The sequence below is a fragment of the Sarcophilus harrisii genome, chromosome 2 (assembly GCF_902635505.1).
Source record: "Sarcophilus harrisii chromosome 2, mSarHar1.11, whole genome shotgun sequence".
Classification (NCBI taxonomy): Eukaryota; Metazoa; Chordata; class Mammalia; order Dasyuromorphia; family Dasyuridae; genus Sarcophilus; species Sarcophilus harrisii.
Window position 1 is genome coordinate 240,646,812 of NC_045427.1, and position 211,876 is coordinate 240,858,687.

General features: G+C 33.7%; 1 protein-coding gene across 1 annotated transcript; it reads right to left on the reverse strand.

The window, feature by feature from the left end:
- Positions 1 to 26,292: 26,292 nt before the first annotated feature.
- TAF4 (TATA-box binding protein associated factor 4) lies at positions 26,293 to 177,733 on the reverse strand. Its single transcript, XM_031951715.1, has 16 exons — positions 177,336 to 177,733; positions 175,566 to 176,696; positions 64,183 to 64,349; positions 60,646 to 60,765; positions 53,703 to 53,822; positions 52,495 to 52,617; positions 50,235 to 50,324; positions 46,691 to 46,933; positions 43,475 to 43,622; positions 42,175 to 42,289; positions 41,663 to 41,832; positions 41,208 to 41,338; positions 40,094 to 40,219; positions 38,978 to 39,034; positions 38,760 to 38,879; positions 26,293 to 27,494 (listed from the first exon to the last, which is right to left on the reverse strand). Exons 1-16 carry the CDS (start codon positions 177,640 to 177,642, stop codon positions 27,327 to 27,329), a joined length of 3,336 nt encoding a protein of 1,111 aa, XP_031807575.1. The 5' UTR covers positions 177,643 to 177,733; the 3' UTR covers positions 26,293 to 27,326.
- Positions 177,734 to 211,876: the final 34,143 nt, after the last annotated feature.

Sequence of the window (211,876 nt, forward strand, 5' to 3'; positions counted from 1 at the left end):
AGAACTCTGGGAGATGACTAAAAACCATTACATTGAATTCCCAATCCCTATATTTATGCCCACCTGCATTTTGGATTTCCTTCACAGGCTAATTGTACAATATTTCAGAGTCCGATTCTTTTTGTACAGCAAAATAACGTTTTGGTCATGTATACTTATTGTGTATCTAATTTATATTTTAATATATTTAACATCTACTGGTCATCCTGTCATCTGGGGGAGGGGGTGGGGAGAAAGGGGAAAAATTGGAACAAGAGGTTTGGCAATTGTCAATGCTGCAAAGTTACCCATACATATAACCTGTAAATAAAAGGCTATTAAATAAAAAAATAAAATAAAATAAAATAAAATAAAGGTATTATTCTAGTCTGGGCCCTGGGGAAGCATCAGGACAGTGTTTTGCAGGAAGGATTGTGTTCTGGACTTTTTGTCGAAACATGTTCCAGTCATTTTAGAATAGTAATCTACCCAGAAATATGTCTGTCTTTGATTGAGAGCAAAGCTTTACCTGCCTCTGGCTCTTATTAGGTCTTCAATTTCACCTTCTAAGGTAATGCTCTGCATTAAATAACTCAGTCTAATGGGAAACACAAAACCTACAAATATAATAAATATGCCAATGGGATAAGCCTTAGGAGGACTTTTTCCTTATGAGTTTCATTAAGACAGCTTTTCTCCAAACCGCACTGCCCCCAAGAAAGAAATGAGAGGGGGATGGAAGAGAAACTTTCTGACTTTTAGTGGAATTGACTGCAGAACAAATGTGTTAGGAGATCTCCCCAGGTATAGGAAGGAAAGAAATCTTGGCTTTGGTGAGCTTCTCCATAATATTTATTGAACTCCCAAGGTTTGAAGAGCCCCTGGTGAAAGGAGAGGCAGCTATAAAAGAAATCAGACACAACTCCTGCTTACCACGGAGGTGGGGAGACATATGAAAAGAAGATAAAGCCACTTTCCAAGTAACAAAAAAAAGAGAATGCAAATAAATACATATTACATAACAACAGAGACCATAGGACTTCAGAGATCGATCTAAAACCTCAGTCCTTATTTTACAGACTAGGAACTGAACTCCAATGAGAGATAATGATTTTCCAGTGTTTAATGCAGTGCCTGGCACATAGTAGGCCCTTGATAAATATTTATTAATTGATTGTTTGAGTTGCCTAGGGTGCCAATAGCATTTGTATTCCTTTGTGTGGTATTTTATAAATGCTCATACCCTCTGACTATAGCCTACATTTCCTGATTTTTTGCATATTATTTCCCCTCACCCACTCTACAATCAAGCAGAAGGAGCCCACCAGATGTCCCTAACTAGTGACATTCCCTATACTATCTCCAAGCCCTTGCTTAGACCATCTTCTATGTCCTTCTTAGCTTTGCCTTTGGAATCCCTCGTTTCCTTCAAAGCTCAAGTGGAGCTCTACATCCAACATAAAGTTCACCTTAAAAACCCCAACATTTACTTCCTTTTCCTTAAATTTGCCTTGCTTTTATTTTGGATATATTTTGTATCTATTTATATGTGTATATGTTGTTTTCCCTCAATAAAATGTAAGCTTCTTGAGAGCAAGTACAATTTCATTTTTGCCTTTGTATTTTCAATACATAGTATATGCATCATAGACATTTAATGAAAGTTTATGGATTGATTGGTTGAAAAGCAATAATAGACTTGAGCCCTGTCATATATGTAAGTGACTTAATAATAGGCTAATTCATGAATGATCAGCCTTTAATTGGAATAGTTTACAATTATTATGTAATGTGCACCACCCAACATAAGAGGCTATTTGGAATATTTATTAACTTCACTGTACCCCAGTCACACTCTTAAAGCAGATGACTGTCAGTCACTCTTTGGCTCTATCACATTAGGGGATGATACAGACAGCTAGATGCACAGTGGATAGACCTGGAATTAGAAAAATCTGAATGCAAATTCAACCTCAGACACTTAATAGCTATAACCCTTTACAAGTCACTTAATCTTTTTTGCCTCATCTGTAAAATGGGGATAACAATAGCACATACTTCCCAGAGTTGTTGCAGAGATCCAACGAAACAATAATTACAAAACACAATGCCTAGCAACAGAATTATTATCTTTATTAGGTTCTTACAAGAATCAAGGGTGTGTATCTACGTTCTACAATCAGGTATCCCAATTTAAGAGCATGAGAATAGTAGAAATCATCCTATTGGATGTGACTGCGGTATTGTGGGTAGTTTCCTCCATCTCTGTAGCATCATCATTTCTATTTTAAGGGTGAAGAAACAAATGAGACTATCCCCCTCACAAACAAGCGCACACTGTGCTAAGCTGCAATTTGCATTGACAAATATGAAAGGGAAAGAATCAGGTTCCATTCCATTTCAAGCGATAATATATATACATGTCAGTACATACAAAGTAACTTTAGATGTATCCTGTGAACAAAACTATTTAAGTAAACATGAATATGGGAAGAAGATTTCCTTAACCTAGGGAGCATTCTCTTCCAACTCAGATCACACAACTTTCTCTAACTTAGTAGCTAAGTTCTAAGTAATTGCCTCAAATCCATACAAATCAAATAATGTATCAAGTTCATGGAGCTAATCATGTCAAATCCTGACAGAGGCAGGATTTGAATCCAGGTCTCCCTGATTCTAAGCTTACTATGTTGTCCTAAGCTGCCTCTCTAATTACATACCTGAAAAATATGAAAATTATTTGAACTCCAAATAGATGGTTAAAATCTAGTCATCCTGATGGAGTTCTGTGCTCCATAAGCAGTACTGGCAAGTCAGACTAGAAAGCTTTGCCATACTCGCTGTAACATCCACAAAAATGTGATAAGCCATTACTGTATATTAAAAACTCATGACAACAGCTTACTCCCTCCCTCTGCCTTTTCATTTTGTCCGTTTCTCATGTATCATTTGGGACGTTCCTGTTGTCATAACTTGTCTGCCATCTACTGACCTTTTGCAGAAACACATCCTCTTCCTGTAACAAGTCCCATTTCAATCTCCTCAGTCCTCAATCTTCCCTCTTTCCTGAGTGAAAGCTGGCAATTGCCTGCAGAAACCACTAGTTTAGCCTTAATAATCTAAAAGGAGCTTTTTGGTACTTTGTAAACATTTTTTTTATTCAATCCTAAGTGAACCATTGAAATAGTAACTTTTCTGGAGTAATTGGGTTAGAAAAGCAGGTATTTGGGAGCAGCTAGATCGTGCAGTGGGTAGAGCATCAGGAGTCAGATTTTGGCATGTATTCAAATCCTGTTTCAGACAATGTGACCCTGGGCAAATCCCTTAACCCCAATTGCCTCACAGCAAAAGACACAAACAAAAACAAACAACAAAACAAACCAACAACAACAACAACAGGCATTTAAAACACCTCAATTACTGTGTAGTGTAGATGATTGAAATTTCTAACTAGCTTATATTTTTTCCTTAGTGTTTTCCTTGTTCATTCCTCTCCTGTCAGAAATCAGATTCTATAAGTCTTTGTCCCTTGCCAAAAACTATTCCTTATATTTGTCCCTTCCTTTCTATTCTGTCACCATGTCCTCATCAGGAATTTTAAAGAACTACAATCTCAGTGTGTAGCATAACACAATGTAGCATAGTCCAATGTAGAACCCACAAAAAGTTATTTTGATCATAGTTTGTGAGTATCTAGAATAAGCAAGGTAATAGGCCTGTTGCTTAATAACCTAGTAATATGATATCTAAAGTAATATGTTCAGTTCTGGACATTACATTTTCAGACGGACTTTGACAAACTAAAGTTTGTGACCTACAATGACCTACGATGGTGAGGAGACTCAGGTCATCCAAAGAACTGTTGACAGAATTGGAAAAATTTTAATTTGAAGATAAGATGTAGGGAAAATATGATAGCTTTCTTCACTATTTGATGGATTGCCATGCATTAGATGGATTATATAGACTCAACTTATTCTGTAAAATTTCAGAGGATAACAATTACAAGACAATAGTTCAACTCAATAAGGATTAACTAAACAATATATGAACACCTATTTATTAAGTGTTCTATATGCTAGGCATTGTGCTTGGCACTGGAGACCCAAAGACAAAATGAAATAGTTACTGCCCTCAAGGATCATACAGCCTGTTAGGGGATGGAACATGCTCACAGATAAATAAACATAGGATACATGCAAAATAAATGTTCAATGTGAGGGGGGAAGGTAATGGAGAGCAGAACTAACAAATTAGAGAATCACAAAGGACCTTTTGAGGACAGTACTTAATTGGAACAATTTAAAAGGAAAATGGATTGCTTTTCAAAATTGAGTTTCCCATACCACTCACCACTCCAAGCTGGGATCCTTAATACTTTTTGCCTAGGTTATTCCAACAGCCTCCTAATTGTTTTTCTGATTGTTTTTGCTTCTAATCTATCTTGCATATCCCTGCCATTTTATTATTTTTATCATGTCATTCCTGTTTATACCTCCAATAACTCCCATATTCCTATCACATCAAATATAAATCCTTACTTCCACATTCAGTGCCCCCAAAATCTATCCCATCTATTGGCAAAAAATTTCTCCATATATAACCCATTATACTTTGTTCTAGAGCATCATGAGACCCATGAATGTCACACAGATTCCCATTTCCATGCCTATAGTTCCATAATTTCTTTCAATTAATAAATAGACATTTATTAAATGCCTATTATATGCTAGATATTATGTAAAGTATTGGAAAATCAAAAGAAGAAAAAATGAAACAGCAATACAGTACAGCTTTCCCCACAACCACTCCAAAAAAGATTTAAGTACACCGGACGAGAAAGTGATTGGGAAATTTAAGAATAAATCACAGAGTATCAATTTTTTTCAGTCCATGATCATGAATTCATGATCAGAGTAAGGATAATGGAAGAAGAGTGGGCTGATACTCTGTTGCTCTGATCCCAGACACTCTAAGAAGGAAAGAACCAGCAGCTTTTTTGCTCTAATCCCAGAGCCAGATCTTGGATTCTGTCCCTATCCAGAAACATGCCAATAGCTCTGTCCCTCTGATCTTGCAGAGCCTTCTAGCTAGTTGATGGAGCTGGAGCTAACAATTGACTACTGAAGCTCCAATCACAGGCAAGTTTGTAGTTTTGTTTCCCAGATTCAAACTGGAATCTAGAGGCTTCAAAGTCCAAAAAGTACTAAATGTCTAAAGAATATAACAATAAGACCCTCAAGTGATACAGATCAGGAGCATAAAAAACACCAACATTCTCTAGAGAAGCATATAGAAGCTGGCCCTAACACAAAGTCTCAATTTGAGAAGTAAAGATAGAAAAATGGATAATTTTTACAAATAATTCTATAATAGATAGCTAATATAGTATAATGGAAAACCAAAACAAATTCATAAGAGGAAAATAATTCTAAATATCTATGAGCAAAGTCTCAAAGAAAAACGTAAGTTGTTCATAAAGTCAACTAGAATTCCTAAAATAAATAAAACAGAGAGTTTTTTAAGAGGCTAAAATTGTATTAAAAACAAAATGACATTTATAGAGAAAAGGATTTTTAAAAATATAGGAGCTCTAGAACAAGGGCTTAGAATGAGAATTAACTGCTTAACCCAAACATTATTCAAATAATATCTTGAACATTAGAATAGATCAAACAAATTATTAACTTCATGAAATAAAAATAAATATTATAAATAAGAGTTAAAAGATTGTATAAAAAAAAAGGAAAAGCATAAGGTATCTCATGTCAAAACCAAATGACTTAGAAAACAGATCAAGAAAAAAATAATTTAAGAATTATTAGACTATGTGAAAGTCATGACCAAAAAAATTAATTAACCTGAATATCCTGTTTTGGGAATCCATGATAGAAAACTGCCAAACTATCTTAGAACCAACAGGAAAAATGAAAATAGAAAAAATTCACCAGTATTATCATGAACAAAACCCCAAAGTGAAAACTCACAGAAACTTTATAGTCCACATCCAGAGCTTTCAGGTTAAAGAAAAAATATATTGCAAGTAGCCAGTGAGTTCAAGTATAAGAAAAGACAAACTGAGGATTAAATTATATTTACTAGCTTCCACTACAAAGAAGCTGAGAGTGTGGAAAATGGTATTTGACAAGGGAAAAGATATAAGTTTAAAAGCAAAGAAAGCTTACTTTAAAAAAAAACTAAATATAATTATATATGGGGAAAATGGATCTCAAACAAAATAGAAGATTTCTGAGCATTCCTTGTAAAAAGATCAGAACTAAGTAGAAATTTTGAAATATGTTTGTTGTCAAAAGAAACTGTACACACACACACACACACACAAATACACACAAATAACTGGAAGGAACTTTGTAAGGATGAAATTTGTGTTTTGGTTAGAAAGGAATGTCATGAGACTCTATAAAACTCAAATGTCATCAGGGTCATGAAGGGAATAAATAATACAGAATGTCTGGGGGCTATTTTGTTGAGTTTGATGATATTAAAAGAATAAAGGGAGGGGGAAAAGACCTACCAGTGAAGAAAGGAGATATGAGTGGAAGAACTTAACTCACACAATTGTGGTGCACACACCACCACACACCACTATAGTCATTGACTATAGAAATAAAAAGCAAGGAATCAGAGAACTAGGTATCACTTGAATTTCCCTTTTACTTGAATTGGTTAAAGGAATATAAAACATACACATGAAAAATTTGATGAAAAATACATTCTACTCAGCAGGAAAACAGGAGAAATCAGACAAAAGAATAAGAGTAAGGACTGATTAGAGGAAGAATGTCATAAGCAAAATAAACTCTAATTTCAGAGTGTGAACAGGGTTTTAAAAGGAAAAAAAGAGAAAGCAATAGTAACTTGTGATTGAAGTCTGAGTAGTGGAAGAGAAGAGGAGCAGGGAGGGGTAAAAAAGCAAAATGCATCAAGCATAGAGAACTATTGCTGAATAAACTAATTTGTTCTCATTACTCACTTTTTCTTATCATTAAGGAACAGAGAACAAAAAGAGCAGAAAAATATAAGAATAGCAGAGAGGGAAATATACAATCAACAATCATAACTATGAGTGTAGATAGGATGAATTTCCCCTTACAAAATAGAATGTGATAGGGGAATGGATTAAAAAGTAGAATCTAGCATTATATTATTTGAAAGAAACATAATTAAAATATAATGATGCATACAGTTAAAAATAATGGGCTAGGACAATATCTGTTATGATTCAACTGAACTCAGAATAACATGGATAGTGATCATGATTTTTAGATAAGGCAACAGCAAAATAAACTTCATTAAAAAATAAGCAGGGAAATTACATTTCATTAAAAACTATCATAGATAATTAATGCCATACTTAACATATATATGTCAAATGACAGAGCATTTATATTCTTTTTTCTAACCATATTATTTTTTATTAAGGTTTTTGATTTTCAAGACATATGCATGGATAATTTTCAACATTCACTCTTGTAAAACCTTATATTCCAAATTTTTTCCTCCCTTCCCCTCACCCCCTCCCCTAGATGGCAAGTAATTTATATATATTAAACATGTGCAGTTCTTCTATACATATTTCCACAATTATCTTGTTGCACAAGAAATATCAGATCAAAAAGGAAAAAAATCAGAAACAAAACAAAATGCAAGGAAATAACAATAAAAAAGTGAAAATATTGTTGGGTCCACATTCAGTCCTCACGGTCTTCTCTCTGGGTGCAAATGACTCTCTTCCTCATAAGATCATTGGAACTGGCCTGAATCATCCCATTGTTGAGAAGAGCCATGTCCATTAGAATTGATCATTATATAATCTTGTTGTTATCATGTACAACAATCTCCTGGTTCTAACATTTATATTCTTTTTTTTCCTATTTTATTATAGCTTTTTATTTCCAAGTTATATGCATGGGTAATCTTTCAGCACTGACAATTGCAAAACCTTTTGTTCCAATTTTTCCCCTCCTTCCTACCACCTCCTCCCCCAGATGGCAGGTAGAACAATACATGTTAAATATGTTAAAGTATATGTTAAATACTATATATATATATATATATATATATATATATATATAGTTATTTTGCTTCACAAGAAGAATCAGACTTTGAAATAATGTACAGTTAACCTATGAAGGAAATAAAAAATGCAGGCAGACAAAAATAGAGGGATTGGGAATTCTATGTAGTAGTTCATAGTCATCTCCCAGAGTTCTTTCGCTGGGTGTAGTTGGTTCAATTCATTACTGCTCTATTGGAACTTATTTGGTTCATCTCATTGTTGAAAAGGGCCACGTCCATCAGAATTGATAATCATATAGTATTGTTATTGAAGTATATAGTGATCTCCTGGTCCTGCTCATTTCTCTCAGCATCAGTTCATGTAAGTTTCTCCAGGCCTTTCTGAAATCATTCTGCTGGTCATTTCTTACAGAACAATAACATTCCATAATATTCATATATCACAGTTTATTCAGCCATTCTCCAATTGATGGGCATCCACTCAGTTTCCAGTTTCTGGTCACTACAAAGAGGGCTGCCACAAACATTCTTGCACGTACAGGTCCCTTTCCCTTCTTTAAGATCTCTTTGGAATATAAGCCCAATTAAAAAGTAGAATGTAACAATATATTATTTGAAAGAAACATAATTAAAAACATAATTATATATAAAATAAAATACACTACTGTATCAAAGGGTATGCACAGTTTGATAACTTTTTGAGCATAATTCTAAATCACTCTCCAGAATGGTTTGGATGTATTCACAATTCCACTAACAATGTATCAGTGTCTCAGTTTTTCCACATCCCCTCCAACATTCAGCATTATCTTTTCCTGTCAGCCTAGCCAATCTGACAGGTATGTAGTAGTATCTCACAGTTGCCTTGATTTGCATTTCTCTGATTAATAATGACTTGGAGCATCTTTTCATATGGCTAGAAGTAGTTTCAGTTTCTTCATCTGAAAATTGTCTGTTCATATCTTTGACCATTTATCCATTGGAGAATGACTTGATTTCTTATAAATTAGAGTCAATTCTCTATATATTTTGGAAATGAGGCCCTTATCAGAACCTTTGACTGTAAAAATGTTTTCCCAGTATTATTGTTCTGTAAGAAATGACCAGCAGGATGAATACAGAGAGGCTTGGAGAGAATTACATGAACTGATGCTAAGTGAAATGAGCAGAACCAAGAGATCATTATATACGTCAACAACGATACTGTATGAAGATATAATCTGATGGAAGTGGATTTCTTTGACAAAGAGACCTAATTCAGTTTCAATTGATCAATGATGGACAGAAGCAGCTACACCCAAAGAAAAAACACTGGGAAATGAATGTAAACTGTTTGCATGTTTATTTTTCTTCCTGGGTTATTTTTACCTTCTGAATCCAATTCTCCCTGTGCAACAAGAAAACTGTTTGGATCCGCACACATACATTGGATCTAGGATATACTAGGACATATTCAACATATATAGGACTGCTTGCCGTCTAGGGGAGGGGGTGGAGGGTGGGAGGGAAAAATTGGAACAGAAGTGAGTGCAAGGGATAATGTTGTAAAAAAATTACCCTGGCATGGATTCTGTCAATAAAAAGTTAATACTAATTTTCAATTTTTCCAGCACTTTTTGTCAAACAGTGAATTCTTATCTCAAAAGCTGAGATCTTTGAGTTTGTCAAACACTAGATTATTAAAGTTATTGACTATTTTGTCATTTGAACCTCACCTATTCCACTGATCAACTAGTCTATTTCTTAGCCAATACCAAATGGTTTTGGTAGCCACTGCTTTATAATATAATTTTAGATCTGGTACATCTAGGCCACCTTCATTTGATTTTTTTTTCATTAGTTCCCTTGAAAGTCTTGACCTTTTGTTCTTCCAGATGAATTTTGTTGCTATTTTTTCTAGGTCATTAGAATAGTTTTTTGGGAGTCTTATTGGTATAGCACTAAACAAATGGATTAGTTTAGGTAGTATTGTCATCTTTATTATATTTGCTCACCCTATCCAAGATCATTTAATATTTTTCCAATTGGTTAGATCTTAATTTGTGTGAAAAGTAAGGTAAAATTTTTTTATTTAGCTGTGGTTTTTTCATTAGAAAAAATGGAATTCACCTGTTTCATTAAATGTCCATCTTCTTCCCTGGAAGAAAATGCTCAGCTTAGCGGGGTAGTTTATTCTTGGCTGCATTCCAAGTTCTTTTGGCTTACTTTTGGCCATCAGATGGATGGATCGCTGGAATATCAGATTCCAGCCCCTTTGATCCTTTAATGTGGAAGCAGCTAGATCCTGAGTGATCCTTATTGTAGTTCTTTGATATTTGATTTGTTTTTTTTCTGGCTGTTTGTAATATTTTTTTCCTTAGTCTGATAATTCTGGAATTTAGCCACAATATTCCTTGGAGTTTTTAGTTTAGGGTCTTTTTCAGAAGGGGTTTGATGAATTCTTTCAATGACTATTTTACCTTCTGATTCTATTACATTTGGGCAATTCTCTTTGATGATTTCTTGTAAAATAGTATCTAGGTTATTTTTTTAATCATAATTTTCAGGAAGTCCAATAATCTTCAGATTATCTCTCCTAGATCTATTTTCTAGATCTTTTTTTTTCCAAGTAGATATTTAACATTTTTTTCTATTTTTTCTTTTTTTTTTTTTTTTAGTTTTGCTTGACTGATTCTTGATGTCTCAACAAATCATTCATTTCTATTTGTTCAGTTCTTATTTGTAATGAATTATTTTCTTCATTAGCTTTTTTTTTACTTCTTTTTATATATGTCCAATTGAGTTTTTAAATGAGTTGTTTTGCCCTATGGAATTTTTTTTTCCATTTCACTAATTTTTTTTACTGAATTATTTTCTTTTTCCAATTCAAAAATCCTACTTTACTGGGAGTTCTTTATCTTTTCCAGTTCACAAATTGTGTTTCCCTGGAAGTTCTTTACATTTTCCAATTCACATTTCAGGAAGTTGTTTTCTTTTTCCACTTTATCAAATTTTTCTTTAAGTGAGTTATATGCCTTTTCTGTACTCTCTTGCATAGCTTCTCTTTCCTTTCCCCATTTTATTTCTAGCTCTCTTTTAAGATTTTTTATAATTTCTTCTAGGAGACCCTTGTGTGGTGGGGACCAGGTTACATTCCCCCTTTGGGGCTTTGTCTGGAGACTGTCTGCTATTAGTCTCCTCAGGGTTGAAAACCTGCTCTCTTTATAGAAGTTATCTATGGTTAGCGTATGCTTGGCTTTTTTACTCATTTTTTTTTAAAGCCGTTAGGGTCTGCCTTCAAGGCAAGGGGGTTACCAGCTTCCTCTACAGAGCAGGGATAGATATATGGACAGTAGCTATCCTACAAATAGGTTGCTAAAAGTGGCCGAGCTGCAGAAGTGCTCTGGGAAGAGCCCCCTTGTGTGGATTAGCAGCTGCACTGGGACTAGTGGCTGAGCAGCAAAAGTGTCACTGCTTCGGGCAGAGCCTCCCACTGTGCAGGTTTGTGGCTGTCCCGGGCAAAGCCCCCCCATGCAGATTTGTGGCTGCCCCAGGCAGAGACCCCCTGATGTGCAGATTTGTGGCTGCCCCAGGCAGAGACCCCCTGATGTGCAGATTTGTGGCTGCCCTGGGCAAAAGCCCCGTGCTGCAGAATGCAGTTGCACAGCTGTGCTTGGTCCATGCTGGGTCACTTCCAGTCTTGGGTGGGTGTAGTGGATCCTGTTAGATTCTGGTGTTTTTTGGAGTACACTATCTTTGGCCTTTTTGTAACTTCTCTGCTGATCTACTGCTTTGCAACCAAAGCAGAGCAGCCAACCTGTGGTAGAGACCTCCCTGCAAAATCTCTACCCCTGGAGACCGCACCTGCCCTGTCCGCTCAGTGTGCTAGCCTCTGGTTCTGCCTCCCTTCCTGGGCTGGCTTGCTCCCACTGACCAGGACAAATTTTTTTCTGGCAATCTTCCAGATTATCTTCGGCTGGTAATTTGTTGTACTTCAAGTATTCATGGATTTTTACCAGTCAAGCACTATTTCTGGGGCTGAATTTGGTAAATTATTAGAATGAAGCATGTGTCCTCTCCACCATCTTGGCTCCACCCCCCCAGCATTTATATTCTTAAATGAAACTCAAAACAAATCAGTAAATAGAAACAGACAGTAAAACTCTGCAAAGGAAAGACTTCACTGTATTTCTTTTAGAGCCAGACAAATCTAACAAGATAGAAGGAAAGGAGGGAAGGAGAGAGTGGGAGAGAGACCTAAATAAAATTTTAGAAAAAGTAGATATAATAGATCTCTGAAAAAAACTGAATGAGAGTAAAAAGGATTATACACATATCTTAGCACCTTTACAAAAATTAACCATATATTTAAAAAATAAAAATCTCAAAAAATGCAGTAAAAATGTTAAACACATCTTAGCTGACTAAAATGAAATAAAAAATAAATACATCAAAAGGCCTTCATTTGAAGGAGTGATTCAAAATTAATAGGAGACTTAAGTAATTTAATCCTAAGTAATTGATTGGTCAATGGACAAATTATAGATATAATCAGTTATTTTATTAAATATGACAACTATGAGGAAATATACCAAAGTTGGTGAGATTTAGTCAAAGTAGTCCTTGGGGGACAATCTAGATTTCTAAACTTTTTCTTCTGCAAAATAAGAGAAAGAACAGATAAACGAATTTCACATGCAATATTTAAAAAACAAAAAATACCAATTAAACATCAAAATAAAAATTTTGCAAATTAGAGATGAACAAAATTGAAAGCAAAAAAGCCATTAAATCAATTAATAAAATTAGGAGCTGGATTTCTTTTTTCAAAAGATATTAGTTGTGTTTAATATATACTTTTTAACATATTTAACATGTATTAGTCTAACTGCCATCTAAGGGAGGGAATGGGGGGAAGGAGAGGAAAAGTTGGAACAGAAGGTTTTTGCAAGGGTCAGTGCTGAAAAATTACCCATGCATATATCTTGTAAATAAAAAGCTATAATAAAAAATTAAAAGAAAAAGAAAGCACCAGTTAAATGGTAAAAAAATAAAATAAAAATAAATAATAATAAATAAATAAATAAATAAAAATAGATAGTAGCTAATTTGATTTTTAAAAAATAAGTGAATATCTCTTGGAGGAAAAAAAATGTGAATCTAGATAAATGCAATGCCATCCAATGTAGGGTACTTAGAATTGTCTTTGCAGTTTCTCATTACCTCATACCATGATTATCACAGTAATCTGATCTTGGGTCTTCCTGTGTCAAGTCTTCTTTCATGCCAATCTATTCTCTATTTAGCCACTAAGAGTGGTTTTCCTAAAATGAGAGTCCAATGATGCCGACATGTTCCCTCCTTAATAAATTCCTGTGGCTCTCTATTGCCGCCAGGAGCAAATATAAAAATACTCTGTTTGACATTCAAAGCCTATAATTTAACTCCTCCTATCTTTCCAGTCTTCTTACATCTTATTCAACACATACTTTTCAATCCAATGACACGGATCTCCCAGATGTTCCATGAACAAGGCACACCATCTCTTAGCTGTGGGCATTCTATATGATTATCCCCAGGCCTGAAATGCTCTTTCTTCTGCTTCAAAAACTGACCTTTCTGGTTTCAAGTTCCAACTAAAATTCTACTTCCTACAGGAAACTCTCCCCAACCTCTCTTCATTTTGTTGCCCTTCCTCTGTTAATTATTTCATATCTATCATACATATGTATATATATGCATGTAAGTATATACATATATATAGCATATAATTAGCATTGTATATATTTTTGCTAGCTGTTGCTCCCATTAGATTGTTGTAAGTTCCTTGAGGGCAGCGACTGTCCTTTGACTCCTTTTTTGTGTCTTCAGCTCTTAGAACAATGCCTGGCACGTAGCAAGCACTTACTGAATGTTTATTGATGAGTTGATTGTGTTCTAGTTGACTATAGAGAGCACTGAGAATTATTTACTGATATCGAAACAAAGCTAAAAGGATTTAGACATTTAGTATCTTTTAGACATTTAGTGATCTTTTCATCCATCCATGTTCAGATGTACACTCTAGGAAAGTCACTTTAGAAGGTTTATGAAGGGTGGGAGTGAGGAAATATTTGAGGCAAGAAGACCAACCAGAAAACAATTGAAATAATCCAGGCATAAGGTCATGAATGGATGCACTGTGCAAGTAGAGAGAAGACATATTCAAGAGATATCGTGAATAGAGAAACTACAGAACTTGACAACAGAATGAATGTGGGAGTTGAATATAAGTGAGAAATTAAGTATGAAAAAGAAGTGTGTCTGAGTGACCTGGAGGATAACACTGACCTTGACAAAAATTGTAAAGTTTAGAAGAAGGATAAGATAATAGATTTTGTTTTGGATATGCTGAATTTGAGGTGTCTATGGGATATTCTGTTCAAGATGTTTAAGAAGCAACTAGTGGTGTAAGACTTGGGGTCAGGAGGGAATTTAGGACTGGATATATAAATTGAGATTAGAAGACAGATTGCAAGACTTTGAATTTAGAGTTTTTGAATGTTTAAATTGAATAAGGAAGTGAAGGTATTAAGTGTAAATGGCTTTCTCATGGAGTTTAGCCATGAAGGTGAAGAAACATATAAGATAATAGCTAGTACGGATGATCTAATGGAAAAAGTAAAGATTTTTAAAAGCATGGGGGTCACATGGGCCTTTTGAGAAGCATTTGGGAAGCATCTAGTATACAAGGAGAGAATGAAAAAAAGGAGAGTGGAGACCTGCTGAAAAAGATGGGATGAAATGAGATTAAAGGTGAATATAGAGGGGTTAGCTTTAGTATCAAGAAGGGCCATTTTTTCATTTGAAACAAAGGTGGAGTAAATAGTAGGGCAAGAAATATGAGAGGAGATAAGAAGAGAAGAATAGGGAGATCTTAGCAAATGGCATAATTTTTTTTCAATTAAGTAAATGTCTAGTCTTCAATTGAAAGGATGGGGGGAAAGAAGTAGAATAACAGGATCAGGTGAAGGAATGAAAAAGTTTAGAATAGACAATGGTGAGGTGAGTAGCTAATAAATAGTGGGAGGAGGGGGATATCCAAAATAATTTCTTTGCTGTAGTGAAAGCCAGTTGAGATTATATCATAGAAACCAGGCAGTGTTATTTCCTGATTTTCTCCAGATCCATTCAGCAGCTATGAAAACGAATGAAGGTGGTAGATGCTAGAAAAAATGAAAAGGTTGTGATTATTATTATTATTAGTGATAGGAAAAGGATACAAGGGACTCAAGTAGAGAATTTTGTAGAGTTGAAGTGATTCACCAAAGGATCAAGATAAGGAAGTTTGGAGAACATAGCCAATATAGGAATGGTGAACTGGCTATAAGAGCTACAAAGACTGAAGATTCATGCTAAGGACAAAGTTTTAGAAATAGTTTTTAAAAAAATCTTCAGTAGTAAAAGGAGTTTTTTCACTAGGGAATTCTCTATATTGGTCAAATTACAGGTTTAGTCAAGGATCTTTCTATGGATGTTGGGTAACCTGTTCATCATGAGTTCACTGAAATTTTAGTTGGTTGTTTTGCTATAAATATTTGTCTATATTATTGTCCTTAATCTCTTCACCTCACTCTGCATCTATTTATAAAAATCTTCCCAGATTTCTTTGAAATCATATCTTTTACCATTTATTACAGAATTATTGTTTTCCATTACATTCACATACCAAAATTTGTCTAGTCATTCCCCAGTAGATAAGGACCTCCTTAATTTCTAGTTAATTGCCACTCACCACAAAAAGTATCTGCTATAATTATATTTGTACCTATAGGTTCTTTTCCTTTTCACTTTGATCTTTTAGGAGTATAGAAATGGTAGCAACAACACTGGGTCACAGGGCACATATACATAGTTTAATAGCTTTGGAAGCCTAGTTCCAAATTGCTTTTCACAATGTCTGAACTATTTTACAAGCCACTAACAGTGTATTAATGTACCTGTTTTCCCACATAATTTTTTCTTTTTTGTCAAGTTTTCCAATCTGAGATGTATAAATGAATCTCAAAGTAGCTTTTCTCTGTATTTCTTCATTACTATTGATTTTGGAGTAATTTTTCATGTAACAATTGATAGTTTATCCTTTGAAAACTACCTGTTAATACCCTTTGTTCATTTTTTCAATTGAGGAATGTTTCTTATTCTTATAAATTTTAACCAATTTTCTATACATGAGAAATGAGACTTTTAGTAAGGAAACTTGATGCAAAGATTTCTCCTTCATTTAACTGGTTAACATTACTAATTCTGTATTTCCTGCCATCTTTTTAACCCCAGATTATGCTGTTCTTTTTCTTTTCCCTCTTACCCCCCTTCCCCAGTATTAAACTTATGAGCACCAATTGCCTCATGCAACCCTCCCTCTTTAGGATCCCTCCCTCTCCCTTAGAGTTCCTTTCCTTTCCTTAAACCTTTCCCTTACAATTTCTGTATTCGCTTCTATTTAGTCTACTCCTTCCCTTTTTGTTTTTTCCCCCTACTTTTCAATGAGGTGGGAGAAGTTTCTCTGTAAACCAAATATGTCTAATATTTTTCTTTGAGCCAATTCTGATGAGAGTAAGGTTCACATTATGTTCATCCCCCTCCCTTCTTTCATTCAGATATAATAGGTTTCCTTTGCCTCTTCGTGAAATGTAGTACTTTCACTTTTCCCTTTTTCTGGTACAATTTCCTTTCCACGTCTAGATCCTTTTTTATATTATAACAGTAAAACCAAATTATACATGTACTCTTTATGTATATTCATAACAGAAATATAGTTCTTAAGAGTTCTTTTTACCTTTTCAAGCTTCTCTTGAGTCCTATAGTTGGAGGTCAAACTTTTTGTTTAGCTCTAGTTTTTTCATCAGAAAGAAATGAAATTCATCTATTTCATTGAATGTCCATCTTCTTCTTTGGAAGAAAATGCTCAGTTTGGCTGGGTGAGTTATTCTTGGCTGCATACCAAGCTCCTTAGCTTTTCAGAATATCAGATTCCAAGCCCTTCGATCCTTTATTGTGGATGCTGCTAGATCCTGAGTAATCCGTATTGTGGCTCCTCTGTTATTTGAATTGTTTTTTTTTTTTCTTGCTGCTTATAGTTTTTCCTCAGTCTGATAGTCCTGGAATTTAGACACAATATTTCTTGGGGTTTTGATTTGGGGGAGTCACTTTCAGTAGGTAATCAATGAATTCTTTCAATGTCTATTTTACCTTCTCTTTTTATAACATCTGGGCAGTTTTTTTGATGATTTCCTGAAAAATAATGTCTAGGCTTTTTTTTTTTCATCGTGATTTTCAGGGAGTCCAATAATCCTTAGATTATCTCTCCTAGATCTATTTTCCAGGTCTGTTGTTTTCCCAAGTAGGTATTTAACATTTTTTTGGTTTTGCTTGACTGGTTTCCTCGAGTCATTCATTTCCATTTGTTCAATTCTAATTTTTAATGAATTACTTTCTTTACTTTTTAATTTCTTTTTGTAATTGTCCAATTGAATTTTTAAATGAGTTGTTTTGTTCTATGGGATTTTTTCCATTTTGCCAATTTTATTTTTTAAGGAATTATTTTCTTTTTCCATTTCACTAATTATGTTTTTCAGAGAGTTGATTTCTTTATCCACTCCATTCTTTTAATAAGTTATATACCTTATCCAGACCCTCTTGCAAAGCTTTCCTTTCCTTTCCCCATTTTTGTTCTAGCTCTCTTTTTAAGAGTCTTTTTAATTTCTTCTATGAAAACCTTTTGTGGTGGTCATATTGACCTTTAGGCTTTCATCTAGAGACAAACTGTTTTTAGTCTCCTCAGGATTTGAAATCTGCTCTCTTTCAGTATAGAAGCTATCTATAGTTAGAGCCTGCTTTGCCTTTTTACTCATTTTAACAACAACAACAAAAAGCTGCAGTCTGCTTTCTGCTTTTGGTGCAATGTGGGATTATCAAGCTTCCTCAACAGACAACAGGAAGTAGCAGTGAAACAGCAGTGGGACAGCAATGGCTGCGCTAGGATCAGTGGCTGTGCTGGGATCAGTGGTTTCCCGCTGAGATCATGCTGAGTCCCTCCTGGTGCTAGGTGGGTGTGGGGCCAGATCCAGAGAGACTCTAGCATTTTAGGGTTATAGTCTTTACCCCCTGCTTTTATAGCTTCTCTGCTGATCCATTGGCTTGCAACCAAAGCAGAATAGCCAACACTGTGTAAAGTTCTCCCCGCAAATTTTCAGCCAGCAAAAACCACTCCCACCCCCCTCCAGTCTGCTCAGCATGAGCTGTTTCCTGTGCTCTCACTGCTTGCCTGAATGTGCACCTGGTATAGCCCTGTTCCATCCCCACAGACCTTTTCTGGTGAATTACTAACCTTATTTTGGTAATGTGTTAGACTTCCAATATTTGTGGGTTTTGACAGTCAAGCACTAATTCTGAGGCTGTTTCATAAAGTAGTCTGAGGGTAAAGGAAAGCTCAGGAAGATACATGTGTCCTCTCCGCCATCTTGGCTCCGCCCCCCAGATCATCCTTATATCACAGAAGAAAGTTTTTTTCCAAAGAGTTTATGTAATCTGAAAATTATTCTTTGTGTTTTATAGAATTCACCTGTATTTTTTTTTTTGCATGATACATAACTCCTATTTAGATATTTGGTCTGAGACTTGTTTTAATAAACAACCAAGTGCATTTGTAAATGTAAATCTACATGTAGGTACAAGTCATTAAATCTTACTTTACAAGTTATTGATCAACATCAGTTCAGATCAAATTACTAATTCTATGTTGAAAGAATTTGAAAAAAATCTTCAACTCAACACTTTATAGATTGCATTTCTTATAGTACTTCTAATGTTTACTGAAGATACTAATTGTAGGGTTTATGGTCCTAGCACCTTTATATTTATATTCCATTATATTTCTTTTCATTTCTAGGTACTTAGTAAATTTTTACTTAATTGGACTGAATTATTATCACTAGTAAATATTTGTCTAGTAGGCTAGTGGAGATTCAAAGAGATCTAAGATACACTAAGATACAGTCCTTCTCAGAAAGAAAGGACATGGATTTATTAGGTAAACAATAGCTTTAGAGCTGGACAGGGACCTTAGTGGAGCATCCAGGCCCATCCACTCATTTTACAGATAATAAACTGAGGAAACATTATTATTAACAATTACACTTACAAAACTTATTGTATTGACATTAAATGCAATGTCATCAACATCATGATCATCACCACCACCATTATAATTATTGTTGTTTAAACTGTTATAAAATTTCAGAGAAATAAGCTAATAATAAGAAATAATCAAGAAGCTGGTGAAGTTGGAGAAGGAACAGGGAAATCATGATGGTTAATGACTTTTCTGGATATAAACTTGTACTTCCTGAGCTTCTAACTTGCTAGTTGATAGGAAAAGAAATGGAAATGCTTATTCTCAAAAATCAATAGCTGAGTTAAAATGATATGCATCATATATTGGACATCTAATTAGATTTTTTTTTCCTCTACTAGGTTGGAAGTAAGAGGAAGAAAAACAAATGAAATGCTTTCTTTGTCAGGAAAAAGGGAGGTGATTAGTTTCTTCATACTGAGAGATTACATCTCCTTTCCCTGTAATGGGCTGAGATTTGAGTTGATGCACTGAGGTCCCAAGTACATGAGGCTAAATAGTAATTGCACTATATTCTATTAATATACATGATTGGATAAAGAATGGCCCCCACCCACTCTCTGTGCAAGTCCTGATGTGTTGTATAGGAAATGATGATTTTGGTGGGTGGAGGCAGAGAGAGAGACAGGAAGAGAAGCTGGGGGAGATTGGGCCTGAGTTCCATGCTGATAGCTGCTGGTGGTATGGCTGCTGGTCTAGCTAGCTTCTTGACTCAGCTGCACACATTGCTATTGCCCATTCCCTTCCACCTCTGATCTTTCTTCACTGAGAATAAAGATTGACGATTTTTCCCTAACCTGAATTCCTGACTCCGGCTGATTTTAAAATATGCGGTCTTTACATTTCCCAACTTCATTTTTCTACACATTGTCAGTTTATGTAGTATTTCAAAATTTCACAATTATGAAAAAAAAATCAGTCGATTTAGTATATAACATGCAAGTTTTGTTTTAATTATCTTAACTCAGGTGAGATTACTGGCTTTTCCAAATAATTGATCAAGTTGCTTTAATTTACAACTTTTTAGTGAGATCTGTAATCTGGTTTCTAACCTCATCATTCAACTGAAACTACTCTCCACCAATGATCTCTTAATTGCCAAACCTGCTAAGTCTTTTCTCAATCCTCATCCTTCATGGTGCTTTTGACTTTTTTGTCCAGTCTCTCTTCCTGAATATGTTCTCCTCTTTGAGTTTTCATAACACAATTCTCTCTTAGTTTTCTTCCTACCTGACTGATTCTACTCAGTCTCATTTGCCAGTTGTTCTATATTATGCCCTAAATCTGGATATTCCCCTAAATTTCTTTCTTATGATTACTTTTTACATCCACAATTTCTGTCATGAATACCATTAGTTCCCATAGGTTACTATTTTATCTATACAAATCACTTCCATCTTGATAGTTAGATGGCTATAGCAATATCTCTATCTATATCTATGTGTATTTGTGTTCCAAGTACTGGCCTAGGTGCTGGATAATTCAAGTACAAAGAAAAAAATAAATCCTACTCACAAGAAAATTACATTGTAATGTGAGAGACAATAGGTACATGTATAAATACATACTATATAAATAGAAAGTATATAGACACATATACAAAATAAATACAAGGCCATTTAGGAACTACAAATGTGTACATGTGGGAGAGGAGGAAATCAGTAAAAACATTTAGAAAATAGTATCTAAGATGTTTCTTAAAGAAAGAGAAGTACCCCATATGACTGAGATACATTCCAAACATGGGGGGTGATCAATGCAGAAGCACAAAGATGAAAATCTGTGTGTGTGAACAGAATGAAGAAGAAGCTAGACAACCAGACTTAGACATATCTAGATAAATATGCATACACACACACACACACACATATATATATATTCCTATTAACATTGATAGGGATGGTAAGAGCACAGATATTGATGTCAATATATAACCACATATACCTAGCCCATCTCTCCCCAGAGCTTCAGTCCCATATCACCAATTGCCTGTTGAACAATTTCAAACTGGATATCCCAAAGACATCTCAAATTCAACATAGTCAAAACTAAACTTAGGTTTAAAAATAAATAAAAAAAACCAATCCCTTAACCTCTTTCAGCCTTTCCTATTTCTCTCCAAAGCACCACTATCTTTCCAGTTTCCCAGGCTCACAACTTTGGCAATTTTACTCCTCAATTTACCCCATTGTATATTGAATTTATATCCAACAAATTATCAAATCTTTACATTATTATCTTCTACTAGTTCCAAAACTAAAGTTCTATTGCATTACTCTCTAGTGACTAGATATTGGAATAACTTAGTAATTATCATTAATTAGTATTAACAATATATAATTTAACCAATTTGGTTACTTCCTTCACTAGAATATATCAACCTCTCTATAACTTGACCAGTCTACAGTAGTTGTTGGTGCTGAAAAAATTCATTGCCCTATAGCCAATATGGTAATGAGCATCTGAGCTTAGCTAAGTGAATCCTTAGATAATAGGTATACATTAATATCATATAATTGAAGTCACTCCAGCTTGGTGAGGTCTACCAAAGCTTGGATTACACAAGCATAACCTTTGAGAAACTAAGATCACTTCTATGCCATGATAAGACATTGGAAGACTAGTATAACTCAGTTGCATAGTGGACAGATTTGGAGTCAGGAAGACCTAGTTTCAGAAATTCCTGGACAAGACATTTAACCGCTTTGAGACCATTTGCCAAGAGTTCTCTCTTCCCATCTCCTCACTCATTTCTTTCCCCACTACATATTTACATATACCTTTGATCCCATTCCACCTCTCTTCTCCAGTAGATCCCCACTTTCACTACCTTCAATTTCTCCCTGTATACAGATTGCTTCCTGAGCACCTCCAAATAGGCCCATGTCATCCCTACGCTTAAAAAACAAAAAACTCTTGCTCCATTAGACCATCCCTGCTATGTCTTATATCTTTCTTCTCCATGGCTAAACTCCATGAAAAATTCATTTATACTCAATACCTCCACTTCCCTCACTCAATTCAAAACCCTTTGCAATCTGACTTCCAACCTCATCAATCAACTCAAACTGTTGACTCTAAAGTTATCAGTGATATATTGAGCTCCAAATCTCATGGTCTCTTCTCAATCCTCATCTCCCTGCTTGACTTTTCTAAGCTTTTAACACCATTGGTCACCTTCCACTCCTGGATACTCAAGATCTTGTTGGCACTTCTCATTCCTGGTTCTTCTGTTGGATCTTCATCTACTTCACACTCTCCAACCATGGATGGTTTCCCAAGGATCTGTCCTGGACTCTTTTCTCTTTTTCCCTTCATGCTTTTACTTGATCTCATCAGTTCCCATTGGTTCAATGGTCATCTCTACATAGATGATTCCTAGATCTGTATAGCCAGTCCTAGCCCTCCAATCCTGCCCTCCTGCCTTACATCACTAACTGCTTCTTGAACATCTAGAACAGGATATCCCATAGACATCTCAAATTCAACATGTTCAAAATGGAACTTCTCTTTCCTTCCAAACACTCCTCTTTCCCAAACTTTCCTGTTTCTGTCAAGGATACTACCATCTTTCTAATCACCCAAGCACACAACCTCTTTATCATCTTCAACTTCTCATTTATATTTAATTCACTCATCCATTCTGTTGCCGATTCCTGTAGTTTCTCCCTTCCTGGTATCTGTTGGATATGTCCTATTCTCTCCACTTAATGCATAGTTTTCATAATGCATAACCTCACAAACTCAATTTTTTTCTGAATGGTCTCCCTGCCTCATTTTTCCTCCCTCTGATCCATCCTCAATTAACCTTCCAAAACCGACCTTCCTAGAGTGCAAGTCTATGCCACATAGAGACACCTCAACTTAAACCCTAGTGGCTCTCTATTTCCTCCAGGATTAAATATAAAATCAATTTGGATTTTAATGCCTTTTATAACCTGATCTCACCCCACCTTTTCAGTCTTGTTAATACTTTTTACTCAATGTACTCTAGAATCCAGTGACACAATTTTTCTAGATATTACTTAGTATAGAACATCCTATCTTCCAAATTTGTGCCTCTTTCCTGGCCGTCCCTCATGCTTGGAATGCTCTCCCATCTCATCTCATACTCCTAGCTCCCCCTCATAAATTTCAGTTTAAATCTTCTCTTCTGCAAGAAGTCTTTCCAGGTTCCCACTCAATGCTTTCTCCAGGAAACTCATTGACAATGCATGTGTGTTGTTACCGATGTATGTATGTTATATAATTGTTTGCATGTTTTGTCTTCCATTAGAAGACAGTGTTTTGGTATCCTTAGCACTTAATAGTGTTCTTACACATGGCAAATGCTGAATTAATGTTTGACTGTCAGCTTGTTTTTTCATTTAATATAATAAGATTCACATTACTTACCTCATTTATTGTTGAGAGGAAAAAATGAAGATAATATACAGGAAGTGCTTTGCAAACTTTAAAGCATTATCTAAATGTCAATTGTTCCCATTTTACAGATGTTGCAGATATAAGTTTATTGCCCAACGGTACTACAGATAATACATAATTTTCTGGTTTCTGTTTCATCACTTTTTTTTTCCCAGTGAGATTTTTTTAGTCACTCTCAAGTGGCATCCAGTTTTCAACTTACTTATGCCCAAAGTATACATATTATACACTATATAGTGTACATTTATACACTAAAGTGTAGCTAGTGGCTTTAGGAAGAATCACAAGCAAGATCATTTTTTATTTCTTTTTTGCAGAGTATGCATTCCTTAATTCTCTTAGTAGATTCAATCTATTTAGCAGATATATTAAGCACTTACTAGATGCAAGGTATTATACTAGGCTCCAAGGATACAAAGATTAAAATAAAAATGACAGCTATTCTCAGAGAGTTTATATTCTATGAGGGTGGAGAAAGGTATGACAAATAGCCAGATAAGCCACCTTATACAAGGCAGAATTTGATGGTAGGTAAAGGAGGTTGGTAAAGGTACCTAATGCTCTAGGAACACCTAAGGTAGAAGAAAAATTTTTCATCTGGGGAAATGAAAGAGCAATCCATGGTAGAATAGATACCATAGCTAGGCCTTGAAGAAAGAGCAATCTGAGAGGCAGAAATGGGCTGTACTTTAGGCTGAGGTATTTATCTATAAAAATGCAAGAAACAAGAATTGGCATGTTGAATTTGGCCAATGACTAGTTAGTATGTGGAAAATAAAAGGGAAAAAGCTCAGAAAGGTAGGTGGAAGTTAGATTGTGGAAGACCTTATATATCAGATTATTTGTCTTTTAACCTGACACTGTAGATTTGAGAAGAGTGATATGGGTTCAAACCTATTTCTTAGGGAAATTCTTTTTTTTGAAGGATGAATTGGAAAGGGAAATAAGGAGTCCTAGAAAGCCAATTCAGAAATCTAAAAGAAAAATGGTAAGGTTGTGGATTAGGGCAGTGATAAAGGAAAGATAAAATGGTGGCTGAACTAGCAGGACTAGGCAACTGACTCACTCAGGCATAAAATAAAGGGAAGGATCAAAGATAATTAAGGCTACAAAACTAGGTGACCTGAAAGAACTTCAACAGAAATAGGGGAATTGGAAGAGATTATGGGGATGAGGAATAGATGATGCATGCTCTTTGGATGTTCTTTGGAATGGAAGCTCTTTGAGAGCAAAGGCAATCTCATGGCTCAGTTCCATGCACATAGTAGTCACTTAATAAATGTTGAATTAAATTAACTATAAAATAATAATTAAGATAAAATATATAGAAATTTACAAAGAATTTCTTTACATGGAGATTCTCCCCTAATCTCAAAACCACATCCAAATCTTTGCTGACATTTAATAGCAGTAGCAAGTCACTACACATTTCTGAGCCTATTTCCTAATCTACAAAGATATCTATTCATACCTCTTATCTCAAAGCCTTGTTTTAACCTTAAAGGTTAGGAAGCACTTTAGGAAGGGAGTCATTCATTTAAAAAGTGATGATAATAAGACTGGATAAAGTTTTGGCATTTCTTTTTCTAATTAGCATGGTTTTTTCCACTTTTCAAATAAATATTAAGTAGTTTGGATACAAATGGATTTTATGAAGATACAAGTGAAAAGCTAGCACTAGACTTGGAATCCAGAGACCAAGGTTCAAAGTTAAATTAAAACCATTAATATTTATATATCATCTAAATTCTCTCAATATGCTTCCTCATCTAAACATTGGAATAATAATAATTATCCTATTTGGTTTGAAAGATGGCGCTGAGGATCAAATGAGAGAAGATATGAAAAGTTCTTTGTGAACCTCATTTTATCAAAATACTATGAGATTATTACCATTTCATTCTCCCCAACTGATTTTAGAGGTAAAATGATTTCTATTTGTGTCTCCAGGGCTCCTTGTATCTATCCTTACTGCTATTTAAAAAAAAAAAAAGTTCTAACTTATAGCACAGATAAAATTATTCATTTATCCCCATATTATTGGGTACAGAAGGGAGGAGAGTGTGTTAATAGCCACTTGTCACTTTTATAAATAACTATGACCTTAGGCAAGTTACTTCTTAGTGAGTTTCTTTTCTCATTAGAAAAAAATAATACTTGTATTAAAGTGCAAAGTGCTAGAAATGTGGGTGTTGTGCTAAGTGATTTCTAGGTTTCTCTTCAACTCAATAATTCTATGACTTCTCTAGAAACAGAGTTAAGATCCTAGCCCCTACCTTCAAATATATTCTATGTCTGGAGAAAAGCAAAATAACTGCTCGAGATAAAGAGAGCAAAAACAAATGGAACAAATACAGATAAATTTGTTTTTAATAAAGGAGTTAATTTTCTTTCAATCCTATATAAAACAATAGCCATTAAAAACTTCATTTTTGAAAGTAAAATATTTACATATGAACAAGTAACTGTGCAAAATTTACAAGAAAAAAATGGAAAGACAGGATTTCCTAAAAGACAAAATAAAAGGTGTAACAGTTGTCTGGTGTTGATAAAAATACTGATCAGCATTCAGTTTACACGCGAGGGGCAAGGGGAAGACGGGAAAAGAGAGTCTAACATGGAAATTCACACAAAGAAAGCCAAAGTATTTACAGTCATAAAAGTACTATCAATAGACAATTTAATACAATAACCTCTGAAAATATAAAGAACCAATTAGTATATTTGTAATAAAAAAATAGGTACAAAGAAGGGACTTTGCTCTGGACATCTTTAAAGTTGGCCCACAGCTTGCATACAGTCTTTTAGCAAAATAATTATAGTTTACATAGCCATTTTTATGTTATGTGCCAAAAATTATGTACAATTACCGACAAAATACACCAACCATTTTTCAACACTTGATTCACACTGAGAAACAGTCTTTTGATGATTCTTCTCAACTTTGATTTTTTTTTTAATCTAAGCTTTCACTTTTAGCTAAAAAACACAGTGCAAGTAAAATATATTTATGCTGAAAAGGTTTTCATTTTTCTTTTAACTTTACAGCTTTACAAACTATAGCAAATAAAATGCTTTTTACAGATGCTAATAACACATTCAGAAGGAACCCTCCATTACGGACTTTCAGGGCCTCGAATAAGCAGTATTGTGATTAAAAACTGAGGTTATGTTTTTAAAATTAATTGAATATTTCTCTCGAATTTTGAACGTTTTGGGGGAAGGGAAGAAGATAAATAGTCTAAAAATCAGTTTGCTTGGCCAACTGACTATTTAAAAAATAAAAATAAAAAAGTGAAATGAGGTCATCAGCTGTCGACATATATACCTATGTAATAAGTGTAGTTAAGTCAAACTGAACTAAAATGCACAAATAATGTTGTAACTGCTACAAGTCTGACAAAGGGCAGCTAATTATTTGCTAAACGATTCCATCAGTCTTTATATATGGCTTGTTTGGCAAGAAGGCCACTCAATCAAAGATGAGTTAAGATTTAATTGTCCTTTAATATATCCACAGGCCTTTGTAAGTATTCTCACTGTTACAGAAATGGACTTTCTCTCATACTGAAGAGTTGATTTATAAACAGGAATATAAAACTGTTCCATGTAAAGAGGTGGCTGTTTTTTAAACAATATCCCATTTGCTTGTTACAAAAAAGGCGTAATCTGCAAATATATAAAAATGTCCCCAGGCGTCTCCATCAAAAATACCTTGATCTTTTCCATTTTACTTAAGGAATGCTTTGTATAGCAATAGTGAATGGCTTGTCTCTCGCTCATTTTCTAAACAAAATATGAGGTCCCTGAGGTTGACCCGCGTTATCCTTTGTCGCGTAAACTGTCTCGTCGTTCCAACTCCAGAACTGCCTGGGACTGCTGTACTTGTTCCAGAACCCTTTTGAGAAGAGAAAAGTGGAGAGAAAAGATTCCAGGTTAATACTTTAAGTAGAAATATGGAAATATATTAAATATGAATGTACATAGTACAGTTTATATTGAATTACTTGCTGTCTTGGGAAGGGGAGAGGGAAGGGAAAAAGGGAGAAAAATTTGAAACTCAAAATCTTATAAAAATGAAAGTTGAAAACTATTTTTACATGTAATTGGAAAAAATAAAGTACTGTTGTGTGTAAATACAAACATATGTATATCTTCTTCCTCAAACTACCAAAGTAGATATGATGAGCAAAATATACCACCTTTTCCAAGATTAGGATTTTTTTTTTCTATAAAAGGAAAGTCTTCTATGAGAACAGTGGTTTGTTAAGTCTTATTGTACTAAGCAAATGTGAGCTACTCCAAATAGGCTTAATAGATAGTTAGGTGACAAAGTTTGCATAAGGTTCTTCAAACAGCAAAAGATGAACATAACTTAGGTTCATGAGCCCAAACTCAAATTCTGAAGACATAGCATGCAAAGGGACAAGTTTCTCATGGACTGATTGTTATAGATAGGCTCCAACAAATAATCACTGCTAATTAGCTGAAACGCATTCCCACTCCAGGGTTAGAAAATATAAGTACACTGAGGTTATGTTTCTAAAATTAATTGAATATTCCTCTCAAATACAGAATAACAGAACGACAGAAATAGTTATAAATGGTGATTAAACATTTACTACTTATAACATTTCAGTGATATTATTTTTACTTTAGTGGCTGACATTTGAATACTAGCCAGAATGGAGACATACTATTTTAAGAACCTGTTAGATAGGACCTCAGAGGCTATCCTGTCTAATTGATACTTGACCCAGACTCCTTTCTATCTTATCAATAGCCTCTGCTATTCCCCTACTGAAGATGGGGAACCATTATCTCCCAAGATAAACCATTTTCCTTCCACATAACACAATTAATTCTTGAGATTCCCCCCCTTATCTCAAGCTGAAATGTAATTCTATGCAATTTCCACATATTGAAATTGTGCTGACCACTAGCATGAGTCAAAATAAATCTAAATCCCTTTACCTCAAGTCAGTCATTTAAATATTATAGGAGACAGCTATTAGGCTCCCCTGGAATCCTGGTCTTTTCTTACCATTCATTCATTCCACAACATAAAACACATACCAATTGAGTACTTGGCAATAGAGATACAAAAACAAAAAAGAAAAAAATGTCTTCCCCCTCCAGGAACTTACATCTTAAGAAATTAGCATTTACACAGAATAGTAGAAACAAAATATATACAAAGTAATTTCCCTGAGGAGAAAGCTAGCCCAGGAGGATCAGGATTGGCTATCTTTAGAAGGTAGCATTGAAGATTCTGTGAAGTGTAGAATGCATACTGGGAAGTCTATCTATGAAAAGGTACAAAGCTGTGAGAGTGCTGTATGCAAAAAAAGGTTAGTATGCCTCTTTGGCCAGAACACAGTGCTCATGAAGGTTTAAACAAGGGGAGGTGAGGCAAGAATGACTAGAAGTATATTGGGATTAGTTTGTGAAGGACTTTAAAAACCAAACAGAAGGGGCAGCTAGATAGTTCAGTAATTAAAGCACTGACCTTGGAATTAGGAAGGCTTGAATTCAAATCCTGCCTCAGTGATGTAGTTCTAGAGTTCAGAAGAGAGATCCTTGGGGTATATATGGCCACTGAATTAGTTCTGAATCTACCTGTGTTATAATATTCATAAATGGTGGGTGATCCCATAGAAGCTAATGAAATCATTGGGACAGAATATAAAGACAGAAAAGAGCCCAGAGGTAAATTATCACATAGAAGGTAAAAGAAGGATGCTAGGAAATGAAAGAGCAATCCATGATGGAATTTGTTCTATAGCCAGGTCTTGAAGAAAGCGGAATCACAGAGGCAAGATATGTGGAAATTAAAGGAAAAAAATCTTAGAAAGGTAGGTGGAAGTCAGATTTGGAGACGAACCATAAGAGAATATTATCACAAAAATCCAGGAAGAAGAGGATGGTCAACAAGGCTTTAAATACTTAAAGAAATCAAGAAATAAAGACTGAGGCCATCACAGTTTGAAATTAAGAGATCATTAGTAATCTTGGAAAGAGAAATTTTCCCCATTTCAGCCAAGTAGTCATCTGTGGTATGGTTTCTAGTTCTCTCACCACTCTGGTTACCTTTTTCTAGACATTTTCTTCCTAAAAAGTAATACTCATAACTGGATACAATATTCATTCTAGATATGATCCCACCAAAGAGAATTCAAAGAGATTACTATTCATACCCAACCTCTTCCCCTATCTACAACATAATGCAATTTAGGATAGCATTAGATTTGTTTTTAACATTAATGTAACAAAAGTGACTTGTTTTAAGCTTGCAATTCAGTAAAACTCCCCAAATCTTTGTCACATCAACTACTGTCTAGGTATGTGTCTGTCTCATCTTGAACTTATGAAATTATTTGAATTCACGTAAAGAACTTAATATTCTTTTCTACTAAATTTCATCTTGGTAGATTCGACTCATTTGTTCTAATTTGTCAAAATCCCTTTGATTTTCATTCTATTATGTAATAACCCTGTCATGGTAATATCATCTACAACTTTGCAAAATTTCCCATGCACTCATTCCTTGAAGCCATCAAGAATGAGTCCACGAGGCATTCCAATAGAAAGCTCCTTTCATATGGCCAAAAAATTCCTTTGAATTTGTCATTGAATCAGTTCTGAATCCACCTAAACCACATCTTTCCATCTTGTGAATAATGATACCATAAAATACTACGTCTATAACATTCCTCTGAAATCCTCTGAAATGTTAGTATATTCAAAAATAAAAGTAATAAGTAGGATATGACTTATTCATGATGAAGATATACTGACTCTTAGTGATTACTAGTCTCTTTTCTAAATGATTACAAATCATCCCTCTGATTCCTAGCAAAATTCTAGACCCCATCATTATAGTCAAATTCAATAGCCTTTAGTTTTGAGAATTCACACACTCTTTCCTTTTGGGCAAGTCAGGACCACATTTGCCCATCTCTTGTTCTATAGGGCATTTCCCATTATCTCTGATCTTTCAAAGATAACAAAGGTTCAACAAACACTTCTGTCATTTCTTTCAGCACTCAGCGACATGGTTTATCCAGGTCTACTGATAAATTAACATATAACAACTAAACTTTCACTCTTCTATTCCCTTATCTTGAATCTTGATTCCCTTTTTAACAATTTTTGTTCTTTCTAATCCAAGAATTATTATGCTTGGCAGAGAAAACAGAAGTAGTGGTTCTACTTTCTCATGATGACCCATTATTATCCTAGCTTTTCTTTGATTTGCCCTCAGCATAGATTTGCTAAAAATAAATAAATAAATAAATGAAGCACTTTCTGTAGCCCAAAGCTTTCACTGCCATGTTAGAATTATTCTGAATTGATTCATTTCTTCCCTATGCATCCACACATCTTGACTATATTTTCTTCCTGGTTTGAATAATTTGCATTTTTGTCTTAACAATTACATCACTAAGAACTCCCCATGTAGATTTTTAGGTCATGGGATCCTGAGTATCCTTTCTTATAACCCTTTGAAATATAATCTTCTACAATCTGGAGTTTAGGTCATACTAGATCCAGCTTTCCTTTGTTTCTATATTGTGAATTCTCATATAAGAAACTTTTAATAAATAACAATTACATTATTTCTACTCCAGCAACTGACGGGCCAGAATCAGGTCTAAAACACCAGAGTCCCTTGTCATTACCTCTTAAAAAATGTAATTATTACTATGGCCTTCAAGAATTTATCAGCTGTTCTGCTTCTGGCAAAGAAATAGTTTGAAAAATTGAAGTCCTCTATTCCAGATAGATAATAAAGTCACGTTTCCTATGATAGATTTATGATTTCCCAAACACAAATTTCTCTTTCTGTGTAGGTTAATTTATAGTTCGGTTCCATGATAAATATTACTTCTTTTTCTCCCTCACCAAGCTTCACTTTAGTGCTCTTCACCCTGGCTCAATCACCACCACTAACCCATTTGGGTTTCTGAATTTCCCCGTGTGAGTATATCTTAAACACATCTATCTATTTTTAAAGTCTATTTGCAAATTAATAAATTTTATTTTAGCAAATTTTTAAATTCTTAAATTAGCAAATTAGTAAAATTTATTGTTAACGATGCCCTTCAAACCAGAGGTGAGATATATATATATATATATATATAAAAACACACACACACACTTCAAATTTAGTGCTTTAAAGATGACTGGTGTGAATACTCCTCAATTAACTGTAAATATGAGTTTTCTGAATCTTATATCCATCATAATGTGAATTTCTTAAAGGTAGAGACAGTGTTTTTGCCTTTCTTTGTATCCCCATTTAGCAAAATGCCTGGAACATAGTAAATGTTTTTTGACTTTCTCTGAACTGACCTCACATAATACTAAAAAGAAAATATTAAAGGAATGAAACCAGGAACATATTTAAAAATACAGGAACACAGACAAAGCAGGAACCTAGAGATCATTTAGTCCAATTCACACTTTTTACAAAGGAAATTAATATAGTCCCACAAGTAAGGGGATCTTGATGGAGTATATTTGTGTGGAACTCAAATATTAATGTGGTATTTGGAATAAATGGATTTTAATACTAAATTTTCGGAATTTGACAATATGACAGGATTAATTATAAATATTTGCAGTATGCTAAGCAATGTGACATATGAAGTACTGTTTAATTATTAAAATGTGTACTTAGAAGCAGTAAAAACTTATGGCCAGCAGATGGCATGCAGAGCTCATAGAACTTAGTTACACCACAGTATTAAATTAACATACTGTGACTTTTAATTGGAATATTTTTGGAGAACATTTTGCCTCACTCCCCCAAAAATCTAACTCTTTAAACACTAAATATTTCTGGTAATATCTACCTGAATCATGGAACATCACAATTTCAGAATTAAAGTTATACATAGCTCAAAGGACAATGAAAAGACATGGTAAGCACAAGTGGACACATGTTATTAATGACATGCTCAATTAGTTTATTATTCTTAAGTGAGAAGAAAAGGCAACAGAAGGACATTTGAAAGGCATCATGATACCCATTAAATATTAAAAGAAACACAAAAATTTCTCCAAGACATTGGCAGATCTTCTAATGAGGATTTATAGAAAGTTTAGGACAATATCATTCACTATGAAGGGATGGAGAGGCTGTAATCTTCACTGTGAAAGAATGAACCACACCGATAAAAGCATGGCTCAACCAAAATATATACTTGAAGAAAGTGGTAATGAATGTTATTAAATATTTGAATATATTGTCAATGTATCACACTAGTATCTTTACAAACTTGAAATTCCACAAAGTTACTGAGATTCAAATAAAGCAAATTACGATCAACTCTATTTCAGTCATTTGTTCAGAATGATAAATCCTTCATGTTACCTTAATTCTTCCTATGTTACTTCAATAAAGGGACCTAGGATATATGCCCAATGAGAATGAGGTACATAATAATTATCCTATCCCACTGACATTATCTAGGGCTGACCAATAGGCAGTCCACTTCCCATACATATAATCAAATAATATGGGAAACCAGTTTTTAAAAAGGAGTGTAAAAAAACAAGATTCTGTCTTGATATCTTGACTGAACCTGTTCTCTATTCCTAAATTGCCAGTGGAGGCTAATTCAAAAATAGTAAAAATAGTTGTAAAGATCTGAAAAGGTTTACATCTTAAACAAACAAGGACAATGAGATCAAAAAAATTCAAAAATATACCACATGCAGAGTATATTTTTGAGACATGAATAAGAAGAACTTTGTGGGAAAGACAAAATTCTGGAACCAATTTCTAAAAAGATTCTTTTTTTCTGGGAATGGTATTACTTGAAGAATTATTATTCTAAGTTATTTTGTGGAAAATCAAGCTGTTTATTTGATTGATGATACTGTGGCTACTCAAATAGGGCAATAAGTTTTCTCATGCACTTCTAGTTTTCCAAGTTATAAAAAAGTGCAAATACCTTGTCCATATCTAGAAATGTATAAAATGTTTCCTTCATTAGAATATAAGCTTCTTAAGGACAGTAAAAATTTACAACTTTTCTTTGTAGCACTAGTATTTAATATAGTGTCTGGCAGATAATAAGTGCTTAATAAAAAATGTATTCATTAATATAAAAGCAATCCTGAAATACATATAGAATGTCTAGATGGTCAGGATCCATTTATATATAGGGAGAATGAATGGAAACACAAAGACTAAATAGATTTAACAAGAAGACTAAAAGCAAAAAAAAAAAAAAAAAAAAAAAAAGAATTCTCATTCATACAAAGACCATGACTAATATTGCTCAGTGTCACATGTAACACCATATTAAATTAAATTAAAAGAATTAGACAACTATCAAACACTCTTAACCTATTCTTTTGAATCAAGAAAACACTGTAGAATTATGACTTTTACCTAATTAGGTTTAGAAAAATCCTTTCAACACTAAAAGATACATTTACAAAACATATGTGCCATACCTTAATAATCAGCCTTTACAAACTACATATAAATTAATGATGAGAGGCACAGAATGAAGAATATCAAATTATAATTAGTTACAATAGCCTGCTAGTATTGAGTTAAAAATCAAAATGTTCTTAGAAGATAAGATTTGGCAAACTGAAGCTTATTTAATAAAATAATAATTTGGCAGTATGCTTATTCAGTAAATATGTTGAACACAAATAATGTGCAAAGTCCTGCACTATATAGCTTGATGCCTTCTTTCAAATGAAAAAACAAATTGAAAAGTACTCACACATAGTAGACCCTTACTAAATGTTTGTGCAATTCCCCTTTGAGGAACTTTCAAATATAACATATAAAATGTATAAGATAAATAAGATCAAATGCTAGGAAAGGTTGGAGCAGATAATTTCTTGCTACAGTGATTAAAGAAGGATTCATGGAAGATCTACTATTTAAGTTGAGAAGTATTTAAATAATTAGAGATGAGGAAAATGCATTCAAGGCAAAGAGAAGGCAGTAAACAAATGACATGGTCATTCAGTTTGGGGCATCATGGAAATGAAGGAAAAGTGGTGGGAAAAGAATAAGAAGGTAAACTGGAGCCAGACTGTAAAAGGCTTTCAGTTCCAGGGTACTAAATTCATAATTTATTCAGTAGGCAATGAGAAAACAATGTAAATTTAGCTTTTGAGGAATGGGAACTTACATTTTTAGGTATGCATTGAAAAGATAACATTTACAGAATGAAGCTGGTGAGAAGGCAAATACAGTAGAAGGCAGATACAAAAGTCAGGAGAATACAATAATCCAGGCAATAGACAATGAAGAGCTATATTAGGGGAACGAACATACATAAGAATATACAGAACTTCAAACCAAATTGGACAAAGGGAATTAATAAGAGCTAATAAAAGAACAAAAAAGTTGAATTGGGGAGGGGTTGATTATACAGGATGTGACATATTGTTGTTGGTCAGTTTTATATAACTTTTTTGCTTGTTACAAGGCATGTGATTTTTGTTTGGGAGGTTACAGATTGAGAAATAACCATGGGATTAAAGAAAAGCTTCAATAAAATTTTTCAGTGAGCTTAATTTTGGAACTTTAAAAAGTGTCTTCTGATGATCAAAGTCATAATACCACAGTTACTAAAGAGTGTGCTTATGTTCTTAATGTTAATTTGAACTATTAAAATGCATAATTTTACATCAAACCAAGAATTTCCCCTCAGGCCTTAACTCTTTTAGCTAGTTTGCATTTTTTTCTTTTAAATTAGACTACTGAGGCAAAAAAAAAAAAAATATATATATATATATATATATATATACTTCCAAAATTACAAAATAAATTCTTATGTACATCTCATCTTGTAGTTAATATCTATAATTTGCAACATTTTCATTTTCCCACACTAAGAGGGATAAATTAACTATTTTCCATTTACTATAACGTTTCTTCCTCTTCCAACCAACCAATGCAACCCAGGAACTCCTGGGTCATGGCCCTCTCCCCTGCTGCTGAATCCTCCTAAAAATGTATAATCTTCAATTAACATATGAGTTTTTAGAGAGTAGGAACTATCTTTCCTCTCTATTTGTACCCTTAACATTTAGTTCATAAGTGCTTGATAAACGTTCTTTCATTCATTCATACTATCCACTCATATCTCAATCTGATGTTACGCTGTGACGGTGACTCAGTTCCTGAGAGCTATTCCATTAAAACAAATGTTTCTTACTCCAGAAGAATCTAAGTTCTTTGGGAATGCATATTTATTTTTGTCTTTGTATTCCTAGCACATAGTAAGGGGTGCTCAATACATGCCTGATGAATGGCATGAATCAAGAATAGACTAAGAACAGATAAATTGGGAGACCTTTACTCCCCACTGCATAAGATACCAATCCCATTGGTTAAAGAAGGCCATATCTTTAATAAATAAAAGAATTTAGGAGTATAAGGTGAAGAAGCACTATAGCTGGCCTTAATGGATGGAAAAGATTGAGGGAAATTAGGTGATCCAAAGGAAATAGCTCCAAACATAATGATAATTACAAATTCAAGTCTCTCAAGATCAGCAACAGGCGGGGTTTCCTCTAATATTAGAACACAAGCAAATACATAGGCTAAAGATTAGTGTCAAATGCTCTTTTGACTGTTAGAAAAATGTTAATTTTTCTCTACTTTGATTTGACTCTTTTCCAAAGTCATTCTAATTTTCTTATTTTCATGTTAAAACAATGAAAGGACAAATGCAAATGATGTCATTTTCTTCCCAAAAAGAATTCAAATATACTATTTAAATAAGTCAACCATTTATAAACTAACATTTACTCTATAAGTTAAAAAAGAAATTCAGCCAAATAATACAGATAGGGAAACAGAGTAGATGAAGAATACCCATTGTTCTGCGGTAGGAAGTTGGATGCATGGCCTGTTACACTAAATCCACTGCTACATGTATCTTGGATACTGCAGATGGACAATGAATGAGGCTCAGAATTGAACAAGAGTAAAAATTAAGTTGAAATGGGTCAACATTTCTCCTTTAAGTGAAAACCTATTTATTTATCTGTTTGTTTGGGTGTGAGTAATGGCTAATAAAGCACTTTACAAAGTATTATTATCTCATACAATCCTGGAAAGTAGGATTTTTCAAATGAAGGAAATGAAGATAAGTAACTTGTCCCAGGGTCCCACAGCAAATTAGTGCCTAAGATGTTATTTGTACTCAGGTGTTTCTGACTCCAAGTCCACCCCACTCTATCTACTGCACCACATAGCTGCAACTTATATAACACTTACAATGTCAGAAGAACCAAAATTGCAGGTCACCCTATGAGCTATGGAAAAGCACATGATACACATAAACAGGGTACAGCAAATTGCCAAGAATAATGTATGACTTTAAAAAAGAGTCAGGCTGAGAATATAATGCAAGCAACAGAAAAAAAAAAAAAAACCCAACAACTCACATACTACATTAGTATCTACATCATGTTGAAAAACCTAAAGAAAGGCCTCCAGCTTAGTGTAATAAACTATACAAGAACATGTGAGGAATATGTACAAGAGTCACAGGAAAAAATTGGAACAAGAGGTTTGGCAATTGTTAATGCTATAAAGTTACCCATACATATAACCTGTAAATAAAAGGCTATTAAATTAAAAAAAAAAAAAGAGTCATGGAAATGAAACAACATGTTTGGATTATAACCTCTACTCTATTGAAAATAGAGATCATAATTATCAACCTATTAGAGATCTACCAAAGAATAAAAATGTCCTTTTTTATATTCTTAAGTCATGACCTAAACTTTGTTCTCAAAACATGTGTACATATAAAGTGATGATAAAAAGTGACAACACTTTCAAATTAGGATATATTTATTATCTTAAAAGTATCAAACACATGTGATTGACCTGTATGACTAAGTAGCCGTCAGTGTAGAGAGAATTAACTTCATATTAAATGTTCTAAGAGATATTAGTGTGAATTATTTCTTTTTATTATTATTATTATTATAGCTTTTTATTTACAAGATATATGCATGGGTAATTTTTCAGCATTGACAATTGCAAAACCTTTTGTTCCAATTTTTCCCCTCCTTCCCACCATCCCCTCCCCCAGATGGCAGGTAGACCAATACATGTTAAATATGTTAAAGTAAAGTATGTATATATGTCCATACAGTTATCTTGCTGTACAAAAAGAATCGGACTTTGAAATAGTGTACAATTAACCTATGAAGGAAATCAAAATGCAGGCGGACAAAAATAGAGGGATTAGGAATTCTATGAAGTGGTTCATATTCATTTCCCAGAGTTCTTTCACTGGGTATAGCTGGTTCAGTGAATTATTTCTTTAGAGAAATTTGGGAGATTCAAAAGTGATTTACTTAAAAATTACAGGCATTCTTAGTTGTTCCATTTGGGTTTAAAAGTAAATTCTTTATTAAGCAATCGGGACATGAATTTTTGTTTTAGTTACCACTAATGTAGTTAGATGAAAGACAGTTTGGGCAAGGTTATTAACATAGAAAAAGGAAATAATTGCAATACATATATGATAAAAATCAAACTTGGGAAAAAACTTCAAACTGAAATTTCTACCTAAGTTGCTAATAATTACCAGAAAGTTTTTCTATCAAAAAATGCAAAAAACCCAACCCTGAGGTGCCACTTACACTTACTAAATTGACATCTCCTCCCCCAAAAAAGCATTAAAAGAAATATAAATCACTATGTATATATATGCATTAGACTAGAAAAACATTTATGATGTAATTCAAAGTGAAAAAAGTAATATTCAAAGAATGAAAAATATACATTAACTATGATCATGGGCAAAAATGAATGAATGGACAAAGAATATTAATGGAAACTTAAAGAACAGAACTAAAAAGATATTACCTTATACAGGGGAAACTAATTAATTATAACATAAACAAATAGCTTCAGTTATTTTTATTGATATTCAAGGTTAGATTTCTAATGCTTTTTTTAACATGTCATATTTTGTCACTTCTTTTCAATTCTTACATATTTTAAAATTAGTCTTATCCCGACATCCTAAATTGCAATCACTATACAACTTGACAAAGTTAAAATATTTATACAACCTGACTAGAAGAAATTAACTTTTTTTTTTAGATAATCTTTAAAGTTCTTTTCAACTCTAAAATTCTATAACTACTGTACCTCTGTCCCTGATCCAGGTCCCGGAGAATCCACTTTCCTTTTCTTCCTAGGACCAATTGCTGCTAATGCAGTTAAGTTGGCATCCCTTTGCCTCATCTGTGCTAGTTCTTGTTGCTGCATCTGTTTTTTGGAAAAGAGAAAGGGAAAAAAAAGTTAATGATAATTATTTATTATATATGTTACATAAAAATAGAATGCAAAAATATAACAAAATATACCTCCTTTGCTTTCTGTTTCAACCTAAGTTGTTCTGGATCTTCTTGCCTAGATCGAGACTATATTTTGAAAGAATAAAAAGGGAAAAGGAAAAAAACAAGAAATTAAGTTGCAATCAAAACTTCCATTTTCAAAGCTCATACTTTATTTCCTAGAAGTTATTTTTAAACACAACATTTACTTCCCAGCTGTGTCAAATAACCCTAATTTCTACTCTCAAAGATTTTTTCATGTGTCAATAGTTAAAATTTTGGGATGCAAGTTAGAGCCGGAAAAAAGCTTCTTTGAAAAATCAACAAAAATAAACACTTTTTGGTGGTATGGGATGCAAAAGACAAGACAATCCAACCCTAATAAAATTTAATTAAATTCTCTTACTGGTCACTTTAAGATATTAAAGTTATTAAGATATTAAAAAATCCAAGTCCTATGAGTTAAGCACAAAAATTGTAAACAGGGATGAGAACCACATTATAGTAAACTTTTACTAATCATATGAAACTTGGGAATATGATTTAATTGTACAGAATCCAAACTAACTAAAAACCACTTAAAGAGTTTTGTAAAAATTAGGTTTAATCAACCTGGGAGAATTTTTACTTTTTTTCTAGTTCAAATTGCAACCCTTAGCACAAAAATTACCAAAAAAACTGAATCAAGTCTTCTATAAAACTAGAAAAGCATCCTAGACCTACTGAACAATATAATTTTAATAACACTGACGATGATGCACAAATCAACACTTTAAAGTTAAATAAATCATAGAATAAAACCCAAATTCAGAATTTTGTCCTGACCAATGATACTTCATAGGTTTATTTTTTTGTTTTATTCTAGTAATGAAGAAAGGTACTGTTCTTGGAGACAGAATCCTTAGCATTCCCAAATATCTCAATGAAAACTTTTCAAATAAAACATAATCAGATACTTACTCAGTTAAGTTTTAAAAAAAAAAACAGAATTTGAACCTGTTTCCTCTGCTTCCAAAGCCATTAGAGTGACTTTCAAAACTGATTCTTATGAAGAAAAAATGAATGTTCCCTATAGTGAGAACCACCAAAACCATTTAATCTTATTGATTCCACAAATCCCAGAAAGTCTGAAATCCAAGCACTTGCCTTTGCAGCTCTCATTAAAATTTCTCTCTCTTGTTCATCTTTCCTCTGTTTTTCAATTTGATCAAGCTGTTCAAAGAATTTGAGCTGTGCGCGGACATCACTTGCCTGTTCATATCTTTCGTCATCCTACAAGATAAGCAAAACTACTCTTTAACAAACGTTTGAAAACATAAGATGTAGAAGTTTGCACAATACACCTGAACAAGATTCTATATGAGTAATCCTAATTCCATTTCATGACCTTTTTCTAGAGTTCATTTTTAGCCATCAAAGCAAATATGATCTGTTCTCTAATCTCCCTAGAATATGACTTTTAAGTCTAACAATAAATATCAAGAAAGTAATATCTAATAGAAAAGAAAAATTGAATATCACCATTTGAGAACCCTTCATCTTTACAAAATTAAACTAATAGAAAAAATGTGAATATTCACTATATGAATATAAACTGGAATTCAAAGTGTTTATCTATTGCAGGCTACTCTTAGCTGCTGTATTCCCTCCTAAAATGGCAATGAATATTATTTCTGAATGTGAAATTAAGTTTTGATGTTTTATGGTGTTAAAATTTATATTTTTCAATGTAGGTGTTATTTTAGCTCAAATGAGTATGACAATCTCTTCCAATCCTCCACCAATCAGGGAAAGGCATAAAATATGAAATACTGGGATATAGAGCTGTATAGGCATCCCTTTGACTAGACAATCATCTCAATATGTCAAAAGTCCTTGGAGAAAAAAGTCTTTTGTCTTATATGGTGACTAGATTGATGTGATTATTTTTAAAATATCTTTTAGCACAAGATGATTCTCTAATTTCTAAAGCACTGAATCTGCTAATAATCTTCCTTAGTCTATTATATAATTATTATTCAGTTCTCCACATCTCTTTCAGTAACTTAGAACACCATGACTGAAAATAATGAAAATTTCTTTGAAAACTATTATTGTGAAAAACTGAAAATATTTTCAAAAGAGATATAAATGGCAACTAAGTTATCTCAGCCCCCTTAGTTTATACTGAAAACACTTCTACACTGATTCTATATCACAAAACCAGCCTATTGCCTACACCCACTTTAATTCCATTGTTAATAAAATAAAGTATCATTACCTTATAAGAAAGATTCTTTTGTTGGGCAGTTTCTGATACTTTTTCTACGAGGTTTTGTAGCCTTTGCTGAGTTGCATGTGACACGTAACTTACTACATCAGGATGAAGTTCTGTTATTCCATGCTTTTTACCTAGGGTCAAAGATTACACTATGAGAGTTCCCATAGTAGAGAGTTCTCCACCCCATGATTTGTTTTTGTTTGTTTTTTTCCTCCAACTTTCTTCCCTAGTCATTTAAACATTAAGAAAAGTATTCCAAATTGACAGTAGGAGAAAAAAAAATGCAAACTTTCTAAATAATAATCAATGTGAAATGCTAAATTCTAGGCAATCATGTATGAATTCATTCATATGAAGACCACTGTAAGCACTTACACCTATTAAAAATCTAAACTACTAGTCAAAGTAGCTCTTCATATGTAACACTAATTCAATTTTTTCAAATATCAACATACCTATTTCTAATATCCTTCTTTGTAAAGGTGCTGAAAGGAGAAAGGTTTCATCTTTACAAGATCTTGTTAATGTGCCCACTAATTCAGAATTTGTTGCCAATATCCTTGCACTTTCCTCTGATAAGTTTACTCCTGCCATTGATGCAACATCATTAATGTCATCATCATCCCTAGGGAAAAAAAGAGAAAGATCACTATACCTGCATAGTGGATTGTACACACATTTTTTCCAAGAGGTTTTTGTTTTTGCTGGGGGAAGACAGTGATGAAGTAGAAACAGAGTCCCTCTTAAAAATACAAACTATAATGAAACTTAAAAGAATAAAAAGGCAAATCACCTGTTAGGTTCAATGCCCAACACACACAAGAGTTGCTTAACAAATGCTTATTGATTGATTTATCGATTGATTTGACAAGATCTATCAAAACCAAAGAATAAGAATATAATTAAGTGATGCTTTTAAAATCTGACTGCTTCTTTAAAAGCACTTGTGACAAAATATTATCCATACCTGAAAGAACCACCTCCAGGTTCTTTAGGTTTATTTTTTTGTGCAGCAGCTGCTTGTGCCGAAACAGTAGAAAGAGCTTTGGTGCCAGGTAATACAGCAGGTTTGACCACAGGAACTATAGAAACAAAACAGACATACTGAAAACAACCTGAAATTTTTATCACATATGTTCCTTATTTTGAATTTGTATATTTAAGTCAGTGATAACCCCCCCAAAAAAAAATTAAACTACTAAGATTTGTTTTAATACACTTTAAATGTAAATGAAGGTTTTCTCTGAAACAATTTCTTCAGAATACACCTATAATGCACTAATTTTTTTTCCTCTTTAAAAATTACATATTATTTCTAGGCACAAATAATAAATTTTATTTATTTTGATGACAAGATCAGAATAAATTGAGAATTATTCAAAAGAGATTAGTTAAATCATTTACACCATACCAAAAAATGGATGAAAAACATACATTGTACAGGTCATAAAATGATGTTAGATGGACAACTCATTTAGTCCATCAGTATATATTTTCTGGATGGGCGCATATAAGTACAATGATTTGAATATAAAAAGGAAGAGAAAACATAAGAAGGAATAGAAAAGAGAGAACCTGCAGTCTATTTTTTTTTAAATAGCAATACTGCCCCAGTAATACTATATGGCTATGAATAATAGACCATCATCATCTCAAAAGATTTGAAATCGCTGATAACCAAAGGACAACAGAAAGATGCATGCTACTCAATATTATCAATGAGGACTTGTGTACAAGTAGTGGTATCAAGAAAACAGAAGCTCATAAGAGGAAACAGGTTGTTCACAGAACAAGAGAGAAGTATAATTAAAGATAAACCACAGGTTTCATTGCTGTCACTAAAAAAACTTTTTTTAACTTTGAGAAAAGCTTTCAGTGTGTTAACTAAACTTTCTCCTGAGGTTTTACAGAGAAATATGGATAAAAATCATATAATATTTAAAGTTATGGGAGGAATACAATCCAACTGCTCATACTTCTGTCACAAATTGATCAAAAAATTGAAATACTAGATGTTAAAATGGACTACTTTGAGACATAAATTCAAAGAATGCCTAACTTATATTTGTAGTCAGGGAAATTTCTCAATATCTTCCTGATTTCTACTGTAATTATATAGGTAATTAATAAAGAATTTAGAAAAACCAAAAGTAAACAAGAATAAGAGTTATACTGGTTGCTTTTTTTGAAATACACCTTCCTTGGCTTCTAATGCACAATGATGTATAAGATATCTTTAATAGCTAATCAAAATTAAGAAATCTTACCTGTTTGAAGCTGATTTAATTGAATTTGTTGAGGAGTTGTGAGCATAATACGATTGTGTGGCTGTCGCAATGCTACCATAGGAGTTTGTGTCAATGTTACCTGCGGAGGTCTTATCAATGCCCCTGGTTTCTGTGGTTGTTGGATAACCTAGTGAAAAAAGGCCAAAAAACACTAAATATGTTTCCATAATGCCAATGCCATGCTTTCTAATCTATGCTGTTATTTCCTTATATTATCAAACACTGATTCCTTATAACCCAGAAAAATATGTATATATGTACATATATCCACATACATCTGTAAATAAATGCATATATATACATATACCTGAATTTTTATTATGTAAGCATAACTATATAATTGTTTTGTGTATTTATGTTATAAATGTATATATTTATACATAATTACATAAGCATAATAAAAATCAGGTACAGGGAAATATAATTAGCAATTGTATGAATAATCTGCAATTCTATTCTCAAAGGTTATTTAACTAGATCCTTATTTGGGATGGAGAAGAATGCATTAAGCTTCTGTGACAACTTTTCCACACATAAAATCTTTAAAGAATTAACACAAATATTTAAGATTAATAGTTAATACTCAACAAATAAAAGTCAAAGACATGAAAAATCAGGTTTTTTTTAAAAAATCTTCCAACAGCCATTAAAAAAAACTTCAAAGTTGTTAATTATCAGAGAAATGCACTTATTAATAAAATGCAAATAAAACAATTCTGACTTATGCTCTCACCCCCATCACAGTGGCAAAACTAATGAAAGATTTGTTCCAATACTGATGGGGCATGGGAAAACAGATATGCTAATTCATTAATTGTTAAGAGTTAATTGTTCTAACAATTTAGAAAGCAATTTGGGAGTATAAGGGGAAAATTATGAAAGCTGTTCAAATCTATTTAAGATCCACCTGTTCAAAAACATTCTTGACAACTCTATTTGTAATAACAAAAACCTGAAAACAAACTAGTAATGACTAATAATCAGGGAATATCAAACAAACTAGTAAGAACATGTTACAAAATATTATTTTTCATAAGAAATGAAAAATATTAAAAATCTATAGAAATACAAGATTTGCATGAAGTAATACAGAATGAAGTGCATACACACTGACTAAAGTTATATACCTAATAATATTAAACAACAACAAAACTGAGGTCAAATATAAAGAACAACATTTGTATATTTGTCAAAATAAAAGAATACACCCTTCCTTTTACTTTGACAAATGGCAAATTACTGTGAAGTTGCATGTAACAGTTTACCTTTTTTTTATTTCTATCTTGCTAAACTGTTTTAAGAAAATAATACTTAGGGACAGCTAGGAGGCGCACTGGGTAGAACACCAGCCCTGAAGTCAGGAAGACCTGAGTTCAAATGTGACCTTAAACACTTAATACTTCCTAGCTGTGTAATCCTGGGCAAATCAGTTAATCCCAATTGCCTCAGCCAAAAAAAAATAATAATAATAATGATTCACATACTTGTTTGGGTTTTGTCTTTTCAATCAAAATGGATATGATTAATAGAATTAATCTTTCTGTATTGTTCACAGTGAAATTAATTGCAAACATGTCAGTTCAATATTTTATTACCTATCTCCAAACTATTCCGCCCAGTATTCAAGACTCTTTGTAATGTGGTCCAAATTTATCTACCCACTCCCATAAAACTATTAATATTAGAACTTTGCATATTTACAATTATTTAACATTTTGTAAATGTTTAAAAGAACCCTATGACTTTATGAAATATTATCCTGACTTTACAAATAAAGAAATCTAGATAGCAAGATTAGGTGGCTTGTCCCAAGTCCCACAGTTAATGGGTATAAGAGCTAAAATAGAATCCAAGTCTACTGACTTTAATCTATTGCTCTCTCTTCCCACTCACCATATCATAGCTTCTCATAGTATCATTCATGAGGATTCTGTGAGTGAAACTTGACAAGCAGATGCTCCACAACCATGCCCTAAAATTTCCCACCTCTATCCCTTTTCATATTGTTCTCTTTACTTTGAATATCTTCTTCCTCATCTCTGCCTGTCCAAATCTTCTCCAATCTTGAATACCCAATTCAACAGTCATTTCTTAAAAACCATCAAGTTAGTATCAATTAATAAATAAGTGCCTGCTACTGTGCTAGCCACTTGGGCTACAAATACAAGGAAATAATCCTACTTCACAAGAAGTTTACATGTGGCCTTTCTTTGCTGTGAACATCCATAGCCCTGTGCTTGTACTTCTTGTATGCAGTGGGTCCGTCCTAAACTCTAAGCTATTTAAAGGCAAGGACTGTGTTCCATTCATGTCTATGTTCATCCCAGTGATCTGAATATAACAAATGGTCAGTAAAGATTTATTGTTTACTATTTAAAATTACCTTTGTATTGCTAAGTGTCCCAAACAAATGATCATGCAAAATGGCTTAATTTTAGTAGTTGAGAGAATGGCTTACTAAAATCTGCTTCCATTTAATTTGAATTCCATCATTTTTCTGTTCAATAAGCTCCTAACAAATTGATACCTTGCATTGATTCTTTTTATTAAAATTATGAAGAGGCAACATGATATAACAGAAAGGCCTGAGAGGGTCAAGGAAGAATGAGGGACAAAAAGTACAGTGGAAAGAGAATACTTGAAAACTTCTGCAATTTTAAAAATCCACATAAATTTAAATGTTGATGTGTGAGAGTACTGGACTCAGTCAGAAGAGCTAGATTTAAATTCCTATTCTTGATTCTTACTTGCTAGATGACCTCAAACAACTCTCTAAATCACTACGTGTTTAAGTTTCATATTTGTAAAATGCTCTATAATCTCTCAAAGGATAGAAAAATCTTAGAAAACCTGACCAAAATATACCTCAAAGATAGTAGCAAATCGAAGACTCGTTATTATTCATTTAAAACAATAATATATACTTATAATATGGATATAACAATGGTTAAAGGACAATTTGCTTATGCTTATTTCTTTTTACTGGGAAATAAAATGGAAAATTATAGGGCTTTAATCTCTCATATACATTTTAACTATTTAAAAATAATAGGTGATTTTCTTCCTAGCAGGACTTTTCTTTGACAGTTCATAAAAAGATTTCTGCAGAGCTAAATGCTTGATTTAAAAGAGTGAAAGGCAACATAACACTCCGCCAACTGTGAATTAATAGAAAACATCCTTCCTTTTCCATACCAGAGGTGTAGGTTGTCCTTGTTTGCTAACGCTGACTGGTGTGGGTTGTGTCAGACTGATGACTGGTGGCTGAAGAGTGCTTGTGACGGTAGCAGCAGTCTTCCCTGCTGTGCGCTGAACAGAGCTGCTCAATACCACTGCTGTCAGGGCAGTTGTTGCTTGTGTCGTGGGCTGTTGTTGCTGACTTTGCTGGATAAAAGCTGCCGAATCTGGTGTTAATTGTCTCAAGGCAGGTAAACTCCTCTGAAATAGGCAAGAAAATGGGATTAAGTTCACATCATAAAAATTTTATAAGATTTTCAAAAGGTTTTTTAAAAGTAATTTTTAAAGACAGTTCTCCCCCAATGTAAAATATCAACTCCAAAGTTTGTTTTCTTCAAAACTTTTTAAGCAGGGTTATAATTGCATTAAAATCACAGGATGAGGTCCTACTTATACAAAAACATTTGTCTCCCAAATCATTAAGGAAAAAGTTAAAGAGAAAAGTTTAGTCACTAATTATTCTAAGTGAAAACCATTTTTTCTAGTTTAAAGCTACTTCATACTATATTGCCATGTCTCCCATGTGGTTCCTAAAACCCATAAAGTACATTAAATCTATGAAAATATTTTCTAATGTCCTATTTGTTACTATTAACAAAAATATTCTGAATACAAAATCTAACACTACTTGTATTCCCCTAATTTCTCTCTAGAAACATGTTGCTAAAAAGTCTTTTGTTTGTTCTTAATTCCTAATATGAATAAGGAACTGCCTCCCAGAATAAGAAAAGTTCTCTTTCCTTCTTCTAGTCAATCTTTGGACTCATGCCTAAACTGTCCACAAAGCACCTGACAGTTATATTTACTTGGCCAATCCAAAAACCTGGGTTTCCTTATTTTCCTGAAGGTAGTCAAAACACGTACAAACATGCTTCATGATATTGTGATGTCAAATAATTTTCAGGGAAGCTTTTCTTAAGGAACATATTTAAATTTTGTCATGCAGCTAAATTTAAAGACTTTCAAAAATCTGGGCAGGTCACTCAATTTAAACATATACACACAGATTTAGAACTTTTGCAATTTAAAAAAATTTATTAAAGCTTTTTATTTTCAAAACATATGCAAGGATAATTTTTCAGCATTAACCCTTGCAAAACCTTATGTTCCAATTATCCTTCCTTCCTCCAGTCCCTCCCCTAGATAGCAAGCTATCCAATACATGTTAAACATGGTAAAAATATATGTTAAATCTAATATACACATGCATATTTACACAATTATCTTGCTGCATAAGAAAAATCAAATCAAAAAGAAAAAAATTAGAAAGAAAATAAAATGCAAGCAAACAACAAAAAAAATAGTGTGTTGTGATCCACACTCAGTTCCTACAGTCCTCTCTCTGGATGTAGACGGCTCTCTTCATCACAAGATCATTGGAATTGGCCTGAATCATAGGACCAGGAGATCATTATGTACTTCAACAACAATAAAATATGATCATCAATTCTGATGGACATGGCCCTCTTCAACAATGAGATGAACCAAATCAGTTCCAATAGAGCAGTAATGAATTGAACCAGCTACACCCAGTGAAAGAATTCTGGGAGATGACTTTGAACTACTACATAGAATTCCCAATCCCTCTATTTTTATCCACCTGCATTTTTCATTTCCTTCACAGGTTAATTGTACACTATTTCAAAGTCCGATTCTTTTTGTACAGCAAAATAATTGTATGAACATGTATACATATATTGTATTTAACTTATATTCTAACACAGGGGTCATCAAACTACGGCCCACAGGCCAGATTCGGCAGCTGAGGATGATTATCCCCCTTACCCAGAGCTATGAAGTTTCTTTATTTAAAGGCCCACAAAACAAAATTTTTGTTTTTACTATAGTCTGGCCCTCCAACAGTCTGAGGGACAGTGAACTGTCCCCCTATTTAAAAAGTTTGAGGACCCCTGTTCTAACATATTTAACATATATATTGGTCAACCTGCCATCTGGGGGAAGAGGTGGAGGGAAGGAGGGGAAAGGTTGGAACAAAAGGTTTTGCAATTGTCAATGCTAAAAAATTACCCTTGCATATATCTTGGGAAAAAAAAAAAAAAAAGAATGGGGAGACCTAGGGGGGAAAAAAAAAGGAAGACAGAAAAGAGCCACATCCATTCACAAATGATCATCATATAATCTTCTTGTTGAGATGTACAATGATCTCCTGGTTCTGCTCATTTCACTTAGCATCAGTTCGATGTAAGTCTCTCCAGACTTCTCTGAAATCATCCTGCTGGTCGTTTCTTACAGAACAATAATATTCTATAACATTCATATATCATAACTTATTCAACCTTTCTCCAACTGATAGGTATCTACTCATTTTCCACTATTTTGCCACTACAAAAAGGGCAACTACAAACATTTTTGCCCATGTGGGTCCCTTTCCCTCCGTTAAGATCTCTTTGGGATATAGGTTCAGTAGAAACACTGCTGGATCAAGAGGTATGCACAATTGGATAACTTTTTGAGCACAGTTCCAAATTGCTCTCTAGAATGGTTGGATCCATTCACAGTTACACTCACAATGTATCGGTGTCCCAGTTTTCCCACATCCCCTCCAATATTTGTCATTATTTTTTCCTGCCATCTTCACCAATCTAAGAGGGTATACCTTAATTTGCATTCCTCTGAGCTATAGTTATTTAATTTTCATATGAGTAGAAATAGTTTTAATTTCTTTTAATTTCTTCATTGGAAAACTGTCTGTTCATATCCTTTGACCATTTATTAATTGGAGAATAACTTGAATTCTTATAAATTTGAATCAATTCTCTATATATTTTAGAAATGAGGCCTTTATCAGAATCTTTGAATGTAAAAATGTTTTCCCAGTTTATTGCTTCCTTTCTAATCTTGTCTGCAATAGTTTTGTTTGTAGGAAAACTTTTTAATTTAATATAATCAAAATTATCTATTGGGTGTTCAATAATGAACTCCTCCAGTTCTTTGGCCACAAATTCCTTCCTTCTCCACAGATCTGAGAGGTAAACTATTCTTTGTCCTTCTAATTTGTTTATAATAACACTCTTTATGTCTAATTCATGAAACTATTTCAATCTTACTTTGGTATATATGGTGTTAGGAGTGGGTCAGTGCCTACTTTCTGCCAAATTAGTTTCCAATTTTCTCAGCAGTTTTTATCAAATAGTGAGTTCTTATCCCAAAAGCTGGGGTCTTTAGGCTTATCAAACACTAGATTACTATAATCATTGACTTTTTTGTTTTGTGAACCTAACCTAGTCCACTGATCGATTACTGTATTTCTTAGACAGTACCAAATGGTTTTGATAATCGCTGCTTTTTAATACAGTTTTAGGTTTGGCACAGCTAAGCCACTTTCATTTGCATCTTTTTCATTAATTCCACTGAAATTCTTGACCTTTTAGAACTACTGTACCTTTTTTTCTTTAAAAAAAACAACTTTGCTTCTTCTCATTGTTCCAAGTACATAAATACAAGGGTGGGGGGAAAAGGGGAGAAAGGATGTATAAATTACCTTAAGGAAAGGCACGAGGTAAGGTTGAGGTGAAGAATTAAGTTCTCGATATAACCTACTGGTAAAATCTTCTGCTTCAATCTTCCCATCCTAAAAAAATATAACATCCATAATGAAATTCATCAGCTGAATAGAATGGAAAGTTTAATACATAAATATATATATATATTCAGTGGCATTACCTTCCTCTAGCAATTTAAAACTAGCTTTTTTTTCTCCAAACCAAGCTTTTCTCCAAAGCTCCAAACTAGCTTTTTTTTCTTCCTATTTGTAGTAATATAATGACATTTCTAATTTTCATAGGTTTTCAAATGTATTAGAAAAATTTATTGCCTTTCTTGTCCTCAATACTTCTCAATTCATATGGTTATATTTATCAAGGTGTGATTTACCAAAGCATTGCTGTATCTTATTCGACTTACTTTTGCTTTCTAACAGAGATTTCATGTACATTGTATGTCCAAAATTTTCTCTAGTTATTCTCTGACATTAGTGTGACTGCTGCTCAGCAATACAATGTGTAAGACAGCATAATACAATGGAAAGAGTGTTGGATTTATATAGTCAAAGGAACTGGGTTCAAATTCTTTCTCCACAACTAACTTCTACAAATAGGAATAATGGATACAAATTTAAGAATACAATGGTAATGGAACATACATGTAAAAGACAAATGTGGTCAAAGTGATTAATACTCCTGCAAGTATAGGGTCTTTCCCATTTTTCGTGAATCATTACAGGTATGTTCACAAGTCAAGTGATCCTTGCACTTTTGGATAACTATTACTATCTGCTGATCTAAAAACCCCAAATTTATATATGAGCTCAAGCTATTATGGTCTCTTACAAAGATCCAATGTTCCCCTATGCAAGGAGATTATAAAGTCAGACAGGAAATGACTTCACATTTGCCAGTATTCCTAATCTAGACTTTACAGAAGGTTCAAATTGACTACCATAGTCCTCTATGGCTATCCACTATTCCCCTAAGCCACTGTAACCAGGGTACTGGATTTGTAGGAGTTATCTTATTTTAGCATTTCCCTTATTATCTGCTTAAGAGTTCCCTTGTGTTTGAGATATGTTGGTTAAGATTCCTGACTTGTTGGTAGATAGTGATATCCAATTTCACCATTCCCAGAATCAATCTTCTGAGGTATGATTTAGTGCTGACAGTTTTCTTACATTACAACAAGCAATAGATTCATCTCTCTGTAGTACAATTTTCAAAAGTAACAGTTTTGTTCTCTTTTCAATCCATAGTCATCTCTCTTTTCTACTGTCATATTTCTTGCTTCTAGAAACAGCTTCTTGCCTAAAATGCTCCACAGAGAATGTGTATCCAATTTATCTTTGCTGCCTGCTGAATGATCTAAATCTAAAACTGATTAACTCAATTGTCCGTTAAGAACTTAGACAATCTTTTGTCCAGCTTAGTTTCTCATCATAAGTCAATTAAGGATTTTTTCACACTTCATAAAGGGGTAGCAGAGTACTAATATCTTGTTAACACATTAAAATGTCTTTAACTCTGTACCTGCACTTAATTTTTATCTTTATTTGATCTCTTCTTCCCTGGAAATGCACAAAATGTAAACCAGAAATTTCCCAGTGTAATGAGACCCAGTGGAATGGTCCTTCAATGGCACCATTGGAAAATGGCCAGATATCCTAGCTTACCTCATATGGCAGCATCAGGCAGCACGGTAGCCTGGTTCCAATAAAGATAAAATTAACTTAATAAGAACCCCCAGTCCCAGGGAAAGAATTGTAGTTCTGACAGGAGGGAGATGAAGTAAACCAAGTTTGAGTGTGGCACAAAAAGTGTGGCCAAGAAATGGCATGGAGGCCTAGTTCTAGACAAGATCAGGTGAAAGCTGAACTATCAGAGCCCAAGGTCCCAAAGGGAGAATCTGAATTCTGGTGGGAAAGAATGAGGAGAATGGCCAACCTGAAGGCAGATTAGTTTGGAAATGGCCAAAGCTGGAGGCAAAATGAGGCTTGAGTTTCCTCCAAAAGCTGTTCTCATAAGGTCCAAATTTCTCCCTGTAAATTTATCAATCTAAAATACATTACAATTTTGACAAAAAAAAGAATCTAGTCCATAATAACCATGTGAAATAATACTTTTTAGTTTCACCAGATTTTGAGTCATATATTCTTTTCACACTTGTCCTATTTAATCATATACCAAAGAGCAATTATTTTTGCATAAATATGTATGCTAAAGCAAAATACCATTGTTCAAAAATGTTCTTACCAGCAAGTTCTGTACTAGTTCTTTGACATTTGCTGCTGTCTCTGTAGACTGTTTACCAGATGAGGCCAGTTTTATTAATGTAGATAGAAAATTCTTACATTTCTTCACATTTTCCATAGTTTCCTGTGTTAAATGAAAAAACAAATATGTGACCCAAAAAAGTATTAAAATTGTAATTTTTCATTAATAGCTCCTAGGCCCACTGGAGTATATTCATTTACTTTTTATTTCTTAACTAAAATTATTTTCATAAAGATGCAAAAATTCATACCTCTAGAATTCTGGCATGAAAGTCTTTAAAAGCAAAAGAAAATAAGTTCTTTTTTTGTATATTCAAAAATTAACTTTGCCTTGGGGTGAAAATACAGTATAAATTGATGGCCCACTGTATATCTATAATGGGAATGAAACCAAACAGATTTTTATCACAGGCAAAACTATAACATGAGTTTTGATTTGCTCCTCTTCCAAAAATATGTAATAAGAGATCTGTAATTTCAGTGATACGGATATTCCTCTCACTAATACTGATGACAATCCTTCCACCCTTTGGGAGACTATTGAGTGATTGGTCAATCAGATTTAAGTAGGCTAGTCCTTAGACAATAGACACTAAGTCCATTACTAAGCCCATACAAGTCTTTCAAAAGTCAGTGCTCTATTAGCATGACTTTCACAAACCTAGGATCAATTTTATGTCACAACCCAAAATCAGGATAAGAATTTAGAGATCTGCTTCCTGCTTCACAGATGAATTATGAAGAGGATAAACAAGAAGCACTTTGTATACCTCAAAGCAACATAGCTATGTAAACTATCATTGTTAATTAAATAATTTTCTTAATTACATATAATGGACCCTTAATGTGCTTGACCAACAAATCATTTTGTATTCACATGTCTCTTAGAGAAGGTGTTCCTAACTTAGGGTCCATGGACCTCTAAGGAATTAATGTCCTAGATTTTCAAGAAGTCCACTAACTTAGATGGGAGGAAATCATATTTATTTTCGCTACAACTGGTTCCTTTGCAATTCTATGTATTTTATACATTAAAACATTATTCTAAGGAAGGGGTCTAAAGGCTTCACCAGAAGGCAAAAAGGTATCCTTGACACCAAAAGGGTAAAAAACAAACAAACAAAAAAAAAAAACAAACAAAAAAAAAACCCCTTGCTTTAGAATAATAAGAGTAAAATGGGATCTTACTGTGGCAGCAGCAGAAGTTGCTGTGGTTCCTTGTACAGTCCTTTGAGAAGTTCCAGGCTGTACAGCAGAGGTTGTTCCTAATGCAGCTGTCTGTGCAGTACTACCCAAAACAATCTGAGGCTACAAGAAATATGAAATAGTTGGTAATTGTATCTCACATCATGAAGTAAAAGTCAGCTTTCAGACATCGCTACTGTTAATTTAACTTCCTAGAGCTACTAGAAATAGAGATACAGCCAATCATATGGTACTACAATACTGAAACCTGACCACTGGATGGCACAACACTACTCAAGTTTAAAATGAGTTACAAACATGGTTTATTAACTGAATACTGCACAAGCTCTAATTTGAATAAGATAACAAAGCATCAAACATTTATGTCTCTAAAGTTTCATAGAACTATGCTAACATAAAAATTCTTTGTACCTATATCAATTATTGACAAAATTTGGTCTTTTCAAAATTAGAAATTAAAAGTAATTTGGCTTTAAGAAGTCAATGTTAAAATCTGTTCAAGTGATCAGGAAGGTTAATAACATTTATTTTAATTAGTAAACTGGTACTCTGGGAAGGTGGAAATCAGAAAATACTGTCCCCCTTATCCCTTTTCCTCATCAAATTTGTTGATCTTTAATTCACAAAAATCAAACTTTCAGAACTTAAAGGGACCAGAAATATGTAATCCAATTCTTTATTCCATCCATTTTACAGAAGAGAAAACTAAGACTTGATAAAGTATAGTGATTTGCTTAAGGTTACAGTGATTCAATCTAGAATTTGAACAGATTCCAAATTGGTATGCTTTATACTATAAAAGTTCCCCTATCTTAAATTTTACTAACTCACTAATAGACTTGAATAATACTTGAAAAATATCAGAATGCCTTCTATAAGGAGATTCATGTAAAATTAAAAACAATGAACAGATTAAATATGCCACTTGAGAAGGTGATTAAATCTCCTTTTTCATCCATCCTGTCTCCAACTCTTAAAAAAAGGAAAAATAAAAAATAAAAAAAGAAAGGAAGAAAAGAAAGAAAAATAAAAGCTTCAAAAGCTAATTTCATCAAATCACAAAGAGGAGAATCTTCAAAAAAGATATGATAAACAGAAAACATAGTTTTAGGCAAGAATAAAATAGTAAGAAAGTAAAAAAAAAAAAAAAAAAGTAAGGGAATTTTTACTTTGACTACTGACAAGTCTGTCAAGCAAATCTGGTAGAGTTAAACATACACTAACAACCTCCTATAACTCAAATGGAAGGCTCTCAAACAAATTTCTAAGATTTCTGTTCTATTTTATATGAATATATCTGAATATTTACTTATGTTTTTTACATATTTACTTTCTTTCATTGTAAACCTAGCCTTCAAATAATTCTTTTTCGTTCTCCAAATACTGGCAATTGCTAATAAATGATCAGAATATATACAGAAGCTCATTAATAGGTAAATTGTTTGGAATCCTCAACATATTTGTCCATAGAAGCAATGCTATAAATGGGAATTAAATTCCTTATGCCAGCTCACAAAAGCTTATTTAATTGCTAATGTAGTTAGACTATACCAAACAAAGGAACAAACTAATTTTAGAAAAGGCAGTCATGTGGTATAGAATAAGGGAAAGAGTTTCCTAACCATTTCTCAAGTATAACAAGGCCAATTCTATGAAAAATATGTTATTTGCCAAAGTCTATCTTTGTTATCATCCCACCTTACTTTCTGTACCTCATCTAGGTGCTCTGCATTCCAAATTACTTTTTCCTACTTCCAAACAAAACTTGCATAACCTAATTATAACTGACCTCAGATATTAAAAGGAAAAAAGAAACATTAATTCACATTGAGACATAACTGAATATGATATTTGAACTTTTAAAAATTACTAACCCAAGTAAAGGTGATATAATAGGGGGAATCTTTTGTAAGTACAAGTTTTTAAGTTGGGTTCTTGCCTTTAAAAAGCAAATTAATAAATAATTCATCTATACAAATGTCATATTTTATTATATCAGTCCATTAATGAATTAGTCTCTTAATCTTCAGTTACTAATTTTAAGCAGAACTTTGAACAGAAGACTAAAATTCAACTACTGTATAAAGACAGAACTTAACTAAATAAATATCATCTTGAGCTCTCTGATACAAGTAGAACAGCTAAGAAAATATTGACTTGCCTTTATGATAAATTTCATTCTTCAAAAGGCAGAAGAGTAACTGCTACTCTGGACCTATTTCTGACAAATAGGGATAAACTTTTTGTATTAGAAATTATAGGAATCTTAGAAGCAAATGACAATGCCATCATAAAGTTCAAGATAAGAAGGGGAAAGCTGGGTAAAAGATAGCTGAAAAAAAGATAGGAACTGATAACCTAACATCCTACATGATCACAAACAATTCTGCTAAAGAATAAAAGAAGCTACATAAAGATAATGATGTGGCTGCACAGGAAATTCATCAATCAACAATTTTTTTTTTAATATACAGAAGATGGAAGGAAGGACAGATAACTGGTAATGAACACAAGAATATCAGACAAGCATGTGAGAAATACTAAAATAAAGCTGAGGTTTGTGATGAATGACTCTTTTTTTTTTTCCTCTGATAGATCTTTGAGCTCATCGATGTGATTTCTCCCTCCAGTGGTGCAGATCAGAACCCATCCATGCCTTCTCATCCAATGGTACTTTTGTCCATGTCTTTCCTTCACAGGGGCAGGACAGGGTGGTCCACCCAATATGTTAGGGCCTTCCTCTAGATCTCTTGGCATCATATGCACACTGTCCTTTACTTATCCCTTGTGCTCATTATATGACCAGCCCACCTTCTTTTCCAGTTATACATCTCCTGCTGACATCCTTTTTATGCCTCTCCTCCTAAGCAATTCTTCCTTGGAAATAAGATGCAGCCTATACATGCCAACAATGCAACTTTCCATAACCCTTTGGGTGACCTCAATTTTAATTCTTCAAATATTGTAGTATTCCTTGGCTTTTGGTATATAGCATCACCAAAAGAATACTGTTATTAAAAAAAAAAATGTAACGTTTGTTTCAGAAAGAAACTTGGGGTCATTGAAAGTGCTACACATATCCTAAAGGCAATCCAACCTGCTTTCCTCCTTCTGTTTAATTCTGGGCATAGTTTATTGTCCATCCACTGTGTATGTCCAAGATATACGCATTGATGAACCAGATCTATGGGTTGTCCATTGAAATGCATATCATAGTATGGACAATAGGCAAAATTCTTTGTCCACTTGGTTTTTCCTGTGTGGATAATTATGCCAACCTCTTTAGAGTGATTTTAGATCATATTTAGGAGGCAATGTTCCAGGTCTTGATGTAGTCAGCACAATGTCATCCTCAAACAGGAACATCTGGAGAACCTCACCATCTATAGAGAATCCCTCTTCCATCTGTACAATGAGCAGGACTATCTCCATGATGGTGGCAAATATCTCTGATGAGCATACATCAACTGGTTTTAAGGATCACCTCACACGTTATCACTATGAATCACTATTAATAACCTGGTAAACCAAAAGTTCTTTCTGTTCTTATAGCTTTCAAAAAATTTTAAGTGATTTTGACAACTGGCAAGGAGACCCTTTATTGAAGGAGAAACTCTTTAAGGTGGTGTTTTGCTCAACCAAATCAATTTCTTTATAGTCAAACAATGAGCACAGTGGTATACTGTATTCTCTACACCTTTCAGTCAATTAAATAACTGTAAAGACGTGCTCTACTGTAGATTAGTATTGGCAAAAGCTTACCTATTCCCTTTCCATGCTTTCATCAATGATGCCCTCAATATATAAAATCTCATAAAAATTTTGTAGAGGTGAAAAAGTAGTCATATGGGTCAGTGGTTGCTGATATTTTTTCTCAGTTGCCTTTTTGGGGTAATAATAAGGTCTGTGACTTTTTCCAGGCATTTAGTCCTTCCCTTTTTCAGATACCTTGAGAATTAATCCCTCAATGCACTCAAAATTGAATCACCTCCAGCACAGACCTCCTTTGTGTATACTTGGTCCAGTCCAGATGCTCTTCTCATCTTTGTTTTCTTTAGTGCCATTTCCACTTCTTCCTATAGCACATCAGGGACTGTGATGTTAGAGTCCAAATGTGGTGGCTCCACTGTCATTGATGGAGAAAACAGTTTGTTATAGAAATCTTCACAGATCTTTTCCATTTTTTGTCTTTGTTGTCCTTTCAGTTTCACTTTTAAATGCCCTTGGGATGATTTTGCTTAGTTGAGTCTTTCACCAAGTTTTATGTAAACATGTTTTTCCTTCCCCTATTTCATTGTCTTATGAGGTGATATTGCTTATAATATCCTACCAACCTTCTGAGAAAGATTTTTACCTCCAAAAAATTTTAAACCTATAAACACTCTGGGTAACAAAAAAAAATAAGGGATTCTTCTTAGCTATGTGGGGGCAAGAGGAAGACCAAAGAAGAGACAGGGTTGCTAATTTAACATACATGGGATAAAAATAATAAACAATAAAGAAATGAAAGAACCAATCATATTACTTCTGTTTTTTCTAAGTAATAAAAGCTGACAGGAAAATGAAATCCAAGATAAGCTGAGAAGATTATTAAGATAAAATCTATATTCTCCTCCTCCCCGCCCTTCCCCCCCATCAGTTTAGTCACCAGTCCTGAATATAAAAGTACCGAAAGAATTTGTGGATGGATGTGACAGCAAAGCTACAAGTGATCTCAGAAAAATTAAAGTAATATGAGAGATGGTATAAGACTGTCACATTTTTTAAAAACAGGGAAAATGATTTTTCAACTATAGACTAATGAATTTGACTTTGATTTCTGAAAAAAATTATTAAAGAATTATTTTTTGTACATTTATAAAAAGAGGTCCTAAGAAACTTTATCATGTATAAGTCCATACTGATTCAGAACTGATTTTTTTTTTTTTTGGAAAGTTACTGATCTAGAACATGGGAATGCTTTTGACATAGTATATCCCAAGATATTAATAGGCAAAAAAATCTCTTAAAGTACCATTATAAACTCAAATGAAAGATATGAACCTCAGGTGAATTCAAAACCAGTGGAACAACCCAATCCAAAGAATATGTTCAACCAGTATCTAATGGAATATCCCATTCTACCTTTTGCCCTATTCCTCAACAATTTTAACCAATGATTTTTGATGATGGCATATATAGCAAAACTACAATTGAAGGAAATTGCTAATTAATGGAAGAAAGACTCAAGAAACAAACCAAAAAAAATCAAGAGATGGGTCAAATTTAGTAAGCTGAAATTTAATATTAATGAATTTCAATATCTTGTTGGGTTTTTTAAAAAATCAACTGAATAAGTGTAACAAGAAATTGTGGTTAAAAAAGACTTATTTATTATGGGGAAAAGTGTGCAATTATTAGTGGACTTCATTCTCAACATAATCCAATGGTATGATATGATAATCATAAAAGTTAATGCAATCTCAGGCTGTATTAATATAGATGGGCTAATAAGAACAACATAGGTTACTTTCCCAGTCAGACCACATCTGAAATATTTTATTAAGTTCAGAGAATATTTTAGAAAGGGACAAAGACAAAGACTTCCAAAAGACGGGAAGAAGTATATTGGGGGAAATTAAAACCATGTCAAACAAAGATCAAAGAAAAGAGTTGGTGGGGAAAGGGAAGAAACATGTTAGCATTCTTCAAGTATTGATGGGTTATCATGTGAAAAGATGAGATTCATTTGTTTGGCCGTAGGGGAAAGACCTAGACAAAGATGTGGAAAATGCAGAAAGGTAGAGTTCTATTCCATCTGAGCAAATATTTCCTAATAATTAGAAATGCCCAAAAAATAGAATAAGCAATCTAAAGAGGCAGTGAAAACCCCTTCATTAGAGGTTTTCCATTCGAAATTGAAAGGCTAAATGAATCCCATTCAGGGTTATTATAGAGTACCTATTCAAGTATAGGTTGAACTAAATGTTCTTTGACATCCCTTCCAATTCCAAGATTTCATGACTCTATAAAAAATTTTAAGTGACATATTTCAAACTGTCTTTTAAAAATTTTTCCAAAATGTCAGGAAAGTATCAAATTTGATTATCTAATATGCTATTCAAAATTTTAATTTCTAAATATAAATTTTAATTTCTATAAATATATACCATAAATATAGATATCAAAATTATATATTTCAGTGGAAAATAACTTCTTCCTAATTAGATAAAGATGTTTTACTATTAAAATAGTATGTTTAAAGAATATTTATTGCAAACTTTCTTTAATAAAATCAATTCTTACTACAAATTTTAATTGATATTATCCTTAATATTCAATTAACCTGAGACCAATAATACCAAATAATTTACAGTGCCTACAATCCCATTCTTATTTTGCTAAAACACATGAAGATCATCTGCAATATATTCTCTCATTAATTACAACAAAACTATCCTTGTATAGACTAAAATAATTTATTTTACTACTTGGGTACCTTCTGGATATAGGAAAAGCAGGACAGAAAAATAAGTTAGCCAATAAATTTTTTCTTATTTACTTTTGAGTTTGATGTGCATCCAGTGATTTGAGGACAGAGCTCCTAAATAAAAATTTTCACTTTACTTTCATTCTTTCTGCAGTCATTTAGGATTTTAGATATAATAGAGATATCACTCCTTTTTCACAGAGCTGATTAAAATTTATAAAATGTTTCACTCAATACTTTTTTAATTTTTAGTAGTAAAAGGATCAACCACTTTGCGTCCCCAAATAAAATTGTATTCAATTGTTATAATAGATTTATGAGGCCTAAGAAGCATCTAACCACTGACATTAATTATAAATATCACTTTACATTCCCACCCATTTTTAAAATCTACTGTTTTAAAAGAGTTCTTAAAATTATTTCAGAATTACAGTTTCATTTTTATTAACTATTCACCTGGACTACAGGAGAACGCTGTAATGTTGTAGTTGGCTGTACCGTTGTCTGTGCCTGAGACACTTGCTTAATTATGGTAGTTGGTGTCACTTGCCGTGCAATAATTGGTGTTCCAGGAGCCTGAAAAAGAAACCAGAATTGTATAAAGTTTCTATCAACAAGCACTTGTTAAGAATTTGCTAAATTTCAAAGCCGGTATTAAACACTGGCAATAAAATGTATATATAGTTGAGATAGGTTATTCTTGGCCTATGGAAAAAAAATCAATTCCATAAAAAATAAAGTACCAAATACTTTAAATATATATTATGAGATCATTATCTAAAATAATAGCCTTACATATTTAAGCAAACCTAACAACTATTCAAAGATTTCAATAATATTCTAGAGGCGAACAAAAACCTATTTTGCTAAAAAACAGTCTACATGATCTAGGTTTTTTCTAAATTCTAACAAATGTAAAACAAAAATCATTTTACCTACAATAAAGAAAATATTTTTTAAAATGTGAAAGTCTGAAAAATTGTCAGTTTTGCTATAAATTACTGTTAATAAAGACTAGAGAACTGCATTAAAGCAATAAAAATATTTGTTGTATTAAAAAGTATTACATAAAACAAGGGAAATAGTCACTTAAAATCTTTCTTAATATAAAATTAACAGAAGATACTTAAGCTTCTATTGATTCAGTTTTGATACTTTTCTGAAAAAAGGCTGGTGGCTAAAATGTGTGATTTAACATACACTTTTTGGCCTTAAATGGGATATTTCACTGTTCACCTTTGAAATGATATGGCTCAAGGACCAGGAGATAATTATATACTTCAACAACAATACTATATGATGACCAGTTCTGATGGACCAGGCCATCCTCAGCAAGGAGATCAACCAAATCATTTCCAATGGAGCAGTAATGACCTGAATCAGCTACGCCCAGAGAAAGAACTCTGGGTGATGACTAAAAACCATTACATTGAACTCCCAATCCCTATATTTATGCCCACCTGCATTTTTGATTTCCTTCACAAGCTAATTGTACAATATTTCAGAGTCTGATTCTTTTTGCACAGTAAAATAACGGTTTGGTCATGTATACTTATTGTGTATCTAATTTATATTTTAATATATTTAACATCTACTGGTCATCCTGCCATCTGGGGGAGGGGATAGGGGGTAAGAGGTGAAAAATTGGAACAAGAGGTTTGGCAATTGTTAATGCTGTAAAGTTACCCATGCATATAACCTGTAAATAAAAGGCTATTAAAAAAAATGTTTATTGAATTAAATTAAATTGAGAAGAGGATTGTGCAAAGGCTACATACAAAACAATTCAGCTGCCTTTGAACATGCTTGAAGATAGATCATGTCGACTGAATGGATATTATTTTGCATGTTTCTAAAGAATATCCACAGATGAAAGATTAAAAGGCAGCTCTCAAAAAAAAAAAAAAAGAAAGAAAGAAAGAAATGATATGGCTCAGGTAATAGAAAAAGTTGTTTTCAAGTTCTGTACTAGTGCCCATTTTAATCATTAGCAATTAATCTCAAAACAGATGCAGATAACTCTAATCAAAATTATAAAAGAGACAATGTCTTAATATAATCTCCCCTTAAGACAAAGTGTTCCATTGGAAAAAACTTGGATCCCCACAAAATAATCAATCATAACTTAGAATTTTAACATTCTTCTATATTTATCAATATAGAGCGTACATGATTTTAATTCTTGTATATAAAGCTTACAAGAAGCTAATCAAATATACATACAATCTTGCATACTTATTTAGAAGCACATATTAAAAATGAACTGCACAGTTAATTTCCATTTAATTGGGAGTTCTTAGTTAACTCCATACGATCTAAATGTTTAAAGCAGCTACAAAGTGGCTGTACCACTGCCATTACTATCTAGCCAAATTTTCCAACTTTTAAAAGCTAAAAGGTGTTTTTTCCAGATAGCTCAAACCAGGTTCCCAGTTCCTGACTTGCAATGATAAATAAAGTGCTACAACACTTTAAACATTTGTTGATTTACCTACCCAACTCCATTTAAGTGTCAAAAATAACTATTAAGAAAATGTTCTACCTAGAACTCTCAACTTGAGTCAGAACTAGAATTGACAAAATAGGTAGCTGTCTAGGATATGGCATTTTAAAATACCATTTTAGGTTTTGCAATACAAGAGTACATATTTCAGTATGTATAAGTTGTAGGTGTCAAAGTGAAGACTCAAAAGTTTATGAAGGACAATAGCACAGGGCAATTTTCGAAACTTGCCTAGAGTAAACAGATACTTTTAACAGCTCTGTAGTATCAGTAAAAACATCTGAACAACTTTCAAGAGTCTCCTTTGGCTTTCTAAGGTATAACTTTCTATGATCATTGCCACTCTTTGAATAATGTCAATTATCATCATTAGATTATAAGTGTAGAATCTATACTGAATATATCAAAAGCAAATTCTATCCATGAAAAGTTGCAAAAAATATCACTATTGTTAATTTTATTTTGCTTCTAATTTACATATTAATTTCAGGGATGTTTTATCTTAAGTTCTGATTGCTGCTTAATTGGTAATAGGCATCCTCACAACTTTAACATTCTCTAAAACCTCTCCTCTCACATACTTCCACCCCTATTTAATAAACAAATGATCAATAAAGAGATAAAATGACCTATAAATAAACAAGTGGAATGAACTGCTTTTTAAAATATTTTGTGAATATTCAGCCTCTAATTTAGCAGAGTACAGCAGAAAGAATATCACATTCAAAGTAGAGAATCTGGGTTTGAATTTCAAATCTACTACTCAGTACTACCTCTGGATAATCTGCATTGGCATATTCAAGATATCCAAAAAACAAACAAACAAAAACTAGAGTAAGTTTTCCAACCAAGTATACATTTAACTAAATGACTTCCCAGAAGCCTTATAACTGAAATTCTGTGATCATAAAAAAGTCACTTCCCCAGTGACTCTCAGTTTCCTCATCTGTAAAATAAAGGGGTTAGACCAGAAAATTCCTCTAGTTTAATATGCCTTGCTTTAAGAATCAGAGTCAAAAAGGAAAAAAAAGAAGGAAAGAATCACAATGGGTGCTAGGTCTAACTCTGGGAAATATCCCTTTAGTTTATTCCCAACAATAGTACCATGAGGTATCAACAGTTCCACTTTATGCCAGTTTCACAAGTTTTGAGTTAAATGTCCCAAGATCTTAAATTAATATTAGAATAACTTTTTAGAAGAGGTATTTTTGGAAAATCTGTGCTCATTTGAAAATAATCAGAAAACCTGAATATTGTGCTGATACTCTATAAGTAAGGAAAAGAATTCAATATTTTGGGTTGAATCCTTAAAGATTTGGTATATTTTGAGTTGGATACTTTAAGAACTCTAGGAAGAAAACCATAGCCAAGGATAGTGCTGGTTAAAAGGTCACAAAAGAAGCCATGTTTTGCAGTACTAGAAATGTGAGAACAAGATGATATTTCACAAAGATGAACAGGAAACAATAAAATATCCGAAGTACACTCACCTGCACAGTTGATATCTGAACAGGAGGGGCACTTGTGGGAGTTGCAGGGCGTGGTGCCATGGTATTCTGAGGCTGGGACTGAGCATGGGCCTGTGCCTGCATCTGTGCCAAGGTCTGTTGAGGAAGCATTAACAACTGTCCATTCTCACTTCGAATGAGGACCATACCTACAGAAAAAGCAAAGTGTAATCAAGAAAAGTAGCTTCTCACTGCAGACATGATTTAAAAAAATACTTTTATCAGAAGGCTACCAAAGGCAAAGCTAACAAATCGGGATGGAGAGAGGGAATAGGGAGACAGAGACAGAGACACAAAGACAAAGAGATGTCTTTAAAAAAGTAAGTTTGCTGAACTCTTAAAAATCATTTTAAATATAAAATTTTAACTTTCTAAATTCCATTTTTATTTGATTAGTTTTTTCAGAGGGTTACAGAATTTAAATGGCCATTTAACATTATTTACATAAATTTAAGAAATAAAACAAAAGAAGACCCTCCTTGTTTAGATGAAAAGCCTGCTAAAATTAGTACATCCCTAATTTGATCTACTAAATAGTAATAGAATGGTAGAAAGAACATTAGATTAGGAATCAAGAGACCTAGACTCTGGTCCTAATTTTTGATATTAAGTGAAGTGACTTAAGCAAATCACATATCTTTTTCTAACCTCAGTTTTTTCATCTATAACAAAATGGTTGAACTAAATCACCTTTTCATTTCTAAGCTTTTGTGATTTTACAAAATTTGCACTAGCTTACTCACATTTCTTTCTCCTTTTCCAGCCAACCATACCTGCGCTTTGACTTTATCAAGAAAGTTAAAAATATATATAACCCCTGCAGCAAATTCATTTTTGAGTTTCCCCATAGACAGAGCCCCATGAAATCCAAACAAAATGAAAAGAGAAGGGAGAGTTACAGTGTATTCGATTTGTTTTAGGCCTACTATCTAGCTCTCTCTGAGCCAAATGCCTGATTTCTCTTAGGAAAAGGCCATGTGGTTTGGTGCTTATCTTTATAGTTGAATATGGTTGAATATATTTACTCAACACTGAAAATGCTCAAGGACTAAACAGAAAAGAGTTCAAAAAAATGAGTTTTTATGTATGGTTTCTCATTTCTTTAGTTAAATCATAGAAAAAGAAAATCCTATCCATCAGATTTGACATTTAAATCATAAGTTCCATTAGAAACAATAACAAAATTGTCTAACTTTTAAACTTAATTTCCCATAACAAAATTAGTAATGAAACTGCAAGAAGAGAACTATAAAAGTCATAATCTTTCTCAAGTGAATCCACAACAGATGGCTCAGCATTGTGTTACACCCCAACTGAAAAATCAAATAGGGAGGGAAATGAGGCATCTCCAATTCAGTGAAACAGATAACTCAAATCCAAATCAACTGGACCAAGGGGGAAAAATAGACCTTAACACAAACTCTCCAGCTTTCTCCTCATCCATCTTCTCCTCATCCACGAAGAATGGAAATTGCATCCTCCACAGGACAAAAGTAAACTTAGAAAGCTTGACTCTTCAATCAAATAAAAGTTGAAGAAATCTAGAAGTTTTATAAGATGATCTTATAACATAATTCTATTTCTTTCTAAACATTTTATAGATCGTACAAATAATAAAGAATCTTCCAAGTATTAAAAAGCTCTTATCAAAAATTTAATATTACCTCTCATTAAAACTGTTTCCTTCCCTCCTCTTATCCCCTTTGCCAAATATGAGAAAATAAAATGCAATAAAAATAAACAGTATCGTTCCCCCACAAAATTTATATTGGATATTTTTCATCTCCTTTTAAAATGTCATAAGTAAAGAAATACTTAAAGTTTTTCAAATAAAGTATGAAATAATTTAAGTTTACACTGAAAGACCTCTAACATCTTTGTCCCTGTATATGGACCATATTAGAATTCATATATAATTCTCTAACAAGAAAAAATGTGGTCATTCAACTAAATACATTACAGCACATTTTCTGATTTAGAAAATGAGGGAAAAAAAGTAGTCATACTTTACTTGATTATCTTTAAATACACAATAAAAAGCCATATCCTTTTCCTTATGATTAAGTGAAACCTATTAATTTGTAATTAAAGTTTTGTTTAATGCTTAAAAACATTTAACTCATTTTTGTGATTTTTTGATTTCTCCGATCTACTTTTTGTTAGTTTGCATACATAAACCTTAGTTTAAAAAAAACTTTTTTAAAGTAAAACAATAGCTCTGTAAAAACTTATCAAAATATTTAATACATGAAATCACCACAATCACAATTCTAAAGAAATTATTATCTAAAATTTTCTGGCTTTACCTATACCAAATAATGACTATTGTTGAAATCAGAAAAGTATCAATGAAAAGATGGGTTTTTACCTAAGTCTATGGGTTAACAGGAAAAGATTGGTGACATACTAAGAGAATGAAATCAAATTACAATGTCTCAGGCACAAATACCCAGATATATAAATGAGAAAGAGTTAATAATTAATATATTTATTTTGTGGCCAATTTTTGTGACATTCTTACCAATGAAGAATTTTAATAACTGAAATTTTTAATTTAAAAATTATCAGCCCACAAACAGAACTAGGAAGTTCTATCCCATGTAAATGGAATGAAGTAATATAGTAAGCAGCATCTTTCCTCCCCACTCATGTCTTCAATATATTACTATCACTAACATTGAAAAAAAAATAAATTCAAGTATATATATGTCATGCTAACAAAATTATCACCAATAATATTAAATATCATGCTTTAAAGATATACCATTCAGGACTTGTAAATCATTTAAGTTATCAAGTAGTAGAAATTAATTTTGACATGATCAATTGAAACCATATCATAAATCTATTAAAAATAAACATAACTGTTATAAAATATAACAATTTTGAGCTCACATAATTTACCTTAATAATTTAAGATGAAATATTTCATCACTAACCATATACTATAAAATATAGACTAGATGCATTTTACCTATTTTCTTTCCTCTTGTTAAAACCAATACTAGATACCTCTATTAAGTATACTGTACACTTAAAATTACTTTCCCCACAATTAAAAAAGGACAATTAGAAGCAATTTAAGCTAATATAATTATCTTTTTAATTCAGGCAGGGATAAGGGACCTTTTTTCTATAGAGCAGAGATTTTTAACCTTTTTGTGTGTCATGGACCCCAGTGACAATTAAGTGATATCTATGGACTACTCAGAATAATGTTTTTTAAATGCATAAAATAAAATACACAGGCAATCTGGAATTATGCCCCAAATGTTATCAAACTGTGCATACCCTTTGACCCAGCAGTGCTACTACTGGGCTTATACCCCAAGGAGATACTAAAGAAGGGAAAGGGACCTGTATGTGCCAAAATGTTTGTGGCAGCCCTGTTTGTAATGGCTAGAAACTGGAAAATGAGCTAAGTGAAATAAGCAGAACCAGGAGATCATTATATACTTCAACAATGATACTGTATGAAGATGTATTCTGATGGAAGTGGATTTCTTTGACAAAGAGACTTAATTCAGTTTCAATTGATCAATGATGGACAGAAGCAGCTACACCCAAAGAAAGAACACTGGGAAATGAATGTAAACTGTTTGCATTTTTGTTTTTCTTCCCAGGTTATTTTTACCTTCTGAATCCAATTCTCCCTGTGCAACAAGAGAACTGTTCGGTTCTGCACATATATATTGTATCTAGGACATATTCAACATATATAGGACTGCTTGCCATCTAGGGGAGAGGATGGAGGGAAAGAGGGGAAAAATCGGAACAGAAGTGAGTGCAAGGGATAATGTAAAAAACTACCCTGGCATGGTTCTGTCAATAAAAAGTTATTATTAAAAAAAGAGAGAGAGAGAGAGAAAGAGAAACCACTTCTGGAAAAAAAAAATACACAGGATTACAAAGGATACCAATTATACTGAAATAGAGTTAACAAAATATTTTTTAAAACAAGTTCACTGATCCAGATTAAGAATTGCTAGTCTGGCAAAGGATAAGTGGAAGAGGAGATACTGCTAAGGAGAAAAAAAATCATGATTAAAAGATATAAACAAAGAGTTCTCAAGAGAGTACTTATAAACAATTAACAACTGTATGAAAGAATACTCCAAATCACAAAAATAAGAAAAATGTAAATCAAAACAACTGTAAATACAGTAAATTAGCAAAGAAGAAAAAAGTTGGGAAATTTATGTTCCAGGGTTTGTTGGAATACAGGCATACTAGTCCTGTTACCAACCACTGTTGGTAAAGGTGTGATTAATACATTAGTACAATTATTTTAGAAAGCAATTTGGAATTATGTAAATAAAATGCTTAAAATGTCCCTACCCTTTGATTCAGAGATTTCACTACTCTACATATTAACTCAAAGAGGTCACCGGTAAAAAGAAAGTCCCTATATACACCAAACTATTTTTAACAGCTTTCATGATATCAAAGAATTGTAAACCAAAGTAGATGTCCAACAAGTGGGAGGAATAACAAAACAAATTGTGGTATATGAATACAATAGACTATTTCTATACTATAAAAATGACAATTATAAATAAGAGAAAATATCAATGTAAATTGATGCAATTAGCAGAGACAAAATAACAACATACACAATATTACACAATGCACACTATGACTATGTAAACGGAGAGAGAGAGAGAGAGAGAGAGAGAAAATCAAGAGTGAATGTTGCAAAATTTTAAAGAACAAGCATAGATCTAAAAAAGATGTGAAGATGTTCCTATACTCCCATCTCCCTTTGCCAAAGCAGGAGATACACTAGTGTTAGACATTAAATTTTTTTTTAACTTTTTCAGCATACTGGTCTGCTATGCTGATTTTTTTCCCTCTATTTTTTTTACTCTGTTGGAATTATTTATTCCAATAAGGCTGCCTCCAGAAAACCATCACGTTACTCTTTAAAAAAAAAAAAAAAATCACTATTTTTACATGGGATGTCTCTTGGGGATGGGGAGGGAGGAAAGGAAAAGATACTGGAAGACAATCTCATGATGTTAAAAAAAAAAAAAAAGATATCAATAAAAACATTTTTATGAGGTGGGGGATTCAAACACTACAAAAGATTTTTTTTTTCAAAAAAGGAAATAATTTAATAAATTCATCTTTTGCCTTTCCCTTTTCTAAGAGAAAGGCAACCAGAAGTTTATATGCACCTTGTTTTCAAATTATTAATGGAAACAAAACTTTATTTTAAAAAGCAGCAGGTATTTGAAAATATTTTACATATTATAGCCAGTTAAAAGATTTAAGAGAGGAGAACATACTGAAAATAGAGGGAATAGTAAATAGAAATACAGTTATGAACAAAAACACAAAATAATAAAGGTGAAAAAAGATGGATGACAAAATTAGGGGGGGTTGAAAAGAATACAAAGGTAATGGGAATAAAAGGAAGGAGGAAGCAAAAAAAAGATTCAGTAGGTTCTAAGATGTTACAGATAAAGCCATTTCGTGAATTGCAATATCCAAATTGTATACACTCTTAATTACTAGATAAATATCATCTTACCCCACCAACCAACCAAAAAACAACCATATTTTACCCACAGTCAATCCATATTACCCTTCTTCCCACCAACACACCCATACATATATAAATACATACATTACCACCACTAATGAAAACAATCAGCACACTATCTTCAATTAACAATTCCATCAGGTGATTACAAAAGTATATACTTTTTTTTGTTTGTTTTTTTTTACTTCTCAGAATAATCATACATGTCCAACCCTATCTCCACGCAGATCCCTTTTTCATTTTTCACAGATCAGCTCAGTTCTACCTCCAGTCCTCAGGTGCTCTCATATATACAAACACATGTTGTTCAATCCTGCTTTACTCTTCATGACACCATTTGGAGTTTTTTTTTTGGCAAAGGTACTAAAGAATTTTCTTCTGAGGTCCATTTTACAGATGAGGAAACTGAGGTATACAGGATTAAGTTATTTGTCCCAAGTCACACAGCTAATAAATATCAGATTTGAAATCAGGAAGATGAGTCTTCCTCACTCCAAGCTCAGCATTCTAACCATTGTATCCTGTAAACCCACAGAACATCATTTTACCCAATTCCCCATTCTCTCTTTAAAGCTAATCCAGTTTCCTCAGAAAAATGTCCTTCCTCTCTCCTCCCCTCCCCTCCCCCCCAGTTCCCTACACAAAACACTTGTGAGTCTAAACAAGACTAGATAGAACAGAAGCAGCTGGCTTAGGCATAGAGTCAGGGAGGCTAAGTTGAAATCTTATTTTCTTAGTTTACTATCTGTGTCACCAGGCACAAGTCACCTAAATTTTTTGTGCCTCAATTTCATCATGTGTAAAATGGAGATAACTCTAGTATCTCAAGTAAAACAATCTATGCACTGTATAAGTGTCTGAAATAATGGTGATGATGATGATGTATTTTCCTTCAGTAACAAGAAAATTTAACTTATCAAGAAAAATTTAATAATTCTTATTAAATTGAAATATTTCCTTTTATTATCATAAGTTTTAAAATTTAAGATATTATAAAAAGGTTTCTCATTTAAAATAAGTATTATTTAAAATAAGTAATTACACTAATTAGGTTATCTAGGAACATATACCATTTATAACATTTCTTCACTAGGAAAACAAATTCTTGATTCTAAATAATCAATTTACAGAATTCTGGCATATAACCAGTTTTGCAAATTGGGAACTGGCAGTTCACTTAGTCACCAAGCTTTAAAGAGTTATCCCCCACTTATCATTATCCTTTAATTTTTATTTTAATTACTCATTAACCATTCTTTGTATCCCCTCAATTGTTCTTTATCCTCAAATGTTCAGAAGATTCACTCTTAATGGAAAAGCAAAAATAATTTACCTGGAGAAATTATTCTCTATATTATGGTAGCCAAGACCAGAACATCATCTCTCCTGCCAAAAGACAAATGCCAGAGAGCCATGAATGTTCTCTTATCTCCATTCTAATTCTATGAACTGCTGCTTTAATTTAGCATCATAACTAAATAAAAATAGGCATATAATGATAAAAGTAGTAGTAGATTATAAACTAATAATATTAATTCAATAATTCAGAAATTAATTATGTTATCAGTATGGTCATTCCCTCCACCAATATGTATCAAAATTCCTCTATGCCTTGGTAGGCATTCTTCATGAGTTACTGTGACTAGACAGATAGACATTCAGAGATAGACAGACAAGAAAAGATCTTTAGAAGCCATTAAACTCTCTTATTTTATCAGCAAAGGAACCAAGACTCAGACGGGTGAAATACTAAATTTATACTAGAGCATTTTTAACCCTGAGATCATCTTTGTAATGCACTGGGTTGCCTCTCTACTCTTCAATATTATTTCTATATCTGGGAATGAAGTTTCTGACAACATGGCAGCTAAGTTTAAATGTATTATCTTCATTAATAGAAACAATCATTTAACTGGTCTCATGTTAATTTAATGAGGTAAAATCAAGGTAGGCATATCCCAATTCATTAAAAGCTTATGACCTAGAAACAAAGAAATTGTATGCCTTACTCACAATAAATAATGTAGTAATTTAGTAGTAAATAGAGTGTTGTACAAAACTTGGTCTCCTGATTCTTTCTAATGGCAACTCTCTGATGATAAAATTTTCTTAAACATACTTAAGCTGGCCCTTGAACAAAAAACATATTGTTCATCAGCAGGTTCACACTCACATTCGCTCCTGCTTAATAAGACCTGCCATATATATACTCTGCTGGTGAAGTCTTTGAAAAGCCAGGGTCATTTCTACACCGTGATATACTACTGAAACAAGACTTTAGCTCATCATTTTATATATTAGAGTAAATTAGTTTATATACTCCTTCAGAACAAGGTCTGGGTCTTAGTTCATCTTTGTACTCCTAACACCTTGCATTTAATAAATAAATGTTTCTTGGATTTAAGCATATAAAACAATATTAATTGCTTAGTTATGACAACAACTGCTCAAATTTATATTATCCAATTTCTAAAATTTATAGAGAATTGACTCAAATTTATAAGAATTCAAGTCATTCTCCAAGTGATAAATGGGTCAAAAGATAAGAACAACCAATTTTCAGATCAAGAAATTAAAACTATTTCTAGTCATATGAAAAGGTGCTCTAAATCATTATTGATCAGATAAATGCAAATTAAGACAATTCTGAATACCACTACACACCTTTCAGATTGGCTAAGATGACAGGAAAAGATAATGACAAATGTTGGAGGGAATGTGGGAAAACTGGAACACTAATACATTATTGGTGGAACTGTGAACGGAGTCAACCATTCTAGAGAGCAATTTGGAACTATGCTCAAAAAGTTATCAAGCTGTGCATACCCTTTGATCCAGCAGTGTTACTACTGGGTTTATATCCCAAAGACATCTTATAGGAGGGAAAGGGACCCACATGAGCAAAAAATGTTTGTGGCAGTCCTTTTTGTAGTGGCAAGAAACTGGAAACTGAATAGATGCCCATCAATTGGACAATGGCTGAGTAAGTTATGGTATATGAATGTTATAGAATACTATTGTTCTGTAAGAAACAATCAGCAGGATGATTTCAGAGAGGATTGGAGAGATTTACATGAACTGATGCTAAGTGAAAGGAATAGAACCAGGAGATATTATGCACAGAAACAACAAGATTATACAATGATCAATTCTGATGGGCATGGCTCTCATCGTTAGTGATGAAGATAACAATCTAAACCCGGAGAGAGGACTGTGGGAACTGAGTGTGGTTCACAACATAGCATTTTCACTCTTTCTGTTGTTTGCTTGCATTTTACTTTGATTCTTTTTTTTCTGGTTTGATTTGAATGTCCTCGCACAGCAAGATAACTGTATAAATATGTATTCATATATTGGATTTTTTAAAAAAGAAAATAAAAGAAAGAAAGCCCTGAAAATCTGGGGGAAAAAATTATATTCTCCACCACCATGTGAGAGCTAGGGTATATATTACTCACCATTTTACATATGAGATAATTAAAATTCCAAAAGCTTAAACAACCTCTAGTCTTCTGATACTAGGACCAGGGCTCTTTCTACCCAAACATTCTGTCTCACTGAAACACTGTAACACTTATTATCTCAAAATGGATAAACAATCAGTATTATAATCAAATGAAATTCATTAAAATTACTGTCTATTAGATGTTCTACTCTAATGAAAAATCATGCCATAAAAATTCAGACACCAGAGAAATTATATTGTTATAATCTTAACTAAAATACATAGCAGTAACCTGTATTTCTGATTACATGGCTATAAACAATTTTCAAACAGAACCTAAGTCCATCTTCATATGATTATCTGGAAGGTCCAACACAGACATATTCCCAATGCAAACCAAAAAGGCAACTGAAGGAGCAATGTGCAAAAAGATTACACATCCTAATCAAGAAGAAAAGAAAGATATCAGCCAATACTAGTCAATAGTCTGAGGCAAGAAGAAAGAGAAAGTTTGTTTCTACACTTGTCCTAAATTTAGTCAAGTCACCCAACTCTTTAAGACCCTATCTGAAATTTTTTTGACAAAGACATTAAAGTGGTTTGCCATGTCCTTCTGTAGTTCATTTTACAGATGAGGAAACTAAGAACTTAGTGACTTGTCCAGGGTCACAGTTATTAAGTGTCTGAGGCCACATGTGAACTCAAAGAAATGAGTCTTCCTGACTCCAGGCCCACCTCTCAATCCATTCTTATGCCACCTAGCAACCTGCAAAGTAACTGGCACATTTTGTGATATTGCATAGTAATGGATATTATGACAGAACTCTATGTCAAAAGTTACCGCATTACCTTGTGATAAACGTCATATTACAAAATGATACTGTGGTTCTCTGAAATCTGATCTACAAGAAACTGGTTCCCCTAACTTCAGGAAAGATCAAAAAATATTGTAGTACCTATTCCTGCTACAACAAACTACTTATCTTAGTTGTATATTTTAAAAATAAGTTACATGGCTAAAATATTCTTTCATCTATATTTAACTCTTTATATACTTATTTTTTTATTTTAAGCTTTATGGTTTATAACTGACACATTCTAATGTTCATTAAAACATCACAACAAAAACACTGGGAAAGAATCTCATTCAAGAATTCAAGATACGAGAGTTTATGAAACTCTTATCTGTTAGAAATGAATCATTCTCATATTATCTAAATCCAGAAGAAATCATGTAATATAGCAAAAACAAAATTTATCATTTGCTTTGATAATAATTTAATCTTTATAATAATGACTATACTTACTATAGTTATGAAAGTACAACTAAAGGCAGCGCGAATTTTCTCTATCTATTATGTAAAGTGGCTTTGTTCACATAAGCTTTCAACATTAAACACATGTAATTTCACTCAGCACTTCATTACTAAGTTTGTTTTTTCTTAAAAAATCCTTATAACTTAGCCAGCAACTTTCAAGGATCTAAGAGCACTTCAAACTATATATTCTATTGGCCCTTGACAACTGTGAGAGAAGTCCCAACAAGCAGCAAAGTGACCAAAATTTAGACAACCGAAGGGAAAATCCAGGGGAAAGCAATATCTGAAAGAATCCACAAAGTAGAAAATTATTCACAAAACATTATAATCAAAAGCCTTCTATAAATGAATCTAGCAGAAAGTGCATACCCTTAAATTGCTCTTTCCTAGTGCTCGCTCTTCCTTCAAAACATTCTTCCAGTCATTCAGGTTCACAACTCAAGAGTCTTCTTGATCCACCTAGTCAGTTGTAAATTTTTCCAAATTTTTTTCCATATCATCTCCCTTATATTACAGAAGCAGAGACATAGAAGATAACAGAGAAACGGTCTTAGAGCCATAAAGATTTAAAGTTCCACCTCTGAAATACATGGGCCATCTCATCCTGGGCAAGTTATCCAACCTCTAAGAGCTTGAGGCAACTCTCTAAGATTGTAAATTGCAGAGATGATGATGTATATTCGTACAAGTTTTCTAATCTGGAAGTTCAGTATCCTACTGAAATCATAAGTCTAGTCTCTATCCCTATCCCTAAAATGCTTCATGTTAATCTTCTCTCAATTTATACTGCCACCATCTTAGTTCAGACTTTTATTACCATTTGTCTAAACTATTGCCTCCTAATTGGTCTCCTTGCTTAATTTCTACTCTTCCAGTCTCTGCCTTTGCCAATCCATTGTCCACCTTGCTGCTAAATTACTATTCCTAAAGAACATATATAATAACTCCAATGCTAGAAAATATCTAGTTCTGGTATTTAGGTATTCTGGTATCTATTGATAAGCAGTGTCACTGGAATAAAAATCTCAATTCTTCAGTCTGACATTTAAACCTTTCTACAATGTAGTTCCCATTTTTTATATTTATTTCATATTACTTTTTGAATTCCAAATCCAATGTCTTACATGTAGTAGTTTAATAAGTGAGTTAAAGTCACAATCTTAAATTTTACCTCAAAATAATTTATATTTATATAGATTTTTTAAGTACCATAAATCATTTGAAGCAGGACTGGCTACATCATATGGCTAGTTAGAGTGCTCCCACTACACTAAACCCCAGAAATAGCTTTGTATAGTTTCTATTTATTGAATTTAAACAAAAAAGAGAAGTAAGTGGGTGGTAATCCATATGACTTGAGTTCAAAACTCAAGCTCTGCCATTTGATAAACTATATGACCATGAGCAAGCCTCTTTGCATCTCTAACACAATTGCCTCTTTTAATAATAATAATGTTTGCACAAAACAGAATTGTTATGAGGAGACCATCAGAGCAGAGAGGCCATCAAAAAGGCAAGATAGATTAGTCCAGAGAAGTAGAGCCAGGTGAGATATGAAGAAATGGTAGTCTAGATGTCTTCCATAAATGGAGTTTCTGGAAGGAGCACAGGGTATACAGAGTGCTTTCTAGGTACGAAATGACAAAAAAATGGAAAATGATACGTGTTACAATGTCTGAGAAAACAGGCACATTGGCGCATTGTTGATATTTCTGTGTCCATTCATTTTGGAAAGCAATTTGTAAGTATGCACAAAATGAAACTAATGTGCATACACTATGATCCAGCAAAACCATTACTAAAGTCTATACCTCAAAGAGTTCAAGGAAGAAAAAGGTGTTTTGTGCACAAAATACAAAATAATCATAGTTTTTTTTTTGTATCAGCAAAAAACTAAACATTAGAGGAGTCCCTTGTCTCATATATTTTTCTTTTAATTTATGTTTCTTTTTTGCAGTTTTGTTTACATTGTGGTAGTACTATATATATTGCTTTCCTAGCACTGTTTATTTCATTCTACATCAGTTCATAAGATCTATATTGATACTTGTGTTTCTTATATATTCATTCTATTCCACTCATATTCCACAATTTGTCATGGGGATCCCCCAAATGATCCCTAAATGATAGCCATGCACTGTTTCCAATCGTTTGATATAACAAAAAGTTTTGCTATAAACATTTTGGTGTATATTTCTTATTTTTTATCAATGTCCTCCTTGGGATGTAACCCTAGTAGTGAGATTTTAAAACCAAAAGGTATGGATTTTTTAAAATAAATTTGTTTATTTTTAATTTTTGATTTCTCTTCTTCCCTTCAGTTCCTCTCTTGCTACCATACTCAATTGAGAAAGAAAGCAATATGCTATCAATTATACATGTGAAATAATCATGCAAAACTTTTTGGAGCTGGATAGCATTTTTTCATTATAAGTCCTTTGGAATTGTCTTAGATCATTGCATTCATCAGAGTAACTAAGTGTCTTTCAAATGACAATCACTACAATATTGTTATTATTGTCTACAATGTTTTCCTTGTTCTGCTCATTTCACTTTGCATCACTATAAACCATGCTGCTCTAGTACAATTGCATTACATCATGATCATATACCACAACTTGTTTAAGCACTCCCCAACTGATGAACATCCCCTCAATTTCCAATTCTTTGCCTACACAAAAAGAATTACTATAAATATTCTGTACAAATAGGTTCTTTTCCTTTGGTCTTTTTGGGATATGGACCTAATAATGATATTTCTAGGTCAAAGAGTATGAATAATTTTATAGCCCTTTGAGCATAGTTCTAAATTGTTTTCCACAATGTTTGGACTAGTTTACAACTTCACCAATAATGCCCCAATTTTTTCTACATTCCCTCCTGTATTTGTCATTTTTCTTTTCTATCATGTTAGCAAATGTGATAGGGTAAGGTAATACACTCAGAATTCCTTTAAAGTTGCATTTCTCTAATCAATATTGATTTGGAGCATTTTTTCATACACATACACACATACGTATAGATGACTGATTTCTTCTTCTGAAAACTTCCTATTCAATATCCTTTGACTAGTGATCAATTGGGGTTATCAAATTGGCTTTAATTTTTATAAATTTTACTCAGATCCCTATATATTTAAGAAATGGAGCCTTTATCAGAGAAGCGTATTGGGAAAAAAAGACTTTTCCTAGTTTTCCTTCAGTCCTTCCTGACTGCATTGATTTTGTTTCTAATCAAAAGATCTTTCTATCTTTTGGTTAGTCATAAATTTTTCCCTTATCCATAAATATGAAAGGTAAAATTTTCTGTGCTTCCCTAATTTATTTATGGTAATCTGAGAAGACTTAAATTAAACGATGTAATTATGTCTCACTCATGTACATTTTTATCTTATCTTGGAATTCACCATTTGAAATTTTGGTCTATATCTAAGATATGGATACTTACAGCACTTGATCTGTGTAATTACAAATGGTTTTACCTCCCCCCCCCCCCCAAAAAAAAAAAGCTGTCCTTATTCACAGTTCTACCAACCCCATTTTTAATATTTTCTCCATTATAAAATTAAATATAGAAATAACTGGTGCTCTGGTGAGATTGTAGCAACAAAGGCACACTCATACATGACTGGCAGGCTATATACATTGAAAAATATACCACAAACCGTCCTGGAAAATACTTTGGAATTATGTTAAGAATGTGATTTAAATATTCATACCCTTGGACCCAAAGATCCTACTGTTAGGCATGTGCCCCAAGGAGGTTAAATAAGATAAAAAGAAAGATACCAAAAAAGAATATACCAAAATATTTGTAACGATACCTTTTGTTGTGGTAAAAAAATCTGAAACCAAGTGGATGTGTTATAAAGTGTGTTAAAGTAAAAATTCCATTTAAATTAGAACTAGATTGTCACTAAAGTCCTGACTCTCAACTCTGTGGTTCTTTAATAGATGTCTATTATAGCTAAAGAAAGTGTAATATATTAATGAAAGTAAATGCTATTGTGCTATATTAAAAACAAATAAGAAAAAAAAGAGAAATCTGGGAAAAGTTAAATGAAACTATGTAAATTGAAGTATTACCATAAAAACTATGAACATAATGACTTCAATGGTTTAAAGGGAAAAATGGCAACCCATGTACATGTACATACACACATATACACACGCAGAATTGTATAATTATAATGAATGGCCCCAAAGATAAGAAAATACACCTCCCTTCCTTTCTTTTTGCAAAGGTGAAGACCTAGAAGTGCTTAACATTTCATATATTGACAGCAAGATAACAGTTGATGGGTTGGTTAGTTTTGCTTAACTACTCTTTTATCCCTTCTGAAAAATTCTGTTACAGGAGCTAGTTTTTTGGTAAAGGAAAAGAAGGGGGGCAGCTAGATGGTGGAGAGAGCACCAGCCCTGAAGGACCTGAGTTCAAATTTGGCCTCAGACACTTAACACTTCTTAGCTTTATGAATGACCCTGGGCAAGTCACTTAACCCCAATTACCTCAGTTTAAAAAAAAAAAAAAAGGAAGGAAGTGAAATAGTTAAAACTAAGAAGTACCAATAAAAAATTTTAGTGAAAAAGTTATTTTGTATTATTTCATATTTCTATGTATGTGAATACATGTCATATATTCCTGATATATATAATCTCACTGCAGAGGATACTTCATTTTTGTTTCTCTGTATCCTACATTCAGCACAATATCCTATATCGCATAAATGTCTGGCTAAATGAAATGAATTCATGTTAGATTGTATCAATTTAATAAAGAATGATGGTACTATCTACACTAATATACAGACTTAATGTAATAACAATCAAGCAACCAAGGTTTTACTTTATAAAATTAAGAAACAATACCAACAAAATTCATTTGGAAAGAGCAGAAGTTCTAAAATCTAAAGGGAAATATAAAAAGGAGAAAAGGGGGGAAGGAAGATTGAAAAGTATTACCATAGGCAAATTACTTTATAAAATAATCCTCAGCAAAATTATTTGGTTATCTATTACAAAATTTTTAAAATAATTAATGGAAGAGATTAGATAAACAAAACTTTGAAGAAATCAAACACAATATTCCAGTGTTTGATAAACCTATAATCAAATAAGATAGTATTTATAAAGCACTAAGCACACTGCCAAGAATAGTAGCCACTTTATCCCTTTCCTCCCTTCCTTCTCATAAACACAAACTACTGGAGAAAGATTTCCTCATTTTATAAATAACTGCCAGGAAAACCAGAAAGCAACCTAGCAAAATAATAATAATGATAGCAAATTTATGAGCATTTTACACTGCCCACAATAAATTTCAAATGAATATACAACCTAAATATAAAAGGTTAGAACATTAAAAAAAAATTGGAAGGAGGTGCCAATAAAAGAATAGGACCTATTATTTCAACTGTGTAAAATTTTAAAGTTTTGCCCCTACAAAATCAATGCAGCTAGAATCAGAAGGGAAACTTTTGACTAGGAAAGATCTTTACAACTAGTATTTCCAAAAAACCCAAATCTGATATCTATGATAAATAGGGAATGGACATAAACATATAGGTCTAGTAAGAGTCATTCTCCATCAGAAAAGTGAATAGTATGAACAAATAACTTTCTTTTTTTTTTTTTTAAATTTAATAGCCTTTTATTTACAGGTTATATGCATGGGTAACTTTACAGCATTAACAAATGTCAAACCTCTTGTTCCAATTTTTCACCTCTTACTCCCCACCCCCTCCCCTAGATGGCAGGATGACCAGTAGATGTTAAATACATTAAAATATAAATTAGATACACAATAAGTATACATGACCAAACCGTTATTTTGCTGTACAAAAAGAATCAGACTCTGAAATATTGTACAATTAGCTTGTGAAGGAAATCAAAAATGCAGGTGGGCATAAATATAGGGATTGGGAATTCAATGTAATGGTTTTTAGTCATCTCCCAGAGTTCTTTCTCTGGGCGTAGCTGGTTCAGTTCATTACTGCTCCATTGGAAATGATTTGGTTGATCTCCTTGCTGAGGATTGCCAGGTCCATCAGAACTGGTCATCATATAGTATTGTGAACAAATAACTTTCAAAAAAAGAAATGTAAGCACTGTACAGTCATATGTAAAAATGCCAGAAATCATTAATAAGAAAAAAACAAATTAGCCAGGGTTTCAAAGTTTCTCCTCAACATCAAGTTGAAAAAGATGATAATAGATAGAAATAATTAATGTTGGAGGGGGCCTACAGGAACAGTGGACAGTTCAAATCACACCTCTGATAAATATCACTGGGCAAGTAATTGGACCTCAGTTTTTCTTTGTAACACTGGGCAAGTAACTGAACCTCTGTTTTCTTATTCATAAAATGAGGGAATTTGACTATATCTCTGAAATATCTTCCAGTTCCAGAGCTATGATCCTATGATTTTTGTGAGGGAAAATAAGCATATTAAGACACGTCTTGGTGGAGCTATGAAATGGTCCAACAATTCTGCATAACAATTTGGAATTATGTCCCAAAAAAGTTCCTAGAGTGTTCATACTGTTTGAGTCAAGGATCCCATCTGTAGGTAGAAAGAACCAATAAAAACCAAAATATTTATAAAAGCCCTATTTTGGTAGAAAAGAACTAGAAAGAAAATTCCTATATACTGAGAAATGAACAAAAGGTAATATATGAATGTAATGGAATGCTACTCTACCATAAGAAATTATAAATATGAAGAATTCAGAACAAGATGAGAAGACTTGTATGAAATGATGCAGAAAGATATAAGCAAAATTAGGAAGGCAACATTCATAATGTCTACAATAATGAAGTGGAAAAAAAATGCTAATCACAGTGGTATAGTCAAAATGTTAAGTTGTAGGAATCAGAACAGTTAAGTTCTCCTCCACAAAATTCCTTGAAACAGATTGATAAAATACAGCAGACTGAATCCTGAAGAGGATATCCAGAAAATGTTAGTGACTTATTATCCAGCTCAATTTAGCATAGGAAGATAGAAAGGTCTGCAAACACTCTAAATGGGTTTGGATCAGACTCATGTCCCACAGGGAATACTGTTATTGCCTAGGCAGAAAATGTGCACCAGGCCAAAAGGAGATTCCAGACATATCTCAAGGTATCATACTAGAGACAAGTACCAAATAATAGTTTTTTGCCCACTATTTTGCCTGCGTCTCAAATTTTGGGAGACATGCACATGAAGGTGGAATTCCCAGGTAGGGAAGCCATGGGTTGAATATAAAAACAGAAGTTCAAAAGCAAACTTCAGAAGTGTGGCATAGTCCTCAGGAGTCTCAATTCTAGCAACTGGCTTCAGTCTCAGCTCTAGCATCTAGTCAAGCTTACAGAGGAATAACCTGAGCAAGAAGCCTGCAATTCTGTTACTCTAAAACAGAATTTTCCAGATGACTGACAGTAGCAGAGACGAGTAGTAATCTTCCGTTACTTGGTCCAAAACTCAGGGAAAGAACTTGCAGAGCTTAAGGGAGCAAACAGACTTTGCCCTGAAACAGAGCACTTTGGGAGTACTGAAAATTTGCAACTCCCTAGTCTGTACTGTTGATATACTGTAATAACACAATACTCAATTATCCCAAGAAAACAGCAAAAGAACCAGTTCAATTTGGCATAACTTCGCCATAACATTAAATCTGAAGTCAGTAAGTAGGCTGGAAAAAGCAAACAAACAAACAAAAATAATCCCACTGTGGTGGTAGGGAAGCCCAATGTGCAAACCCAGAAGAAAAGAACAACTCTAAAACCTCCACAGAGAAAAAAACAAGTTGGGCAAAAATTCAACTAGAATTCCAAGAAATATGAAGACTTAAAAAGCACTTCAAAATGTTTGTATAAATGGAATGAGAACATTTTAGCATATATTTTAAAAATTGGGAAAGAAATAACTATGGAAGATAGAATAGAAAAGGGAACAAACAGCTTGGTACAACAGGTACAAAACATAGTCCAAGTAACAAATTCTCTGAAAACTGTAATGGACCAAATATAACCCAATTCCTATAATAGGCAACAAATAACAAAGCAAAACCAAAAAAGTGAAAATATTTTTAAAATGTAAGGTATCACTATGCAAAACCAAATGTCCTAGAAAACACTGAAAAGGAAAAAAAATTAAGAATCAATAAATAATCAAGACTCCAAAAAAAAAAAGACATCATATTTTAAGAAACATTAAGGGATAAATTTCTAGATCTCTTAGAACCAGAGGACAAAGGGGAAATAGATTCAACTGTTCACCTAATGAAAAATATTCCCAAATGAAACCTTTCAGGAATATCATATCAAAATTCTACAACTTCCAGAGTCAAAGAACAAAACCACAAGCAGCCCGAAAGAAAGAATTCAAGTACCAAGGAGCCACAATCAGAACCACACATGATTTAGCAGGTACCACAATAAAGAAAAGAAGAACTTAGAATGTAATATTTCAGATGGTAAAGGATACCAGCCTACAGCTAAGAATAACCTAATCAGCAAAAATTAATGCTACAGGAAGAAAAATAGACTTTAAATGAAATAGATGATTTTTAAATGTTCCTGATAAAAAGCTCACAGCTCCATAAAAACTTTGATGTTCAAACACAGGAGTAAAGAGAAATGCATGAAAAATGATAAAGGGTTAAATAAGGATTGATTGCATCAAAGTATATAGATATGATGCGTGTTCCCTAAGAATGTTATTAGCATTAGAGATCAGAAAGAGTCTATTTAGGCAAGACCTAGGAGTAATTCCATTATGTTTTGATGATCTTAAGAATGGAGAGGAGAAGAGGAATTGGACAAGTGAGAGAAAGGAAAGGAAGGTTAGATAAAATTATCTCACATGATAGGGTCTGCAAGTAGACATCTATACAAATAAAAAAGAAAGGGTAAGTAGAATTCTCATCAGAAAGGATCAAAAGAAGGAAGAATATATACACACACAATTGAGTGCAGAAATACATTTCACTTAAAAGGAAGGGAAAAGGGAAAGGGGAAAAAGGAATTAACGGAGAAGGCAGATCAAGGAAGGGAAATAGACCTAAATTAAACAAATTCTTAAAGATCTACAAAATATTTATAACTCTTTGAGGTGGCAAAGAATAGACATCTAATGGATTACCCATTAACTGGAAAATTACTGAACAGTTTACAGTATACAAATGTGACAGAATACTGTCACTTTAAAAAATGATCAAGGAGTCTTAAAGAAATCAGAGGAGGCTTTTATGAAGTGATGAAGAATGAAATGAACAAAACCAGAATAATTTACAGGACAAAAAAAAAAAAAAATGAAGAAAATAACAACAATGCGGCAAAGATAAAAAGCTCTGAAAGAATTAGGAACTCTTAATAACATTAATGACAAACCAAAATACCAGAGGATTACTAATAAAATATGCTAAGGACTTCTTGATAAAGAAGTAAAAGACTAATTGCAGAAAAAAACACAACCAACAGGAAAATTGTTTTTGATTGACCATGCATGTTTGTGATGGGTTTTATTTTATGCTTATCAATTGGGAGAAGAAAAAGTTGAGTTTTTACTAACTGAAAAGAAGGATTTTTTTAAAAAGAAATAAAACACATTAATTTCATGACTAGTTCCAGAGAGTATAAATATATTTCTGTAATAGAGTTAAGGGGTCTATAGCAACAGAATAATGCATACATTGTGAAGCTAGTGTTTTTTTCAATTTTGCTAAACTGTTTTTCTTTATTAAAAGGAAAAGTTCAATTGAAGAGAAAGCAGTATATCTAAGAAATTATTATTTTATTTTTTAAAAAGAAATAGTACAATTCTTTTTTTAAAACATGGCACAGACCTATAAAAAAATAGAATGAAATATACTAAAGTTCAGAATAATCTTATGCTGGGGCAAAGAAAGTTTCTGGGGGAAAAAATGAATTTTTTTAAAAGTTATAATGATGAGTACTAAATACGCAAATAAAAAGTAAGACTACTTTTGAAAGTGAAGATAATAAGGATGGATACCAGAGGAACACAAAACTATTTAACCTTTATTATACCTCCGTTTTCTCTGCCAAAAGACTTTTAACTGAAAAAAAGAGAATGAAGATGGGTAATAGAGTTGATGCCCAAAATAAGTAAGGATATAATAAGACAGCGTAAGATTGACCTTGATGTATTCAAGTCAACTGATTCAGGGGAACTATATCCTAGAGTACTAACACACACACACACACACACACACACACACACACACACTCCTGCCAGATGTAATTCCTGAACCAATGTCAAAATGATCTTTTAAAATCATGAAGAATTGGAGATATACTTTTAAGACTGGAGAAAGAAAAATGTCTTGTGGGAGGAAAATGAAATCTGCAAAGTTTATCAGTAAGTTTAACTTAAATTAAAAAAAAAATTCTAGAATGAATGATAATAGGAGTCATTAATTAGAATCTAAATAAAGAAACTGATAATCAGAAGGAGTCAGAATGACTTTATTAAGAATAGATCAGGCCAGATTAACTCTTCTTCCATTTTAGATGTCATTAAGAAGGTTAGAAGAATATTACAGATACATTGCCACAATTTTGGCAAAGCTTTTCATACCTCTGTGGGGGAAAAAAAGATGGACAAATATGATTGATTAAATTCAGAACTGGCTCAATGGCTAAAACCAAATCCAATAATATTTCAATGTCAACTTGGAAAGTGACCTGTACCAGGGAAACTGTGCTTGGCACTATTAACATTTTTATTAATGTCTTGGACAAAGATATAGAAAGAGAAGAGAAAAACATTTAAGAGCTTATTATGTTTCAGGCAACATGCTAATTGTATTATAAATATCTCATTTGATTCTCATAACAACCCTGTGAAATATTCCCATCTTTGGAAACTGAAGCAGACAATGGATAAGGGACTTGTCAGGGGTCATGCAGCTAGTAAGTGTCTAAGGCTAGATATGAATTGAGGTTTTCTGATTCCAATCCAGCACTTTATCTACTGTACCACACAAACAGCATGCTTATGATACAATGCTGGGAGAGACAGTTATTACATCTGATGACAGAATCAGAATTGTAAAAGATCTTCTTGTCAGGCTCAAATACTGTTAAATCTAATAAAAAATGAAATGTAAAAAAGATTAAATATAAAGTTTTATCCTTGGGCACAAAAATGACAAGTGTAAGATTAGTTAAAAGGAGCTAGGTAATAGATAATTTGGAAAAGAGAGGACAGTTTTAGAGAAGTACAAGCTCATTATGAATCAACAATTTGTCTCAGCAATCTCAAAAAGCTAATATCCCCCATTCACACCATAAGTGGAGAATAATTTTCATTACTAGGTTCCATGTTTTACGAGAATGAGAATTGGGAATAACAAGAAAAATATCTAATAACAGTGCAAACAAAATGATAAAGGATCTCAGGATTATGCCACTTGAGGATTCGTTGAACTATATTAGAGATAGTTAACATCTGGAGAAGAAGATTTAGCAGATTGATTAAACAGTTATAAGTATTTGAAGGGCTGTTGTGTTAAAGTACGGATTGGCCACAAATTTGACCACAAAGGGCACAAATAGATCCAATAAGTAGAAATTACATAAGAAAATTTAGAATTGATTTAAACAAAAACTTCCTCACATTGAGACCTAAAATGGAATGAATTCCCCCCTATCATATAATGAGTTTCTGCTTACTATTCTCCCTAACAAGAAATCCATTCAAGTCAAGGCTGGATGAAACTTGGGTACTTGTTCAAGTATGGGTTGGTCTTTCCCAACTTTAAGATTCTGTGATTCATTCTTATTCAAACAGAAAACATTTTTTTTTTTATTTAATAGCCTTTTATTTACAGGTTATATGCATGGGTAACTTTACAGCGTTAACAATTGCCAAACCTCTTGTTCCAATTTTTCACCTCTTACCCCCCCAACCCCCTCCCCTAGATGGCAGGATGACCAGTAGATGTTAAATACATTAAAATATAAATTAGATACACAATAAGTATACATGACCAAAACGTTATTTTGCTGTATAAACAGAATCAGACTCTGAAATATTGTACAATTAGCTTGTGAAGGAAATCAAAAATGCAGGTGGGCATAAATATAGGGATTGGGAATTCTCAAACAGAAAACATGATAGTTTCTGTCAGTTATGGCTAAGCCTGATTATACTGTAATCTGAATGGTTATTATCAATATGTTAGTTCAATGAAACATTTGCTTTGTATCTCTAATCATGAAATGAAAGGCAGTGTGTCCCATTAAAAACAATTTCAAACATCAGCAAGCAGGTAAGGATACATTTTTAATTGGATGGAGAACTCCTAAAGTCACACTGTTTACTCATAAGATACCCAGATGATCAACCTAATTTATTCCCTTTAGAGTAACTAGAGATGGGAGAAGGAAGGGAGGAGGAAAGTACTACTGTACATCTCATACGTCCTATTCCCAAATGCCACTAATTCAAGAGGGAAAATAAAAGCATCTATACCTATGAGGTAATTTCTTGTGGTTGGGAGAGAAAGGATACACATTCCTGCTATCAACAATGTGTCCTATCAAAAGCATCTTTCAGCAACATGAGTCTTCTCTATTCTAGTACAAGCCACCTGGCAGGGTTTTTCATTCCAGAAGCTTTCAGATGCCATTCTAACCTGAATATATTCATAATCTCACTGTAGTCTGTCATACTTTAGCACCAAACTCAAAATGCATAGTTTATGTTTTATGGAATATTTGACATTAATTTTGTATTTAACTATAATTGTGTACTATAGACTTTTTTTTTTTCTGGAATCCTGAAATATATCCCTATAGCTCCTGTATTATTTCTAAGTCTACTAATGAAGTTTCTGATAATGTAGTAGTTAATTAGAATATATTCTCTTCACTACTAGGGGTTATTTTTTAACAAGAACTATAATTTAATTGGCATAAGAAGCTCCTAGAAAAGAATTTCCAGGAGGATCCACCAATATAGATCAGTATTCTCTAAATTTTATAGTATTAATAAAGCTAACTAAAGACTTGCCTAAATCCCCATAGCTATTATGTGTCAAAATCAGGATTTTAATCCAAATCTTCCCTACTCCAAGGCCAGCTCTTTCTCCATTACGATTTTAAAATAGCTGTATGAATAAATTTAATTTATTCTCACAATTAAACAAAAAGATAAATGCAAAGTGGTTGTTCTTTTCCCTTAAAAAAGTCAAAAGCAAATGCTGGATTCTCTGCTACAATAACAGCACAAGTAAAATAAAGAGACATAAGCAAAACTTGGTCTCATAACTCTTCAATCATTACTGACAAAATGCTTTAATTTTAAATAATTCACTTCAGTTCAGCAAACATTTATTAAGGTGCTAGGAATACGAAAACATAAATGACATAGCTCCTACCTTCAAAGAGCTTACATTCCACTTTAGAAATAAATTAAAAACATACACATATATACACATACAAAACAGTACAAGAAAAGTTCACATGGAAAACTGATACAGAAGGTAGCTTCTGAGCTAAAGGTTAAGTTCTGAGGGATGAAAACAAAAAAAAACAATATTTCAGAAATACATGAGAATTATAACATAGTGCTTTCATAGATCAGAATGGTTCAGATACCAAGTTAAGGCCCTAAAGTTTCACCTATATTTTTCTCCACCAGGGAAAGAAAAGAGAAAGGTACACATTCCCCCACATTTTATTTATCTTCTGACAAAAATATGTCAAAAGAATTCTTTCATTACTATCTCTGTAATGTTGAAAATAATCCAAAAGGTTGATGTTTTATGATAATCAATTCCAATCTGTAATTAAAGTATCAGTCCTCTCTGTTAAATGAAAATATTTTCTTTTCTACTACTAAAGGGTGGCTATTTGAAGTTTTCAGCAAGCATAGATTAACGGTATTCTTCACTGATAGGATGAGTAATACTATTTCAAAATACACAATGAATACTGTTGTCACTAAGTGGTTTTTCCAGGGACACAAAGCTAGTGTCTGAGGACAGATATGACCTTTAAGTCTCTTTCAAATCTAAAATTCTATAAATTTAAATTATAAAAAATATTTACATATCACCTTAAGGAGAATAAGGCAAAGACATAGCAACTCCAAAAATATGAGAATTCATGTATTCTTTTTCCTTTTTTAGTTTCTAGTTGGGTTTTTTTTTAATTCCCATCCTTCATGAAATATACCAAAGATTTGTCCTCTGTTCTCAGGTATTCCCCTACCTTGAAAGCTTAAGTATTACTTCAACTGCCTTATAAAAATTCCATACATTATAATACATGAAAATAATTAATATTAAGACCCATGAGAATATGTGAGAAAAGTGTTTTAGTGTGCTATACATACATGGTAGTACCAAATGATTACTTATTTCTTTCAATATTCAACTCAAACACCACCTGTTTGATACCCTTGTTATTCATGCCCTCCTCTCTACCTCTAACTTCCCCAAAAGAATTACTTGATATTTTATTTTGTATTACTTACATAAGGACTTGTCTCCTGAAAGACACTGGAAGCTCCTCTTGAACAGGAACCCTTTAAAGGTTTTTGTTTTGTAACTCTAGTATCTATCACAGTGCCTAGCATACAATAGACCATGATTATTGATTATTGAACATTAATTTCTTTTAACTAAAAATTGTTAAAGTATCTCAGTTATCAAATACTCTTTCATTACTTGAGAAGAGTCCTAAAAAGATATCTTAGCTTATTTTTTTCAATTCAGTACTCTTTCCATGCTACTTAGTTGAATAGAAAATTAAAAGATCACTCTTTTATCTGTATTTGCTTCAATACTTTTTGAATCTATTATATCTATTTCTCATTTCATCTATGGATTACTAAGGTGAATTTTTAAAACTATCAACAGTTTTCAAGTATAATACTATTTAAAGTAAAAAGAATACAAAAATAAATTATCACCAATATTAAAAACACTACATTCCAACATTATTTCCCATCAAACACTGTTAGCCACATTAAAAACATACAAAAACACAAACGGGAACCTATCATGCTATAAATGTCATTACAAATTAATAGAAATGACATGAAAACTGAATAGGTGTTCTGAGTTTGGGGAGTTTTGGGTTGTTTTTTTCCCCTACTTTTTTGCCTCATATGCCCTCTGGTGGAGAAGCTACCAAAAGCCAGAATCAAAAAAAAACCTAATTCAGTGGACATTCAATAATTATTGATACTGTTGATCAAAGAAAAGATATAAGAATAATCCACCTAAAGAATTGAGCTCTCAACTACAATAATCAACCATAATTCAAGCACAAATTACACTAAAAATTTTTATGTAAAAGTTGAGTATTAAAGATTTTCTCAATGTTTAGGAAAAAACATGTTTACTTTCATAAACATTTTATTAAGCATCATTTGCTCTATAGTAGACTGAAAAGAAGAAAACATGATGTTTCATGTAGCCATCATTCCCTTTCCTCTTCAAGAGAGTTGTTTTTAAAACAATCTTACTGAGGACACTGTAAATATTTCCAATTTTTCCCTTCACAGAATTCTAAAATATGAAACAATGAAAAAAATTGGTCTTTTAAAAACATAAGTTTTTAAATAGTAAAAATGAATATCTTTGCCCTTATTGAACTCTCAATTCTATGGTCTAGTTATTATATTTTCTTCAAAATATTATTTTCACCTCTGTAGTCAAATAGACATGTTCCAGCAATCTTTCTTATCATACAACCATTAAGAATTATCCTATTATTCTCACTCCCCTTATATCATTTTATATGCTATATAAGAATCATGCAAACAGAGATTATCTATTTGTATCCACAGTACTTAATATAGCGCTTGGCACATAGTAAACACTTAATAAATGTTTCTTCATTCATTCATTCATTCAGAGGATACTATCTGAACTAGATTTGGAGAGATACCCAAAAACATGAACTAAAAAATGGAAAATAAGCAGATTCCAAGTGGAAGGTAGGTTCAACAGTAGTGAATGCAAATATGAGGATTCAGTTTACCTAAAGCATAAAATTTTGATAGGGAAGTAATGAGAAAAAACCTAGAAAGATAGATTGAATGCCAGACCAAGTTAAAATCTTATACTACAAAGAATGGAGAAAAAGCATTGAATGTTTTTTGATCAAGAGAGTATGCTTTAGAAAAATTAATTTGGCAACACTATATAGATAACTGGAGGGAAGGGAAAAACTAAAGGAAAGGTAATTTACAGTGACCAGTTAAAGTTATCTCAATAGTTTAGATCTCTAAAGTGGGGGCCCCATTTATTCCCTTGAGAATTATCCTACAAAGGGTTATGTGATCAGTTAACTGATGAAAAGATGGGTCATATCACACCTCCACAAAAGACAATTTTTGAGTTCATTTCTAATACAAACACCTGTCCATATAATATCACCCCCAAATTCCCAGTTCTTGTTCTCTCTCTTCCCCCTTTTCCCCTTCTCTCTCTTTTCTCTTCTCTCTTTGTCAAACATACACACACACACACACACACACACACACACACACACACACATATATATACACACAGCTGAACAAGCTCCTAGTTTCTATTCAACTTGTATCATACAAAGTAACCACAGAAGAGTTTTACAGCTGCCATTCGGAATACATCACATGTGGAATACCCACTGTCCTTCAAATCAATACTCAGATCCTCAAGCTTATACCTCCTTTCTTAATGGTGGTAGAAAAGCCCTCATTAGGCCTCCTTCACCCCAGTAGAACAGAGATGGCTGCTCACACTCCTTGGATAAGCAGGAAGTGACCTCTTACAATTCTTGAGAACTGCCAGGTCTTACTATTTTCCCTGCCATTGCATTCTTTTTTCTCAATTAATTGTATCTTAATTTTTGCAATTACATATGAAAGATAGTTTTCAACATTTATTTCTATAAGATTCCAAGTTCCAATGTTTTTCCCCCTCTTCTCTTTTCTGTCCCCCAACTCCAGCATAGCCAGCAACCTGATATAAAATAATTTATATCATATATAATATATAAATGACAATCATTTTTAACATATTTCCATATTAGTCATGTTGTAGAAAAACATCAAAACAAAAGAGGAAAATGATAGGAAAAAAATGAAAAAATTTAAAGTTTGTTTCAATTCATATTCAGTGTCCATAGTTTTTTCTCTGGATGCAGATGGCATTTTCCATCACAAGTCTATTGGAATTATCCTGGATCACTGTAGTGCTGAAAAGAGCTAAGTCTATCATAGCTGATCATTACCCAATCTTGCAATTACTATGTATAATGTTCTCTTGGTTCTGCTCACTTCACTCAGCATCAGTTCATGTAAGTCTTCTCAGGCTTTTCTGAAATAAGCCAGCTGATCATTTCTTATAGAACAATTATAACATCCCATTCCATTCATATACCACAACTTATTCAGTCATTCCTCAACCCAGGTTATCTCCTCAATTTCCAGTTCCTTGCCACTACAAAAAGGGCTGCTACAAACATTTTTGTACATGTGGGTTCTTTTCCCTCTTTTATAATCTCTTTGGGATACAGACCCAGTAGTGACATTGTTAGATCAAAGGGTATGCACAGTTTTATTGCCCTTTGGGCATAGTTCCAAATTGCTCTCTAGTTTAAACTTTTTAAATAGGGGGCCAGTTCACTGTCCCTCACACTGTAGGAGGGCTAGACTATAGTAAAAACAAAACCTTTGTTTTGTGGGCCCTGAAATAAAGAAACTTCAAAGCCCTGGGTGAGGGGGATAATCATCCTCAGCTGCTGCATCTGGCCCGCGGGCCTTAGTTTGAGGACCCCTGGATTACATCATTTTACAACTCTAGCAACAATGCATTCATTAGTATCCCTGTTTTCCTACATTCTCTCCAACATTTAAAAAAATTTTTTCTGTCATCTTTTTTCCTGTCATCTTAGCTATCTGATAGGTATGAGATAATACCTCAGAGTTCTCTTAATTTGTATTTCTCCAATCAACAGTGAATTATGGCATTTTTCATATTACTATAGATGGCTTTAATTTCTTCATCTGAAAATTGCCTGTTCTTTGATCAATTGGGAAATAAGTTGTATTCTTATAAATTTGAGTCAACTCTCTATATATTTTAGAATGAGGCCTTTATCAGAAACACTAACTGTAAAATTCATAATCTCGATTTTCTGATTCCCTAGTTCTAATCCTGGATGCATTGGTTTTGTTTGTGCAAAAAAAAAAAAAATTTAATTTGACATAATCAAATGATCTATTTTGCATTTCATAATCCAGTTCTTGGTCATAAATTTCAACTTTTTCCAACGTTCTGACAGGTAAACTATCCCTTGCTCTCCTAATTTGCTTATAATATCACCCTTTATTATCTAAATCATGAAGCCATTTCAAACTTATCTTGGTATAGGATATGAGATGTTGGTCAATGCCTAGTTACCATCACACTATTTCCCAGTTATCTTCTTTTAAATACTTCATTAAGTAGACCCACTCTAGATTCTGTTATTACTACTTGCCTAGACTACTACCAGTGTCCTGACAGGTTATTCTTCCTTTCCTCTTTCCTTCATCTTCATAAAACCTCTTGATTTATGTACAGATTTAATCTTATTGCTCTGTCTAAAATCACAGGACTGATCTCTAAAATGAGCTTAAAGGTCATCCAATTTTGCAATGATTCCCCAAAGTCTTCCCAAATGATATCTCATGATACTCAAATGATGTCAAATGAGATAACGTTATGTATAGTGCTTTAAACACTTTAAAGCATAAAAACAAGCTATTATTATTATTACCCAAAGCAATTTAAACACCTTGAATCAACATTTAGGACCTACTACAATTTGGTACCATTCTGCTTTCCACAGTCTTGCTTTATACTAGTTCAATCCAAATACTCTACCCATCACTGAAAATTCACTCAAATACCCCTTTTTCTACTAAACCTACTCTGATCTGCTCTAGCCCCATTCCTCACAAAACATTATGCACATATGCCCTTATTATTCTAATGAAATAGTATGCTTCATCAAGAGCTTCCAGGAATAAGAAAGAAATAAGTTTGTCTATACTCTGAGCACACTATATATGCAGTATTGTATTCAGTTCTGAGGGATACTATTTAAGAATATTAGAAAGACAGAAAACATCCAGAGGAAGACAAACAGAATGGAGGGCCTTGAGTACAAGTCAAACATTTGAAATGGTTGAATAGTTGAAGAACCTAGGAAGATTCATCCTGGAGAAAATTCAAGAAAAAAAAATTGTATTTGAGTATCTACATGACTATCAAGTGGAAAAGAGTTTATACTTAAATCAATGAATCAAAAAGGATTTATGCAGTCCTTAGCTAAGAGTAAAGATATAAACATGGATATCTAGATGGCACAATAGATAGAGCATTGGCTTGGAATCAGGAAGATTCATTTGAGTCCAAATGCAACCTCAGATGCTTACTAGCTATATGACCCTGAGCATATTATATCATCCTGATTAGCTCAGTTCCTCATCTGTAAAATAAGCTTGAGAAGGAAATGGCAAACCACTCTAACATTTTTGCCAAGAAACCTCAACAAGAGATTAAAAAGAGTGGAACATGATTGAACAACAAAGATAAAAATGCAAAAGAAAGCATTCTAGTACAGAGACTGTTGACTAAGGAAGAATCATTTGATCTAGGAAATCAAGGAATGGTGAATGAATCTACAAAGCAATTAAAAAACAAACTTTCCAGACTTATGTTAATTTGCAAAATGTTAATAAGTAAAGAAGGCTTTAATACAGAGAGTAGATGATCACCCACTCAAGGATGTTGTAGAAGGGATTTTTAGCTAGGTGAAGGCTAGACTACATAACCTAGCCCCCAGAAAACTCCAGTAATAGGAGAGTTTTAAAGAATGAGATAGTAAAGTATGAGAAAAAAACTGAAATTACCGAAAAGTTCAATGATATGAAAACTCAGTTAAAAACCTTGAGCATAAATAGGAAAACCAACTAGAGAGACACTAATAATAGAAAGGAATGTGGTCTTCACAACAGGTAAAAGAGTCCAAATATCTGTGAATAAATATTATTAAACAAAGGCAAATGAATCAACATCTAATAAGGAAGAGGATCCTGTGGATATCCAAGAGAGTATGGAACCAATATAAGATGTTCTTGAATGGTTTTTGAAAGAAAAATAAGATTACAATCAAGAATCACCTATCCAGCAAAACTGAGTATAATCCTTCAGTGGAAAAAGTGCTCATTTAATGAAATAGAGGATTTTGAAGCATTTGTGATGAAAAGACCAGAACTGAATGGAAATTTTGATTTTCAAATTTAGGACTCTGGAGAAGCAGAAGGAAGTAATCAGTAAAGTGATAACATAATGGGTTTAATAAGGAATGTTTATATTCCTACATGGGAAGATAGTATTTGTAACTGATTAGAACTTTCTCATTATGGTAATTACGAATATATACATATACATATATATATATAGACAGAGGGCACAGGTGTGAGTTGAATATGAAGGAATAGTATCTAAAAAAAAAAGATGAAATTAAGAGGTAAGAGAGAAAAGGAAAGAGATTAGTAGAGTGGTGTAAATTATCTGCTATAAAAAAAGAAGCAAGAAAAAGCTTTTATAATGGAGGAAGAAAATGGAGGAAAGGGTAATTGAGTGAACCTTGTTCTCATCTGAATTGGCTCAAAGAGGAAATAACATATGGGTATAGAAATCTATCTTACCCTGCAGGAAAATAGGAGAGGAATGGAACAGGGGAAGATAAGAGGGTTATTAAAAAAAAAAAAAAAAAAAAAGAAAAAAGGCACACTTGGAAGAGAGAGTGGTCGGTAGCATAACATTTTTGAGGAAGGACATTATGAAAGAAGAGAGAGAATAAATTGGGGAGGAGGGAATTTAGCAAAAGCAATTACAAAAAAGAATTTTGAAGCAAGTTTCTCTAATAAGACCCCACTTTTCAAACATGGAATTGAGTCAAATCTATAAAAAATAAGAGTCATATCCCAATTGACAAATAATCAAAAGATATGATTTATACCCAAAGGACTATAAATTCATGCATATTCTTTGATCTAAGCCTAACACAATACCAGACTAGGCCAAAAAAGATTTAAAAACAAATAATTAAGGGAAGTGATCCATATGCATAAAAAATATTTATAGCAACTCAGGGCAAAAAAAGTGAAAACTGAGATGATGCCCAACAATTGGGGAAATGGCTGAATAAATTTTGATGTTTTGTGATAGAATATTATTGTTCTATGGGAAATGATGAGCAGTATGCTCCCGGGGAAGGGGGGGAAGAAAGGGAATCTGGTAAATTCTCCATAAACTCAAGCAAAATGAAAAGAATATTAAAAGAAAATATGATCTCCATACAAGCAAAACATACAAAACTTGAAGACAAGATGAATAAAGAAAACATAAGGATTATAGTCAAGCAGAATACAAGGCAGCAAAAACTCTCAACCCATAATGCAAGAAATACCAAAATTCTACCCAATATTAAAGACAAATGGAGGAAAACACAAATCTAATTCTATGATTTTAAATGTGAATGGATTATGCAAGCCAATAAGACAAAAGTGAAAAATGAATAAGAAAACAAAATCCCACAGTATTTTGCTTATTAAAAAAATGCTTTTAAAACCAAAGGCATACAGAGAAGGAAAAAAAAATAAGGGGCTAGAAAAAAATTTACTAGATGAATCCAAAAAAAGCATAAAATGCAATCATGCTAACAAAGTAAGAGAAAATATTCCAGATTTTTTAAAAACATAAACAAGGAAACTACATTATGCAAAATGGAGGCATAGACAATAAGCCAATATGAATATTACACTCAATATGCTCCAAATGCCTTAGCATCTAAATTCGTTAGGGAAAAAAGTCTGAATTTCACAAAGAGAATAATACAACAATGTCAAGAAATTTTAATGCCTCCTCTCAATTCTAGGTATTACCAAAAGACAAAGCAGAAAACAAAGAACTTCACAAAATGCTATAGAAATTAGAGCTAAAATACTCATGTCACAATCTTAAAGAGACTACTAAAGAATACACATATTTATCAGCACCACATGAAACTTTTACAAAAATTGATCACGTATTAGAGCATAAAGATATTTGAAACAAATGTGAGAAAGCAGAAATAAGAAACAAATCCTTTTTAGACCATAATGCAATGAAAACAGTAATCAGTTCAGGAAGCATTTTTAAATATATAGATATAGACCCAAAATAGAGAATTAACAATGAAATCTGAAATAATGAGTGAGTCAACGAACAAATCATAGGAATAATGAATAACTGTGTGAAAAATAAATGATAATGATGATAACATACCAAGATTTCTGGGATGAATCTAAAGCAGTCCTCAGAGGGAAAAAGTATGTCCCTACAAACATACATTAACAAAATGGAAAAAGGATTAATGAACTGAAAAGCCAACAAAAAATATACTAAAATAAGCATTTGAGATGATTTTTTTAAAATTAGGAAAGAAATAAATTGGAAATTTAAAAAAAGATTACTAGTTCTTCAAAAAGGCTAATAAAATTGATAAACATTCAGCCAATGTAATTAAAAAGAGGGCAGAAAATCAAGCCAATAAAATAGCAAACAAAAAAGGTGAAATTACACATATACACAAAAAAGAAAAAACACACAAAGAAATGAAAAAAATTATCAGAACTTTATACACATATGCTAACAAAAATGAGAACACAAAACAAAGGAATACCTTCAAAAAATATATACCCAAACTAATTGAAGGCCAACTACAGATTATAACTAATCCAATATTAGAAAAGATAGTAGATATAAATGAACTACCAAAGAAGAAACCCCTAATTCTGATAGATTCATGGGAGAATTCTGTCAAATTGACTATAGCAACTTATCAAAGAAATCATTTATCATGACCAAGCTACTTGGTTTTATCTTAGAAATGAAAAAAAAAAAAAAAAAAAGGTTCAACATGAAGAAAATAATCAGACTCATATTAAAAAAACAAAAATATCCAAAATCACATGATTATTTCAAGAGACATAGGAAAAATCTTTGACGAAGTACAAAACATATTCATTATTAAAAATCCTATAAAACACATGCAGAGAATAATTTTTTATTACCATAAAGTCTTTTATCTAAAACAAAACAAAACAAAAAAATCAAGCATCATATGCAATGAGAATATACTAAAAAATTTTCCCAATAAATACAGAAAAGCAAATAATAAAATAAATAAAATAAAGCAAAGGTGCTCAATTTACTATTACTTGATATAATTCTGGAAATTCTATAAGCAACAATAAGATAAGACTAAGAAATTAAAGTCATGAAGACTAGTAAAGAGATAAAGCTATTTTATTTCTAAAATGTTAGTGATGTGATGATTTACTTAGAAAAGCTGAGGAAATCAGCAAAAATACTAATTGATACAATTAATAGCTTCAGCAAGATTGTAAACTATAAAACAAACCTTCAAAAAACAACAGTACCTTTATATAACAAGAATCCAAGAGGCAATATTAAAAAGGAAAATCTCATTCAAAATATTTATAAAATGCATAAAATATGTAGGTGATCAACCTCCCAATGCACACAAAATACTTGTATCGTGTCAGTCACAAAGTGATCTTTTAAGATATAAAGAACAACTTTAAAACTTGGGAGGAAAATTCAGTATTCAAGGCTAGATTTTGCCAATATAACAAAAATGGCAGCAGTACCAAAGTGAATTTAAGCTTTTAATGCCATATCAATCAAATTACCAATGGGTTATTTTACAGAACTTATCAAATTAATTTTAAAATTCAATAAAGTGCTCCAAATTAACTTTAAAAAATGTACTGTCAAAATTCTGATCATGAAAACCAAGAAAAAGTCCTAAAGGCATACATCAGCCTAAAGTTAATTCTCCTAAAGGAAATGGCTAGGGCAAAAAATTACCACCAAAAGAGATTTCAATTGCACTGAACCTACAGAACCTCCCATCCATACTAAAAGTAATGGAATCCAGCATCAATCCACTAAAATTCAACTATTCACTATCCAACACATACAAATCTAAGTCAGGAATTTAAAAAGCTCATGCCAGGGAAGCAAAAAACAGAGCTCAATAAAGATTTATTCCATCTTGGAAGCACCAAAAACTTACAGGCCCCCAAACTGAAGGAACAAAATAGAAGAAGGTTATAATAGAAGATCAGGATAAATAACCAAAGTTAACCAAACTCCCCCAGAAATCAGCAGAATCCAACATTGATGAAGTGCAAAGTCAAGAAGCAGGCTGGAAAAGTGAGCAAATTGGGGGTGGGGGGTGGGGGGAGAGAAGAGGAGAGGGGGAACAGCCATAAAGGACTACTATGGTGACAGGACAATTTAAGGCACAAACCCAGAAGAAAACTATGACCTTGAAAACAGTTGTAAACAAAGTCTACCACATATGTGTCAAGGAAAGAAAAATGAAAAGTGGACATAAACCCAACAAAAATTTTTATCAGAGGTAAACAAAATAATAACAGCCAAAAAAAGGTAAACAAAGAAATCTAAAGGGGGGGGGGGGGAGAAGATATTTTAAAAGCCAAATAACAAACAGGAGAAAAAAAGTGAAGAAATGAAAGCTATAAAAGAAAATTATGAAAAGAGAATTAACAGTATTGTAAAAGAAAAAAAGTTAATAGCTGATGAAGAATCTATTATGCTTTTTGCTGAAGTTAATAAAGGAGGAAAGAATAGCAATCATGATATCAGATAAAGCAAAAGCAAAAAAAATTAATTTAATTAAGAGATAAACAAGGAAATTACATTTCAATAAAAATGTAATTGACAATGAAATAAAATCAATACTGGACATAGTATATACTGGCTCAAATGGCACAGAATGCAAATGCTTATAGGAAAAGTTAAATTATTATAGAATGAGATAAATAATAAAATTATACCACTAGGTGACCTCAATTTTTCCCTTGTGGATCTAACAAGAAGTTAAGTAGATAAATCTCCAGAGAATATTGAATCTGAAATACAAAATATAGCTATTCATAGCTGCAAAAGGCATCTTCAAAATAATTAATCATTGAGACATAAAAACCTCACCCAAAAAAACATAGAAAAGCAGAAATATTAAATACATATTTTTCAGACCACAATGCAATAAAATTGCATTCAGTTAAGAACCTATGAACCACAGATTAAAAATTAGTTGGAAATTAAATAATCTAATCCTAAAAAATAAATATAAATAGGAAAAAAAGTCAAAAAGCAAATTATAAAATTACAGTTTCATTACAGATGACAACAGTGAAAATGATGAGGTTTAGATTTGGGGTACCCAAATGGAATTGGGTTATTGGTGGTCAAGGAGTTAAATAAGGTCTAAATGAAGTCTAGTGTCAGCGCAAGGGTAGGGAGTTCTGGGATTCCCTTCTGGCTGTAAAGGAATTTACAGCCCCAAAAACCTAGATTGATAAAAGAGATTTATTATGGGGATTGGAAGGTTCAAGCCTAGTTAGTAAAAGGTGTTAGGTAAAGAGAAGAGAGCAATGGAAACAGTATTCCAGTGGACAGAGAGTCCTTGGGATGCCAAGCATGGCATAGTTGGCATGTTTGGACCCTCTGCAAAAAGAGTTTTAGTTTGGCTCTTTTATAATAGGGGGTTTTGGTTACAAACTGAAGGGGGCTCGTGGGTGGAGTCCCAGGTTGCCTCCTCCCAGGATTTCAGCTAAGGTTAGAATTTGATTTGAATTCAATGGGTTTTGGGATTGAGCAGACCCCACCCAGATAACAAAGATGAAACTGTGCTTGAGGTGGAGTCCTCTCACTGAGGCAGAGTCGAAGGAGGTTTTCTCCTTTAAGGATTTTCAGTTTTGGGATTCCCTCTTCAAAACAATATGTCAAAGTTTGGTGGAATGCAGCTAAAGCAGTACTTAGACGGAAATATATAATTTTAAATGTTTACATCAATAAAAGGGCAAAAAGAAAGGTCAAATTAATGAATTGGACATGAAACAAAAAAGAGCTAAAAAATAATAAATTTTAACATTAAAATTAAAATTTTAATTTTTAAATTAGAATTTAAAACCAAAATAGAAATTCTGAAAATCAAAGGAGATTAAACAAAGTAAATGAATGCTTTAAAAATTAAAAAAAAATAAAACCACTGAACTAATAAAATGAGGACCTGATTTCTGGGGAGATAGGACAGGGAAAGAAACATTTGAAAGAATGTTCCAAATCACTAATAATTAGAGAAATGGTAAATCAAAACAACCCTGAAGTTTTACCTCATACCTTGCAAATCAATAAAAATGACAAAAGATGGGAATAGTTAAAGCAGAAGAGGATGTGGGGGGTGGGGGGGGGAAACACAATAGTACATTGTTGGTAGAGCTGGAAATCAGTTACAATCATTTTGGAAAACAATGTGAAATCTACAAATAAAAAGCCTGTTCTAACATGCTCATCCCATCATCGTAGTCATCATCATCGGAACTAGTGCTTCAAATTTTACAAAGATATTTACAAATATTATTTTATTTGATTCTCACATTCCACAGAGGCAGATCTATTATTATAGATAAGCAAATTGAAACAGAAAAATTATGTTTTACCTAAAATCATACAGCTAGTATTTGTGCCAAAATTTGAACTAAGGTCTTCCTGATCCTGATTCAACATTCTATTCACTTCACTACTTAGCTACTTCATATAAAACAAAATGTTTGTAGTAGTAATTTTTATAATAACCAAAAATTGAAAATAAAATAAATTTTCATAGATTTGGGAAATGTGAAACAAATTACAGTACATGAATGTAGTGAAATGTCATAATGCTATAAGAAATGACAAATGACAAATAGGAAGATGCAAGCAAGGAAAGTTCTATATGAATTGATACAGAATGAAGTAAGCAGTGGCAAGAAAACAACTCCATCAAAAATAAGAAAAATAAAAAATGAATCAAAAAATGCATGACCCATTATAGATAATTCCAATTACATTAAAAATTTTTAAAGTTTTGTATAAATTAAACCCAAAGGAAAGCAGAAAATGGGTAGGGGAAAGGTTTATAGACAGCTTCTCAGATAAAAGACATAAAGAACTCTATCAAATCTACAAGAGTACAACACACACACAAAACACACACACACAAATAATAAATTTGTGTCTAATGAAAGTTAAATTGGGGCAGAAAAGAATTTTTAAAATGCATAGCATAGAACAAAAGAAAATGAAGAAGGAAGCATTGAAAGTAGAGTAGCTTTGAAAATGACAAGCAGTATTTATGTAGTTTTTCAAAAAAAAGTAAAGTGTACAATGTAAATTCAAAGTTTTACTATGAATCCTCTTTTTAGGTTGTGCTGTATACATGGAAATATTTTTTCATTTTTCTTTTTGTATTTGAGTTCAAAATGAATTTTTTTAATGAGTTAAAAAAAAAAAAAAAGAATGCATGGTCCAATGGAAGAGAAATAAGACCCCACTATTTTTTTTTTAAACTGCAGTAAGCATGATAAATGTGGAAATATGTATAGATGAACTATACATGTTTAACATATATTGGATTACTTGCTGTCTAGGGCAAGGAGTTGGGGGGGAGGGAAGGAGGGAAACAAATTTGGAACACAACATTTTGCAAGGGTCAATGCTGAAAACTCTCTTTGCTTATATTTTTGAAAATAAAAAGGTATTATTTTAAAAAATAAATAAAATAAAAAACTGCAGAAAGACATCTAAGATATCGCATATAATACAGTTTTGGGAATCCTATACACAAATGTAATCACTCAAATGTATGATCTTACAAAGAGAGCTGATGTAAGAACTTGGGGAAAAAAAGGAGTTAGACAAAAGCAGAAAAATATCCATGAAAGGCATTTGCTCCTTTCTAGGCTATGTTCTAGTCTCTACCATGAACCAGAAATCTCTTCCATCCTGGAAGTCCACTGCAGCCCTCAAATTTATACATTAGATGTGCTCTCTACCCTTACAGCCTCTTCCTCTGATTAGATGGCTCCTCCTAGAACCTCTATTAAAAGAGAGTATCAATCCAGTCATATCTCATTTCTCTCCAGGTTATACTATCTGCTATGTTCTCAATCTACTCTCTATTTTTGCATTTTCCATTTTTGGCTTCCTTTTTTACAACTCTTTTAGCATTAGAATATGAGTCCCTTCAAAGATAGAACTCCACCTTTCCACTAATATTTGTACTCCCAGTGTTTATCACAATGCCTTAAACATAAATGTGTGCTGACTGACTACAATATTACAAGAAGTCAAGAAGACAGAGAGCTTCAAGATCTCAGGTTTTCAAGTAAAAAATAATCAACACAAATTCCACAGAGAGAATGACTTAGAACAGAAGTTGGCAAATTATACACTCAAGCTATTTTTAGCTTTTAGGCATTAAAAAACAGATCATACACTAGATTTGGCTTATGAGCCATAGTTTGCCAACCTCTGACTTAGATGAGGCTAAGGGATCTGGTGAGGAAAGCACTAATGAGCTTCCAGAAAGATGTAATCTACCTCCCATCTCCTCTACAAGCTTGCCCACATAATTATCCTGCCTCTCTCTAATCTGCGGTCTTTCACCTGGTTGATCTCTTTCCTACCAAGATACTGTTTAGGTAAGACAAAAATGTAAGCTGAAGTCTCTTATTTGCTTTTTTTCTGTTTGTTTTTCATGCTTTAAGTGAAGGAGATTGGAGATGCTCATGATCTTATGACTTATGAAAGGCCAAGGTATAAACTGTAAGAATTCAGGAGGCAGAATTCATATTAAGATCTTCCCAGAAGCCTGACTTAAGAAAAAAGATTCCAAATTATTTACTTGGCTTAGCCCAGTCTTAAGCAATGATGCTACATTTCAAAACAAATTAGTAGGGTAAATACTAGATAAAAACAAATTAAAACTACTATACTAGGAACTGAATTTGTATGGGAGAGACTATACTTCCCACCCAGGTGTTGGGGGGAAATATTTGTCACTTCTATTCTTGGTATAAGCTTACCAGTATTTCTTTAAAAAAATAAAATAATTTTTTTTATAAATCTGCAATCTCTATATATACTGGCTCCTTCCACTGTTGCCTATAAACATACCCAAGCCTTGCCTTCACATGACCCTATTACACTATTAGTTTATCCTATATCTTTACCTATGCTACCATTTATGTCAATCTCCTTTAAAAAAAAAAAAAAAGCTGCATAATATTCCATTTCCTTTCCACTCAATTCTCCACCCTTTTTAGTACAACTTTCAAAATCATTACTAAATAAATAATTCTCTCCAAAATTAACAGTAATGCTTATCAAGTCAAACGGACTCCTCAGCCTCTTGTTCTTGAATGCTGCAGTATTTGGCAATGTTGAGCAAAGCATCCTGGATACTATCCTGTTCTGTCATGACACTCACTTATAGGACTTCCCCTACCTATATGAACAATTCTACTCAGTCTCCTATGCAAGATCATCATCTGTGTCCTGTTGCTATGGGTGAATTATACCCTATGATACTGGGTTCCCTTTTCATCTATCTTTCTACACCCTTTCTCAACGATCTGATCAACTCCATACCCTCCATGTAGATTACCCCCAAATGCCTAAATACTGAGCTCCATTTCTTGGCTCACCAGCTACTAATTGAATATTTCCAACCAAATAACCCCACAAGTATAACATACTTGATGTATCCAAAAAGTAACTGATTTTTCCTCCTAAACCTCCTTCTAACTTTCCTTCTGTTAAGGGCAGTATCATTCTTCTAGTCACCTGGATTAGAATCCCTTTTCCTTCACTCACATCTCAAATAAAATATTTTGTAAAGCACTTAGCATAGTTTTTGGCATAGAGTAGGCATTTAATAAATAACTGATGCTTTCTTTTAATAGCCACTACTCCAAGTCAAGCCTTGATTATTTTGACAACATCCTAGTTGGTCTCCCTATCATCCCTCTCCACTCCACCTCCAGGAAGCAATTAGATGTCACAATGGATAGAGTACTAGGACTGGAGTCAGTAAAACCCAAATCCAAAACAAGCCTCAGACATTACCAGCTGCACATAAATGAGCAAGTCACTTAACCACTGTTTGCTTCAGTTTTCTCAAACATAAAATGAGGATAATAACAGGACATGCCTAGTAGGACTGTTGTGAAGTTCAAATGAAATGATATTAATACTATATCTGGCATATAATTGTTATTGTCCTTCATGCTCAAAGAGGACCAAAATGACATCACTATTTCAGAGTCAAGGTATAGTGTGTCCAGTTGTGGCTGATCAGCCAATGTGAGCTTGAAAGGCTCCATCCCAGATGAGACACAAATAATGCATATGAACATTTGGAATGGAAATGTCTCTAAAGTTGCACATTGTGAAGACCGCGTATTTTAAAATCAGCTGGAGTCAGGAATTCAGGTTAGGGGAAAATCGTCAGTCCTTATTCTCAGTGAAGAAAGATCGGAGGTGGAAGGGAATCAGCGATAGCAATGTGTGCAGCTGAGTTAAGAAGCTAGCTAGACCAGCAGCCACACGATCAGCAGCTAGGAGTATGGAACCCAGGCTCAATCTCTCCCAGCTTCTCTTCCTCTCTCCCTCTCTGCCTCCACCCACCAAAATCATCATTTCCTATACAACACATCAGGACTTGCACAGAGAGTGGACGGGGGCCATTCTTTATCCAATCATATATATTAATGGAGTATAGTCCAATTACTATTTAGCCTCACGTACTTGGGACTTCAGTGCATCAACTCAAGCCTCAGCCCATTACATCTCCCGCTTTCTTTTGTTTTAGAACACAGGTGATCATGCCATCCCTGACTCCTCAGGGTGGTCAGAGCCCCCAAGGGGAGGTGATCACAGCCTCCCTGACTTCTCAGGAAAGGCGGTGAAAGCACTAAAAAGGAGATGATCACACCCTCCCTGACATCTCAGGAAGGGAGATGAAAAGCACCAAAGGGAAGTGGGGGTTGCTAGCGGGTTTCTTAGGCTGAGGGTCTTATTATGTACAAACCCATCAGCATGGGAGGTATTACACAAGCACATAGCAATAACGCAGAGGCTATTAGGGATGACTCTCCCCACAGTCAGTCCAGACTCAATGTGGTGTCTGACAACTCTCTTTATAGTAAGATCATGAGAGTACAAGCACAAATATTATGTTTGGATGCATCCGTGAAGATAGTTGGTCCTTTATGAGGAACTTTAGAAACTTTTTCTTCAAGAATCCATCGCCAATTATGTAATAGGCTGGTTATCTTTAATGGAGACCCATGTATAAAATTTGGAGCCATGGCTAATAAAATTTGCCACTCTGGGATGGTCTCACAACACACATTAATTTGTGTATTGGTATAAAAGCTATACATCTTGTGAGGTCTTGTCCCAGATAATTGCCCTGATTGCTTAGTGGCCTTTAATAAAATTCTAGCCACAAGCACTGGGTAGGGAGTAAGGCTTTGTTCTGGTTGTGCCGGGAGGTTCACCCACTCTATCACACTGTCTCCTTGATGAAGGACTGCTGTGGGTGCCTCTTGTGTGGCAAAAACTGATATTTCCAAGAGTTTTTGAGTGACTCTTTCAACCACATTGGATAAAGCCAGTTCAATTTCTCTCAAAGCCTCTTGAGCTTCTTTTGTAAGATGGCTTGGTGAATTTAAAGCACTGTCTCCCCTTAAAATGTCATATAATGGTTGTAACTGATAGGTAGTCAAACCTAACACTGGTCACATCCATTGGATATCTCCTATCAATTTCTGAAAATCATTCAATGTGTTTAGCTTTTCTGTAGTCTCATGTGCTTGGGACCTCAGTGCATCAACTCAAGTCTCAGCCCATTACAGCACATCTCATATTTCTTTTGAGCTAATGCAATTCTACTTTGCTAATAAAGCACAGCATTTTCTTAAATGTAGTCCATTTGCCATACCGTGTCATTCTTTGCCAGTGTCACCCATGTCTCAAATTCCTAAGTTTTTCATAAAATATCCTTGTAACAGTTCTTCTGAGCTCCATGTGAGTGCTTCCCTTGTGTGAGCTTTCCATAAAAGTCTTTTAGTCAAACATACATTTGGCATTTATACAATATGGCCAGTTCACCAGAATTACATTGTCTGCAAGTAGAATGTGAACACTTGCTTATTCAACTAGCAAAAAAAAACCCAGTGTCTGGTACTTTATATTGCTAGATGATCTTCAGAATCTTTCTAAGACAATTCCAATAGAAGTGATTTAGTTTGTTGACATGACAATGTTACACTAGTCCAGGTTTCACAGGCCCATAAGGTTAACACATGGCCTCAGCATACCTTCAGTGTGGGTGGGCACTCTAATACCTCTTACCCACATTTTCCTTCAGAACCTCCCAAACACTGAACTAACTCTGGCAATGCATGTGTCAACCTCATTTTCCATGTATACATTCCTGGAGAGTATATTACAAAGGTAAGTGAACTTATCCACAACATTAAAAATTTCTCCATTTGCTATAATCAGTAGTTCCACATATGAATGGTATAGTGTCAATTGGTAGAGAACCTCTGTTTTTTGAGGATAACTGTCAGGCCAAAATCACCATAACTAATGAAAAATCAATACTTTTTCCTGTTATATCTTAGTTTCAGAGACTGCACAGATTGGATAATCATCTGTGAACAAAAAGCCCACACCAACATTCCCTCAAATTTAGTCTTAGCTTGTAGCCTTTTCAAATTAAATAATTTACTGTCAATATAGTAGCTGATGTTGATGCCATTTTCATTTTCATTGAAGATGTCCAACAACACTACTGAAAACATCATGCTGAAAAGCATGGGAACAAATACACAGCTCTGCTTCATTTCACTAGTGACTGGGAAAGCAAAAGAGCATTAACCATTATCCAGAATCCATGCAAGCATTGCATCACAAAATTGATGTATAATATTGATGAACTTCTATAGGCAACCAAATTTTTCCATTATCTTCCACAAGCCATCACGATTGGCATTGTCCAAAGGTCTTGATCAGGTAAACAAATTTTGTATATAGACTTCTATTCTGCTCCTGGCATTTCTCCTGGAGTTGTCAAAACAGCAAATAGCAAACTGACTGTTCCTCAAGCCTTTTTGAAGCTACTCTCTCAGGTTGTGAGATTATCTTCCAGGTAAAGTATAAACCTATTAAGAATGAGTCTAACAAGAATCTTGCTACTAAGAGCAAGACTTTGACTAAGAGACTTTGCTATAATTGTTACAAGACAACCTGTTTCTCTTTTCCTTTTTGAAGATGGACACTGGAGTACTCCTTAAATTCCTGGGGAATAATCTCCTCTTGCCATATAATCCAGGTGATTTCAATCAGTTTTTGTATGAGCATTATGTCCCCTGTCTTGTACATCTTAACTGGAACAGAATCAGCATCAGTGTTTTAGTATGAGAGGATTCTGACAGATTCAAAACCTCTTCTTCAGCTGGAAGTTCAGTCAGAGAGGAACTGACTTCAACTTGAGATATATGGTTAATGGCTTTAGGATTGGTTGATGAAAGTCTATTGAAAACGTTATAAAAATGTTCAACTCCAAATGTCTTGGATTATGTCCTTATTACTAATTAATGTGGCTCCCATTAGCACTGAGAAGTTGAAATGCACTATATGTCTTTTGCCCATAAATTGCTTTCAAAGTATCATAAAGACACTTTGGATTGAGCCAAGAATCTTGCATCCCTCTAAGCTTCACTTGCACTTTATTTCTGATGGAGTTATATGAACTATCTTGCCAGTAAACTCATGAAGTTCTCACTTCTTCTTTAACAGCTTCTGAATTTCCCATCATTTTTGTCAAACCAATCTTGATGTTTACAAGTGTTCTGGCCCATGCAAATGGCCCGTGTAAATGCAGTTTTATTACATTTTTTATTACATTTAAGTAAATGTAAGTAAATGGAAGAATGTGTTGGTGATAAGAAAGTTATGAGATACACAGGTTCTCAGTAGTAAGTGACCACCACTATTTTTGTTTCCAACTCCATTCTTCCCAAGGACTCTGGGACCTATCTGATAGTCTGTGCCTGCTCTAGCATTAAGATCACGCAGAATTACAAGTATGCCCTCTTTCAGCACACTGATAAGGGTCTCCAAGGATGATAATGGCATGGCACTTTCCTGTAAGCAATTTGATATAGGTCACACATGTACAATCATTTGAAATATATTTCCTCCTTAATCATGTTGTCAAAGAAAAATCAAAAGGGAAATGAGAAAGAAAAAAAAAAGATAAAAGTAATATATTTCAATCTGTATTCAGTCTCCATAATTGTTCATGAGCCTGTTGTTCACCCCTTTGGGGAAGTATATAAGTTTCTTGACTAGATTAGTTGTGACTACAAAAGTTATGCCAACTTCAGGTGCTCCTCAGCATTGTGGCAATTCCAGGAAAAAAAATGTTTCCACTTCAATAAGCTATCCTTCATTTGTCAGTCTTGTTTTACTAGGGGCTGTTATTTGGATATATGATACCTGCTCATTTGTCTCACAACAGAACTGTGTATACTCTTTGATCCAGCAATACTACTATTGGAGAGAGAGAAAGAAAAGAAAAGAAAAGAAAAGAAAAGAAAAGAAAAGAAAAGAAAAGAAAAGAAAAGAAAAGAAAAGAAAAGAAAAGAAAAGAAAAGAAAAGAAAAGAAAAGAAAAGAAAAGAAAAGAAAAGAAAAGAAAAGAAAAGAAAAGAAAAGAAAAGAAAAGAAAAGAAAAGAAAAGAAAAGAAAAGAAAAGAAAAGAAAAGAAAAGAAAAGAAAAGAAAAATAAAGAGAAGAGGAGAGGAGAGGAGAGGAGAGGAGAGGAGAGGAGGGGAGGGGAGGGGAGGGGAGAGGGAGGGAGGGAAAAGCAACAGAAATGAAGGGAGGAGAGGGGAGAAGGAAGCAATAAGAAATGATGAGCAAGCTGATTTCAAAAAACCTGAAAATACATGAATTGATACAAAATGAAATGAGCAAAACCAGGAAAATATTGAACACAGTAATAGCAAATTGTATGATGATCAACTGTGGGTGACTTATTCTCAGCTTACAGTAATCTAAGACAATTCGAAAGGACTAGCTAATTGGAAACTGAGGGAATGCCCATCAACTGGGGAATGACTGAAGTTCTGATAAATAAATTTAATGGAATACTATTGTTCTATAAGAAACGATGAGCACACTGATTTCAGAAAATCCAAGAAAGACTTACATGAATTGATGCTGAGTGAAGTGAGCAGAATCAGAAGAACACTGTACACAGTAACTAACAGAAAGATTGTGTGATGATCAATCACTAAGCCTCTTCTCAGCACTGTAATAATCCAAGACAATTCCAATTGACTTGGGATGGAAAATGCCATCCACAACCAGAGAAATAATAATGGAACTGAATGTGGATTGAAACATACTATTTTAACCTTTTTTTTTCCTCTTTCTCATTTCCCTTTTGTTTTTTCTTTTACAACATGACTAAGGAGGAAATATGTTTAAAATGAGTGTACGCATGTGACATATCAGATTGCTTGTTGTTTTGGGGAGGGTGGAAGGAGGGAATCTTATAAAAGTGAATGATGAAAACTATCTTTACATGAAATAGGAAAAAATTAATACTATTGGGGGGGAGGGGGACGCACGCAATGAAATAAAAAATGCTATCCATATCTGGAAAAGGAACAGATCAAGTCTGAATCCAGATTGAGGCATATTTTTTCCACTTTATTTTTTTCATGTTTTTCCCTTCATTGATCTGTGTGTTCTTTCATAACACAATTAATATGGAAATACATTTTGCATAACTGAACATGTATAGCCTATATCAAATTGCTTATTGTCTCAGGGAGCATGGAGGTGAAGGGAAAATTTGGTGCTCAAAAAAATTACTAAATGAATGTTCAAAGTTGCCTCTACATGTAAGTAATTGGAGGAAATTTTTTTTTTCAAATGAGTTATTTGTATTTCAGGTCTGCTGGATTTTATGTGCATATTCCATGTACCAATGATAAGTAGAATTTTCCTCACAAAAAAATTTAAACCTTTTTTTGTGTGTGTGTGTGTGTGTGTGTGTGTGTGTGTGTGTTTCAACCACAGGGTAGAATTCCTGCCTGCCACAGTAAGCATACCAGAGTTAGGTTGGGTAAAGCAGATCATTTTTAGGGCACCTTTTATAACCCCTTCTTTATGCCAGAGGTGGGCTATGAAGTTCTTTAAAAAGACTGCTCAGAACTCAGAAAAGCAGCCAAATCCCACCGCTGCTTCAGTCAAGTGAGAATACAACTCTATGGTCTAAGTCACCTATGTTCAGGTTTGTAACTACAGCCCTCAGTGTATCTGCTCATGCTATTTCATCATTTGCCCATCTCCACAGGTCTTTGAAGTAGATAAAATGGTATGGGTGTGGCCTTTTGACTCATGCATAAATCAGATTAAAATGAAGCAAAGCTGTGTAAAGTTGTCAACCTCATTCTCTCTTCCAAAGTCATCAAAGTCCAGGGGTAAGGCAGGTCAAAATGGTTGTCAATGGCATGGGATTCAGGGGATGACACTAGTGTCCTTAATGTCTAAACAAGCTCTAAGCATTTCACAGCATCTGCTTCTGTCACATTAATGGCCTGATGGAACAAAATGTTCACATCTACCTATTCCACTAAGAAAGTCCTTATGTGCTTGGGGTAGACATCCCGCTAATCACCAATGAGTTTTAAAGGTCCCTCAGTTACCTTGACAGATAATAGGTGCTATATAAATGCTTATTCCCTTCCTCTTCCCTCTGCCCTGACTCAATTTCCTCCTTTGTCTAATTCATTCACTACAGTACTGCAAAACTTGATATTCCTAAAGAACAGGTTTGACCAACTCACTCCCCAGCTCAGGAAGCTTTAGCTCCTTTTGCCTCTTGAATAAAACACAGAAACTCCTCTGTTTGTCATTTTAGATTCTTCATAATATGGTTTTGGCCTTTGTTTTGTTTATTATTTATTACTTTCATGTATTCTATAATCCAGCCTTCTTGCTTTTTCTTTTTCATGACATTGCATCTTCTGCATAGGCTGTCCCCATTCCTGAAGTGCACCCCTTCTTCACTACTGTCTCTTAAAAATAACACTTTCTTAAACAATATGCCTAAAAGACATTACCATCCAAATGTTCCTGTAAGCAAATCAAACTCAACATGCTCGTAATGGATTCTTTTCACCAAAAATCATGTCATTATTTCTGGCGGCTTTGTCATGATTCACACAGTCTTCCACTTTGAAAATCTTAGTGTGAGCTTTGGTTCTTTTCCTTTCTCAACTCTGCTTATTAGAACCCACAGCTTGCTTCAAAGCTTAGTCTAAGTACCACCATTCCAGGACTAGGACTTTCCAACATCCTCCCAAACATTAGTGTCTACTACCCTAAAAAAATACACTTTATCTAGTTTGAATATATTTTGCATTTATATCATACGGCTAAAAGCAAAAATGACTCAAAAATGACATGTTGCAGAGAAAAAGAAAGGAATAAAATGAATTTTGTCATATACTCAAAGGTAACAAGATATTATTTAATGGAATATATAATTATTTTTTATTGAAGAATTAATGAAAAGTATTTGTAAAAAGACCATCATTAAAACGACTGTAGCTTATATACCAGCTTCAGTTTCTGAGGGTGAAATGGTAGAAAAAGAAATTCTACCAAGTACTAGATAAGCTCCTGAAAATCAAATCAAGATATATTCTAATTCTAATATTTGCAGACTTCAATGTAAGCATAAGAAAAGTAAAACTGGAGAGAAATATATTAGAAAATATAGTTCAATGGAAACTGAGTGGATGCCCATCAGTTGGAGAATGGCTGAATAAGGTATGGCATATGAATATTATTGTTCTATAAGAAACAATCAGCAGAATGATTTCAAAAAGACCTGGAGACATTTACATAAACTAATGCTAAGTAAAATGAGGAGAACATTGTACACAGCAACAATAAGATTATGTGATGATCAATTCTGATAAACGTGGCTGTTTTCAACAATAAGGTAATTCAGGCCAATCCCAATAGAACTGCGATGGAGAAAGTCATTTGCATTCAGAAAGAGGACTGTGGGGACTGAATGTGGACCACAACATAGTATTTTCACTTTTTTTGTTGTTGTTAGCTTGTTTTTTTGTTTTTTCATTTTTTTTCCTTTTTGAACTGATTTTTCTTGTGCAGCATGATAAATGTGGAAATATAAATAGAACAATTACACATATTTGACATATAATATTGGATTGCTTCTTGTCGGGGTGGGGTGGGGTAAGAAGGGGAAGGTGAAGGGTTTGGAAAGCAGGGTTTTACAGGAATGAATGTTGAGGACTGTCTGCATGTGTTTTAAGAATAAAACCTATTTTTTTTTTAATAGAATGGAATAACTTTTAAAAGGGGGAAAAAAAGAAAATATGGTTCCATACCAATAGAATGAGAGAGGCTAAAGATTTGTAGATTACAAAGAAACCTGAAATAACAGCATAAAGAATGAAATTGATTATATTTTGCCAGATAGGAAAATCCTTCTTAATGATAAAGCAGTTATTCTTTTTTAAATTTAAATTTTTATCACATTTTAAGTTCTAGTGTTTCCTTTCCTCCCCCTCTACCTCATACTAAAAGGTAGTTATCATTTGACACAGATTTATAAATATGTATAAAACTATAGTATCCTTACTTCTACTTATCAGTTCTTCCTCTAGCAATTGGTAGCACCTTCCTTCATAGGTCCTTTGTAATTGATTTGAGTATTTGTAATATTCAGAATCACTTGACTGTTCACAATTATTCTTCGAACAGTATGTTACCATAAACAACAATCTCTTGGTTCTGGTTTTTTCACTTTTCATTATTCATCCGAATCTTTCAATGTTTTTCTAAAATCAACATTCTCATCATTTTTTACACCATAGTAGTATTCCATCACAATCACATACTACAATTTGTTTAGATATTTCCTAATTGATAGGCATTCCTGCAATTTCTAGTTCTTTACAAATACAAAAAGAAATGCTATAAATACTTTAAAACATATAGCCCACCCCCCCCCCTGCTTTTTCCCTGATCACCTTGGGAAATAGACCTAATAGTGCTATTGCTGTCAAAGAATATATATACACAGTCTTATAACTTTTTGGAAATAATTCCAGATTGCTCTCCAAAATGAACCTGTTCACAGTTCCACCAACAGTATATTAATGTTCCATTTTTCCATATCCCTTCCTACATTTCTGACATTTTTCCCTTCTTTCATTGTAGTCAATCTGATAGGTGTGAGACATATCAAAGTTGTTTTTAATTTGCATGTCTCCAATCAATAATGATTTAGAACATTTTTCCTATTACTATGTTTAGTTTTAATTTGTCCTTCAAAAAACAACCTACTTATATCCTTTGATTATTTATCAGTTGGGGAATGACTCACATTCTTATAAATATGACAAAGTTTTCTATGTATTTGAGATGAGACTTTTTATTTGAAAAACTGTCCATAAGTTGTTGTTTTTTTTCCCCATTTTCTGCTTTCCTTCTACTTTTGGCTATATTGTTTTTATTTGTGGAAAACATTTTTGATTTAATGTAATCAAAATTATTCATTTTACATCTCACAATGTTCTCTAAATCTTAAAGGAATTTAATCATGAGTCATATGTATATAGTCATATACGTTAACTCATCCAAGTTAAAATAAATAATTTTTTAAAAATAACAATAAGAAAAATACATGGCATACAATTTAAATGACTTAAGATTAAAATATTTAAACAAAATGATGAAAAGGCTGTCCAACTAAGGGAATCCTAACTTACAATAAAACTCTAATTGCTTCATAATTTTCTAACCAAATTGTCTAAACTACAAATAATGAAAAAAGTTAATTTTATTTTTGTCTGACATTCCAGGTTAGTATAATTTTTCAAATCAAAGACTCCTAATAATAATAACAATTTGCATTTATATAACAATTTAATTTTCACAAAGTCTTTTCCTGACAATATTCCTTCAAGGTAAGGCAGTTCTTATACAATCATCCCCAGTATAGGACACTCTTCAATTAAATAACTAACTGATATAAATTTGTTAACACCACATTATGTTATATAGAAAAATCAAAGTAGTCTTTTACTAAATTAATATTCAAAATATTAATAGAGGTATATAATTTGGTCAGCACCATTTGTTAAAACATATCACTCACCATCCTCCACTCAAGTCGACCTCCAAGGAGTCATCATGGTATGACACTAACTTTCTTTCTCAAATGCCTCTCAAGTGGAACACAAATATAGATTTTTCCATGTTTCACAGGCTTCACTAAATGTCTCCCCTAATCATCATCCTCTCCATTGCTAAGCTTCAATCTTTTCCCTTTCCACTAGTTGCTTTTTGATGCTTACAAATACCCCTAATTCTTTTCCACCTTTAAAAATCCTCAATAGATTCTAACTTCCCTACGAACTTGTTTTCTTTCCCTTCTCAAAAAAGCTATCTCCATTTCTGTGTGCACTTCCTCTCCTCTCTTCCAAAGTCTCTGAAATCTGGCTTGAAAAGATATCATTCAAAGGCTTCATTTCTAAAGTATATAGAGAACTGACTGAAATTTATAGATATTCAAATCATTCTCCAATTGATAAATGGTCAAAGGATATGAACAGATAATTTTCAGATGAAGAAATTAAAACCATCTCTAGTCATATGAAAAGGTGCTCTAAATCACTTTTGATCAGAGAAATGCAAATTAAGACAACTCTGAGGTACCACTACACATCACTCAGATGTGATGACAGGAAAAGATAATGATGAATGTTGGGAGGGATGTGGGAAAACTGGGACACTAATACATTGCTGGTGAAGTTGTGAACTGATTCAATCATTCTAAAAGCGCAATTTGGAACTAAGCCCAAAGGGCTATCAAACTGTGCATACTCTTTGATCTAGCAATGTTTCTACTGGCCTTGTGTCCTAGATCATAAAGGAGATCATAATGGAGGGAAAGGGATCCACATGTGCAAAAATGTTTGTGCCCTTTTTGTAGTGGCAAGAAATTTTTTGACACCTCTGTATCATTAAAAACAGCTCACTACCAATTTCTGCTCCCTCTTGATTTTCATGATTGTTCTGTCTTAGTTTTCCCCCTATCTATCTAATTCTCCCCCTACCTATACTCTCCCTGGTTTCCCTTGAAATTCAGCTCAACTGGGGGAGGGGGTGGGGGGGTAAGAGGTAAAAAATTGGAACAAGAGGTTTGGCAATTGTTAATGCTGTAAAGTTACCCATGCATATATCCTGTAAATAAAAGGCTATTAAATAAAAAAATTTTTAAAAATTTAAAAAAAAAAAAAGAAATTCAGCTCAAGTGCCAGCATGAGGAACATGAGTTTCTTCCTGGTCCCTCAGATATCACCCACCCCATATGTTACCTTTTATCTTTTGTTGTCCCCCCCATTGTTAAACAATGAGCAATGTGAGTAGAACTATTTTCATTTTGCTTACCAGTACTGAGCATATCATCTGGAACATGGTGGCCACTTAATAAATATTGTTGATTAATCCAAACATGGGATCAGTGATTACATGTATTTTATTGAAGAAAAAGCAAAGAGCTAATTTTCAAAAGATTTACCAGCAGTGTGCACTGACTACATACAAGATGAGTGTTTTTTTTCCTAACTAATTTTAAGAAATCAATAACATTTTTACATAACAAAATTTGCAGAGTTCTTTAAAAACATTCTTCTCACATAGATACTACAGTTATGTCCTAAAGCAATGAAGAATTATCATTGATCTTTGAAGAGCTATATAGTCTAATGAAATTACAGATCTCAGAAGTAATGAAATTTCATAAACCACAGAACACAAAATTAAATTACTAATTTAAACTTTAGACATTAAAAAATTTCTGTATTCACAAGATCAATGATTTTTTTTTCTTTTTAAAGAAAGAAAACACACCTCCATGCAGAAAGATGACACGATGCAAAATGAAACATAAATTGTTTGAATATGGTCAATGTGAGAACTTGTTTTGATTGACCATGCACATTTAGTGGGGTTTTTTTTGGGGGGGAGGGTTCTTTTTTTCTTTTTTCTTTTTTTTTTTTTGCTGAGGCAAGTGGGACTAAGTGACTTGCCTAGGGTCACACTGCCAAGAAGTGTTAAGTGTCTGAAGCCAGAAGGGATTTAAGAGAAAAAATATTTTTGTTAACTAAAAACATTTAATAAAATTTAATTGATTTTTAAAAGGAAGTTTAGAAAAATTAATATAGAAGCCATATCATGACTCACTGCACTTTTTTCTGTTTTAAATAAAATTGGAAACAATTCAATCAACAACAAAGAGTAAAAAGTATAAAATTTTTTAAAATATTCAAAATGCTCATCAGAAGTTTCCATTTCAACTGAAATTGAACAAGAAGACTATGAATAGTGCACTGATAAAATATATATATAACATTTTGTTACATTCTTTGTAAATCAGTATCATCATTTCAAACAGAAAAGTATTTTTTTTCCCACAGAATGAATGAATACACTGCCTTTTTGCCTTTTTTCAATTGATATTCAGGAGAACAAAGAAAAAAATTAATTTTAAACTATATCTAAGGTCAATCAGAGAAAAATCAATGGGAAAAGAACAGCAAAACAAGATGAAGTTTTAAAGCCAAAAAGTCTAATATTAATAACCAAATTTTAGAAATCATTTTTCACTTGTACCAATACTTCAAAATTAATAATCAAGAATGAAAAACATGAAAAATACAATAAAACCTAAAAAAAAGATACCAAGTTTATTTTACATATTGTTATACTGTTTGTATTTCCCCAAATATAATGCATTAAATTTCTGTTATATACACCCCATTTTTGTACAATCAATAAAAATCAAACTAAGACCCTAGAAAATATTTTAAAATCTCATATAAAATAAAATAAAAATTTACTAAATTTAGAAAGAACACATCTTAGTAAATTCTACTAACTTGTAAGGATTGATTTTCTCCCTGATATTTAAGTTCTCCAAAACTGTCCAAATCTAATGCTTAAAGCATTCACCCAGCAACCCTCCCTCACCAGCTTCCATATTCCCTAGCAAGGACACAAAGTGGATTAATGGTATCAGCATTTGGAATACCAATCTATGAAGAGAAAAGGTAAAGACTAAAAGGACTACTACCTTCTAGAATTTAATATAGAAACTCCAAAAAGAATCTCCAAGAAGCTAAGGAAGCCAAAAAGTAGAGATGAAAAAGGAAAAAGTTCAAGGCATGCATGCTAGTAAGTAAAAACACTCAGAGTCAGAAGATGGATTGTTTTTAGCAAAGAAGCCAGTAATTCTGGATTGCAGAGAATACAGAAGGGTAAAATTATAAGAAGAGTGAACTATCTGTTAAGTTATGAAGGACTTTTTAAAAAAGCAAATCAAGAATTTTACATTTTATTCTGGAGGCAATAGGGAGCTCCTGGAGTTTACAAGTAGTAAAGTTATAACTCGATTTGAATTTTACAAAAATCGCTGAATAATAGGGATTGAATGAGGTAAAGGCCTGAGGCAGGCAGATTAACCAGCACTACAACAGTCCAGGTATGAGGTAAAGAGGATCTGCTCCAAGCTGGTGATACTGTAGAGGAAAGAAAATATATAAAAGAGATACTATAAAGATGGAAATGAGAAGACTTGACAACTGACTGTATATGGGTGTCAAGAGTGAGGAGTGAGGTTAACACAAAGTTTCAAGCCCAGGTGTCTTTAAGAATGGTGGTAATGATGATAACTGCAAAGTCAAGGGGAAAAAAAGGTTTTGGGGAGAAAGGTATTTATTTCCGTTTTGATTTCTATCAGTGTTAAAATGTTTATGATGCATTTAGAGATAAATGGGTAACTGGAGCTATGAAACTAAAGGGGGGAGGGAAGAGAAATTATGGCTGTACAAGTAGATCTAAGAGTAATCTACATAGAAATAATCAGTATAACCATGGGAGTTGAGGAGATCATCAAGGAAATAGTGTAAAGGAAGAGAAGAAGGCAAAGGACAGAATTTGGGAGAAACCTACAATAAGCAAGGATAACCCGATAAAGATGTAGCAAAGGATAGACAAAAGGAATAGTCAAAAAGGTAAAAAGAGAACCAAAAGATAGTAGTGTCTCTCCTACTCTTCCAGGGGGAAACTTGTAGGGAAATGAGAGTATTAAGAAGAGAATGGTTCTATTAAAGGCCTCATTTCGAAAATACATAGAGAACTGACTGAAATTTATAAGAATTCAAGCCATTCTCCAATTTATAAATGGTCAAAGGATATGAACAGACAATTTTCAAATGAAATTAAAAATATTTCTACTTGTATGAACAGGTGCTCTAAATCACTTTTGATCAGAGAAATGCAAATTAAGACAACTCTGAGATACCACTACACACCTCTCAGATTGGCTAAAATGACAGAAAAAGATAACGATGAATGTTGGAGGAGATGTGGGAAAAATGGGACACTAATACATTGTTGGTGGAATTGTGAACAGATCTAACCATTCTGGAGAACAATATGGAACTATGCTCAAAAAGTTATCAAATTGTGCATACCCTTTGATCCAGCAATGTTTCTACTAGGCTTATATCCCAAAGAGATTTTAAAGGAAGGAAAGGGACCCACATGTGCAAAAATGTTTGTGGCAGCTCTTTTTATAGTGGCAAGAAACCAGAAATTGAATGGATGCCCATCAATTGGAGAATGGCTGAATAAGTTATAGTCTATAATGTTATGGAGTATTATTGTTCTGTAAGAAACAATCAACAAGATGATTTTAAAAAGACTTGGAGAGACTTATAGGAACTGATGCTAAATGAAATGAGCAAAACCAGGAGATCATTAGACATGGCAACAATAAAATTATACTATGATCAACTCTTATGGACGTGACTCTTTTCAACAAAGAGATGATTGAGGCCAGTTCCAATGTTGAAGAGAACCATCTACACTCAGAGAGAGGACTGTGGGAATTGAGTGTGGATCACAATATATCATTTTCACTTTTTTTGTTGTTTGTTTGCATTTTATTTTCTTTCTCATTTTTTTCTTTTTTGATCTGACTTTTCTTGTGCAGCAAGATTACTGTATAAATATGTATACATATATTGGATTTAACATATATTTTAACATGTTTAATATATATTGGATTACTTACCATCTAGGAGAGGAGGTGGGGGTAAGGAAGGGAAAATTTGGAACACAAGGTTTTGTAAGGGTCAATGTTGAAAAAGTATCCATGATATTACTGTTCTGTAAGAAATGACCAACAGGATGATTTCAGAAAGGCCTGGAGAGACTTACACGAACTGATGCTGAGTGAAATGAGCAGGACCAGGAGATCATTATATACTTCAACAACAATACTAGATGATGACCAGTTCTGATGGATCAGGCCATCCTCAGCAACGAGATCAACCAAATCATTTCTAATGGAGCAGTAATGAACTGAGCTAGCTATGCCCAGAAAAATAACTCTGGAGATGACTAAAACCATTACATTAAATTCCCAATCCCTATATTTATGCACACATGCATTTTTGATTTCCTTCACAAGCTAATTGTACAATAATTCAGAGTCTGATTCTTTTTGTACAGCAAAATAATGTTTTGGTCATGTATACTTATTGTGTATCTAAGTTATATTTTAATATATTTAACATCTACTGGTCATCCTGCCATCTAGGGAGGGGGGGGGGTAAGAGGTGAAAATTGGAACAAGAGGTTTGGCAATTGTTAATGCTGTAAAGTTACCCATGTATAAATCCTGTAAATAAAAGGCTATTAAATAAAAAAAAAAAAAAAAAAAGAAAAAGTATCCATGCATATGTTTTGAAAATAAAAAGCTTTAATAAAAATAAAAAATAAAAAAGAGGATGACCAATATGTCAAAATCTGCTAGATAGATAGATAGACAGCCAGACAAATAAATAAATTTTAAAGAAGGGAGGAAAAAATGTGCAGAGAGGGAGGAGAGGATAAGCATTTATATAGTGGCCACTATGTGCCAGGCAATATACTAAGTGCTTTACAAATATTATCTCATATGATCATCACAGCAACCTACAGAGGTAGGTCCTATTATAATTTTCATTATACACTTCAGGAAGCAAACAGAAGTTAAATGACTTTCCCAGAATCACACAATTATTACCTAAGATCTGATTTGAATTCAGGTCTTACTAAATCCAATACTCCATTCACTGTGCCAGCAGCTGTCTCTGAAGATCAAGAATGATGAGAACCAGGAGAACAATTTTTACAATAACAACCTTATTGATAAAAACAGCTTTGAAACACTTTAAAAATCTTATTAATACAATGACAAACTATCGATACAAAAGAATGAAGATGAAGTATATCACTCATTTTCTGGAGGAGACTTTATGACCTTAAGAGTATAAAGGGATACACAGATTTTCAAATGTGGCTAGAGTTGGATTTTTTTTTTTTTTTTTTTTTTGGACAGACCATATGAATGTATGCTAAGGAATTTGTTTTGGGAGAATTTGAAGAAAAAAAAATTTTATTTATTTCCTTTCTTAATGGGAGAAGTGGAGAACAAATTGATGGAAAAATGCTTATTGCTTGGAAAATAAGATTATTACATTATTGGAAAAGAAAAAAGTAATCATAATGACAATGTCTTGAATGAAAAGATAAAGAGGATGAAAATTGCCTTAAAAGCATTATAAATTAATGAAAGAAAAATCAAGCCTAACACTCTCAAAACTTTACATGTGAATAGATTAAATGTGAGAGAGAGAGAGAGAGAGAAGAGAAGAGAAGAGAAGAGAAGAGAAGAGAAGAGAAGAGAAGAGAAGAGAAGAGAAGAGAAGAGAAGAGAAGAGAAGAGAAGAGAAGAGAAGAGAAGAGGGGGAGGGCACTGAATAAGAAAACAAATCCCATAATCATAAGAAACACATTTAAAAGACAAAAATATACACAAAAGAAAATGAGAAGCTGAAAACAATTTATTATGTACTAGGTGAATTTTTAAAAGCTGGTATTAAAGATATAATAAACAAAAAATAAAAATGCGCAATGTCAATAGAAATAAACAAGAATACCTTATACTTAAAGGAAACATGCAATGAATTAGTATAAATATTAAATATGTATATCAAATCACAGAGTTAAACTGCAGAAAGTTGTTAACATGACTAGAAGAATCTGTTTTTCTCTTTCCTTATTTCCATTTCATCCTCCATTCAACCACCAAAGTAATTTTTCTAAAGCACAAATCTGACCAAATCACTCCCCTACTCAATAAACTCTATTGGCTCGCTATCAACACCAATCAAGTATAAAATGTGTTTGTCATTGAAAAACTGGCTTATATGTTATCTGTCTCCATTCGAATGTAAATTTCTTGATAGAGCCTTTTTTGCCCCTTTCTTTGTATTCTCAGCACTTAGCAGAGGATCTAGCACATATTAAGGGCTTAATAAAGACTTGCTGTTTAACATTTTCAAAAGTTAAAAATTTAAATAAATGGAGAATTGTTCATTGCTCATGACAGGACTGAACCAATACAATAAAAAAAATAAAACTAAAATTAGTTTACAGATTTAGTGTTATACCAAATATCCAAGAATATAATTTACAGACCTAGACAAAATATTAACAAAATTCACTTGGAAAAAAAAAAAATCTAGACTATCGAAGGAAATACAAAAAAAAGAAAAAGAAAGAAAAAAAGAATGAAGGAGGAAAGGCACTTTTAGATATTTAATTGTATTATGAGGTAGTAGTCATTAAAACTATCTGCACAAATTAAAAATATCTGCTATTAAAAAGTAGATTAGTGGAACACAGAAACAAAGGAGCTCAAAAATCCAATGTTCATTAATGCTGAAAAATTAAAATTTCCTAGGAAAGAACTCACTACTTGACAAAAATTGCTAGAAAAACTAAAAAAAGTCTCACAGAAATTAGGCTTAAACCAATATTTTATACCATATATCGCAATAATTCAAAATCAATACATATCCTGAATATTAACTACCATACTACAAAAATATCAAGAGATGACAATTTCTTACATAAATATAGATGGAAGAAGGGAGGTAAATGAATTCTTAAGCAAACAATAGAGATGATTACAAAAACAACAACATTACAAAAAACTATAAATTATTAAGCATCATTTGGAAAAATATTTTAAAAATGCAAATCTGAATTACTTTAAAGTTTCATTTCACATCTAGCAAATTGGCAAAGATGACCCAAAAAAATGGAAATAGTCAATGTTGCAAGGGATCTAAAAAGACAAGCACACTAATACTCAGCATTATATTAAATACGAGTCAAGACTTTGAAAGAAGCAATATTAAGTCTTCAACTAGAATGATGATCTAAGAAAGTTGGGATGAAATAGACTAAAAGTTATATAGAAAAGATGAAGAATAGTTCTATCAAGGGTAAAATAAGGAGAAAGATGGAAAACAGGAAATTATAGTTAGGAGGTATTTTCAGAGTTTTATATATATATATATATATATATATATATATATATTGATTGTGTGTGTGTGTGTGTGTTGACATGAGTTAAATGAGACAATGAGATAAAGGGTATGATGTCCATCCCTTTTTGTAGCTGAAACAAAGTGAAAGTGATTATTCTCATTCATTCACATTTTTCTCTCTCTCTCTCATACACACACACACACACACACACACACACACACACACACACAAACACACAAACACACACACGCACAGGAAGGTCAATTTCACTGATCGGGAATAAGATAGTTAAACCCTCGTTATGCCATTCCTACTAGTCCCTATTTAGGAGACAAGTGATTATGCTACCTTTGCGTGGTCGGGATACCATGGCCATTAAAGTTATAACTCACCCCAACCACCACCACTACCAACAACAACTATCACTCAACTATAAGGTCCTCCTTAAGAGAAAGAACAATCTCTTCTATTTTCTTGTAGCCCTTATATGTAGTACCTTATATATAGCAGATGTTACACAAACATATATACTTTTGTGCTCTGTAGGGCATAAAGATTAAATAAATGATAACATACACTACAGAGCTTTCAATTATTTCCAAAGTGCTTTCTTTGGAAAATATATACTTCCTTGCTTCTCACAAAAGTCCTACAAGGGAGTCAGCCAGGTAAAATGCCCATTTTACAGGAAAGAAAACTGAAAGAAAAAGGTTAAATATATCCAGTGTAAACCAGTAAATCAGATACAGAGCCAAGAAAAAAAGATGTATTTACTTAATAAATCAATGTTCTCATTATTATTACTTCATGCTGTTATCTCAAAAGTAATTTCAAAAGTTTTATCTTTCAGATTATGGAAATAGTGTTATCTTAAGCCTTCAGAAAATTTCTATAAAGGGTTGAACAAATCCAGTTATACCTCGATCCACTATGTACAATAACACTAAATGCATCCTACCCAACATAATTTTATTCCAAGTATTTTTAGGCTGTATTTATAAAATGGACAGTCAATCGGAAATGGTCATTAGTATGGCTTTTTTCTTAAAATTTTTCTCTTTGAAAAAATCTCTAAATTGAATAAAAATAGTCTAAGAAAAGCCTTGGTCAAACCGGGCAAGATAAATATATAAACTAACACAAATAAAAACAAAACGTGGTTCCCAAAAGTAGTAAAGAGATATAAAATATACATAGTTCTCAAAAAAACACAAGAAAAATTATTCCAAATCACTATAAAGAAATATTCAAATAAAAATAATGCTGAGGTTTCACTTCACTACTAAAAAAATTGGAAAATATGACAAAAGATGGGAATAGTCAATGTTAGAGGGGCTATAGAAAAGCAGATTTGGCTAATACTGTGAAGTACAACTATGTTCTAAAAAGGAATGTAGAAATTACCTTTTTTAAAAAAATGCTCATATATCTTTGACCCAATGACAGCATTAAGCAAGAAAAATAAGGGAGGGAGAGAAGGAAAGGGGAAAAGAAAAGAAAAAGGGAAAGGGAAGAGAGGGAAGAAGAGCAGTTACTATATGCCAAGTAATATTCTATATGAAGTACATCAATACAAAAGACAAAAAGACCCTGCCCTCAAGGTTACTTTTAATAGTAAGGCAAAGCACAAAAAGAAAAATAGTATCTAAGGAGCATTTTGGTTTGGAAAATCACGAAGATGAGGAATAGTGCTATAGGGAAGTACACTGACACTCCCCTTTGGAAAAAAAAAAAAAAGTTTAATTTTGAACTTAGATGAAAAATGAACACTTTCATATGTGAAACAATAAAAAAAAAATGCTACTTTTTACAATATATAGTTTTCTTCTAAATATATGATAAATTCAACATGTACTTTCAAAGCTGTCCTGCTTGACTAAATTTCCTTCTGAACTTCCTTCTATTCTCTTCTTTACATTTAAAAAAAAAAAAATGCTCTGATGATCCTGTTTTCTTTCTTAGTGTTTTGGTGAAAATATTCTTATCAGCTCCCTTCTCTCCCTCCTCAATGAAATACACACACACACACACACACACACACAATTAAAAAGTAAGTACCATGCTTCTTCATTGGTTTTCTAAAGTCATGATCAATCATTACACTGCTTAGTTCATAAGTCTTTCAAAATTTTTTCTTTACAATGTTGTTGCTACTGTGTGCATTGTTCTGATTCTGCTCGCTTCACTCTATACTGATTCATACGAGAACTAATCCCCTTCCGATATAAATGACAACATTGATTTGATTATGGTTTGAGAACAGAAAGGAAATAAAAAGAGGATACTGAGAGGGTATACTTGGTAGCAGGTAGTTTAGATAATAAGATGGCCAGGTGTAAAATAAAGTGAAGGAAAAGTCTAATATATACAAAATATTTAAAGTAAGCTTTTTTTTTTTTTTTTTTTTTGGCAGTACCAAATATCTGGAAACAAGGTAGAATCCCATCAAATGGACAATGAGTAATCAAAATGTGGCACCTAAATGTGATGGAATGTACCATAAGAAATTATGAAGACTACAAGAAAGCATGGCCAAGATTCAATTTTGTTCGGTCCTGGACCATTTTCTCCCCCTATATAAACTCTCTCTCAACTATCTTCTATGAAGATGAATCATAGTTCTAAAAATCCAGCCCCAGCTTCAGTCTCAATTTTACATTATCAACTGCTTATTAGACATTGCAAACTGGAGGTCTGAAACAAAACTCATTATTTTTCCCCTAAAGGCAAGCCTATCTATCTCTGTTTGAAATAGTATAATTTTTTCAGGGTCTTTTCAGGTATTATTCTAGATTTCTTCTTCTCCCTCTTATCACACAGCCAATCAGTTGCTAAATCTTACTATTCTTCTCTAAACAACATATCTCACATCTGATGCCTACTCTCAATTTCAAAGGTACCACTTTAATTCAGGTCTTCACCACCTTACAAGAAGACTATTTAGAATAGCCTCGTAATTGGGTCTCCATGCCTCAAATCTCTTCCCACCCAAGTTCCTCTTCCACATAACAGCCAATGTTATTTTCTTCAAGTATACATTTAACCACATAGTTCCCCAACAAAAACAATTCTAGTAACTTCTCATTGCCTCTAAGATGAAAATATAAAAGCCTCTATTTAGCTTTTAAACTCCTCTACAAGAGAAAGCTCAAGTAACATCTTCTGCATGAAATCTTTCCTGATCCCTCCAAATACAAGTGCCCCGAGTCCCAAATTATCTAATATTTAACTACTTTGTATATATCTGTATTTACTAATTTTATATTTATGATGAATATATTTTATGTATGCTTAACTCCCTTACTGGAATATAAGCTAATTGAAAACAGAAATTATTTCATTCTTTTTATTTATATTCCCACTACTTAGCACAGTGCCTGGCAATAGTTTTGTTGTTCAGTTGTTTTTCAGCCATGTCCAACTCTTCATGACCCTGTTTGGGATTTTCTTAGCAAAAATACTGAAGTACTTTTCCATTTCCTTCTCTAGCTCATTTTCCAGATGAGCAAACTGAGGCAAACAGAATTAAGTGACTTGACCAGAGTCCCACAGTTAGTAAGTGTCTAAGGCCACATTTGAACTGGATGCCTCATGGCTCCAATGACAGCATTCTATCTCCTGTGCCACCTGCCAAAAAGTAGGCACTTAATATAATAACATAATTTTTGAGTATTGATTATATGAAATGATGTAAAGTAATCAAAATCTAAGAAAATAATATACACAATTTCTACAATAACACAAACTAAGAGAACAACAAATATGAAGATAAACACTATGGTTTTAATAAAGAACTCTGACTCCCAAGGAGAGAGATGAATATTTAACTCCCTCCCTTCTTTGTAAATGTCAAGAACTACGAATATGAAACACTGCATATAATGCCCAAAACTTCTTACATGTTGGTATGTTTTATGAAACTGATTTTTTTCCCCCTCTTTCTTTTTCAATCCCAAAAAATCCATTTAAAAAAGTGTTCACTCTCTGGGTGGGACAAATAAAAGGATATATTGGGAAATAAGGGTGATGTTACAAGAAGGTAACAATGAAATGTTTAAATAAAGTATTTAAATAGAATGAAATCTTAAACATTCAAATACTTTAACTTATAATAAGCACATGTTGTATACAAGACACTATCCTAAGGTAATAAAGACGAATAAAATAAAATTCCTGCCCTTAAAGATTTTATAATCTAGTAGAGGAAATAAAGCATATATAACTTATTAGAATACAAGGTGGAATATGATTTGGTCATATAGAAGGTTAAGAAAAAAAATTATAGGTATTAAAAGATAAGATCTCAATCCTGAAAAAAAAGAAGAATCAAGAAAGGTCTTAGGAAGGAGTCATAAACTAAAATGAAATCTGAAAAATATAAGATAATGAGAGAAGAGGGAAATGCATGAGTAAAGCAAAGAAATACAAAACATACAATGTGATTGGAAAATAACTAGTAATTCAATTTAGTTAAGTATGATGAGGAGAAGAATGAGACAAAATAGTAGAAAACTTTGTCAAACTAAAAAATTTGTTGACTTAGGTAATGAGGAGTCTTTTTTTTTATATAGCAAAAGAGCAATGAGAATGGAATCTAATACTTTTTCTTCCTTTTATATCTACTTTTTTCTTCATTTAATATTAAACATTCTATTCTGAATTCTATTATCTCCCTGATTTATGCTTTGCTTGATATTAACAATCAGGTCAAACAAGGTTCTTTCTGTTGGTACATCTTTAAGGAAGCTTGCATAATTTTGACAAATGGATAGGAAATATTATTATATAAAAGTCTTTAAAGTATCATCTTTAAGAAATTAAATAATTTTAAGGATATTCAACAACTTTTAAAAGCCCTTACTTTCACTATGCTTTTAAATCAAGATAAGGTTTAGTGTTAAGTACTGCTTTTGATCATCTGCACCCTTTCTTCTAATATGCTCAAAGGCTGCTAAGTGGTAGAGTACAAAGAGCACTGAGCCTGGAATTAGACCAGATTTCAAATACAGACTCAGACATTTACTAGGTGTGTAACACTGAGCAAATCCCTTAATCTATGGATGCAGTAGTTTCTTCCACCATAAAATAGAGATTATTAACAGCACCTATCAATGATCGGAGAATCAATTGAGATATATGTAGATATAAAACTATGTGATGATCAACTGGGATGGATGTGGCTCCTTTCAACAATGAGGTGATTCGGGAAATTCTAATAGATTTGTGATGGAGAGAGCCTTCCACATCCAGAGAGAGGACCATGGGGGGACTGAATATAGATTACAATACAGTATTTTAATCTTTTTGTTATTGTTGTTGTTATTGTTTACTTGCTTATTTTTTTCTCTCATTTTTCCCCTTCTTGATCTGATTTTTCTTGTGTACCATAATAAATGTGGAAATATGTTTAGAAGAATTGCACACATTTAACTTATATGGGATTACTTGCTGTCTAAGGTAGGGAGGGAGGAAGAAAAATATGGAACACAAGGTTTTGCAGGAGTAAATGTTGAAAACTATCTTTGCATGTATTTTGAAGAATAAAAAGCTATTATTAAAAAAAATCCTTCATACCCTTGGGGGAGGAGAGAAGAGAGTAATGAAAGAGTAGTGTCCTCAATATTAGTGCTTTATCTGCTTTTCCTCTCCTGCCCCTCTTCTCTTTTCCTCATCTAGCCTTTAATTTTAATTCTTACTCCTTTTTGCTATATTTTAAACCCCTCTTCACAATCTACCCTCCAAGATTAGAGGGTAGATTGTTTAAAACTTGTTTAAAATTAAGTCTTCCCTGAATTACTCTCCCATTTATTCACCCCTTCCCTTATTCCAGCTTCCCTATTTCCCTATTGAGTTGAATATATTTTTTCCACAAAACTCACATGTGCATATAAATATGTGTGTATGCACATTGCACGTATGTATGTTCTACTCTTCTGTGATCAGTTTAAATTCAAATGTGCTCCAAGTGATGACTGTTCCTCATCATTAATCCATGCTCATTTTTAATCACCAAATGTATTATTCCTTTTTCCTTCCCTTTCTTATTTTAAGGTCATTAAAATATAACAATCATCCTCAAAACAAAATCTCAACAGAAAATTTCAACAAAACAAATCTCTTTCTTATTTAACTTCTATGACTTCAGACAGGGTTCATGGAGACAAATATTTCTTCTTTGGAATGTGACTATAACCAGGAATATTGGCACATGTCTTTAATCCCAGTTACCAGAGAGGCTGAGGTTGTGATCCTCTTAGGAGTTCTGACCTCTAATGAGTTATGACAATCAGATGTTGCACTAAGTTCAGCATTAATATGGTACCTTCATACTTCTAGAGAGTTTCAAAGAACACAGAGCCTCTTGAATCAGGGAGCCACGAAGTTGCCTAAGGAAGAGCCAGATCAGAAATGGAGTAAGGATTGAAGTTTCCATGCCAATCAGTAGTGGGATCAACCTGTATATAGCCCCTATATTCCCAGCTTGAAGAAGATAAGATTCAGTCAAAAGAAAAAAATATATATGTGTGTGTGTGTATGTGTGTGCGCACAAATGAACAGCTTTTCTTGTTATGGTTTCTTCTAGTAGCTTATACATATGTACTTTTTTGTATTTCTCTTGAATTCCATGTTTGCATTTTGATTTATCTATTCAGTTCTGATCTTTTCATCAGAAATACTTGAAGTCCTCTATTTTGTTAAAAATACAGTTTCCTAAAATAAAATTATTCTCAACTGTGCTGAGTAGATTATTCTTAGTTGTAAGCCTTGATTTTTTGCCTTTTGGAATATAGTATCTCAAGTTCTCCTTTCTGTTATATTTGAAGCTGCCAGGTATTATATAATCCTGAAGATAGTTCCTTGGTATTTGAATTCTTTATTTCTGAATTGCTTTAAGTATTTTTTTTCTTTTTCCTAAAAATCAATATTTTGGCTACAATGTTCATGGGAGTTTTGTTTTTGAAGTTTCACTTATTTCTATTTTCATTTTGCTCTACCTGGTTTGGACAGCCATGATTTCTTGGAATATAATATTTAGGCTGTTTGTTTCATTGCAGCTTTCAAGTGAGTTCAAATCAAAGATTTTTTTTTTTTTTTTACTCATTCTGTTTTTTAAGTCATTTTTTTTAATATCAGATATGTTATGTTATCTTTAAAGCCTTTTTATTTTATCATTTCTTTTTGTCTCATAGTATTTACTATGACTTACATAATTTACATATTAGCTTCTACTTCTTCATTATAATTTTCTGAGACTTTATTAGTTGAATAAAGTGTTTTGCTTCTTGATTCTATTTCCCTCTCCTTCCTCCAGAGTTATCATTTCATTTATTTTATCGTTTTTAACTCTTTTGTTGACCTTGTATCTAAACTCTGTTTTTCTTTAATAATTTGTTGTTTTGCAATATTTGGAGGTTATTCTCTTCTTCAAAATGTGTATCATTGGTATATATATATATATATATATATCCTTATATCACTTCATCATCCATTTTTTGGCTTACTCATTCTTTCAGGTTTACAACCAGAATTGAAAAATTGTGTTAAGATCAGACTCTACACACTTCTGGAGACAATGTTGTACACTCTTGACCTACATTATCTATAATCCTGACACTGCTTTATGCAGATAGCGAGTCTTATATTCTTCAAGGATCTCAGAGGTAGCTAAACTAGAAGATGCAAAGTTTCACAGGGCTAATGAGGTATGATCTAAGGCACGGTCTGAGCTTTGTTGGCACCCAATCCAGATGAGTTCAGACAATATAATCTGCAAGCTTTCCTTTGGTTGGAACTCCAGGATATTGTTAGCTACTGTCAGCTACCTGGAAGGTTCTGTTAAGTTAAAAACAACAAAAGTGTAGCCTCATACCTCAGCTGTAGGTCCCAGCACATATATGAGCATTAAATTAAAACATTTAAAAAAAATATGTTCACTATGTAAACTAAGCATATCAATCTTGAAGACAGGATACATAAAGACAAACCTAAGAATTATAGGTTTCCCAGAAGAACACAATAAAATATGAAATAACAACTCCATAATGAAGGAAATAAGAGAATTACCCAGGACTTGTGAACAATGAAAATGAAATGCCAATTAAAGAATTCAGATCATCTCCAGAAAAAAACTCTAAAACATATATAAAAAAAAAAGAACAATTCTATGCAGAAACAAGTTTTGCAAGCTAGCAAGAGAAAAAACTTCAAATGCAAGAAAAGAAATTTGAATAATGTAAGACTATTCTGCACCCACTCAAAAATAAGAATGAGTAAAATAATATATTCGAAAGAGCAATGGACCTCAAAGTGCAATCCAGGGTGACCTACCCTGAAAATCTAAGTTTAACCATAAAAAAAAAAAAAAAAGATGGGTATTCAATAATATGCCCTAAAAAGATGGGCATTCAATAATAAACAAGTGTTTAAAACATTTTTAGAAATATAACTAGAACTGAAGATTGCTTGCTTCTCAAAGATTCCAAAAGCCAGAAATGCCTGCAGGAGTGGTGAATAAATCCAGCAGCACGACAGCAACTGCAACAGAATAACCACAGAAAAAGACCAGTAAAAAGTTTCTTTCTAACTATATATAAGAACACAGAATGAAAGAATCTAGTAGACAAGGAGCACAATGGACAGAATTTGGTAATACTCTGCCTATAGATGAATCAGTATTTTTTGTAGGATTACTACATAAGGTGGTAAAGGAAAGGGGAAAAAAGGGATAGAGAGGAATATGTTAATGTCAGGATCAAATTCTAATAATAAGGGGCAGATGACCCTTGTATTCTCAAAGTGAAGATGCTATAGGGCAGTAGGTGAGGAAAAGAAAGAAAAGATGTGAAAAGTTGGAAAAAGGAAGGAGATCTTACATTGGTAGTGAGAAGGGGTTCCACTGAGGAATGCTCTTTTGATGAAGACAAATGAAGAACTGACATTGGATATGGTCTGTGGGATAGTCTGTAAGACTTGGTGCTACTCATTCTACATGGTGGGGCAGAGGGGAGGGAGGTAAGAGAAGGGGAGAGTTGGAACTCCTGAAGCAAATTCATTAGCACTTTGGGAGAATGGAAGAATATGGACCCAGAGATTTTGAGACAAATATGGTAGGGAGAAGGGTTGCCAGGTGACAGTGTGGATCACTGGCAGGCTGCACTATCAGAGATGTGGTGAGGAGAAGAACTTTACCAGAGAGCAGTTTCCTTTCTTGACACCTGCAATAATTGGCACTCTTCTAAGAGTGAAGCACAATAAAAAAGGAAAATTAATGGGATAAATTCTAAAAAACAGTGCAAAGAGCAACTAGAGGGTAACAACCTAGAATGGATACCTTAGGAGCTCTGATTATATGAGGAATTAAAAGAAAAGAGGGAAACTAGGTATTTACAGGGATCCTGAATCAGAGAATGAGGATCTAGATTAGATGGAAAAAAAAGATAGATAATAGAAGAAATCCTTTTTTGGAAAGGAGCACAAAAAATAAAATTTATAAAATTAATTGATAGCACTAGTTGAAGGGGAAAAGAGAAATCTACCTGACTGAGAAGGAAAAATTATTATATAATCAGATTAAAGAATTGAAAGAGAGAGAAAAGGAATGAATGAACAAAATATCAAAGGGAAAAGGGTAACAAATGAGAGAAGAGCCTCGGGGATGAGGGGAAAAGAGCTAGTGAAACAGGCAGGGATACCTTTAAAAAAAGATTAAAATAACTGAAGGAACATAAATACTGTGTTTATATCAGAAAACAAGAGGATTGGGGAGGGGGGAATCATAATTTGAAAAAAGACAGTATTAAGACAGGTGAAAAAAATGTAAACCTCTTATAACATTAAATGGGGATAGATTAAATAATCCAATAAAACAAAAAGGAAAAATTGGATTAAAAAAACCCTACTATTTGCTACTTACAAGAAATACATTTAAAAAACAATGACACACAAAATGGAACAGAAAGGTGAAAAAAAAATATATGCTGTGCATCAAGTGAGTCTAAAAAGGCAATAATTGGAATCATGCTATCTGATAAAGCAAAATTATTCAAAAAAAAAAAGAGATGAACAAGGAAATTATATTATGATGACAAACAACAAACAACAAAACAATCCCAGTAATAAACTTAAGATTTTCCAAATGTCTTAGGATCCAAATTCAGAAAGAAACCATCTGAACTACAAGAACATAGTAACACAAGAAGAGAGTAAAACAATAGTGACAGGAGACTTCAATATCAATTTTGAATAAGTCTCACAGAAAAACAAACAAAATAGAAAACATGAAATTGAACAAACTGCTGAAGAAACTAGAGTTGAAAGACTTATGGCATCTTTTAAATGGGACAATAAGAATACACATATTTCTTAGCACCAGATGGATCTTTTACAAAAACTAAGACACAGATTAGCTAAAATGACAGGAAAAAATAATGATGATTGTTGGAGGGGATGTGGGAAAACTGGGACATTGATGCATTGTTGGTGGAGTTGTGAACGAATCCAACCATTCTGGAGAGTAGTTTGGAACTATGCTCAAAAAGTTATCAAACTGTGCATACCCTTTGATCCAGCAGTGCTACTACTGGGCTTATATCCCAAAGAGATTATAAAGAAGAGAAAGGGACCTGTATGTGCACGAATGTTTGTGGCAGCCCTTTTTGTAGTGGCTAGAAACTGGAAACTGAATGGATGTCCAACAGTTGGAGAATGGCTGAATAAATTGTGGTATATGAATATTATGGAATATTACTGTTCTGTAAGAAATGACCAACAGGATGATTTCAGAAAAGCCTGGAGAGACTTACACAAACTGATGCTGAGTGAAACGAGCAGGACCAGGAGATCATTATATACTTCAACAACAATACTATATGATGACCAGTTCTGATGGATCTGGTGGATCAGCAGCGAGATCAACCAAATCATTTCCAATGGAGCAGTAATGAACTGAACCAGCTACTCCCAGAGAAAGAACTCTGGGAGATGACTAAAAACCATTACATTGAATTCCCAATCCCTATATTTATGCCCACCTGCATTTTTTATTTCCTTCACAATCTAATTGTACAATATTTCAGAGTCTGATTCTTTTTGTACAGCAAAATAACATTTTGGTCATGTATACTTATTGTGTATCTAATTTATATTTTAATGTATTTAACATCTACTGGTCATCCTGCCATCTAGGGGAGGGGGTGGGGGGTAAGAGGTGAAAAATTGGAACAAGAGGTTTGGCAATTGTTAATGCTGTAAAGTTACCCATGTATATAACCTGTAAATAAAAGGAAAAAAATAATAATAATAAAAATAAATAAAAATAAAAATAAAAATAAAAATAAAAAAACTAAGACACAAAAGGGCAGAAATAGTTAACACACCCTTTACAATAATTCAATAAAAATACAAAGTGTTTTAGGGTCACAAACAGACAATATAGATCCAAATGGAGATATAACAATGAAATCCCAAATGATAAGTGAGTTAAAAAACAAATCATAGAAACAATAACTACTAATAGTTAAGAAAATGATAATGGCACACTAGGATTTCTAGGATATAGTTAAAACAGTCTTTGGGGGAAAATCATATCGTTACAAACATACATTAACAAAACAGAAAATGAGAAGATTAATGAACTGAATATGAATTTTAAAATTAGAAAATAAATGAACAACTTAAAATAAGCACAAAAGGGGAGACATTAAAGATTATAGGAGATTGATAAACTGGAAATTAAGAAGTAGAAATCATAAATAAAACTAAAAGCTAATTTTTTTAAGACAAACAGAATTGATAAACCCTTAGCTATTATGATTAAAAAGAGCAGAACAACAAATCAATAAAATAGCAAAGTGAAATCACAGCAAAACCAGAATAAAAATCAGAACAAGTTAAGCATAAAATGGAGAGCACAAAAGAAAAAAAGGAATACTAAAAGATAAAATGCTCAAATTGTCAGAAGATTATGTATAGATTTTAAAATATCTCAACTTCAGAAAAGAACATAGAACTATCTATAAAGGAAATATCAAAGAAAGTAGTTTGGATCCTGATGGATTCACAGGAAAATTCTATCAAATTTTTAAAGAACAGTTAATATTCAAACTTTACAAATTATTCTCAAAAATTAAGAAAGAATAACACCCTAACAGAATTCTTTTATGTGACAAATATAGTCCCAATAACTAAACCAGGGAAAGATAAAAAGCAAGAAAAAAAACAAAAAACAAATATAGGCTAATGTTACGAAAATACTGACTAAAAAATTTTAAACAAAATCCTGTCAGACTACAACAGATCATTCAATGTAATTAATCATATTCAAAACCAAAACATCCAAAAGAAATTATTATCTCAACAGATGCAGAAAAAGCCTTTGACAATGCACAGCCTCTTATGGAAAAAAGAAAAGAAAAGATATGCCAGGGAAATACATTAAAATATTTTCCAATAAGTATAGGAGTGAAGCAAGGGTGCCCATTCTCCCTATTTAATATAGTTCGATATAGAATATATCAGAATATCTATATAAAATATGTATATAGATATTCTGATACAGAATATAGATATCTGGTATTGATATAGAAACATCAATAAAATAAGAAAAAGGAGCAGAAATAGATAGAGAAAAAACTATCTCTGTTTGCTAATGATATAATGGTTTACTTGGAAAATCCCAGAGAATCTGTACAGATTCTTAAACAACTAATAACTTCAACAAAGTTGCAAGCTACAAGTTAAATCCTCAAAAATCAACATTTCTACCTAATAGAAACAGAAGATTAATGACAGAAAAGGAAATTTCATTCCAAATAACTAATACAAAATGCACAAATTATCTGGAAATCAACCTTCCAAAGCACAGAAAAAAAAATTTTCACAAAGTGTTGCTTAAAGAAATTAAAAACAATTAATATCTGGTGGAATATACAGTATTTGTAGCTAGATAGAGCCAAATATGATAAAAACAACTACAAAAATGGAACAGGCTAAAAGAGGGATAATGAAAACCAATAGAACTTAATCAGTGTTTAATAAAACTTAAAACATAACTTATCTAGGCAAAAACTCCTTATTTGATTGCTGTTTTTCCTTAATTTTCAAAACAGGGCAATGACATCACATGAATTTAATTTAAGTGAGGCAGAATTATACAAAGTCATTAGCCTCATTATGTTTCGAAATCACAGAAGTTCAGTGGCAAGACAAGTCTTCAACCACTTTCACAGCTGTTGGAATGAATTGTTCTCATTCTATTTTGCCAGGGAGGGAAATCTTCCTATGCTTGGGGTAGATACGCCACTAACTCACTAAAAGAAAGGTTTGAGACCTGTCACATTTACCCTCAACCTGGTTTAGCTCATTAGTTTACTGGGTTGTGGCCACTGTGCATGCTACAGATACTTGGAACAACAGGCTAGAGTTGAATGCCAGGTGGACACCAAAGGTATATAAACAGCCCTGAAAAGGATGTGGCAAGTCCTCACACCAGAGGTGCTAGCCCTCCTTGAATATTCTATGTGCCACTATTTCTTGATGCCTTTATCTGATAAAAATAAATTCTTGAGAAAACTAGAAAGCAATCTGGCAGACATTATGCTTAGATTAACATCTTATGCATATTCCACAATACATTCTAAATAAATACACATCCTTAATGTATTCTGATGGAAGATTCGACAAAAAGAAGATCTAATTCAGTTCCAATTGATCAATGATGGACACAATCAGCTACACCTAGAGAAGGAACATTGGGAAATGAATGTGGACTACTTGCATTTTGTTTTTCTTCCCAAGTCATTTTTACCTTCTGAATCCAATTCTTCTTGTGCAACAAGAGAACTGTATGATTCTGCACACATATATTGTATCTAGGATATACACATTTAACATGTATAAGACTGCCTGCCATCTAGGGGAGTGGGTGGAGGGAGGGAAGGGAAAGGTCAGAACAGAAGTGAATGCAAGGAATAATGTAAAAAATTACCATGCATATGTTCTGTCAATAAAGTTATAATTTAAATAAATAAATAAATAAATATACATCCTTAGTATTAAAGTTCATGCTATAAAAAATTTAGAAGAAAAACAAATCATGTACCTCTCGGTAGAAATTTTCTTAACCAGGTAAAAGGTTAATTATAAAATAAATTTATATATTTTTTTATATAAAGGTAATTTATAAAATAGATATGTCTGATTACTTAAAACTGAAAAGCCTTTGCACAAGCAAAATTAATGCATTCAAGATAAGGAAGTGATTGAATGGGAAAAAAAATCTTTGTATTAAATTTCTCCAAAAAGGGTTTGGTACCCAAGATATATAAACAATTAATGTATATAAATATATATACATGTCTTCATTTTCTTCCTTGCTAAATATATATATATAGTAAATATGTATATATATGCGTATATATATATATATATATATATATATATATATAGCTAAATATATATTAGCAAGGAAGAAAATGAAGAAAATCAAATTACCAGTATCAAAAGTGAAAAAGATAAACTTACCATTAGTGAAGAGGAAATTAAAACAATAATTAAGTTCTATGTTACCCAACTGTATGCCAACAAATCTGACAATCTAACTGAAATGGATTAACTTTTTTAAAAATTATAAATTGCCCAGATTAATAAAAGAGGAATTACTTAAATAACCTCATTTTACACCAAAAAAAAAAATTGAATAATTCATTAATGAACTCCCTAAGAAAAGATCTCTAGGGCTAGATGGACTTACAAATGAATGCTACCAAACATTAAAAAAAAACAATCAATTCCAATACTATATAAATTATTTGGAAAAACAGACAAAGAGCACTTGCCAAATTCCTTATATGACACAAATATGGTGCGGATACCTAACTGAGGAAGATGCAAAGCAGAGAAAGACCTTCCTAATTAATATTGATGCAAAACTTTTAAAATAAAAGATTAGCAAAGAGATTACAGCAATTTATCACTAGGATAATACGCTATGACCAAGTGGTATTTATACCAAGATTGCAGGGCTGGTTCAGTATCAGGTAAACTATGGCATAATTGACCATAACATTAACAAAGCTAACAGAAATCATATGATTATCTCAGTAGATATAGAAAGAACTTTTGATAAAATACAGCACCCATTGCTATTAAAAACAGAGAACAAGGGAATAAACAGAGTTTTCTTTAAAATGATGACCAGCATCTATCTAAAACCATCAGCAAGCAATATTATATGCAATGGCAATAAGCTAGAAGTATTCCCAATAAAATCAAGGGTAAAACAAAGATGCCCATTATTACCACCATTATTCAGTATTGTACTAGAAATGTTAGCTTTATCAATAAGAGGATTTTTAAAAATTAAAGGAATTAAATTAGTTAATGAGGAAATAAAATAATCACTATTTGTAGATGACATGATGATCTACTTAGAGAATCCTAGAGAATCGATTAAAAAACTACTTGAAATAACTAACAACTTTAGCAAAGTTATAGGATATAAAATATAACCCATATATAATAGGCTATAACCCACATAAATAATCATTTCTTACCAACAAAGCCCAGACGCACAAGATAGAAAGAGAAATCCTATTTAAAATAACTGTAGACAATATAAAATATTTGGGAGTCTTCTTGCCAAAACAGATACAGGAATTATATGAATATAATTACAAAAGATTTTTCACACAAATAAAGTCAGATCTAAACAATTTGAAAAATATGAATTGCCATTGATAAGCCAAGCTAATAATAATGAAAATTTTGTCTAAATTAATTTACTTATTCAGTGCCATATCAATCAATCTGCCAAAAAAAGTGTTTTATAGAGCTAGAAAAAATAGTAACAAAATTCATTTGGAAAAATAAAAGGTCAAGAATATTAAGGGAATTAATAAGGAAAAAAAATGTAAAGGTAGATGGCATAGGTATACCAGACCTAAAACTATATTATAAAGCAGTCATCAAAGCCATTTGGTACTAGCTTGTAGATCAGTGGAACAGGTTAGGTACACAAGACACAGCAGTCAATGACTATAGTAATCTACTGTTTGGGATAAGAACTCACTATTTGACAAAAACTGCTGAGAAAACTGGAAAATAGTATGGCAAAATCTAGGCATAAAATAACATCTCACAACCTATACTGAGGTAAGATCAAAATGGGTTCTTTACTGAGATAAAATCAAAATAATTTCATGAGTTAGACATAAAGGGTGATACGATAGGCAAGTTAGGAGGGCAAGGGATAGTCTACATGTGAAATTTTTGGAGAAGGGAGAAAGTTATCACCAAATGAATTAGAGAACATTATGAAATGCAAAATGGATAATTGTTATTTTCAATTAAAATGTTTTTGCACAAACAAAATCAATGCAGTCAAGATTAAAAGGGAAAAAGAAATCTGGGAAACAATTTTTACAGCCAATATTTCTAATAAAGACCTCATTTTTAAAATATTTAAAGATCTAACTCAAATTTATAAGAATACAACTTATTCCCCAAGTGATAAATTATCAAAGGATAAAAAGGAAGATATTAAAGCCATCTAAATTCTGTAAATCACTATTTTTTTGGAATCTTTACAAAGTGTTAAGCCATTGGAGTTGATTTGATCTTAGAAAGAGTTATTTTTGGGCCAGGACTTGAACTAGGTACTAAGTAGAATTGATGGAAACAATGCTTGTGTTCACACCTTTAGAGAGCTCATAAGTATCTAAGAACTCAATGGAGTTCACAGTTTGGGAGATTCAGGGTCTAGAAAGAGATATCTGAATTCACACCTTCCTTAGGACCAGAGAGCACTCTGGGAGATAACCCAGAATCCCTCTCCCTCCAGAAGGTGGAGTTAACCTTTGGGAGAACACATAAATATAGGGAGCTTTTGAAGCTTGAAGTTACTTCTTCAGGTGGAACTGACTGGAGGTAGAGAGAGATTCATTGCATCTTCCAACTTGGAGCTGGCTGGAGGCTGAAGAAAGCAGAGGCAGAAGCCAAAGACAAAGCTGCAAGATCTCTTAGACCCAAGCAGAGAGTTAGGACTCAACTAAGGGGCTAATTTGGAAGGAGAAATAAACGTTTGCATTTTTACCAGCTGGCTGCGATAATGGAGTAATTATTTATTTCAATAAGGCTGCCTCCAGGAAAACCCCAACAACTATTGATTAGAGAAATGCAAATTAAAACTACTCTGAGGTACTACCTCCGCACACCCCTCAGATTGGCTAAGATGACAGGAAAAGATAATGATAAATGTTGGAGGAGATGTGGGAAAACTGGGACACATGCACTGTTGATAGAGTTGTGAATTGATCCAGCCATTCTAGAGAGCAATTTAGAACTATGCCAAAAGGATTATAAAACTCCAATGCCACTACTGGGTCTGTATCTCAAAGAGATCCTAAAGGAGAGAAAAGGGCCCACATGTGCATAAATGTTTATAATAATCCTTGCCTAGTGGCAAGGAACCAGAAATTGAAGGGATGCCCATCAATTAATTGAGAAATGGCTAAATAAGTTGTGGTAAATGAATGTAATGGAATATTATTGCGCTACAAGAAATGATGAGCAGGCTGATTTCAGAAAAGCCAGGAAAGACTTACGTATACTGATGCTAAGTGAAGTGAGCAGAACTAGGAGAACATTGTACACAGCAACAACAATACCATGTGATGATCAACTGTGATGGATATGGCTCTTCTCAACAATGCAATGATTTGAGGCAATTCAATGAGATTTGGGATGGAAAATGCCATTCACAAACAGAGAGAGAAAACTATATAGAAACTGAATATGGATGAAAATATATTATTTTCATTTTTGGTTTTTTGTTTGTTTTATTTCTTTCTTGTGATTTATTTTCTCTTTTGGTCTGATTTTTCTTGCACAATATGACAAATATGTAAATGTGTTTTTAAAAGAACACCATAAAGTAGTCTGTATTTTGTGGTCTTTCTGAAAGACTAACATAATAATGTTTGCTAGATTTTTTTAGCAATGTATGTACTGTAAATCTTCTAAACTTATCAACTTAAATATATAGAAAGACATTCTCATTCCTTTTGATGGTATAGAGCTATAATACAAAATGTATGATCTTCATTTCAACTTAATAAACTTTTATTAAGAATAAAAAAAGAAAGAAAAAATTTAATAGAAATGTTGTGCGATGATCAACTGTGAATGACTGCTATTGTCAGTAGTCTCTAAGACTGCTTTGAAGGACTGATGATAAAAAAAAATGCTATCCATACCCCGGGAAAGAACTGTTTGTGTCTGAGTACAGATTGAAGCATACATTTTTTTAACTTTTTTTGAGGGTTTTTTGGGGGAGAAGAGATGGAAATCTATGTTTTCTTTCCAGCATGAGTTCTATAGAAATGTTTTGTATAACTTCATATGTGCTTTCTTAAATTGGGGAAGAGACAAAATTAAGGAGAAAAGAAAGTAAAGAATCTGGAACTCAAAAGTTTTAAAAACAAATATTAAAAACTGTCATTTAAACGAAATATTGAACTGAGAAGATAAACTATTAAGTACTTGAGAAATTCAAGTAATTATTATTCACCAACAGCCATTAACAATCACTCAAAAAAAGGAAACCTTAATTCAAACAAACCAGTGATTAAAGTAGAATCCCCCCTCCAAAAAAAAAAAAAAATTTAAATCCCTTAATCGATTAGTATGCTGATTTTTGTTCCCTACTGAAAACATTACTAACTTACTTTTTAACCAAAAGAATGCATCCTTTGACACAATAGTGAACCTGAAAAGCAGACCTTGAAAGGTTTCTAGAACAATAAAGACTTCAACTTAAATATAAGCCTAGAGATGGACTAAAAGTTTTTTGTCCAAGTAATGGCCTACCTAAGTTTGGAGGCCATTACTACCAAAAGGCTGGCTATCAAGTAATGACTTTTTAACCACGGCAATTTATGAGTATTCCCTAAAATAAAGAGGTAATATACATTATATAGGCTTTCTTGAAATGGGAATTTATTATTTCATATTTTGAATCCTCTCAAGTTCTGCTGTGCACATAGCAATGGATTTTTTTCCCTTTTTCTACTGTTGTAAGTTTTAATTTTTTTTTAAGAGGTCATATATAATCAGTTTGGGATATTCCACAGCAGGGAAATCAGTTACTTGAAGACTTTATTTACATATACACATCTCACTGGTACTTCCTTTCATTTAAAAAAAATAACTCCATTATGACAATAATAGGTGCTGTTAATATAACTCTCTACCATCTGAAAAGCCTTGTATAGACACATCATTGAACCCTCATTCATTAGTGCTGAGGGGTTAGGTTTTACAGATATTTTCATGCCCACTCAACACATGAAGAAAAAAGATCCAGAGAATTCATGTGATTTGTCTATCTATGGATGTTCAATGATTAAGAGTCAGAGATAGGATTTGAACTAATCTCTGACATAACCAAATAGTGAAGCCATTTCAAATATGGTCATGAATGCTAGCACCTACTGTTACCACCTACAATTTCCCATTGTAATATCTATAATAAAAGACTTAAAAATATGCTAGTTTTTAGAATTAGCATATTGTTACTATATCAATGGCAGTATAACACAAGAAAATGTGCACTCATGCCAGAGAGGAGCTCTAGTGATCAAAATTCAAGTCAAAAATGAACATCTTAAAGTGAAATCCATAATATGCTCCTTTCTTTGGATGACATTGCGCTGAATACACCAAGTCCCAAAACATTGCTGAGTATTGCTAAATAAAATACAGTCACTCAAACAATTTTAGCCTAACTAGCCACACAGGCAAAAATAAGTGAAGAATGAATGTCTTTTGTTCTGACTATGATTATAGGTAAAAGGACAACCTCATGGAATTCATCCATCAGTATTATTTTTCTTGTATAGACAGCACAAATGGGCAATAAACTAAGTAGAGAATTGAATAGAATGGATGAATGAATAAGCATTTATTATTTACTGTATGCAAAGCACAGACACTTCCTGCTCTCAGATAGCTCACATTTCTACTGGGGAGATAACATATGTTGAAGATTTCAACTGCAAATCAGATGAAAAAGTACCATTGTACTGTGCAAACCAACATGTTTTCTGCAATCTCTTCTTCAATATTACTATTTAATGTCACTATTCCTAGGGGTGTTGGATTCAGGGTCCTAAGCAGTCCCCATTACATCTGAGGAGGTGTTAATAGTGATGATAGTGGTGGTGCTAGTAGTGGTGCTGGTAGTACTAACTCTTTGACTTGCATGATACAAGCTTCCTAGCATAATTCTCTCCTTCAGAGTGCCTTGCTTCTCCAACTACATTGCTTAGCCTGGCCTATGTAGTTCATTGGCAGGTAATTGGTCAGCAGCTGGTAGGGATTGCTGCCATTTTCTCCATGAGACTTGCTTCCTTGGATGACACGTGTGAGGTGGACTCCTATAACTGTCTGCTTATTGGTAGCAGTTGATCAACAGTTGTTGCTGGTTGTGATAAAGATCCTGGGTCCTCACTCCAAAATCACTTCTCCCATAAATGATAACTGTGAGAGTTGAGCTGGAAGGAGGTCTACTGGTTTGGTAGGACACTGTTATTTCCAAAGCTCTTGAGTTTAGGATCTTGGGTTGTCATTAGGACTGAGGGCAGATAGTGGTGAAAGTAGTTTAACTTGCCTGGCACAGGCTGCTTCCTGTCTTTCCCTCAGGATATTTTATTGTCTTTCCCTCAAGGTATCTTGCTGTTTCAGCAGACTAGATTGTCTTTAGGAAACTTCAAAGTTATTTTAATGGCTCCCAAACTTCTCTCTGAAATAAAAGGCCCCTTTTTTAACATCACTATACTTCCAGGGCTACTATTTGACCACAAATCATAGACACTACAGTCTGCAAAGAACTGAAATTAAGGTTTACCCAAAAAACACTGAAGAAATACATGGTAAGCATAAGCAGATCTTGGAATTATACAAACTATATGTAAAGGATGTCTCATCAAAGAAATATATGATGAGGGAGGGGAGAATTTTAGGAAGACAGTAGAGTAGGTTGGTAAATTTTAAGCTCTTTCAATTTCCCCCACAAATAGAAAAAAATTGCACATCAGGGTGAACATAAGACATGAAAAACCAAGAAGACTTGGGGCAGAACAGGGGTCCTCCTGATACAAAGTCTGAAGAAAGACCCAGGCCAGGAATTAACCTGTGTGAAGTGCAGAACACCTCTGGGCTAGCTCCACAAAAATATGAAGTGGAGATCCCTTGGGCTAGCTGGGTGTGGCTGGTGCCTCAGCAGGAACCACAAGACACTTTCAAACCTCCAGGACTATTTGTGTAGTAGGGCTTGGTCCAGGAAGACAGAGTGAACTTCGGCTGATTGGGAATGCCAGGCCCAGCCGTTCTACTGAGATGAAGCCCAGGTGAAGAAGGAACCAGCACCTGATGAATACAGAAGAGTGGGGAAGGGCACTGCTGACTGTGGGCAACTGCAGGAGGGTGGAGCTCTTGGTTTGGGGCTCCTGGTCAGAATGGAGAGCTGCCTGGATGGCTAAAGAGAAGCTTAAGGCATTAATCCCCAAACTCCCCGATTAGAGGTGCTTACAGTAATACAGCTTATTTTTTTTTTTAAATGAACCGGCAAAGAAGAAAGAACCCCATCATTGAAACATATGAAAACAGAGAAGACTGGGGATTCATCTTCCGAGGAGAACACTTTAGCTTAAAAAAAAAAAAAAAAAGCTTCTGGGGGCAGCTAAGTAGTGCAGTGGATATAGCACCAGTCAAGAGGTCATGAGTTCAAATGTGACCTCAGACATTTAACACTTCCTAGCTGTGTGACCCTGGACAAGTCACTTAACCCCAACTGCCTCAGCAAAAAAATACAAAAAAAAAAAAAAAAAAAAAAAAAAACCTTCTACCCCCAAAGAGTAATAATGTGAAATGGCTCCCTACCCGGAGAAAATTTATAGAACTCAAAAAAGAATTCAAAAATAAAATGAGAGACATTGAAGAAAAACTAAAGAAAAAAATTAAAACCATCCAAGAAAAACAAGATTATGAAAAAAAAGTTAACCAATTAGAAAAGGAGATGCAGAGTCTCAAAAATGAAAATAACTCTTTGAAAATTCGAATCAGGCAAGGGGAATTCAGTGAACCTATGAGAAACCAAGAGATAATAAAAAACAAATTATAAAGAATGAGAACATAAAACAAAAATTAAAACATCTCTTAAGAAAAATAACAGATCTGGAGAACAGATCAAGAAGAGAAAATATAAGAATTGGATAGCCAAAAAGTTGTGATCAAATAGAGAACCTTGACACAATAATGCAAGAAATAATCCTAGAAAATTGTCCTGGAGCGATAGAACATGAGGAGAAAGCAGAAATAGAAAAAAATCCATTGATCACCTCCTCTTTTGTGGAAAACAAATAGGAACATTATTGTCAAATTTCCAAACCCCCAGATCAAAGAGAAAATTTTGCAAGAAACAAGAAAAAACAATTCAAATATGCTGGAGCTACAATTAGAATTGTACAAGACTTATCAGCAGCTATAGTAAAAGACTGCAAATCTTAGAATCATATCTACAGACAAGCAAGAAAAAGAACTAAGCCTGTGGCCAAAAATATCATATCCAGCAAATTATAATTTTCAATGAAAAAAAATGGCCATTCAATGAACTCAAAGATTTTCAGGACTTTCTATCAACCAAACCCAAACTTTACAGAAAATTTAACATATAAGAGCCAATATCAAAGAGCAGTTTTAAGGAACTCAACATGGACAAACATTAACAAACTGCTTAGTTTTTTAAAACATAGGAAATGTTATGTTTTAAGATTTATATCAACAATGGATTTATGTTTAAGATTTATATCAACAATAAGCTCAAAATAAAAATTGGCAGAGTAAAGGTAAAAATAGTGATCATGTTATACAAATGAGATGCAAAAAAAGAATAGACACAAAGGTATTAGAGGAGGGAGGATGGTTTGTAGTTCTGAAAACCTACTCACATCAGGAATGGGTTCAATAGGCAATACTACATATATACTATGAAAAATATAACACTCTCCAAAATCTATAAAGAAACAAAGGGGTAAGAATTTGTGGATGGGGAAGCAAAGGGTGAGGGAAAAAGATAAGGGAGGGATTCCTGGGTAGGGGGAGATTAAGCAATATTAAGCCAAGTTATAGAGCCAGAATTTAATGAAAGAATCAGCAAGGATAAGAAAGATGTGTGTATCTGAGATAATGTGTGTGTGTGTGTGTGTGTGTATACGTATATGTATATATGTATATTTCTACATACATAAATATATCTTAACAAGCTTGCTTGGAGATTGTCAGGAAGAATCAAAGGGAGATATGTGTATGTCCGTGTGCGTGTATATACATGTATGTACTTATCTACATATGTATATATAAATATATCCTTTCTTAACTATAGCCTGCTTGGGGTAGGGAATGAAAAGGAGAAAAAAGAATAAAGCAAATAAGGTGCACAGCAGAGAACAAAAGAACAATTTACAAGGAAGTAAAGACAAATACTTATGAATATAATTTCTCCTACTAATACATATACTTTCTTAAATTAGTATTTGTTGTCATATATTTTGAATCTTCCCTAATGTTCTACTGGGCACATGACTCTTTTGCCTTGTTTAATTTTGTTTTGAATTGCTTTTCTGTTTTTCTTTTTGCTTATTCTGTTTCTTCAAATAAAATAAATTTGGAAAAAAATGGGGAAAAAAAGGAATATATGATCCAGAAAAATGTGCTGGTGCTAACACATACTAAGTACTTAACAAATGCTCTATGTATACCTATTTCATCATATAACAAAAGCAGAGTATAATGAGAAGAGTGTAACCTCTTCCTCATATAAATTAGGCTTTTTAAAAGACATTGAAATCATGACAGAAACTTGACTGACTCAGAGAACTAAAGGCATAGCCTATTATCATCACTTCCTGTTTACCTGAGTATACAAACAGTCAGAAGAAAATCCAGATAGTCTCCTATATTTGGCTGGAAGAAAACAATGGACAACTGAGGCAAGGGAGCTTTACTCAACTGAATCACTTGAGGTAACCTCAAAGGACATTTTTATTTAATATCCTTCTCCTGCAATGACTAAATAAATCTCCTTTTATTAATTGTTGAACGACCTACAGTTGTCTCATTTTGTTCCAATATGTGACATAAAATTATGCAGCAAATCATTTGAAATCAAGCTAGTCCATCTCATTTAATATAGTTGTTAAGTGGGCCATAATGGCAGAATGGCTTGTATCTTGAGTGAAGTAGGGAAGGATGATCAAACCACTATTACAGCAACAGAGCACCTTGTAGCAAGAGCCTTTCAGGCAATATAAGGAGAGTGAAAATGAAATGAAAATGGGAGTAAACCCTACCAATTTGAAGTAATTAGCTCAGTGAGTGCTGGAAAAAAGCTGTTGGGGAAGGTAAAGAAAATAAAGCCTAGAATTTTCTTGCTGTTGCTGACCAATGGCAGAAATTGGATTGTCATTCATTCAAAAGTAAACTAGCCCGATACATTCAACAACTAGGAACAAAACTCTCCACTTTTAAGGATCATGCAATAGAAGCTAAGGGTGGGTAATGGAGCTGGTGACAGCACAAGTAAAGGGACACCTATTGACGGTAATGAAGACCTATAGACCAAAGGTAGGGACCAAAAGCAAGAACAACAATTTCTAAACCAGTGGTTTCATTACATCAAGCTTAATAAGAGAACCATAAAACAAGAGAAAGAGAGGAAGCAGGCTAATGCTTGGAAATGAGTGGTAAAAAAGCCTTAGGTTTACCCTATTATCAGTCCTCAGAAGGTGATTTTTTTCTACCAAGGAAGCAGAAAGTTAAGTGGGCTTTAACCACCAAAGAACCAGGAGATTGCAAAAGACACTCATAAAGCAATTAGAAGAGTCACTGGAGCAATACTACTAAAGAGATGATCAACTAGAGTTAATAAAAATAAAATCAAAATATTAACTAGCATTTATGTAGAAATTTAAGATTTCTAAGTGTAGGGGCAGTAGATAGCGCAGCTGATGCTCTCATCAGCCCTGAAGTCAGGAGGACCCGAATTCAAATCTGATCTCAGACACATAACACTTCCTAGCTGTATAACCCTGGGCAAGTCACTTAATCCCAATTGCCTCAGCAAAAAAAAAAAAAAAAAAAAAAAAAAAAGATTTCTAGGTGTTTTGCATGACTTCACATGTATAATCAAAATATTGCTTGCCTTCTCAAGATATTGGGAAAGGGTGGGAGGGAAAGAATTTTTTTTTAATTAAAGTTAGAATTCTTTAAATACAATTGGGAAATATTTAATGAAATAAACTAATTTTTTTATAAAAGGAAAAGCAGTTGCTTGTCTATTACTGAGCTCTGTAAATACTTGCTACAGAACAGATAACACAAGTTCATATACCTTTACCCAGAGTTACCCATAATGAATTGGATGATGTAAGATTAGCTCCTCCAGCAAAATGGGTAGGGCATAGTTAGCTTCTTATTGATTAAATAAAAATGGTACATTCAAAATAATGTCATTAGTCCAAGTCTCTCAGGTGTCAGTGTGCTTCACAAACAGGCTGTTTCAGCCAGACTTTGAGGCCTCCCACTCAGGCCTGGGAACCTTAATGGCTAGAGCTATTGCAAGAATGATAGAGGTTAGAAAGTAGGTTCATTGCCAATCTGGACATGAGGATTGTGATGCTATGGCACAAGACCATATGATCTCTCTAACTAAAGACAGGGTCGCTATTGTTGCCCAACTGAGCTTCTTATGCGAGTTAGCACATCATGCTAGCTTAAGTGGTCCTTGACCTGTACTCAACTGGGAGTTGGCTCCCTTACTTCATCTCAGGATAAGCACTTTGTTCATCAATAGTTGTACTATGAAACGGATACCTTGATTAAATGTTCAACATCCCAGAAACCATGTCTGATACACCAATGCCATTCCTGGAAACAGAAGAGGGTCTCTGCTCCAGTGGTTTTTGGATCCAATTCCCAAGACTTACTCGACAAAAATGGACTGCTTTTGGACAAAGTCCCAGCTGACCCTACATAGCCCTTTCTTATTCCCTCCCCAGAAGACCTGCACCTCAGGGTCTTTACCCTCTTAGAGGAGTTAATATACCCTGAAGAAATACCTCAAGTGTTCCAAAGGTAGGCTTCCTTTCTTCTGAAATGGTTAAGACAACTCCTTCACAGAAAAAGGGCTTGGAGGTAGGGTGGGTTAAGGGAGGATGCTATTGTTGAGAGATGCTTCAGCATGGGGAAGGAGAAATTCTTGCTATAAAATGATGCTGGACAAATATTTACTAAAAGAAAGAGAATCCCCTCGCTTTCAGTTAACCCTGAATCCTTTGCTAAAGCTGAAAAAAGAGGGCTTATAGAGCCCTTGTGTTAAGAGAGGGCATCTTCACTGCAGGAACTTCAGAGGAGTCAAAGATTATTAGGTATTATGCTTCTGATGTAGTTCTCAGGGGGAAAAAAAAAAAATAAGACTTATGATCTGCTGACTACTTTACTATGTAAAGAATCGGTAACTATGTCAGAATTGTCATTACCTGTGGGATGGTCTTTAAGTCTATAACTGTACGCCAGAAGTACCATCACTGTGGTCTAGTGTTTCTAATATCAGGAAACTCATATCAGGAAACTCACTGGTATCTGCAAAAACCTAGTATAACTCACCATATGGACCAGATCATTGAGCTCTGATACTATGTCCTTTAGAAAAGAAAAAAAGTTAGTTTTTATTCTCTAGTATTCAGTCTCTCTTTCAGGTAACTGTAACACTGTTTTACTTTCAATATGCTTTGTTTTACTTTTTCTTTTCTTCTTTTAGTGATGTCACTATTACTTTTTTTCAATACCAGAGATCAGGGTTGACCAGTAACAACCCTAAAATCTTATAATTCATAGAAAGTTCTACACATAATGAATCTGAGGTGTTTCTGGCAGTGCCTGCCCATGTCGCAATATGCAACTTCTAACCCTAATCTTAAATGTAGCCTTCTTCATCTTTACACACAACATGCATACTTTGCACTGCATATACATGCATGCTGCCAGAAATAACTTAGCTCAGATTTGAAATGGAGTTGCATAAAAATTTCTCAAGCAAAAAGGGGCCACTAGTAGAAAAATTTAAGAAATCCTGCTCTATAAAATTCTAAAGATCTTATCACCAAGAGATATAAGGCAACAAAAACAATATCCTAACACTTTTCTCCAGGTAAATTAGGCTAGTTTTCCTTAAAAGACATTGAAACCATCCTAGAGACTTGATTTGCTCAGGAGGCTGAATGCAAATATGTTGACATCACTTCCTGATCTCCTGACTTCATAACAGCTACAAGGAAGACAGGCTCTGATCATGGCTGGTGGAAAATGATGGGATGGAAGTTCACTCAGCTAAATCCACTTAAGGTGACCCAATAAATATACTTTTTGAATAACCTGCTATGGCTAAGTAAACTCCTTTGTTAATTGTTCAGTGATCTAGGGACTCTCATTTTGTCCCAATATCAAACATCAACTGTCAGGGAATTCAACCTGAGACCCAATGCAGAACTGATAGGTTCTATTCTCTACTAGTATCCTCAAACCATGGCTTTACCAATTAATATCTTGGACAAGTCACTTATAACTCTAGGACTATTAAAAGAGGGAGTTGGACTAGATGATTTTTAAAGTCTCTTCCACCTATAAATATATGGTAATTGTATGTAAAGAGGAAGAACGGAACAAGCAAGTTGGATGGAACTACTATGGCAAACTTATGGAAGGGCATGAAAAGAAGACAAACAGAATGGACAAGCATGTATGGATCAAGATAGGCAATGGTGAAGTAAATATCTATATTAAATTATTGATTTATCAAAGTATGTGAGAGCATATTGTTATTTGTCAGAGCAAATTTTTTCTTTTAATTAGGCCCTCAGAAGTCTTCTGGTAGAAGTGAAGGTGATAAATATTAAACAGCCCCTACTATATGCCAGGCACTGTGTTAAGCACTTTTCAATTCTACAAATATGCAAAAAATCCCTTCCAGAGAAATTCTATGACATAAAAGTAGCTTGCAACAAAACTTAACATTGAAGTCCACTAATTCCAAATCCAGCATTATTTCCACTATATAGTTATAACCATAAAACACAACAAACAACTTAATTTTGGTACTAATTTATTAAGTTTTGGATTTGAAACTGCTTTCCCTTGTGTCAACAGGAAATTCCCAATGTGTAAAGTCCTTTCACCAATGCAGATCAACAAACTATCTTTAATTTATAGTCTTAAAGAAAAAATTGCCTAAGACATTCACAGATTGAATGATTTGTTTACTCACAAAGACAATTTCAGAAGTAGAACTTCAGTCCTCTGAACTTTAAAACCGGGCCTCTATTTAGATGTCTAATCAAAATATAAATTATTCTATACTAAACTAATAAAAAACATGAATAAAAAGTCTATCTATTGCTAACCTCCTTCTCCTAAAGAAATATATATAGATAAGGCAAAAAAGAAAAATAGCTACCAAACTGTTTTATTCATTTTTCTGCAATTTACTCTTTGTCAATTATATAAAAGATAGCCAACGAATCTTTTCATCTAAGATAATGATTTGATTCACTTTTACAAAAAGAATTCATTTTTTTAATTGGTTCTCCAAGAGTTGTCACTTGCCACAGATAGGAAGTAATTGTATACTAAAATCTATAATGATATTTCTAAGGCAGTCAATAACAAATATTAAAATGAAGTTAGAAACTTTGTCCAAAAGTTATCAAACTGTGCATACCCTTTGATCCAGCAGTGTTACTACTGGGCTTATATCCCAAAGAGATTATAAAGAAGGGAAAGGGACCTGTATGTGCACAAATGTTTGTGACAGCCCTTTTTGTGGTGGCTAGAAACTGGAAACTGAATGGATGCCCATCAGTTGGAGAATGGCTGAATAAATTGTGGTATATGAATTTGTTCTGTAAGAAATGACCAACAGGATGATTTCAGAAAGGCCTGGAGAGACTTACATGAACTGATGCTGAGTGAAATGAGCAGGATCAGGAGATCATTATATACTTCAACAACAATACTATATGATGACCAGTTCTGATGGACCTGGCCATCCTCAGCAACGAGATCAACTAAATCATTTCCAGTGGAGCAGTAATGAACTGAACCAGCTACGCCCAGAGAAAGAACTCTGGGTGATGACTAGAAGCCATTACATTGAATTCCCAGTCCCTATATTTATGCCCACCTGCATTTTTTACTTCCTTCACAAGCTAATTGTACAATATTTCAGAGTCCTATTCTTTTTGTACAGCAAAATAACGGTTTGGTCATGTATACTTATTGTGTATCTAATTTATATTTAAATATATTTAACATCTACTGGTCATCCTGCCATCTGGGGGAGGGGGGGGGGTAAGGGGTGAAAAATTGGAACAAGAGGTTTGGCAATTGTCAATGCTGTAAAGTTACCCATACATATAACCTGTAAATAAAAGGCTATTAAATTTAAAAAAAAAAAAAAAAAAGAAACTTTGTCCAAGTTTTATAAAATATGACCTCTCTAGTTTCATGAAATGGAGTTGGAAAAAATAAGTTAAAACTTGCAAAGTTCTTTAACATTTATAAAGCACTTAAACATTATCATGTTCCCAACCATATAATGAGATAGATGATTTTATTATCACCATTTTATGTAGTGATATGGGAGCCACCTGCCAGTGGCTGCTGGAGGTCTAACTGAGACCTGTAGAATGGATCTCTTCATGTGAGAGGATGATGATGATACAAGAAGAATGAGAGGCAACTGCATTCTCTGACCTCTCTCCTCTTCCCTCTTGCCTCCAATTTCATTCCCAATCCACAAGGAACATTTGGGAAGACTGCTTTGCAACCCCTTCAAGTGTTATGATCCACAGCTGCGGAAGTTCTCGGAGAATTGACTTGCCCCTTCATCCAGACATGGTCCTAAACAATTCCCCATTTTTTGTTTTATAGGAGTGTGATTATTTTCCCCCCACAACATGGGCAGTAAGTTTGTGCATTAGCTGTTATCTGAGTATGCACACTAAAGAGTGCAAACAGCACTATCACCTCTGGATGGTTGTAAGATGAGATACTATAATAGGTATTGAATCTTGTGAGATGTCATGGAAACAAATCAAACAGAGAAGAGGACTGTAGTCAGAACAGGCATTTTTCATAAGTCTCTCATCAGTCTCTTAGCTCAGCCCTTTGATGTGTTGGCCCATTTAATTACCTCAATCAAAAAAGTCTTACCGAGTCCCTTCTCCCTTTCCTTCCCCACAGGTTACCAAAGGAACTCTGGGAGGATACTACTCATGACAGCTTTCAAGTGCTGCTGCTTCTTTGTTTCTTGTGTTTCTTATGCCCCACGATTGGGCACCATATGTTGCAATACAAGAGCCACCTTCCAGTGGCTAGAGGTCTAACTAAGACCTGTAGAATGGATCTTTTCAGGTGAGAGGAGGATGATGATACAAGTCCTGGCAGGTGACTCCCCTATTGCAACAATTTTACAGAGGAGGAAACTGAGTTCTAGAGAATTTAAAACTAGTGTATTTCAACCAGAATTCAAACACAGGTCTGCCTGATTCCTAGTACAGTACTCTTTTAAATAAGCAAGTACTGGATGTATATCAGCTTTTTTTTTTTTTAAATAATGAAAATTTCTAAGTTATACAAAATCAGGTCTTAACAAACGAGACAAAACAAAAGAGACTCTCACAAGAATCTATCACATTACAACAGTCTCACAATGGGATGAACATTTTATATGCTTACCTTAATACATCTGTAAATGGGAATCCTACTTCAGAAAAGGAGGAATAAAATAAATAATGCCCCCTTTTATATTCTAGTAAAGATAAAAGATATGAATCACAAGCAAAGACAATATCTGACAATCAAAATGGGAAATTTAAAGATTTAAATTTAAAGATTCCTTTATCTATTCTACCAGAACTACCAAGGGACTTCAAAATCTAGTTAGTTCTTTTCCTTCTTGAACTTTAATTTCTGCACACACAACAGCCAAACATGACATTCCAGCAGAGTATAACAATTTCAACTTTGTCAATGAGTCCCTGAGAAGTTTTCATGTTAAGGAGCAATTTATATTCTTTTTTTTTAAAGAAGCAACTTTATTTGCTGTTTTTATCTTAGATTACAAAATCTAAGTGAACAAAATCATCTTTCAGTCACACTAAGAATAAAAACAACTAAAAATTCATGATGAACAATGGGAGAAAGGTTTAACTTAGAAATATTAAGAACTCTTACATTTCCAAAATGTTGAAATTCAAGCAGTTTCAAACTTAAGAATGAATACTGGACATTGGTATCCTGAAGTTCCCTCTCTCACCATGAAAACTGTCCTCAAAAGCCTCCCTATTTCCATTTGCCTCCAGAATCCATATTTCAAAATTGGGTTCCCACATTTCCCCCCCAGTCTTTGCTCTTAATCTTTCAATTAAATTCAATTATCTAGGGTCTTTGCTACTTAATTCATTGCAGTGGCTTCTTCTTGACGTCTTTATAAGACTCACTCTAACATAAATCAGAATCCTTACTCCTAATGCAAAAGGTATAAAAGGATTATTCCTAGATTCCCTAATAGCAACTTTTGATGCATCTCCTCAAAGAAACTAAGGTATAGATAATGGGTAAGTTCTACAATAATATTAGTACTATTATTAGGCTACATTATTTTCATGGGCTAATAACCTAAGAATCTAGCCATTTATAAATTTTTTTTCTCAAGAAAAATGTTTCAACTTCCAGCAACCAACTTAAAAATTAACTAGGAATATGATCTGTTCACAAAGTAGGGGACTATCTCTATGCAGAATGGTATAACTTCAGACAATTCAGAGTAAATAAAACTGTTACAAATGACATACAGCCATGGCATATTGGCAACATTACTTTGTTACAAACCACTTTCTAAAGGGTAAAAGTTTAAAATAGCATTTCACTTCTTCAATACCTGAAGGGTTTTTTTTTTTGTTTGTTTGTTTGTTTGGTACTTAAAAGTACACCTTTATGTGTGTATATAGATTATAATTTATCATTTCAGGAAAAAAAACACACTTTAAATAGCACAAAGCACAACAGGACTTATTTTATCACTTTAAATATCTTCTCACATTTATTATTCTGAGCCCCCTTACCATCTGTATCTAGATTTTTTTTGTTCTCCTGTGACTCAAAGCTCTATGTTCCATTATATCTTCTAGACCTATAAATTTTAGAATTCACTAACAAACTTTTCAAGAAAATGTTATATATTCACTGCCTCCCTTTTCTTACCACTACTGAGTTCTGAATTCTGATTTTATAATTCTAAAATTTTTCTCTGAAAATTCACCCATAACTTCCTAATATCTAACAAATCCAATATCTTTTTATTTTTCAATCTTCCTTCTCCTTAATCTCTCCATAGTAGTTGGCACTGCTAAACCTCCACTTTTCGTTGCTCATTCATCCCTTGGTTTTCTGAAACTAAATTATTTAACTTCTCTCTAACCTCCTGGGCTTTTATTTTTTTTCTGTGTCTGCTACTCTTTCCCTCATTCCCATACACCCAGGTTTATTTGAATCCACTTATTTTCTCATTTGACTGACCCAGCTCTCTCATCTCATCCACCCCCATGACTTCAATTAACGCCTATATGTGGATGACTCTCAGTTTTTTATATCTCCATCAGATTCATGGACATCCTACTGTCAATCTCAAATTCTGTATACCCAAAAGTGAATTATTTCTTTACTGCAAAATTGACTCCCCTCATGGATTTTCATGTTTATATCCTCAAAATGTTTAGAGCATTATTCTAACCTTTTCCCCTCTTCAATTTCCTCCACATCCAGAATTGTTATAACCTGTTCATTTTTCCTTTGAAATACCTCCCATAGAGCAACTAGATGACACAATAGATAGAACACTGGTCCTGAAGTTAGAAGGATCCAAGTTTAAATTTGACTTCAGACACATAAGACTTCCTAGCTGTGTAACCCTGAATTAACCTCACCTCACCAAAAAAAAAAAAATATATATATATATATATATACATACACACACACACATATGTGTGTGTATTATGTGTGTACATATATACATATATGTATACATATATCACACTAACCAGCCTTCTCAGGCTTCTTTTTTTTTCTCCCTCTCTACAATTCTGGCTCTCATTTATGCTTCTGATAATCTCTTCTATATAAAATGCCTAATACTAATTTCAGATATATACATATGAACAGCACTGAATACAATCCAATAAGTATTTATTAAACACTCACCTCTCTAGAGCTTGGTTTTCTTATCTGTAAAAGGAGGATAATATCTCCCAGGATTATGGAAAGGGTCAATAAGATGTGTTCAGAATGCTTTGTAAATAAAGTGCAACATAAATACAAGCTACTACTATTATTATTTTCAATGCTATTTCATAAGCCTTAACAATAAGTTTCTGAAAACATCACATTTTGTAAAACTTTGCACAAGATACCATGCTACATGCTACAGATACAAAGGCAATATCACTGAAAAATAATGCCTGCCCTTGAAAAGCACAAATTAAACTGAGTTAAGAAATAAATACAAAGAGAGAAGGCTTTATGTTATTTGGGAAGTTGTATAGGTCTTTTAATGACTGCAAGCTTCTCCCTTTTACACCAATATTCTTCCACTAATGCTATATGGTTATAAATCAGTGACTACCACAGTCTCCAAGGAATCAAAATTTTGAATCATCTAAAAGGCAATGGCAAGGAAAAAATTGTTGGTCACAAATGGCCATAATATATGAAAAACTAAATAGAAGAAGGGGTATAAAGATATAATTAAGAAGCATAACCAGAAAAGGAGGTAGAATGGTTATGTAGAAAGAGATAAAACCACTGGATAGCTTGAGTGATCAATTACCCTAAGTCAAATAGAAGAAGGCCTTCTTTATACTGAGAAAACTTAAAGAAAGTTTATGGAAAAACACAAACAAAAGCCACATAGGAAAGTAGGCATGAAAGAGTCTCAATCCACACTATATGATAGTGCATTATACCCTCTTGTGAGATCATAGATTCATTTAAGTTTCAAAGTACATATATATATATATATATATATTTCCAATCCATCCACTGAACTCCAGTCTAACATTTCCAACTGATCACTGAACAGTCAAAATAATATGTCTAAAACTAAACTCATCCTTCTCTCCTTCTTCTCAATTTCCCTTTTTTTTAATTGATGGTACTCTCAACCTGAGTGAGTCAAGTTTAAATCCCTTAAATTATCTTTGACTTCTTCCTTTTCTTCACATCTAATTAGTTGCTGAATTCTGCTGATCCTACATTAGCACTATCACTTGCATTTATCTCCTCTATAGTTACCAAATACCTTCTAACTGGCCCCCCAAACATCAATTCTTGTCATTCTTCATTAACTCTGCCCTTCAAACAGCTGCCAAAATAATCTTCACATGATACACAAGTCTGACTCCCTATGTTCAAAAATTTTCAATGGCTCCCTAATGCTCATAAGATAAAATATATACAAACTCCTTATTTTGGCACTTGAGACCCTCCAAAAATCTGCTACCATTAACCTTTCTTGTCTTACTTTTTACTTTTCCTCCAACCAAAGTACACTTATCTTTTCCCAGAGTGCATCCCACCCTTCCTACCTTCATGCTTCTGCACACAATCACCTCCTCCTGGAATGTAGTGCTTTTTTTTTTTATCTTTACCTGTTGAAATTCTTCTCTTTCTCCAAAGCTCAGTTAAAGTTTTAGCCATCACCATTACCCCATGAAGTTTCTCTGATGCTCCCAGCTTAAAGTGATCCTCAAAATTCTTATAACACTTTATATGAACCTTTCCTTTGCCCTTACTATATATTCTTCCTCCTTTTATATTACCTTCTATTTTATATTTCCCTCTAGGAGGGAACATCATGTTAGGATGGAAAGAAACTGGTATTTATTAAGTGCTTACTATATGCTAGACACTATGTGTCTTTATATATATTATCTTAGTTGATACTCAAAATAACCCTGGGCCCACATAGGTGCTATTATTATATCCATTTTACAGTTGAGAAAACCAAAACAAAGAGATATTAAGTGACTTGCTTAGGGTCACATAGTTAGAAAGTATCTGAGGCTAGAATTGAACTCAGGTCTTCCTGACTACAGCCTGAGCACTCTAACCAATGTAGCTGCCTGAATTACAGTAGAAAATGTGTTAGATTTACCAGAGAACTTGGTTCTCTTGGTACCAACTAAGCCATCTGCTACCTCTATAATACTGGGCAAATCACTCAACCACTTGAGGCCTCAGTGTTCATCATTTGTAAAATGGGAGAACTAGACTAGATCACTTCTAAAGTTCATTCCAGCTCTATAAATCTATGATTGTAATTAAGCCTCAAAAAGATAACAAATGTGACTAAAGATAGTTCGTTTTTGTTTCAGAACCTAGCAGGATATTTTATATATTAGGCGATTAATAAACATTTGTTTAATTGAATTAAAAGTCATGATTCCAAGCTTTTATCATGCCATACTTAAACTATCACAATATATTTTTTTTTCCTGAGGCAATTGGGATTAAGTAATTTGCCCAGAGTCACATGGTTAGGAAGTGTTAAGTGTCTGAGGCCAAATTTAAACTCAGGTCCTTCAGATTTCAGGGCTGGTGTTCTATCTACTGGGCCATCTAGCTGCCTCATCGTAATATACTTCTAATAGATTCAATTATTATAATACCAATTTCAACTAAAAATAAAAATTTGTGTCCCTCCTATGTTTTCCCCATTTCAATCTATGTTAAAGAAAAACCTGTTTAAATGCTATCGTGCTGCTCTAAAACCTTCCATGCTTTTCTACTATCTATATGATAATCACACAGAATTACAGAGCTTAAAGTAATATTAGTCACATAGTCAAATAAGTGATATAGCTGAGGCTCGAGTCCAAAGCTATTTCTACTATACTACCTTATACACATTAGCTTGGCATTTAAATCTTTCAGAATCTGACCCTACCTACTCCTTTCTACTTATCTCCCTCTATTCCTTTACAAGTCCCTCCACTCCAGCCAGACTGATTATCTAGTATAACTAACTCATGCTATTGCCTCTACATAGAATTTCCTCCCCACTCTAATAAGCTTATTTTTCATTCTTCCTCAAAGGTCTAGCACAAATATATCCCTTCTATGAAGTCAACCTAATGTTGTTCTCTCTCTTTCTCTTTCATTCTCTCTTTCTCTCTCTCTCTTGTTTCTAAATTCAGGTAATACTGTCTATACTACTTATTTCACATTTAATAAACAAAGTGATAGTTATCCATTTATCTGTGACTATGTTTTGTTTATTCAATTAGACAATAAACACCCTAGGATAAGGAAATGTTTTTATCCTCTTTGTATTCCCAACTTATTCTCTATATATTTTATGAGCATTTATTGAAGTTGATTATAACTTACTGAGAAAAGGAATGGTCCTTTTCCTCCCCCATCTTAACAAAGGAGCTGCCATAGCATTAATTTCAGTACTTTTAAGACTTGGGTTTTAAAGTTAGAAATACTATCCATCTCTTAATGATTAAATAGTAGTTGTTGAAGTATAACTGTACTATGTACATGAGCATGAATAAAGAAACAGATAGAGGTACATACTAATGAGTAGTTCTTATGTTGTAATATAGATCCAAGAAGAATATGGACAATCTTATTTTCCATCATTATTACCTCATCATATGTTATTCTTCAGTTGAAAGAATTTTTAGATAACATATCTATAACTCCTTTCTTCAAAAGATAAAGAAACTAAGGCCCAGTGAAGTTTCTGGATCACACAGAGGGATGATGGACTAAAAAACAGGTACTCAACCTTCCAAGCAATGTTCTTTCCACTATACCACAACATCCACCTTAATGTTAACTGACAAAAATATGTTACCATCTTTACATCATATTATGTTTTATTAAATATACTTAATTAGGGTTCTTTCATTATCATAAAACATAATTAAATGACACCAAAAAGTTGGAAACTACTTTTTAACTAATCATTACACAGAGCGAAGGATAGTAATACAGTGTGTATATTAATGGAAAGAATACTAATATAAACTGTATGTTTTGAATGATTCAATTAATCACTTTACATACCAATTATATATGACACAAGCCCTCTCCTACAACTAAACTTAATCCCTTCTTCCCCTATTTCAAATGACCCCAATCCACATTAATTCCTAATAATTCTTCAACTACTGCTCAAATCTCACCTCATCCAGGAACCACTTCTGGTCCACCCTGATCTCTCCTTCCTCTAAATTATTAACTGTTATCTAAATGTACTTGGCACTTATCTTGTACAGTTATTTTTGTATAGACTTTCTACATACATTCCCAACTACTCCACCAAAATGTAATTTGACTGAGGGCAAGAACTATGTCTTATATTTCTGCATCTTTAGTACCTAGAATGACTTATACATGAAACAATAAAAATTTGTGAAAAGAACTTATTTTCTGTTCAAAGACCCTGAAGCAACCTGTATGTGCACGAATGTTTGTGGCAGGCCTTTTTGTAGTGGCTAAAAACTGGAAACTGAATGGATGTCCATCAGTTGGAGAATGGCTGAATAAGTTGTGGTATATGAATATTATGGAATATTACTGTTCTGTAAGAAATGACCAACAGGATGATTTCAGAAAGGCCTGGAGAGACTTACACAAACTGATGCTGAGTGAAATGAGCAGGACCAGGAGATCATTATATACTTCAACAACAATACTATATGATGACCAGTTCTGATGGACCAGGCCATCCTCAGCAACGAGATCAACCAAATCATTTCTAATGGAGCAGTAATGAACTGAACCAGCTATGCCCAGAAAAAGAACTCTGGGAGATGACTAAAAACCATTACATTGAATTCCTAATCCCTATATTTATGCACACCTGCATTTTTGATTTCCTTCACAAGCTAATTGTACAATATTTCAGAGTCTGATTCTTTTTGTACAGCAAAATAACGTTTTGGTCATGTATACTTATTGTGTATCTAATTTATATTTTAATATATTTAACATCTACTGGTCATCCTGCCATCTAGGGGAGGGGGTGGGGGGGGGGTAAGAGGTGAAAAATTGGAACAAGAGGTTTGGCAATTGTTAATGCTGTAAAGTTACCCATGCATATATCCTGTAAATAAAGGCTATTAAATTAAAAAAAAAAAAAAAAAAAAAGACCCTGAAGCTCTCTTCAATAGGAGGATTAAATGAAAATTTTGTGTGTTTTCTAGGAAAAGAATTTGATCTATTTTAAGCAATAATAGGTCACCTTATGTAGACATCTGTAGAGGTATAAGACCTACAAAGTGTTTTATGAACATTTACTTTATTTGACCCTCACAATAATCCTATAAAGTAAGTGCTATTATCCCAATTTAACAAATGAATAAGCTAAGGCTCAGAGAGGTTAAATGAATTAATTTTTTCCAAGATTGCACAGGTAGTATTAAAACCAGGATTCCCTAAATGCAAGTTTTGTACTCTTATCCACTCTGGCAATGATATCAAACTCAAAACAAAAGTAATTCCTGAGCCACATGTTGACTTAGGAAACTAAAATATTGTAGAGGGCTGCTTTTATTCATAAAACAGGGGAAAGGACTCCCATGTGCAGTTCTTTTTGTAGTGGCAAGAAATTGAAAATTAAGTGGATGCCATCAATTGGAGAATGAATGGGTAAGTCATGATATATGAATGTAATGGAATATTATTGTTTTACAAGAAATGACAAGCAGGCTGATTTCAAAAAAGCCTGGAAAGACTTACATGTACTGATGCTGAATGAAATGAGCAGGATCAGGAGAACATTATATATAGTGATATCAAGATTACATGATGATCAACTATAATAGACTTAGTTCTTCTTACTAATATAATGATCCAAGACAATTTATGCCATCTGCATCTAAAAGGAGAACTATAGAGACTGAATGAGGATCACCTTTTTTTTGGCTTGCTTTTTCTTTCTCATGTTTTTCCCTTTTTGTTCTGATTTTTCTTTCATAACGTCACATGGAAATATGTTTAAGATGATTGTACACATATAACTGATATCAATTGCTTGCTATATTGGGGGGATGTAAGGAAGGGAAGAAAACTTGGAACTTAAAATCTTACAAAAATGAACATTCAAAAATAACTTTACATATAACTGGAAAAGTAAAATACTACTGAGAAAAAAAAAATAACATCTTTGCTATATTGCCTTTTTTTTTAAATTTGTTAAACACTTCCCAATTATATTTTAATCTGGTGCTGGTCACAATTAGGAGTTTTGTGGGCCTGTGACCAGTAAGTTTGACACCCCTGTACAGTTACCCCGTGTATATTTTGGAGTGGAAACAGACCCTATAAGTCATATACTGCAATGTTTCCAAAAACAAAGGAAGTAAGAATTCATATAGAGCCTACTATGTGCCAGGCACTATACTATTAGGCACTTTGCAAATATCTCATTTGATCCTCACAATAATCCTGCCATGTAAACACCATTATTATCCATATTAGACAGTTGAGAAAACTGAGGCAGAGCTCTTTAAGTTTGGCTCTCTAATGTCTATTGTTTTACTCTCAGCACTGTAGAAGGGGTCTCAGCAGCCAAAGGACAAGGACTAGGAACAGAGGCAGAAAAAAAAAGCAGAACGTAAAAACTTAAAGGAAGAAAGAAAAGAGTCAGTTTTAGTCTTGTTTTAAGAAATAAGAAATTTGGTGGTAATATTTTGTAGACCAGTAAAAATTTGCTAAGAATGTACAACAATTAGGTAAAACACTAAAGTACATTGATGGCACTGGAGTGTAGAAAGATCCAAGAGACCATGTTCAAAGGACTTGCCCACTCAACTGGGAAAGTCATTTACCCTTAGGGAACCTATTTCCTCATCCATAAAGTGAGAATGCTAATATTTCAACTACCAATACTAGCTGAGGATTCAGAAGACTGTTCAAACCTGACAACTGCTATACCCTTGTGAGCTTCAAGAAGCCACTTGGACCTCAGTTTCTTCACGTATAAAATGGAAGGGTTGGTCCAGATGCTTTTGAAGTCCCCTATATAGCTCTAGACAAAAGGATATAGAAGTCTGGTATTGGGAAAATGCTTTGTAAAATGTAAAATATTATGAAATATGAGTTGCTATTGTTATATAGTTTAACAACTACCTGAAGATTAAATTTCCTCTTCAACATTTCCAATAGCAGTCATCTGTAGGCTGTAGATGTGTGTTTGAAGACCTCTAGTGGTAAGGGATTCATGCTTTTCCAAGGCAATCCATTCTACTTTTAGAAATCTCTAATTACTGGTAAGGTTTTCCTTATATTGAGCCAAAATATGCTTTCCTATAACTTCTATCCACTTATTCAAGTTCTGCTCTTGAGCCAAACAAGTATAATCTCTCTTACATATAATAATACTTCAGATATTCAAAAGCACCAATCATTAGCCCCCCCCTTCAAAAATTTCCTTTTTTCCAAGATAAACAGTCACAAGACCTTAAATTAGTTCCTAACTTCTTATTCAGGAGAAGGTAATCAGTATAAAAAAAGTTCAAGTAATAATCAAAAAGTGAAATGGTATGTCTTAGAAGGTAGATAGTAGAGTTACCTTTACCTAAAATATTTTAAGCAAAGATTTGATAACCATTTCTTATGCATACTACAGAAGAGATCCTTTACAGGATTCTTAAATGAAAAAAACTGGTTTCCTCCAACTCTGAAATTCATTAATAAATTAAAGTCAAAATTTAATTTTTTAAATAAAATATATTTAATGAAGGAAGGGTTGGAAAAATCTAATACCTAAATACATGATGAAAGAGGTATGGCTAAAAAAGTTTGTGTATAAAAAAAATAATGCAAGTCAACAAATTGACAAAAATGACAAAAGTTAGAAGTGAAAAAGTGTTAGAGGGACTGTAGAAAGATAAGAGCTATTGATGGAGTTATAAAATGGTCCAACCATTCTGAGAAAAAGCAATTTGAAATTATGCTTTTTTTAAAAAGCAACTAAAATTATCATTTGATCCAGAGATTCCACTGCCAAACATGTAACTCCCACAGGGATCAAACTCAGTGGGAAAAAAGGTCCCATATATAACAAAAAAATTATTGCAGAATTTTTTGTAATAGCAGAGAACTGCAAACGAAATAGATACCTATCAACTGGGGAATGGCTAAACAAACTATAGAATGTAAATGGATTATTATTACACTGTAAAAAATGATTAATACAAAGAATTCAGAGAATGGAATAACACATTAACTGATACAGAGTGATGAACCAAAGCCAAATAAACAATATACAATACTTTTACAATGTAATAAGAAAAAAAGAACAATGAAGCAAAACTAAGTATTGTAATGATCAAATTTGGGTCCTGAGAAGAACTAAAAAAAATTTTTCTCCCTCTCTTCTTCATTTCATGGGGTAGAAAATATGGTTACAGAATGTTACAAATACTGTCACATACTGTTGTATTGGTTGATTTTGCTGAATTTTTTTCTTATTTGACCCAACCAAAAAAAATTCAATGTAATAGAATATTATTATAAGAAATGATTAGTAAGATTTCACAAAGTGGAAAAACTTACATGAATTGATGATAAAGTAAAATGAGCAGAACAATGTACACAGTAACAGCAACACTGAACCATAAGCAACTATGAATAATTTAACAATTCTCAGCAATATAATGATCCAAGACAATTCCAAGGACTCATGATGAAAAATACTATCCACATCTAGAGAAAGAACCAAGTCCAAATACAGAGCCAAAGAGATTGTTTTCCCCTTTTTTGGGGGGGAGGGGGGGAGGGTGGTGGAAGGTGTCTTGTTTCTACTTTCACAACACATCTAATATGGAAATGTTTCGCATGATTCAACATATATCCTCTACATCAAATTGCTTACCATCTTAAAAAGAGGAGAGAAGAAAGACAGGGAGAAAATTTGGACTACAAATTTTTTTTTTCAAATAGATGCTAAAAATCTTTACATGTAATTGGAAATAATAAATAGTATTTCAAAAAAAATTTTAATTGTTATAGGAGCAGAGAAAAATTCAGAAATAAATGAAATTTTAAAACAGAAACCACCAATAAAAATATTAAGAAAAAGAGCTTGTTATATTGCAATGTAAATAAAATGTTAACAATGTGCCAAAGTAACAAAAAATAAAAGAAAGTAAAATAAAATCAACCAGAGGATTTTTTTTCCACAAAAATCAGAGGTCAGAAGTCATATGGAACACTGAATTCAGATTAAGTAAATAGAAATTGTTTAATTCTTTATACTGCTATCCTTGGTACCTCGAACAAGTGCCTGGTCCATTGCAGGTGCTTAATAATTCATTAGTTGATTGACTGATTAAGCATACCAAGGAAGAATGGGCCAGGGTTAAAAAAAAAAAAGGGCTTGAAATCATCTTATACACGGATAACTTGGAGATGTTTGGCCTAAGGAAAAAAGATTTGGGGAGTGGGTAAACAAGATGGTTCTTCAAGTACTTGAAGAACTGTCATGTATAAGAGGAACAAGATTTGTTTTAGTTGATCCCAGGGGACAATAATGGGAATAAATTTCAACTCCACATAAAGAAATTCTTTGTAACAATCTGAGCTGTCCAAAATCAGAATGAGCTGCCTCATAAGATTGGGAGCCTATCTTTGGAATTCTTCGGGAAAAGGCTGGATGACTACTTAATCAGGACTACTTATAATAAAAGGACTTCCTATACACAATGAATAAGATGACCTTTGTGGTCTGTCCCAATTATAAAATCCTATAAATTTATGATGCCACGGTTCTTTGTCTAGTAAGAATCACTGAAAGACATTCCCTTAAAAACTATAATTCTTTTTCTAAACCAGATGCATGATTTCATTTGTTGGGGAATTCCTGGAGTAGAAATTTGTTCTACTGGCACAGACTGGCAATTCATCTATAATTTAAAGATAGAGAGTTTCCTGGGATGACTGAATTGCTAAAGGACAGAGCTAGTCACACAATTAGAATGATGATGATGACGAAGACAACGACGATGACAATGACGACAAACATTTACATGGTCATTTAAGCTTGGCAAAGCAATTTACCTGTAATCTCTTTTGGTCCTCCTAAAAACCTGGAAAGGTAATATTATTACCACTATTTTGCAGATGAAGAAACTGAGGCTGAGTGGTTAAATGATTTGCCCATGGTCACACACCTAAATGTTTGCAACAGTATCTGAAGTCAGATTTTTCTAACAGCAAAGTTTTATTGCCTTTATTATATTCTGTCAAAAACTACACACACACACTCACAACTATATATTAAAATAAAGTTCAAAAGTCCTACTTGTAACAGATTTCAATTTTCCTGGTTGAATCCTATTTGGACTTCATAAACAATTTCTTTGGAATTTCAAATTGCTATAAATTAAATATACTAAAAATCAAAAAAACAAAACTGGGGCAGCTAGGTAGTACAGTGGATAGTGTATGAGTCCTAAAGTCAAGAAGACCTGAATTCAAATCTGGCCTAAAAACACAACATTTATTAGCTGTGTGATCCTGGACAAATCACTTAGCCTCAATTGCCTAGCCAAAAAGCAAACAAAAAAACTCAATCACCACCACCATCAAAAAAAACCACACAAACTCTCCACACACACAAATTAGTGGTCATGAAAATAAATCAAAGTACTAAATTAAAACATATTCATATTTAATACTAGATTCTAAATTCAAGTCTCTATCATGTATTTATATTTTAATAAATATTAATAATATTCTAATATTTAACACATTCAAAACTTAAATTCTGTGTCTTTTTCTCCATGAAGAACCTTGGCTCTATTTGAATAAATGTACAAATATGTACAACACATATACTTTGATTCTTTATCTTGGGATTTTTAAAAAGTTCAAGCTCCCAACTTGGCACCTGCTTTACCACTACAAAATTTAATACATTTAGGACAAGAGAATCATATGGTAGGTGAGTATGGTGGATATGGTAGATACTTAAGAGATCATCTAGTTGAATCACCCTGGTTTTTAATGAATAAACTAAAACCCAGGGAGCTGAAATGACTTGTCCAACCTTCAATCATGAAGTGGTAGAGCCACCCAGAGCCACTGGCTCCAAATTAAGCACTATGAAATTATGAGTCCATTGTATCATTTTTGCCAACCATAATGACAAATGGTCAAGGGAAGTAGATGGGGAAGAGATTTAGAAATCACTTTCAAAAAAATAATATAGTGTAATTTATACATAAAGTTAGGAAGTTGCTTTGAAATAATAACATAATGTGACCAATAATAAAGCAGTTATTAATGTCAACATGCTTTCATATGAAAAGCATTTTAGGAGTATGTACATCTCATATGATCTGAAATCAATATTTCAAAAATCAGACCATGGTACCCTAGAAGAGGATTAGATTTCTATCAGAAGACTTGGGTTCAAATCTCAGCTCAATTTACTAAATCTCAGTTTATCTGTAAAATAGTGACAACAATACCTGCCCACCCTTTCTCACAAAGTTGTTACAGAAATATATGACACTAATTTGTCAATGGCAAAGAACTATGCAAATATAAGATAATATTAGATGTGCCTTATCAATATTCAGGAATCTATGAGCAATGACTTCCTATATAACTAATGTAAAACCAAGAACAATAAATTACTCAACAAAATGTTAAAATTCTTCCTAAACTAAAGAGTAGTAAATATTCAAGTATGAGGTATGATCTAAGAATAACCTATTTCCCACTTCAATTCACGATATCTATGGCATCAAAATAATTTACATTTTCATAGTAATTTATATTTCTCAAAGTTTTTTCATAATTCATTTGATTCTTACAAAAACTCTCTGAGATAGAAAAAACAAATATTGTCATTTAGATTCCTTTTATCTGATGAGGAAGCAGGCTAAAAAGGGTTAAATGATTTGCTCAAGATCATGAAGGCAGAAGTAGGCTAGAACATAAATTTCCTGGTTTCAAGTCCAACTTTTTTTGGAGGGGGGCACTCTACAGTACTACTTCAAAATATTTTAAGTTCCTTAATAATTAAATGATCTTTCCAGTGCTTTCAATTTATTCTTATTGGGTTCTTATTTAGGATTTTAGTGTGGTGAACACTGAATCAAGACTCAGAAGATCGTTTCAATTTTGCCATTTACTAGCTACAATCTTAATTAAGCCAGTCATTTTTCTTTTTCTGAGCCTCAGTTTCCTTATCTATGAAACAATATAGTTAAAAAAAAGATGAAAGATTTCTTACACTCTAAAATATTATAATCCAGGGTGGGTTTTTTAGCTTTTTGTACTAGAGAGAACAAAATATGAAGAATAAAAAAAAAAAAAAAAAAAAGAGCCTAATATATCAGTACTTTCTTTCCCAGTCATTATATATAATTGAATAACTCTATAAAATGACAAAAAGTAATCATTCATACATCTAAAATAAGAACAAAAGGAAGAACTTATTTAGGTTAGAAGCCCACTACCACCCATTCGGATTTCAAAAGAACCACCTACTTTTCTCATCATCTACGTTTTTCTAAGTTGAAAGAACGCTCAGAATGGAAAAGCAAAACCACGGCTTTAAAATTCAGGATAAAGCATAGGAAAGGAAAGAGAACAAAATATTATTTTCTCTCATCTATCATTCCATAAAATATGTACCATATTTCAAGTGTACAATGTTTTTAATAAATTTAAGATTTCTATTCTGCACAATGATTAAAAGCATAAAAAATAATATCTACAAACACAGGAATGATTATTGCTTTTAATGATACTGGATATTAGTCAACCACAAAAGATATTAAAGTCTATACAAGTTAATGATATTAGTTATGAGAATTTCTTCTTCACTCAATGACAAGTTTTACATCTCTTTACCTTTGAGAGTCAAAATCAGGGAAATGTAGAAACCAAAATTTTAAATTTAAAAAATATACAATATAAGACAATGTTTTAAGTTCCAATTTCAATTTTGCTATATCTTATCTACATTGAAGTGATTTTAAAGATTAATGATTATTAAGTAAATATGTTTCAAAATAACTGTTACAGAGCCAATTAGATGGTGCAGTGAATAGAACTCCAGCCCTTGAGTCAAGAGCCACTGTGTGATCCTGGGTAAATCCCTTAACTCCAACTGCCTAGACAAAATAAAATAAAATAACTATTATATGTATATTTATTTATTAATGATTGGGGAGGAAAAAAAACTGAAGTTGATTTTATTACAAACAAAATTATTTTTTTTAAAGGTAACTTAAGAATTATAATATAAGGTTCTAATTGCATGAGTCTCCTTTCTTTTATTAATTTAATAACTTTATTACTAAAGGTCTGGTTAAATAAATCACTTCTATATATTTGAAAGGACACCAGCCTCTAATGTTATATTATCACAAGAAACAAGCTTTGAAGGCAAGAGCTCTAACCTCCAAGGAAACCAGGTCCTAGGCTCTAAGAAAAAAAAGTATCATTAAGACTCCTGGGTATCATTTCAATAAAGAATAGTAAAACTTTTAAGAAAGTTGCAAAGTCAGACACAGAAAAGCACACATGCATGCACACATACACAATTTTATCTGACTCCCTTTAAAACACCACCTTAGAACGTTCAACATTTTTTAAAATAGTTAACTACATTTCCCTAAGTTCACAAAACTATTTATAAAAGCACTTGCTTTATTCAACTTTTTGTTTTACATGAGATTAAATGTATATATTGAAATGGTTTATATAGACTATGCCAAGAACCAACTTTCACTGAATAAGGAACAAGATAAATACGGGTCTTTTCCTCTCTAGACCACAGATGTGAGCTGTGTCTCCTGTACTGATCAAAACCAAGCTAACAGGTAGATAATTCAACAGTTGATGTTTTGGTAGCCTTTACTGTCCACATTCAATTGCCATGCTAGTCTTAGAATAGTGTAGTCAGGTAGTCTTAAGCATCATTTGAGGAGATGAGCACAAACTCTACTACATGTTTGTGGACAAGAAGTTTAACTTCTTAGCACCTCAGTTTCTCTGTAAACAGGAGTAACGTTTTCTTAACTCAGGTTCCTTAAAGATTTGTCCTAAAGACTAACTAATAAACAATGCATATTTATTTTTATTCATCCCTTGGCAAATATGAAGTACTTTTAAAAGTTTCTTCTTATAACTCAGATAAACCTCTTATAAACCACAGCAACATAGATCTTATGCATTCAATAATTTACTATTAGTAACTACTGACATTGTTATAAGGTACTTTAAGGTTTTCAAAGCTCTTTATATACATAGTATCATCTGATCCTCACAACAACCCTGTGAGGTAGGTTCTATTTTCCCCATTTTACAAATGAGGAAACTGAGGCTCTGAGAGGTTAAGTGGCTTGCCCATGATCACATATCTAGTATCAGAGGCAGGATTCGGACCCAGGTCTCCTCCTGCTCCCAGGTCCATCTTTCTTTCCACTATCCTCTGCTGCCTCTACAGTAATCTCCTCGGGATGAAATGAAGCCATGATTGCTGATTGTTGCCAAAACATGATGGATTCCCCAGTTCCAGAAAATACCAAACTAGGTATTCATAAATCCCATACCCCTTTCCCAATCAACTTTAATAAAATATAACAATAATAATAACAGCAACAATAATAAGTCAGTAAAGCCAAGAACATACTACAGCAAAGAATGAGCTCCCTGCTCACCCTTAAATATAGTTCTTCCCAAAGAGAAGGGTAAGTTGGACCAGGAATACTTGGGGAAGCTACTTGTGTTCTATGCTAAGTAGAGCTGTCCAGTGCTGTCCATGTGCCTTCTCCCCAAAAGTATCTTTTTTTCTTTTCAAATTTCACTGTTACCTAGCATCAAGAGGAAAAACTTGGTTAAAGCCTTAGGCCTAAAATTAGACCCACCAACTCATTATATCTGAAGACAGACTTATATATGCATGTCACATAGTCTCTTCCTAATCTACAATTCTGTAATCAGGATAGTACTAACCTGGAAGCCTGTGCCCCAATATTTTGGCAACCTACTAAAGAAGGTGAGAGATTCTACAATATGCCAGAAATCACATTATGTTCTGAATTATTTCACTATCAGACTGTCTTAAGAACCTGCTGCAGTTTTATAAAAGTGTTTTTTTGAGGCAGTAAACAATTTATGGGATTGAATGGAAATAACAAATAATACCTTTCACATATACAGTACCTTTCATCCAAGAGTTTCAAAACCCTTAACAAAATAGCTATTAATACCATTTTACAGTTGTAGAAACTGAGCTACCAAATAATGTTTCAAGATCAAGATCACATGGCAAGTCTATAGCAAATAAGGAAACAATATAGTGACCCTTGCTCTCAAACTTATCTCTCTGAATTCCAAGATTTCATTTAAAATTTACAAGAAGAAACATTAAGGTCCTTGGCTGTCTGTGCTTTACAAAAATCAAAGGGTATCCACAGAACAGATTCCAAAGATCTTTTTTTGTGAATGAAGGAAGAAGAAGGCAGGAGAGGCAAGACCACCCACTATGGATGGATGCCACTATTTAAGGCACCTGAACTTTTGAACACTCTGATCTTGGAAGCATTCATTTTTAAGTATCAAGTGTCATAGAAAAGTTGATAGGTAAAATCTATCAAATTAATCACTTAAAAATTTAGAAATCATTTAGAAAAATTTAGAAATTAGCCTTAGACTGAAAATTTGTTATTGGCAAGCCCTTTAAAGCAACAGAAAAGTCAACTCGACTAAAGTAGTATAAATGGAATGACATAAAAAAAAAAACCATTATACTAAGTGGATAACATTAAGAAAATTTTTTAAAATCTTTTTTAAGTATTCATTTTAGATATGTCTTCTTCACATGCTAATTATCCCATCACCTTCAACGTTACAAAAATAACAATCATAATATCCCTTTTCTATTACAAATTTTTATAAAATTTTTAATATCAAAGCACACTTTTCAGGGTATCTGGGACAAATTCTATTTCTTACTAGCAAATTTTTAAAGTGTTTTTCCTCAGGTTATTCCCACAAGAAAGTAGCTTTTCAAGAGTACACATTCAATTACAGTAATATGAATATTCAAATATGAAGTTTAACTCTTTAAGAACCTCATTTACAAACTCCTAACCAGCACAGTAAGAATTCTATGCAAAAGTGTGTTGCATAATTATATATTAAACACTTATATTATTATCCTTTCTAGTTTCTAACTACATAAAGGTGACTGAAGAATGAATATAGTTTTTAACATGGAACTCAATTTTGCACAGATGGATTTTTAACTGATACTTACACAAAGCTTTACAAACCTCTCTTCTCCCAAAATATAAATGTATAACACTTGTATCACTAAAATATGAAAGTGTCAATTTCCTATTTGCCAGGTGTACCCAGGTGATCAATTTCTTCTGACTATGGCTACCTACCACCTAAGTAATATAATTAAAGAAAACATTACAAAATAAATCATTAATTCATATTAAAAAGTGTGAAATTCTTGAAAAAATGATGCCAATTCATAAGCATCCTTAAGTATATTTTCTGAAAATTTAATCACAGGGCATAAATGGTATTTTCAAAAATGTGTAATTTTGATTTATCAGACTAAAATGTATTGTCTGAATCAAAACAACTGTTATTTTAGAAGAAAAAAGAATAATTTTAACCAACCCTCCTTTGCTTTATTTCTTTGGACACAAAAAGAAAAAAAAAAGGTTAAGTTCACAAAGTTCATACTGGTCTGTGGCGTTCTATTTCTTTACGGAAAAAAGGTGGTATACTTTATGGATATATTTGACAATGTACCTAAGATAATTAGGATAAAAATCAAGAAAATGACATGTGTTATCTTAGAACCAAGTTCCCAGTGTTTGTGACTCATATCAGACTTAAAGGCTATTTTCTGATGCAAAATATTAGGAATATTGCAAAAACTCTAAGAATTTAAAAAAATTTTTTTTTTCACCAAGATTTAACAAATAGGGTTATCTAGCTGTCAAATCCACACCAGCAAATTTGGGCTTAATATTGAAACTAAATCATAATCATCACTCTCAGAACCACTAATAAAAGAACTGTAAAAGGGCATGCCCTTCTCTAATCACTTTTTTCTTCCCAATAGCAAAGCATTCATTGGAATGAAAGAGGAAGTTCTCACTAAAAGTGATCCAATTAGTTCCATATTTCCAAGGAGTTGATTCAAATACTTAATAATATAAATAAAAACTAGTATACTATATAGTAAAAAGATAGGGTTACTTTCCCTCCCAAAGTCTAGATTAGTTTTAAATAAGGTAATTTATAATTAGTAATGTTTCTTCTAATTATCACCTATCTTAGTTTTTCTTTTAAAAGAAATCTCACTTTTAAAATGTGACATATTCAGCAGGAAATTATAACCTGATCGATACAGTAACTATGAGTTTCTTAAGAAATGGACCTCAATTAAACTACTTTAAGACTACTATCTCTATTAGAGATATTAGAGATATCTTACAGTCATCTGAAGTACCTTCTTGGTCAAACAAGGACAATATCAATTTTAATTAAGGCACTAAACTACAAACCACAGGAAAGGACCTTATTGATACCAGGAAAGGGCAGACCTTTTGTATGGCAATCTTTTAGGGGGAAAAAAGGCTATGACAAACTTTACAAATTGCCTTATGTTCCATGGATTAAGATTAAACAAATACATACCTGCAATTAGATAAGTAGGGAGAAAAATTTTGGCTAATTACTCTGGAACACTCCCAAATGTCTATTGTAATCACCAGCACAAAATGTCAATACCCTTTCTTTGGGGTTTTTAATTAAGCCAAAACTAAGTGCAAAGAAGGAAAAAAAGTTTTTGGGTGGCTTTGGAACTACCCCCAGTATGTCACCAATTTTTTAAAAAAATCTGTTTGAAGTTTTACACTAGTTCTTAACCCTTAAATGCTTAGACAGGAAAACCTTTCAGTTCATTGATAAAGAAATTGTTTTGAAGCAGCCACTCATTATTTTTAGAAAATACTATGGGACATGTGAAGTACCAAATTTTCATGACTGACTTTACTACTACTACACATACAATTACTACATGCTAAGGGATTAACTTTAAGGAGAAATATTTTTAACATAAAATATCTATTTATATTAAACTAAAAAATACTACTCTGGGCATAATCAAAAACAGGAAATATTTTGAGTAAGGTCTTTTTTATGCCTAAATGTTCTGAAAAAAATACCAAAATATTCCATACTATTCACAATCTTTTTCTGACTTTTAAGAACTTTTAAATAATATTGCAGAATCGACAATCAGAAAGAAACTGGTAAGACTACTACATATATTAGCATTTTTGAAATAAAAACATCCTTCTATAAATATAATGGACAGTAGTTTCATAATATATTACTTTTACTACACTAAGATCCACTGAAATGAATAGCATATGCACACCATTGATTTCATTAGGTAGTAATAGTAAAATTTAATTAGGTGTTCTTTGTGTAATAACAATACTGCACTGAAAAATACTATAAATACTGGGAAAATACTTAAAATACAGTTTGAAGATTGGGATGTTAGCCATGAATGATGTGATCTTTGTAAGTTCGTTTTTATGTTCACTTAAAAACTGTAATACAGTTCTGCTATCTGAGTAACTTTTAAAAGTAGACCCTGAAAAGAGTAAACGCTTTCAAAGACTTAATTAAGCAGTCCTGAAAATAGGGGGTGTGTCATTCTATTTTTCTGTCACCTTTAGAAATCAGATCCCCCTGTCATAGGAACTCACATCACTTGATGATAAAAGCAAAAATTATATATGGTGAGATAAGAACACATTATACCTAACTGCAGAAACTACTAATAAGACAAGGTTATACCTCTAAAACTTTTTTTTTTAATTTAAATCCAAGATTATTTTAATGTACATTTGCATAGTGAAGTAATTTGTCTCCTGTGACATACCTGCTACTATAGAGCAAGTAGACTGCTGTCTGTGGCAGCAGGGGCATACAGGGACAGATAAGCAACATGTTTGATTTATTCACACAATCACAAAAATTACTTTAAAATTCAAAGACACAATGAAGAAGATTAAATAGAAATATGTATCAGCAGCACACCATCATGTTATGGAGAGAAAAATCTCTCACCAAAAAAAAACACAGATTTAAAATGCAAATACAAAGAATTAAACAGTAGAAAAGTCTATAAGACAGGTCTACTTAGCATGCCCCAGTATCTGCAGCTTATTAAATTGGTAAAAAGGGTAAATGACCTTTCCATTTTAAATGAGAACAAGAACTTTCTATGACTTACAACTAAAGTCAAGTATTTGGATCATTTGCTTTTCATCACAATAAATACTGCAATGCTTTTCTTACCTGGGGGTAGTTGAAAATTTTGAATATTTGTAGGATTCTGAGGTGGTTGAGGCAGACGGGGTGCTAAAACTGTAGGAGTCAACGTTGCTCGGATACCACCTGTAGTAGCTGTTGGAGTCCTTGGCAGACTTTGTGCCACTGTATTGGCAGTGCCTTTAGCCATCCCTGTAGGGGTCCCAGGAGCTGGAGGAGGAGGTGGTATCCCACTAGGATTGGGGATGCCACCTTGCATAGTTTGCCCAATGATCATGTTACCCCCTGTGGTGGATTGGCCACTGGTTGTCAATGTTTGCTGTTGAGGCACTGCCTGCACTATAGTTTTAGGGGACTCTGATTTGATGACCTGTGTGGTGGCTGTGGCTGGCATGCTGGAGCCAGGTTGGCTGTTCACAAGGGATGCTTGAAGGGAAACTCCAGAACCCACAGTAGCTACAGAAGCAGCAGCAGTAGCAGGCAAACTTCCCACACTGATAGTTGAATTGATCACAGTATTGCTCCCATTCTGGGTAGCCGCAGCAACAGAAGCTGCAGCAGGTCCTGCTGTGTGAATTGGTGGCCTCACTAGTGCCACGGTAGGTCCCGCACTTCCAATGCTGGAGGAGGAGATAACGGTGGGTGAGGAAGAGGAGGATACAGCAGTGCTGAGGAAAGAAGAAGTCTGGATGACAGTGTTAGAAGAAGCTGAAGGCAAAACAGCATTGACAGCATTTCCCTTCCCCAGCGGCAACACCACAGATCCTGGTCCGTTGTTGACTAGGGTGACAGCAGGTGCAGCAGCAGCAGCAGCAGCAGCCGGAGTCCCAGCAAAAGCAACAGCACTTCCTGAATGGTGAGAGTTCATCACGACGTTACTCCCATTCAAAGTTTGCACCGTGGTGGTGGTACCGATTTTGCCGTTTCTGGAGGACAAGGCGGTTGCCATGGTGCTGCTGATGACCACCGATTTGCCCTGACTGATGGCAGCAGCCCCTGGAGCAGCAGCAGCAGCAGCTTCGGATCCTGCTGTGGTGCTGCTAGTGCTGGTGCTGCTGCTGCTGGTAGAGGTGGATGAGGAGGTTCCATCCAGCAGAGCTGAACCCTGGGACCTGGTCGTGTTGTGATTAATAACACCCCCTTGCACTCCTCCGGCCCCTGCAACAACAACAACAACAAGGAGGAGGAGAGAATAAAATAAAAAAAAAAAGAGGGGGGAGGGGAAGGGGGAGGAGGTCTGGGGGTATTACTTCAGCCAAGACATGTTAACATCAACGGGAGACAAATTGGGGAATGGGAAAAATCGAGGGAGCAAAAGATCAGTTCTAGAGAGGTCTCCCTTCCCAACTGAGAGCTCTGCTAGTCCCCCGTTACTGAGACCCCCCACACCTGAGATGTCAGACCCTTGTACTCGGGATGTCAGCTCCTCCAGGCACTATCCCTGTCCGCCCTCTGGGATGGCTGGACGACCCTGGGGAAGAGGGATCCCCCTTTCCTTCCCTCTACCCCACCAGAGTCCCCTCGCTGTAGCCAGGGAGGGGTCTTGGCCCCCCATCCCTTGCCCCTTTGCTTCCCTCTTCCCCGTGCACCCGCCCACGGAGGGTCCGGGGTTCCCCAAGGCCCGGGCACCCTCCTCACACCGGGTGCCCCCGGGAGGGTGTCAGGCCCCCCTCTGGGGAGGGGGGTCGGCAGTGCTGAGGGGGATCGGCCCTGGCTCCCCTCTCTCGCTCCCTCTTGGCTCCCTCTCCTCCGGCCGGGACCCGCCGCCCCCGCCGCCCCCCGCCGCCGCCGCTCTACCTGCTTTTGTGATCTCCTGGGCCAGTCCCATTTTGCTGCTCTCCGTCTGGACATTAGCACCGGCGGCGGCGGCGGCGGCGGCGGCTCCTACTACTCCGGCTCCTCCAGGGCTGCCGCTCACAACATGGTTCCCCAGCCCCCCGGCGCCTCCGGCCCGGATCTCGGGCGTCCTGTGAGGGTGATGGTGGTGATGGGCCGTGCTGGCCGCCAGCTGAGACTCCAGAGAGCCCACCATGTCGCTCACCACTTTCTCGTCCACCTCGCTGTTGAAGAAAACCTCATCCAGCAGATCCGAACCCGCCGCCATCTTTTTTTACTCCGCCGCTTTGGCTAATAGCGACTGGGTGAGGAGGAGGGCTGTGTGGGGAAGGGAGGGGGGGGGAGGGGGAGGGGAGCCGGGGACGGGGAGGGGAGGAGGGCCGCCAGGGAGGAGGGAGGCGGGGAGGTTCCTCCGCGGCCGCCGCGCAAGCGCGCCACGGCGGCGCGTCACCGCGGCCCCGGGATTCCAGCCCGTCCTGATTGGCTGCCCGGCGCGCTTAAAAGCGACGGCAAATGGCTGCTAGCGTTATTGAAGAGTGGAGAGGGGAAGCAGTCGGGAGACCGAAGGGCGGGGGGAGGGGAAAGAGTGTAGAGGGTGGGTGGGGAGGGAGGCGGCGACGACCTCGGCTATGGTGGCGGCTGGGGGGGGAGGGGCGGATGCGGAGGTTTTGCCGCTGGCGGCGGCTATGGCTTGATACCCCGGGACTAGTGAAGACGGCCCCGGGGCTTGGCTACGGAGGGGTCAGAAAGAGCGCTGCAGCCGGGCCGGGCGGGGGAGGGAGAAGAGATGGGGCGGGGTGGGAAGATTTGGTGTGGGGCGGCGGCGGCGACAGGCGGTGGTTCGCTCTTTGTCTTTGCTTGCTCCAAAATGGCTGCGGGTTGAGTGTGGCTGGAGCGAGCGAGGGGTGAAGGGCGCCACCGCCCCGCACCTGTGCCGTCGCCGCCGCTTGCCAGCTGCGTGTAACTGAGACACCCCCGCCCAGCCCGAGCTCAAGGAGGAGGGAGGAAAAGAAGGCGGGGGAGCGAAGACGGAGACGGAGATGGGGGGGATGGGGGACGAGGAGAACGGCGGTTGAGGCCGCACACCCCGAAGCCAACCGCCATTTCACCCCGCGCGCACGGCGCGGCTTCCCTCGTTTCTCCGCATCGCCACCCCAGGGCCCCTGCTCAGGTCGCTGTCGGGACGCCCTCCTGAATAAACTGGGCTGCGCTGTGGGAAGAAGCGTCTAGGGGAGGAGAGAAGAAAGTGGGGCGGGGGAGGCTGTGGGCTGCGCCTCGGCCTCGTCACTCGTGTCGGAAAAGGTTGTTATTAGGGGGGCTGCGGGGGGAGGGAGGAAGCAATGCCGCTTGCCCGGAGCCTCGGGGCTGCCGGCGTGGAGGCGAGAAGGGGTGTCTGTCTCCCCTCCACTCACGGGTGTTCTCGCCCCCCTTGGCGCTGCCGACTACTCCCCACCCCCTTCTCGTCACTGACCCCCACGGAGTCTGCTACTACCCCCCCAACCCGCTCCTCCTCGCCCGCCCCCCAAATACACACACCCCTTTCCCTTCCTCGGAAGGGGAAACACCCTCAAGAGGTGGGGAAATTTGGGGGGAGGCGGGGGGAGTCCTTTTCGGAAGAGTCATCCCGGCTGCACCGCCTCCCGGCTTGTTTGTATGGGGCTCCCCCGCGCCGGGCTGAGGAGGAGCCTAATCCTGGAGCAGGTTGAAGGAAGGAGAGAAAGATGGGGAGTATGAGGGGGTTGCATCCGAGCCATCGCGACAGAGCCTTAGCGGCCCTGGGAGGCTTTGCTACGCCGGAGAGATGACTAGGCTCGGGATAGGCAAGAATGCCTTTTACCCCGTTCCAGGGGAAAGAAGCGGGCGAGGTCCTCCTCCCTCCCACCCCACCCCGGGAAAAGAGATGTTCTCGGCCAGCCGGGGGATCCCAATCCTATAATTGTCACCAGAGTTGCGCATCCTTGGGGGGGAGGGGAAAGATGCGGAATGAGGCTTTGAATGTGATTGCTCCCACGGCTGCAAAGGGAAATGAATGTACCTGACAGCGGAGCAGGCCAAACTTGAACTATCTTCGGGTTAACTTGATCGGAAGTGACATCTGAAAGGATCATAAAGCTTGACTACTCGATCCCCAGAGGGTTACTGTAGGTTGATTTTAAGCCATTCTTTTTTTTTTTTTTAACTTACTCATCCCGCATGAAGATTGTAAACATGAGTTTATGAGCATTGTCCCAAATGTGTGCCTCCTGTGTTACCCATGCGGAAGAAATAATTCAAAGTGATTTCCTCACTTAAAAAACGCAGGTAATTACTGAATACTCTAATCAGTTTACCATCTGTATTATGGCATTTTACATAGCAACTCACGTTTATATGTATTAAGTTATTTCATGGATAAAACCTTTTTAACCTTGGCTTGTCATTTCCCTTCACCATAAACCTGTGAACAAGCTGCTAAATAGAACGAGTTGTACTTTATTCCCTTACCTCTTGGTGGAGATTCGATTAGCAACCGGAAATGCAGGGGAGAAACGAGATGGAAAAATCGTTTATAAAGTGAAAAATCTAATCTTAATCACCTTGATTATTCCTCTTTAAAAGAGGCCGGATTATAACGAACTTCAAAAGCATCAGATTTTCTGTTGTATGTCTTAGAAGAATGACAAAGTAGCTTAGAGGGAAACAATGGTAATTACATGGTAACTTCTAGTTTTATTAGACTACAATAGGAGGAATGTGTCCTGCTTCTGGGGCTAAAGAGGGGCTGTGAGGAGCCAAGCTGTGTGGGTGGTAGTTTCTTTTTGTCTAAATATGGAAGGTCAAATAGTTGCTACACGCTTCCTGTTGAAGAACCTTAGTTTTTAAATGAATAGCTTTTAAAAGTTTGCTGTGCATTTGTTGTTCCTTGCTCAGTGTTACTGTAATATAGTTATTCAGAACTAAATTGTAAATGTTTTAATAAAATGCTTTGTTGGGAATGGAGAAGGGCTGGTTAAAATGTTATTTCCTTTTTAAAAAATGTGGCACTCTTCCCTCTCACCCCCCAAAAAACCCAAATACTTTATGTAGTATCATTGCTAAAACTGTTGTTTGGAATAAACAATTGTCAATGATCAATAACAGTCTTATTTTGCTACCCTGAATGCATACACTTTAAGTATGAAATATGATTGTTCTAGATGTAGATATGTTACTGAATGCGGTGATCACTCACAAAAAAGCATATTTAAATTTTCAAACATCTTCAAATATTCAGAGATTCTAGATAAATTTCCTACTCTCTTGCCATTGTTCTGATTTATGTGTTTCACATAAATGTTACTTATGTATGTATTTCGAAGTAAAATAAATTTCTCTAAATTTCCTAAAGACTTGTGTGTGTCTTCCAACGTTTCCCTCTGCCTTGAGAGAGCCTGGCAGACCTTTCTTTTGTTGAATTACTTATCCTTTAAAGTCCAAACTAAAATATTACCAACACCACCAACAACTACCTATATAACCTATGTAACATTTTATTTCTGCATTTCACTAATGTACTTGTGCAGTATTGTGTATTATGGACATTTTTGTTTGGTTAGCTATAAAGTCAATTGAGGCAAAAGTTTTCTATTTGAATTTTATCTCCAATGCCTTTCTGGTGCACAGCACTGTGCTTTAACAAATGTGGATAAATTTGATAGTTGGAAATTGGAAATAGTTTTTAAAGTACCCATGTAGTTAAGAGTTGTCACTAGTCCAAAGCTTTTGGAGGATTTTTTTTTTTTAATATATAAGATTTCTCCTGAGCTCTGCAGAGCGAAATTTAAAGCAATTTTAAATTCCTTAACTTTTAAGTACCAGGAGTGCTCAGTACTATGATCCTGCTAAGATATAGCTCTGGTAGATGTACTAATTATGTCTAATAATTTTCATCTTCGTAATAAAAAGAGTACATCTTTACCCTTTCCCTCATTTTTCAATTAATAAAATAGATCAAATGAATCTTTATATAGCATTTAGTCCTAATTGATAGTGTTACTGTCAGGCTGTCTATACCCTGTTCCAAATGTGGTATCCCCAACTATGATAAATGGTAGATAATACACATTTGAATATATTACCAAATTTTTAAAAATCATTCACATATAGGGAAAAAAATATTGAACTTGAAAGTTTGTACTCACAGTCTTAATATATTCTAAGCACCTCCTGGCTAAGCCCCAGAAAAGGTGCTTATGGGGAAAGTGGGGAATGTGGGAAGGTATGGAAGTTATTTTTTACAGTAACTGGGAACATGGAGTTATTGTGATTGGACATTGTTAATGGGACTTGGTACTTTGTTTTTTTTCAAGAAATGTATTCTAGACCAAGTTACTGCTGTTTGGAAATACCTACTTTTCATTGGCGATGTGATCTCAAATCTAAATCCATCTCAATAAAACAAAGAAAAAAAGAATACAAATATAAATTATAAATATGTGTATGAAATATATCTAAATGTATGATATGGAAAAAAATTTTTAAACAAATTGATGTATATAAGAAAAGGTACAGTTATCAACCAAAAACAGTATTGTTTCTGGGTCTTTAACAATATTCCTAAATTTAATAAGGAAAAAAATCAGCTAAAACAAGCAAAATATAAAGGACTTTCATGAACATCTATAAACATTTGTTGTCACTAAGCAATTATTGTTTATTCTAAATTTCTGAAGAGGTCCAATGATAACTTGTACTGGAATTAGATTTAAATGAGGCAGAGTTACACAAAGTCATCAGCCTCACCCTCTTTCTAGTCATATAAGTCCAAGGGCAAGACTGAAGTCAAGATGATTGGTGATGGCCCAGAATACAGTGAATGAGCCATTTTTGTGGCCATTGGAACAAATTGTTTTCATCTACCCATTCCACTGGGGAAAGCGGATGTGAAGTAGATGGCCCCCCTAACACATCAACAGGTTTGAGACCTGTCAATTATCCCCAATATGGTGTAGTCCTGTAGGGATGGGTGTGACTGCTGAATGGACACATTATGGCTTCTTGATGAGAGTCGGATGAGTCTGATGGATACAAAGGGTGGATGAGCAGCCCTGAAAAAGGCTTGGCAAGCCCTCATAGCAAAGATACTACTCCTTTCCCAACACTCCATTAGGTAAGGTGAGGAAGAACATAATTTTTTTTTAAGAAATGAAGCTATATTTTGAGATTTTACTAGAGTAAATCAATTTACAGGGAGACAAAACTAATAAACCAATAAATTAATGAAATATGAGAATGATTTTGCATTTTTAAATAATAGGCTAAACCTCCAGTGCCTCCAGTTAGGTCAGCTTTCTAAACAACCTAATATGATGGCATTCGTAACTTATTCAAGAAACTAGTCAACTTTCTTGAATTCTTCTCTAATAGTTAGACTGAACCTTACCTAACATACTTTACAAATAGAAATCAACCAATCAATCACAATCTTGTCATTTCATAAAAATTGGTTTATTTGCCCTTTGGTCTTTTTCATTTTTGATTTCTAAAATATTACTGGCGTTGAGTTGGCTCTCACATCAGTCACACTTTTTGGTTGCTAAGGATATGTAGTTCATCTGGGCCAGCTGATATGAACTCAAAGGCAATGAGATATATTCATTCTCTCCTTACATATTTAGACATCAATTTAGAACTTAGGCTTTAAAGAAGCATCATCCACTGCCAAGTCATTGTAATTTTTTTCAACTGGACTTGAATGACTCTGGAAAGGAGTAAAGCTGCTGATGACTTTGTATAACTCTGCCTCACTTCATGAAGTGAAGATGCAATCAGAGAAATGCAAATTAAGACAACTCTAAGATACCACTACACACCTGTCAGATTGGCTAAGATAACAGGAAAAAATAATGATGATTGTTGGAGGGGATGCGGGAAAACTGGGACATTGATGCATTGTTGGTGGAGTTGTGAATGAATCCAACCATTTTGGAGAGTAGTTTGGAACTATGCTCAAAAAGTTATCAAACTGTGCATACCCTTTGATCCAGCAGTGTTACTACTGGGCTTATATCCCAAAGAGATTATAAAGAAGGGAAAGGGACCTGTATGTGCACGAATGTTTGTGGCAGCCCTTTTTGCAGTGGCTAGAAACTGGAAACTGAATGGATGTCCATCAGTTGGAGAATGGCTGAATAAATTGTGGTATATGAAAATTATGGAATATTACTGTTCTGTAAGAAATGACCAACAGGATGATTTCAGAAAGGCCTGGAGAGACTTACACGAACTGATGCTGAGTGAAATGAGCAGGACCAGGAGATCATTATATACTTCAACAACAATACTAGATGATGACCAGTTCTGATGGATCAGGCCATCCTCAGCAACGAGATCAACCAAATCATTTCTAATGGAGCAGTAATGAACTGAACTAGCTATGCCCAGAAAAAGAACTCTGGGAGATGACTAAAAACCATTACATTGAATTCCCAATCCCTATATTTATGCACACATGCATTTTTGATTTCCTTCACAAGCTAATTGTACAATAATGCAGAGTCTGATTCTTTTTGTACAGCAAAATAATGTTTTGGTCATGTATACTTATTGTGTATCTAAGTTATATTTTAATATATTTAACATCTACTGGTCATCCTGCCATCTAGGGGAGGGGGTGGGGGTAAGAGGTGAAAAATTGGAACAAGAGGTTTGGCAATTGTTAATCCTGTAAAGTTACCCATGTATATATCCTGTAAATAAAAGGCTATTTAAAAAAAAAAAAAAAAGAAGTGAAGATGCTACTCCATGTCATTGGTTGTCTGAAAACAAAAGATGAATAAAAAAATGGATATCAACTATTAGCCATTTTTTTCTGGATATTTTTCCCAACTACATGTAAAAATTTTTAACATTCTTTTTTTTTTTAATTTTGAGTTTCAAATTTTCTTCCTCCCATAAACAATTTGATATAGGTTTTCTATATGTATATATGTGTGTATGTAATCATGCAAAAAAAATTACATATTGATCATATTGTGAAAGAAAATATCTCCCAGAAAAAAACAAGGAAAAAAAAAAAAAAAGAAAAACTAGTATGTTTCAATCTGTATTCAGACTCCATCAGTTCTTACTTTGGAAGTGAATAGCATTTTTCATCATGAGTCCTTTGAAATTCTCTTGGACCATGGTATTCCTGAGAATAGCATTAGCCATTTTTTGTCTCATTTTTTCCAGTTCAATGTCTTTCTCCTTGACAAAGGAAACAGAAACAAAATTAAACTTAAGAAATTCTACCTTCTGTTGCAGCTATCAAACCATTCACTGAGAACAGTAGTCTTTTTTCTCTTTGATAATTACCTTTTTCTCAATATAGTTTTTTAAAATCATCTTGTCAATTCTTAACTTTCTAGACTTCTACTCATCTTGAACTTTACCACTCTTGACACCATTCCAATAATAACTTGCCAATTAATCAATCAATTGACACATAATAAATGCTTACTATGTGCCAGGCCCTGTGTTAAACAATGGGGCTTAATAGTGATAATCATCATGATGATGATGATTATAATAGGAGAAACAAAATGCATAATTCAGCAAATCTAAAATAAGTCCAAATTGGATGAAACTTAACCTTAGAGAAATAGCACTAACAACTGGGAAGACCAGGACATGTCTTCTGCAAAAGATAGCATTTGTGAGATCTTAAAACCAGATATTTATATTTGGTTGATAAAATCCTGATGAATCTATATTGATTTCTTCAGTATCCTTTTTTATTCTTCTTTCCAATTGTTTGTCTTTGTGTTTTTAAAATTTCATTCTTGAGATCTTGCCTTGTCCTCTCTATTAACTTTCCTTATAGAATTTTATTTCAAGAGATCTTACCTTATGAACGGATCTTATGAATGTTTTAAAATTTTGTTCTATTGTACACAGCAACAAGATTATGTGATGATCAACTCACTTGGATATGGATCTTTTCAACAATGAGGTGATTGAGGCCAATTCCAATAGACTTGTGATGGAGAGAGCCATCTACATACCCAAAGAGGATTGTGGGAACTGAATGTGGATCACAACATAGTATTTTCACCTTTTTTGTTATTATTTGCTTGCTTTTTCTTTTCTTTCTCTTTTTTTTTCCTTTTGGATCTGATTTTTCTTGTGCAGCATGATAAATATGGAAATATGTATAGAAGAATTGCACATGTTTAACATATATTGAATTACTTGCTGTCAAGAAGGGAGGGTGAGGGGAAAGGAGAGAGAAAATTTTGGTATTCAAGATTTGCAAGGGTGAATGTTGAAAACTATCTGCATATATTTTGAAAAGAAAAGGCTATTATTAAAAAAAAAACACCCACAAAAAATCTACTACTCTGAAATCTAAGGTGTATAATAATAGGTGTATGTTAGAACAATTATATTCTGACTTTCCTCTTATCACAAACTCTTTGAAGGAGATGATCTATTCCCTACATGATTCCCATCATTTCCACTCCAGCAACCAGTTCTTCCCTGTTAATAAGAAACAAAAGTAGAATTTCTCTTGTTGGTTATACAACCTTAATGGTTCTCAAAAATTTTGATCTTAGAACTTCTTTACACTCTTTTGGTGTTCAAAAGAATTTTTATATGATTTATATTTATTGATATTTACCATATTAGAAATTAAAATGCCTTAGTATAATTATGAAAATGGTTTTGACCCTCTGAAAGCAACTTTCAGATTCTCAGGAGTCTTGAGACTACATTTTGAGAACCACTCTTCTACCTTTTGAAGATGAAATTATTAAGGCAAGTCAAAATATAGTTAGCTATGATTTTGACAGAAGAGCTAGAGGCAAAGTTGGTTCTGCAAATCAGTAAGACCCTGGGTAAGTCACTTACTTCAGTTTCATCAACTATAAACTAAAGATAATAGTATTTACCTCCTAGGGTTGCTGTAAGGATCAAATGAAATAGCATTCATAAAAAGCTGCTTAGCACAGTGTCTGACTCATAGTAAGTGCAACAAATGCTTATTTCCTTCCCTTAATAAAGGTCCAAATAATTGAGATTTCTGATTATTTATTATACTGCTATGCCAGGTTTATCTTCTAAACTCACATCTATTTCTTTTTTTGCCTGAATGATCTATAGCAAAAGCAGACCCTGGGAAGTTAATTTTTTAAAATGCTGACGAAATAAATAAGATAAATCCAGTTCATAGATTTTACATGGCAGATAAGCTGAAGCTGAGAGTCAATGTGTTTGTAATGTTTACAGCTGTCCAGACAATAAGGGTTCAAATAATGTCTCTGCCCCATACTGACTCTGTGATCCTAAGCAAAGTTATTTGACCTCTCAGTGATTCTCTAATTTTTTAAGTCCTCCAGAAGGTACTGACATTTACATTGGTAAGAGAACACTTCTTTCATCAACAAATTTGCAGATCTAGTCTCTATCCACATAAGCAAAATTTAAATATATAGGGGGACCAAATTTGTATTGGAAACAGGAGTTTCTAGATAAGAAGATGAAGGTGATAGTAATCACTCCCTTTTTCAATGGGTCTGGACCATAAATCATCAGTATTACCTGTTGACACCTTTCCTGTTGACATCTCCCCTGTTGACACCTGTTGCTTCAAGGAAGACACATTAGTATAAGAGGATTCAGGCAAACTTTTTAATCACTAAGAGAGAGATTACATATAAAATATAAACAGTTTTTGCATCTAAATAGGAAAAAGAAATAGAAGCATTAATGACTGATATTCCCCAGATGTGTGCTATCTCCCATAATTCTTTCTTTCCTTTTTTTTTTTTTTTGTCCTCCCTACTTTAAAATATCTCATTGTGCTCTCTGGCCTTTTATCTTTTAATCTTCTTGGAATCATCCCTTTCCTTTATCAGTCATCTATTTCTTTTGATTCTCCTCCCTCAGCTGGCTTTCAGGTCTCCTTTTTCTAAAGATAGGCTGAAGTTCTAAGTGGATTAATGTTTATATTTGTGCCTTCATTACCTATATTACTTTTCTCTAAGGACTAGAACAACTTACAAACAGGAGTAAAATACAAAGTCACCTATACTAGGGTCAAACATTCAATATATTTAATATTAGTCAAATATATCAATATACTTAGTTAAGTATATTGATCAATAAACTTGTAGGAATACTCTGCCTATGTATGGAAAGGATCCAAATCTGTCAATGATATCCTCTTTCCTATTTATTGAAAGCATTGGAAAAATATCAATTGGTTATGTCAAGAGAAATGTTTAAAGCATGCTTTGTTTGTGATCAATATCTAACTTTAACTTAAGAAAAACTTATCAATTATCATTCAGTTTTGGAGAGTTTTGTATTAGACAAATAACACCATCATAGATGATTAAGTAAAGATATCTGCCTCGGTCTATGAGGAAGAAAACTTAATTACTTCGAGGTAGGAAAAAAACTGACAGTAAAATATAGTATTATTGATAGGTCTGACTCCATTTTCATTATTCAAAGACAACTATAAAATTTATTAAAACTTGTAAAACTTACTAAACTTAAGATTTATAAAATATAATAAAACATTTTCTAAACTTGAGTTGAAACTAGCAGATTTTACTTAACTTGGTGGCAGAACAGATTAATAAGGAAAATTAATAGCAAAGTTGAGGTTACTCAAATACAATTTACTCTCCTCTAATTCTCAGGTGTGTTCTATATAGTTAAAGTCACCAAATAGTATAATAAATTATGCCTAGAATATATCCAAATTTCATCAAGCTTAATTATTTAAAACTTTTCCAACAAACAAGAAGCTATAAAATGTCACAAATTGCTAGTACTAAAGTTCATGATTTTCCTCATGGAAGAACCCTTAGACTTTGATGCCAAAAGTTAATTTGTCTTGTTTCAAACTTAAGTCTAACAAGTTTGGTTATCTTGGTTCATTAGCCAAAAGCAGATTAAAAGCAGCTAAGCAAAAAGGAAGAAAAGCTATGAGAAGCTGACACATTGCTATTAGCAGAAAGTGACAGCCAATAAGCCCTATGACTGAGAATATATAAAAGCAGATAGAAGAATTTAAAAAGTATGGTAATCTACATAGTATAATTTAGTATAAAGATATACAACTCTACTTACTTCAGTAGCTCCCGATGACTATACAAGACAATAATTTTGTCTTCTTGCTCCTTATCAACCACAGCTCCCAATATATTCATTCCTCTCCTCTTTCTCAAAGGCCACTGGATCTGCCCATGATTTCTCAATCTTCTTTAGGCCTATTTTCAGTGAGAAACTATTTAAGAAATAACTTGGCAAAGTAGGCTAAGTACTAGATTTGGAATCAGAAAGACTTGGATTCTAATATTACCTCTGATCCTTACTAGCTCTATGTTCATGGACATATCAATGTTTAGCACATAGGAAATTCTTAATAAATGCTTGTTGAGTAATTTAAACTTTATTTTCCTCATTAGAAATATGAAGATAATAATTCCTGCAGTACTTACCTCCACAAAGTTACTTTATAGTTCAAATGACATATGTGATCTCATATCTCTAACAGTCTATAACGTAACCTGGCAACCTGGTCACACCTTCTCATCTGGTATAACTTTTGTCTATGTCTTCCTATAATTCCTTCACATAGGGTCCCCCACAATGAGGATTTACTCTAGAACATTTTACAATCATTTTGTGAATGCCAATGAAGAATGCTAGCTATCCTCATTTTTTATATATGACCAGCCTATCTTTCTTTCTAGTCATGCACCTTTCTGTTGATGTCCTTTATGCCAATTTTCCGTTAATAATGTATTATAGTCTGCTCTTGCTCACAACATTTCTCACCATTGCCTATTAGGTAATCTACAACTTTCACTCTGAGGATTATGGAATTTCATGACTCATAGCACTACAGTATGATTTAAAGAATATTGTTGTCAAGATAATAGGCCTAACTTTTTATGATCACAAAATGCTAGAAACAAAGTAGGTATTCGTCAATTGGAGAATGACTAAATGTCAATATATGAATGTGGCAATATTAAAGCACTGTAATAAATATTCTTTCACATACTTCTTTTTCTCTGGGTAGATAGTTTAGTTGAACTCCTTTGAGTACCTAAGGAGCTTACTTAGGCGGTTCTAAAATATTCTGGAGTTTGAAACAATTAGCAAGATGTCAAATAAAAGCATGAGTACCTGGACTCTGCATTGGATACACTCCCTGATAATGGCAAACAATTTGGCCACTTGTTTTGTACTTGACTTGATATTAATAAGTAAAGGGTCATAGAAAAGTTATTGCTATTATTTCTTTGAAATAATCTTGAATATACTTGAGTCAGATATGATTCAGAGAAATGCAAAAAGATTTTTTGAATGAATATAAATCATAGCAGAATCATATTTACAGTGACCTACAGTGATATAGAAAACAACACTAAAAGGAAGCCAAACTTAGAGTTGAAATAAACCAAACATTGATCCCAGAGAACAGAGGTTAAAACACATTTCTGTCCTCTGAATCAGGAAAGATTATGCATATGGAACATTGTAGATATGCCCTGTAGGACTTGGGTCATTTTGTGAGTCAGTTTTGCTTAATTGTTTTCCTTTGTTACAAGGAAGAGTTCAAAGCATGAGGGAATATATTAAGACATGATTATAATGTAAAAGATCAAAAGCATACAGAAAACTTGTAAAATAAAAGATTTTTTTTTTGTTTGTTTCACAGAGAAACTGGAGGTCATTAAAAGCATTGTACAACTTCCCTAGGTCAATCCTTTTCTTACTCAGAGCTTGGCCTAGATTGTTATTCATCTACAGAATATGTCTAAGGTTCCAGTCTAATTTGATAGACATTTAATAAGTGCCTACTATGTGCCAGGAGTGTTACTGAACAATGGAAATACAAAAAAATAAAAAGAAACACAGGCCCTGCCCTCAAGAAGCTTAAAATCTAATAGGGAGAAGGAATAACAGACAAAAGGATTCAGCAACCGATGGAAGGAAACCAGGAGGAAGTCAGCCCCTTGCTCCCTGGAGTTCAAACAAATCAGAAGAGCCAGGATGAAAAGAATCAAAAAGTTCAGTTTCTACCCTCTATGAAGGTAGAAATAGTCTTGACAGTACTTGTTCATCTACCTTTTTTCCCCCTTAAGTAGATGGTTCAGCCAAACTGCATTGATAATAGATAATTCTTTCATTTACTTATTTTTTTCTGGGTGGAAAGCTCAGCTGAACTGTTGGAATCTTTACAAAGTGTTAAAACATTGGAGTTGATAGAGACAATAGTTATCTGGTTTGGCATGGTTCAATGTGATTGATTTGATCTTAGAAAGAGATATTTTGGGCCAGAACTTTAAACAAGGTACTAAGTGGAACTGATAGAACAATGCTTATGTTCACACCTTTAGAGAGCTCATAAGTATCTAAGTACTCAATGGAGTTCACAAGTTTGGGAGAGTTCAGGGTTAGGGTTTTGCACTCTGAGAGATAACCCAGAATCCCTTTCCCTCCAGAAGGCGGAGTTAACCTTTGGGAGATCAAATATATAGAGGGAGCTCTTGGAGCTTGAGTTAGTTCTTGTGGGACTGACTGGAGTTAGTTACTTGAGGAGTTACTAGAAACTGGGAGCTCGAGAGAGTTTTACTTGGGAGAGAGTTTTACTTGGAGTCGGAGAGAGCTCTTGGAACCTACAAGCCCTATCTTCGAGGCAAGAGGGATCCATTCCATCTTCCAACTTGGTGCTGGCTGGAGGCTGAAGAAAGCCCAGGCAGAAGCCAAGGACAAAAGCTGCAAGATCTCTTGGAGCCAGGCAGAAAGATAAGCCTCAACTAACTGGGCTAATTTGGAAGGAGAAATAAATGTTTGCATTTTTACCAGCTGGCTGCGATTTTGGAGTAATTATTTATTTCAACTGAAATTAAGGCTGCCTCCAGAAAATCTTCACACTAAACTCTTTTGGGTACCTAAAGAAATTACCCAGAAGACTCTAAAATGTTCTAAGGTTTGAAGGAATTAGCAAGATGTCAACTAAAAGTAAGAGCACCTGGACTCTGCATTGGACACACTCCCTGATAATGGCAAACAACTTAGCTCTTTTATGCTTCACTTGATATTAAAAATTAGAATATTATAGAGGCATTATTACTGCTATTTTTTTGAAAAGATTTTGAATATATGAATCATTTTATCATAGGAGATTTTTTTTAAGGTGCACAATTTTGCTCTACTAAAACAAGTGCTTTTTTTCATAATGTACAAATAATACAGTGGGATCTTACATTATCTATAAGTACAACATGTAACTGTAAAGATATGGTCTTCTGCAAAATATAATATGTGAAAGTCTGCCTGTCTCGTCAAGAAAACCCTCAGTGTATAAATGTATTGATTATTCTCATAATGATTTTATGGTGATGAGAAACTAAGTGCATATGCTAGTAATTATATTTTCTTGGTTGTTTTTTTCTTGGTAATAATAATGTCCATGTTTTGTTATTAATAACTTAAGAATTAATCCCTTAACAAATTCAGAATTATAGCTCTTCTAATACCAATTTCACTATCTGTACTTGGTTTAGTTTAGCTATTTCATTTTTTATTTTCTTTGATGCCATTTCTCCTTCATGGAATCACAATGGGGACTGATGTTAAGAGTCCAAATGTGTTGGCTATTATAGATGAGAGAAATAAACTTAGTATTAGAGATTTTTATAGGTCTTTTCCATATTCTTTATTTCATTTTAGTGTCTTCCTAGTTTCATCCTTAAATGCCCCTGGGATGATATGATTTAATGTAAATTCCTTGAGGTCAGAGATTTTTTATTTCTGTGTTTGTATCCCTAGTACTTAATATAGGACTTCACCTTTCAAATGCTTATGACAATGTTTGCTGAATTGTTTTGAATTAAGTCTCTCAGGAAGATTACTGAAAACCTAAATTTCTTGCTACTGTTTCTTTGTATTGTATGAGTTAATACTGATCATAATCTTCTATCATTCTCTACCATAAAATTTTACAAATGAATTTCTCTCTTTAGTGATGTTCTAACTTGTCATATATCTCTTTCTTAGCAAAGACATTGAATGTTTTTTGTTACACAAGGTTGTTTTGGCTTTCTTATCATGGCAATTGATTTAATTCATTTTATCTTCCTTGAGATGCTTAGTATAGATATCTGTTCTTTTGTCAATTTCTCTTTGTGTGTGTGTCAACTGTGTAAAAAAGTCAAAATGAAGTTGCTCCAACTATGTTACATGTACTCTTATTATTTCTCCTAATTTGAAATTAAGACTGCTTTTTGCTCTAATATTTTTCAGCATTCAATTCTTTTAAATATATTTCTGTATTTATCATGTTGTGCAAGAAAAAAATCAGACCAAAAGAGGGAAAAGCATCAGAAAGAAACACACAAACAAAAAAGTGAAAATACTATGCTTTGATCCTTATTCAATCTCCATAGTTCTCTCCCTGGATGCAGGTGACATTTTCCATCCCAAATCTATTGGAAGTGCCTTGAATTACCTCATAGTTGAGAAGAACCAAATCCATCACAATTGATCATCACATGATCTTGTTGTTACTATGTGCAATGTTCTCCGGGTTTTGTTTATTTCACTCAGTATCAGTTCATGTAAGTCTTTCCAGGCTTTTCTGAAATCAGCTTGCTCATTTCTTATAGAATAATAGTATTCCATAACATTCATATACCACAACTTATTCAGCCATTCTCCAACTAATGGGCATCCATTCAATTTCCAGTTCCTTGCCACTATAAAAAGGGCTGCCACAAACATTTTTTGGTATATGTGGGGTGTTTTTTCCCCTTTTTTTATGATCTCTTTAAGATACAGACTCAGGAAGACTGATGGAGCAGGAGAATGCAGTTTTATAGCCCTCTGGGCATACTTCCAAATTACTCTCCAGAATGGTTAGATCATATCATAACTCCACCAACAATGCATTAATATCTCAGTTTTCCCACATGCTCTCCAACATTTATCATTATCTTTTCCTGTCATCTTAGTCAATCAATCTGAGGTGTGAAGTGGTACCTCATTTCTCTAGCATTTCTCTAATCAATAATGATTTAAAATTTTTTTTCATATGATTAAAGATGGCTTTAATTTTTTCATCTGAAAATTATCTGTTCATATCTTTTGACATTGGCCTACTTGTATTCTTATAAATTTGAGTCAATTCTCCCTAATTTTTTTTATTCTGAACTTAATGAACACAAGGGGGAACGGAAAAGGTCAAGACAATTTTTTATGTATAAAGTAGAACAGGAAAAAAGTATTTATTACATGCAAAATTGAAAATGTCTATTAGATATAATTTTTTTTGAAAGTATATAATAAACTTAATATTTCTTTCAAAACTGATCTGTTTCCCTCTGAAATGGCTAACTTCTTGAAGTTTTCATAAGAAAATTTCCATATATATATATCAAAATATTTATAGCAGTTTTGGGGAACAGCAAAGAACTGAAAACAAAGTAAATGTCCATCAACTAGGGAAAGGTCAAATTGTGGTATGTGAATGTAATGCATTGTTACTATGGTATAAGAAAATATGTATGTGATACATACAGAGAAGCATGGAAAGATCTATATGAATTGATGCAAAGAAAATAATATACATAATAACCACAACAATGTAAATAGAATCACATTCAAAAATAAAAATCAAACGTGAGAAGATTTTTTTGATTATTTTTCTTCTTTCTCTACCTTATTTTTTTTTGTTTTAAAAAGTATTTGTCATATGGTATGAATCTTTGGGAAGTGGAGGAGGACAAAGGATACTAGAGATAATTATGATATGAAAAAAACCGAAAATGTCTTCAAACGCTTATTTAAAAAATAAATTTTTAAGATTTTTGGATAATCTACAAACCTACCATTTCTTTCATTTCATACTACTGAAACTTTTTCAATGTATTTTTTATTATCTTCCCCTATATACACCTCTTCATTGAAGTTATTAGTTGACATAATCAGGGAAGTCAATCCAATTTTCATTTCTTTATATCATTCTCTTTAATAAAAATTGGTGGATTACATAGCAATTATCTTCAGGGCAGCCTTGTTATATAAATCCCTACATGAGATGGCCTCAAACTAGATGAAACCAACTCTAACTTTTTTTTGGTTTCTATGAGATATAAGCCATCTTTCCATTTTGCTGCAACTTCCCATTTTCTTCTTACTTCACTTATATTAAGAATGTCAAGATTGAAACAATTCAGTTCCTACAGTAGAAATGACCATTCATTGGTCGTTGAACAGAGCTCTCACATTTAAAGTACGTAGCAAATGGAATGGCTTTGGTTGCTGGGGAAAAGTAGGGCAAAGGTCACTAGCTCCACCCATTCCTTTTTCAGCTCTATTCTCCAGTTGTTTTGAATGGCAACTGGGGCATCTGGGAGGTGGGAAAGAATCTCTTTTCCCTAGCTCCTTTGCAAATGTGCAAAATGATCTGAAAGGAACCTGTGATAATTTCCCAGGAGTATAAGAATTGAAAGGATTTTGGACCATAGCTTAAAATAATATTTGGAACTAAGATACCCTGAGAACCAGGAGGGGAAAAGAAATTAAAAGAAAGACCTTTTTGAATGTCTACAGGTTTCTCTAGCCAGCTGGATGGATGGCTAGATGAAGTTGGCCAGGGTCTATATCAGAAAAGAATTAAAGACAGCACTTGCTATAAACTACATAGCTTGCTCCAAGATGGTGGTTTCCAGACTGTAGACCCATACCTCCTTTTTGTATGAAATAAATTACACAAACAATTTTCTTAGCTCATATTTTATTCAAGTGAAATTAGAAATTTATTTCAATTTTTAACAGCTAAAATAAAATTTAAAAACAACATATGATATTTATAACACTTTTCATAATTTTCCCACTTTACCTTACAAAATAATAACCATAATCATATTATTGATGTCATGGGAAAGTTTACAAAATGTGGTCTCATTGATGACTGTACTGCTCATCATTCTTCTTCAGCCATTGAAGTCAATATTTTATCTTTATAACAGCTACAACAGAAAACTTCATTTCATACAAATAAGATAACATGAATGTCAGCAAAATTTGCAAAACTTTGATAAAGCAAAAAAAGTTTATTGACCCACAGCCAAAGTGTTCAAGTGTTTGCCAATATTATCATGTATCTATCATTTATCCTTTTCAGGTAGAGTAAAACCAAATATATCATATTTTTCCAAAATAGTTTTCTTGCCTATTCATTCGTGTTAGAAATATCCTTTCCTTAAAAGAATGAGAATTGCTGTTGTAAAGTTGTTAGTTAATGAAAATCAATTCTTAACATTTTTCTATCTCATTTGCAGGGCATTCCTATTTCAAATATATACTTTTATAAATATATTACAATAGCTAACTTTTTCATGAATGCAGTAATTTTATCTTTTTTTCCTCATTTTTTCTTTTTTCTGGTAATTTTAAATTTTGTTTTAAACTTAACATTTTTAAGAAAAGAAAGAAAAATTGCCACATACACAGCAGAACATGAGAGGATTCAATATGAAACAATAAATTTCCATTTCAAGAAAATCTAATGCCACACATTGTTTTCAGAGATATCCAGTTTTCTTTGCTTCTTTGTAGATTTTCTTTTGTATTCTGCTATGTACTTTTTCTCTTACTTTATTTTCCTCTTCCCTGCAAGAAGGCTACAATTAAGCACATGCATGCTCATGGGTATACACACACACACACACACACACACATATATATATATATATATTTATGTGTGTGTGTGGGAGAGAGAGATGGATAAATATACATATATACACATAAACATTCATACACATATATGTAGGACAGGACTATACTTATTTCTAGTTGTCATCTCTTTCTCTAAAGGTGGATAACATCTTTCTTCATAAGTCCAAGTCTTTCCATGTTTTTCTAACTCAACCAGCTCATCATTTCCTATACCATAGCAATATTCCAACCCAATCACATTCTATGTGAAAGATTGTTGATGAAAGGTTGTCTTCCTATTTTCTGCATTCTTTTTATTCTTGACTGCATTGGTTTTATTCATACAAGAAAATTTCAATTTAAAATAATAAAAATTATCCCCTTTACACTTTAACAATGCTCTCACCTTATAATATAGTTCTGGAACTAATGAATCTGCTTTCTTTACATCTTTCCTATGCTCCCCCCCAGCCCCCCAGAATTCTTTGAAATTCCTGACCTTTTGTTTTTCCAAATGAACTTTGTTACTTTTTTTCTAACTCAGTAAGATAATTTTTTATCTTGGGATGGCATTACATAAATTATTAAGTAAAATGGTCATTTTTAATTATATTGCTTTATCTATCCATGAACAATAAATATTACTTCAATTATTTAGATCTGACTTTATTTGTATATTTTTAGTATTTATATTGTATAATATTTGTTTATGTTCATCTAGTTCCTTTGTCTTTTTTGGCAGTTATATACTCTCATATATTTTATGTTGTCTAGTTATTTTAAATGGTCTTAAACAATATTAATATGGCTGACAGTGTAGTTTCTCTGTTTTTCTCTTTTGATTAAAATATTTTATCTGAGATGACTACTACTCCTAATTTTTTTTACATATTAAAGTACATAAAAAGTACACATTCTACTCGACCTTAATTTCATGTTTGTGTGTCTTTCTCATCTTTACAGCATTTCCTGAAAGCAACATATTGTTTAATTCAAAATTTTGATCTATCAGTTTCCATTTTATGGGTAAATTCAACACATTCACATTTTAAGCTATAATTACTTGTATATTTTCCTCCTTATGCTTACTTTATTCCTATCTCTCCTCACTTCTCTGCTTTACTTCTCCTGGATACTCTGCCTTCCTATATCTTAAGTTATCCACTCTTCCAAAAGTCCATTCTTTATATATTCTTTTCCTAATCATATCCCCTTGCCCTATTTCTTTCCGAATTTAAAACTTTTATACATGTACATATATGTGTATACATACATTTGTAAATGTGTATATGTGTGCATGTATATACACACATACATACACATGTTGTTTCCTTTTTAAGCCTTTCCCAACAAGAATAAAGTTTCAGCCCCATCTGACCTCCCCCCCTACTAGCTTCTTCTGTATCAATTTGAAAGAGATAATTGTTCCTTTTTATCCCTCTCTACAATTGTGTTTTTTTTAGAATCATCCCACCAAACTCAGTTAAGCCCAAACCTTTCTTTCAAACTACCCAAATAAACACGTCATAAAAAACTGATAATATTTTCATATGTAAGAAATAAGTAACTGGACCTTACTGAGTCACTTATAATTAGTCCTTAATGTTTATATTTCTTCTGGGTGTTATATGTCAATTTTTACCTTAAGTTTTGCTATTTTTGTCACAAATTTTTTTCTTCAATATGTTCTCTAGATCAGTTGATTTTCTAAGATGTTTTACATTCTTTATTTTTTCATTCTTTTGATTTTGTTTTATTATTTCTTAATATTTTAGAACACTATCAGTTTCCTTTTGCCCACTTCTAGTTTTCTAGAAACTATTTTCTTAAGTTTTTGTTCTTAAGTTTTCTATTTCAAGTTCATTGACTTTTTCATAGTTTTCTTGATTTTCTTGGATTGCATTATTTTTTCTAATTGTTCCTTGATCTCTCTTATTTGATTTTTAAAATTCTTTTTAAGTCCTTCCAGGAACTTTTTCTATTTGGGAGCATTTCACATTTGTAGTTGAAAAAGTGTGTGTATGTCTGTGTGTGCGTGTGTGTCTTTGTGTGTATGTTTTTGCTCCATTTTGACTCCATTATTTTCTTCTGATATGAACCCAGATTTTCTCTATGCCCATAGTAGCTATCTATTGTTGAGTTCTTTCTCCTTTGTTTACTTATTTCAATTTATTTATTTTGTTTTATTTTAAACTAATAATTGTTTTTAGTAGCCAGTGTAATCAAATTCTAGTGCAGAGGTATTTTCTGAGGTCTGCACTAGGGCTCAACCTTGGGCTTTTCCTCTCTACTCCTAAATCATATGTAGAGCCCCAGTCACTTTGTCCTACAAATAATCTTGCTTTCTGTGGGTTCCTCCAGTGGGTTGCAAACTACAACTATCCTTTCTGTCCTGAACTAAAACTAGGGACTGTGCTTTCCTGCAAGTGTTCACAGCTAGCAGGGTCCCTGCCCCTTTGCCACTACATTTATGAGCTATGTGCAAGCTCCTTCTTCTTTCAATGGCAGCCCAGTCCAGGATGAGTCTGGTTAGCACAGCTGTGTTTGGCATCCCTCCACAGCAGAAGAATCTTCAATCTTCTCCAATCTCATACTGTCTGGAAGATGAAAGTGTCTTATTCTTCGTTAATTAGTTTTTAACATTCATTTTAGTAAGATTTTGAGTTCCAAATTTTTTTTGCTTCCTTTCTTCTTTATTTCCCCTCCCCAAGACAGCAAGCAATCTTAAATAGATTATACACATACAATTTCTATGAGTCATTTTGTAAAGGAAAAATCAGAAAAAGGAAAAACCACAAGAAAAAAGCCAAAAAAAAAAAAAAAAAAAAAAAAGGTGAAAATTTTATGCTTTGATCTGCATTCAGTCTCCATTAGTTCTCTTTTTGTTTTTAATCACTTCTCTATTTACTTTAATTAGACATAAAAACTTTTTTTGGTTATAAATATACATTAATTTAAAAAAAAAAACATTTCCTTATGAATCATGTTAGAAGAGAAAAATCAGAACAAAAGGGAAAAACCACAAGAAAAAATAAAATTGAAGTGGGGGGGGGGGGGGGGGGGGGGGAGAAGATGGAGTGAACATAGCATATGTTGATTTACATTCAGTCTCCATCATTCCCTGACTGGATGCAGATGACATTTCCATCCAAAGTTTATTGGGATTGCCTTGGATCACTGAACTATTGAGAAGAAACAAGTCCGTCATAGTTGATCATTGCACAATCTTGCTGTTACTGTGTATAATACATTCCTGGTTCTGCTTGTTTAGCTCAGCATTATTTCACGTAAATCTTCCCAGGCCTTTCTAAAATCAGCTTGTTCATCATTTTTTATAGTACAATAATATTCCATTACTTTCTTACATATATATAACTTAATTCAATCATTCCCTAATTAATGGACTCTTTCCAGTTCTTTGCTACCACAGAAAAAGGTGCTACAAACATTTTTGCACATGTAGTTCTTTTTTCATTTATTATCTCTTTGGGAATGCAGATCCAGTAATAAGACTACTGGATCCAAGGGTATGCATAGTTTTAGAGCTCTTTGGGCATAATTCCAAATTGCTCTTCAGAATGGTTGGATCATTTCACAACTCTAGCAACAATGTATTAGTGTCCCAGTTTTCACATTTATCATCCCCAGCAACATTTATCATTATCTTTTCCTGTCATGTTAGCCAATCTATGGGATGTGAAAAACATAAAATATAATAAATAAATAATTTTCAAAAGGAAAAGAGAGAGAGAGAACAATGGAGATTGAAGATCAAAGCATACTATTTTCACCTTTTTATGTTGGTTTGTTGCTTTTTCTTATGATTTTTCTTTTTTTGTCCTGATTTTTCCTTCACAAAATAACTCATGGAAATTGTACATGGTTAACCTATGTAAGATTATCATTTCTCTAATCAATAGTAATTTAGTGCATTTTTTCATATGAATATATATGGCTCTAATTCATCTGAAAATTGTTCATATCCTTTGATCATTTATCAGCTGGACAATGATTTGTATTTTTATAAATTTGACACTGTTCTTTATATATTTTAGAAATAAGGCCTTTATCAGAAACACTGGCTGTAAAAAAAATTTTCCCAGCTTTGTGCTTCCTTTCTAATCTGTTGGCTTTGTTTGGGCAAAACCTTTTTAATTTAATGTCATCAAAGCTGTCCAATTTGCATTTCATGATATTCTTCAGTTCTTTGGCCATAAATTCCTCCCTCTCCAAAGATCTGATAGATATCCCTAGCTCTTTTTGTTTATAGTATCACCCTTTATGCCTAATGCCTAAATCATGTATCCATTTTGACCTTATTTTGGTATCCGATGTGAGAGCCCATACTTCTTTGTCTGGATGTAGGTGGCATTTTCTATCCCAAGTGTACTGGAATTGTCTTGGATCATTATATTACTATGAAAAGTTAAGTCAGTCAAAGATGATCATCACACAATGTCGCTATTATTTGTGTTCAATATTCTCCTGGTTTTCCTCACCTCATTCAGTATTAGTTCATATAAGTCTTCCAGGCTTTTTTGAAATCAGACTGTTCAAAATGTAAGTTCCTAAGGCTGATTGCCTTCCAATTCCTGCAGCCCCCAGGACTTGTTTGTTGATTTCAAAGAGTTGGCTTTGAGGTGTTTGCACTTCATTCGGGGCCCAACCTCTGCCCAAGGAGGTCAGGTCTTTCTTAGAGTCTTCTGTTATCTTAGGAGAACAACTGCTTTAGTCTGATTTTTATTTCTGCTGCTCTCCATTCCCTCTAAGGTAATGGTCTCTTTTTTTTTTTTTTCTGGGGAGAAAATTTGGGGAGCTGAAAACTTTCTGACCTATTCCACCATCTTCCCAGAATCTTCTCCAATAACTTTATCTTTTTGGATTAGAGTGTACATTTTGAGAACTTTGCATTAATTTATTTTGTTTAGTCACTTTTTAAATTATCTACAAAATATAAATATTTTAGGAGGAAATTGTTGTCATAAAATGAATGACTTCATTTTTTTTGAGAGTATTTTATTTTTCCAAATATATGTATAGTTTTTAACATTCATTTTTGTAAGACTTCGTGCTCTAAATTTTTCTTCCTCCTTTCCTTATTTCTTCCCTCCCCAAGACAGCGAGTAATCTGATAGAGCTTAAATATGCACAATTCTTTTAAACATATTTCCATATTTGTCATGCTGTGCAAGAAAAATTAGATCAAAAGAGAAAAAAACACGAGAAAGAAAAAATAAACAAGCCAAAAAAAAAAAAAAGGTGAAAATACTGTAGCTTCATCTTTACAAGAATTACTGCAATTTCTTCTTTCAATGCAAATATTCTCCAAAGCACTTCAGCATAATAAAGTCAAATTGTATAGCAATAGCATAGAATTTCTCCATGAACTATAATCATATCATGATAAATGCCTGAAGCATAATTAACACTCGGATCCTCTTAACTTCAGTCTCGCCTCTTTCACTTTTTTTGACCTTTTAATTCACATCAATATTATTTCATGTGATGGATCTATGGAGTGATCAGAAGGACTAGCATCTCTGGTATGAGGGCTTGTCAAGCCCTTCTTAGGGTTGTTTATCTACCTTTGGTGTCCTCCTGTCACCCAACTCCTGTCACCCAACTCTAACCTGTGGCTCCAAGAAGCTGTAGCAAGGCCAGAAGCCACATTCTAGTAACCCATCCCTGCAGATGGGCTAAACCAGGCTGAGGGTAATCGACAGACCTCAAGCCTTTTAGTGAATTAGGGACACACACACACACACACACACATACACACACACACACACTGACTTTATCACCATGGCTCTCAAGTGTCCCTCAAAACTCATACAGTACATTCTTTCCATTAGCCCTCTCAAAAGGCTCTCCTTCTAGCCACCTCTAATAGTCTATATCTTCCTTCCACCTATCCCCTTATTCTCCCTTCTTGATCAACTCCAGTGTACTTAGTTTCTTTCTTTTCTGGCTTTCTTGGAATCAGGACCCCACCCTACTTATATCTTTGGACTCCTTCAATGTTTCTCTAACCTGACTTCCCCATAATCAATCCACCAACCTATTTATATATCTACCTGTTGTCCCCATATGTACCATGTTTATAGGTACAGTCCATCCTCAGTCCCTGGGGATTTTGCCTCAAGGTCACAGAACTTTCAGTCTTTGATCTCACTTGAAGATGTCTCTGTTTATGGTTAAGAGAATGAGGAACATACACATATATATAGTTTGAAATATATTAGTTGGGCCAAGGTGAAGTTTGATGTCTTTAGCATATGTGACAGAGGAGACTCATCATGCTAGCCAAGATATCAGTGATCAGATCACAGAGATCTTTTTTTTAATAAAAGTTTTTTTTATTTTTCAAAATATATGCAAAGATAGTTTTCAACTTTCACCCTAACAAAACCTTATGTTCCAAATTTTTCTCTCTCCCTCCCCATCTCCCTCCTCCCCTAGACAGGATGTAATCCAATATAGATTACACATATGCAATTCTTCTAAACATATTTCCATATTTATCATGCTGTAAAAGAAAAATCGGATCAAAAAGGGGAAAAAATGAGAAAGAAAAAACAAGCAAGCAAACAATTAAAACAAAAAAAGTGTAAATACTATGTTGTGATCACATTCAGTCCCTATAGTCCTCTCAGAGATCTTATAAAATAGGCAGACACAGAGACTTTGCAGCAGATTCAGGAGTGAATGAAGATCTTCTGTAAGAGGAACTCATCTCACAGAGTAACCCCATCTCTACCTCCTCAGCAGCCATGCCTGTGCTGTTGAAAATATCTATTTTATCCATTGCTTTACATACCATACAGCTCCAACTAACTCAAGGGGCCAAAATTTGGAAAACTTTGTCCTTAAGGAAATAAGTTCTATGATGGCTAACAATCAGCTAGTGAAAGCAAATTACAGTAACATCAGTGAAAAAGCTACATTGCAGTTGATGATCAATACAAGGTAAAAGAAGAGCAGTTCAGCAGAGATGCCCTTGCATTAAAACAATGATAAAAAATACAGCAACTCTAGCGGGTGGGAGATATGAGCAGCTCTGGCTTCACATGTTTCCTGGCTAGAGATGTTCCCTACACATGTATCTGGCCATTTGTGTCCTCCGGTTACACTAGTAAAATAAAATGTCAGTAAAAGTTCATAAACCATAGTTTTGAATAGCTCATGTTTAAGAGATATTTTGGGAAAGTTCTGGAGGCTACCAATTTGAATAGCTACATTAATGTTTATGGTCTAAAAATGTGTGATTCTTGGCATTCACTGTCAAAGAAGAAGAAAGAGTAGGAGAAAGAAAAGAACAATTTAGGAGCAAGGGTTACTAACCCTGAAACATTTCATGAAACATTCCCTCTGTAAATGGTGCTTGTTATTATTTTTACAATTTAACTACTTAGTGAAATTATAACAAACATAAGACAAAGTTACCATAATATAAAACCAATGCAAAATGGTTCTCTTTACAAAGATAATAGGAGGGAGAGGAGGTAGTCAGGAAAGTCATCAGAAAAGCAGTGGAATTTAAACTCAATCTTGAGTTATTTCATTCAATAAATATGGAGTAACAAATCTACTTTGTACAGTATTCAGTGCTGGTTAATTATTAATGAGGTCAATTAAAAAATAATACATTGTTCCACTTAATGAAGCTTATAATTTGACTCAAATGTTCATAGTTATGTCTTAATTACCATTCATCCTGATCTATATCTTGCCACTAGTCTCAAATGGCTCAGGTTGAGAAAGTGAGGCTAGTGATTTTGTATAGTTCTCCCTCGTTTCAATTCATTTGCGTGTCATGGCATGACCTTCTTGATGTCATGGTCCTCTTTGAGAAGGAAGGACAAACAATAAGATGCTCTACTGGGGACACAACTGGAACTGGCTAATTGGGCAACACAACTCCTCTTCTCTCCTTTCTTTTTTTTTTTTTTTCCTCTTTCTCTCTATCATATACCTTACCTGCTCTGCCCAAAGGAATATAAATTATATTCCTTTGCTCTGCCCAAAGGAATATAAATTTTGATTACTGAAACCTCACAAGATATCTATGGGCTAGGACCATGCCTTAAACCCAAATCACTCAGATTCTCATTGGTTGACCAACAATAAGTCCTTGGTCAAGCCTGATTTGGTCTTTGGGCCCTGGCTGGCTCAGAATGAATTTGTAAATAGCAAGTGTTTCAGTTTTGGCCAGAAATCCAAAGGATCTTCCTCTCCCAGATTGATTTTTTTTTTAACTAGGTAAGAGAGGCCATTCTCTGCCTCATTTGTTACTTAGCTTTAATCATTGATTGGGCATTGCCTCATTCAAACTGAGACCTGTTACAGCCCATAGTTTAAAAAGGTCAATGCCTTCCACGGCATTCTACCTCTAGGCGTCTTGATCTATATCTTGCCATTGAATTCAGATAGCTTGAAAGAAGAAAGTGAAGCTGGAAACTGCACAGGCCTCCCTCACTTAAATCCAATTCACTTGCATGCCATGCCATTGCCTCCCTTATGTCATATACCGCCTCCATTATGTCATGGTACTCTTCAAAAACAAAGGACAAACAACAACTTTTAAGACTGTTCATGGTCTCCCAACTTGCTTCACTTTATCATTTCTTATTTCAGGAATACCTGTTAAAATTCAGTTCTTTAAAGTCATGGAAATCATGTTTCTCAAGAAAAACGGGTTTCAAAAAAATAAAAAATAAAAGAATAGTGAGTTTCTTAAAAGTTTGCTAGCTTTGCAATATAAAGTATATCTAAAATAAGTATTTGTTGATTTCCTCACTTAAAAAGAATTTTCATTGTAGAAAGAGGTGAAGGGAAAGACAAATGCCTGTGCTAGCATTAGGTATACAAAGACAAAAGTATGATTATGATAGAAGCATGATTTACCCCCTACTTGGGTATGGTCTGATCATATATGTTCCCTATTCATACATCTCTTCAAACTTGTGCCATTTGTGTTCCTCATGTGTAGTTATCCCATATATAATTTCTATAAATATCTTTTTTCCCCACTGGATGTATATATATGGTTGTCAGAGAGTAAATTTAAGGTTGATTGTGGGTATGGAAGGATTATTTTATTTGCATTGCTATTTACTTAAAATGTCTTTGTTATCAACTATGTCTCACCTGGTTGACTGGCAAAAGAAAAACATATTAGTGGAGAGGCATGAGCTATGGTTTGGAGGGCATTCTGTCCTATAAAATACACTTTAGAACCTGAAACAGCTAACTGGGGACTTAATGATGCTATATGCTGTTTGACAAACTCTATAGATTGGCTACCTAGCTGCATATAATAGTCTGGATTATAGTAATTTTTCATCTACTGTGCTTTTTCTACTTCAAACAATAAAATGTACTATTTAAGAGTTGATGCCACTCTTATTATAGTCAGGACAATGTGCAATTTGAGAGCTGATTTTTTTGGTGAAGTTTTGAGGCCTGAGCTATAGAGCCAATGATAACTGAGAACTCCAATCTTCCAGCCCATGTTCTCTCCTTCCTTTTTGTATCCTCTTGACTAAATGCTGACCTTCCCTCATATTCCCCATCCTTGTTGAAAGGAAGCCAAAATAGTTTCTCCACACTAATCCTTGGGTCCATTACTACATCACCAATAATGGTGGGCTTCTGTGGGGCAGATCCTCAAATATATCTTAATTCCCTGGCTTTGCCACCCATTCTATAGCTGCCCCTTGAAATTTACATCCTTTCTATCTTCTTACATTTGAAGTTTTCTCCAATTAGACTGTGAGCTCCTTGAGAAAAAGAACTAAATTCCTTTTCTATTTGGGTCCCAGCCTTAACACATAATAAGCACCTAAGAAATGCTGTTTCAAAAATTTATCATTCATACAATGGATTGCACTGAACTACACATTTTCTCTCCCAATTCTCCTTTCAAAGGAGGACCAAACTTTACCAATTATGCCTAAGAAACACAGGGAAGCTATTTGAGGTATAAGCCTTCTGAACCTTTCGTATTTTTCTTCCTTCCTTCCTTCTCTTCTTTCCTTCCTTTCTTTCAAAAAAAATTTGTTTGACCAACTGAGAATACGATATAATACAAAGGTAACAAAAAAAGGAAAACATTAAAAACTTCTACTCCAAAAAACATTTTGACACAAAACAAGAGTTGTTTTTTCTCAGATAAATAAAAATGTATTTTTCCTTAACTGATGCCAGGAGAATGAACTGGATATCTCATTCTAATACTTTCAGTTCATTGGGCCATAGAATTTAGTGACCTAAGACTTTTGTACTTACTTGACATAAACTCTTGTGTGGAACTCTAAGCCTAGAAGTGTGGCATAATTAAAACATGAATACACAGTACACAAGAGAAAAAAATGGATTAGAATCAAGATTGTTATAAATCAAGGAATTTTTATTAGGTATTATTATCCAGGCCACTGCAGCCTAACTGTCCAAATATCTGAGCCCTGTGACTTACTGATATTCTACTGTGTAAAATTACCACCATTTGTAAAATCATCAGAGAGTAATTTACAAAGTTAGACTCTCCAAACAAATCTGTTTGGTTTTTTTTACTATTCTAAATTCCTAAAAAAGATGCACTCATTATTTTATGCCTAATTGTTTGATCAATTCATTTATTTAACAAATATTTATTGAGAATCTACTATGTGCCAGGGCCAGGGCTTAGGTTTGCTCTAGATTAATTATGCTTGTGGTTTAAGGTGCACATACCTCTACTAATGTGTCTGAACTCAAATTCAACTGCAAGACATCTCTAGAAAAGTTTGAAAATTACTTAGATGGAAAAACTATCTTCTTTTGCTCATGTTTAGTTCTTCTCAACAATGTTTGGCCCCCAACCATTTCACATTTTTCCTTGTTGTGTAAAAACACTGTATGTGTGCTTGCTATATATTATTCCTCATTTCCCAGATACCTAATCCTCTCTTTGCTCTCCAAAGCAGTTAAATCAATTAATAAAAACAGAGGACTATGGAATTAAAAAGTAGGACCTGTATATTCAAAAAAATAATATGTCCTAGCATATTGCTTTTCATCCCAAAGCTTCAAGCCATTTCACCAAGAAATATTACTATCTTTTATTACACAAATGGGAAAAATAAGGGAGAGTTTTAACTAGTTTAACAAGAATTATACAAAATCAACAAGAGAGCTAGGGAGTAAGTATGCAGTTTTCTAAAATGAAGTAGTTTGTACAGTAAAGTGTACTGTTACCCTCTCCACTCAATAAAACTCCAGTGGCTCCCTAATACTCCAGGATCAAATATAAAATCTGTTTGGCCTTTAAAGTCTATACCTTTCTAGTCTTCTTATTCTTTACAATCTGCTCTAATAACCCTCCAATGACACTGGCCCTCTTGCTATTCCATTTCTCAATTTTCGTTTACTGTCCCTCCATGCCTGGAATCTTCTCTATCCTCATATCTACCTCCTGTCCTCCCTAACTTCCTTCAAGGTCTGGCTAAAATTCTATCTTCTGTAGGAGGTCATTCTCCATCTGTCTTGATTCTACAGTCTCCCTTTTATTGGTTTCTAATCAATCTGGTATAAAGGTTATTCGTATATAGTTTGCATATCATCTCTATATAATATTAGATTGTGAGCCCTTAACAGCAGAGATTATATTACCTTTCTTTATATCCCTAATGCTTAATACAATGCTTGGCACATTAAGCAACAATGGTTGCTTAATGTTTTTTGAGTGACCAACATTGAGCCTGATACCTAATAGCTATAAAGTCATAAATGAGACCCTAACCACTTTTCTAAGCCTCAGTTTCTTCATATGTAAAATGGAAACAATATCACTTATGGCCCATGGTCCAGGGAGACCTCCTTCTATAAGGGTTCTGGCTTTTAGCTCACATATACTGGATTAGTCCTAAAGGGGACTGACCAAAAGTAAAGGGAACAAGACTGCCAAACCTAATTGAAAGGTAATTAGAAAAATTTAATAAAATAAAAATATACTAAAACATACATAATATTTCATTTTAAAATAAGTCAACATGAGGCTGTAGGAATCCTTGTGTACAATTTGTAGCCTTGTTTCTATTTGAATTTGACACTACTATTCCAGTTCATTGTGTATCCACCTCAGAGAAGAACTCCAGGGAATTCTCTAAAACAATCTTAGGTAAAGCTCTTGTGTAGGGTCTCCCTAGAGTATCTGCTAGAAAAGATTTTCAATGTGCATTATGCCTATTGAGATGATATCAGTATTTTGTGTGTGTGTGTGTGTGTGTGTGTGTGTATGGATGTATATGTATATCTATCTTCACTACAGAAAATAATTAAGTGGCAAAAGACTCATAGATGTGGGCTACTGCATACAGAAAACACTAACTCATAAGACTCAGTTTTATAACTTTGTTAGACTATTAAAAAAAAAAAGCTATAGTTGCTAATCTGCATTCCTCCTAGATTTAAACTAGGTTAAGTACCTAAGAACTGAGTAAGTACCAGGTGAGCATGGTATGATTTTTTAGTGGCTTCAGGTTCCAGGTTGATCCATCCTGTTGGTGGTGGTCTCCTCTAAGAAGTGCAGTTAGAGAAATCATCTCCTTCTAGGCAGGTGACAACCAAATACAGAACTCCCAATCTTTCAAACTCATGAAATTATTGCTATTATTATTATTATTTCTCATGACTGGCAGACACTGGTCTATGATCATAGAAGAAAATAAAAGCAGAAAAAAGGTGGCTAAAGACTCAAGACTCACATCATTACCATGTGTTTGTTGCTGCTATTATGAATGATGGGAGTGTTTTTTCCTCCCACTTGCTTAGAGTCATTTCCATCTCTCTTATAAACTACCAAGTGTTTGGGTTTTTTCTTTTTTGGGGGAGGGTGTTCTCTTTACTCAGTCACCAATCATCTTTGACACAACCTTTCAGTAACAGAGACCAGGGCACCAGGGTTAGGTATTAATCAGTCATCTCAGCAAAGAAGCTAGAGAGCATGCCTATTTGTTGTTGGTGGTGGGTTTGAGGGGGGGAGGGGGTTGGGGAGAGATTCCTTTGATAATTCCTCTTTTACATCCTAATTGCTGAAGATTGTTTTCTGTGCTTAGAAAGATAAATTTATTTTGAAATTTGACACCAAAAAAAAGCATTTTGATAAACACAATAGAATATAAAAAGAGGATTCATATCACTTAGCTTTTTTTTAAAATACATTACTTTAAAAAGGAAAGAAAAAGGGAAAATACTGCACAATTTGCCAAATCTTATCTACTCTCATTTCGTCCTGTTTAATTCTGGGTTTAATTGATGTTCCAATTATAGCACCTCTGTATTATAAATGTTTCTATGTAGAAATATATATGTTTATATATATGCTACAGTCTGCCTATGAATAATATGCATTTAAAAAATATATTTTGCATTTCTAGTGTGGTTTGCTATACTAATCTACACAGAATCTGGAGCACCATGTAATGTTACTGGTGAAAGAGTACTACTAGAGAACATGCCCATATCCATTGCTTACAATAAAATGCTTCTCATAATCATGATTATGAACTGCTAGCATTCATTCTCCCTTCCCTTCCCTCATCCTCAGTTAAAAGCTGAAGGAGCCAATAGTATCAGTGCTAAATAATACAATAAGAAGGAAGGAAGCATTACTTTATTTAAGCATTTGTTGTGTACTGTGCTTACATAGTGCTTACTATGTTCCAGGTACTTTGCTGTCAAATATTCTCTTATTATACCTTCACAACAATCTCATACAACATAATATATAAAATAATATAAATCCAGAATGGAAGTATTTAAATGTTTCCTGGAAGTCAATAGAGGTTGTTTTTAACATGCAAATGTGGATTACTAATACCTAAGTAGAGATAGTATGAATGGAGATAACATCTAGGCTATAGAAAGGAGAAGACTTTCATATAGACCAATTAGGCATATATGATACCAGGATTGAGAAAAGCTAAAGGGAACTCTGAGAAGAGAAAGAAGTCACAGAAGTACAAGAAAATAGAAATTTTAAAAATAATACTAACGAAGGCATATCATAACCCAAGAGAGACCAAAATCATAAAAGAGAATGTAGGATAATTTATTGATAGTATACAGGTTAGGTAGGGACAGCCTATGCCTGTATTTTTCTTTTTTTTTTTTTTTTTTTTTTTTTTTTTTTTTTTTTTTAATAGCCTCTAATTTACAGGATATATACATGGGTAACCCTACAGCACTAACAATTGCCAAACCTCTTGTTCCAATTTTTCACCTCTTACCCCTCCCACCCCCTCCCCTAAATGTATGCCTGTATTTTTCAAAGTATGGTCTACGGATCCTTGGGAGTCCTTAAGGTTCTTTCAGTGAGTTCAGGAGATCAAAACCATTTTCATAATAATACCAAGATATTTTAATTTCTGTGGTGATAAATATTGATACACACACATATACACACACAAATATTCCACAAATAACTGTAAAGTTCTCAATAACTGTTAGGAGTGTAAAGGGATCTTGAGGCAAAAAAGTTTGAGAGCATAAACTAGTTAGGCTGAAATGCAGAATACATGGGATGGGAAATTCGGAGCCAAGATGCAGGGAATCTTGAAACAGAAGTTATAGTCATGAGGAAATGGGAAGCCAATGAAGGTTTTTGAATAAAGAAGTGACATAATGATAGTGATTCAATAGGAAGATAACTTAGGTAATGAAATGGAGGACATATTCAAGGAAGATAAACTAAATAGGAAGACCATTTTGGAAACTTCAGACAATTTACAAAGGAAGAATTGAGGACATATAAAAAAATCAGAATGATTTTAACTAGAAGCCTCTAGGCTTATAGGAAAGGGAATAACTCTTCAGAAGACTTATCTAGGAGGATTATTATAAGGAGCTTGACCTGGAACTGAATGGTGAATAGGAAAGCAGAAAAACCTTTATAGTAATACTAGGGACAGAATCTAGTGGAATGAAACAATAAAATAATGTATAACTAAGTTGCAGAAGGTACTAAAAATTTCCTCCTATCAGAGTCAACTATGTTAATATACTTGACCTGTCCATGCCAGTAATTCAGGGGACAATATAGAAGGAAAGATACTTTGAGCAAATTAAAAAAGGGAGAAGAAAGATCAGAACTTCATTCTCTGATGAGGAATTCTCCTCACTCTGGATACAAAAGGTTTTGTAATTGTCAATGTTGAAAAATCACCCATGCATATATCTTGTAAATAAAAAGCTACAATAAAAAAAAAAAACCTTTTGTTACAATTTTTCCCCTCCTTCCCCTCACCCTCTCCCCCAGATATCAGGTTGACCAATACATGTTAAATATGTTAAAGTATATGTTAAATACAATATATGTATACATGTCCATGCAGTTATTTTGTTGTACAAAAAGAATTGAACTTTGAAATAGTGTACAATTAATCTTTGAAGGAAATAAAAAATGCAGGCAGACAAAAATAAAGGAATTGGAAATTCTATATAGTGGTTCATACTCATTTCCCAGATTTCTTTCACTGGGTGTGGCTGGTTCAATTCATTACTGCTCTATTGGAACTGATTTGGTTCATCTCATTGTTGAAGAAGGCCACATCCATCAGAATTGATCACAGGATACTATTTTTTTAAAAAATCTAGTTAAAATCATGGTTTCTTTCTTATATCAGGAGTAAGAGTGGAATAAGGTTAAATAAAAGGATAGATACTGATTCTTTTACTTATTTTTAATATTTCTTTATCAAAAAAATTTTTTTAATCATAAGAAAACTTAGCCTTTGAAATTCAGAGTTCCAACAGTCCTGAAATTTCAACCACTGGGG

Excerpts from the sequence above, each read along its gene's own strand:
- TAF4 (XM_031951715.1), bottom strand. The coding sequence starts at position 177,642 with ATGGCGGCGGGTTCGGATCTGCTGGATGAGGTTTTCTTCAACAGCGAG. Across the intron at positions 176,697-177,335 it reads CCAGGAGATCACAAAAGCAG|GGGCCGGAGGAGTGCAAGGG; the intron begins GTAGAGCGGCGG and ends TTGTTGTTGCAG. Across the intron at positions 40,220-41,207 it reads AAAAGAATCTTTCTTATAAG|GATGACGAAAGATATGAACA; the intron begins GTAATGATACTT and ends CTTATCTTGTAG.